Source organism: Lycorma delicatula, chromosome 6, assembly GCF_047948215.1.
Source record: "Lycorma delicatula isolate Av1 chromosome 6, ASM4794821v1, whole genome shotgun sequence".
NCBI lineage: Eukaryota > Metazoa > Arthropoda > Insecta > Hemiptera > Fulgoridae > Lycorma > Lycorma delicatula.
This window is the reverse complement of record NC_134460.1, coordinates 71,534,055-71,822,412: the sequence shown is the minus strand read 5'-3', so window position 1 is coordinate 71,822,412 and position 288,358 is coordinate 71,534,055. Positions and strand designations below refer to the sequence as shown.

The 288,358-nt window shown below is 30.1% G+C and overlaps 2 protein-coding genes and 1 non-coding gene across 3 annotated transcripts; 2 read left to right on the top strand and 1 right to left on the bottom strand.

The window, feature by feature from the left end:
- The first annotated feature begins 105,133 nt into the window (after window positions 1-105,133).
- On the top strand, window positions 105,134-287,108 carry LOC142327133 (serine-enriched protein). The gene is made up of 9 exons (XM_075370031.1): window positions 105,134-105,306; window positions 264,612-264,768; window positions 267,535-267,700; window positions 271,526-271,659; window positions 279,685-279,844; window positions 283,521-283,696; window positions 283,937-284,089; window positions 285,760-285,938; window positions 286,754-287,108. Exons 1-9 carry the CDS (start codon window positions 105,134-105,136, stop codon window positions 286,935-286,937), a joined length of 1,482 nt encoding a protein of 493 aa, XP_075226146.1. The 3' UTR covers window positions 286,938-287,108.
- LOC142327159 (U6atac minor spliceosomal RNA) lies at window positions 115,243-115,350 on the bottom strand. The gene has a single exon (XR_012756944.1). It is a non-coding gene; the product is annotated as a U6atac minor spliceosomal RNA (small nuclear RNA).
- Window positions 268,630-271,659, top strand: SmE (Small ribonucleoprotein particle protein SmE). Its single transcript, XM_075370030.1, has 2 exons — window positions 268,630-269,192; window positions 271,526-271,659. The coding sequence occupies exon 1, from the start codon at window positions 268,734-268,736 to the stop codon at window positions 269,019-269,021; it is 288 nt and encodes a 95-aa protein (XP_075226145.1). The 5' UTR covers window positions 268,630-268,733; the 3' UTR covers window positions 269,022-269,192; window positions 271,526-271,659.
- Window positions 287,109-288,358: the final 1,250 nt, after the last annotated feature.

Sequence of the window (288,358 nt, the reverse complement as noted above, 5' to 3'; positions counted from 1 at the left end):
AGAAGTTTTAGAAATTTATCCAACTTGGACGATTCATAGCAGATTTTTTTACAGATTTTAATATTTTTATTGATGGAAATTGAATCACTCTCAGCTGGTACTTTAGCTTCACATCACTTCTGTACATTTATTGAATTATACACAGTATGTTTATATAATATAGAAAAGCTGAGATGAGTACAACCAATCTCTAACTACTTCCTCATAAGAGGCACTCATGTCATGTCAGTAGTATAGTTTAACCTATCATTTTCAACCTAGTATCTTTGTATTGTTAAAACAGAATATTATGTCAAAACTCATACAAGCTTTGTCGATCATTTATCCTTCATATTTTTATGATTAAAGTTAGTCGTCATAACAAAATTCATTGTAATAAGAAAGTACTAGTTATTCAAAAAAATCCGAAATTTTAAGTCAATTAGATTTAGGGAGATATTCAACATTATTTCTAAATAATTTTTGCCTCATACCTCGAAACCTAGTTGACCATAAAAGTTGAAATCTGGCACTACCTCTTGGCTCTCTTCTCTCTCTCTTTCTATATATATACACATATATCCCAGCTTGCATCGGATTTTCGACCTCATGGAAAAGAGATATCTCGCGGTACCTGTATTCTTTTAATAAATTAATATATGTTTTTTAGCCTTGTTGAATAAAATTCACCAAATAGGGTTAACCTTTTGAAGTAAATAATTATTTCAATAAATAAACTTTTAAGTCCCAAAAAAGAAGGAGGCTGAACGGGATCCGCACTAAATATCACTTTTTTAACTTTAATTTTCAATCTTGAAAATCCAACTGTATCTAATGTAAACAATATACCTTTAAACAAATGCGGACCTTGGGACCTGACAAGAATTTATTTATTCTTTTTATTATTTTTGATACGTTATCTGTTGAATTTCAAATCATAGCTGTTAATAAAAATATTAAATGAGGAAGCTGTCAAACAAGTAGGTCGAACCCAAACGTTTTAGTTTAAAATTTAATTTTTTTTCGCAATTATACTTTAAATATTGCAATTAAATTATTAATATTTAAAAACCTATAGAATATTACAAATAAAACCTGTCATGGGTAGAACCGGAAAAGTTATGAAATCTTTCGCTGACTTTTTTCTTTTCTATTTTTTTTTTTTTTTTAATATTGTTCATTACAATGGTCATAAGCCACTAATAAATAACAATACTTGTATTATGCTGGGAAAATGCAGCCAATGGTTTTTTAACTTTAAATAATCAATGAAAACCGATTTATTAAATTAGTTTTAAAAATTATCAATTGTTTATTTTTCAACTTTACTCTTTATGTTCCGGAATTTTATTCTGAATAAATTGAAAATTAATTAATATAGTAATAACTTTTTATATATTATAATCCTGGCATATATATAAAACATGAAAATTCAAGCATGAAATTGAGATTTTTTTTATATTTAAATAACTTGATTGTAATGTTTCACTGTTTTTTTTTTTTTTAAGTACTCTATTTAAACCAGCGTGATTATATACTTTTTCTTTAATTATAATTATTCTTTTAACATCTAATCACATCGGTTCAATTTAATCAGCAATTGTTAAAGTTACATTTATTTTTGATTCTATTGGCCGTATGTTATAAAAAAAGAAAAGTTGACTAATGAATTTCATTGATTTATACTATTATTATTTTGTTTGCTTTATATTTAGAAAACCGTTTCAACGTACATGGAAATTCACTGTACCAAATACACTTGTAAGTTATCTTTGTAATTAATTATTTGAGCGTATCCTATAAAAGATCTGGATCGATCCGTTAAGTGTAAATTAAAGAACAATTTAACGTCGTCCTGAAGTACTTAAAGATACGAAAGTCTTCCATTGATACGAGCATGAAGAGAATTAGATCTGCAATTCATTGAAATAGATTGTAATCTACATATCAATTGAAAAGTAATTATCACTTTGAAAAGTCATTTGCTTTTGCTTATAATAGGTGCAAACTGTTTGAATGTTTCTCCTAATACATTATACGCTGAAGTTTATAAAGAGATAAGATAATTTTACTTTCATAAATGCTTTACAAAGACGTAATTCCAGTTTTAGATTGTATATGTATCAAAAAAGTCGCATTCTATTACACGGTAAGCATATCTTTTAAATATAAGTTTTAAGGTACCAACTGATTACTTTTTAACTAATCAACTATTAGTTGCATTATCCAATTAATAAACGTAATCAGATTGTTTGCATATCTAGAAGAGAAAAATTTAGTGATAGTGCCTATTTTTATTATCCAAGTATTGCAGCATTTGTACAAAAGTATATTCAGTAATTATTCGTCAAAGTTTCTAATGCACAGTTGGCGCGCAGGCTGGAGAGTTGGTTGTTGGGCTAACGATATGGATTCTTATTGCTTACGACATTTTGTCAAGGTATATATCTCCTTTGAATTATTAGTAGTATTAACACTACTTCACGTGGCTCAGATTGAACTAGTGCGTATCTACGTGTTTGCGCTTTGTTCTTTGACGAGTAATACGTGTAAAATCATTACGAATCTTCAGTTTTAATGCTTTTATCCAGAGTAGGTTGTAGCTGCATTTAACTTATGCTTTCATTCTTCCTTATTACAATCCAATATTTTTAAGTCCCTAATTTCCATCCCAGCTAGTTCCCTTGCAACTAGAAAAATACCACTTTCCATCTATCTTATGGTATATTAAGAGCATTTCAAAAGTCATATGTTTAGTATAAGTCAGTCATTGGGTCCAAATATTCATCCATTTACCTGTTTCTTTTTCCACATCATTTGAGCGGACTGAATATTCTTAATTCCTTTCCTGTCCTGAGCATAATATATTCGTTTCTTTAATTGCCTATTTTTAGGGGTGTAGGCCATCATTCTTTGTCCTAGAATATCTTGGAGGAAATCTTCTATTATATTTTCTGACAAAAGCCAGTTTTAAGGTTCTAAGCCAGGGGTGGCCAACATGAGGCCTGCGGACCGCCGGGTGTCATGTTACGGCTCGCGAAATTGGGTCAAATAAACATAAATGTTATACCACCAAAAAAACATTACATCACGAGTCGTTCGTATCATATATTTTTAAATTATAGCTAAGAAAAATTTTAAATATCTCGCGTTTTTGGAAAAATTCATAGGTTTTAGCTATTTCCAATATCCTGCTATTTAACACGCAAGGTTATTTAGTTTAGTAGTTTCCGACGCTAGGTGTTGATAAAATTTAGTATGAGACTTCAACTTCTGATATATATGGTCTGTGGTCTTCGGCGTGTAATAAAATGTTAGTAAAAAATACAGTCTTTCTTTCATATTATTAATTAGTATTAACCGTGGTGTTTTATTTTTTTAAGTTAAAAACACCGGCCTCCGTGGCGCGAGTGGTAGCGTCTCGGTTTTTCACCCGGAGGTCCCGGGTTCGAATCCCGGTCACGCAAGGCATTTTCACACACGCTACAAAATCATTCATCTCATCCTCTAAAGCAATACTTCACTGTGGACCCGGAGGTTAAAAAAAAATTTAAAAACGAAGACCTACCATGGCGTCAACTAGTAAAGACGTTGGACCAAAGAAGTGAAGAATTAAGAAGTTTTCATGGACTATTAACTATTTTTTCGTGGATATTAAAATAAAGTCCATATGCTTGACATGTAACGAACCTGTTTCTGTTTTGAAAGAGTATAACATAAAACGGCACTACCGGATTAAACATGCAAATAAGTTTGATAAGTACAAAGGGCAATTTCGACAAGACCAAGTAAATGACAAAAAAAATGTTTGCATAGAAAAATATATTTACTAGAGCAGGTTCAGAATCAACATGCTATCTAAACGCTAGTTATGCAGTACTCATGATACTACAATAAAAATCTAAGCCTTATTCAGATGGTGAAATGGTTAAAGAATGTTTGGAGAGCGTCGTTGAAATTCTGTATCCAGAAAAATAGAAGAATTTCTCAAAAATTAGTGTCTTGTCAGACTATTACTATGCACGTGGTCGACATTGGAAAACATATTGAAGATAATTTGAAAAGTCGAGCATCCGAGTTTATATTTTGTGCTCTAGCATTGGATGAAAGCACAGATACGGCAGATACTGTTCAACTGACAATTTTTATCAGAGGTGTTGATGTCTATTTTAAAAAGACAGAAGAATTAGCGGCACTGTATCCACTTAAGGACACTACTAAGTCACGAGATTTGTTAGAGGCAGTTACATCGACATTGAATTGCTTTTCCTTACAACTTATCGGACTTAACAACATTTGGTGGTTAACCATTGCTGGAGCAATGGTTAACCGTACCAAAATGTTAAAAAGACTTTTTGATTTGCAGCAGGAAATGCAATCATTCTTTCCAAGCAAGTCAAAAAGTATCCAGCGTATCCAAGACAAAGATGAGTTTGCGACTTTACATTTCTGATTGATATAACTAGCCACCTAAATGACGTTAATACGCGTCTACAAGGGAAAGATCAATTAATTAATAAGATGTATGATTATATTTCTGCGTTTCAAATGAAACTTGACCTTTGGGAAGAACAGTTGAGAACAAAAACTTTACTCACTTTCCTACATTGTCATTGCAACTTGACGTCACACAGGAGACGGCGGATAAATACGCTACTTTGATATCTGACTTAAACCTCGAATTTGGAAACAGATTTCAGGATTTTAAAAAACATCACGTGCTTTTTTGTACATTTGCAACGCTATTCGCGATAGATGTGAATTTGTTACCAGGAAGATTACAAATTGAACATTGTGATACACAGTTAAAGGAGAAATTCCATCAAGTTGGTTTGGAAGAATTCTATAAAACGTATTTCGACAAGAATAAATATCCTGCGTTTTACAAACATGCTCTGTTGATGGTTTCGCTATTTGGAAACACTTAGGCGTGTGAAAGCTTTTTAGTCGCACGAAGCAAATGAAATCGCAAGTGAGAATACGAATTACTGATGTTCATTTGGAAAACTGTTTGCGTGTAGCGATAACATCAGTCAAGATCAATTTTGATGTACGGCAAAACAAAGTCAGACGTCTCACTTTTTAATATTTTTAAATTATCTAATAAATATGTTTGATTCTCAATTAAGTTTTATTTTTTTCAAAAAAATTGATACCTATTTCTTGTTTTCTTTTACATTAGACAAGGCAAGCGTTTGACCACGATCTCACCTGCTCGGAAGCGACGATGTGGTCGAAGCTGTAGCATGCTTGCTTGTTTGCTTTAATTAACAAAACAAAACAAAATTACGTGCGTGGCCCAGCAGGAAATATTATTTATGAAATTTGGCTCGCCTGCTGAAAACGTTGGTCACCCCTGTTTTAGACATTTACATTTCATCCTACATCCGATACCAGGATAGGACTTGCTGATGTCGGAGAGCATTTATGACTGTTGGTTACAAATAATTTATCAAAGAACTCAATAACTTTCAAAGCTGTAGTGGTTGCAGGTTTTACTCCCTGAATCGTTTCTTATGAAACGATTAAAACGATATATTTCATTGTGATTACCAGGATGGCTCTATACAATATATATGTTAATTAGTTTACGTAATTTTTTTCGTATTATAGATTTTTCTTTATTTTTATATAGATTTGAATGCTAGGCAATGGATACCGGCATACTTTGATGGTTGGGGTTCAGTTGTATGGTTAACTGAACCACACATCACAAAAATAGTCATACTGAGTCTGTACAAGCATATACTTCATTTAGGTTATCATGTCATCCTTATGTCACTTAACTATGAAGTTGTTTATTTTTCACAAGTTGAACAGACTGCAACGTACACATTAGGAATAGATAATAAAAAAATAAAAATATTATAAAGAAAAACAGTATTTTTCTAGAATTTTTCGAGAAAAGAAATAATTATAAAATAATTGAACACAATAATTAACGCCGAATATATTCGTCATTACGTTGTTGTAATTAGAATTTTTTTGATTTTGACATCGTATAAGAAAGTCTAGAAATGACGTCTCTATTTTAATATCAATGACATTCGATTCAGTTATATTTTTAGATAGGATCATTTAAAAGCCCTTTTAGTCGTCAGTATTTTTTCTTTTTACTTTTTATACACAATTCAAAATTTATCTTTTTTGGCTATTATATTTATTATAACTGTTAACTTTTTTTAACAATTTATTATTTTTTGGCTAATTTTATGCATTATTTCGTTCTGTTTATGTATGTGAAATTACTTTAATCTTTAGATCTCAACGTGAGTATCATAACCTACACTTCAGTTATCCGCTTTGACCTCTAATTTATGTTTTTTAGAGTTCTTTATTTATTTCTTCTTTTTATCAGATTTCAAATTAAATTTTCTTTATTTAGAACGTTAATAACAAAAAATGTGTTCACCATTCTCCAATAAAATAATAAATTGCAAAAACCCTGTAGTATCTGTTTTATTTATTTATTTATTTTTGTTTTCCTACTGTTCACACTTTGACGGCATATAAATTTAGTAAGATTTTTTTTTTTAAATTAATTTATAACTGTTCGTTTCATGCAATAAATTTTTTTATATTTGATAGCTCTCCTTAATTTGTCGAAATTCTTATTTTTATTATTTAATAAACAACATTTTAAAACTTTTCATAAAAACACATTTCCCCATCGCAGTAATTACATTCCACTCTATTTATTTCTCATATGTTATTTAATTTCGTATCTAACTGTAAATTTATATAATTCAATATTTTTTTTCATTTTGTATCATTTAAAATAATAAAATGGTTAGCGATTCTTTACAAATTTTTTCTTTCATAGATTTTATTAGCATTGTAAAAATTGGTTTTTATATTCTACTATTACATTCTGTTCTTATAAACTGTTCAGTGTTTTATAATATAAACAAAACGATAAGTAAATATTTTAAAGAGATTTTTAAAAATTACTGATTGTATACATTTAACTAGCTAAAATTGGAATAGATAATAATTTTATTAAAATAGCAAAATGTTTTATTATAATAATTTTATTATCTATATAATAAAACTCCGTTTTAAGTCGGTTAATAAACTCCTATTTAAGTCGGTTTTAATTCTCCTCTATTTCCAATTAAACTTTAAGATCCTGATAGTTCCAATTTCCTTTTATATCATTAATAGTTTTCACTGTTTTTCGTTCTTGTTTTACTCTTTCTATTGATCCTTCAAATGCTTTTTAATCAATCCTTCTGTGTTTAAAATTTTTCCCAGACATTAGTTTCCTGTTCTGATTTGTTCTAATTTAATTTCTGTTCTCGTTAACTTTCCTCGTTAATTCTTTAGTTTTATTTTATTAATTTAGTTTTCTTCAATCTTTTCTGTACCCACACTTCAAATTCTTCCCGGCTTTCTTTATCTTTTTTCTTTAGTATCAGTGTTCCACATCTTACAAAAGTACAGTCCAAACATAACGCTTCACCCCAAGTCCCTTCTTCAACTCCAACTTATTAATAATAATGTTTCTTTCTCTTAAATGCTCCTTTAATCGTTGCTATTCTTGTTTTTATTTCTTTTTCACTTTTACAGTTTTTTTTAACATGGCCCTGAATTACTTTACTCGATCAACCCTTCCTTCCTTTGTGCAGACAACACATCAAGGATTATTGTCTCATTTCCTCATTAATTTTGTCTCCCTAATATTTTTTTGATTCCGTATTCTTAGACACTGTCGGAAATAAAGGTTCAGTTAAACATATTAAACAGGAAAACGTATTTTAGCGCGCAAGCTTAATTTTAATTTTCTAGTTTAATTCAGTAAAAAACTGTTTTTTTCTAAATGGGAATAATAATAACACAGGTCAACATGATTTTTGTCTCGCGAGTACCAATAGATGTATTTAATGCGGTTTTTATCCTATTTTCAAATTCGTATTCGGAATTTCTCTAGTACGCACAGTTTTTTGTTATTTTAATTTTTTTAAATATATTAAAACTTTTTTCTTCCATTTGTTCATTGTCAAGTAAAAGCTCCTAGAGCATTGTAAATATGATGGAACCAAATGAGCTAACTCAAAGGGTAGCATTGCCACTGTTGTGCAGGTTCAGACGTGTTTAGACATGTACAAACGGGATCTAGTGTAGCATACATTCATCAGAACGATGCCAGTTGTGAGATAGTAGTGAACCAGTAAACACGTAATTGTGAGTTCTTTGTGTGCTGAATTGTTGTGTATTACATATTTACAACTTTATTTCTTTAAATTAGTTGTTAGTTACAAAATGCCTAGAGTTTGTATCCTAGCAATTTTTGTTATGTACGTGGTGAAGTGACGCTGAAGTCCCAAAGGCAAAACCTTATTTCATTAATATAAAACCGTTATGAAATTTATTTTGGATGTAAAGTCGAGAACCAAACTGAGCCCCACATATCTGTTCTTTATCGTGTTCTAGGCTTCTCACTGCATGGAAAAATGGCACTCGCCACTTGCCATTTGCTATCCCTATGATTTGGAGGGAACCCAAAGATCACTCCTCTAACTGTTATTTCTGCTTAACAAACATTAAAGAGATTACGTCAAAATCAAAACATACAGTGGTGTACCCTTACTTGCAATCTGCAATGAGACCAGTTCCTCATTGGGAAGAACTGCCCGTACCAAAACATCCAGAACATTTGACATTAGATGAAGAGAGCTCAGAATCTGATGAAGTAAAGAAAAAAAAGAAACAGATTCTGGTGATACCACCTTTGAACAAAGCAGTTAATCTGAGCCTCATTTACTGACTCAAGAAAATCTTAACGATCTCATACGAAATTTAAAGTTATCCAAAAAACAGTCTGAAATGTTTGCTTCCCGGCTAACAGGATGGAATCTTCTTCAAAAGAATACAAAGATACTTATCGTAATCGTCATTCTGAATTTAAAGACTATTTTTCTGAATAAAATGGCTTAGTGTTTTGTAATGACATTTCTTCTCTTATGGAGACACTTTGTAATGAACATAACCCAACAGAATGGCGCTTGTTTATTGATTTCTCTAAAGTTAGTTTAAAAGCTGTGCTTCTGGATAGTGGCAGTAAATTCCCATCAGTACCTGTGGTTTACTCTGCTAGTATGAAAGAAACATATGAAAACTTTAAATTTATATTGGAAAAGCTTCAATATGCATTGTATGAATGGAATATTTATGATGATTTGAAGGTAATCGCACTTATTCTTGGTCTGCAGCTTGGTTACACAAATTACCGTTGATTTTTTAAACTACTAACTACTGCTGTAGGGACAGAAAAAAACATTTCATTAGAAAAGAATGGCCTAGACGCGAAGCGCTTATTTATAAGCAGAAAAATGTGAAACACGACCCATTGTGTAATCGTAAAAATGTATCTACCTCCGTTACATATCAAACTAGGATTAATGAAGAATCTCGTTAAGTCCATGAACAATACTCCTCCTGGTTTCATATACTTAAAACAGAAGTTTCCTAAAATTAGTGATGAAAATATTAAAGAAGGAATATTTGTGGGTTCGCAAACACGATCACTAATGCATGATGAAAAATTTAAGGAACTATTGAATCCACTGGAGAAAGCAGTTTGGCAAGCATTCAAAAATATTACTCAGAGTTTCTTGGGAAATCGAAAGGCGGAAAATTACCTCGATATTGTCAACAATCTTATAACATCTTATAAAAATCTGGGTTGTAATATGTCCTTAAAAATACACTTCCTGCACTTGCACCTAGATTTCTTCCCGGAAAATCTTGGCGCATTGAGCGATGAGCGCGGGGAACACTTTCATCAGGAGATTTCAGTTATGGAAAAGAAGTATCAAGACAAACGGAATCTTAATATGCTGGCCAATTATTGTTGGTCCATCAAGAGGGATGATTCATAGGCGAAATATATCAGAAAATCGCCATTTCTTACTTTCTAAGCGAGTCAAATGTTTGAATATTGTGTAATTAAGAATTTAGAAAGTATTCGAATGTTTGAAATTATAAATGCCTGTCTCTCGGAAACCTTGCGTGAAGGGAAAACCGATATCATATTTTAATTCAGGAGAGAAAAATACTGTCAGAATCCCATATTTTTCTTCACGAGACAAAAAAAAATATTTTTTGTTCCCCAGTGTAATTACTGAAAAAACAATCGGTAAAATATTTGAAACTTATGTCACATAATAGGCTAGAAATGGTATATATATATATATATTCCGTTTTTGAAATATGATTTTCCGAACGTTGTGAATGAACATAGTTATAATATTTAATTTTAAATGCTGTGATGTAATAACATTTTTTTCATTAAATATTGTTTACGTAATCTGTGTTTCATTTATTAGTGCATACCAGTTAGTAATACTGAGGTACATACATAATGAAGTGCAAGGAAGTTTGTAAAGTATACAAGGAAGTACAGTTTACAGTTTGCGTGTTTTTAGTTTTTATAGAGAAGAATTTACAGGACGTATAAGTAAATAATATTTCATCGGCGGGTGATACGTCTGTCTCAAGTCGTGTTGTTTGTTATTCTGTGGTATTATAAATCAGTGTAGCAATAAAGTTAAAGAGACCTGGAAATATCCTGACACGGACTAACGGCAGCCGGTAATAAAGGGAGCATAAAATTATTTTATTACTCGTTAGTATATATTTACAGGGTCGGAGTGCAGGGTTGTGTATCGATCCGACGAACGGAGGAGCGTACGGCACCCTTCATCAGAATTGAGAATTGGGGGAAAAAAAAACTCCATACTCCAGTTTTCAAGCATCTTATGATGGTTTTGGGGATCTCTTTGGAGTGGTGCGGCGTGTGTACAACGTACGCTTCATCCGACCTTATCTAACATCGCACCATAAGTCTCCCTTAAAACCGTTACCAGAATTATTTATATTATCTCCTTGTTCCTGACTGTTATAACAGTGTGATCATTACATTTATTTAATAACAAGATTTTTCAATCAGATGTAAATTTTTATTATCGTAATAAAACATTTCATTTGATGTTTAATCGCAGTTTTAATTGGCGTTATAATTAAATTTTAAAGGAAAAATCTCTTTTACTTTTTTATTTTTCCTAATAGTGTCTTTTTAAAGCCTTTATATAAAATATAATTACTAATCCTTAAACTAATCTCTCTTAAAAAACATTTAACATCTCCATATTATGAGAAAAGCACTTTTGAAATAATTTTATTAAGTTTAAAATTTCCGAAATAAAACTAGCGATCGGTATGGATTATATTAATGATATTTTAACATGAAAAGTATGTTACATTTGTTCTCTAAAAGATCTATCCAAATTAGAAAAGTAACATTTTCTTAAAAATTTTGGAGATTGAAATCGTCTTTATTTCTAGATTTTATATTCCGCTTTTATCTTTTTTATTTTTAACGATTTACAATCGAACTTTTCACCTAATATTCTTTTTCCATTTCCGCATTTTTAAATTCTAGAAAAATTACAAAAACTATCTCTAAATTTGAAATTAATTAAAATTAAACAATTAAAAGAACTTTATTAAACCAGAAGTACGGGATTTAGTATGTCATATTCTTTAAAATATTTTGAGATTAAGCTTGTGAATGACTGTCGAATAATATGCCGCTTTGGTTCAATACCTCGGTTAGCTTAAATTATTCTAAATATTAGTTATTTGCTGGTTCAATCAAATAAATAAAAGTCTTTAATTCATTTATAATATAAATGTTTTTTCTTATACTTTGAACTTGTAACTAATATGTATATCATTATTTTATCAATTAATTACACATTTGCAACAAACACAAGTTGAGTCTTTGGAGGATGGAACTAGACTCACTAAAAATAGGACATTAGATCAATTCAACTAATAAAAGTAAGAGAAAAAGCGAAAATTGTATTAAAGTTTAAAAGTCCTCCATTAATAAAATTTATAGTTCCTCCTTTTAATAAAAAAGGAGCAAATGAAACCTGTTTTAACAATGACTTCTACAGATGTAAAAATGATGATTAGGGGAAGAAAAAACTTCTCGTTAACACTTTCTATTATCAATAAAAAGAATGTTGACTTATTTTTCGAAGTGAATGTCGCAAGTTCTACACGCTAATTTTAGTCTGATTTCTCCTCAGCAGTTGACAATCTTCTTGTCTGTCTTCTTCTTCACCACCTTTTCTCTTTCTTATAAAACACACACACACTCACACACACTCATACACACACACACACACACTCACACACGCATTTATTTTCCTAATGTGTACGTTCCAGTCTATTCTACTAGCTAATAAGCAACTGATTCTGAAAATAATTTATTCTAAACTAATAAGCAAAAGCTGAATAAAGATTAAGAAAAGATATATTACAATCCGTAACCTAGCATTCCCCGCGGCTTCGCCCGCGCTGTATGGTTACTTGCATTTCCTGTCGCGGTCAGTGGATATTTAGCCTGTCATGGCTCGCTTCGCTCGCTCTTCCTGTCTAACCAAAGGGGTTTGCCCCTTGGACCATGCTATGTTCATTAAACCCATGCTTGTGAGAATAATAATGCTAAATAAGAATTACAGCCTGTTCAATTTATAAAAATTATCAGTGTATTGTAATTTTTTCAGAGCAGCAAATACAGGACCAGAAACTGTAAGTGATCTAAGAATGTGGATTCAAAACAGTCGGTCTCCTTCAAAATATTAGTTGTAGCTGGTTACCCGTATCAAGTGCGGGTAAAAATATTTTTTTCCCGACAAACACCACTAGCAGGTAACCGTACTTCTTTTCACATTATCAAATAAATTTTTAATTACTTTTATATATTGGGTTTTAGTCAAGTAACCGGCGGCAGGTGCAGCCAATTGCGTCACACATACAGTAACAGTGGCAATGGCTGTGTTGGTTGAGCCGTCGCGCAGTATACCGTCGCACCCCTTAAATATCGAAATTCAAAAAACCTGAAAATGGTTTTAAAATTTTTATCTGAAGAGTATTAGCAAGCCCCTATCTAGTGCAAGCCCCTATACTAAACTATCTTGTTTAGTATAGTAAAGAATGCAATCTTTATTCAAATTTTTTTTTACCTTTCTTCACCCCTTTCAAGGTCGAATTTCGAAAAGTTTAGAAATTGGTTTTTAGATATTTACATATCTTCCCAGATCAGCTGATTTGGAAATCGATAATGCTAGCGTTCAAGTCCTAGTAAAGTCATTTATTTTTACAGGGATTTGAATACTAGATCGTGGATACCGGTGTTTTTTGGTGCTTGGGTTTCAGTTAACCACACATCTCAGGAATGGTCGAACTGAGACTGTACAAGACTACACTTCATTTACACTCATACATATCATCCTCCTTCATGCTGTGAAGTACTATCTGAGCGGTAATTACCGGAGGCTAAACAGGAAAAAGAAAGAAAGGAAAAAGATATTTACATGAAAATTATAATCAAGTTGATATCGATTTGTTACCGAGAGATTAGAAAAATAGTATATTTCATCTTACTTAATATTAACCCTTTAAATTTAGAATTTCAAAAATCCTTTCTTAGTCCGCACTTACATTCTAAGAACATGTATACAAATTTTTCATCAATTTATCTTCATTAATTTTTGCTAGGTGTTTTAAAATCAGTCAGTCACTATGGAGAACAGTCAGTCCCTCAGGAGGCTTTATGTTACAGATATACGAAATAAAAGAGAAAATCCACTTCCCTTTTTAAAATTACCTTTTGAAATCACTTACCTTTTTGAAATTTTCCCTATTAACTGTTTTATAACAGTTAAAATTATCAACGATATTTGCTAATATCTGTTCAGAAACAATTACTTTGATTAAAATCCCTAATAAGGTTAAAAAAAGGATCCCTAACCTTAAAAACTTTGTATTTTTCTATGAAATGAAAGTTTATTTCTCTTAATATGCATAAGAAACTTGTTGCATTTTTCGTTGATTCATGCGATGTAAAGTTTATTTTAAATATATATATCGGGTCACTACTGTAAATTATGTCTGAACTACTTACTATAGAAAGTGATTGAAGTAGTTTCTTATTGCCCTTTTTCACCGAAAGCACGTTCGAGTTCAGGGGATATTTGACCCTACAAGTGACACCTTAACTCTTGTAACCGAAGAGACTATATTATAGATGTCAATACCTTCAGAGAAACCAACAATATCTAATGCCGCATGCACTTCAAATGCTTTAAGTGTATATCCCAGTGGATGGTAGGTAGTTAAATTCCTTTGTGTAGTTAGGTACTTTCAGTCATACTTAAGACTCGGTGAGATGTGTTTTGTTTTGAGTTCATTAAATAGTAGTACACAGATGGGAATGTCACTCGTGGCATTCGCATCTGTGGCATCCTGGCCGAGGCAGACTGGAATATGTCAAAAGCCAAGGTTTCGAAGATGACCTCTGGTAAAGCCCATAAGGGCTGGAAACGGGCGGGGTGCGGAGGGTGTCTTCCCCTACGAGGTCAGGATGTATAATAGGCTGGAACAGATGATGCAAGCAACAAATTAATTTACCCTTTCTGTCAGAAACAATAAATTATATACACGCATTGTCTCCTTTCAAGAAGGAAATTTTTAATATTAGAAATTAAAATACGTAAGCATTAAATTAAATTATTCATAATCTATTTATCAAATAAAAATTGCGTTTTTTAGTCATACAAAAAACTAATGTTTAAGAATTTATAAAAAAAAATGTTTTTGTAATATGTAAATATTATTAAGATCATCTTATCTAATTAAAGAAAGCTATTTCTATCTCCAGAAAAACTGAAAAGCGATCTTTTTTATTGAATCATTTGTTATATTACGACACATACAAGGTAATACCTGTGCAATTACCTAACCACGGGTAATTTACAGTGGTGACTTACCTGTAGTAAATAAGGGTGTTAATTGTAATATTGAATATTATCTTCATTTTGGCTTGGCTTACGGATGTCCAACAATATATTCAATTCAATGAAGAAAGCAACGGGAAACCACTTATTCCTCACGGCCCATTATAAACCTGGCATGGTGTGATTGTTATTATCAAGAATAGTTATCTCATTTCCTTTTTGTGTCTTGTATCTCGTATCAAACTAGATTTAAGTCTGTATTTAAAAATTATTTAAAATAAAAGGCTGAGAAAAGATATAAATTATTTTTCTTCCGGGTTGATCATTAAAATACATAATTTTGAATCATTAAAAACTTGACTGATAGCTATTATTTTAACTTTGCGCTAGTATATTTTTAACTCGTTTTCATTTTTTTTTGTCTTCAGTCATTTGACTGGTTTGATGCAGCTCTCCAAGATTCCCTATCGTTTTCATTATTAAAAAATAATATAGATTGAAGATTTGATGTACATAATTACAGATAAAAGATTGCAACAGGTCGTGAGACTTAACGCGTGAAGAAAAAAATAACGATTACTTTTTTAAAATTTGCTGATAAAGCTAATTATCAAGACTTAAAAATTTAACTTTTACTTGATGGATATAAATTTAACCACTTCATTCTTTTTATTTATTATTATATAAATTGTCTATGAAATGAACTACTATAATCATTAGTCCCTAATAAATTCTAACAGTATGTATTGTAATTGAACCTAACATTTTTTAACTTCGGTGCTGAAGTACGAGAAATATTTTATTAAACGTAATTTCTTATGTTGGCTTTCATTCACACTTCACTTCTTTTAATTCCAGAATCCTACTTCGTAAGAGTTCCATCTTTTTTCTTAAAAGAAAAAAAATTATTTATTCGTTTATAAAAGTTTTTAATTTTTATTTATTTATTTTTACACTGTACAATAAAAAAGCAGAATAAAAATAAATTTAATCTCTGAAAGTAAATTAAACTTTGAACAATATTAAATTATCTTTGCAACTAGTTCTTGCTAAACAAATATTTATATTTAATAAAGTTAGTCTTATTTTTATTAACTGGTAATAACGCTTGCATTTATGAAAGGATTCATAATAAACTACACTATTTTTTATAAGAAACCTTAGTAGTTTAAATATAAAATTATAATTAAATTAATTTTAATAATATATCAATGCTAGTAGTTTGTAAGTACTTTAAAGTTAACAAACTTCTCTCTCTATTAAGTGAAGAACTTTGATACTTGATATAATTATACATTTAATATATTACATTTATGCAAGTCTCGCTTTAATAATGCTTTACTTTGAATAAATGTTCTAGAACAATCTCTTACATAAGGTTATTTAATGAATTATGTTTTGACTTCTAATTAATGCATAAAATTATAATGGTTAAATGTTATAAAATTATAATTTTTATATTTTAAAAATATGTTACATAACAAAAATACAATGCATATTAAAAGATAAAAACTAGGAATAATTTAGTTAAACCTATGGCAGTCCCTTTTAGGTAGATTTCATGAGAAAGCTTATCTATTGTAATGGTTACTATGATTCGACTTCCGGAAAATTTTGAAATATCTTCGCGTTATACATGCCTCAGACCCCAAAACCACCGTCAGTTCAAAAGTTTATATATATATACATAAGCTTTTTATTAACTATTCACTTTCTTGTGGGCAAGATATCTGCCGTAATTTTGCGCCCATCACTTTCAAATTTATACATAAAATAAACGATCCAATATCTCGGTCGAATTCGTTAATGGGCAAAATCGAATCATGGGAGTGGAAATAGGAGGGCTTTTTCGAAAAAACCAAAATATCGCTATAACTTTCCTATTAAGTAAAATATCGAATTCGTTTAAAGTTCTAACTATTTTCTGGATAAGGGCCTAAAACTTATCTAAGTAAAGATTTTTGATATCATCAACCACTGGCCCACGAGATTGAAAAATGGGGTCCGAAGACAAAAAAAAATCATACCTCCCTTAATAGGCACAATCTAAAGAGGTCCTCTAAACATTACCTAAACCTTTTGTCTGAAACAATTTTTGATATCCCTTACGACAAGGGATGACCAAAATGTGGCTGGAATTGTAAGAAGATGGGGCTTGCCGTATGCTAAATATGTGAAACTTTTTTCACATTCAACCATTGTCGTATTGAGTAAATTTGAAGTTTTTCTTAAGTTTAACGTGGAAATATTTTTTATCGCCTAATTAGCACCGGTGAAATCTACCTCCGCCTTCCGACGTGCTGAAAGAGATTTTTTTTTAACAATACTTTAATTGCACGGATTTTAGTGGCAAACTAAAATTGAAGTTCAAACAAATTTTTTAAAAATGTTTATTTACTAAGAGAAAAAGTCACTCTCTAGTACCACATATTCAAAAAATTAAAAAATGTATATATATATATATTAAATGGCAAAACCTACTTTTTTGTAGTCAACCGGACATGAGACACCAATCAGTTCCGAAAACGACATATCTATTCGCAAGAAAAAAATCAAGTACGTCATAGGATGCTTAAAAAGAAAATTGATGAGTGATGTAATTTCTTGTTGCTATCTTCAATTAAGTGTAAATACTGTACCATACTCACTCTGTATAATAATAATAAATAAACATTTCAGTCTGTTCACCACAGGGACAGCCATGTAATAAGCATCATTACCCACAAAGAAACTAATTCTGATTATTGTAGCTCGTACCTGAAATGCTTTATGTGCATCACAGCTATAAGAAAGACTGGGACAAATAATGTAAAATAAATTAATGTAATCGTTTTTGTGGAGTACAATGCACTGTACAGACTATAGAATCGGTAGAGTTAAGCGAAAACTTAACCGCTATGCCAAATTTCTGTATTTTATTTTGCAATTAATTGTAGGTAATAAATTGGATGTCTGAACTACAGTTAATTTCTAAAGTACTGATTTTCCTCAGTTCCTCAGTGCGAGTAGAAGCACTTTAATTTTCCTTTTTATTATACTGTTTATTTATGTTAGGTATGTACTGTATTTTTTTTTTAATGTATAGTTGTCTCGGTACAATTTTTTTTATTATTGAATTATCTGAAAATTGAATACTATTGATAGTATTTTGGTTTGTTGTTTTTTGGTTGTCTCAAAACTTATTGTTATTTTTCTGCTGGATACTTGCAATTTTGCTAATTTACACTTTTTTTTAAATAATAATTTAAAAAAAAAATAATAAAACCTTTGTATTATTCGTCTACTAAAATAAAAAAAGTCTTTATCAGATAATTGAAAGAAAAGTGTATTAAAAATAAAAAGAGAAAAAAAACAGATAAAATTAATACAGAGGCAATGAAATACATAATATATATGTTAATTTATTTGTTGGGAAAAAGAATAAATACTATCACGGAAAAAAAATTAAAAGTGAGCTTCCATTTCGATTGTTAACTTCATCATCAGTAGACAATCTGGAAATAGTAAAAATGAAAAAATTGTAGCAATTAATAAACCAATAAATCTGCAATATAGTTGTGTAACATATGATATGAAACATATATTTTAGATTTTAATTAAATAATTTTATAAATGATTTTGGAGCATTTATTTCTTCAAATTTAGCTCATTTATTACTTTATGCTTTCTACTGTCTGCTCTTTCATTCTACATAAATTCCCTAATGTATAGGATCCATTAGTAAGATTTGCTTTCTCTGAGAGTAATAATGTTCATTATACAGTTAATCCCTGTGGTGATCAGAGTAAAGGTCTAATTTGTAGGCCTGAATTTACTTGCAAATCGGTGGGTTTAGCGTGATGTCCTATAATATTTTTGGCTTTTTGAAAAAGTTAATGGAAAATAATTATTTCGCTCCTAAATCCTAATAAATCACTCCTTATTTCTTTAGTAAGGTTGGAACTGTGGAGTTATTTATTCTTAAGAATGGCTATGCCGTTTTCGGAATGCCGTCTTCTGGTTTATGTTAGGCTTACAACCATTACAGTTACGGTAATTAAAAAACAAATCATAAAAAAGGCGTTTATTCTAATTTTTATCTAATCATTAACAGTAAATATAAACAAATAAACAGGTGAACAGACTATTACATGGTATATCGATTTTTTTTTGTTGTATTAGTTATAACTTTATCGGCTGGTTATTATTGTTAATTTTTGGTTTTAAAAATATTTATGTTAAGTTCGAATCGATATTCTAAAGAAGACCAGCTTTTAATCTTGGATAAGATTAAAAGTATCCAAGTATTAAAATTAAATGAGTTAACTGTACGTAAATTTTTATGTATTTTATTTAGATATAATTCTACTGCAAGCGAGTGAAAGCGGGGAGAAAGTCTTTGCATAATTGCTTTTTGTCTAGTAGATCAATCTACAACAAATTCGCTTTTATTTTTTATGAATAAAATAAATATATAGTTTCTTTTAAAACTAATTTCTTTTTAATTCGGTGCTAGCAGAATTTTTGTTTGAATGAAACATATTGTTAAAATAAATAATATAAAATTGCTACTATTTCACTCACACTGTTTTTTTTTTAATGAAAAACCACACTGAAATTATTCATCAACTACATTTTTTTTATGTTTGATTTCATTATTTTTATTAATCATTCATCTAGACTAATTTATGTATTTTTTCTATGTTTAGTATTGCTTACCTTTCTTAGCTTCATTCTTTTATCGCTTGTTGTCGCGTTTCGGAACCACTCCATTGGCAAAACTTATTGTGCTGATACTTTAAATTTCTGTTAATCTTTGTATATCGTTTAATCAACGCCCCTTTTAATATTTGACGTCATGTCTTATCTGGCTTTCTGACGTCAAATATAGGGAAGGACGTTGACTAAACGATATATAAAGAAGATTAATAGAAATTTAAAGTATCAGTACAATAATTTTTTATTGTACTGATTATCTTTTCTTAGCAGAAATATTGTTTTAACAACAACAATTATATTTTGTATGTTTTCATAATGCTTGTGAATCTCAAAAAAAGCAACGAATTTTCGAATACAACCGAACAATTTTTGTACAAAAATTAATCCATAAAAAATAAAAAAGTAAGGAACTTTAGATTTATTATAGGAATTATAATTTAGTAAGTGAAAGCAATGCGTCAAATTATACATATATATTAAACTTTTCAGGGAGGAGCCCAAAATAGAAATCCTTTAACGGCATATAATCTTTTCCTTGAGTCTTATTCTCTTATGGAAATATTAATAATTACATTATTATTTTAAAGTTTTTTTCATTTATCCCTTCACGTCTGTGACTTTAAGCTGACAACAATGTTGTTGCTATACTTTCTTAGGATTGGTTATTATTCTTAATATAGTATAAAAATTTCGACACATGAAAAAAATTGAAAAATTCAAAAAATCTATATTTTTTTAATCGGCTCCACCATAACCAATATTGCCCCCAAAGTATATTTTCGGCCGCTTTCACTATTGCTATGCGTAGGAAGACATAAAAAAAATTCGGTTAAAAAATATGCAATAAATAAAAAGATACTTACTTCCTTGTAAGAAGTAAAAGAAGTATTGTGATCGTGAAAAATTTCGGTTTTCAGGTTTCAACAGAAATATACATTTTGACCATCATTGAATTAATTTTGACCAGTTTCGGCGTGACATCTGTACGTACTTATGTATCTCGTATAACTAAAAAACGATTAGTCGTAGAATGTTGAAATTTTGGATTTAGGATTGTAGTAACATCTGTACCTCCCATTTTGATTACAATCGACTGGATCAAAAGTGTACAAAAAAGTCCAAAATCCGAATTTTTAGGGATTTTGGGGTTTTTTTTACACATTTGATTCAATCGATTGCAATTAAGAAGAAAGGTGCACAATTAGATATTACAACAGTCATAAAACCAAAATTTCAACATCCTACGGTTATGTGAGATACATACGTAGTACGTACAGACCTCAGGCCAAAACTAGTCAAGATGGATCCAGGAATGGTCAAAATGGATATTGCCGTTGAAATCTGGAAACCGAAATTTTTCGCGATTACAATACTTCCTTTACTTCGTACAAGGAATTAAAAGTGTATATATGTAATTTAATAGTCGTACAACAAAGTCATGTGAGAGTAGACATCAGATTTTCTCGATTTTTTTTGAAGGGAAGAATAATTTGGGAGAATTTTAAAATATTTTTTAAATGGTTAGATAAGCATGCACGCATGTACTGAGCTTAATTAAAGAGTGGTTTTGTTCACAAAACAAAATTTATTTTTGTGTTAATTAACCCCGAAAGAAACGATCTACCTCACCCCTTGAAAATATTGATCCCAAACGTTTATTAACACATTTTTCTATATACACAAGTTTCTGTGCCAAATTTCATCAAAATCGGTTTATCTAGTTAAAAGTTATTAAGCTTCAAACACGCCAACATATGTGCATATGTCGTACGTAAAAACATTACCCCCTTCACGTTTTTTTTTTGTTTTTTGGGGTTTCGTAGGTCGTGAAACATCGAGAAATGTAAAAAAACTGTACCCCATTTTTTGACTGACTACCATATTTTCCTTCTTGGAGCATAGCTCTACAGCTATGATGCCAAGAAAGTAAAAAAAAAATAATGTGGTCACCACATGACTTCCTTGTACGCCTATTAAATTACATATACACATTTTTAAAAGTTCGTAAAATTTTATTTCGTTAATTTCTGATATTTTTTTTAAAAATTGTTATTGAATTAGTATTTATCGTAATTTTTTTTCAATCATAGGTTAATAAACCTCAATAATACATTAAACAATCACATATATATAAACCAATATATTTAAATTAAGAAAAAAAAGTTAAAAAAAGGAGATGAAGTTGGATTTGAACCGATGTGCCTTCCCCTTGTAAGATCCAAATATTTAATTAATTAAAATTTTATTTGGCTATAACCTTGGAAGCAATGAAAATATGTACCACTTACGATATATTGTTGAAAAGCTTTCAACGAGGGCTTATTATTGCAGTATGAAAAAGTCCAAACTCCAAATATTTTGGATTTTTGGCTTTTTTGAAACCTTTGGTCCAGTCGATTGGAATCAAAAGGGGAGGTGCATAATTAGATGTTACAACAGTCCTAAATCCAAAATTTCAACATCCTATGGCTAACCGTTTCAAAATTACGCAAGATACATACGTACGTATAGACGTCACGCCGAAATTAGTCGAAATGGATTCAGGGTTGGTCAAAATGAATATTTCCGTTGAAATCTGAAAACCGAAATTTACGCAATCACAATACTTCCTTACCAAAAATTCATTACCAATTTTTAGTCTATGACTAAAAATTGGTAATGAATTTTTGTTTTGAAAAGTGTACTTACTTTTATTGTTGAGTAAAATTTATTTCCTACCGATTTACTTTTCATGAGAAATATCTAAAAAATAAACAAAGAAAATCTTTTCTATTCCCATAAGCTTTCTGAAGTTGCTTTCAAAAATTTATTCCGTTATTCATAAACAATTTGCAACGGTGGAAAATATTTTTTTTTAGGAAAAGCGTAAATTTTATTTTTGATTAAATTGCTTAGATATGAATTAAGTTTATTTGTTTTTCAACACTTTCTTAAAAATAAAAATTTTTCGTGTAAATTTCGACAATTCAATTTCCATAAGTAGAATTTATTTTTTATGTCGGTAGGTATGTGTACAATATTAATATACAAACAATCTATAATAACTGACTCGAGTTTGTAAATATTTAATATTTCCCCATTTATAAATATCTTTGTATAATAAAGAAAATTAGACAAGTTATAGACGAGATTAAACATAAGAATTCCATTACATACGGGAAGGATAAATTGTTTATTTTAACAAAATTATCTGTAATTTTCTGGAACTCTACATCACTTTTAATTGTTTATATTAACATTTAATTTGTTCTTTAGTATTTGTATCAATTTCCACCTCTGCATCATTTTTCTCTGACTAATAATCTAAAATCCTTAATGAATACGGATTACAGTCTCCAGTGTAAAGTGTAATTAGCACCAACGAACTGGATAAACTATTACTAGTTGTTACAATCTAATGAGAAAATGAAACTAATCAAAACAATTACTCCACCAACAATTATTTAATGAAATATCCTTTTTTTATTTATTTTATTATTAACTTAGTATTCTAATTTTTTAATTAAAAATAAAACGGATTACAAGAGATTACAAAGAAAATTTAATCATTAAAAAAAATATAAACATATTTTTACTTTCGCGTCTACAACTCTATACCTGGTGCAACAGCATAAAAATAAAGAGAAAGTATAGTGATCACCAAAAATTTTGGCATCGGTTTTCGGAAACGATGCTGTTTCCAGTCCCTTAGCCTAAGAAATAAAATAATAAAATAAAATAGAAATTTCCCAAACACGTTTATATGTACGTGTGTTGGCCTGTATTTTGATTAATAACTCAGGACTGGCTCAACATAAAATTATTTGAAAATGGCCCAAAATATTGTTACACGTGAAACACTGATCATTAAAATTAGAAACTGATTAAAATTTGAAAAAAAAATAAAGTGAGAAGGGTAGTTTTTACTATTTCGATTTTTTTATTTTGTTCAAGGAAGTACTGTAATCGCGAAAAATTTCGGTTATCAGATTTCAACGGAAATATCCATTTTGACCATTTCTAAATCCATTTTGACTAGTTTCGGTGTGACGTCAGTACGTACGTATGTATCTCGCATAACTCAAAAACGATTAGCCGTAGAATGTTGAAATTTTGGGTTTAGGACTGTTGTAACATCTAGTTGTGCACCTCCCCTTTTTATTGCAATCGACTGGACCAAAAGTGTCCAAAAAGCCCAAAATCCAAAAAAACGGATTTTGGACTTTTTCTGCAGTAATAGGCCGTTACTGAGACCTTTTCAATTAATTATACATCATAAGTGGTACTTATTTTCATTGGTTCCAGAGTTATAATCCAATAAAATTTTAATTAATTAAATATTTGGTTCTTATAAGAGGAAGGCAGTTTGGCGAGAATCCGACTTCATTTCCTTTTCTTTTAATTTAAATATATTCATTTATTAATAATTATTAACCTGAGATTGTAAAAAAAATTACAATTAATAATAATTCAATAATAAAAAAATAAAAAATGAAAAAGTAGTAAAAAATATATGTAATTTAATATGCGTATAAGGAAGTCATGTTGTGTCTACATTAGGTTTTTTTTTTGTAATGGTCATAAGAAACTGAATTCTAGTATGATGAAAATATTTATTAACCAAATTTCAATCATTTTCATACGATAGTTCATGAGAAATGAACATTTTCAACTAAATGCATGAATTTAGCGTAGGAGTAGTGCGTGAAGGAGTGGGGGTGGGTAATATCAAATTCCGACACCGTAGTGCTGTATTGTCATCGAAGTTACAAACATGTACCAAATTTCATTGATTTTCATACGATAGACCAAAAGAAATAGCAGTTGCAAGAATTGATTATTCCTAAAGCGAGTTAAATAAAAAGCTTTTAAAAATGAACTGGTTTTACTTATTTGTATCATATTTAAATAGGTAATTGTATCTGTAAACGTATTTTACAGATACGTTTATTATTATTTTATTTATTTGTTATTTTCATACTTCCACAAGAACTACAAACAATTCTCTTTTAATGTTTTTTACATTCTCTTTTACCTGTTTAGCCTACGGGAGTTACCGTTCAGAGGATGAATGAGGATGATATGTATGAGTGTAGTCTTTTACAGTCTCAGTTCAACCATTCCTGAGATGTGTGGTTAATTGAAACCCAACCACCAAAGAATACCAGTATCCACAATCTAGTATTGAAATCCGTAACTGCCTCTACTAGGACTTGAACGCAAGAATTCTCAACTTTCAAATCAGCTGATTTGGGAAGACGCGTTCACCGCTAGACCAACCCGGTGGGTAATGTTTTATATACTGTTATTATTTAAACTCTCGTAATCTTTTTAAATTCTTTGTTCTTTTCTGGGAAATACAAGAGTAATATTTTATTTTATTGTGCATGATTTAATATTTGTATCCAATCCTGACACGACCCGATCAAATTTATTGAACTGAATAAAATATTTGTTTATTTATATTTGCTCAGATAGTATATTATCAAATAATGTTCTTATATATATATATATATATATATATATATATATATATATATATATATAAATCTGTTATTTTTTAAATTTATTTCAATATTATTAATTTATTATTATTATTAGAGGTTTCGAGGCAAATCGAGTGAAAGAGTGTGGGTGAGAGAGAGAGAAAGAGAGAGCGCGAGTGTCAAGCATGGATAAACAAAATGAGTAAAAGAGGAAAATACAATAATTTGATTCTAGTGGTGTGTTCAGTGCTAATATAGCTTCTTTTCTTGTTATAACATTTTCAAAGTACACAAAAAAAACTAATTCATGATTACATACTATAATGGTACATAATTTATTCTAATATGTTATAATCAAGTAACACGTTACAAATAACCGAGCAACTGAAGAAATGAGAAAGTTAATGTATATTTTTTATAATGTATGCCTTGTAATTTTTAGCTTTTTTCTTGTAATTTGAAGGTTTGTCACTTTCCATTTTTACAATTTTTTGATTTTTGAAACTTATTCATTTATATATATACTCATAAAAACATTTCATTTATATGCAGAGTGTATGACGAAGATCTCCCGGGACTTTCATAACCTATTCTATCACTGAAAATAATGGAAAAAAGTTCTGATAAACATATGGTCTAAAATGCTTAGTTTGCGAGTTATGGCTAGTGAAAGATTTCGCTCGGATTTCAGCTACCCCCATGAAATGAAATTGTACTGAAATTTTTAAGACGCTAATTATGGGCCAGAATTAATGATTACTTAAGATAATCTGAGTAGAAAACCATTAAATTTGGGAAAAAACTCTGTTTTTTATGTTTGACATTTGAAAACTTTGTTAAATGAATAATAAATACAAAAAACATGTGAAAAAAACTTTTAGAGAATTTAATTATAAACAAAATGATGTAAGAAAATGATGTAAGAATGATGTAAGTTAAATAAAAAAAAGAAAAGTTAGAAAAAATTTTCTAACTTTTCATTGAGGCTTTAAGGCCTTATTTTTCACCAAGTTGATCCTTGGCCAACTTTGTGAAATTTTTCTTACAATTCATTCTTAATTTCTTTTTTATTTTATTTTTCCTTATTTTGTAAGGAAGATTCCCCGATTGATCTTATTATAATTTTCTCCAAATACCTTTATTGGAAGTTTTTGAAAATGATAAATTACTTTGTCTGAATATTGATGACTTTAAAGTATATTTTTTTCAACCATCATTATTAATTATTATTGAATTGTTATAGCGTAGTGTATAGTTTAATGTCATTCTTATAGTTTTCACGTGTTAATTCAGAAAAAACTTACTCATTCTCGGTAGTAGTAATTACTAAAATATTTCTAATTTTTTCAGAACTCAGGTTTCTCCTCTACTTTTCCTGCGAATGGTTTGTTTTCATGTGGGCAACAGTTTTGTAGACCTACCAAAATTTAAAATGTAAGTAAAAAATAACTTTAAAAAATTTCATTCTTTCTGCATGTTAAGTATTTCTCTCTTCCTACCATTTCACTTTGGTGTGATTATTTTCCTTCCTTTTCGTTTCAAACTTAATTTCGTTTATTTTTTGTTTGAATAACTTTTTATCTTGCATTTCCTGTTCCTGTAACCCTAGGTTATGTAATTCTTTCTTCATTTTTAGTAGGTACCCGTGGTTGATCTTTTGTTCCCAGAGTTTAATGAATATTTGTTTATTTAATCTCCCTCCTATTCACATAGCTCAGAAATCTCAGTCTTCTTCTTATCGCTTTTTCGATATCCTCTATTTCACACAATTCTTGGTTGGATTTTAGTCTCTATTTTTTTATTGGTCTTATTCCTAGGATTTTTTTTTTAGTGTTCTCTCTATTTCCTTAACGGTTCGAAATCGGTAACAACACTTCACTTCCTTACAGTACTACTGTGGCGTATTGTCTGAGTTTGGCCCTTCTCGAAAAGTTTTTTTTATTGTTGATATCTTTGGTCAGGAAACTTAATTTATCAGACATTTTTCTTGTTTTTTTATTGCTGATTTATTCTTTTCTCATTTACTTAGTTATATTTATAATTTTTTTTTACTTTACAATTTTTCCGGGATAGTACTGATGATTGTTTAACAATTGAAAGGATCATCTAGGTTTAGATTCTAAGTAAACAATTTTTATAAACGGTTTTCAAGCGTAGTCTTGTTTTTAAATTGGTTATTTGGTTTGCTTGGCACATCTCACTCCACCACCCCATTCGGTCGCTCTAAAGCATAAGACCGAACGTCTGTGCCACAAGCGGCAACTGAGCCTCGAACAGTTTAGCGACTAGTATCCTAACGTAGGTCCTAGCGCTTATCTAACAGCGTGAGCGGACTAAGCGTGGTGCCATACACCACCGGCTTACGTGTCCCAACCGCTCAATTGTCATATATTTGCTAAAATGGGTAGGCGCACACCGTCAACTACTAAAAATAAGTAAGACATCCATGATAAAATGTATTTCGTCAAGGCAGCAATTCACTATCACCCCTAGGTCGCTGAAAGCCAGCAAGTACCTGTCCACCATTTTATAGCGCTTTATACCGCTTTTAATAATTGGCTGGTGGTCCCACGGTAAGAGTCTTTCCCTTACGCAAACTACGGATGCCGGTTGAACAAAGCAACCGCATCTACGAACTCCCACACGGTCCTACAGTGCGGCTCTCGCCACCCGCTTGTGAGTGACCAACTTTCCCCTTAACCTCTAAGTTCCAGGGTGGCCCGGTCTCTGGTCCCCCCAAGAGCTGGGCAGTCAAACATCAGGTGTTCATTTGACTGGACCTCCCCGCAAACGCACAGCTCATCAGCTGCCAGGCGGAACCGAAACAGATATTGGTTCAAGTTAGCGAGGTTGGTAAGCACCCGGGCATCCGTTGCCCTTAAAAACGAGGCATACCATCCTCCGAAATCCTGTATAAACTTATACAAGGATCTTCCCTTAGTCGTAGTGTCCCATTCCAGCTGACATGCTTCCATCGCGAGGCTCTGCAGCCTCTTCCGCAGGAGGAAGATGGGTAACTGAACGAAATTTAAAGCCGGTGCATTGTGATCACCGTTACGCTCCAGTACTGGCCCGGCTCGAAACCGCATCCAAAATATCTCGGCCTCCCGGCCTCTTCGCAATCTCCACATGGCAGCCCGAACTTTCACCAATTTCAATCGATTGGGAGAGCCTTTCCCAATACGGTGGTAGTCTCGTAGGAGGTTGTTTTAAAAACACCAGTGCATACAATTAAGGCTCTGCGCTGGGCACCCCTTAAATTTTGAAGAAGTGCTCTATTTATTTCCAACCTATGCACCCTAACGGGCGCCGCGTAAGAGGTTATGCTCTCGAAGACACCTCGGTACACCATGTACATTTGACGGCCCTTTAAATTGTTTATATCTATTTTATTTTATTTGTAATTATTATATTATTTTAATTAATATTTCTACCTGTATCTAAAAAAATTGATTTCCCTTTGCTTCACAGAACCTACATTAATTATAAATAAACCAAGTAGATTTATATTACTAATTTAAATTAATTAAAACTGTTTATATACGCATTATATGAAAGTACATTTTATTATTTCGAATAAGGTTGAGTAAACCAAAATTTATTTAATGAACTCTTGAATTAATATAATTTTATATTCATTCTGTTATTTTTAATTGAATGCAGGATGGAAATGAATTTCGTCACTTTAATAATTATTAATTAATTAATTATTTCATTCATCTGTTCATATGATTATACTTTAAAATACATTTTGTAATATATAAATTTTTTTTTTAATCCATATTCTTTTCTTTTGTTGTTATCATATACGTGCGTTATTCAGAAGAATATTTTCAGAAGAATAAAATAGAACTATTTCTTTAATTCGTCCTTTAAATGTGTAGCCTATTAATTTAATGATAATCTTTTTTTTAAAAAAAAGAATAATAACAAAAAAAGATTTCTATTGAAAAAAAATTTTTATCTTACTATGAAATTCAAAGCCGTGTAAATAATTTTTCCGCGTCGTGGGTTGTTAAGTACATAAAAGAAACGATCAATAATAAAAGATTCTCCCCCCCTATAATTTTACTCTGAAAAGGCACAAAAGGTGTTGAAATGAAATTAGAGTATTAGAGAAGAGTTCAATTTAACCGGTTGCAAGGAAAAGAGATGTAATGATAAATGGGTGGAGGGTTGGTTAGAAATTGTTAAGAAGGGTGAAAAGGGAGAATCGATTATTTAATGCACAATATATATATATATATATATATATATATAACACAGGTGGATTTACATTGTAGGTTCACAAATAGTTAACTCCTCTTGTATTTATACACCTGCATTATTATCATAGCATACATACCGACAGTGCAACGCTATTCAAGCTGTACGTTATATAGATACATACATACAAAGTACACCTAATATGTATGTAATATTATATCCTTGACTTAACTGTTTGTATTGAATTGTAGCCCATAATTCAATTACCTGTCTAAATTAATAGAGAATACAAAGGACTAAATGCTCCTGAATAGAAACAGCTCTTTCACAGGCCATTATTGTTATAAATTATAATTATTAAATAAATTTATATGTAAATTTTCAGTTTTCTACTCGTAATGCGTATACTGTCTGATTTATATGAAATGTAAGAATAATTACAGCTTTTTTTATTTAATTATAAAATAAAGAACCGTATTAATTAACTATACTTAATTACACAAGTCATTACTTCTCAAACGTTTTCAAATTAACTCCTTTTAGTAATCATGCTGTTTTCATTCTTTTTCTTTTCTACCGTTGCAAAAATCATGTAAAAGATAACAAACCGTCATATATGCTCAGAAAAGTATTTTAAGTAATGTAAACAGCAACGCAAAATCTACAGTCATATAAAGAAAATAGCAAGATCTACCAAAATTGCTTAAATAAATTTTTTTTAGATTTATAAATTACTACGCAACGGGACCCGGTTTTACTCAGTAATTACCTTAACCCAATTAAGTTTTTTTTTATTTATTGGATACGAAACGGAGTTCCTATACAGGCCTATAGGTAGAGCCTCTTCCCCCTTCTACTACGAAATCATAAATACCAGTCATAAAGTAACAGTTAAGATTCTCATGATCTTTCTACACATATCCGAAACTCAAGTCAAAACTAACATTTAACTACCGCGAATAAAGGGATCCAGAGTTGCTGATAATAATAAAAAAAGAAAACAATAAATTATGAACAAAGGAAACCCGTAACAAGATATACATTAAAATCCATCCAACAATCTGCTTCAAAATCATCCTCTAAACTGTGGATATCCATCCCGTAATTAATTTTTTGGAAGATTAGAGTGTCTTTAGTCAGGATGGATTCAACTTCAGGATTGATCAATGATCTTGAGTAGACTTGTTAAAATATGTAATTTAACAAACTGATTCTTCTTTAATTACTTGACTTGGTTTGCCGTACTCTTTAGAACATGTTCAAACTTCACTAAGGTGGATAGGTTATAATAACATTTATTATCCATCCATTCCCAAAAAGAAGTCGGATGTGGGAAGAATCCAACAGAATTATAAACTTCATAGCGTGCGTTAAGTACGGCGCATATTTAAGTTATAATTTTGTAAAAAAAATTGTTTATCATTAAGTGGGGGTGAATGTCTACTAATTTTTCCATTTATACTATTTATTGCTTACTAAAGAGGACTCTTTCTGCAAAACATTATCAGAAGTTTGTTAAAAGCGTAACAATCATTTACAAATAAAAATAAATTATTTTTTATCCCAAACGCTTTAAACTAGAATCTCTCTAACCACGAGTATATTTCAGAAATAAGAGAGCATTTTTACACATCTACCCGCCATAACATTAGTCATCTTTCTTCCAGGAAACATCCGTTTCCTTTAATTCACGTAGGCTGGTTGTAGATAGAATCCTCGATCTACATCTGAAATTTATTTCCAAAAGACAGGAAGAAACAAGTTGATCCTGCAGTTTTCAACAGGATTTCCAAGTGATACCTACAATTATAAAAATATAAAGCAAAACTATTATTTCCTGAGAATCATATTACGTCCAGCACTCATAATCAACCTAGGTTTAGACCTGAATAGTTCTGAAACAAACTAACAAATATCAATTAAATCACATGCCAACAGATATTCTAGTCTTACACTAACGTCAAGTTGTAAATATTGCTTTTACTATTGTACTATTAACGTGCGTTAACTTTTCCTTTTCCTGTTTAGCCTCCGGGAATTACAGATCAGGTATTACTTTAGAGGATGAATGAGGATGATATGTATGAGTGTAGTCTTGTACAGTCTCAATTCGACCATTCCTGAGATGTGTGGCTAATTGAAACCCAACCATCAAAGAACACCAGTATCCACGATCTGGTATTCAAATCCGTATAAGAGTATAACTGCCTTTACTAGGACTTGACGCTGGAACTCTCGATTTCCGAACGTGGGAAGACGCGTTCACCACTTGACCAACCCGGTGGGTTAGCGTGCGTTAACCTGTGGCCATATTTCGGTATTGTCTTCTCCGAAAATGCTTTACCTATGAACAAGCGAAATTAACATGGCAGGCATCAACCGGCATGAGATTCTCATAAGCTACATGAAGTATCATTAATAATTCTTATCTCTCTTAACCACTTATTGAATTTTTCACAGTCAGTCTACATTTAATACTTAAATTTAAACGTAACTGAGAAGCCGGCCTCCTTGGAGCGAGTGGTAGCGTCTCGGTCTTTCATCGGAAGGTCCCGGGTTCGAATCTCAGTTAGGCATGGCATTTTCACACACTCTACAAATCGTTCATCTCATCCTCTGAAGCAGTACCTAACGGTGGAAGTTAAAAAGACACCTTACTGAAGTGATTCAACGATCATAGCCTCTGGACAGAAAAAATAAACACATTAAAATTTCTTAAAATTCATATTTACTTTTCCGGCTACAGCGATGTGTACTGCTATAGCTATAACGGAAAAGAATTTAGATCGGTAAATTTTTTAAATGGACTTTTTTAAAAAGAATACATACATTTCAAAACGTTTTTAACAAAAAAAAATAATAAAAAAATAGATTTAAATAAATTGTAAATAATCTACAAAAACATTACTCCAATGCTCCCAAGTCTAAATATTTTTTTTTTTGTCAGACGGATGTTTGTGTGTATGTACGGTATGTAGGTACGTATGTATGTTGACCAATATTTAACTGGATGCCCGAAGACCGATTTTCTTCAAACTTGATAGAAAGGTAATCTTCGGGGGAAAGAATGAATAAATATTTGGAAGAATTAGAAAAGGGGTGAGGGTGTTTTGGCCGAAATAAAATTTCAAATTTTTTTCTGGGGCATTTTAGCAACAAAATGTTTCTTACAAAAATTTAATTTTTTTAAATTTAATATTCATCCCTCCACAAAAAATGACTTTATATAGTTTTTTTTTTTAGCTGTATCTTGCTTCTGAAATCAGACTTTTTTCATCCATATTTTCTAAATCAATAGATCTTAAAACTATTATAACAGTTTGTTGTCCAACTCATTCCAATGATCTGGGGTAACAAAAAATATTTTTTTAATTTTTAAAAAATATTTTAAAATTTATTTTAAATTTAAATTAATCTTGCAAGTTGCATATTGCATTTAAAATATAAAGATATTAATTTTTTGATACTTTTTAGTATTCATAATTGTTGAAAAAAAAAAGAATAACCAAAAATTCTCACCCCCATTCCTATTAAATTACGTCTTCGTTTATTTAGAATTATGGTTGTATTTTTTAAACAATTATAAAAATTTATTTACACTACTTAGGGGTTGGGTTATTTTCTTCAAAATTATTTTTACCCTAATACTTGCCCTTGAGTATGGGAGTCAACATAATGAAAAAAAATTTCACAATTTCAAATTGTTAATGCTCAAAACGTATTTTGTTAAACAATGACGTCACTAAAATAACTTAATACCTCTCCCTTGATGAGCGAGCATACAAATTAAAAAAAAAACAAAAAGAAAAATCGAAAACAAAATTTTATATTTCGAATTTCATTTATTTAAAATCAATTTTAGTGAATATTTTAATCATTAAAAAATTTCCCTTGATGCATGATTCCTCAAATTTTCAAAAACGTAACTTTTCGGAATTATGATACTAATATAAAAAATTTTAGTTATTGCTTTATTTTGCAGATAATCTATTTTGCAGAGCATCTTGGCTTAAAAAATTTAAATTAAAAGATTTAAATATAATCAAAATGGTTTTAAATGTATTTCTTTTTTGTGTTAGCAGAAAGGTGTTTTATGCAATGAATTTCAAAACTTAGCCGGGGAACTTTTCATTATCTACAATTAATTTTAATTTTTTAATAATTCCAAATTTTATCAGTATTTTAATTTCAGTTTAAATCAAAGAATTTTGTACTTTATTCTTGCATTTATTTTGATTATTTAACTGATTATTATTCGTGTAACATTTTGACTAATTCATAATTCATGTATTTTTCTTTTTTATCGTTGTTTGTTTTTGTTTATTTCGTTATTTTATTCTTCTGAAAATAAACAAATATAACTGTCTTCTATGACGTATTCGAGATTCAGTCTTTCAGTTAGATCGCAAACCTTTCTCTCTGAAAAGAACATAATTTAAAGATAAAAAAATATGCTTCAGATTTGTTAGATCACACTCATTGTTGATTTTGAATTATCTGTAATACTCTTCAATAGTATTTTTCTTAAGGGGAAACGTTCCTAATCTACAACTCATTGTATAATACAGTGATTCCCCAACTGTGCGCCGCGGCGCCCCGGGGAGCCGCGGCCTCTACACAGGGGCGCCGCGAAATATTGAAAAAAGCTTCATAATTAATTGAACCAAGACATTTATAATTATTAATTTAATGTTAATAAGATAAAAAAATAATGAAGATACACGAGTTTTATTTATTTTTATCTCTTACGAGTAGTAATACTTTTACTCAGGGTAGGGCGCCGTGGAAAAAAATGTTATTTGAAAAAGGGCGCCGCGACTCGGAAACGTTTGGGAACCATAAGCCTAATATTCGTCACCAGCATAATCCAAAATAATTTCTTAATTATGTTATAAATTATTATTTTATCTCTCAACGTATTATATTTTTTACTGCATTTGGTAGATGACATTACGTAATTATATATTTTATCTGTAATAATCTTATTTCTTAAAAGTATATACAGGTAAAATTATTTCACAAACTTATTACACGTTTATATTTATCGATAATATCACTAAGTTTTTATTCAATGAACAAAATAAAGTGTAAATAGATGGTTTTGATATGAAAGGCTGCTAAATTGGAAGAACGTTAAAGGTACTGACAGCTCTAAACACGCTTTTCTATGTATTTGTGGTATGAGGCTGCAAATAATACTTCTCTATATAGAATGAAGCAGGGGAAAGGAAATAGACTTGGTTCTTGTAAGAAAAATCGAGTATCAACATTGTATTGATAGACAAGAAGTAACAGAAAGAAAAGGGGAAAACCGGGGGAAAAAAAGAATACGAGACAATTGTTCTGCTGCAGATGACAACGTCCCTAACCACAAAATGGACTTCCACTTTTGTCAGATAGAAGTATACTTTTAACTTATTCTTCATATTATATTTCCCTTTTTAAGATATTTTCTAATTTCATTTGTAACCGTTTCATGATTTACAATATTTTAGAAAACAATAATAAACACTTTATTTTTGTTTTTATATTCTTTTTCTTTATCTTTTGCTGTGTTATCGTCTATTACGAGAATGTAAGGTGGCGCAACATCTGTTACTTCTCTTGGAATATATACTAAAATAGAGAAAAACTATTTCAATAAATCTTTTGAAACATAATAAAATATTTTTCCACATTTTTCAATTTATTTTATACGTTACTTGACTGATTCTCATATATTTCCCAGTTTTTTTTAATGGACATTAATTTCAACTTACTTGCCAAATTGTATATCATTAATTAACTGTTTATTTTAATTTTCACTGTTTTTTTTTTTTTATTCTGCACTACAGTCTTAGATTAGTTTCAACAATTAAAAAATAGCATTCAATATTTATTTTTAATAACTTAATATTTATTGAATGCAAATATTTTTTTATTTTCTTCGAACTAAACAGAAGTTTTAATCGTTTATAAAATAGTCAACATTTCCTCGGAAGATTGTTAGAAATTTTAAATGGTAACATACATTAATTAAACATGACTACAATGGAAAAAGCGCTATAGTGCACTTCTGATGTTTTATTTTTTGACTTTTCATCGACTGTTGTTATAAATAAACTAAAAATTTGTTTTTCAGAATATTCCGTATTAACGGTTATCGATGTACTTATATTTTTTGAAGTGGCACAAAGGATTAGCGCTTGTTTTCCCATGCAATAGTTTTACGAATCGAGTTGAACGGTTTGTACTAAAAGCTGCTCGATATTGTTTCCCGGGCGACTATTCTATTGTTGGATAAACTGTAATGGGTCAGTCCATTTGAAGGGACCCAAGGTGGTTGCTTGACCTATTCAAAAATAATTGAAACTTACCCACTTGTTTCCTACATGTCCCAGAACCTTAAAACTACGTTTAATTTTTTTTATTTTTTTATTTCAGCAGTTTACCTGTGAAGGCAATTTTTATTACGGTGATTGTGAAGGTTTACGGAAAAAATCATTAATAAAAAACTATCGGTCCTGGAAGGATGAAACAAAAAAACAATTTATTCATATTTTCTCAAAATAAAATATTGATTCAGTGGTTTATTTACCTATATCTTCTTTCTATGAGAAAATTACCAATAATTTGAACATGAAAAACGGTGAAATTTCACTTTTGATAATTTTTTTCAAGAGGCAGGGATGGCATACACAGTTTGAATTATTTTTTTTATATGTTAGTAGTTTTACCATAAATAATATTAATGGTGATATACTTACCACTAAAGTTTTATGAATTTTTGAAAACTATTTTTTTTTTTAAAATTGAAATTTTGACTTCAAATAACTTTGATGAGACTGGTGATAAAAATCTCAAATCTTCACAACTTGCAGTGTTTTTGGAGATGATTATGGAAAATAATAACATTTCTTGCTTATTATACTAATAAAAACATTATCACCTCTCAAAAATCATGAAAAACCTATTAAAAGCGATCCATTTTGACTCACTAAATAAGTGCTCCGAGGGGGGTTTCTTGTCTTCTTGGCACTTTAATATTTTTATACTTATTACTATAGCTGAAATAGACTTGTATAAACCATTCAACTGCACCTGTTATAACAGGTGCTTGAAGTCATTTCCAGTCGTCAGTAAAATTCATGTGGCAACATGCTCATTTATGCTTGTTGCATCATTTAGCTTTCCAGTGACAGACTGGTCAGTTTGACATTAGTCAGTGACCTATTCACATCTTTACCGGGTGTCTCAAATTTCATCCTGTGTTTGGAAGTGTTTATTAAATAAATAAGTTTTACTTAATAATATTATATCTGCAAATGTTAAAATCAGTTAAATGTTTACATTATTTTCAAGTAATTTCACATAAAAAAAAATGGAAGCTCAATGTTCCATAGGAATTTATATGAATGAACAGTTTCATAAAACAGTGCTAAAAGAACTCAATAAAATTTGTGAATTTAGTGATGAAAACCAACACTTATTTTTTACGAGTTAATTCAGTAGTCACTAGTGTTTGTAAATATCATGAGAAAACGTTTTTGTCAAACTTCAGTCACCTAGATGGACAGTTCTGTCGTGACGTTTGAGAACTCGTAAAGGAACAGTTAAGAAAAACTTAAGACAAATAACATAACTTAAGACGAATAACATGTATTCTTAAAGAATACATTTTTCCAAAATTAAATTTTGTCCCTGGAAAGTTTCTTTGTGTTAACTCTTTCAAAAGTATTTTTTCTCAGCAGCATAAAGAACTATATGAATGCGAAGACCAAGAGCAACAATACATTTTGCCACATCACAGTATTGAACAATCGCATGCTGCTTGCAGCATTTTGTGTGTATAACCTTCATCAAAATAAAAAAAAAAATTAATCAGGATCAAAGGCCATCAGCATTAAAATTTAAAATAAATAAGGTATCTGAAAAATTAAACAAGAATCTTGAATTTTTTTGACTCAAAAGTTTCTGAAAATGAAAATCCAGCTCAGTCTTCTTCACATGCATATGTGATCTTATTTTAAAATTAAAGACATTTATGTTCTTGTTTCTAAAGAAGATAAAGTTAAAATTATCAGTTTACTTCCTCAATCTTGGACCAGATCTAAAATAAATAAGGGTCAGTTTTACAAGTATTTTTGAATCAAAATCGTATTAGGTTACTGGTATTGGTTAAGTTATCATTAAATTACGACCTATCATAAATATTTTAAAAAATATTGAAAACGATAACTTCAACAATGTAGGGGCTAAATGTAAAAAAATATATAAAAAATGTAAATTGCGAAGAAGACAAGAAACGCCCTTGGAGCACTTAATTAGTAACTCAAAATGGTATCGCTTTTAACAGATTTTTCATGATTTTTGAGAGGTTATAACGTCTTTATTAGTACAATAACAAGAAATCTTTTTGTTTGCCATAAACACTTACAAAAACACTTCATGTTGTACAAATTTGAGATTTTTATCTTCAGCCCCATCAGAGTTATTTGAAGCAAAATTTGAATTTAAAAAAAAATTAGTTTTCAAAAATTCATAAAAATTTAGGGGGTAAGTATATCACCATTAATATTATTTATTGTAAAACTACTAATATTTACCTATGTATAAAAAAATAATTCAAATTGTATTTGCCATCCCTGCCTATTGAAAAAAATTACCAAAATAAACCACTGTCTTTTACCTTGAGAAAATATGAATAAGTTGTTTTTTCATCCTTCCAGGACCAATAGGTTTTTAGTTATGCTTTTTTCCGCAAACCCTTACAATCATAAAAGTAGGTGTGCGCATCGTAACAAAAATGGCCGCCATAGGTAAACTGCTTAAATAAAAAATTTAAAAATATAGTTCTAAGGTCCTGAAAGAAACATGTAATTGAAATCGGTAGATTTCAACTTTTTTTGAATTTGCCAAGCAACCAGCTTATGCTTTTTTGCGATACTTCTAATGGATTGATCCTAATGTTAAAAAAAAAAATTATTAAAATAGCAATTCACAATAGTTGTTACTGTCATAGCAGGATTGTAACTCTACTTTCGTCTCTGGAGAAATCTTTTTCCAGTCAATTTTTTTCAATACCACTTTGTCTCCTAAATGATGATTAAAACACTAATTTAATCACTATACTTTCTTTTTTTTTTTGCTTATCAAAATGAGTAATAATTGTATTAATATAAAAGAAAATAATAGGTTCTCTATGCAAAAATGGATGATAAATGAAAAAAAAAAACCAGTCGTCCAAAAACGATAATAACTAGATGAGGACAGAGTAAAACATACTTTTTTTTAGGAATAATTCAACCTTAGTTTAAACAATTTTTTTTTGGGGGGTTTGTTTTACCTTCGAGTCCACAGTCAAGCAATTCATTTCGCAGAGGATGAGATGAATGTTTTGTAGCGTATGTAAAAAATGCCGTGCCTGACCGGGATTCGAACCCAGGACTTCCGGGTGACAGGCTGAGACGCTACCACGGAGGACGGCAAACTTTTAAACTATAAGGTTTTTTCAGGTCCTTGAAAATAAATTTCAGTAATGAAATTGATTGGCAAAGGTAAACAAGAAAAAGTGGTTAAGGAGTAAAATAAAACCACCGACCTTTTGATTTTTATTATATTTAAGTTTGACGGAAACTTTAAAACCCGATTAATACAATAAAATTACAACTAATTATTTTATTCTACAAACTGATGGTTTGATATCGGCAAGTTAGTTAGAATATATTTTGTTCAATTCAAAAATTCGGTGGTATCGATAGTTCATTTTTTACAACTTTTATAATTTTTTAACAGCCCTGTATTTAAGAACAGCTAATATATGAAATAAATTCATAACACTTGTAATAAATCTGATATTTGATTATAGTAATTCCATCAATAACTGCATGACCTAGCGTAACGTGTGGAATAATTTAATACTTTTATAATAATTCATTGTCATTAAATTTATTGCGGAAAAAGATAAGTTTAATATACCTCCAAGCATCGATAAGGCGAAAAATATTGTTCTTTCTTTGAATATTGGTTTAATATATTACATGAATGGTAGGGGCTCGTGAAAAATTAAGTTCTCTTATCCGAAGTATTGCTTTTAAAATTTATTTGCATAAAATAAAAGAAAGAAGTAGCAATGTTTCTTTTAGATTGCATTTTAAGGTCGTGACATAAGGGTGACGAATGGGTGGGGGAAGTTCTTAGCAATTTCAAAGTAACCCTTTGGTCGTCCGTATCATATATAACATTGAGTTCATGCTGCTATTGTAGACCTGTTGACTATTTCAGTCAATAGCTCTTCTCTCTTTTAGCACGGCTTCCGATAACTTTTATAGCGCTATAAAAATGTAAATGAGCTTTTTTTTAGTTAAAGCCTGCTATTAATGGTGAACCATTAATGGGGGCCTTTTTTGTGGTCTACATCTAGTACCGTCTTTGCAAATCTAAGAAAGGAATGGACAAGATACTTCTTGTTTTGCAAATTTTAACAGTAGAAGCTACCAATTGTATTTTATTTACGTATAAAAACTACAAAAATATATTTCGTAAGTTAACTGAAATAAATATAAGTTTTATTTGTATTTTCTCTTTATGTTTAAATTTTTACACATTCAACCATATTTCTTTTAGTGAGATAAAAGTATAATTCTAAGATAAAACATAGAGTCATGACGATATATGAAAGTATGCTAAATATAACTAATTTTAACTGTTTATATTTCTAATAATTTTATCAAAATTATTTCGAAATAATTTTATCGATAACGATGGAGACATTCAGAATGACAGGACGTAAAGTCGACATAATTTTAAACATTTAACGACCACTGTTATATTACGTTACATGACGAAGAAGTTTTATTTATATTAAGATTATAAGATACATTTTTTAAGTTCCTGATGATGGAATTTTATTTTGAAAGCGCTTGAATTGTTGGTAAGTGGGTTTTTTAATTATTAATTGTTAATATTTCACCTAAAAATAAACCAAATATTAACTGTTAAAGTACATTATTAATATTTGGCAACATTTCGATGATCTTTATACAGTATTTTTTTTTTGAGGTTTTAGAAAACTACTTTGGTCAAGCCTTTTGGATTGCTTTGGTCATTAGCCCGTTTCCGCTTCAAAAAAAAAGAAGAATAACAATGAGAATATTTTCTATCCCCTGACAAAACACTAGCCACAGAGTCAGTAGACTAATCTTGTCAATAGACATCATCTAATAGATTTTTTATGGGATTAAAATACCAAAAGAAACACAATATGCCAAGAATATAAAGGGTCCTCCTTACTGCTTAAAATCCCTTAAAACTTGCACATTAAAAACACTTAAAACATATAAACCATTTCCAATGAAATTTTGTCGATCTTCATGCTGTAACAATATCACAAGAATATTAAAAAATTATATTTTCGTTATAAAATTTCTTTAATTTTATTATTTAACGCTATCGCCTAGGCTTACCCTTAGGCTATCCTTTTCTGTTTTTCTTTTCCATCTTTCTTAAGGTCTTTATTCCGAATTCCAAGGTATCTGAGGGCTCAGAAATGGAATAATCCGATCCGGTTTTGTAATTCCCTGAATAGGGATTTTTTTCAATCTGGACTTTTATTATAGAAGTAGTTGGCTCAGGCTTTCTCTCAGTTTTGGCTTTATTTGGCTTGACTTGAGTACTGGTCGTTATTTATTGAGTTACTGGTCTTAATTATTATTATTATCGTTTAGAAAAAAAATCATCTTACTAACTAAGCATTTTTGGTTGTGTTGCCAGAACACATTAACTGTAGATTGATTTTTTAGCATTTTAATCACATGATCAATAATGATTTAGTGAACTGATTAATTAATTATCTTTAATTAATTATTATTTACAGGATTTTTATTTTACATACAATTGATTTCCATCTTCAAACCAAAGACCAGTCATAATTCTTTTATATATCTCATTCTTCCAAATGTTTAATAATAATCTTATTGTATCACTTATTTATTCATCAAATCCACATTTCCCTGTTTTGTTTAATAATGAGGATGGATAAATGTCAGACCCAGGCTAATAATTAAACAGAAAACGAGCTGTTATGAAAAGCCAGCATACTAACCACTACACCAATTTATAAGAAAATATCTACAAATAATTATAGTTGAAAACAAAGAAGGTAATTATTTCTAGCGATCAACCAAACTGGTACTTTGTGTAAAGAGAAATTGATTAAATTAATATGTTATTAAAAATTTTAATTCGGTTGAGATATTTTGGGAATTCTAAATTTCGAAAGATACCTAACGAAAATTTGTCTTGCATTTTGAACATTATAAGGATAAAATATTGAAAACGTAAAAAGGAAATAATAAACCGTCAAACAATTCTTGAAATTATCATAAAATCCCTATCCTGTAACTATCACATTTTCATTCATATTCAAATCATTGACTTAAACGTATCGATTTGAAATTTAAAACAAATTAATTTTCTGAAAATGATCTTCTAGTTTTGGTTTTTAATCCTTATAGAATGAAGAATTTTACATGCAATTAACTCCTCATCTCTATAAATAATTGTTTTAGAAATTATTCTAAATATTTACGAATTCAATAAAAAGAAATCCTTAATTCGACTCGTGTATATATATTTTTTTATGTAGATTTAACCTTGCTTGCTCTTCACCAAATGCACTGATTTAGACGATTGTATCGGCCAGAAATTACTATGTTGGTTCCTTTGGAACATTTTTCCATAGATATCTTAGGTGATAGATTTAAAAAAAATTAATTAATTATCTTAAAATCCTTTTCTTCATTATGTTTTAAATTGTCAACATAATATTTTTAAAAAATATGCGTTTATAGACAGACACACACAGACACACACACACACACACACACATATATATATATATATATATACATTCAAGTTGTCATTACTGACAAAAAACATTAGCTCTTAGAAAAGAATTTCCGTTATTATAATCTCTTTTGTTTAATTTCAAAATTCCTGTTCTGCTTAGAACGTGTACCGTGGAAGAATGGCGTTCTGTGATAAGCTATTTACTTTCTTAAGAAATAAAACTGGCCGAAATTCACTTGCAGATGTAAAAAAAGCGTAGAAAAAGGTGTATTAACATACACTTTTTATTATAATTAACATTTTTATGGAATTTAAAGAACTTTCCTTTTTTAACTGTCCTTTTCCTATACAATAATAACTAGAGATGAAACTCGGATTCATAATTTCGAGTCGGAATTCAAATGTCAGCGTATGCAATGGAAAATCCGAATACATCTGCCAGAAAAATGTCAAAACCTTTAAGTCAACCGGTATTGAGAAAGACGGTATTTTAGAACTATAAAGGCGGATGCAAATAGAACCAACAATAGAAGCTATTCAAAAGTAGTTTATCCAAAAGAAATTCAAAATATTGTATACTTGGCTAAAAAACATAAAATAAAAGTAATTAATAATTTTTTTAAGTTTAAAAAAAATTGTTAAAAAATTTGTTTAACAATGAAGTTTTTGCATCACTATTTGATGAAGAAAATTTTCCAGTCTCATTTTTTTTACATGCAATTTTTAAAGTCATAATTTATCATAAACCAATTTTGTGGTGTTTCCAGGTAATGCTGAGCTACAATCGATTTCTCTTGTCTTGTATGATTATAAGTAGCCATTTATTTATTTCATTTAAATTGGAATTAGTACCTATCTATAAATCAGTCAATAATGCACATTCTTTGAAAGGATTTAATTTTATTTTTAGCGTTTCCGAGGAAAACTGCCAATTTAGGAGAGACGTAAAATAAAACTGCATCAGTTTTCCTGAATAATTGTAGATTACCAACCCCTTCACAGTTACCGAAATAATTTCATATATTTAATGAATTTAATTTATATTTAAATAATTTAAAATTTTTATATTTATTAAATAATATTAATTCTTCAAAAATAATTGAAAAGTCAGCTATCAGCGCTAACATTCCTAATGTTTGCAAGAGAATAAAAATTTAACATTTCTTCCAGTCGTAATGTAGGAATTTATTACTTTTATTACGATCTCGGACATTCTTTTACGCATATTTTAACGAGGTATAAGAGATGAATACATAATGCCATATAGTCAGCCAATTGCTGTATTCTAGGATACGTGCTTCAAATCCTAAATCAAAAATTTCAATATCTTATGGCTAATCGTTTTTGAATTATGCGTGATACATACGTACGTACGAACATGCGTACATACATACGTATGTACAGACGTCACGCCGAAATTAGTCAAAATGGATTCAGGTATGATCAAAATGGATATTTCCGTTGAAATCTGAAACCGAAATTTTTCGCGATCACAATATTTCCTTTACTTCGTACAAGGAAGTAAAAAAATTATTTACATTTTTATTTTAAATGGATATTTTAATGATTAAAATGTTTTGGTTTTTTTCAATAAAAACAATTATTTTGTCATAAAGTTACAAATAGAGATTTGTATCATGAAGACTAACTAAAACTGATTAAATTGAAAACTTTCAAAAATGAATTGCATATCCTGACCGGCTTAGCCGAGAGTTATACAATTCATTGCCGACTTTTTTTAACACTTGTTTTTTGACTATATCTAGAAGACAATAAAAAATGGATGACATAAGTTGAATTATTGTAAAAAAATTACCTGTGACGTGTTTTTACTTCCTTGTACGAAGTAAAGGAAGTAAAAACATCTCGCGAAAAATTTCGGTTTTCAGATTTCAACGGAAATATCCATTTTTACCATCCCTAAATCCATTTTAACTAGTTTTGCCGTGACGTCTGTACGTACGTATGTATTATAGCTTGTCCAAGCTGACTTGGCACAAATCTGATGAACAGCTGGCTGTATATCTTGCTGCCTGACGAGCACGGGTTAATAATACTACTTGATTAAAGACATTAAGTATACGGTAGGACTATTGTTTATTCCACGTCTTACATTTATTAGTTAATTATTAAATCCTGAGTTTATATACTTATTAAATTAGCAATTTATTTCTGTATTAGATACTGAAATAGATATGTTAGGAAATATTATGCAGATTAATCGGCTGTTACTGATTAGTGTTTAGACCTAAATGTATTTATTTATAGTTTTATAATTGTATAAAATATCTAAGCCAAATATGCACAAGATTGATGTCAACTGTTTATGCTACGAACTTCGCCCTTTGTTCTGGGAGTGGCTAACAACCGTACGCTAGCCTAGGCTATGAGTCATACGTAAGAATAATTTCTTAATTTGGGCATGGGTTGATAATAACCGAACAATGTGTCATTCTAAACATTCAAATGAAACATTAAATCTCTATTTACACCAACCGTTCCTGATTCATTCAGAGACTAACTTGTTTTTGTGAATGATTCCGTTCTAAGATATACTGTATTTGCAGTTAAAACTTGTCCAGTTAATTGTATGTATTCAAAGAGTATAAGGTTATCGCCCGATTATAGCATTATTTGAGACTCAATTCTTGACAGTAGTTGAAGTCTTAAGTAAAATTTTAAAAGTAATTTGTTCGCGTTAAATTACTAAATTTTTGTCGGTTTTTTTTTTATGATAGTGAATTGATTTTATTATTTTGCATATGTCTAATTTACGTGGAGAAGACATTCACCACCAAGGGAAATAAATTATACACATTTTTAATTATATGGCAGGAGAAGCTGCAGTTTGGATGTTTGTTAGTGACCCCAACAAAGTTGTAGAACGTGTTGCGTGTGCCACAGCAGTCCCAAAAAGAACAACCTCATAAGAAGAAATTTTATTCAAATTTTCATCAATTTATCTTCAATAGTTTTTGTTTTTGCTGGGCCTTATAAATAGTCATAGTATATGGTTTTATAGGTACAAATATATACTTTATTATGTATCCATTTCCGCTTTTTTTATTTTTATGTTTTTATTCATTACTTTCCGAAAAAAAAAATTGTTTGCAGTTGGAATACTCAAGTGTGGAGTAATTTAGATTGACGTTACCTCATTAACACATTGAAACAGCATGTAGAAATTATTGTTATACGTAAATTTTTTTTCTTTAAAAAGATTTTTTTCTTTATAAGTTCTTGGGTTTACGGTCATTTGAAATTTTGTGTAAGTGTAAGATATTTTCGAAACGAAAAAGTATTAAATGTTTTCTGTTTTATGTTCGCCTGTTATACTACTCGTATATGAGACGAATTTAAAAAAATGGAGAAGAATTCTTCTTCCTAAATTCACATTACGGCTACCAGACGCGTCGTATTTGGTCTTAGAAGGCAAGCGATCAGTTTAATAGCGCTCTTGGGGCCAAGCGGGTACACAGACCGCCGGCTTGTCAACAACTAGATTGTGATTATACTTAGAAAATTCAATACCAGACTGTACAAATGTTTATCAAATATAGAATTAAATAACATTTTATTTATTTTAATTTAATTAAAAAATAAATGAAATAAAAATACATTTTAATTTTTTATATCATTTGATTCCTTGTATATCTGGCTAATTAATTTAAATTGCCAAAATAAAATAATTTTAATTGTGTTACTTAAAACAACTGATTTTTGTTGTTAGATTAACATTATTTTCATGAATAAATGTTTATTTTTTATGTGAAATATCTCAGTTTAGTTTCATTCACTGTTCTAAAAGTAAGCTTTTCTACAATGATTACAAACTTTAATAAACATCACTATGTTAACGACAGTGTAATAATATGGCTGCTACTGTTGCCAAGCTTACCTACCGCTTGGTCTAGTGGTTAAACTCGTCATCGCAAATCTGCTGATTTCGAAGTCGAGACTTCTAAGGTTGAAATCTTAATGAAGGAAATTACTTTATACCGATTTGAGTACTAGATCGTGAATACCGGTGTTGTTTAGTGGTTGGGTTTCAATTAACCACACTTCTCAGTAATGGTCGACCTGAGACTATACAAGACTACACTTAATTCACATTCATACGTATCATCCTCAGTCATCCTCTGAAGTAATACCTTAACGGTGGTTCCGGCAGCTAAACAGAAAAAAAGGGACTGTTAACAAGTTTAAATTATTCTCTTTTTCATTTCAATTAGATCGCACTCTATTTAAATCATTTTATTTTTTTTGGTTAAATTCTCCTTAAGGTAAGGAGACTTAAAAAAAAAAAAACAATTTTGTTTAGATTTTTTTTTACAGTTCTATATACTTTCCTGTTATTCCTATAACATATTCGTTCTCGAAGTGGGCGATAACGCCCCCTTGTGGGTACTGGTGACCTTAAGGGGAGGTGGTAGAAGGCCCACAGAAAATTGGGGGCGTTCACGAGGTCTAGAAAGGCGATGGCTGATTAAAAAAAGGCAAAGATTGTTTTCCTGATATTTCAAACTAAAATTAAATACCTACTACAATAGTACAAAAATTAAAGGGATACCTATATTTTACGAAAAAAAATGATTGTATTCCAACTACTTTAACTTTGCAACCAGAGACTTAGAGAGACAAACAATAAAATAAAGCTTGAATACACTACCTTTTTAACAGTATACTTCAGATTTCAGAAATTATGAAATTAAAAAAAATCAGTGAGAAGAAAGGTTTTAAAAATTTGAAAGTTTTTCTCGTGTTTGTTCGAGCGAATGGGGAAAAGGAAATGTTTTCAGTAAACTGCATTAAAATCGTTTAAAATATTAAGACTTTAGCTTTAATTTCTTTTATTTTATGTCTCTCTATGATCTTTCTGAACCGAAATATTCCACTTTAAGTAAAAAAGCCACTTTTTTCTTTAATGTTGAATATCTCCCGATCTAAGCAACGTATTGATACAAATAAATATGGAAATTAAAAAGTAAAGAGTTTTGATCTAGCTGATGTAGCTTTATTGATAAATAGTGAGGTCTTTAATGTAGCGTTGCAGTTTTTACTATTGTTCACTTTGAGCCGAGGTACTGAAATCTTTAAAGATTGAGACTGAAACTTGTATCACCCGCTCTTAGCTTAACCCAATATATGCCACGTTTAAAAACATTAATTGCAATTGCTGTTTTTAATAGCGCATCTTAAAAATAGCAATTGTAATTATTATTTTTAACAAATGGTAGTTTAAAAATTTTGGAAGCGCTAGAAAAGTTTTGATTCTCAATGCGGCCGGTGGGCGAAAACGTTTGAGAATGAGTGCTATATATCGCTATAACCGGGAATGTAAAAATTATTCATCATTAGTATCATCAGAAGGTTATTGAGTATTTTCTAGTAATCGTTAGAATTTATAATATTGTTATATTATAAATGAATAATAATACAATTGAGTTCCTGATTAGCATTTTAGGTAATGTATTATATACCACATCTCATGTTGTTTTCCTCAGAGATCTTGAGGGTAAAAGAAAATTTGCTTGTAAACCTGTTTTATCTGCTTAATTTAATTTTAGAAAAACTTTTTTTATGTTAACAAGAACCCAGAAAAATTTAATATATATTTTAATATTGTTCAAATTTTTTATTTATAAAATTTATTTTATACAATTTATTAAGTTTTCTTGCTTTTTAAATTACTTTCATTTTATTCCTTTCGAATTTTAAACTTCAATTAACTTTTTATTTTCTAATAAAATAAGAATATACAGTAGAAAAAAAATTATTGTAATTATCTTTTCTTACATAATAAGGACTTAAATGTCCATTTAAACGATGGATCTGCTTGTATAGTTTTTTAAATGTTTGCTTAATTCAGGGAATGGAGATGGGTTACCGTTAAGAATGTTCTTATCTCGCCTATGGTATCTTAGTAACTCGGTCAAGTAGTTTGTTGCAAAATATATTTAAGCCGTTCTACACAAAAGCAACGATCAGTAATGTGCTGCTTCCATCCTTAGTAAAAATAATTCGATTTTTTGAGAAATTGTGGGAGGAATAGGCATTCGCTAAATGAAGTCTTAAAGCTCTTCAGTCGGATGCGTTTGTTCGTTTCGTTTCACGATTATTCATCTCCTTTCTTCCCATACAACGTTTTTGTGCGTATTGGATGGACCCTCACCGGATCAGCGCTAAAGCTGTGGGAATCTGCATATGTTACTGCATTCTTGGTATTTGTGTATTGTGGTGTGGTGCTACGCGTACTACTTAATATGGAATTATTCACGTACTCTTTATCCTTACCAACGGCGTTTCAAAAAACCAATGGGAATGGAGCGCTTTCTTGATCGGGTAAAGCTAGAACTGTTAGTTTCTCGCAATATATAAATAAAAATAAATTTTAGCAAAAATATTTATATTACAGTACTTGTTATTGAAATCGCAGAAGTCTTACGTTTTTATTTTAATAGTTTTTTTAACAATAGTAGATCAGCTTCTTTGTAAGCCTATTATAAAAAAATACAGTATTTTTTGTATGAAATTGAGTATACACGACATTATTTATGTTAATAGATGTAAGAAATTTTGCAAAAATTGATATTTGTTTTATAATTAAAGTACGACAGCAAAAAGTAATTAAGTAGTACAGTATTATACCAAATAAATAATAAATAGAAAAATAAAGCTAAAAAAATTCGTCCTACTTCATTCAAGTATTGCCTCATCTTTTTATAGACATATAAATAAATAAAAAATTGTCAGAATATCACTTCTACAAGGCCCGACTGAGAAATTTTGTACACTAGTGTGCTACACGGAGACAAAAGTACTATCGAGTTGGGCGTGGCAGCACATGATAGCTAAAATCCTCCTCTACAAACCTGCGATAATGCGTTGACCAGTTTGTTTTCAGTAACAGTTAAAATGGAGTCGAGTACGGCCAATATGTCAACACCTTAAAACAGTGCGCAGTGATAGAATTTTTAACAGCAGAAAATGTGAATCCTACGAATATTTTTCATCGTTTAAAAGCGGTTTACGGCAGTGAAACTGTTGACAGGAGTACTGTGAATACGTGGGCGTTGAAATTTTGCGATTGTGAACTGCTAAAGCGACAATTGAGGATGCACTTCGCAGCGGACGACCAGTTTGTGTGCCTGATGAGAAACATCGAAAGGAGGTGGACAATTTGCTTCAAAGTGACCGGCGAATCATCCAGCAACGCATCGCTATTCAGTTACGCATATCTAAAGAACGAGTATGCCATATTATCGAGCAATGAGTTTCCGTAAAATCTGTGCACGATGGGTACCGCGCAAACTTTCTAATTGCTCTCCGCAGATTGAAGTTTGAGTCTATTCCGCATCCGCCATACTCGCCGGATTTGGCTCCGTGAGACTTTCCTCATCTCAAGAATGATCTCAAAGGTAATCATTACATCACCGAAGATGAGGTGAAGGATGCTGTGGCCACTTGGATCCGAGAAAGATCGCCAGAATTTTTCAGTGACGGAATTCAAAAACTTGTCACAGTTGAGAAAAGTGTATCATTGTAAACGGGGATTATACTGAAAAATAAATACTGCATTTTGTAGCCAATGTATTGTACTTTTATTCATTTTTTATTTCATTCCAATATCTCTTTTTATTCCTATGCTACGCATATATATGCAAGCTTATCAGCTGAGCCTCGTAAATATACCAGTTATTTTATCCTATTTTCAAACTTATGTATGTTTAACCTTATGTAAGCTATTTGAAATGGCCAATTTTGATTCTATAAATACATTTAACATTTTTATTCTCCATACAAGTTCTTTGTTACGGTATGTATGCACATCAACACATACTGAATGGATGTTTTTTCTATTTATATTTTTACCGCGTGTTTGTATTTTCTTTTTATCCATATTAGTATCATGACTATTAAATTTTATTGCGATCGTAACATTTATTTATTACGATTTCAATTTAAAGATTTGTTTACCCTTAGTTGACTCAACATTATTATTACTATTTTTTTTTTTTTTTAAATGTTTTAGTCATAATAAAAATTTATTATGACCGTTCATGACACAGTAACATATAGCAAGTCACGTTCAGTAGAAGCTGTAGAGAGTGCTCATAGAACATTCATACTTTTTACTACTTCATTTCTATATTCCATTATAAATATATTTTATGCGCGTAATAGAACCGGCTGAATATTGCTTTCCATCAACCTGCACAGCTGCAGACCAAACTGAACTGTACTGCGTGAAATTAGGCGACACTTGAACGCTCAGTCTGTACACTGTTGTGCCAGACTCCATTCCACTCATTAACAATTCCGACACTGTCCCTCCATCCCCCCCTTTCACCCTTCGGTTTATATTCTCTGGCATACCGGTTACCCCACCAGATAATTCCTTGACGAATCCAATTTGCTTTCTGTTTACTTCATCAGGGGAAATACGTTCGCAAATACTATACTATATTCAGAATCCCCTTTCGGCTCAAATGAACCCGTTACAAATGCAGCAACCCGTCACCTCCTATTAATGCAGCAACTGTCACACAGAGTCGCTGGTGACTTGATCTAAAGTATTTTCTTGATAAGAATGGGAGTTTATAATTCAGAAAGAAGGGAGGCAAGGATATATTCCCCGTTGCTTTTTGACTCTTACAAAGACGAAATAATAAAGAGAAATTGAATGAATTATTTGAGAATGGAGTAAAATAAGAAAAAGATGTTTACATTTGTTGATTACATTGTTCTTTTAGCGGCAATAAAAATGTTATAAGAAACGCTAAAGGTTTATTGAAAAGAGAGGAAACTACAATTCTTCTGTTTTTGAAATTGATGAATTATGTATAAAATGATAATTTAATGTCATTCTTGTATCAGTGATGTGAAATGTATCATTTTTAAAAATAACGGGAAGATATGGAGTATTAGAAAATTAGCCTTTTGATCTCGACTGCCGATTGGTTTGAATCTATTTGTTGTTTCACAAATTTTTACATGTCAAAATTTATGTAACTGCAACAATTTTGTAATAAGAATATGCACGGTATGAAATAAAAGAAACAAAAAAAAGTTTGATAAGTCTAAAAGAAGTTGATAAAATCATGGCAACCAGTAAGATTAAAGAAATATTATCGATAGTTATAAAGTTGAATGAGGCAACAGATTGCAACCGATAGACGTTGACAGCAGAAAAGAGATTATTTCGCTGAATCTTCATTTCTCACCGTTATATTTAATATTAGTATAACCGGAATGCGAAATTATTATAGTTCAAAAATCGGATAAAATGAAATAATATTTTTTTTAAAAAGCAGTAAATAATTTTATTTTGAAATTAGTATGAGTCAAACATAACAAAGATGCGATTGACTGACTGCTTGACGGCTAGTATTAAACTAGCCGTTTTTCAGTTATATCCAAACAAGAAAATTATAAAAAGATTTAGTCATCTTGACCCCTTTACGGGAAGAGACACCCGCCTTGTAATGATTCCGGTCGCCACTCCACCCCTCCTAGTCCTGATAGGCTTTACCGGAGGTCGTCTTTTAGACCCTCTAAAGTTGATAACGCAACACAATCATCATTTTGGCCTCTGTCAGGATGTCATCGCAGCGAAATACGGGAAGTCGAAGGCCTGATTGTCCTCCTGTCACTTTTCGTACTTCTTAGCCGCTGCTGGATCGTTTACGCAAGTGCAAGCAATTACGAAAACACTGATTACGACCACTAATCTGAATGACGCAACGACCAGCAGTCGTTGCCACTTCGTTAAACAAAAATTCGATCGCTTTACTATGATGCTTCTCTATGAGGCGGTTGCATGTCTAAATCAAACACCAGATACCATTAAGGATCTGGAAAACAAACAAATGACGAGCGCTCCAAGCTCTTGATTCAGATCAGTACCGGCTCGCGTATAGGCACTGTGGAACTGCAGCACTCCCTATTTCCACTTGATATTATCGATAACATTTAATGTGATGAGTCCTCTTTTCTTTAATTCTTTCTTTATACTTGTACAATATATAATCCTTAAGCTTAATGTCAGTAGCCATCCCCCACTTTATGAAAATATACAAAAATCGTTGTATGGAACTGTGCGCTTCACAGTTCCAGCCGCGTGGTGTTTGGCTGTTGTGCGCATGCGCACATACGAAGCTGCACGCGAGGCTGCAAGGGACAGAGAGCACTGTCGCTTCCGTAGTGCCGACCTTGGCGTGCTGGTGGAACGTTGTTTTTTTTTCTCCACGTGTGTATGGAATGTTCCTTGACTTATAGCTTCAATTAGGTGACTTTATGATCTGGCCGTATGGAGTGCTCTTCTATTCCATTATTAAGTCACAAGTCGCTGGGTCTGTGGTAACTTAATGTTGATTAAAATACATCTTATTTACTTATTGTTCTACTAACAGATTTTAAAGTTGTTGTTTCGTTATAATATAAAATAAAATAAAAAAATAATAAGTTTTTTTTTACTTATTTAATTTTACTTATTTCATTATTATGTTTTAACTAAAATTTAATAATTAAAACATTAATGAAAATATCGTTTTAATATTAATTAAAAGCCGTAGTTTCATTACCTATTCCTTGTTATAGCAGCAGAAGATTTAATTTTACGTTAGTGACTGGATTGGTAAAGATGTACTTGTTTATAAATTTCATATGTTAAATTACACAATATCGTTCCAATAAAGCAGAGATCACTATAAAAGTACTAAAAATGAAAGAAAAACACAAACGAAGGCGAAAAGATTGATTTAATTATATTACTAATATAAATAAGTATTAATTAATATAGAAAACAAAATATAAACATTTATTTCAGTGTTTTATCCTAACAAAATTGTGATAGAAGCAAAGAATAGAGATTTTTGGAATATGATAAAAAATTTTGTGGCTGAAAATCGATATAAAAATTTTCTAAAAATATATGAGTAAAAAGAAACGAGTAGAAAATTCTAACCATAACAACTAGTCGGAAAATGAAATATTAATTGTGATAAATTAGCTCTATTTCATAAGAAAGAAAGTGTAAAAGGTAGCAGTTATAGGAGGAAACAAAATTAGAATACATTAAGTAAATAATTAAAGAAGGAGGTTACAAGATTAGTACAAAGTAAAAAGGAAAGCAGAAATTTATTTAAAAAAATTGGTTCGTATGGCGTAAAATTTTGTTCATTAAACATTTATAAAACTTTAGAAGGTTATTTGATAGTGTTAATTGAAACATAATACATGTAATTATAAGAGTTAAAGTATTGAAATACAGGGAAAAGTAATTATTTATAACCTGTACTAAACAAAGTAGCTGTGATTAGAAGATTAAGAATTATAGTCACGCTTCCATAAAAAAATTAGAAAAGAATTTTATCAACACCAGTTACGTTTTAGTGTATGTATCAGAAACCTAACAATATTATTTGAAAGGGAATAATTCGTATATTTTAGAGCAATTTAATTTTTTTAAAAATGAAAACAAAAAATAAAGGCAATAAAATTTAACGGAAGGAAGAATTTTCCAATTAAAAATGAAGATTTTCTAATATTATATCAAAGAACTTATAAAATTAAAGAAAATTATAAATTTAAAAAAAAACCAAACATAAGAATAGCTGATAAAATAAATATTAAAAATCTAATGCTAGATGGCAATTTTGGTTTCAAAATAAACATTGTTTAACCGATGCTAAGGAATCGATGGTTTTAATTAATTCCAACTTTTTTTTTTTAGAAACACAGGTAAAAATAAAAGTAATTTTTTGAAGTCTATTATAAGTATCGTTTACTTAGTTAGATTTTCAACCCTTCTTTTATCTTTATTCAAAACATGATTTTTAAAAATGTATTTAAATACTTTTTTTTAACTTCCAGCATCATGTGATAATAACTTTAACAATAGAAACGGTCATCTAGATTTATATATTTAATTTTATATCTTTGTCAACGATTTTTCGCGTTTTTACTTTTTTATTTTTATTTTTTTCAATTGAGCATAATCCGTTTATTTTAAATAAACATTAGATCAAAGAATTTTGTTATCTAAGCAATAAAATGATAAAAGATTGGCGATTTAAGAAAGATACTCAAAGTATGTTAACACTCAAAGAATAAATTTTTAACCAGTTTTTTCCTTAAGAAACAAAAATAAAAACCCTTGTTTTTTACTATGTTATATACAGAACGTGAATTACAACGTACCAGGAAGCTGTAGTTTAGCTCATCTGAAAATTTATAAGAATAACATGAATTCTTTCGTTAAATATAATCTTCAAATTTTGCTATCGTAAGCGGATTAATCGTGTCTGATTTTTACAAACGACGGAGTGTTGAATGAAAAGAAAAAACTGATTGCATCTATAGGCGATTTTAAATTTCACAATAAAATGTTGAGAGAATTTTTCGCCCCAAGATTAATAAGATATTTTCTTTCTCAGACCAAATGTTTATGCTGTTATTCCAATATTAAAAGACGTTCAAAAGGACTACCTAATTTAATTAATTATATCTGAGGAAATAAAGAAGACATCAGATGATGATTGTAAGAACTGAGATCAGCAGTTTTCCCAATGTAAATACATACATATTGTATGACGAAGTTCTCCCGGAACTTTTCTAAGCAATTCTACTCGTGAAAATAATGAAAAAATTTCATATAAATGTCCTAATACGCTTCGTTTGCGAGTTACACCTAGTGAAAAATTTTTCTCGGATTTCAGTTACCCCCGGTGAAATGAGATCGTACTGAAATTTTTACAACGTTAATTAAGAAGCAGAATTAGTGATTTTTTATGGTTTTTGATCTAAAAATCCAATAAAATAGGACCCAGAACTGTATCTCTAGTAAGTTTTTAAGACATTTGGGGTAAATATCCTGATTTTTATGTCTGATGTACAATAACTTTGTTAAATGAGTATTAAACAAATAAATATTTTAAAATAAACTAGTAGAGAATTTAATTCCGAACAAAATTGTATAAGTTGAATAAAACAAAGAAAAATTAGAAAAATTCTAATTTTTACCCCAATTTATTGGATTTCACCCCAAATTTCTCAAAAACTTACTGGAGATACGGTTTTGGGACCTATTTTATTCGATTTTTAGGTCAAAAACCATAAGAAATCACTAATTCTGCTTCTTAATTAACGTCCTAAAAATTTCAGTACGACCTCATTTCACCAGGGTAGCTGAAATCCGACCGAAATCTTTCCTGGCCGTAACTTGCAAAAGAAGCATTTTAGTACATATGTTTATATGAACTTTTTTCATTATTTTCACAAGTAGAATTAGTTAGGAAAGTCCCGGGAGAAGTTCGTGATAAGCTGTACATTTTATTATTATTTTTCTAAATTTTATTTGTAAGTGTAATTAGAATATAACGAAGTACTGTTAATTAAAGTTTCTAAACAGTGAAAAAATGATTTATGATGCTTATTAAAGTGAATCATTTTGTTTGTAAATTAATTTTTTTCTTATAAATTAATTATTTTCTAAACTAACACAATTCGACAGAGAAAAATACATTTTTCTTAAAAAATCATTTTGAGTAATATGATTATAAGTATTTTAGTTTTATTTCATTTTGAATATCAATTACTTATCAATTTATTCCTTTCAGTCGCAGTACATACAGAATGCTATATATCTTCAACCTATAGTAATTGTAAACCGAAATTCACTTTAAAATTAGCCCGTTAGCCGACGGTTCATAAAAATCGTAGCAGTTAGTAGAAGAAGAGTTATCGATAGGTTACTCGATTATATTAAACAACCAGTTTTAATTATTTAGTAATGAAATAGAGGATAGAAGGAAAATACTATTCTTTATTAAGAATACATACAATAAATAATTAAAGAAGACGGATGTAATAAACATGTTGAAATTAAGGGACTGGTCAAAAAAGACGGGAGTGAAGGAAGATTTACATGAAGCCAGTTAAGTGACTGATATTTAATGTAATTTAACACAAAATATAAAAAAAATAATAATATTACTATATAATAGAATTTCTTTCGAGTTTCTTCCAGTGCAGAAGGAAATCGTAATCTTTATTAAAAACTAAAATTAAGTTCAAATTTCTTTATCATTTCATTTAATATACTCCTAGTTAGAAAAATGACCACTTAAAAGATTTTCCTCGTATTTTAACTTATTCATTTTCCCTTAAATTCCAAACTGGATAATTAAGAACTATTAAATTTATTAAAAAGAAAGAGAAATACATTTTATATCTTTATTTATTGGTAAGTAATACGTCTCACTAAGAGCAAGATGAAATATCATCGAAATACAAAATCATATACCATTTTTTTGCCGTAAAGAATGTATTTCAGTTTAAAAAGAAATACCAAGGATGAAATCGACACCGTTGAATTCTTTGTAGTCCCACAGGTAATATCATTCCTTTCTTTTTCCTGAATAAAAATATCGAATATACGAAGGGTGAAGTCAATGATAGGAGACTGTTATTTAGAGCCTCAATATTGATATTTCCTTTTCCATAGTTCTCTGTTTTATATAGAAAAGAATTTACGAAATAAGAATAAAATATAAGAGTTCACTTAAAAAAGTCACCTAATAATAAATATCAAGCTTGTAAAGTTTTTTTAATTCTTATATTATTTTTATATTCGGATTAAATTTTAAGAAACGAAAATAAGCAAGTTTTAAATAACGAGTTCGAATTATATTTTTTATTGTTATTTAGAAAAAATCTGAGGTGGAAACCACATGACTTCCTTGTACGCCTATTAAATTACATATACACATTTTTTTAAATGAGAAGTACATAAAATTTTTATTTCATTAATAACTTCCGATATTTATTCATATATATATATATATATATATTGTTATTAATGAATTATTATTTATCGTAAAAATGTTTTTACAATAGAGGTTAATAATTATTAATAAATCAATACATTTAAATTTAAATAGATGAAGTAGATGAAGATGAAGTCATATTCGAACAGTTGTAGTTTCCCGTTGTGAGATTCAAATATTTCATTAATTAAACTTTAATTTGGCTCTAACTCTGGAACTAATGAAAATAAGTACCACTATGATATATCATAGAAAAGCTCTCAATCAGGGCTTATTACCGCAGTTAAAAAAAGTCCAAAATCCAAGTCTTTTGGTTTTTGGGATATTTTTGGCCCAGTCGATTGCAATCAAAAGGAGAGGTGCATAACTAGATATTACAACAGTCCTAATTCCAAAATTTCAATATCCTACGGCTAATCGTTTTTTTTTTTTTTGAGTTAGGCGAGAAACATACGTACGTACAAAAACACCCCGAAATTAGTCAAAATGGATTCAAGGATGGTCTAAATGGATATTTCCGCTGAAATCTGAAAACCGAAAATTTTCGCGATCACAATACTTCCTTTACATCGAACAAGGAAGTAAAGGACTACTAAAATAAAAGACATGTTAAATCGTTATCTAAAAACAACTAATTTCCTTTTGTAAGAACATAGTTAATCTGACCATTTTTTTTTTTACTAGATAAAAATTTATTTATTGTATGAAAAAAAAATATTTCTTATTAATAAACTAATTCTTTTTTATATGATAATTTAATTATTGGTTACGTTGATTTCCAGTGATTTTCTTTACTTGACACTAACATTCGGAAAATGCTTATTATTTAAAAAAAAATACAAAAATTACAGAATCTTAATTTAGATGAGTGGTTGTCTACCAGGGAACAGAGAGTCTTAGCGACTCTTTCCATCTCTCTTTTTTATTTTATTTATTCATTATTTCTCCTCTCCTCTTTTTTACATAATTTCATAGCTGGATTACATTTTCATACAAAAAAAAATTATATCAACTTAATTACTAATTGAACTTAAAAACCAGAAACATTATTAAAGTTTGTTACATATCTACTTCTGACACAATTTGTTGTTAAAGTTTCTTTTAAAGGTGAAGAGAAATTACGTACTACTGAGAAAAATTTTGTATGGGATTTACCATTACATTATTTTAATTGTATTAAATGAATAAAAAAATATATAACATACAGGCACTGTGCTACCTATGACAAAAGTAAATGAAATAATACTCATTACTTACAATACGAATAACATCCAACCTATCCAATAAACCTTGATACCATCAGAATTGCATAAGAATAGAAGTTTCGAGTACCTTAAAAGTCTAAAATACCAAACGAAATATTATTACAATAATCTTTCGAAATTTCTTACAATATTTTGAAAACATCTTAATCAAAAATATTTTGAACATGCACCAAATATTGCTGTGGATTAGGTATGTCGACGACGATATATTGGTCAATCCAACTACAAATGACAAATAATGACTATTTTAAATATACTTAATAACTATAATAATGACTTAAAATTCACGTTTGAAAGGGAAATTAACAGGAAAATAGACTTTTTGTACATTGAAATTGAAATAAACGGAGACAAAATTATAGAAACAACCGTTTATGGGAAATCAGTCATAAATCATACAACTATACACAAAAAATCTCATATCATGTATAGTCATAAAAAATTGACACGTGTAAAAATTTAATTTTTAGAGCTTGCAATACACAAAAAATAACCCAGATAAAAAATAAATATAATAAAACAAATAGCAGTTTCCAACGGTTTTGATAATCGAACTGTTGAAAGAATTTATAAAAAACAAACAACCAAATATGAAAATAGTTTTACAGCTTTACAACAGAATAATAATAAAGAACTTACTAATAAATATTTCATACAATACACATATACGAATAAGATCATAGGAAAAAATTACGATATAGATAAATATAAGAAAACATAAAAACCTAATAACCACGTTTTAAAATATTTAATGGATAATAATAATAATAATAATCGAAAAAATTTAAATGGAATATATACCATTAAATGTAATGATTGTGATGGTATATACATCGGTAAAACCAACAGATCTTTCAAAAATAGGTTAGCAGAGTGTTATAATGCATAGAAGAACAAGAAGAGAGGCTATTTCTAATAAAGCTGATATCATTTGCTACAACATAAACATACTACTACCGATTACGAACGCAACTTATAAATTTTAGAAACATGCAAAAACACCAAAAAAAATTATTATCTTAGAAAAATACTACGTTTATAAATTCAAACAAGCACACAAAAAGGATCAACCAACAAGTAACTTTTGAAAACGATATTTTGATTAAAGACGTAATAAATTATAACTATTCACATAAAAACATAATTCACATCCAGCTGATTTTTGTGCTTATTACTCAAAAAATTATTTATGCTTTCATTTGTTCATTTTTATTGCGGTATGATGACCCCCTCCGCCATCATTTCCTTTCCGCCAATCTATAGTTTGATTTTTTTTCGCTTTCTGAACTAATAGAAAAATAAAAGCATTATTTTTTGTTTGATTCATCATTTTTGTAATATTTAATCGTGAATTATAATTTTTTTTAAAGAAGTAAATTTACAGAATAATAACGGATAGCCAATTAAAAATAAAAAAAAAGGTTTCATTTGATTCGACAAATTTTTAAAAACGTTAAACATCTGCGTCGTACTAACTCCATAATCCGGTAATTATTTTTTCTTCTTTTTGATGGTTTAATTATTGGTTTTTCTGCTTTCCAGTAATTTTCTATACTTCCTGTCGTTACTCTTTGATCAGTAAGTTTCGATACCGAGAATTTGATGCGTGAAGCGTGGGTTTTAATAAATCACTTTTTTTTTGTTCAACCTCCGGGACCACCGTTAGGTATTGCTTCAGAGGATGAGATGAATGATTTGTAGCGTGTGTGAAAATGACATGTCTGACCGGGATTCAAACCCAGGACCTCCGGATGAAAGGCCGAGATGCTACCCTACTTCTCGCGCCACAGAACCCGGTTCATAAATCACATTTGGATAATAAAAACAAATTTACCTTACATGTATAAATACATAAAAATAAATCGAAAAATTGGATATAATAAAATTAAAAACTTTATTATAATAAAATAAGAATATATAAATAGTAGGAATAAAAATATTTTTACGGTAAAATAACATACATAAGTTAATGAAGTAATTCATTTAGTTTTATATTTAATGATAAAAAAAAATTAAAAAATTATATTTCTTTAATAATTAGATCTTTTTGTAACTATCATTCATACATCGAACAATTTTTTATTCAGACAGATGTAACCAATAGTTTGCACTTAATTTTTAAAAATTGATTTTTTTATACTGTATGTTGTACTGATGGTTACTATGCGGCGAAACGCATTTTAAAAATTATTATCAAAATTATAATTAAAAAAATTATTATTATTATTATTACAATTAAAAAACAAAATAAAGAAGATTCTATTACAGTCGTCTCATAAAACGAATAAATAAACTTACATTACTTAGCAGGACTGTTAAATAATAAAAAAGTATAATAATAATAATAATAATAATAATAATAATATCTACGGGACCCGTGCTGCTCCTCAGCATCAATAAATAAATTAAGTTATATTGGATAATTTACTTTATGATTCATAAGGCTTCCTTCCAGATAACATTAACTGTGCGTCGACCCTTAGGATTCATCTGCTGTTTCACATTTTTTAAATTTTGTGGGTAATAGGATAACGTAAAATTGCCTATGAGTAAAAACTGGTTCAGATAGGTTGATTCCTACTGGGTCCCGAGTTTATCTTTGAACCTTCTTGATGGTAAAACAAAATGCTAACGTGTAGGAAATAGTCTTCTTTTAATAGAAAATGGGAAAATAGCGTCAGACGGCGTCAAATCATTTCGAAGCAGAAGTACCTGTTGTCCAACATTCACACCTGTTATAATTTCCACGACCAAACTATGTCATACATTTTTCTGATAAAAATGAAAGTTACTATGTCATTTCTCAATCCGTTAAACCAATCTGAGACCATATATACGTGCTTTCGTATTGATTAATTTAATTTAATTAACGTTCCCTCAAGAACGAATTGAATGATCCCTCAAAAACTCTTTAAGAATTGAATGATCGAAGTCGGTGAGGGCTTACTTAATGGGGCTTGACGTGGTGAGCGTTTTAAGATCCATACAAATTCTGTGTCTTAATTAGTAGCTGAGATATCTCGATTTGATTGCGATTGAAGTTAGGCTTTGAATATGAGAAAAAAATCCTCTCATAATTGAGTGAGCTTAGTCAGTGCATATTAGTTATCTGAAGTTACCTATGTAATGAGTGTTTTAAGACCCCGAATGAAATTGGTTACTTGCAATTGGTTAATTAATAATTTTAATAATTAATTGGTTAATTACAGAAAACTAAATTTTTTTAGTTTGTTACCGAATTTGTTTAATATATAATAATAATAATAATAATATTCTTTACTTCCATAGCAAGCAACACCCCTTCTATCAAGCCATCATATGGAAAAAGTAACTTACCTGATAGACGTAGCCATCCCATCAGGTAACAACATCAACATTAAACACAATGAGAAGTTGTAGAAATATACAGACCTTGCTTTTGAAATTAAAGAAACATGGAATCAAAAAGAAGTTTATATAATCCCAATAATTATACCTGCGGAGGGAATAATACCATCATCTACTTTCCACAACAGTCTTGAAAAACTAAAGATCCAGTGGAAGATCCACGTGCTAATGCAAAGGAGCGTGCGTGATAATTGACACCTGCCATATTGCCCGGAAGGCACTTAGTCAACAACAGCAAGCCTAATATCGTTGGTATAAATTACTCCGAGTTTAGGGAATGTCACCGGCAGAAGGCTGTAAAAGTGTGGAATAATAATGTTAATCTATTCATTAATAATATATAGATAAAAATACAATAGATAATGTATAAAAATTGGTTATTGAGTAATTACAGAAAACTTAATTTTTTTATTTAATTTAACAAATGTTTTTAATATATAGGTGATATTAGATGTATTTAATATATAAATAATAATGATTATCTAAGAAGCTTTTAAATAAAAACAGAAATTATGAATACATAATAATATTGTAATAACAATCGTGCATCTTGTAAATTTATTTCGGATAGTTTGTATTTTCTAGAAATTATAATTTTCTCTTTCTGTTAATTAATGGATAGGATAATGTTTGTTGAAATAATAATTATTTAACTGTAATGACCTTATCCGACGGGAGAGTAATTAGATAAAAAAATAACAATCACTACATATCGCATTAAAAATATAAATTATTTTATGCAAAAGTTAGAATTAATAGTAATCAATATATTTTAATTATAACAACTCTTATCATTCAACTAGAAAATATTCATATTTATAGTCTAATAAATTATAAAATGGATACATAATTTTAATCCTGCGTATTGACTTTTAATTCTGATATTAATTACTCAAATATTGGCAAATGTTGGTGAATGAATTCCACTTTTTTCTGGCTCCAAATATCACACCCACACACGCGCGCGCACACACACACACACACAGACACACACACACACACACAGAGAGAGAGAGAGAGAGAGAGAGAGAGAGAGAGAGAGAGAGAGAGAGAGAGAGAGAGAGAGAGAGAGAGAGAGAGAGAGAGAGAGCGAGAGAGAGAGTGAGAGAGAGAGTGACAGAGAGAGAGAGTGACAGAGAGAGAGAGAGAGAGAGAGAGAGAGAGAGAGAGAGAGAGAGAGAGAGAGGCCCTTTTTTAATATTTAAAAACAGAAACAATTTTTGCGAAGTAAAACCTGAATAATTTTCTGAAAACATGTGATTGTAAAAGACTAACTAATTTATTCATTTAAATAGTACTGGATATGATATACGATATATATCGTACGTACGTATACTGCATGGAAATATAATAGTCCTCGTGCAATTTAAATGACCTTTAAATTCAAAACTGGCATTTGCTGAAAGAAAATCATTGTTAATCGTTAATAAACTGCATTTTTATAACAATAGCATAATTAACTTTTTCTTGTGTATTTAAATTCTAATTGTTTCTTTCTAAAGAATCAAGAGAAGAGAGAAGTAGCGTAAAATACACGTCATTAGCCATGATCCACTTCTCATTCGGTACCGAAAGGATTAAAATGTGCAGTCTTAGTAGGTCGTCAGGCGGCCACTACTCCATATACATAATTAAGATATTGTGAAAAGATAAATTTCAAGATATTATGAAAAACATTTTTCAAAGTATTACACAATTTTTTAAAAATATATTGAAATTTTGTTTCATCTCCAACAAATACTATTTATTTATTTTTTATTATTATAATCAGGTAGGTGACTTTTAAACTGCTACTTTATTTTCGGACGAGTTTGTACATAAGAAAAACTGAGCGAACAAATATCTAAAGTGCGTTCGGAAAGTCGCTGTGCAGTATGCGTTAGAATTGTGTGATCCATTCTGTTCTTTCGGCGTTAGGTTGGTTGCCCTGTGTGTTCGTTGGACTTTGCTAAGTAATAAACTAAGACGTCAGTTGTTGAGTTGTGATTGAATGTCTTTCGTTTCGTTTCGTGTTGTTTCGTTTATCGGAATCAGTAGTTGTGCGAAAGGTAATGGTTCTTTCGGTAGACGAACTCATTTTTCTCGTTGAACACGTCTTTTGTGAACGTGACAAATATACTGATTTAGTGAACCACAAGTTTCTTGGAAAGTTTCAAATACTCTTGTTCCTCACCGCAATGTAGTTCGAAATTTTATCGCAAAATTTCGGGAAACAGGCTCTATTGAAGACACTGATCGAAGTGGAAAATCACCTAAACTAAACGGACAGAAAGTGCTTGATATTTCAGATGCTTCAACCTCAAGTCAATGCCTAAGTTAGCATAGCAGCACGATATCGGACTTTCTACCGTATGTAAAGATGTAAGAAAAGAACTGAAAATTTTTCGCTACAAGTAATATGTGTTAAAAAATTGAAACTTACAGATCATGCCAAAGGACTAAATTATTGTCAATGGTTTAAGTGTTTTAGTGACCAAATTCCGTAGATATCCTCGACATTACGTTTTTTTGTTTACAGATGAAGCACGGTTTCTTCTTGGAGGGTATATTAATTAACAAAATAAATGACTGTTGGTCGACAACTAACCCCCACGAATTACACAAATCGAAAATTGGAGTCTGGATCGTGTGAGTAAAACACGCATTGTGGGTCCAATATTTTTTGGAAATAGTGATCGTTACTGTGCTGTTTTAACAAACTTTATTAATCAGTTAACAGAAGAGGAAATCAATCACGGTTGGTTCCAATAAGATGACGCCACAGCGCACTCAGCTAACAAGTCAATAAAATTTTTACGAAATGACTTTGGTGAACGAATCATTTCGAGGGGTTTGTAGCCTGTACGATCGCCCGATCTGACTTCCCCATATTAATTTTTATGGGAGGCAGCGAAACAAGCAGCATATAGCAACAACCACGCACGAATGAGAAACTAAAAACCGCAATAACGGCATACGTATGAGACATACCAGTATATCAGCTGGTTAAAGTATTTGAAGACAAATTGAAATGTGTGCAGTATTATATTGATGTCGGAGAAAGCTATTTTGAACACCTCTTAAAACTATTTCAGTTACTGGAATATCCATTTAAAAACTAATGAAATAAAAATTCAAAGTAATAATTAACAAAAGTTCTGTTATTACACTTGCATAATTTTAGTGCACAGCAACTTTCCGAACGCTTTATAAATAAACGAAAATTTAAGATACCAACAATCAGTGTTTTCAAATCATATAAAAGTGATAAAAATATATTAAAATTTTATTCCTTCATAACAGAAAATTAATTTTCGTAAACAAAATGAAATATGACCCGACCAATATAAATGAACGAATAAATGATTAGAATCTCCATAAACAGCAACAGATGAACATTAACCGACGAAAATACATATTCTATCTTGGATATCACAGATTTTACTAAATTTTCTCAGCTCACAACAAGGAATAATCCAACACTGATTCGTTCAGTAAAATCATACTACACTGATTTCCAATCAGCCTGAATATTGCATCTTTTTGGCCATCCTGACCCCGAAAGGGAAGATCCTACCATGTGACGATTCCGGTTGCCAAGCCGCCCTCTCCGTACCTAGCCCTGATGGGCTTTACCGGAGGTCATCTTCTGAACCCACAGACTGAATCAGTTAACAACTTGTCCTCCGTCAGAATACCACAGATGTAAATGCCACGAACGATATTGCCATCGGTGATGTAAGAATAAATTATCAATAAACACAAAACAGAACCAAAAACAAACTACTCAAACGAACAGAACTGAGTAGAAATAAATTATTAAAATTTTTGAGCCATAGCCCTACCAACGAAATAAAACGAACATCGCAAAATAATAGAATAAAAGAAAAACAAAACTACAGGCCGCCTATCTTGGTGACAAGAGAACACCCAAGCGGTCCCTAATCACCCAGGAAATGCGAACTCACCGTCTTTTACGCCCTCCGCAACTCACAAGTATGAATACATTTGACCAATAGGAAAATAATATAGTTACAGCAATCAGGACGCGGAAAGGAACTGAACAATTATAATGCAATAAATTCTAACCAATCACAATTTCTCATTTTTAAATGAATGAATAATTCTTACCGACTCATTTTTAAATGAATGAATAATTCTTACCGATCAGAATGCGCCAAATTTTGATTAATCAGAATACATTGCTTTCTACAATCGCGGTGTTGAACGCTGTAAACACTGTATCATATTTATTTATTGTAACACTATATATATATATAATAATATATATAATATATATATTATATTATTTAATATATATGTATGTATGTATATATTATATATTTTTGTATATATATTTATCTCAATCATAAAAACTTATACATTTACGATTCAGAATACGAGACTTAATTGACCACAATATTGAATCTTCTTGATAGTAACATAATACTGATTTTTTCGATAAAAATAAATACTAAAATTTTAGTACGCCCATAATACACAAATTCAAAACCCACTACAATTTTTTTTATTTAAAACGACTTAATTTAACACATAGGTTGTTACTCAGTGGAATTATTTACTTTTGTTATTTACAAGCAGAAATACCAATTTATTTTGATTAGTTAATTAATGTTGTAACTCTTTAACATTTGTTTACGAATGATTAATTGTATAAATAGAAGCGACTTAGTTTTTAATTATGTCGGCGTCTTGTTTTGAATTTCCACTATTTCTCTTTTTCCCTCGGAAGTATTTGTAAATTACTGTTTAGGTAAAAAGGAGCACATTTTACACGTTTATCGCATACAAAATTAATTTTTGCCCTTTTTTCTTTTCATAAGCCTTAAAAATTACTACCGGTCGCTATAGGTTAAGTACAGGAAGTACAGACCGAAAGGACGGTAGATCATACACGAGAACAATTTTCATATTTTATTTTTTTAAATAACATTGTTTTAATGATTTTATATACCTGTAGCTAATGTTTTTTTTTTTTCAAAAACTAGTGAAGCTGCTGTAGAACCAAATTTATTAAAATTCTGTGACCAAATCTATGGTCCTTCTTCTGATATGTCTGATCGAAGATGTTACTGTGACTTGAGTCTGCTTTGGTGTTTATTTAAACTAGTGGTCCATTGTGTATCTTCTGCCGGTGTTGAATTCTTACAGACTACGGCTTTAACAGTATCTGTATCAGTGGCGGTTCTTAGCTAAAATTAGTGGGAGTGCTGCTCTAAAATGGTTTTTTCTGGGCCTTTTCAAGGCCATGGTCAACGTTTACTGTGTAATAAAACAACCGAAAAAAAAATGAATCAAATAGAATAACTGGAAGCAGGATAATAACCTTTCTTTTTTCTTTTTCCTGTGTTTAGTCTCCGGTAACTACCGTTTAGATAATTCTTCAGAGGATGATATGTATGAGTGTAAATGAAGTGTAAGTGAAGTCTTGTACATTCTCAGTTCGACCATTCCTGAGATGTGTGGTTAATTGAAACCCAACCACCAAAGAACATCGGTATCCACGAGCTAGTATTCAAATCCTTGTAAAAATAACTGGCTTTACTAGGACTTGAACGCTGTAACTCTCAACTTCCAAATCAGCTGATTTGGGAAGACGCGTTAACCACTAGACTCATCCGGTTGGTTAGGTTAATAACCTAATTCTACATTTTATCACGTTCAAGAATACGGTACACCGTTTCTAAGCACACTGTGCTTAAAAACCGTATTCGGTTTAACCGAATAAATAATAAAATGTCAATACAGATAATATTTTTTAGTATTATTAGATAATCACTTAATAAAATATCCCCTTAAAAACACTATAGTCCAATGGTGCTTAATTTAAATTTATATGCACACAGAAACAAATACATAATTAGTTTTTATTAATTATCTTCTCTTTCGCCCTTCCAGCGTGTTTTTGGACAGATCTGGCAATCGAGCCCTTATTTTCCGTCATCTTCTGATCATTACTGAAAAAACAACTAAATCGCTTTCATATTCCCTCCACGACTATATAATAAAAGGCAAGAATATTATTCCTCAGCAATCTTAAAAAATCACTCATCGTGTTATCTAATAAATTGATCGCCAAATAATTTGGGTGCCGATCCAAACGATTTTGATACCGTAGGCTGACAAGAGAGATTTCCTGCCGAACGGTTCGCAACTTAAGGTCATTATGTATAAGGCTATTACTTATGTACCAGAGTACTTTGAAAATTTTCCGCAGTGTTTTGTTTGGAAGCGTTCAAGTATGTCAATGCTGGAGTTGCACGCTGTACCCCACAATTCAAGCCCGTAAGTCCAAACAGGCTTCAAAACAAATTTATAAATCAATAATTTACTTTCTGCTGAAAGCCGAGATCTATGTCGTATCAGCCAGTACGTGTGTTTAAACTTTAGCTCCAACTGTTTCCGCTTGAAGTGATATGTTTCGCCCAAGTAATTCATTGATCAAGATGAAAACCCGAATACTACAAATACAGTCTTGAGATCTCGGAATCGGAACATTGAAGATAGAAGCAGAAGAACACTGAAGACATTGAAGAGGAACATTGAAGATAGAAGATAGATGATAGTGTTCTTTACGAAGGGTGAACGTAACGTGCGTTGATTTAGTTTCGTTTATTTTTATTTTCCAATATGTAAGCCACAATTCGAGGGGAGTGATAAAATCTTGAATAAAACGAGACGCAGTAGTTGGATTTTTGTGGACAGCAAGGATTGCAGTATCGTCAGCAAACGTTGCAACTGTGTTATCTGCCATAATTGGCAAGTCAGCCGTAAACAGAACATACAAAATTGGTCCGAGTACGCTTCCTTCAAGTACCCCTGATTGTATGAGAAATAAATCCGTCAAAACCTCTCCATGTTTAACTTCAAAGCACCTGTATTCTAGGTAAGATTTTAGTACCACAGAAAACATGCGGTAAAACCTTTTTCAGTTTATAGAGCAGCCCCACATGCTAAACCTTGTCCAAAGCCTGTCTGACATCGAGGAAAACCGCTGAACAAAACTGTTTCTCGTCTAGAGCAAGATTTATAACGTTTACAATCCTGTTTGCCTGCTCAACAGGAGCATGTTTCTCCCTAACCCCAAATTGGTGAACCGGAATGTGATCGTCTACGAACCGCTTCAGTCTTTTCAACTTTAAAAGAGAAATAATTTTTATATTCCTCTTAATTATACTATATATATATATACTATCAACCAAATTGATACACCTAAGTACAGAAATATACATTAAATAAGACGACACTTACCTTATTTCATATTTTTTTTACAAAAACGTTTTCGTGGAAACCTACATCTTCAGTTGTATTTATTTTATTTTAGATTGTTTGTATCAAATTACATTTTACACTTACGTACTTTCAAATATAAAAAAAATTAATTTTTATTTTTTTTAAATTAAAACTTTTTTAAAAATAAATTTTAAAGTTAAAAATTATAAACTACATATATAAAATATGAGGTCAAATTTATTAATAGTAAAATAAATGAATAACTAGGATTAAAAGTACCTTGTACTTGACCAGCCAATGTTACAGCACTCAACTCAACAGTAGTGAGTACTTGAGTACTGTAACATTCGCTGACCAAGTACAAGGTACTTTTAATCTTAGTTATTCATTTATTTTATTTTTATTTTACTAAATTTGACCTCATATTTTATATATGTAGTTTTTAATTTTTATTATTTAATTTTTAAAGTAAAAAATTTTATATTTGAATGTACGAGTATATAAGTTTAAATTGTAATATGATACAAACAGTTTAAAATAAAATAATTACAACTGAAGATGTGAGTTTCCACGAAAAAGTTTTTGTAAAAAAAAAATATGAAATAAGGTAAGTCATTATTTAATGTATATTTCTGTAGTTCGGTGGATCAACTTGGTTTATAATTTGTATATTAGTACAAATCTTGAAAAGATTGACTTTAGTAAAATTATTATTATATATATATATATTTTTTTTTTTTTTAAAAAGAATATTATAAAATTGTTCAAAAAAAAATAGAAAATGAGTTAAGATAATTAATAATAAATGTAATTATAATAATATAATAGTTCATAAATTAGAATGCAAAGAATAAAAATTGTAAAAATAAAATTACATTTATATGACAAGGAAATTTAAAAAAAAAACCGCTTTCATAAATATTTACAATTATGTAAATAAAATAATAATAGTAAATCTAATTAGCTGGTCATAACAGAGAAAATAAAAACAGGACGTACAAATGTAGAGAAATACAAATATTTGAAATTAGTAGCAACAAATTAAATCCCTTACACTTGAGAAAATACAAATTATAAAAAATACCGATAAAAATTCAATTATTGAACAATTAAAATTTGAACATGATAATTGTATTAGACAAATAATAAATTTCATTTAAATTGTACAATTACTACTTAAATTATATATCCAAAATTATTATTCCATAAACAATTGTTTTTTTATTTGTTCCACATTACAGCTGCAGCTGAGTAGTTTATTTGTCTCATAACCGAGGTAGTAAATATACATTTCGAAATATAGAATTGGTAGTACGTTAATGTCAAATAATGACTAATCAAAACAAAAATGCTAACCAAAAATAATAAATTCATTATTTTTGTAGACTAACACACTATTATTACAGTTACACACGTCTGTACATGCGGAGAAAAAGTTGGTATGTAAATACTATAATTCGATTATACAGACGTTTTTAACATAATGATAATTATAGTGTGGTACCATACTCTAAAATAAATAGAAAATAATGTAAATAGACGTTATTTACATTAATTTTCTTAATTAAATTCTCTACAAAGTTAATTAGAACTTTTAATTTATTTATTAGCAAATTAAGAAAGTTATTTTATTCCAAACCTTAAAAATAGTGTATTTTCAGAAAATACTTTTTCGTGTTTTACCCCGTTTTTCTTAAAACCTGAATGAGATAGAAGTCTGGGACCACTCAATTTCTTAGCTCAAAAGCCATAAGGAAGCACCAAATTTATCCCTTTGATTTGTACCCCAAGAATTTATTACGGTTTTATTTCACAGAGGGAGCAGAAAGTAGGACTAAATGTTTCGCTAACTGAAATTCGCTAATGAACCTTTTTCTGAGCTATGTTTATCATGAACGTTTTTCTCATTTTTGGCTATAGAATCATCTCCCGAGAGACTGCCTTGCAATTTGGAATCACCTGTATTTTTTTTTTTTTTTGCTTGATGATGTCGCTACATAAGCTTGAAACTTGTGCGTGGGATATGGAAATTTAGCATATGAAAAATGCCATGCCTGACCGGGATTCGAACCCAGGACCTCTGGATGAAAGGCCGAGCGCTACCATTAGAATAACTATGAATTACGCGGCTGGAATCTGTATCATAATGAGGGTATGTGAAACATTTTCATTAAGATATAGGTGTTCAACCAATCAAAAGCCTACTCTTTTTAACCACTGACCAATCAGAAGCGAGTATTGTTTAATATATCTGGTGTTTTTATTTTAATTTGATTTTAATTCGATTTAGTAGTTAGCAAGCAGTGTTTAATTTGAAAGTACACCGATAGATAACTAAGTTTCTATATTACACTGATTATCATTTTGTTAGTTATGTCGAAGTCTGTAGAAGAAATGTCTTTATCGTTAATCGATATTAAATAAAAGACAGAACTTATGACTAATAATCCAATGCCACAGAAATTTTTGATTAATGTATTTTTTGAAAAATTAAAAAAGCATTCTGTGACAATGTATTCTATCACTGATTTAAATTAAAAATCCAAGTATTTTTCAGCCGTAGAAAATATACGGTCAACACCAAAGTTTACAATACTTTCTAACGCCTGTGTCGTAACTTCGCAATCTTGCATTAATGGCTTTCATTATAGGCTCGTTGCATTATATACTATTATACTAGATTATAATAAATTTGTTTTAGCTTTTCTTTTGTTCTGCTTGAGATCTCGCCATTAGTTTCAAGCTTGTCCGTGGATATGGAAATGGAATTTTGTAGCTTACGAATAATGTCATGCCTGACTAGGATTCGAACCCGGGACCTCCGGATGAAAGGCCGAGACGCTACCATTCCGCCATGGAGATCGTTTTATCTTAATTAATACATTTCTTTTAAAATTATTCACATAATTAATTTTTTCATACTTTACACCAAATTGTCATGTATGGTATATAAGAATGTAAATAGACAAAGCATTTACAAAAACGTTTTTTCATTTTACGGTACAAAAAAAAACAATATTTACGCAGCCCGTCCTACTGCTCCACATTTAAAGCCGTTATACGACACTGGTTTTGTTTTGTTTATTATTATTGGATAATCGGTAATTCAACAATTCAATAATTAATTATTTTCCCATTTGGTTCAGTTTAGTTTCCAATCGCATAGGCATCGCAATCATTAATTAAATTTTTAAAATACACAAAAGATTGAGTAAGCAATCGATTATTACATCCCAGTTATCTGAATTTCACCGTTTGATAAACACACAGTACGATCTTGATAAAAGTCATTTGTTATTTTAGCTTATCGAGTTCAATATTGGTTGAATTTTATCTTTTATTATTTTTTTTTAAAGTATTTTAATTTTATTTTTAATTTTAAAAAAAATGAAAACAATGTAATGTATTAAATTGTGAAAACAATTACAAAGTCTAATACATAATGAAATAATAAAATTAAATTAAAAAAACAAAACTCTATTCATTATTGTTATAATACCGTAAATTTCAACGCAAATCAATTTATCTTTTTAAAGGCTAAAATCAGATTTTTATGTAAAAGCACGTTTATTTTCAGATTTTTATCGGCCCGATTTTAACTATTTATGTGATGTTCAAAATATTTTCTTGAATGTATTTTTCAGAAGTTTTTTTAATTTCACACATACATTCGCAAATGCACATGCAGGTACACAAAAGAAAAGCATGAAAGCCCCTTAGTTAAGTTTTAAAAACGTTAACAGTTCTTGTGAAATAAAATATATAAAATTTCTGAAATTAAAATTTAAAAAAAAATTAGAAAACTCTTGCGCAGTTCTACGCAAGAAGATCGGACTTTTCGTTTTCTACATCCTAACTATTTCGCAGTCAGATACGCACGGATTTTCAGAGTAAAACGCACTATATACGTACGACCAACGAGTAGACACTATACTCAAGCATCAAGTTTCATTCACTACTGTGACTGGCTGCATAAGCGCGTACGAATAATACACCGATACAAAGTCAACGTAGCCTCAAATTGAGATTATGTTGTCGTGTGGACCTTAAATTGAGCGTAGCTGAAGAACGACTCAACCAATCTTCATCAAATTTCATCACAATTACAGCATATCTAAATCTCATTGAAATTGATTTAGTGGTTTTGGAGATTTTCGAGCCACAAATTTTACACGCACTTATATATATATATAAGTGTGTGTAAAACACACACTTATATTAATTTTTAAGTGAATGATATTTATATATTCTTCATACGTACCGCAAAACGTAAAGAAAATTTATTTTCACCCCCAATCCCATCTACGATCGAAAGTAATATATTATTTTTCTTCAAAAAGTGGGTAAAAAGGACCTTTTACTTTATTAAAGAGAAGCGTTTCTTATGACTTTTGAAAAATAATTATTTCAATTAGTTTGTAATTGAAAACAAACATGTATTAACATTGTAATTAATCATCCAAGTGGAATATTAATACTCGTAAAATTTAATTCAAACTAATTTCAATCGCTCGAAATTCATTACCCATCACGATTGAAAATATGTTTTTAGAATACAATTTTTAATTGTATTATAGTATCAATTGTGATGGATTTAGAACGTGTAAAAATTACACGTAAGATGAATACGTGCAAACACAGCCCGAATAAGTGGTTAAGGAATTCATTTACATCCCCCAATTCCAGCATGCGACCAAAAAAAATATCTCAAATTGAAGTTATGTTATCTGTTGTCGACCTTAAATTTAGCGTAACTTAAGAGCGACTCAACCAATCTTCACCAAATTTTATTTTCACACTCAGAACTTCAGATACTCCATTACAGCATATCTAGATTTCAATGAAATTGATCTAATACACAGAGTTTCGTATCTTCGTTAATAAACTGATTGTTTTTTATCATTCCTGCATAACTATTTGAATATATTTTTGTTTTTTTTCGATTATCCAGTAAGTCAAGAAACAGTTGTAATATATTAATTTGAATACACGATATTTCTATTTGCTCAAACGTTATCAGTATATTACCTTAGATTTTTATCGGTGACACGTAAAATGATAATGTATCGCATTTTTGTCACAGTTTTATCAAATTTCATAATCTTTAATAATTATAGGTAAACAATCTTGTTTTTTTTTTTAATATATATTTGTATAATCATGATGAAAAATCTGCTTATATTAATTTGCATCTTTTTTTCTTCTTACCTGACAGGATATCAGTTTATTACTATTTAAAAAAGAGAAAAAATGGAGGAAACTTTAAAAACTGATTAAAAATTTATGTTAAAATTACTTTTTTTTTAGAGTAAATTGTTTGTGCATTAAAGTTAACTTTATATCGCAAAGCATTTAAAATTTAATTTTTCAGCTAATAGAGTATTTCCAGCCTCTTTGTAAATGTTATTCCTAATATTATTGAAAAAGATCATTTAAAAAAAAATTAATTTTTCTATTAAAATTAAGTAAATAAAAAAAAAAGTTAACACAATACACTTAAAATATCAGCAAATACAAAAAAAAAAAAAACAATTACTCCTCTACCTTCCGCGATTTCTTGTGAAACTGTTCAAAAAATATAACGCCAAAAACTCTTCGTAAAAATAAATAATTTTGTTATTCTACATTTTTAGTATTTTTCAACCTTAAAATATTGTTATGAAATAAAACCCTCTTGAGAAGTACAATTCAGTATCTCTGTTACATACTATAACGACCAAATAAAGCCGGCAGTGAACTGGGTAACTTTCCCGGCTATCCCGGTCAAGTTATGCAATTCATTTTTTAAATTAATCATTTTAAGATCTATTTACATCTTTATGATAAAATAATTCCTTTTTATTAGAAACAATAAGCAAAATTATGAACTCTTTTTTTCAAATTTTTGTGCAAAATATTTATTTATAAGTTTACGATGTATAGTTAAATAAATAAATTCGAAAATACTGATTATCTCTGTACTCGTGGAATACTTAATGAAAGTTAAACGGTGCGTCTGTTGTTTTGTGTTCTTGAAAAACGAAGTTTTTTTTTAATTTTAGGGGCTCCTATTCTCAAGAGGAAGCAATCTGGTAAAATTAATTTTTAAGAAAATAATCCCTAAGTGGTGATAATAAATTGAAAAAATAATTTTTTAAAATTATTTTTAAGTACAAAGATAGAGCCGTAATTCTAAATAAAGTTTATTTTCTAGGAAGGTGGTGAAAATATTTGTCTAATTTTCTTTATCAAGAAATACTAAAGAGTGAGGGCTATCAAAAAATTAAAATTTTAGGTAGAATTGATAAAAAAGGTACCTATTGTAGTGGGTACCATGATTCTTCGACTTCCGGAAAATTTCGACATATCCCCCAGACCCCAAAACCACCGTCAGTTCATAAGTTTATATATATATATATATATATATATATATATATATATATATACACACACACGAGTATATATTTCACTTTCTTGTGACACGATAACTGCCGTAATTTTGCGCTAATCAATTTCAAATTCATACATAAAATATAACGACCCAAAATCTCGGTCGATTTCGAAAATAATGGGCAAAATCGGACCGTGGGGGTGGAAATGGGAGAGGTTTTTTCGAAAAAACAAAATATCGCTATAACTTTCTTATTAAGTAAAATATCGAATTCCTTTAAAGTTCCTACTATTCTTTGGATAAGGGCCTAAAACGTATCTAAGTAAAGTCTCTTGATATTACCAACCACGGCCCAGGGTGTGGAAAAAATGGGATTTCGAAGACAAAAAAAATCATGCCTCTTTTAATAGGCACAGTATCGAATCGGTTTAAAGTGGTCGTTAGTCCTCTAAACATTACCTAAAACTTTTGTTACAATTTTTGATACTACCAACCCTTACGGCAAGGGATGACCAAAATGTTACTGACATTATAAGAAGATGAAGCTTGTCGTATGCTACACATGAGAAAAAGTTTTCACATGCAACCACTGTCGTATTGATTAAATTTGAAGTTTTTCTTAACTTTGAGGTGGAAATAAATCTTTTTTATCCACTACTTAGCACCGGTGAAATCTACTTTCTATTTTTAATTAAATAAACGCGAACTAGTAAGGTAGATTTTAAAATAAATAAAATTTTTATACCTAAAAAAATATATAGTCATTTTTGGGGGAGGAGGTTGAATATTAATTAAAAGTTTGTGGTAATTTGTGATTTTGATAAAAAAAAATCAACTTTGTAAGAAAACGTTTTTGATATAGTGCCCCAAATAAGATCTGAAATTTGATTTCGGCCCAAACACCTCCACGCCTTTTTAAAATTTTATAAAAAATTTAAAAAAATTCTCCCCCCCCCTCGGAAGTTACCTGTTTACAAAGTCTGAAGAAAAATTGTTCTGCGGGTGCAGAGTTATAAGATCAAACACAGGCCAACACATACATACGTTCATATATCCGTCTAATAAAAATAAATTTTTTAAGCTAGAGAGCATTACAATAAAATACTTTTTTTGCAGATTATTTACAATTTATTTAAATATATTTTTTGTTAATTTCTTAAATGTTTGTTTAAGGTAAAAACCTTTGATTTTTACTTCCTTGCACGAAGTAAAGGAAGTATTGTAATCGCGAAAAATCTCGGTTTTCAGAATTCTACAGAAATATCCATTTTGACCATCTCTGAATCCATTTTGATAAGTTTCGGCATGACGTCTGTACGTACGTACGTATGTATCTCGCATAACTCAAAAATGATTAGCCGTAGAATGTTGAAATTTTGTATTTAAGACTGTTGTAACATCTAGTTGAGCACCTCCCCTTTTGATTGCAATCGATTGGGCCAAAAGTAGTCCGTAAAAGCCCAAAATTCCCCAAAATTTGGATTTTTTCTTAACTGCAGTAATAAGCCCTCATTGAGTACTTTTAAATGATATATCGTAAGTGGGGGTTATTTTAATTGGTTCCAAAGTTATAACCAAATAAAATATTAATTAATAAAATATTTTGATCTAACAAGGAGAAGGCACATCGATTCGAATCCGAATTCATCTCCTTTTTTTAACCTTTTTTTTTTTAATTTAAATATATTGATTTATTATAAATATTTATCTGTGATTGTCAAAAAAAATTGCAATAAATAATAATTCCATAATAACAATAAATAAAAAAATATATGAAAAATGAACAGAAGCTATTAATGAAACAAAATTTTATGTACTTTTCATTTAGAAAAAAAAAATGTATATATGTAATTTAATATCCGTAAAGGAAGTCAGTCATATGGTGTCACGTCAGATTTTTTAGATTTTTTATCGGTCTACAAACTTTCCCGTTATTTCTATAGCAGCATATATCGTTATATCCGAGAAAGTAAATATAAATTTTGAGTTAACTCCAAAAAAACAAATGTTGAGGTTAAATATAGATAATTTTAATATTATAAAATGTTTTTACTGCAGTAAAAATTTCATTACAATGGAAATTGTTAATTACGGATAATCGATCTTTGACTGCTAAGAGTCGATTATAAAAACCAAAAAAATTTTTATGACAAATGACACAACCACTTCTTTAACTAGATGTATAGAAAAACTCTATTAGCTGAATGTTTGAATAACATAATAATAGCATAGATATTAAACTTCAATTATAATTGATATTTCGAATAATTTTTACGCGAGTAGAAGAGCCGTTTTCAAATTTTTTAATATTTAAAACACATCATGAATATCGCTAATAAATTAAACATTGTTACGTTCATTGATAAATAAAAAACTAATTACTGAATTAATATAACATATTACATTATTTTTAGGTAAATATTATACTCAATGAATACATTATAAATGATTTATTAGCCTTTTTTGGTTCTCACTGGAACTAAACCAGAAGTTGTTTGTAAGAAGTTTAGGTAGGAGTAATAAAATAAACTAAAGTTGATCTGAACTAAGATTTTATAGCGTATTGATCAGCTCCTTTCTCCTCAAAATGATACTATTCAGAATAATAATGATTAATGATGTGTCGCTTAAATATATATAGATAAATTAATTAGACTTCACCAAGTACTGATTCAATTAATAAAATACCGATTATCAGATATGTTCTTAAGAGGAATGTTTAATGCTTATTTTGTAATTAATTATTTTAATATGTCAAAAAGAAGGTTATGGTAATGTTTACTTCGCTAAAAATTCATTTTTAAAAGTGAGGAAATTTTTTTTTATATTATCCTGTTCTTCCCTATAGTTTTTCAGTTTATAAAATCCTGAAAACTATGTAAATTATGTTCCTTGTTAGTCTTTTTGTCTTTCTAGCTTCAAGATGATTACCCTGTAAGGATTTAATTTTTCTTATTGCTTTCTTAGCAGATGTCTAGGCCACAATTGGAATCCCTCTAAAATATATCATGAGTACAATGATTAGATTATTATTGTGATGATTGTATAATGTGTCTTGTTTATTTGCTAATAGATTTATAACTTTTTAAATAAAATACTGGAAAAAAGAATAATAAATGCTGACGGTACGAAAAATTACAAATTCAAAAAATTATACTAATTGGAATATATGCATTTATAATTTAATATAAAACAATATTACAGTAACTCTGCATCTAGTTATTCTTGTTTGAAGTATATTTTTACAAGAATTATTATTATTACTACTATTATGTTTATATTTCTGTATTTTTTCTCAGTCATTTTTCAGATAATTTGATTTCAGATGATGGAATGTAACGCATTAAAATAAACGAATTGTTTATGTGTACCAGTTTAATATAATAACAGAATATTCAGAATAATATAATATTTTACCTCCTTTATTCGAATCATAATTAACTAATATTTTTCTGTGTGTTAATAAAATATAATAATTGACTATTAATAAAATATTTTAATTGTATATACACATAAAATCTTTTTCAACCTTTTTTTTTCGGAAAAAAGGTAATTATTTTATGTTTTTGTGGAATGAATAAAGTACAGTACTTTAATTAATAGTTACCGTTTGTAATGCGATTTGCCTACATCAGCCATATAAGGCGGTGCTCAAGGTTGTTCTTTCATTAAACCGGTCCTTTAGCAGTGTTGCCACATTACGCTCGTTTTTATTATTATTATTACTCTTACTATTACTATTATTAGTTTTATTATTTCTACCTTACGATATCTGGTTCTTTCTGACTTATTCCTTCAGCTCAAGTCCTTTCTTCCTTCAATCCTGTTATTAGTAAAAATAAATTTGTTATATTTTGCTCTACATTTGAATTATTCAAATTTTATTATTTTATACTATGTTTTTCTTATTTATACATCATATTTTAATTATTACTTTCAAAAAAATTTTTAATACATTTACTTAAATTATGTTTTTTAGTTGTATAAAATATTCCATTAGTCTTCTGACAGGTTTGATCCACTTTTCCATTCCTTTCTACTTTGCACTAATATTTTAACTTAGCGTATTTTTCTACTTTATCTGTTTTGTCTAAATTTCTCAGTTATCTTTTTTATAATTCTATTAAAGAATAAGACAAAGGTAATTATGTTACAAAAAGGAGAGTAAGAATATTTAAATACTAAGGTAGTAGAACACAATATAAGAGAAAGTGTAGAATTTTTTATGTAGTAAAATTACAAAGAAGTATGGCCAACAAGATAATATCAAAATCAATTGACTCACCTCAAGACAGATTTTAAACATAAAATATATCTGTTAATATTATAAAAAGACATTCTTTAAAATAACTCTGTGAGCAAATCTTCATAACAGCGAAAGATGGACCCATACAAATATATAAATATTTCAGAAATTCCAGCGATTCAATTTAAATCTAATATAAAATATCTATTCATATCCATCTTTATATATATATATTTTTTTTCAGTTTTGTTTTATGTTTATTTAAATATATAAATATGATTTTATTTATATATTTGAGAGTTCATAAAGTATAGCAACCCTTAAATTACATTTCAATTGTTAAACGTAGAAAAATGAAATTTAGCAATACTCCACTTCGAAACGACCTAATTTTCAATGAGAAATTAGAACACCCTAAACAAAAGAGGGCCTTCCCATAGCGAGGCAACTCAAAAATGTATGATATAATATAATTTTGTTAATTATGATATAATTAACAATTTATGATATAATTTTGAAGGTCATTGAAAAATCGAAATTTTGAAGTAAAAAGCTTTAGCCTATGACGACCCTAACCACAATAGAAGTCATTTTGTATAACTAGTTTCAAAGTGGTTCACAGTATGTCTTAATTAATTGAAAAACAGTGGAACACTAAAAAAAGATAATAAATAGCAAATAATTCTATTTCAAAATAATTTTTTTTTTATGAGATTGCTGCTTAGGAAATAATGGAACATTTGCTAAATTTCATTTTTGTATGTTCAACAGGGGAAAGGTTATTTAAGAGTTGCGTCTTACTTTATGAACCCCCCATAATGTTGCAACCAATTTTATGATAAAACCTTTGATATTATCAGACACAAATTCATTTAAAGTTTTTGTCCCTGGAGTCTAGCTTTTTTAAAATTTGTTTGATGAATAATTAATTAGTGTTCTTCGGTGGTTTAGTGAGACGCGGGCACGGCGCTTACGTGGACTCGATTAAGTACTTGTAAGGGCTACGAAGTAGGACCAAAGAGTGAAGATGTCCGAAGAAGCCTAAGGTGTTTAGAATTTCCATAACGCGGCACATTGCTTCTTACTTCCCTCCATTGACGTTCGATTGTCTCCAGGGTGTCTCATCCTGACATCACAAAAAAATCGTTGTAAAATCTTTTGAAATGTATTTTATGATGGAAATGAAGTGTCGGAAAAGTAGATATTTGAATATTGATACACTCGATAATGCAGATTCACATGCATATAGTGTGTAAAAACCTTGCTAGTTAAGGTTTGCGAGCGAAGCGAGCGTAGGTTAAGTTTGGTTAAATTTGCCGGAACGTTACCAATATAATTTAGTCAAACTTAACCTACGCTCGCTTCGCACGCTAACCTTGACTAGCAAGGTTTTTACACACTATATGCATGTGAATCTGCATTATCGAGTGTATCAATATTCAAATATCTACTTTTCCGACACTTCATTTCCATCATAAAATAAATTTCAAAAGATTTTACAAAAGTTTTTTTGTGATATCGGGGTGAGGCACCTCGACTAAATAATTACCATTATTATTATTAAACTTTCATTTTATGTAGATATTAAAATAATTATAAATATTCAAAATAAGATAAAGAAAGAAAACAAATTAAATAAATAAAATGAAAACGAATAGTAAATAAAATCAAAGAAAAAAACACCATTACCTGCATTAATGTAAATAAAAAAGAACAAACAAACAAATATTGTTTATTAAAAAATATATTAATTATCGAGTGGGGGGTAGTACAAGTCAAAAGAAAAAGGATTGCTCACACTGCAGTGTTCACCAATTACACTTTCTCCTCAGATTGGCTACCACGCCCTATTCAGATAATCTAATTACGTTATGTAAGGGGATTGGCGAGGCGGGCCGACCACTCCGGTGAGAAAATTAATTGGTTGTAGACAACACTATGGACTAAACCCTTCTTTCAACATGTACTATCCACAGTTCAGATTTGGTTTGTATTTATTTTTAACATAAATCTTTAGTTTTAATTTTTTTTAACACAGGAAGAAAGTGTTTTTAATGATTCAAGGGTATGTTTTTTAAATATGTTTAAATTAACTTCATTTTTTATTTTCTTTTTAAATTTTTATCTCTGTATTTATTTTTATTTAAATGGATGAATATAATAGAAAAATGTGTTGGTTCTTAAGAGTTTTTTTTTTTTTTTTTTTGGTTACACTAAGTAATTAAATACTAGATGATATTATTTATTTACTTTCATTAATCAACAGACGGCTGGAATAAATTTTCATTTAAAGAACCGGATTTAGGACAGTTTATGTGGGTTTGTACTTGAGAACAGCGGTTATTCTGTTTGATAAGAGTTACTTGATTAAATGTCTGTGCAGCTCCTGTTAATGTCTCACCTGGGACAATCTAGATTGAGATACAAGTAACTTTATCTCAATCTAAAATTTCCTAAGAGACAGTCCGCAATAAATCTTGACAACTCTCTCGAGCGTGTTTGAAGTGAATTTTGTTTGGGGTAGAATAATAATCATCTTTAGAGTAGGAAAAATCATTTTTCTTTCTTATTACATAATCATTTAACTGATAATTTCATCACAATCTTCCTTATTATTGGAGGAAGCCTATCGACATATTATGCATATATATGCATGTAGGTGCATATATATGCAGGTGCATATATATGTAGGTGCACAGACATTTTTAGCAAAATATATTTTGTTCATTTCGGGTTCTGTACAACGATTATTAAGAATCTTTTTACCTTTAATCGAGAGGAATTTTTTTGGTCCTATAGATGAAATATATTTCACAACATGAAAATTTACCAAACGAACTACCGCATTTTATTTGGTTAACCAATATATCAAAACTGAGTGTGTATGAAATCTTATCTTATACGTAGTTAAAACCATGCTTGGAGCACGTATATGAACAAAAACGATCAGTCAATTGAATCCTATAAAAAAACCTTGAAATCACTTAATATGTTCAAAACTTTTAACATATTTTTAAAAAAATAGGTTATTTTATGTAAATAAAATAAATGTCCATTTATTACACTTATTATTTATTTGCCTTTCATCTGGAAGATCTGGGTTCGAATCTAGGTCAGGCATAACATTTTTCACAAGCTAAAAGCAGTTAATATTATTATTATTCTCAGGCAGTTGTTACGGGATGCAAGCCAGAATAAAACCGAATATAGAGTTAAATATTTTTGGGTTTTTCTCTTTCAAGTCAATTATAGACATTCAACACGTTTATTGATTGTTGCGAGGGAATAGTTTGCAAATATTTTATTGTAATATATATTAATCTACTGATGATTGCAATTAAAAAATTAATTATATTTTCATATTTATTTTTTGAATCAGAAATAATTATTTGAAAATACTCAGAAAAATGTCTACATTAATTCTCTGTAGGTTTCATGAACAAAAAACTAGTAGCTTTCAAAATTATCCCATTCATAAATAAAGACCTAATTTCCGTTTAAAGTAGTTTTATGATTCGAAGTATTTTAATAACCGAATAAAGAATTAATTGTATGAGTTTGATAATAATTTGTGGTGTTTAAATATGAGCGAGAGCAAATTCATTCAGATTCTGATATTTATAATTAATAATGTAGTAATAAAATTTCTACAGAATAGATATGATGTAGATAGATGCTTTACGTAAGGTTAAACATGAATACAGTAGACACGGACGATTATGTGTACTATACTACTCGTGAAATATGCATAGATACTCGTACAGACTCATATCAAGCCGCGCAAACTGCCGAATTAACAATGTAAATTGAACCGGAGGAGTAAATATCGTGTAAATCGAACTGCAATTGTCGCACTAGTCGTGTGAACTGAATTACTCCAGTTAGACGTGTTATTCCAGCGCTAGTCGAGTAAACCTTTTTTTTCTTTTTTTTTGTCGTAGAAGGAGGAAAACGTTCTACCAGCCACCGTCAGTCCGTGTTAGACGGTAGTGTCGGATTCTCACCGACTAATAAACCTCCCCCATCATCATCATCATGGACCTGGCCGCGAGGCACGAACACTGTTTCTATGTAGTTATTTCGGGCGTCTCTAGTTAACTGGCTTATAAGCAGTAGAATCAGGTGTTCCTCGACGGTCATCTGCGGACAGCGACCCATAGGAGCCCCTGTTTCCCACCCACGAGGACTCATCCGCCAGCTTCTCTTTGATGATCACCGTGATAATACACTCGATCGAGGTCCAACTCCTCCTGGACTCTAACATGCGGTTTATGATGTTATCAGCATGTAATACACCTACATACTGATAACATTCTCTTCTTTCCTGGTCCCATCTTTTGCAATAGAAAACCGTATGCTCGGCATTATCTTTGCAGTATATACGCTGATCTGTCCCTGCTCTTACGCATTTCTTGAGGTACGCTCTGAAACAAACATGACCAGTTAGGAACTGGATCAGTTCATAACTAACCTCCCCAATATTCCCTCCCGACCCATGGCTGCATTTGCGGAAGCAACCCTCTAGTCTAGGCGCCTTTCGGAGACTCCACCCATCTCTTCTGCCATGTGGTCATTCACTTCTTCCTTTTCTAGTCTCTCTCTCATATCCACACGTTGATGAACAAGCAAGTCAATCGGCGGGATGGCCGCAACAACCAGCACTGCGTGGATAGAGTTCTATATCCACAACAGACCCGCAATGCTAGCCTCCTCTGCACGTTTTCCAGCTTGGCCCGCGCACAGTTACCATCAGCCCACGCGACCACACAGAGACCGCGTATAGGAATTTACTACGTGTGCATATAATCTGCGTTTAAAGAATCATGGGCCAAAGGTGTTGAAAATAATGCCAGACAGTGCTTTGACCACCCTCTCCCCCTTACTTACCGTTACCACCACCGTACTGTTTCCTGAATATGGAACTGGGAAGAACTTCTATGGTCTAATCAGACTTCCAAATATTTTACAGCAGGAGAGGGAAAGATTTCCTTTCCATCCAGGACAAAGGGAATCCCCCGAATTTTTATCCTTCCTGCCATAACTATGGCTTTGGTTTTTTCTATCGCCATCCTGAGACACTCCTCGTATGGTCTTAATTAGATGTTCCTCTTTCTTCACATAAGCCGATCACTGCCATATCCGCGAAATAATCTTGCGCTACTCTTCTCAGACAGGGACTAAACTCTCACCTTCTCAGCTCTTCATTCACAACAAGCCATGGCAGAATGATAAAAACATTCTCTACGTTCATCAGTATGATCATAGAAATTAAACGCCTGTGTCTACTTGTACACGCCACCTTATCCACTATGGTCCGTAATCTGTGGACGGCGTCTTCGGATCTAAAACCAAACTACTTAAGGTTAAGTCCCCCCACTCACCCGGAAATCCCTCAGTAAACTGTCACTAATTATGTGAACTGAACTGGTCGATCTAGACGAATTCCCGAGGTAGTGAGTAAACTATCGCTAACCGGGTGACTGAACTAGTCGATCTACATGAGTTATTCCCTTCCCTTTTCCACCTTTTCTTCCCAATTCTCTTAATCTTACTTCATTTTCACCTTTCCTCGTTCCCCCGTCCCCTTTTCCATTTCCTTTTCCCCGTTTTCTCTTTTATCTTTTTTCCATTTTCCCCTTCTTCCCTTTAGCTTCTCCCATTTTACATTTTTGATTTTTCTCTTTCCCGATTTTTCCCTATTTCCCTTTTCTCCTGCGTATAAATCGGTCCAGTAGGTTTTTTGGCGTGTGTTGTTTATACGTCCAACAGATAGCGCTGTTTTCTTCTTTTTTTTTAAAAAGCATGTGTTTACCTGACACAGGTGTGACATCTTAGGTATATAAATAGTAGGTATATAAAAATACGCGCGTATTCGAATGCAACGTTGTGTCAAAATTTCAAAGCAAATGGTGAAGAACTTTCGGAGATTTAGGATTTTGAACAAACGAACATTTTCATTTTTATTTATATAGAGATTTATTGTTTAATTAAAAATAATTTTGTTTATTTCCCGGAATACATAAATCTTTGAGGTAGTAGTGGTAGAAATTAAAAAAAAATATTTCTTGGCAGTTTATTATTTAAAATCACCGCTGCAATTCTTTTTATTTGAATCTAACATTTACTCTATTTTCTCTCTTCTGCTTTGCTTTTTAAAATTTTTAACAGTAAACATCCAAGGAACTTAATATCATCATAAAAACACGCACAAATCATAAATGAAAAATTTAATTGGTATTTGTTAAAAAGAAAAACTACGAAATTTTCGAAAATAAAAAAAAAGAAAACAAATCATCATAATGGATGCGCAAATCGAAGTTTTGAAAAAGTCAAACTACAAAAAAATATGAGTTGTAGAGGCTCTTTACACGAGTGTCATACAACCAAACTAAAATTTGATATTAGTATTCATTATTCATAAAACTAATGCCAGATGATAGAAATACATTAGTAATAATGCGCATAAATAAAATAGTTGAGGTAGGAGTGTGAAGGATCATTACAAAATACAAACAGTATTCTATATCGCGACGTTTACCCAAGAGAATTTACTAAAAGCATCACCTGAAGAAATAAATTTTACATAAGTTAAACTGAATTGAACAGGAATTAATTTTATTTGCCCCAAATGCAAACGATAAAGGTAAACTTCTCCACGGTTATAAGTCTCTCTACTGACAACGTCTACACTATAATTTTTCAACCGCTTATTATCCACTGTCAACCATTCGTTTTGCCAAGCAATCTTCAAGCGATTTTTTTTCGCAATGTGTAATATAATCAAAATAATAACCAAAATGGATAACAATGTTCCGGCTAAGTGGAATTTCTTGTTAAAGATAAGATAAAATTAGCTTGTTGATTGTACACATCACTTGTGTGTAAATTTCTAAGTAATCTGTTAATGTATTTTTCATTATAGAGAAATATACATTTATAAAATGAAATCTGGTTAGACGAAATAGCGTTAAAACCTTCTTTTTATAAATAATATTAAAAGTTATATAAAAATTATATATATTATTTTTGCAGTTGAACGATTTAAATACCTAGGAAAAATTATAATACACAACTTAATGTATATAAATAAAGATGTAAATGTTCGTTGTTCAAAATCTTAAATCTCCGATAGTTCTTGACTGATTGCTTTGAAATTTTGACACACCGTTGCATTCGAATACGCGCGTCTTTTTATATATATTATTTATATCTAAGATGTCACACCTGCGATAAGTAAAAACATGCTTTTTTGGAAAAACAGCCCTATTTGTGGACATGAAAGCAACACACGCTATACTAAATATTTTACGATTCCATTTCAATGTTTCCAATATGTATGACCGCTATAGACTAAAAATCTACTGGACCGATTTACGCGCGGGGAGAAAGGGAAAAATCGGATAAGGAAAAATCGAAAAAGGTAGAAAGGGAAGAAGGAAAAAATAGAAAAAAGAAAAAATGGGAAAACGAGGAAAAGGAAAATGGAAAGGGGAAACAGGAAGAAGGAAAGGAAATATAAATGGAGGAAGGAACGGAAAAGGGGTGATGCGAAAGGGAATGTAGTAAAATTTGAAATGGGAAAATGGAAAATGAAGAAAGGAAATGGGGAATGGGAAAAGGGGGAAGAAGAGCGAAAGGAAAGGGTGAAAAGTGAGAAAGGGTAAAAGGGAAAAACAGAAAGGGTAAAAGGGAAAAACAGAAAGGTTAACTTTTTGAAGTTCCTTATGCTCATTTTGTTAATGTTTTATCAAACTTTCAATTGTGTTCATTTAATCTATATATATATACCCAAATCTAGCAATAGCGAAGAATTGCCGGTCTGCTAGTAATAATAATAAAATTAATTTAAATGAAAAACGCTTCTGGCAAGAAAGGACTAACAAAATGATAAAAGTTCAAATATTAACATGGTTCACACTTAATAAAAAAATGCCTAGCCATCAATATGAAATTAAAACATTACAGAACAGTAGTTTAACCAGAAGTATGTTACTGTAGCGAAGAAGTAAGTTACTGCAGGGCTTACTACACAAATCCTGCAGCAGAAGGCCAGGGAGGACGAAATGGCGAGGGGTGAGGGATAGCCCTATAGACAATAACACACACTGTAGAGAAGGGCGATTCCAAACCCCATGCAGGAAAGAAAAGACCCAGACCCACCACAGCGCTCTCTAGGGAGCGTACGTGGTAGCATGAGGCATAAAAACCGAGACCCGGCGTTTGGGGTGAGGCCCAGGAACGACATAATCGGGCTTGGCCACCTCATTTCAAAGGTTAGAGGCAGGCAAAAATAAAAGATACAAACCGGCGAGCTGACCTGTCTTACCGGACGTACTGCTGGCGGACGGTAAGACCCGTTTGAGTTAGAAGGATAACCTCCTGAGCTGTGGTAAGCTTATCCTGCAGTATCCAGCTCGGAAGGTAGGAGGAAAACAAAAGATTACTGTAGCGAAATCCTCTTCAAGGCTACTCAGAGGAACAGAGTTGACAAGATCCTAAAAGTGGAGAGAAGAATAGCAAGAACGTGTATAAACAAGAAACATCAAAGAGAAGGACAATCGTGGTGGATAGTGCCAAATGAAGTGGTTTACAGAAAGCTAGAACCCTCCACAACTCATCATACGTAAGAAATGGATTTCTTTCTTTAGGCATCTCATGAGGATAACAAAAATCAGATTAAGAAGAAAAATTATAGTGAAGTTTTTGAATCGGAAGCAGAGTAGGATGAATCAAGGAAATAAGAGAGGATATGGAGGAACCGGGAATAACTCTGGAAGATTTACAAAACAAGACAGAAAACATCAAGAAACTACAGAACAAGAAAATAAGGTTTAGGCCAAAAACAGAAAAATGATACACAATGAAAAGAGTATTTACGGATAAGTAAATAAGGAAATGATCAGAACGAATGAAGAAATTCGAACTGAGAAATTCGAAAGAACAATGCGCTAATCGAAGGACACAGATTGACTAAAGTAGTCTAAATGAGATTGTAAAATTAAAATAATTATTATAATATTACTCTTGAATCTGAAACCTATTAATTAAAAAAAAAATTAAACTATTTTTATTTTAATGAATTTAATTCAATATCAATATTATATCATAAAGTATTATAATTGTACAAATTATATTATTTAAGATGATTATATTATTTTACATTCTTTATTCACCAAATTTTTATCTTTAAAGAAATAATGTAAAAATTAATTTTTGTTTAATAAAAATGAAAATAACATCTGCACGGGAGTATGCTTTACAGTTTGCTATTTTATTTAAATTACTTTTTACTGCTTTATTGAAAACAAAAAGAAAAAAATAATGTACATCAGCTAAGTAGAATTGTACTTCTTTGGTCAGTTGTAATTATTTTTTCTTGATTTATTCAATTCAATTATTGGTGTTATTTGTTTTATAATGAGTACAATTTATCTTAATAACATTATTTATCATTAAACTCTACAGAAGATCTGTTTGAGTGGAAAAATATTGGATTAAGTTTTTTCTCTTTTTTATAACTGTGTGTTTTAATTTCCTCTGCTTTTATTTGTATTTACAAAGGAATTATTCAGATCTGAAGAATTTTTACACTGAAATTTATAATTACCACTTAAACTTTTATAACAACTCTTGAAGAATCTTTTATTTCCAATTAATGCGATGTTAAAAGTAATAAAAATTAAATTATTTTTTTGCACGGTAAAAATTAAGTTCATTTTTTGTTCTTTTGTTATTATTGAGGTTGTTGATGAAAAATAAAAACTTATTTAATATATTTATTGAATAAATAATACAAACGGTCATTCATTTACAAATAGAAGAGTTCGATAATATTAAATAGTATCGACTTCCTTTTTTTATTTAGAATCAAATAATTATCTAAAATGTCTCCAGATTTAGAAAAAAAAATTAACTTACTATGAAAACTCAAATCCGTTTGATTTATTCGTTATTTTCAAATTTCCTAGCTCGTAATCTGTACCCCCCACTCAAAATAATCTTCGTTATTTACTCTATATCTGTCTTCACCATTTTCTGACTGACCTCTTCATGCTTTTAAGATCATCCGGTGAGTACAGTTCATTGTAATTTTTAAAGCAGTTAACGTGATTTTTATTTTTAACATCTTTCATCCCTCTTAAATCCATATTAAGATATTTTAAGATAATTTTAGAAGTACTCTTTATGTATAAATATTAAAACTGTAAACTGTGTTATTAATAATCTAACAAAGAAAAAAAAATAAATAAAAGAATTAATCCGTAAGTTACCATTTCTATAGCTATACAAATGCGTATGTTGGCCTTAGAAAACGGTCTTTATTATAGAATATATTTCTTCCAATAATACATCAAATTTCAGCCTCTCTTAAATATTTCTCTTAACTTCTATTTTTTTATTTCCTTTTGTAAATTATAAAATTATTTCTTATTTCATAAGTTGATTAAGCTGTTAATTATAATTATAGCTAATTTTTTTTACGCTTAAAATTATTTAGTTTTTATCTCTTGAAACTTTTGTAAACGTAACGTTCACAGTTTTTTGTCCGAGATCCTTAATTAAATATTATTTATCTAGATGCCAGGTATTCTAGATCATCAAATAAATATTTAAATAAATATATATTTAAATAGAGTATTTATTTACATAAATCTTGATAAATCGATGAAAAATAAAAAATAATCTACTGATGTTTTGATTGCGTCATATTAAAATAAGAAAGGGGGAAAAAATTATGAAATATTATTTCAGGAAGCCCGATATAAGGAGAAAATATATAATCAAAATTAATGGATCTTTCATGTTATCTGTCAAGAGTTTTTATTTTATAATATATACGTTTAACGTCTTATTTAAACATTCAATAATGGTTTTGTATATGATTTAATGTTTATTTATTATTACATTTATTTTAGAGGCCAATTAATACGATATATCTGACAAAAGTGTTATCATTTTGATGTCGTTGGCGCCACATAAATTTTTTTAATAAAAGCTTAAAAAATAAAACGTGAGAAACAAAATTGAGATTATTTGAAAAACGATCAATTACTGGAATACCATTATAAAAAAACGCAAATCCGTCGAGAGCAATGAAAAACGATTGGCCAATATATAGTTTACAGGGCACAGTTTTAGAGATTTTCTCATTCATAAGTTTAAAAGGTTTATTAAAAGGTTTTCGCATGCAATAAACTGGAATCAGTTAAAAATAATAATACTTTTCTTTAATTTTTCTTAATTGTTTTGAAAATAAACTAATTTAACTAACTTAAAATTTGAATTGTATATATTAAGAGAAAAGTGATTACAAAATATTTGACCTGCTGTATTTCTTGGATATTGAGTTATTATAAACTTCAAACTCATCGCAAAGTTAAAGCACGAGTAACAAAGAAGCTTCTTCACAAACTCAAAATCATTTGTGAGTGTACAATTGTAGAAACAGAAAAGATCCTAAGCAGAAAAGATTTGACATAACATACGAGTTTACTAGACCTCGATTTTTACTACATACTACTTACTACCTTATTTGGCTGTTTGGTTAGCTTCAATTTATTATCAGTTGTCAACAAGCTAGCTCCTGTTAGTTGAGATCCACGAAAATTTTGATAGTGATTTACTGTCTAATAAATATAATCTCCTTGTAAATTTTCAATACCTTAAGTCCGCCAGTTGTCGAAAAATATGGTCGATTCAGGTTCAATTATAATTATAATGGGAAGCGAAGTTTCAACGCTTCTATCCGGGACTGTAATTAAGAAACACTTATTTTCTCAAAAATCTATTTTGGTAAATGAATCCAAAAATCCAGCCGTTTTTTGGAGCGCAAATTTTTTTACGCTTCAAACATTTAGACTTCTAAAACATTTAGTCTACCCTATTAAGTATTATCCATCAATTAGATTGAGTTCTCAGTCGGGGTCTATTTAATGGGTTTTAATAAGAAGACACTTGATAGATCCAACAGTCATTCCTGGAACTACAATTAATAGTGGCATTTAACATACCCTGTCCGCCAATTTTTCAGAAGTAATTCGCTCTGTTATGTTTTTGTTTTTTGAGTTCCTTTTCAATGAATTTTACAGAGAACATAAATTTGACCCGATATTAGATTATAAAAACAATTTTTCGCAAACATTTTTTTTTTACACTTTTACTATCAATTCATAAGCAAACACAAGTAATGACACCCGTTCCTCGTCAAGCATAGCTGATCATACCTCATTCTGCTACGGCTACCATCAGGCACAAAGACAAAGTGCCCCCGAACTCATCGCACCCAGGCGACCCCACAAGCGAACTTGTACAAGGGGGCCACTTTCGAGGGGCCCCCTTGTACTCAGGCGTGGGCCTGTCCGTCCACGCGCCCTCCGGCGCTGTGCTCCATTTCCGTTCTCCTCGTATACATGTAGCTTTCTCATTACTGTCTTGACGAAGTCAAGGCAAAACTTTGATGCAAAAGTAATGTACCTTGAAACCACTTGTATTCTCGAGAACAGTGGTGGCTCGCGTATAGGAACTGTGGAACTGCAGCACTCCCTATTTCCACTTGATATTATCGATAACATTTAATATAATGAGTCCTCTTTTCTTTAATTCTTTCTTTATATTAGTACAAATCCTCCTCTATGAATCATGAGACCTTGCCGTTGGTGAGGGGGCTTGAGTGCTCAGGGATACTGAGTAGCTGGACCGAAGGTGCAACCATATCGGAGAGGTATCTGTTGAGAGCCAGACTAAGGAATGATTCCTGAAAGAGGGCAGCAGCTCTTTCAGTAGTTGTTAGGGGCGTGAGTCACAATGACTTAAACGGTCATATCAACATCACTCAGTCCTCTGAGTACTGCGCAGCTGAAAGCAATGGAAAACTACAGCTGCTTTTTTTCCAAGAAAATGTGGCTCTCTGCATTTTCATATAGCAATGATGGAGGCGCCTTCCTTGGTAAAATATTCCGGAGGTAAAGTAGTCCCCGTTTGGATCTCCGGGTGGGGACTGCTAAGGAAGGGGTCACCAGAAAATTAAAAAATAACATTCTACGAGTCGGAGCGTGGAATGTTAGAAGCTTAAAAAAGGTTGGTAGGCTAGAAAATTTAAAAAGGGAAATGGATAGGATAAATGTGGATGTAGAAGGATAAGAGGAAGGCGACTTTTGGTCAGGTGATTTTAGAGTAATTAACTCAGCTTCAAATAATGGGCAGGCAGGAGTAGGTTTCATAATGAACAAGAAGATAGGAAAGAGAGTAGAGTAAGAAAGAAGCATTTGGAAAAATATAGTTAAAAGAAGAGACAGACTTATAGACCACATACTAAGGCATCCTGGAATAGTCGCTTTAATATTGGAAGGACAGATAGAAGGAAAAAATTGTGTAGGCAGGCCACGTTTGGAATATGTAAAACAAATTGTTAGGGATGTAGGATGTAGAGGGTATACTGAAATGAAACGACTAGCACTAGATAGGGAATCTTGGAGAGCTGCATCAAACCAGTCAAATAACTGAAGACAAAAAAAAAATTGTACAATATATAATCCTTAAGGTTAATGTCAGTAGTCATCCCCTAGATTATGAAAAAGATACAAAAGTCTTTGTAAGGAACTGTGCGTTTTACAGTTGCCAGCGGCATGGTGTTTAGTTGTTGTGCACATATAACATAGGAAGCAGCACGCGAGGCTGTGGAGGACAGAGAGCACTGTCGCTCCTGCAGTGCAGACCCTGGCGTGCTGTTGAAAGGTAGTTTTTTTTTACTCCGCGTGTGTATGGAATATTCCTTGTTCGTTCCCTTTTCTAGTTTAGGAATATGAAAGTGGTTTAGTTGTTTTATCAGTAGTGATCAGAAGATGGCGGAAAGCAAAGGTTCTTTGATTGCGAAATCTGTCCAAAAACACGCTTGAAGGGCGAAAGAGAAGGTAATTAGTAAAAACTAATTATGTATTGGTTTCTGTGAAATACAATAGAAATAAATACATAGAAATTTCAATTAAGCACCACTGGACTATAGTGTTTTTCAGCGGACATTTTATTTCATTTATATATTTATTTTATTAAGTTATTATCTAATAATTCTAAAAAATATTATCTGTATTGAGGTTTATTTATTCGGTTTAACCGAAACGGTTTATAAGCACATTGTGCATAAATACCATGTACCATATTCTTGAATGAGATAAAGTGTAGATTATTATCCTGCTTCCAGCTATTCTATTTGATTAATTTTTTTTTCGGTTCTTTTATTTTACAGAAAATTTTAACCATGCCCTTGAAAAGGCCCAGATAAAAAATTTTCTGAGCATCACCCCCCACTAATTTTAGCTACGAGTCGCCCCACTGTTCGAGATCCATCAAAATATATATTCACCGATGTCGTGTATCACTTTTTAAAATCATGGCCTGATTTCAGGCCTATTATCGGGAATTATACAAAATATTGTGTTCACACTAAGAACTTGTGTTGTTTTATCTTCAGCACCTGTTCTATTAACAGAATGAAATTCATAGCCGCGTAAGGCTATGATTTATTTATTTCTTTTGAATATACCGGAAGTCTCCAAATATCCCACGCAGCTTTCTGGATTCGGGACCCGTAAGCAGCCGCGTCTCTTGTTCGTAACGTGTGAATGAGGTGGCCGACCATACATGAAACGTGTGGTTAATTGAAGCCCAACCACGAAAGAAATAACCCACCACCAAAGAACACCGGTATCCATCATCTAGTATTCAAATAGGAATAAAAGCAACTACTTTTATTAGGATTCGAACCTCAGAATCTCGAAATATGCTGATTTACGATAACGAGTTTAACCACTTTACCAAACAGGCGGAAAAAATTTGATGTAGGTTGACGACAAACTTCTATGACTCATTCTTATCTTAAATATTAATACAATCGGTATTAAAAAGCTAAATAAAAATAGATGAAATAAGTAAATAAAACATTAAATTATTGTATGCACTATTATTGAACATAAAGTTAAAGATAGCAATAATTGAAAACATATATTCTTGATACACGAAAGATAAGATTAAATTAACTGTTGTTAATTTAACAGTTTCAAAATAAAAATATAGATTGTTTTATCTTATAAATTTTGCTATATTTATGAAAAATAATTGATGTGAAAATATTAGAAATCGAAGTGGGAAGAAAGTAAACGGAAGTGAGCATTTTAAGATATTATGTAAACGTTTTATAGTAGCTATCAGTGTCAAAAACAGAGTGGAATAATAATATTTCCTTAACTATTTTTTAGAAAAAGTAAAGACACAATAAAGTTTAGGTTTTTACTCTTTAGAACATAAGTGTACTCTCTTATAAAATATGATAATAATATATATGTACTGTTTTTCTTTCTCCTTCATTTTTTTCACACTAATAGAGCTTTAAACAAATCGTGTACGTACGCGAGCAAAGATAAAAAATATGATAAAACTGAATTAATTTTGATTGCTGTCAACGTTAATCGGAAAAATCTATCATTAAATGAAAAATAATTTTTAGATTATCCTTCTTTTTGCTGTTAATACCTTTAACTATCTTTTACCAATAAATAGCTTTCGTTAAAGGGTTACAATTAGCAGTTAATTGCACATCTAGATTATCTATATATAAATAAAAATTAATGTTTGTCTGTCTGTATGTCTCTTATGCCTTCCTACACCATTCATCCGATTGCGATGAAACTTTAGTGAGTTGTGCGCACGCCCGCGAAGGTTTCTGAATTTGTTTCGACCCGCTAAGTGGCGCTGGCGTTGAGATATTTCGAAAAATTGGATTTATGGTCCGATTTGCCTCATATTCAGAATACGTGTTACTTACATGGAAAGAATTATCTCTGCAAAAAATGGACCCGCTATATGGCGCTGGGGTTGAGATATTTATGGACCGATTTGGTTCATATTCAGAATATGAATATTAGTTACGTGAAAAGAAATATTTTTTGCAAAAACTATACGCGCTAGGGCGCTAGGTGGGGCCGGTGTCGAGATATTTACGAAACAAATATACAAACAGACTTTTTTATCCTCTATATATATATATATATAAAAGGCATGTTCGTATTGTGTTCTCTAAAGACCAAAAAACTAATGGACCGATTTATTGGACGCGGGCAAAAGGGAGAGGGGGAAAATGGGAACCGGGGAAAAGGAGAAAATGTGGAAAGAAAAAAGGGGAAAACGGGAAAGGGTAAAAAGGAAACTGGGAGTGTGGTGATGGAGAAGGGTGAAAGGAAGAAGTTGGAAAGGTTGAAGGGGAAGGAGAATAAGTGAAAGGTAAAATTTTTGAAATTCCGTAATGTTCAGTTTTTTATTTTTTATGAAATTTTCAATTGTGTTCATTTAAACTCTATCTCTCTCTTTCTCTCTGAATGAGAATGATATGTATGAGTGTAAATGAAGTGTAGTCTTGTACAGTCTCAGTTCGACCATTCCTGAGATGTATGGTTAATTGAAAACCTAACCACCAAAGAACACCGGTATCCACTAGTATTCAAATCCGTGTAAAAATAACTGACTTTACTAAGACTTGAACGCTGGAACTCTCGACTTCCAAATCAGTTGATTTGGGAAGAAGCGTTCACTACTAGACCAACTCGGTGGGTTGCCCTTCTTGGGGGTCTGGCCCAGGGATTGTAACTCAAATATTTTAAATAGTAACACCCTCTGAATGATACGTCATTTTAAAGGTCTTATTACTTCTACGTATGGGGCATTCATGTCATTAAATTTTCAACTTAGAAGGTCAAGGGGTGAAGCTGTAGAACAAGGTCATCCTCAATATCTTGAGATTTCGCCTAATTAACGTCATATTTTTCTTAAGCACATTTGTTAACAACTAAAAAATAACAATATTTGTAAAAAACGTTTTTGAAAAATCGCACCCCCACCCCCAAAAATGCTCTAAAACTAGTGACTAAGTAGGCATAATAGGTCAATAGTACCCCTTATTACCACAAGGAGCGCTAGTGTAGCACAGTAGCTGTTGTAGTCATCTGCTGCTATATTGTGATGTCACAGATGAGCTGTAGAAATAAATGAATAATTATTAAAGTGTAAAAAAATATTTAAAGTGACTGCTAGTACCGCCATACTTGCGCGAATGAAATATGGTATGCGCGCACGCGCATACCATAGTAGTTAGTTAGAATCATTGAATTGAACAAAAAAATATTATATTTACATAAAATGATAAATATTTTAAACTAAGTTGTGTGTGTAAGCCGTGCATCAGTAAAAAGCTGCGTGACGGGAAAGTACTACAACTGTAGGACTTCCTGTAGGACTTTCCCGTCAGCGTTTTTTTATCTATTATCATTCTGTTTTTTAATTTTTACGTATAGTCAAATCAAGATATCTTGTCAAATCAAGTATGCTATAACATAAAAAAGTTGAAATTTAAAGAAAAATTTAAAAACTATTTATCAATAATTAAATAGTTAACAAATTGTTTAACAAAGTATATTACAGTTTTTTGAAATCGTCTTTTATTATTGTTTTTTTAAATTTGTTTTGTATTGTTATTTTTATTTTCATTTAGATAAAAACATCTGATGTGGACACCACATGATTTCTTTGTATGCCTATTAAATTATATATACATATTTTTCTAAAATGAAAAGTATATAAAATGTTATTTCATTAATAACTTCTGACATATAAAGTTATTGTTATTATTATTATTCATAAATTTTTTTTTCAATGAGAAGTTAATAATTATTAATAAATCAATATATTTAAATTTTAAAAAAACGTTAAATAAATAAAAGGGAGATGAAGTCTGATTCGAACCGATTTGCCTTCCATTAAGATCCAAATTTTCATTAATTAAAATTTTATTTGGCTATAACTCTGGAACCAATGAAAATAAGTACCTCTTATGAAATATCGTTGAAACTCTCTCAACGAGGGCTTATTACTGCAGTTAATAAAAAGTCCAAAATCCAAACCTTTTTAGATTTTTGGACACTTTTGGTGCAGTCGATTGCAATCAAAAAGGGGAGGTGCACAACTAGATGTTACAACAGACCTAAATTCGTAATTTCAACGTCCTACGTTTTTGAGTTATGTGAGATACATACACACATAAGTACAGACGTCACACCGAAACTAGTCAAAATGGATTCAGGGATGGTCAAAATAGATATTTCCGTTGAAATCTTAAGACCAAAATTTTTCGTGATTACAATACTTCCATTACTTCGTATAAAGAAATAAAAACGTGTATAATTACGATAAGTCTAAAAATGAGCTTGGAAAAGACATGAAAAAGATATATCTGTGTCTTAATAAAAATAAGTAAAGGAATATAAAGAAACGATGTAAACAGGTCTATACCGAATGTTAAAACTGTCTCCAATAAGGAATGTACACTATTACTATGGATGTGTACTAATTATTATTTTAAGTTTTCCCTAATTTTATTTAATTTTTTCATCAAAATACTTTCATTATAAGGAAGATATCAAACTATATGTACCACTGTAATATATACGTTCTCAAAGTGGGCGATAACGCCCTCTTGTGTGCGCTGGAGGCCTTCAGGGAGGGCGGTAGAAGGCCCACAGAAAACTGGGGGCGTTCAGGCGGTCTAGGAAGGCAATGGCTCATTAAAAAAAAAAAGGCAGAAATGATATTTTCCCGATATTTCAAACTAAAATTAAGTACCTACTACGCTAGTACAAAAAATTAAAGTGATACCTATATTTTATGATAAAAAATGATTGTATTTAAACTACTTTAACTTTGCAACCAGAGGCTTAGAGAGACGAATAAAAAAAATTGAAGCTTGAATACTCAAGACAGTATACTTCAGATTTCAGAAATCATGAAATTAAAAAAAAAATCAGTGAAAACGAAAGTTTTTAAACATTTGAAAGTTTCTCTTCGTGTTTGATCGAGTGCATGAGGGAAAGGAAATTTTTTCAGTAAACTACATTAAACTTGTTTAAAACTTAAGACTTTAGATTTAATTTCTTCTTTTTTTGTATGTCGCTCTACGATTTTTCTGAACCGAAATATTCTACTTTAAAGAGAACAGGCCACTTTTGTATTTAATGCTGCATATCTACCGATCTAAGCAACATATTGATACAAATAAATATAGAAATTAAACGGTTTTGATCTAGCTTTATTGACAAATTGTGAGGTCTTTAATGTAGCGTTGCAGTTTTTGGCTTTTGTTCATTTTGTGCCGAGTTATTGAAATCATGTTACATAAGTGTAATTTTTCAACTGAAAGCTTTGTTTTAATTATTGTTTTTTATATTGAATATGCTATCACTATTGTTGTTATATGTGTATAGATACAATTGTAATTTTTTTGAAAGCAATTTTAATAAAAAATACTTTCAAATATGCGTTTTTATTGTTCTCTTTTAAAATGTAAGTTTTAGCTCAGAAATAGAATACGCTACGTTTAAAAACAATAATTGCATTTGCTGTTTTTAATAGCGCATCTTAAAAACAGCATTGCAATTATTTTTAACAGATGGTAAGTTAAAAAATGTTTGGGGGCGCTAGAAAATGTTTGATTCTCAATGTGGGTGGTGGACGAAAAGGTTTGAGAATTATTGTTGTGATATGATAATCCGGTGCTAAGAAATGATGACAAAAAAAAAGTTTTTCAAATCGCCTGTGCAGACAGTGTAATTTTTTATTTAAAAAGGCATCTACTTAAGTTATCAGGACTAATTACAACGGATCACTAAAATAAACTCTTTTGCAACATAAAATAATAAAATCGAATTCGGTTTATTTGATTTAAAATAAGGACTTATGCATCATAAATAAAGTATATACGGGTTCAATTGAAAAACTCTTCCTTTTATTAAAGTCAATTAGCTAATAAAATTCGTTAATATATTTAAATTCTGGGGTTCAATTAGACTAGATATTATTTTCCTATAAATATATATTAACAGGTTCAGTTTTTATAGTCGAAATAATAAATAATATTTCACCGCGTGAAATCCCCTTTAATTTTCCAATGAATAAATTTTTTATTAGCATATTGCTTTAATTTTTCACCTGTTTTTTCTTTATTGAAAAATTGAATTAAAACAACCTATAACAGAAATTCATTAAGCGTCTGTTTTATGATTTTATTGATTTTTTATTATAATAAAAAAGGATTTAATGGTAAAATAAACCGGGTTTTTTTTGTAACGTGGATAAGACCTAAGCGTGCACGTGTAATTTGCTCTGTTGTTCACGAATTGTACACCTTTTATACAATTCATCATTCTACTTCCTTAAATTTAATTTTGGTATTGTTTTTAAATGTTTAACTAAACGAGATAATGAATGAATTGTAGGTGTTGATTTTTTTGCTTATTTGATTTTTATTTATCGAAACGTACCGGAAATATGTTTTTATTATTTTTATCTGAATTATATAGGTTACGAGAGGGTTGAGAATTTTGCTTCTGAATATGTATAATATACTACTTCTGTCGCACAGTTTGGCAACGCCGATCGCGCACCAACAAGTGCACTGACCACACCAGGTATCAACCATGAGGTAGAGGAGGTGGTTGCTTACACATGGTCGTCGTTGTAAGACCTCCTATCTTGGAGTCGCTCGTTTCGTTTCATCTACAGGAGCCCGACTGCAGGCAGCGCCAGTACCGTAGCTGTTGTTTCTCTTCAGGACAACATAACCTCAAAAACAAGGCAAGTCTTTCATTAATAAACAAAAAACACCGCTATAAAGACCGATAAGTTTATTCCAGAAAATAAATAAATAAACAATACCGTTTAAATTATGTTTACAGCCTAACGTATTAATTATCGAATAATTTACTATTAATATTGTGTTATGAAGAAAGGTATTTTGTTATTTGTATGAAAACCTTTATTTTGTAACGGTGAACCTTCCTGAAAGATGTGTTATTGCGTACATACGGTACTATTGAACCTATTGACAACTTGTTAGGTAATTCTTCTACTTTCGAATCGTTTTTTTATTGTTACAGTTGCATTTTTTGATATTTAGGATTTATTTCAGATTATTTTGGGTAAATTGTATGAGTTTCTTATGTTTTGTTCTTCACATGTTACTTAATGAATCGTCAAGTCATTCGTATGCATACGTATATATCATTTTTTAATTTATTTCTTCTCTACATAATAATCTTTTTATTTATTTACAAATCAATTAAAATATCTTTATAGTAATCAGTAAAAATTTCAGTTTAATTTCTAGAATAATTTTTTTATGTACTTTTAATCTTACCCATAAATTTTGCCGAATATTCATAATACTGTTTATTCATGTCTTAAAAACAATGGTTTTACTTTTTACATTATTTTACTACAATAAAAACTTCCTTATTTTTAAAGGATATATTAATTTATAAGATATGAAATTAAAAACATAAATCTTCTTCAGTCACTTTATTGTGAAATTTTTACAATTTTTTGTTTTGTTTTGTTTTTATATATCCATTAATTTATGTAATTCAGTTAATACATTTGTATATTAAATAGATTTTATATACCAGTCTTAAAAAGAGAAATAATAAATTAATTCATTGTATGACTTCCTGAAGTAAAGAGACTGCTCATTCATTTTTTTTTTGTGTTTACTTAAAATATTTCTAAGTTGTACAACGTAATTTAAGGAATTTAAAAGTCAATTGATATTTCTCTGTAGCGTTTTACTTTCTTTAAAGTTATCTTTTACAGATTTTTGTTCTCCACCTGTAAATTGACTATTTTTTTCTGTTTAGCCTCTGAAACCACCATAATTCCTTCAGAGGATGAATTGTATGAATATAAATGAAGTGTAGTCTTGTACAGTCTCAGGTCGACCATACGTGAGATGTGTATAACTGTTTATTTCAGTGATTAACATAATTAACATGCCAGCATTATTGTTAATGAATCGATTAGCTGTTATACCTTTCTCAAGATTATATTGGATATAATTCAAATCAATCTATATTTCAAATAGTATAATAATTATTTTTAATTTTCTTTTAATGCTTAGTTGTATCAATCTGTTTTGGTTATTTATTATGTAATTATTATAATCTTTTTTTTGGTTATTGATTATATTAATTTTATCTCACAAACATTTAACTTGAGATTAGAAAACACAATCCCTATCTGTAGTTTGGCTTTGATGTAGTAAAACTAAAAAAAAGTTATTATTTTTTTTCTAATTTTTAGCTGTTTGAGTATAAAAGTATTTCAATAAGTTGAATGTAAAATAACATCTTCGTAGCCATACTTAATGTTTGTGAAATATTCCTTACCAATATCATAACTTTACTTTTTTTAATATTTTGTTACTTTCATTTTTAAATACTTCAATAACCTACAGACTGATTGCCAATTAGAGTATCCTCCTTTTTTTATAATGAGAAATTATTTTTTGTGAGAGATGACTGGGATTAAAATGTTCACCCACCTTGGTGAAAGGCATAGATGTTACCATTTTATTATGAAAGTTATTGTAGGAGTGATAAACATACTCATTAAAATTAATAATTTATTTTAAATTAATAATCTAATGATAAGATGTATACTCACCATTTTATAATTAGTAATTTGTTGTGGGACTTTTTTTTAGAATGTAGATTATGTAATAGTAAAAAAAAAACTAATATCCAGGTACTTGCACCTACCTACCCACCAGGTTGGTTTAGTGGTAAACTTGTCATTGCAAATCAGTTGATTTCAAAGTTGAGAGTTCTAAGGTTAAAATCCTAGTAAAGACAGTTACCGTTGTATGGATTTGAATACGAGATCGTGGATACCAGGGTTTCAATTAATCAGACATCTCAGGAATGGTCGACCTGAGACTGTACAAGAATACAATTCACACATATCTTCATTCATCCTCTGAAGTAATACCTTAAGGTGGTTCCTGAGGCTAAACAGAAAGAGAGGTAATTAATTACACCTGCTAATAAAGAATTAAATGAAAGGAACTTAATTTTTGGAGATATTTTTTTCTGAGTGGATGTGTTTACTTCTAAGTTTAGTCTTTGATTTTTAAAAAAATAAGCTTTACATCTTTTTAAGGTGATAGAATTGACCTTAGAGTTTAACATTTAGAAGAATCAAAGTGTTAAGAATGCACAAAAAGTTTTTTATTGTACTTATAATTCTATCTGTTTATTCTTAAATTTTATCTAGTCATGTTTTTATTATCTAAGGTTGTTCTAGATATTTTCTATTTTATGTGTATGCATACATTAGGTGCTCTAATGCTATGGTATTAGGTGTCATGATATGAGTTACCAATAACTTTTATAAATGGCATTGAATTCTGAAAAAATAATAAGCATCCCATGTCAAACATACTAAAGAAAGTGAGGATTAAAGTTGTTTCTTCCCTGAGCTGATGAATAAAGCTGAAATCTTGCTAAAATATAGTGTAATGGATATTTAAATATATAAGTGATACCGTCATCCTGTTTACCATGGTAACAGATTGTATAATGAACATCATTACTGTCAGAGAAAACAATCATGTTTTGTCGATTTTCTATCTTGGGTACATTACATAAATCACAAACATAAGAACTATTAGTATGAGTAGAATAAAATAATTTACCCCCTTCTGGTGAAAAGTAATGCACAGTACATACTATCTCTGAGTAGGGAAGTATTTTTAACAAAAATTGTTATGGTTTATATAAGAGTCATTTACTTATTAATTATTTTTTTTAGTAACATACCATGGCAAAATTAATTAAATGGTGAATGATTGATATTAATTATCAATCCATTTCATTTTGTTTCTGTTGTCATTTACATTTAACCTCATGTGTATAACAATAACATAGCTTTATGTTTAGCTAATATGAATCAAATAAATAAATAAATACACTTGTGTATTTATAACTAAATTATTATAATAACAGATATTTACCAGTGTGGAATTTCATTTACTTTGTTATGCAAATCTAAAATGTATTAATTATTTAGTTTCTTTGTTTTTGTATAGTTATCGGAATGTATTTAAAAAATTAAATTATGATAATTTTATGCAAATTATCTGTTTACATATAAGTACAATTTTTTTTTGCAAGTCTATTTCTATTACATTATTACAAAGTAAAATAAATATGAGTTACTTGAGCTACATTTTATTAATATATATCTATAAAAATATTTATTATTTAAAATTAATGATCTGTTCTTTTTAAATTAATAATGGGAAGTAGTTATAAAAAAAAAAAATTGTTGTTTATGTAAAGCCTATACTATTAATAGACATTAATGCAGTGGAATAGAAAATTATTAATTGAGATAAATCTTTAATTAGCATTTATTCGCACAGTTTACTGTAAACCTATACCAGTAACTAAAGAACATGTTAGTTATAAAAGAGAAAAAAAATCAGCTCAAAACTTCCTGATAGAATAAAACTAAACAAAAAACATTTTACAAATAAATACTTACTAATAATAATTTCATGATAAATTATAATTTTTAGATTATTATTTCAATTATCATCTTCAATTTTTTTCCTTTGTTGAACTATGATTTTTATGAATTTTTAAAGTGAGGAGAAAAGGAACTAACTTACTTTTATGGTTAAATCTATCTAATAAATAAATATTTTATTTTGATCAGTACATTATTATACATCATATAAGAAATTGACAGTTGTAATTAATCCATGGATAAAAAAAGGAATTTTCCCAAAATTTATTTGGACAGATTAAGCAATATCATGGTAAAATCTTGACTGGAGCAATGTCACAAAATTCATAGTAATTATAGAAAAATGTCAAATTTAATAGTTAGAAATAATATTTTTCTACAAAATAAGTGACAATTTACAAGATGGTAATAAAATCTTTTTTGAATTGATTATATTTGTTTAAACTAAACCAAGATGCAGAAACTTCTTTTTTTAATTATTATCTAAATTAGAATTATTTAAAATTCCTAAAAAGTAGTTTCTGTAAGTTTAGTTTCTTATCAAAATTTATTTTTTTTTAATTTTTTTTTGTTTATGGCAATCTTTTAATGTAATTCTAAATAAATTAGTATAAAGATCTTTTAAATGAATCGATAAATTAAAATAAATAATAATGGAAGCAAAATAACACCTTACTCAAACAATGAAATATTGTGTAAAATTACAAATGTAGTGTAGAAAAACTATAAAGATTAGGATTTATAAAATATATTTATTTTATTTATTTATGTATACTAGGTTACAGAGTAACAACACAGTGACATAATATCGGCAGTATTCTGCAGAGATGCCAAGGTATCTATGTGCAGTCTGGCATGTAATTGTAAATGTATAGTCTTGAACAGACTCAGGTCGACCACTCCTGCGACGTGTGATTAATTGAAACCCAACCACCAAAGAAATTGAGTCTTGATCACTGGCATGATTGTAGGTATTCTGAGAATGAAGGCTTTTAAAGAACTACAATACAGGGAAGATAGTGGATGAAAAGAGCCTGGGGGGGAAGAGGGGTAGTTAGGCAAAACAGGGAATTGCAAAAGACCATAGACCTGGTGTGGATGCTCCTTCGGGGGGCCCCATTAGTGGCGAGGCAAGGAGAAAATCTAGTCCCAGCTGTCCGGGTGGTGCTGCTGGGAATGGCATGGCTGGGTCAAGTGTGCTCACTCACATGGTTAGAGGCAATGGCAACTGAAAAGACTGCAGAATAAAAAAGACTTTTTATTCATGTAAATAGTTCATATAATTAATATCAGTTAAAAAAAATACATGTAGACATTGAGTCATGTCATATTTCTATTGTTCTTAACATAAAAATGTATATTTCTGTAATTTTTTATGTGTTATCTTTGACAATCATTGTAATACAATACTAATTTAGGATGGGAACATGCTTTGCTGCTGCTCATTTTCAAGATAAAGCATTAGCTGGAGTACCACAACTACTGGAAGATCTGCAACGTCTTGCTGAAGATCATGAATCTGCTGATATTGTTTTTCTTGTAGGACGTGAAGATATTCCAGTCTATGCTCATCGTATCATCCTTATGGCAAGGTAAATTCAACAGTTTTTTCTATTCTTTAGATTTATTGAAAAAATTAAAAAAATTATATGCTATTTAAAAATGTTTTTGATAATGGAAATTATATATTCTAAATAATCTTTAGTCCTCTTTTGACAGTCTTATAAAACAGGGATTAACTGATCTGTACTCTTTGGTAGAGGTTACACAATTCTGACTACAGTGCATTCATACTTTAATGTTCAGTAATATCAAGGGATATCCAACAACTTGATCAAGAACAATTGCAGATTTTACCTCAAATAAATCTTTGTGATCATTTCAATCAGAAGATCTTTTTGGTGTTGTAGGCTACCCACTTCTTAGATGGGACTCTATGCATCCCTCACTAAAGTACTTTTTTATCGATGGAAATGAATTTCATCACTCATTTTTATTTATTCATAAATTTTTTGAAGTACTGGATTCTCATTAAACAACTTATTTTGATTTCATATTCTCTTTTCACTCCAATAATCATTTAAAAAATAAAATAGCCTATTTTTCATAGAAAACCTCTAATGAAAACTGGTTTTGGTTTTTTATTTTTTATTTATTTTTTTATGAAAATATTACATTCGTCTTCTAAAAGACTAAAAAACATTAAATATATAATGTTCTGGCAACAATAAATTATGTTAGCTTTGTGGTGTTCTGGCATACAGTGTAACCCACCAGGTTGGTCTAGTGGTGAACGCGTCTTCCCAAATCAGCTGATTTGGAAGTCGAGAGTTCCAGCGTTCAAGTCCTAGTAAAGCCAGCTATTTTTACACGGACTTGAATACTAGATCGTGGATACCGGTGTTCTTTGGTGGTTGGGTTTCAATTAACCACACATCTCAGGTATGGTCGAACTGAGAATGTACAAGACTACACTTCATTCACACTCATACATATCATCCTCATTCATCCTCTGAAGTGTTATCTAAACAGTAGTTACCGGAGTTTAAACAGGAAAAAGAAGGCCTGGCATACAGTGTAAAATTCAAATTATACGTATTGGTAATACAGGTGTAGTGTTATATTTGCTGACCTCCATGTTGGATGGATAGCATCTCTGCCTTTCATCCAAAAGGTTCTGGGTTTGACTCCCAATTGGGCTTGGTACTTTAGCTTATGCTACAACTTCCATATCCTATCATTACAAAAAAAAAAGAAATTAATGTTTAGTAGTAGGGCATAGATCTGTAGTTATTAAAGAAAAGTAAATATTTCTGAGGGTATCTGTATATTTATTCTAAAAATCATGTCAAATCATTATTACGTTTTCTGGAACTTTGATGAGCCATCAGTTATTACAATCTTGTGTGCAATTACAGCTTTTGAATGATTAATTATGTGTTTAATTATTAAAAATGAATAATTGGTTTAAATATTTAATAATGAGTCTAAAACACAGTGACACATCATATTTTTTAATTGAGTAGAAATTGTTTTTCAGTTAACTGTCAGTCTCAGAGTTTAAGGTAGCTGTTTTATTGAAAATTAAAAGCTTTAATAAAAAGGTAACAACTTTTCTATAAATTGAATCAGATTAATTATTATTTGTTATGTTTAAAAATTTTGGATCCACTGGAAGTAATTTTTTTCACACATTCAATTTATAAAGAGTAGCAATACAATTATTTCTAAGTATAATAAATCAGCTTTCAGAACAAAGATGTCAAGCACAAAACAGTAATAAGTTTTTTCTGGCATACTTAGTAGTATACAATATTTGAATATTAAAATTCTTTCCCAAGCTTCCTTAATCCATACGTTATCTATAATAAAGCAGGATTTAAGATGTATGCTATTTTTTTTTTTAAATTCAGTCTCTTTTATGTGATATTATATTTTATGAAAAATAGGAGGCCTAGGTTTTATAGCAGGCACCTTAATTACTATTTTGGTTTTTCACGTGACTCCTGAACTGGATACAGAATCCTTGCTCAGTTCTACAGGCACAGAGGGTCATTACTTCACTGAGGTCGCTACCATGCCAGCTAGAAAGTGCCAGTATGATCCCGCAGATGGAATAGAGAGAATGCTGATTTACTCCCTCAATACTTATCCCAGGAAGAAGGAATAATGGACAAAGAAAGGGAGAAAAGAGGATGAGATAAAATAGAGAAGGAGCAATTCAATGAGAAAGCTATTTCTAGTAGCTTTAAAATTTATATCATGTTTGGATTTTTTAAACATACATAGATTGAGATTGTTAATTATTCATATTTCTTATCAAAATATCCTTTTTCACTTGGATGCATAAACATATATTTGGAAGTTTTTTGTAACTAATTTGTAAAGTAGTTTAAAATTACCTAATTTCTTTTGATCTACTTAAATATCATGAATTTTAAAATAAAAGAATTTTGGATAAAAATTTAGATTTCACTTACTTATGGTGCTGCTTAACAAGGGTATGCTGTGTAGTCTTTCTTATTAAACTATGAATATTCATAACAGGTAATACAAAATAACACAATATATTGATGTACATACAAACCATACACATGGACTCCTCCCATTTCATACCAAGCAATATAAAATACTGGAATGCAGTTATGTTATACTAACTATATATGCAGATTCTTCAAAGTTTTTTCCCCAAAAAAGTGTCTTTGTCAAAGTTTTTGTGATATATTTTTTTATGAAACCTATATTTCATCTAAAAAACTGTTTGATAGTGGAAAACACACATCTGAAAGATCTGTTTGAAACTCAGTCTCGTTATTTGGAGTATGAATAAAAAAGCATGTGAAAAGAAGATTTGAAATATGTGTACACTAGATAATATATATTAAGGGTTCCATAATAATTTCCATATGTTAGAATAATCACAAAATTCATATCTCAGATAACAATATTATAAAATATTTACATACTAACATAATAAATCAAATAAGCTACCTAAAAGACCTATCCCCATGTATCTTTAGTAATATTCAAAAAGAAATAATCATCAAATCTGTCACATATTTCAAAAATTTCTTAATGCAAAAAATAGATCTTTCTCTAAATTGCCTCACCCAATTTCTTAGAGAATAAAACCACTTTTAAAAAACATCTTCAGAATAAATATTAATAATGAGAAAATAAACAATATATTTTTTACCATCTTTTTATCTTACTTCATGGCAGTGGTTAATCTCTCTCATTCATCATGGTCTGGGTTCAAATCCCAGTCAGGGTTGGATTTTTTACACAATATTTAAAAAAAAAATTATAAACTTAACCTATATTGTAAAAATGAGTTCCTTGACTATAGTTAGATGTCAACCTGTAGAGATAAATGATAGCCTGATTATAGTTAAAAATGAAAATGGTTGAGAATCAGTTGGGTGAAAAATCTTCTTCTCTGTTCTAAATAAAAAGAAAATATAATAAAAAATAACGATGTAACGTATATAAATTTTATTTTTGATTATATAATTATTTTTACTGTAAAGAAAAAAGTATTTTACTGCTTCTGAAATTACAGAAACAATATTTTCTTTAAGAAAAAAATTGTTTAAGAAATGAATTCTAACTCTTCCATTTCTCTATTAATATTTCATTGCGACCTGTAAAACTTATATTTTTAATGTTAAATATTTTAAATTCCAAGAATGAAACGATATTAGTTTCTTTAACAACAAAGGTACTTTATGTCAAGTTATATTACTTCTTACCTTATACAAAGAGTTTATTAGTTACTTGTATTCACACTTAGTATGGCTGTGTTCATATACTATGTATATATTTCCATTATTATATAAGCAATAATGTACAACGGATCTTGTTTTGTTATGTATTTTCATAGAAGCTAAAGTCATAACTGTACATACACATTTATATTTACATGTATGGACGACGACGATGTACATGCCTGTACATATATATACAACAAAAAACACACTTACACAGACACACATAAAAAAAGCTGAATGCTGCTTTGTTGAGGGAGGGAGTAGAGGGAGAGGCATAGCACTTAGAGGGCAGATGTAATTTCATTCTCAATTGACAAGGGAAATTGATGGAACAAAATACTAGCTTTTTAGGATATTCAGTATTGAATATTCTCCTTAATTTCTTTTCATCCATTTTATGTTTTGTGTTGTTAGAACAAAAAGTGTTTTTTGTTCTAACATTAATTTATTTATTTTTGAAAAGCAAAGGCAAAATTTACTGAATTTTTAAGACCTTTACATCATTATGAATTTTTTTTCATTACATCATTATTATACAGAGTGTATAATAATTATAAATAATACTAAATAACTTTATAGTTTGTTGTTTTAAACTACTTGTCCCAAATTTTATAGCACATATAAAGTGCTTGTAAATACATGTGAAGCACATGTATAAGTGTAAATTCATATATAGGTGATATATGTAAAACACCTATGATACTAGCTAGATTTTCTTTCTTAGGGATTAAATTCTGTTCAGGAAGATGAAAATATTTTGCTCCTCATTTATTACCGTACACCTGGAATGAGACATTTGTTATTAACTTATAATAGAATTACTTTTGCATAATATTGAACTATCGAAAAATCAATGCAATAGATTAAATTCTATTACTTTATTGTTATCATTACAACACTGTGGTGAGCCTAATTAGATTGGTTTCTATGCTTCATGACATATTGAGGTGTGGTCCAATAAATTTTTTATTAAGCTTTATTTGCCATGAAATAATTGTCTTTATTTTGGTAAAGTACTTAACATTTACTTCTTAAATATTAAAATAAAAATAATGAGGCAACACTCTTCTCTCCAGCCAACAGAGTTTGAAACACACACCTGTGTGCGCATACACACATGTGTGTGTGTGTGTGTGTGTGTGTGTGTGTGTGTACACACACACATATATATATACACACACACACAAACACATATTTATACATAATGACTGAAGGTGTAACATGTATATATATATATATATATATATTTCAGAATTTCTAAACATACATAAATTGCTCAAAATATTTCATTGAGATAATCCCTTTCCCTTTTGAGGAGAATGTAAAAATAAAAGACTTCTGATATGTTTTTAACTTTGGACAGTGGTGAACTTTGACTATTGGAGTTTAAACTATCTCATGATTGGTTGACTTGAGGCTCAACAAGAACTACACATTGCACAGATATCTCACACAACAGATGAAAAATACTAATGTTGATCCCATTTCTCAGGAATTAAAATAAAATAGTTATTTTTGCACAAAATATGCTGACCTAATCCTCCGTGGCTGTGTAATAGTATGCATTTTATCCAGAGATTTTTAGGTTAAAATGCCAGTCAAGTTTTATTTATATGCATTACAAGAACATGTAACAAAATGCTTATGTTTTTAAAATTAGTATTGTTTAAATATTCAGCAACAAAATAATTAATCTGAAAAAATCTTTTAATTTTACTTTAAATAAATTGGTGAGAGATCTTCTTTTTAGTGGGCTGGTAACTAATTTAATATCATTATTGAGACATAAGTAGACTACATTTATCATACTTCACTTCAGCATTTTATGCTGTGTTACATGGAAAGTTTGTTTGGTTTTACAGAGGTGGCAATTGTTATTTTTCTTTAAAAATTAACATATTTCTAAATATATACAAATGGAAAGAAAGTATTTAATGTATTTTTTGTTTTTTCCATTGTTTTACTCTTAACAATGAAAATTACTTTAAAATATAAACTTTTATAACAAATCAAACCAAATTTAATAACAGAATATTTTTAATAACTTACATCAAAATTTTTTTCAGCTGTTTTTGAAACGATCTCTTTTTCTCATTAAAATATTTAATAAATGCAATATTAATATAATGGAATAGAGCAATATTAATATTGAATAAACCATTGAAATATTTATAAATGCAAAAAAAAAAATTGTGATAGAGTAAAATCAGATATTTGTATTCCAAAAAGATATTTTAACGAACAAAAAATTAAGAGACGATGTTTACATGAATGACAAAAGAACTTAGGAATATTCTAAGATGAATGTGCAATGTAGTAAAATATTAACATTTTTTATCTAATGTGTTCTATCTACGTATTTATTATATTAATAATGTAACTATTTTCTTTATTTATTATTGCTTCTCGCACAAAAAAATAGCGGTTGGGTTCATACATTATCATACAGTACATAAATCTTTTAATATTAATTTCCTTAATGTACCTTTTTTAAAAACTGAAAACTTATTTAAACTTTACTTTTCACCTTAAAATGAAGTTGCTGTTGGTGATTTTAAAAATATTTCAATAAAGTAACTAACTAGTTATAGAGATTTTTTCTGAAAACTGTTAATTGAAAAATAATAAAAGAAAATGTGAAATGATTGAACTGAAGCAGTATTAGTGTTTATTTCTACTTTATTCCAAAGCAATGAAATAAATGGATACTATTGAATACTCATCATGAATATCTGTTGAGTGTTTGTTATTTATCACACCTTTGAAAAAGATCAATGCAGATATATTCTTTGCTTTTTTTAATCATGTTAAATTAGTAAAGGTTAAAAAACTTTAAAAACATTTTTTTTTACTACTTTTACTGTTTTAAAGAATATCCTATTTTAAATTTAGTTATTTTCAGTTTAAAACTATTTCCACCATTACTTAAAAGACTTTTGTTTCAGATTTTTCCTTTTGTTTTTTTTTTAACTGGAGTCAGTGAGTGTTCAATTTGAAATGTGTGGTTTTTTTAATATGTTCAAGCCTAATTTATCACCATATTTTGATTTTTTTATTTATTTTGAAGTTCCAGGTACTATCAATGGAAGATAGAATTATAGGACAAATGAGTGGTATTAAGTGCACATTTTATTCTTGCAAAAAAAATCACAAAATTTTATTCTTACTGTTCTTGTTCCTAAATATTAAGAATTTATAAATTATTATCATAAAAAAAGTTGTATTTATTCTTTAACATTTCAAATTTTGAATAATCAACAAAATACACTTCTGTGCTTACCTACAATCTTCTTTTCTCTACACAGAATTACATTTTTTTCCGTTTTTACACTTAAGCTCTCTTTCTTAAGACAGATGAAACCATACTTTAAATTTAAAAAAAACAAAACCAATTTTTAGTCACTCCAAAATACTGTAAGCTTGTTTAAGCCTCGTCAGTGACAACTGCTAATCTGTATTTTTATTTTTTAATTGACACATACTAAGGGTTATTGAAAAGATCAAGAAGTGGCATGTGATTACAATTAAAATGATGTTTGTTAAGTTATGCACGAGTTATATTTTATATTATTCAAATAATTTAATTATGGGCCTTTTTCATACATTTTTTAGAATACTGAGGTTTTTGTTGATGTCTTTATCTTTGGTCATTTATTTTTGTAAGGTCTACATTACTTTGAGGTATTTTAATGTTAATTTCATTATCAATGCTACAATCTGTTTGACCATTATAAAACCTGGATCAGTTACAGAAGATGAGTTGCTCTGCTGGAGTATTATGTCTGCATTGATTTGATTTGTTTTATTTGTATATGGTTTGTTTTCTTCTTTGCTGTGAAAATTATTTTCTTGTATGCTTTTTTTAATTGTTTAAACCTTTTTTGGAAGTTTTTTGAAGTATTTGTTGCTATGTGTTTTTTCTTTTTCTGGGCATGTGCATGGATGTGTATACATGTAAACACTTTTTTATTCCTGAATTAAATCTATATCACCATTGTTAAAACAATTATTTTTGTATCTAGTTAAAATTCATTCACATCACGAAATCAACATTTAAAATATTATTGTTTTATGTACTATAATGATCCTTTTAGTCAATTGCTATTAGTTGTATACTAGATTTGCAAAGTAAGGGAACTGTCCCCTGATGAAGACTGGCTTTTATAGCCTTACTTCTCATTAAGTTATACGAGAAGTTACTTCTTAAAATGCACCAGGTGTTAGCTATTGGATTTGGTTTATTGGTTTCTTAGCTATTGGATGCTTTTTCAGTTTGTTTCAGTAATGAGACATAAAAGAAAATTTTAGGACAAATTTTTTAATTCAACTAAGTACTCCAAATTTTTTAATTTATTATTATAATTGCTTATTTATAGATATCATTATTTTATATGCTTCTGGTATATAATTTTTACACATGATCACTATCAACAGGTACAGGTTTAAGGAATAGTTTATAATTTTGGAATCACTATAAACTGAACTTCCTGTTCATAATCTTTATAAAAAAATTAGGATAATTTTGAAATTAATGGTTACCCTGCAGAAGTTCATATATGTGTTTCATGCGTGTAGATATGATATCTGATTATACAAATCATTTCTAACTGATTAGGATAAATTAATTATATGACAGTCGTCATGTTGATGTTTAATAAGCAATTGTTTCAACCTCTGTTTCTAAAATAGCAACAGATAATGGGAAGTGATCTGTAGTTAATGAAAAGTGAGAATAATAAGCAAATTAATTTTTTTTTTGATGAGATATTTTTGAAAAATCTAATTCTGAAATTAAACATTTTTAAGGTGTCAAGAAAAGATAATTTTTAATAATATTGTCAGAGTTAGTTTCTTGTGATAAACATTTGTTTATGAATATAATATTTAAAATAACAGACCTATTAAAATTATATGACTACTTTTTTAAGTAAGAGATTCAATTTTTCTAGAATGGCAGTTCAACTTTCTGGGGTTTTTGTCATATCTTTCTATAATAACAAATAATGGATAATCATAAAGCGAGCTGTTATATCTATATATATATATTTTTTTTTAATTTAAAAATTTTCAATATTTTTACAACCTTTTGCATTCGTACTAAAATTGAATAAGATATGCATAATAATAATAATAATAATAATAAAAAATAAAAAACTAATCTAAAACCTTCTTTAAATGAAAATGCCATATTTAGGTCATTCAGTCTTAAAACAGCTTAAATATTTTATTAATAAAAATACAAAATGTAAATTTAAATTTAGATATAACCGATTAAAATATGGTAAAAGTAAAATTAAATGTTGAAAATTAAAAAAAATGTAAATGCAAGTATATAAAAAAGAAAAAAGAATGGAACAAACAAAAATTCAGTTTTTAAATTTTACATTCTTTCAGAAATGTAGAAAAATATCATTATTTATCAATTACTTTGCAAAAATTTCAAGCGTTTAAAGCATTCCCAGAAGTATAATAATAAAAAATAAACACATACTAATAAAAATAATTATAATTAATAATAAGTTTGGTTTTAATTAAATTAGTTTACAAAATTTAATCTTTTATTGATTTCTTTTTAAAGTAGGCAGCTGTGGAATTATTAATAGGAGAATGCCTACCTTTGTTCATACATTTATATTGATGGTTGTTGCTTATTTGTTTTCTGAATGTTTACATGCTAGCTGGCTCTGATATAAGTAGTTCTAAGTAGAGATTGTAAACAAAATCATTGAAATGTGCATATCTGGCATTATATAATAAAGATGCTTTATTGATTAAAAAATATATATATATTTATAGCTAGTCAGTTAACACAGAAAGATGAAAGATTTTTTTATATACTTCAAATTTATAGTTTGAGTCATAAAAATCCACCCCCCAAAAAAAAATTATAAGACTTATGGGATGGAATTAAAGAGAGTTTTGTTTCATCAAATAAATGTCATGTAATTTTTTCAATTTATTAGTAAAAATCTAAAAAAGTAACAAAAAAGGTATCATAACTTTTCATCACCTTTAATTAAGATAATTTAATATCACTTAGGTGTAGAGATATTTATTTTTTGTTTTCTTGATTAGAACAGTAGCAGCTGAACTAAAAATATTTCGTAACTTGCAGTATAATAACAACATAGAGAAATTTTTCGTTATTAACGTTTAGAATTACCACCAGACATCAACGATAATTAGTCGAAATTACAAAAAAAACTGGTGGTCATAAAGAATAACCACCAGACAACGATAATTAGTCGAAATTACAAAAAAAATTGGTGGTTAAGAACTGCGTAGCACACAGTTGTGCCTTAACCGGTATATGTGTTTCCATCCTTGTCTAGGGGAGTGCTAACCGTCTCTCCTTTCATACAACACGGAATACCTTACCTTTTAAATGATATATATGGCTATCGGTATTTCAAACAAGTCCATAGTGAGAAGTTTTGAAATACTTTTTAATTTATATTTTGATTATTAAAAAGTTAAAAATGTTATATTTTATGTAATAAAAATAGTATAATTTTACCCTACATGACTGATAAGTAATAATTAGATAATTTTATTGCATTTATTTAAAAAACGATTAAACAACTGTACTTCATTTAGTAATATAACGTTACGAATGCAATGTAAAATATTTCTATACCGGCTAAATACAGTATTTATTTCGATTCTTTTTACATCAACTTATATATTAATAGTATTATATGATATACGTAACAATTATTGTTTTAAATTATATATATATATATATATAAAATTATTATAAAATAATTTTAATTATTCTAAAATTTAATTAGTAGTGTTCTTTAATATTTTATAAAGGATTTTTGTTGATATTTCGTTTTTAATTGAATTTAGTTCGTTTATTGTAATTACTAGCTTGTAGTATTAAGTGAGCGCTTTCTCTTTTATCTTTCTCATTACCTCTCTGTCCCTCTCATAGTCCTCCTCTGTTTCCGCGCGCGCGCAGACACACAGACATCGTCCTTTCACTTTCTATTTCTTTTTACCGCTCCATTCTACAGTTCCTCACCATAACATACCTCTACACTCTTTATATCATCTAAACTTAAACACTCTTTCTCTAGCGTCCTTAAAATACGTAAGTAAATTCTATTATCGTACTATTCTTCTTGGTTATCGTTTTACTCTTTTATTGCCGCCTAGATTAATTGAAGATTAAGGAAATATAATTTTCCTTAAAATCTTAATCAATTACAGAATTAAGATTTCTACTGAAATGTTTTCGATTTAAAAAACCTACAGACCAGTCTGTTTCAACCTTCAACCATTCAACCAGTTTGTATTACCTAGTGGTTGAGGTTTGTAGAAGAGAGACAACGTATGTATATGAAATATTTAAAATAATTCACTTAATATATAAAGTGTATAATTCGTTGATTATAGTAATATTAACAAATACCATTAATAAACATAGGTCAACAATAAAAAAAAAATTTTTTTTAATTGGAACTGAGATAAAAGTAGGTGAGTAGAATGCATTTTTTATTATTAAAATGAAATCAGATTTCTTTATCACCCTCAGTTTTTAGTTATAACCCTGTTTAAAATATTGAGAAACTTCTTAAATAATAGAATACAAAAAAAAAATTCTACGGTTATTTTGTAAACATTTAGCGTTTATCTTAATTCGTTTTTTCTTATTTTCCTTTTGTGTTCAGTGAAGTCTTCTCTTTTTATCATCCAGCAGTAATCACTCATCATAGATTTATCCCATATGCCTTGATAATGTTGTTCCATCTGCAATATATTTTGGTGGACCTTTCTCCTTGTTCGTTGCTTTTTTTTTTGTTTATGGGCGAAAAACGCCTGGGCTTTATCATCGCCCGGTTATTCGTTGCTGATGGCACCCGATTTTAAAGGGGAAAAGTCCAAATGAGAATGAAAAAAATGAATTTTCAACGACATTCAGTAGCCATTCAGTAGTTAATTAATAAGTTGATCATGATTTTCAGCTTTTTTGTTTAAAAAAAAAATCAGTAACGACATCTTTGAATGTCTTCCATACTGCTAGTTCTTCAGGATTCAGTTTGCTATCAAATATATTTTCACGAATTAATTTTCTTATTTGTGACACGATGAATATTTCCTCTTTTAATTTGGCTTCACTTAATTGTGAAAAAACCTCAGTTAATTTTTCTCTACCTTTATCTAACGATTTTACAAGATTTTTCATCAGGCCTAATTTTATGTGTAGAGGTGGTGAAATAATACAGTCTGCTTCGACAAGGGGAATATTGACATCATTTTCCTTTCCTGGAGAAATTGATTTCTAGCTGTGAGTAAAAAGAATTTAGAAGAAACAATGAATAGAATGGATGAAGTCCTACGCAAGAACTGCCGCATGAAAATAAACAAGGACAAAACGAATGAAATGTAGTAGAAATAACTAAGATGGACCACGGAATGTGAAAATAGGAGGAGAAAAGATTATGGAGGTAGAAGAATTTTGTTATTTGGGAAGTAGAATTACTACAGATGGACGAAGCAGGAGCGATATAAAATGCCGAATAGCACAGGCGAAACGAGCCTTTAGTCAGAAATATAATTTGTTTACATCAAAAATTAATTTAAATGTCAGGAAAAACTTTTTGAAAGTATATGTTTGGAGTGTCACTTTATATGGAAGTGAAACTTGGACGATCGGAGTATCTGAGGAAAAAAGATTAGAAGCTTTTGAAATGTGGTGCTATAGGAGAATGTTAAAAATCAGATGGGTGGATAAAGTGACAAATGAAGAGGTGTTGCGGCAAATAGATGAAGAAAGAAGCATTTGGAAAAATATGACTAAAAGAAGAGACAGACTTATAGGCCACATATTAAGGCATCCTGGAATAGTCGCTTTAATATTGGACGGAGAGGTAGAAGGAAAAAACTGTGCAGGCAGGCAACGTTTGGAATATGTAAAACAAATTGTTAGGAATGTAGGATGTAGAGGGTATACCGAAATGAAACTACTAGCTCTAGATAGGAAATCTTAGATAGAGCTGCATCAAACCAGTCAAATGACTGAAGACAAAAAAAAAGAATATTTGTTTGTTGTTTATTTTTCTTTCCAATCAAACAAATCTCCAAAAATTCTATGTAACCTTGTCATCGCCAATTATTTCACCATATGATAGCTAATTATTTATTTTAAATCTCAACGCAAGTTATTCTCGTTTTAAAATTATCAATAAAAATAGTTACATATCAATAAAAAATTATTAGACATAATAAAATAGAACATTCATTACTTGTTTATTTATTAAATCGCAGGTTTATGGTTGCAAAACTGAAATAAACCGAGATAAACTAAAGGTACTCATATTGATAAAATGATTTGTAAATTGAAAAGGAGAATATGAAGTTTTTAGGTGATAAACTACGATTTTATTATTATTAATAAAACTGAGCTAGTTTAAATTTAAATGAATAACTTCTGGCAGTTACTGTGTCCAATTTAACGTACATTTAATCGAATTAAACGTCACAAAATCAAGAAGTATTACGTAGACTTGTTAAACTACGAAAAAATAAAAAACGAACACTTTGCCAGTGGAACATTTTCGTATTTGAATACAGATTGTCAAAAGAGTAAAAACTTGTCCAAAAGAGAAAAAAGTGTATATATTCCTTTAAATCAATCTCTCACTCACTCACTCTCTCTCTCTCTTTCTTTCTTTCCTTTTTCCTCTTGGACATGCTCAAAGTATCAAATTAATTCATTTGAACATAATTTATTGGTTTAAAATTATTTTTTTAATCTCGCTCTTTTGCAGTCTCTGTAATAAAACGTTGGATATCTGCTCAAAGTTATTTTATTTATTTTTACTTCCCTGGCATCATAGTTTTAGAGCTATGCTGCACTGCAAGAAGGAAAATATGGTAATCAATCAAAAAAAGGGGTATAGTTTTTTTTCTTTCATCGAAATTGCATGACCTAGGTACCCCAAAAAACAAAAATATAAGTGAGGGGGAAATGTTGATCGTACGTTTGTACAGTGCGTACGATGAAAGATTTCCTAGCCTATCTATCTAGGCTTCCTAACCCTTTCTTTCTTTTTCCTTTTTAGCCTCCGGTCATTACCTTTCAGGTAATATTTCAGAGGATAAATGAGGATGATATGTATGAGTATAAATGAGGTGTAATCTTGTACAGTCTCAGTTCGACCATTCCTGAGATGTGTGGTTAATTGAAACCCAACCACCAAAGAACACCGGCATCCACGATCTAGTATTCAAATCCGTGTAAAAATAACTGACTTTACTAGGACTCGAACGGTGGAACTCTCGACTTCCAAATTAGCTGATTTGCGAAGACGCGTTCATTACTTGACCAAGCCAAGGGATAGGCTTCCTAAGCTTTGTTTTTCTTTAAATCACGCCCTCATTAGTGTTAACTCTTAAAAAAAATTATTCATGACTTATTTTTTATCTTTGTTTTTTTGTTTAAACTTGTTTAGCATCTGGAATTTTCAACAAAAAAAATTATCCTTCGGATGAGGATATTCTTGGATATATTTTGAGCATGTTTAATGATTGAGTTACGACAGTTGAGAAGTAACAGTAGATTTTTAAAAAAAATATTTTTCCATGAAGCACTTAGAGAAATAGTTGTCATACTTTAATTTATAAGGAATAAAGAAAATTCAATGAAGATTAAACTGAACGTAAATATTTTTTTTTTTACAAAAGTGTACGGAATTTCGAGGAATGTAACACAGATTCTATATTTAGAAGAAGGGGGTTACACTGGCGCTTCCAACATTACAGACAGCAGATAATTAAATTCTTTTAATCTTTCAAATAATACAATAAATTTTTTTATTTATTTTACTTATGTTTATTTGTATGTATTTATTTAAAGCATTTACAGTGTTCTAAATAAATGCTCAAATAGGTTTGAGAATAATTGTCAATAACAATTTGACCGAGTATGAAATTGACTTTAATTGAATTTGTTATTCACAATGGAACAATCAAGTCACAGTTACTTACGTTTTTTATACTTTAACAGTATTTAATTAGCACTTAACACTGTAATAGCTGTGCGTCACATAGCGTTTGAGCAATTTGACTGTACGTAAACTTATTCTTACGTTTCTGTTAGTATTACCCAGTTCAGTAGATCTCAATATATTATTCAATTTTTTTTTATTACCTTATGAATGACTATCTGAAGTATTTTATTAAATGCTCCTGGAATGAAAATAATAATTTTTTTTTAAGCTTTATTAATTCGTAGTTTCTTGTACTAGAATACAAACATTTCTGAATAATAAAACTGCGAATGCTTTCTGAGCAGGAATTTTTTTATAACGAGAATTTTATTTTCTACATCATGTCAAGAATGATTTACTTGAAAACGGAATAAAAGATTGTCTTGTTTTATAAATTAAAATAAAAAATTATGATGCATTTTTTAAAAATAACTATAAACGTGCTTCTAAAATTTTTTTTTTTTTAAACTGTAATCCACTCTTTTTTTAGTTTTTTAAAGAGTTTATAAGACTGTAATCTAGTCTTATAAGACTGTAATCTAGTCTTTTAAAGACTGTAATCCAGTCTTTTTTTTTAGATGGTGATGTTGTCAATGCCATTTGTATTAAAATGATTAGAAAAACTGTTTATTATGCGGTAAACTGTTAATTGTTCTATTAACAGTAAACTCCTTTACCTTGTAATAAATTTTAACAATTGAACCGTATAAAGAAAGTGAAGCAGTAAAATGAAAATTAGATTAAAATAATATATATATATATATATATATATATATATATATATATATAGAGTGAGTAGCATAAAACCGAACCCATAACGTAACCGTTGCAGAATCGGTAGATTATGTCGAAATGAAATTTTATGAATGATACGGATAAGTTAAATAAGAAAAACATAAAATGTAATTTAAATGTTGCATTTATTTACCTTATTGTTAAAAAAATGTTCAAAATGACCACTCTTTTCTTTCCCTCTGCTTCTCTAGGTCGGTCCGGACTGTTGGGTATAACTCCACCCAGAGGAGTGTCTGGTTACTCTAACGAGCCTACCCACCTACCGGCTGTATATCCGGCATAGTAGGTCGGCTCGCCGGTCAGCTCTTTGAGGAGTCTTTATTGTGCCCTTTCTTGACGCCGTGTCCGGACATATCTGCCCAAAACACAGCGCCGAGTCTTTTCTGTTTTACTGTGCCTACCATCCTCTGGAGTTCCCAGAGGATCATAGGCACTGGCAGACCTGGGCATGCCGGTCCTCACGTCTGGGGCTGTCCTCCCGTTCCTATACTTATAGCCCCGGCGCCGCTCCTCTTGATCTTTACTCCTGATTACCACCGTGGCGTATGTGTGGACTGTCCTCCAATTTTCCTCGCTTTGTAACATGTAGTTCACAAGGGTATCTGGTGTGTACTGTGCGATACCCGCCCTATTCCGTTGTATGTCCCACTTTCGGCATTTGAAGACTGTATGTTCAACAGAGTCCTCGTCTTCGCAAAATATACATAACGGTGACGCGCGTCTGCCTATTTTGTGCAGGTAATCTTGAAAATTACCATGTCCCGTTAATATCTGGACTATGTAGAAGTTTACTTAACCAAACTTCCTACTTCAAAATGACCACCCTGTGCTGTGTTCGATACACCTTTGTGCTCGACACGATATTGAGAGTCGTCTGACGCAAAACGTTATTGTCAACTGCGTTGATTTCTCGTCGAATGTTCACCTTCAGTTCATCAATATTTTGAAGATTAGATGCATAAATATGAGAAATTTATTAAACAAAATCATTATATAATCATTTTTGCACTTGATAGGAAAGAATCTTATTGCAAAAGTTAAAAAAAAGCTGACAACACAGTTGTAAGACTTTCCCGTCAAGTGGATTTTTTCACACACACACACACACACACACACACACACACACACACACACACACACACACACACACACACACACACATACAGACAGACAGACAGAGAGAGAGAGAGTGTGGGAGTGTGTGTGAGGGGGGGAGACATACACACACAATTTAATTAAAAATATTTATCACTTTATTAAATATAATATTTTTTATTTAATTCAATGATTCTAACTAAAGCGCGCGCGGATACCGTATTTCATTCACGCGGGTGTGGCAGTACTAGTGGCCACTTTAAATACTTTTTTACATTTTAAATATTATTTATTTGTTTAATTATACCACTCACCTGTGACTATACAACATAGAAGACGACTACAGTAGCTGTACGGCAGTGCTACACTGACGCTCCTTGTGGTGAGAGAAGTACTAATAACATATTACACCCGCTTAGCCAATAGTTTACTTAGATCATTTTTTGTGGTGGGGGTGCGATTTTGCAAAAATTAATTGTTAACAAATGTGCCTAAGAAAAATAAGACATTAATTAGGCGAAATTTCGAGATAGTGAGGGTGACCTTTCGCTACAGGCTCACCCCCTTGATCTATTAAATTAAAAATTTAATGGCATCAATGTTCCATATCTTGCCAAGCTTGATCAAAATCGGTTGAGCAGTTCTGGAGATATAAGGTTTAGGGTGCGACACTTAACTCCGAACACACAGACATGTACATATGAACATACGGAAAATTTCCATCCGGTGTTTTTGGTTTCTTAGGCGTCAAAACGTAAAAATCCTGTAAAAACCACATATGTCCAAATTGGACCGATTAGCTACAGCTCTGCTATACCGTTAGACGGGAAAGTAAACTAAAAAAAAAATGTTTGACCGTAACTATGTCACAAGTACACAAACGGACAAAATGCAAAAAGTTGAATTAAAACAAAATCTCTTGCTTCATTCGTCAGTTATATTTTATTTCTGTCGTATTTGTTCGTTTGGTCTGTCAAAGTATTATTTTAGTTTTATCAAAATTAGTATCTTTGTAAATTTTGATAAAATACGAAATTTATCAAAATACAAAAAAAAAATAAATAAAAATAAAAAAGGAGGATTTTTAATATAAATATAATTTATCAAAATTTATATTTTTTTATATACGAAATTTATTTCCTATAGTTCTAATGAATTTTACTCATTCGCTGTTTTATTCATTACTCATTGTTCTATTTTATTAATTCGCTCAAAAGACTCAAAATTATATGAAATTTATGTACGCTCTAAATATGACAAAAAAAGACATATTAAACAAATAAATGAATAAAAGAGAGTGAACAATTATAGTGGAAAAGTATACCGTTTTATCACATACTAACAGAGTTCCTTAAAATTAAAAACGATTACATTTGTAAGTCCACTCTGAAAGAAATTGGATTTTAATTTTGAAAAATTTTTCTGGAAGCGTATTTTCAAATATTTTAAAAGCCAGTCATGATTTTTATTTTAATTTATATTTTATTATATTGTAAACATCATTTTGGTATGCTAATCTTTTTCCTTTGTTTAACTGTGGAGTTTCAAATATTTAAATATATGTTATAAAGAATTCGTAATATATATGAATAAAACAAAAATCTTTAAAACGAGTAATTTAAAAAAAAAAAGACAAATTAATAAGGACCATATTTTCGTTAATGTGTAATGAAAATAGTTAAAATAACATTTCATAGATCTCTTTGAACATAAAAATTCATTATTGCAAATATTTTTTTTCTAAAATTTGAAAGTTTTCCCTTTTGCAGAAACTTTATTTTCCAATTATAGAATTCTTCATATATGTATATATATATATATATATATATATATATATATAATACTTTATATTTTTTATATATATATAATTATATATATATATAACGGATTACTTAGATTAATATTTTATAGTAAATGTAAAAAAAAAGAAGCTTAATAAAATCTTTGGTTCTAAGATTTCTTGGAAAGAACTTTATTAGAGTCTGTTTTGTACGTTTGATGTTGGTTTTTGTTTAGAATCTGCTCCTTGTAACTTTTTAACGGCTAATCAGAGAAAGAAAATGAGAGTTGAAAGCGATCTCGTTTCAACACTTGAAACTTAGAAGTAGTTAATAGCTGCGAGTTTCTTTCAAATCAATTAGCAATGGCGCCTTTTGCGCTACAATTCGAGAGAGGTGAATAATTATTTATTTGTTCAATATTTATCAACATAATATCAATTTAATCTTGGTAAAGTTACATTCAGCTTGAAACATGATTTATATGTAGTACTTATTGATGAATCTATAAAAAAAAGAATTTGTGACGACTTTACATTAAATTACTATATTATTTTAATTTGTTTATTTTTTTATAAAAAAAAATTCTTCCGCTGATCCCATAAAAGTAATATATGTGTAATTTCCACGCGTGCGCGTGTGTGTCTATAACCCAGTGTTACTCTAATATTCAAAGTATTTTCACGTAAACAAATAAAATAAACTGAGAAACTTGTACTAAAAAATAATGTTTTCTTGAATTTCACAGATCCTTCGCGCATGCGTTTTTCATCGTTTCTCATTGAAAAACAATGACATTTTGCCTCCAGTATATTGTAGGTAGGTTCAATTAATGTTATGTTTCTAACAAATTAACTTATTTGTTTTACTTAAGTAAAACAAATAAATAACAATAGCTTAAATTTTTGTTGTACTTTAATGTCATTCGTTTATATTTGCGTTGATCAGTGTAACAAATATATGATGGAATTTTTAAAAATAAATTATAAAAAAAAAATTATTTAAACAAGTAGAAACGTATTTCCAAAAGATCAGATCTATTACTATAAGTTACTCATAAGACTTTTTCTTACACAATCTTACAATCTTACAAAATCTTAATACTATATCTGACTTAACAACAAACAAATTTCAAAGCAATATATCAAAAACCGTACAACTGACATATTTATTTTATAAGAAATTTAATCATTTTTCACAATACAGAATTACAAGTTTTTTAAAAGTGTTGGATCTCCTAATACTAATGCATTTAACATGCGTTAATAGCTGAAATATTCAAAATTGTTGACAATATGTTACATAAAATTCCAGTAAAAAATAGATTACATTTAAAGATAGAAAATTCATATATGTATGATACGGTTCAAAACTGAAGTGGTTGTAGGCGAACTGAGAAAATCGTAGTTACTCCCTAAAAATTGTACCGCCATTCTTAACAGTATTATGTCGCTTTTGCGACTTTTTACCGACTTTTCGATGAAAAGTACGATATTGTTTTCGGTCGTATAGTGGGAGTTGGGAGGGGCTGAAAATGAATTTTTTACATTGATGTATGTAAGAGTACAAAAATACCATTCTCTTAAATTGTGATCTCCTTATATATTTATAACATTTTAAATTATGTATAAAATTAAACATTTTAAAGCCTAATTTTAGGGCTCGAAAATGTCCAAAACTATTATATCAATTTCTCTGAAATTTAAATATCCTGTAGTAGTGTATTTGAAGTTGTGTATGTGAAAATTTCACGAAGATTGGTTGGATCGTTCTTTAGTTACGCCCAATTTAAGTTCAAAAAAAATTTGAGGTTATGTTAATTGTTTTTTTTCCCCTACATTCCTGGGCCGGACATCCACTTAAGTATACTCGGCCCAGGAACGTGTCCATTAGACTCTAAGGGGGCGTCCCCACCCACCGGTTTTACACCCGGCACTGTAGGTCAATCCCCCCCTCACGGTTCAGGATCTTTTAATGCCTGCCTCTAATCCCCAGCAGAAGAAGATGAGGTCCGGCTATGCCGTCCCCCCCCCCCTAACGGGAACCGGGCTCGGTCTTTATGCCTTGCCTCTAAACGGCAGCGCAGGCCCCGAAAGCGCCGTAACGCCCCAGAAACCAACACTACCAGCCGGGTCTCGGTCTTAACATAGTCCCATACACACATTCCCCAGGAGTCCCCACCCCATCACAGAAACCCGCATACCTAAGCATACGGGCCCTCCGACGCAGGGCTGTCCTCCCTTCCCTACTCTTAAGCACCTACAAACCCTGGCGTCTAGACTCTTTCTCTTTGATTCTTAGTATGGTTCTTGCAAAATTTGCAAACCATTCCCAATTTGTTTCATTCATCAGCAGCCATTCAACCAAATTTTCAACTGTTATATTATTAACAACTATTTCATTCCTATATTGAGCCCATTTTTGTCATACAAACATTGTATGTTCTGCATCATCGACTTCATGATAGTAAATGCGATGTTCTTATACCAAATCTGTGTAAATAGAAGCCGAAAGAGCCGTGCCCGGTCATAAGCTGCGTTGTATAATAGTCCATATTACCATGTTTTCTCTTTAACCAGGCGTCCAATTCCGGAATCAGGCACCTTATCCACGCATCAACCGATGAACCAGACCAATCCACCTTCCAGGTATTCCTCATCACTTCTTCAGCTTCAGTTTTAGTAAGTCCTGCTGCTCTCAATTTTCGACCCTTGATTTGAAGCTCGATTGGCGGTACAGACGTCAGGACACGTAGCGCGTTGTATGATAGAGTACGGTATCCCGCCACCACCTCCAGTAACGCAATACGGTCCACACTTCGTAGTTTTTGTCTGTTTCTCTGGATGTTTATTGCTTCCGACCATACCTGGGCTGTTTACAGCTCCGACGATATCATAACGGACGTAATTAATCTCCTGAAGCTCTTGTGATATTATGATTCGAGAACAGTCCCCTTATCGCTCTGATAATAGGCCCTACACGCTTGCATATCATGTCAATATGTGCGCTAAATTTTAAACTCTTGTCGAGCATCACTCCCAAGTATGTTTATTGTTAGTAGTGTATTTTTCATACGTGCTTATGCAGAGAGTCACAGTGGTGGCGAGTTGAAACTCGATGCTTGGTTTAGTATATACTGGTTAACCGAACTTGTGCAGTGCGTTGTACTCTGAAAATCAGTGCGTTTCTGATTGTGAAATAGTGAGGGCATCGAGAAAGAAAAGTCGGTTATTTTGCGCAGAACTGTGCAAAAGTGTTTTTTTAATTACAGGCACCTCTTTTTTTGTTTGCCCATCCATATTTTAAGTGAAAATATAATTAAAGGAATGTAAGATAAAATTTAAAAATAATCAGGAGTGAGTGAGTGATTCACGATGAATGTAACATGCTTTTTTTTTACTTCGTACATGGAAGTAAAAATTATTCTTTTTCAATTTATGAAAAAAAGAATAAAATTCTTTTTAAAAGAGTCAATTCTTTTTCAATTACTTTTTATTTACTTTCTGAAGTCAACACTAATTAAAAGGTGGTGGATTGTTGGTAATTGTTTTTTTTTTTTTTTTACTATAAGTTAAAAAAAATGTTAAGAATAGAAAAAAAATTGTTTGCTCATTTAAATGTATGTGACCTAAAAAGTTTCACACAAAAATAAAAGTTTTTTGGTTTATCGACACAACCTAAGAATGTTCTTCATATATTTTTTTTTAGAAAATTAAATGTCATAAGCTTTACAGTCATTAATAGATAAAGAATTATTTTCCATTTAATATCCGAAAAATGATGTCGGATGTAAGTTGTAAAATTTTTTAAATACAGAAATATAATTATCAAGTAAATTTACATTAATTATGTAAATAATAATCAAACTTTAATTAAATCAATAGAATGACTATAAATAATACCTCGAATAAATTACCTTTATATTTATAAATTTTTTGTATATCAGTTTTTTTTTTTATGTGACTTATTTATCCTTAATAGCATGAAGGCATATTCTTTTATTGTTTTATATGATATCTTTTGATAACTAATCTTTATTATTTTCAACAATAAACCATATACACACACAAAACTATAATATGCATATTTTTTCAGAGTACAATAGATTCGGATACGTGTTTGTACTTCGTTATGTACTGATTAAAGCTACCTTCCCGGATAGTACTTCGTCTTTATATTAGTATTGTATTCCTCTTTGCCTGTCAACCTTCACAATTCTTTTTTATTCTTTTTGTGGATAAAAAAGAAACTGCAACTAATCATACATCCTTTTTTTATCACGGTTCCATTGACTACTACTGCTACAACTTCAGTTATGTTTTTCTCTTAAAGAATACCTTTGTTTACATGTTTTATTACACCCGTTTTTAATTCCAATGTTCAACTTCGGTTTTAAAACTTACATGATTTACCGAATAGTTTGTCCTTGGTATCTAAGTGATATTTCTCTTTACTATAATAATCAGACTTTTAGAATTACTACAGTAAAAACATATTTTCATTAATGTTAATAAAATTGATTACAAAATTCCCGCATAAGAAAACTGACTGAAAATATTTGTTTCGTATATATAACAAAAATTCTTCTAAGTTTATACTCAGTTTTGACCTTATATTTTAGTGATAAATACTTCACTAACAAAAGTTTAGACGGCTCTTAAATTTTTACTTTAAGTAAAGATTTGGTAAAGTCGAGTTAACTACCGTTCTTGAGTATTACTTGAAAAAATCCTAGAGTTTGATAAATGGTAGTAGCAGGAGTTAAGTGAATTTGTGGAAATACAAAATAGTTGAGCTTATGAATAGCTGAGAATATGGATGGTTTATTCATTGTCTAGAGAAGTAGACAAAAAGATCTGGTAACATTTGTACTGATTCTATCGGGAGAATGCTGAGTATTAAATAAACATGTTTTAGACATAGTTTTTGACAGCACATGATCGGTCATTAAATATTTTGGTTTACGCAAAATAGTGAAGTTAAAATCTAAATTTATTGTACTAAAAACAGTTGTTTTTAATTTTTACAAATTTAATCATTTTTCTGTTAAGATTTTGTTCTCTTTTGTTTGTTTTTAATTGTAAAAGTTTATTTTTTTTGTTTTTCATAGACTTTATTACATAAATTTTCTCAGAATTAAATTCTATAAAAGTTTTGTTTATAAAATTTACTCATTTATTAGTCATTTAATAAAGTTATGTTCTTCAAACCAAAAAAAAAACGTATTTAACGTCACCGAATTTTTCTGTTTTACGTTGGTATCATGAACAATACCGGAGATACAGCTATATAAGATATATTTTTTTTGTTTTTTAGGTCAGAAAGCATTAGAAAATATCAAGTTCATCCCAATATATACGCCTTAAAAATTTCAGTCTGACCTCATTTCACCGGTGGAACTCAAATCCAGGCGAAATTTTTTCGCTAATAAATTCGATAAAAAAGCGTTTTTGAACGAACCTTTCTGCTTATTTCAAGCTATAGAATTATTTATTGTTTTCAGATAATTATATATAAAGAGGGGGTCCAAAAAATTTACTAACTGTTTGTAATTAAATAATATTTATAATATAATTAAATAATATTTTCGGATTTCAACGTAAATATCCGTTTATTTTCAGATTTCAACGTAAATACCGTTTTTGATCTTCTCTGAGTCCATTTTGACTAGTTTCGGCATAACGTCTGAACGTACGTTGTATGTATCTCGCATAACTCAAAAGCTATTAGCCGTATGATGTTAAAATTTTGGATTTAGGACTGTTGTAACATCTAGTTATGCACCTCTCTTTTTGACTGTAATCGACTGAACCAAAAGTTTCCAAAAAAGCCGAAAATCCAAAAAAAAAAAATAGTTTTGGAATTTTTCTTAAATGCAGTAATAAGCCTTTATTGAGATATTTTCAACGATGTATCATAAGTGATACTTATTTTCATTAGTTCCGGAGTTAAAAGTAAAATAAAATGATAATTAATTAAATATTTGGATCTTACAAGGGGGAAGGCACGATGGTTCGAAACAGTCTTCATCTTTTTTTAACTTTTTTTTTAATTTTAATATTATGATTTATTAATAGCTATAACCTGATTGTAAAAAAAATGTACGATAAATTATAATTCAGTAATAACAATAAAAAAAATAAAAAATATCTGAAGTTATTAATGAAATAAAATTTTATGTACTTTTCATTTATAAAAAATGTGTATAAGTAATTTAATTGGCTACAAGGAAGTCATGTGATGTCTACATCAAATTTTTTTAATAAACTAACGAATTTCATATCGGAAATCTGATATTCCAGTAGTGTTGATAAAAACTTTATTTTCTTATTCCTTATTACATTATCAAATATCCAGAATAAACTTTATCATTTCTTTTCATTCACAATAGAGCTGATTGCTCCTATTCGCCAAGTTTATTTTCACTTTACAATCAAACTTCCTGTGTGCAAGCTTACGCGGTACTACCTTTTAAACATATTTATTTGTGCACATGTCAATTTTACATTTAACAATTATTTTAGTTCGTTTGAAAACTAATCGTGCAATTGGATTAATATTCATATTAACCCGAGAACATTCTTGAAACTGTGGTATGTCGTATTACTTATAAATAAGGTTGTTATTAGGGGTTTTTATGTAATTAAAGAAGCACAATATAAATGTTAAAAATTGTTTAGCATTCTTACGTTAAATAATTTTTTCAATTATTTCTATCGTTGTTGTTAAACGTACATTTACATAATGCCGATCTGAACTTCACTTAGTTTTTTATTTTATTCTTTCGAAGTATGATGAAACAAATGTACTACGTGCAAATCGTATTAAAAACGATAAATCAAATATTTTCAAATTAATGTAGCTTGTTCTTCAAAAAGACTTTTCGGGGTAATAATTAGCATCACCTCCTACAATAAAATTACCGGAAGCGCTATAGTTAATGGTACCCGTTGAAAATAACATCAAAAAACCTGTTTATGTAATCGAACAATATTTATACTGTGTTAATTCATTTAATAAAGGTTTCTTTTTTATCAAATTTTGTCATTTATAAATATTATTATATTGGCCAAATATGTGTATAATGAGATCTTAGTATTAGATGTAAAATATATATGTTTTATTCAATTTTTTTATATTGGTTTATTTTCTATGAGATGATACACAAATGCTTATTTTATTGTGCTGTATAGTACGTGTAAGGTTTTGCATTCAGAGGGGAAATTTATGTACAATTCATTTTGGCATCTGTGAGGCAATTATGCGGCGCCTGTTTGGGCGGGTAGGCTAAAGTTTAAAAACTGTTGGGACAATTGTTGAGGCTCAACACCTTATACTTTTACCGGTAGCGAGTGGCTACCGTATGATTTCACGGGGGCTTTCTTGGTGATTGCGGGCGTGAAACCGATAGACTTGATTGCGTCTAAGCGGCAACAGCGTTATGTCACCGAGAAGTTGGGTGAGTTACTTCTGATAAAGTTCGGGAACTGAACAACGTGGTAATGCTTTGTGGCAGGCCAGATGGGATGAGGCAGAGGGTGGACGTTATAAGCATGGTCTGTTTTCTGATGTTATTAGCAGGGCGTCTCTTGGGTGCACCCGAATAAGTACCTGAGCAATATCTCTCTGGGCATGGCGTTTTCCGGGACAGGTTACGGAGGCTCGGCCTGGTGGACTCAGGAATGTGTCCACAATGCGGACAGTTGGACGATGTGCATCATGCTCTGTATGTTTATTCAAAATATGAGTTGATACCCACGGAGACTATCTTTCGGCTCGCTATTATCGGGTCGGCGCTGGATTTCCGTGTCGATTGGCAAAACCAGGCCGAATGTACAATAGTTGAAAATTTCATCCACTATTTGGCAAAAGAATGTTATCGAGGGAATTTAGGGTGTCGCCTGGGCTTTCCCGCGTTGTTCTTTTGTTTGTTTTGTAATTGGTAACTTTTTGTTGTGGGTTTGTTTTATTGTGTGTGCTGAACTTACTTCTTTTACCTTCGAGAAGGTAGTGGATTTCAGTTCCTTTCCGTATTTTGTTTACTCAGTCTTGTTTGAGACTAACGTAGGATGTGTTTTGTTTTTAGTTTTATTGTTTTTTAGGGATAGTAATACACCGATGGGAATCGGGCATTTGCATCGATGGTATCCTGACTGAGGTAAGTACGAGGCTGAGAAATGCCTTTCGCCGAGGTTTTGAAGATGACCTCCGGTAAAGCCCATAGCGGCTAGGTACGGAGGGGGTGGCGTGGCGACCGCAACTGTCACATGGTGGGTGTCTTCCCCTACTGGATCAGTATGTCCAATTCATTTAATGTTACATTTAATGCAATTAGTACATTTTACTTTGTACATTCCATAATCTATGTGTTTATAAGCATGCATATTGATAATGTGATGCATATTTTTTCATATTTGTTGTTTTTTTTTGTGTTTTTAAATATTGTTGGAATCGAAAATTTTAAAATATTTTAATTTTTTTCAAATATATTTCATGTAATTAATCATGAGTTCAAGTGTATTATTTTTTTAAGTATATTTAATATTTTCTTCTTTTATCGTTGTCATATCTGAAAAGTTGTGTGAAAATGTTTGAAATATAAAAAAAGAAATCATAGTTTTATGAATACGCGACGACGACGGCACAGGTACGAATTGGAATTTCTTTTTCGCTCTATTCCAAAACTAAAATCATTTAGTGATCTATTACTATTAATTAATGTATTTACTATTGTAATTATTTTTTTAAAAGTTTTATTAGAATTATTATAATTTTATTATTATTTATTTTAATGGGTGTATCTGTCTGCTTTTAATTCGGTTTCTTGAAATATTTTTATTTTAATATATTAAAATATTCTTAATTTTTTTAAATATTTTAAATTTTTTTTCTGTTAAAGTGTTGGCGTAGTTAATCTATCAGTTTTTTATCGACTTTTCGAAGAAAAGTATGGTATTACTTTGGTCTCACGCTGGGAGTGGGGTGGTGAAATTGAGTTTCTTTTCGATTTGAGATACGAGGATTACGAAGATATCATTTGTGTATAAAATGTAGCTCGAAGATCTCCAAAACTACTGGATCAATTTCATTGAAATTTAAATATGCTGTAGTAGTCTATCTGAAGTTGTGCATGTGAAAATTTGATGAAGATTGGTTGAGTCGTTCTTCAGTTACGTTCAATTTAAGGTCGACAAAGACAACATAACCTCAAATTGAGGTTATATTTACTTTGTATCGGAATATTTTTCATTGCGCTTATGCGGCGAGTCACAATGGTGACTGAATTTAAACTTGATGTTTGTGTGTAGAGTCTACTTGTTATTTTTATCTATTTCCTTTAATTATGATTATAATAATTTAATTTTCTTATAAACAGAAAATATATTTTAATATTAAATAAAAAAAATTAAACCTCTTTTAGTTTACTTTGTACATTTCTTGGGCAAAAAATTACACAAAAAGTATTTTACAATTTAAAATAACGAAAAGTCGGTCTTCTTGCTCAGAACTGCGTAAGAATTTTTTTTATTTCCTTTTAGGTAGATAAAAGTTTATATATATATATTTCACTTTCTTGTGGACACGGTAACTGCCGTAATTTTTACGCCACTCACTTTCTAATTGATACATAAAATATTTAGACAAAATATATCGTTCGAGTTCGTTAATGGGCAAAATCGGACCATGGGGTGGAAATAGGGGGCTTTTTCGAAAAAAAATATTGCTATTACTTTCTTACTAAGTAAAATATCGAATTTGTTTAAAGTTTCTACTATTCTTTGGATAACGGCCTAAAACTTATCTAAGTAAAGTTTTTTAATATCACCAGCCATTAGCCCAGGGGGTGGAAAAAAGGGCTTTGAAGACAAAAAAATCATACCTTCCTTAATAGGCACATAATCGAGTCGGTTTAAAGTGATCCTTAGTCCTCTAGACATTACCTAAACCTTTTGTCTGAAACAATTTTTGATATGACCAACCGTTACGGCAAGGGATGATCAAAAATTTGCTGGTATTGTAAGATGGGGCTTATCGTACGCTAAACATGTGAAATTTTTTTTCACACGCAACAATTGTTATATTGAGTAAATTTTAAGTTTTTCTTAACTTTAAGGTGGAAATCTTTTTTATCCCTTATTTATCACCGGTGAAATCTACATCAGCCTTCCCGCGTGCTGAAAGGGTTTCTTTTATTTAGTTATGTTAATCAATAATTAACTATTATTACTTTTCTTACTGTTATATTTTATTAATCAGAAAGAAATAGTCATTGATTGAGTTTATAGTTATATAAATATTTATTTACTTTAATGATTACTTTCTGATGAAATACACAATTAAAACTGTTCTGTTAATACCATAAGAGTTGTTTTTTTGACTAATATAAACCAGAAATATATATATAAAGTAACAAATATAAAAAAAGAAGCAAAACAAATAGTTCTATATACATACTGTGCGAGTATGTTTATATTCTAAAGAATTAATGGATGATATTTGAAAGCATATCGTTCTGGATAGTTGTCAATCCGAAAGAAGAGGGATTTGATTCGAATTCGTTGATGCGGCAAATACGGCATCAAGGGGCTTTACATTTTGAAAAGTTACAATTCCCATGAGGATAGGAAACCACTCAAAATGTAAACGAAACATGTCACACGTCACAGTTGCAGTTGCTTCTGTTTTCATCAGTTGTAGTTTTTAGTTTCCCTAGAGAATAAATCGATAGAAAAAAATATATATATACATAATAAATACATTTTTATTAAGAAATTACTGGTATGATATTAATTTTAAATGTGCAAAATAAATTATTGACTTGCTTTGAGTATGTTTATTATGATTTTTTTTTTTTAATTACGATGAACTGAATTGAACTGGAAGAATAATTTTTGGATAGGAAAACATATCGAATATATGAGCTGGGAGAAAGATCATGACATATTATTTTATCTTAGTGGTATGAATTTTCTAAATTTATTTTGTTCAGGATATATTTTTTTTTACTCTTTCACCCGAACTGTATTGGTTATTAGTATATTTAAATTGTTGTATCCGCTCATCTGTATTTTCATTTACTGATTTCCTTTTAATTAATTTTTAATGTTTACATTAAAAAAAACACTATACCTTTATTTAAGATGCTAATTTCTATTGTTTTACTGGGAGTATTTGAAAGATTCTTAAAGTAGTAAAAACTGCATACCATATTGTATTATTTTTAAAAGAAAATAATTAAAAGAACAATATTTTTTTACCGTTTAATAATAATGCTTCGTTTAATTTTATATGGTTCGAATTGTTACGGTTGTTTTTAACGAGAAAATTATTTTTTCCTCTTTATTGTAATATGAAGGAAGTAATGCTGCGGATCCATATCTGTCAGCAGATTATCGCGGTGTGATGAAGCGGTGTCATAGAGATCTGCTTTTTTTTGAGAAGAAAAAAATGTTGTTTGTTGTGACGTTAATGGCTTGATGGAGTGCTTGAATTTGAATCATGATCCAACCGATTGGAAGCTATTCACAGACTCTTCCAAGCTTAGTTTGAAATGTGTATTATTTTACAGCGGCAACCATCTTCCTACTATTCCTGTTGGTCTTGCAGTTCACATGAAGGAGACTTATGCAAACATGGCAATCCTAGATTCAATCAAATATGCTGAACACAAGTGGAAAATCTGTGGCAATCTAAGAGTCAGCGCTGTACTCTTAGGAATGCAGCTGGGGTCACTAAATACTGCTGCTTTTTATGTATATGGAACAGTAGGGATAGGAAGTCACATTATATTCAAACAGACTGGCCTGCAAGAGATCTTAACTCTAGCGAGAAAAGTGTTGTTGCCAAACCTCTCGTGGACACAAAAAATTGTTCTTTTTCCACCTCTTCATATAAAGCTGGGTTTGATGAAAAATATTATCAAAAGTATGAACCGAGAAGGACAGGCCTTTAAACACTTAAGAGACAAATTTCCTATATTAAGTGATGCAAATGTTAAGGAAGGTATTTTTGTTGGGCCACAAGTTCGACAACTTGTAAGGTATCCTGCGTTTGACCGAATTTTGGAGCGGGAAAAATGAGCTTGTGAAGCCTTAAAGGGAATCATTCATTTTTAGGCAACAGAAGGGATGGAAACTACAGCCAGTTGGTGACAGTACGTTTGCAAAAATACTGTCAACTCAGATGCAACATGTCCCTTAATATTCATTTTCTCCACTCACACCTGAACTTTTCCCTCCTAGTTGTGAAGTTGTCAGTAATGAACACGGAGAAAGATTCCATCAAAATATTTCTGTAATGGAACAAAGATGTCAGGGCCGTTGGAATGAAGCAATACTTGCGGATTACTGCTGGTTTATGTGTGGGAATGCACTGGAACTCACTTACAAGAGGAAAGCCAAAAAATAATAATCTCATGAAGCCATCATATGATTCTCATCAAACCCAAACAACTGTCAGGTTGATTGAATTTTCCTTCAATTAAGAACTCTTAAAATGCAACAGTCATTAAAAAAAAAATGTCAAATGGACTTTCTATGTTGCTCGTATATGTAATTAAAATGTATCGTTTTCTCCTAATCCGTTAATTTAATAAAATACTTCCACCTACTGTATATCACATAAACTAGAGCTAATAAAAATTTTCCTTGTCATATTCGTTTTTCTCAACCCAAATTAGTAAGATTTGACTCATGAAGTGAAGGAAACATTAAAAAAAAATTTTTTTTTGGACAATGTTTTTTTTAATTTTATTTATGTCGTACTGATATATATTTCAATGTGTCAAAATACTAACTCACCGGGTTGGTCTAGTGGTAAACGCGTCTTCGCAAATCAGCTGATTTATGAAGTCGTGAGTTCCAACGTTCAAATCCTAGTAAAGGCAGTTCCTTTAATATGGATTTGAATACTAGATCGTGGATACCGGTGTTTTTTGGAGGTTGGGTTTAAATTAACCACATATCTCAGAAATAGTCGACCTGAGACTGTGCAAGACTACACTTCACTTACACTCATACATATCATCCTCATTCATCCTCTGAAGTAATATCTGACGGTGATCCCGGAGGCTAAACAGAAAAAATAAAATGTCAAAATAAAATTAATTATGTAGGTGGTTGAAGTAGATCCCTACTGGGAAGTGAATTTGAGACGAGATGTTAATGAACAACTATTTTACTACACACCTAGCCGAATATCTGGAATGCGAGGAATAAATTGTGCTCGCATCTATGGATGATTTTTTTTTGCAGAAAATGTAAGTTAAAAAATATACGTATTCTAAAACATTAAAGAGAAAAATAATTTTCATTTAATTTCCTCTCTTACGTCTCCAGGAACTATATGAAAGTGATTTTTCCGAATAAATAGAATTATTGGTATTATTAATTTAATGGTAAATTATTTTAAAGGTTTCCTTTTAATTTTAAAAATCAAAGTTATTTAAAAATAAAAGATTTTCTTTAGTATTGTTGAATTTGTATTTCATATCTTAAACTTTTGTTTTTTATTTAGTCGAAGGTTTTCAGAGCGTATTTTACTGGTTTTGTATTTTCTTAAATCGCTGTTATTCAACCACATTATTTGATCGCGCAAAATAATGTATTCTGATATTGCTGTAATGTAAGCAACGCTTTAATCCTGCGATATTCTCTTCAGTAGCTAAAGAGTACTGTTACTTGTTACCACATCCTTATTTCGGGAACTCTTAACACACCGACCGGAAGATAAGTTGTCTCTTTTTCACAACTTTTCTTTCCTCAGTTTCTTCTTTTTCTCTTGTTACACTAGGATACTGCGACGCCCAGTCTGAGTTTATTTTCAACAGTTTTCAAACTTTATATTGGTTGTCTTCATGTTCACTTCGCTATACTTTCTTTTCGTTCTTGACTCCATATGAATTTCACTCTATTCATCCACTTAACTTCTTTCAAACTAAAGTTGTCACGTCCTTAATGATTTCAATCTTTTCTACTATATTAAGTTTAGATACTTTCTTTCTTTTGATTTATTACTATACAATTTTTCATTTCTTTATAAAATAAGACTTTTTTTATTATTTATAAACTTATAACTATGAACTACTATGTTTTCTTCATTAAAAAAAGAAAATAACGGTAAAAAAAGTAATAAAATAAAAAACAGCAATAAAAAATTAATTTTCTTTACGTAATTGTTAACTGTAGAGTACTGTATAATCTGAACATACTTAAAGAAATTTACTGATAATGTTAAAAAAGCAATTTGGTTACTAAAATTCACTTCCTTCTTGACAAACTTAAAGGATATTATCATTATTTTAAACTAAAATAAAAAATAAATTGTATAAATGTATATTATAAAAATAAAGGAAAGATCAAGATATTTTTTCTAAATAATTAATAATAACAGAAATTATTATGTATTATTTTTAATTCATTACTGAAAGAAGTGAAAACGAACAAAATTATCAGAATAAATAACTTTTCGATCCGTTCTAATAATTTTACTATATATCAGGTTATCAACTGATATGAACAAATAGAGTAGCATTTTATTCATAATAAAAGGCTTAAAATTTTGCTAATAAATTATAATTGGATAAAACTAATATTTACGGAGCTATTAATGATTAATAAATTTAATGGCCGCCATTTTTTAATATTTAAAAGTAAAAATTTCAAACGTATTTATATTATAGAAAATGTTTTTGTTGGATACATATACAAAAAAACTTCATTAAAATATCTAATCCGTTCTTAAGATGTATATTGTCATTTAAAGAATACAAAATGGTGTAGGGAAAATGAAGCAAGATAGATATTTGTCCATATGAACCTTTTTTGTTTGACATTAAATCAGTCTTTTAAGTTTAGCCAATACCTCCCAGGATACTCTCTCTCTCTCTCGCTCAATCTCTCTCTCTCTCTCTCAATATGTATGTGTGTATATATATACACACATACATATTTACTGGTCGGTGCAACAGTCCATGGAGCTCACTCTACATTCTTCTAAATAACTCGACCCTCAGCAACCCTCCTTCATCTCCTCATACCCGTCCCTCTTAAATCATCCTTCAAACCATTCAACCAACTCTCTTTCTCGGTCTTCCTCTCCTTACTTTTCCATCTGGTTTATATATAAGAAAATACATAAATAAATTTACAAAACATGAAGTAATAACATGTTATTCTACAAAAAGTGATTCAGAAGTTGAAAGAGAAACTTTTTTCGTTTCTTCGAATACTCAGTATTTTAAATAAATAATAAACATCAGAGAGAAAACTTTTTTCCAAATTATGTGACATATAATATATCTGTAAAGAATTTGAGATAATCGAAAAGATGGTTTTGATTCTCAAACTCAACTGGTCGAATTATAAGATCTCATATTTCGCAATGAAATTTATCATTTATTCTCTAATTTTAAATTTCTTTTTTTAACTTAAGTTTGTCAAAATTGCTTTACTTTGAAAGCAACAAAATAGGTATATTTTTAATACGCTTTTTTAGTATTTTTATCTCTTAATCCGATTGATAAATCTAAAACAACTTTGATTTTTTGGATTGAAGAAAATGACGTCTACTTTCCACCATTTTATTTTAATAAATCTTTTATACGACAGTATCATATGTATAATTTAGACGAATCGTTTTATAGCTATTTCATGAAAATCAGTATAGGTTTGATATAGTTAAAAACGTAGCTGTATTGTGCTAAAATACACAAACATATTTCCCTCTTTTATTCTTAAGTGGGAAATAATATGCATGTTTTCTTTGTTTTTCTAGAAATTTATTTCATTTAATCTCTAAAATCATTAAATCGCAATAAGAACAGATATGGATAATTATTTAATTTTAGGTTTTTATAATAATGTCGGCCTCCGTGGCGCGAGTGGTAGCGTCTCGGCCTTTCACCCGGAGGTCCTGGGTTCGAATTCCGGTCAGGCATGGCATTTTTCACACACGCTACAACACATTCATATCTCATCCTCTGCGGAATGAATTGCTTGACTGCGGACCCGAAGGTAAAACAAACAAAAAAGAAAAAAAAAGTTGTTATAATAATGAATAAAAAAGTAGAATTTTGAGTTTTGTGTAGTTATTAGCTCGATTTAAAAATGATAAATTTTGAAAAAATTCTTTTTCAACCACCGTTGAAAAATTTCAATATATATTATTATTTTGCCTATTTTTGGACTAGGGTTTTTAAATTAAATTTTTTTCTGTTTTATAGTTGAATTTTTGGGATTAATTTTTAGCATATCTTCGAATTAATTCAATGAATAAAAATTGACGAAACATTGAATCCATTGCTAAAGAAATTAAAATAGATTCGTCCTTTTTTTCATTCTCATATATTTGGGGAATATAATTCCCCAATATAACCTAGAATATGTTATAAAATTTATTGATATTAAATTAAATTTTAATTATTTTATGACAAGATAATAATATAAAAACTATTAAAATAATTTTTAAAAAAGTTTCGTTGTCTTCGTTTTACATTACACAATGAGAAACAAACTATTTTTGTGTTTATATTTTTACTGAAACAAAATATAAAATAAAAAGGAAAATGTGAGTGTTTGTTTCTGTATTTTGAAATAAATCTTGTTAAAGCTGGTAAAATACAAAACATTATATATATATATATATAAAAACTTTTCAAGACTTATTTATGTTTTCTCCTCTTTTTTTATATACCATTTATTCTAGTAAATAATTTCATCCCTATAGAAATACAATCGACAAAAATGTGACACACTATTTCCGAACTGAAGATACGAAATTTTACGCGTTATCGAGCTGCGAGAAACCATTGGTGTAAAATATACTAGCAGTAAAGGTCGAGACGGGCGCATTCTTCATACAATAGGCTTCTACTTCCTCCCCCTCAACCTCTTAAAATAACTGCTTTTTTACCTCCCTCTCACTTCTTTTTCTAGAGAAAAATTTTAAAGAAAAAACACACTACGGTATGGAAAAAGAGAACATGCTTTTATGAAATAGTTTTCCTTACTGAACGTGTAAAGAATATTTTTGTCTTTATATCAAAGCTAAGAAAGTTTTCTCTTGCTGTTTGCAAAACTTTGATAGTATAAAAAAAAACATAACGGACATTTGTTCTGTTTAAAAGAATATATTTTTGTATGGAACTTTCTTTTTGTCTTTTTTTTAGTTATTTTGTTATTTCATTTTTCCATTGTTATTATTAGTGTTAATTTATGTACAACATTTTTCTTTTATGTTAAATAAATATATTCATAATAATAATAATTTATTTATTCTTTCAAACTACCTATTAAGGAAAGATTTTTACTTTTAATTGTAATAAGAACCGATAAGCCTAATGGAATTAAAAAAATAGACAATGAAAAAATTAAAAAAACTTAAATAGTGCTAAATTGTATAGTTTTTTAATGTACACCAAATTTAGAAGAAACAACTACAATAATTTAACCCATAATTTGCCACCAAGTTCTAGAAGTTGAAATTAAAAACATAAGAACTGGGAAGTCATAATATTTTGTTTCAAGTGCATTTTTAGTCTTCCCTAGAACACCTTGGCTCGCCCGCATGCAAGAGCGGGGAATTCGGGATGCTTCCGATGATGGCACGGAGGACCCTGATGATATGACAGGGCGTGTTGAGAGGACATGCGAAATGCATGCCTGGAACCTAGTAGGTTAGGGCCGGGAAGGGCAGCTCTCCTGGGCAGGGGCATCTCGACTATCCAGAAGCGAAAGTTGGATTATTCGTATGATCCAGCGGAGACCCAGAAAGGGCCTGTGGGGGAGGGGCAAGTAAGAGTGGGGCAATCTGCTGCCACGACACTCCGGAGCGATCGAGGTAGTGCTTTAAGGTTGTACCGGTCACTCCGGAAATGTTAAAAAATAAATAAATAAAAAAGTGTATTTTTTGAAATCGGTTTTATTACTCTTTTACCCAAGACGGAACGAAGACGGTATACGCGTTCGGGGTAAGAGGTTTTGTGTGTGTGTGTGTGTGTGTGTCTGTTACAATTTTCTTCAAAAACTACTGAACCGATTTTGATGTATTTTTTGCTTATACAGTTATCACTTTGCAGCAGATTCTTAGACATATTTTACGATTATAGGCCACCAGTGAGGCTGCAGTAAATGTGTTTCTCTAAAACGGCTGAGTCGATTTTGATGCGGTGTTTTGCACTACATAGGTATCATCTCAAATCAGGTTTTTAGATTAGTTTTACGGTTGTAAGCCGCCAAGGATATACTGCAGTAGATATGTTTCTTTAAAACAGCTTCATGGGTTTTTTAAAAATGTTTAATTTTATCACTTGTTACAAGTTTATCTTATTAAACATTTGGTTTTATTTAATATAGATGTTATTTAATATAGAAGGCCTACTATATAATCACAAATCAGCTGATATCTAAGTCGAGAGTTTAAAGATTCAAATCCTAATAAAGGCAGTTACTTTTACACGGATTCTTTGGTGGTTGGGTTTCAATTAATCACACATCTCAGGAGTGGTTGACCCTGTAACTGTACAAGACTACACTTCATTTACATTCATACATATCATCTTCATTCATCCTCTGAAGTAATGTTTTACGATGATTCCTGAGGCTAAACAGAAACAAAAGACAAAGGTCTACTGTAAAATGATGTGTGTATGGAAAAAAGAATACATACAAAAAAAAAACGCAAAAGACGTTTTGCGAAAAACCTGCTTCTTGAAAAAATGAAGTAAAGTGTTGTAGAAAAACTGTATTGGTAACTGTTACCGCACGTGATTTAATGCTGTCTATAATGGGAGAGATATGTAGCATTTTTTCAATTAATATTTTTACCGCTAACGTAAAATTAATTTCAATAAAAGACTTCTGGATATTATTTTGATTTTCTTCAAAGGCATTTTAGAGAAAAACTTTATTAAAAGCAAATTTTTTGCCTACAATACACGTATAAATAATAAAAACTTTTTTTTTTAAAATCAATCCCCTACATTTAAAATTTAAATATATGTTTATTTATATTTATCTATTTATTTATTTTTTGGCTAACAAATAAAAAATATTTTCAACTTGTCTATATGCCCGTGTATTTTTTCGTTAAAAATTTTTTTAATTGAGTTAAGAATGTATGGAAGAAAGCACGGAACTGTCAGAGGGATTTACAAAGTAAAAAATAAAAATACAATAAATCAACAAAATTGGTATATTTGGTCTTGTGTAAGGCTTAAGTATAGCAAATAAAAAACCGGCCTAATCGAGAACTTTCTCCTAATTGCTGAGGTTTATTAGAACTACAATACGTAAATAAAATATTTATAACAAAGTAATGGCATTATTAATTCAGATAAGTTTACATTTTTAACATCATATCAATTAGATTATTTCAATATAAACTTCAGATTTATTGCATTAAACTATACTATTTTGTTTGAAAAAATCACTTGTAATTTTTTTTGGTTATTTTTAACCGTGCTGAGATTTTAATTCAGTCAAGTTGATTTAAAACTACACTAAAAATCTACGATAAAATAAATTCATTACTGTACCTGTAATAGCTCTTGAGGAAAATCTATTATTGGTAATTTAATATTATTAAAATAGAACATTTACGTTCCATTAAATTTTTAATATATTAATCTAAATTGTATTTTAAATGGCGAATTTAATTTTTAAATACTAAAATCCTTTAGTTTATGATAACTAAAAATTAGTAATGAAATAGTGTAGATTTTAATATATATATATATATTTATAAAAAATATTATTTTTTGGGGACAGCTCATAGATTAGACCAAAATTTTAAAGAGAGTTAAACTTCATTAAAATTAAAAATATAGTAATGAAATGTTGTTCCGATAAATACCATTATAAAATACCATATTTACTCGTGTAAATATGGTATGTACGTTTTTGACCAACATTTTTTTATCTAAAAGTAGGCGCGTGATATATGTGAAAAAACAATTCTATATAGATTTATAATGAAACCAAAAAACATGATAACAGTGAGAAAGTATGATAATCAGTGATATTTGTTTGGCTTTGATAATTAAAAAAAAAAAATATTGTTTAAAAATTGTGCGTGAATTACGTAAGGAAATACGGTATATTTTACGTGGAATTTTGTCTTAATTTTAGACCAAGTAAGTTAATTCTTTCAGGTCGGTAAGTTGAAGGATAAATTCACGCCAACATAACAAGCCATCTGTAGAGAGACACAGTTGGCGCAGCATGTTGCACGACGTAACATATTGCGTTACATATCTTTCAAAATATTAAACTACTTCATTTCATCAAATAAAAATAATTCCTTAAATTTATACAAATTGTTTTATTCGTAGTTTTTTGTTGTTTTTTTTTTTTCATCAGACATTTGACTGATTTTATATTACTCTTTATTTTTTTTTTGTTCGATGTAATTTTTAAGTTTAACATGATTATTACATTCTACGTCCTCAGTAAGATGGTTTTTAAATTCTAATCGTTGTATTTTGCTGTAATATTTGTCCTCTACATATTCCTACATTACGAATTAACCAAACCTGTTTGTTTTAATATGTATAACCTACCAACGTAGTTCACCATTTTAAAAGATTCTGCCAAAATACTTCTTTCCATTTTCATTCCTCTTAAATTTTGTTTATTTCGTATTTTATCAACCCACCTAATTTTTAAACTCTCTGTATAACAGTATGTTTCAAATGTATTTTTTAGTTTTGCTTTTACTTTAGCTTTCTACGTCTTTAGCTAGCACAAACTCTACATTCCAAACAAATAATTTAAAAAAAAAATTGTGTAATGCTTAGATTTAGGTTTAATTAATAAATTATTTTCTGAATAAAAGAAAAATTACAAATTTTTTGTAGCTTTATTTACTAAATAGCAAACTTTTCCCACTTCTGATGTATTCGTTTATCGATCATATTTTTCATTATTAAACTTCTTTCTATGAAACTTTATTTTAAAATTAATTTATCTCCTAGCAATAAATTAATGTCATCCAAAATTTCCTGTAATTGATTTTTTATTTTCGTCAAAAGAACAATGTCACTGAGCAGTCAATCTTAATATAGGGTGTACAAAAACCAATATTGGATTTTTAAAGCTATTTAATATCTTACAACACATGAGGTCTAATCGGGTGACCTTGGAAGTCAGCACAAACAAGCTTTGTCATCGAGTTCATGCCGATCGATCTTTGTTTTTTTTTATCCTTTTTTTAACACCCCCAAAGTGACCGACCGGTCCTCGCCGTTAAGCTTTAATACAATCACTTCAGGGTGTCGTGGCAGTCGTCTGCCCCGCTGTCTTGCCCTCTCCTAGGGCCTCCCATCGGGGTCCCACTAGCTTTATCAAGATGCAGTAGCCCTCCCGTCTGGACATGCCGAACGATCTAGAGTTAGAAAACGTCATTCAACCCAGGATTTGGAGAGTCCCTTTCGCATTTTAAGAATTCATGGAGATTTTGTAACCCCCAGATACGTGTCCTGCCTAATTTTTCTAGTAAGGTAAAATATTGACTGGTTACTAAACACGTTTTCATTGTTGACCAACTGCTAATATTGCCAACCTTTACAATAAAATGTTTTTAAATATTTCTAACGTAACAGACATTTTAATTAATGTTTTACGTAATTATTTCGTTTTACCTGTAAATTATTGAATATACACAGATAAAATTTTGTTTTATAAATTTTGTATTTCTTTTACAAATTTCTTTTTATTTTCAGTAATTAGCGTTTTTTTTTTTTTTTTTTTTAAATAATGTTTATTACTTACAGAAAGAATACGATTTTCTGTCTATTTTTCGTGTTTTACTTTTTTTAAAAACCAATTTTAAACATTTTGATTTATTTTTTATTTGCTGTAATTACATTAAAGTTTTCAGAATTAAATTCTCTACAAGGTTTTTTTATTAAATCTCCCGCATTTATTAGTCATTCAACAAAGCTAAAAAAAACTTGTTTTTCGACACTGAGTTCTGTGTTTTACTTCGGATGTATTAAAAATTACTGAAGTTACAGTTCTGGGACCTATTTTATTCTATTTATCAGATGAAATTACATAAGAAATTACCAATTATACACTTTAATTTGTGTCGGAAAAATTACAGTAAGGCTCCTTTTTATTAGAAGAGCTGAAACCGGGTGAACTTTTTCACTCGCCGTAACTCGAAAACAAGGCGTTTCCACACTTATTTTATGTGAACTTTTTTCATTACTTTCACCAATAGAACATGTCCTGACAGTTTCTTCGTGGGATACTCTGTATAAGCGTTTTTTTTTTTTTTTAAATCGTACCACACTGTTCATCACCGGCGGCTGTCTTCCTAACAAATTCTTGTCAGGGAATGTTTCTCTGATAAGTTCAACATTTTTTTCTGACACTCTTTGTCGTTCTGTACTCTCCCCTTTACATAGACATCTAGTCATTTCAAACTATGTAATCGACGAATGTTATTGTCACTCAGAGGATCACAAACTACGAAACTTGGATGAACTTGGAAACTTGAATACTACTTGGAGGATAAACTATCTACGGAACGCACGGCGAATTGTAACCACAGATTCACATTTAGCAAACTTCAAAATTCGGAAGGCTTTCTGTTCAGGAATTACTGTCTTTACTAGTGGTGCTGTCAAGCGGAAAGGAGGGAATCAATCTAAGCTATGCATGCAGTTACAACTCTCCCTGTTCTTTGTTTCTAGCTTTAAATCAACACTGTACATCACTATTATAACAAATATAGAGATATTATAACAAATTAAAACCGCGATATTTTTTTTATACCCGAGATTTTAATTTTTTTTCCTTGGGATAGTTACAATATTCTCTTGTCTTTCGGTTCCTGAATTACTTCTTCTTCGAGTATACATGCAAGTTGAAAATCAATGGTAATAGGCTACATCCATCTATCCATTAAAAAAAAAAAATTATATTAAAAAAAAGAAAAATTGAACTACCGAAGCCAGTTTGGAGATAGATCTAGATGGTGAAGTAGTTATTTTTGTCTGTACTTCTGCTATGATTTTTTTTTCAGTCATTCATGTTCTTTAAGTATACAGTTCAGTTTCATTTTTATATTGTTTCTTTTGTATTTCCTTCTTTAACTAATAACTATTTTCCTTTTTTTCTATTACTTCCGTTTTTTTATCTTGCTGAGTAACTTCGCAAATTAAAATTATTTAATCTATATTTTGGTGAAAATTATTATACAACGTGAATTTCAAATCTTGAATCATCATGAAAAAAAAATTATGTAACTGGTATAAAGTATGCATAGCCAAAAAAATAAGTCTGTTTTTTAGCTTATATTTATCTGGTTTAACCAATAAAAAGAAGTGAATTATTAGTTATAAATTAACTACTGACTCCTTTACATTATTAGTGTAAATAAATTTAGGTGTACATTTACGCTGTATGTATACGTCCATAAACACATACATCTTAATCTTAAGTATTTTATGTAGTATTATCTACCCAGAAATGTATTTATGTGAGACATACATTCAGTGAATCAAACATATTTTAATAAAATAAAGTTCCTTATCGACGAAAGAACAAAAGCGTTTAAAATCTGTTATTATAATAGACTATTGAAAGTTGGTTAGGTAAGCAAAATAGAAAGGTATTTAAGACGTAATATATAATTTATGGTTAAATCACACTAGCAGGTAAACTCTTTGTTCTTATAATTAATAAGGAAATTATGTATAATACAATTTTTTTGTAGTTTGTAGTATTATAATGATATTTATGTTTTTGATTGTCTTTAATTTTTTTTTACGTACCTATTCGGCTGAAATTTCTTTTGGAGATCAATATAAATAAAAAATTAAGTTTTTGTAAAGTAAAAAAAGTAAAAAATTAAGATAACAATTGTGATACTCTTGGAAAACGGTCGTGGTTACTTTTAATTATGACTCTAACATTACAAAATGACGATCAATTATGTATTTAACTTTATTATGTGAATTTTATATATCTTAATTGTAAATTATAAATTCCTTCTGATGATGGCAGAATAGCCGAAAGCGTTCGAGGAAGTCAAATGGAATTTTGGTAAACTATTCTTAAAATTATGGGTAATAAGTAAAAAATTATAAAATTTCAGTCTTTTGTGGTAGAAATAAACAAATGATGTCATTTTAAAATGAAACTAGTTTTCAAATACTTATTTTATTTTTAGATAATTAATTTACTATAAAAGCATCATGATGCTTTACTATAGTACATCATGATGTGTTCAAATTGTATGACGTATGAAAAATTCATACCTGTCCAGGATTCGAACCCAGGATCTTGAAAGACTGAGACATGACAACCTAGTCACGGTGATTAGCTAAACTACATAAAATCATTTTTTTTATTATTTGTTAGATGTATTTGTATTAGATTATGTGTAGATGCAGACGGATTTTCGATTATCTTGACTTTTAATTTTATAATTAATTCAAAAATAATCCATTTTTAAATAATTTTAGTTAATTAAAAAAAATTTCGTCCACCTCCGTGAGTGAGTAGTCAGCGTTCGGCATTTCGCGTCGAGGTCCCGGGTTCGAATCCCCCGGTCACGCGTGACAGCTTTTCATTCGTAAACAACTTCCACCGGGATAATGATCATAGCTATTGATGCCCGATCTTTTAACTTCAATTTAGTGTGTGAGGGTTGCGTCACCGTAAAATAAACATCTATTAACAATTTGAATTTTATTTTGAACGGTTATTGATTTGTTGATATGCAATGAAAAAATTCCGTTTTTTGCATTTTTTTTTTTAATATTGATTAGAAATTTCAACCAAATCGGTCGGTAAATAGAATAACTACTATCATCAAAAATTTAAACCTCTTCAAAATATACGTCGTATAAGGCTCCTGGAAAAAGTGAAATTAAATAGTAAATAGCAAAGAATACATCAGTTTTATCTGGTGTATCTTATGAAAAACAGTAAAATGTTGAAATTTGATTTTTTAAATATTTTGATAAGTTTAAATAACGTGCAATACATCTTTTGAAGATTTCGAATGATTTTGGGGGTTTAAATTAAAAATATGTTTTAGTCAATATTATGATCTACCCAAAAACTTAAATTACTTGATTACAAAAACTTGAGTTTCAAAAATTTAAATTAAAAAATAAATTTCTTTGCGTTCTTTTTTTATTAATTTTATTTATTTTTTATTGCAGTCGTGACCCAAAACTTTGGTCCTGATCTAAGATTTAGAGAAAGAAACACTTTTTTTTTGAAAATAAATAAATGATATATATTTCTTTTTTCATTTATGTTTAAGCATTACTTCATCAAACGGTCTAAATTTGTTGTTACTTTTATTATCTTGCGGAGAAAGTTTGAAGTTTTAATCCAGTAATAAGAATTTTCTTAAGTAAAATAAATGGAAGATTTTTAAACAAAAAATCCAATGTGGATACCAAATGACCCTTTTACACTATTAAATTACATGTATTTTTTATTACATATTTTTTTATTTCTTTTTCATATATTTTTTTTCTTATTTTTTGTTGTCATTGAAGTATTATTTATTGTAATTTTTTTTACAAACAGAGGTTAATAATTATTAATAATAAATCAATATATTTAAATTAAAAAAAGAGGAGATGAAGTCCGATTCAAAGCGATGTGCCTTCCCTTTAGAAGATCCAAATATTTCATTAATTAAACTTTTATTGGGCTATAACTCTGGAACCAATAAAAATAATTACCACTTACGATATATCGTTGAAAAGCTCTCAATTAAGGCTTATTACTGCAGTTTTGAAAAAATAAAAAATCCAGATTTTTTTAATTTTGGGCTTTTTTGTACACTTTTGGTCTAGTCAATTGCAATCGAAAGGGGAGGTGCATAACTAGATATTACAACAGTCCTAAATCCAAAATTTCAACATCGTATGGCTAATCGTTTTTGAGTTATGCGACATACATACGCGACGTACAGACGTCACGCCGAGACTAGTCACAATGGATTCAGGGTTGGTCAAAATGGATATTTCCGCTGAAATCAGGAAAACGGAAATTTTTCGCGATTGCAATATTTCCTTGCATAAGCAAATAAAAATTATACTTTCGACCTTTATTTTCAAATTTAAATTATTTCCAAACAAAATTTAGTTGAAAAATAACGCTAACTCACATTCCAAAAAGTATTAATTTACACTGTTGGTAGGAGTATCTTTACACTGTCTTTGCCTTCATTTTATTATTTAAATTAAGGTGTAAGTTTCTCATCTTATGTTTCTATCTTATATTTTTTTCAAATATAACCAGCCGTTGTTTGTAGTTACATGAGTTAAAAAAAGAAGTCAAATAAATAACTTAAGAAAAATAATATAATATTAAAAATTATTAAGATTTACTTACGAAGAAGTAATGATACTTTTTTAGTTTTTCTTCTTTAAACCTCAGTATTTTGAAATCATCACTAAATTAACGGTTGGTAAATTTATTTTTATGTCAATTTCAAAAATTTTAAATTTATGGAAGAATCAGAAAAGTGTAAATATTTTTAAAGGTGGTTTTATTTATATTTTCATCATAAACACTTTTAATAAGCCCAATATTTACAGTTTTGTTTTTTTATCATTTATTTACTCTTTTTGGCAACGATTAATATTTTAAATAATTCATGTTTTTTATAAGTTAATATATTATTTTAATTATGTACACTGCTTTTTATATTTTAATTTGCTTGATGCATGTTTCATCGCGTAATATTTTTATTCGCATTTTGTAAAAATTCATTCATCACTTACCTAGCGACAATTGCTTAGGGGAAAAAAGACAAATGCCCAGTTTTCAACGTAAAATAACGTCACTGTATGACAACTGTAGTATTAATGTCCTGACATATGGACAGAAAAAAGTGTACTTGTTTCTGAAGCCGTGGGGAACTCGATCTAAATTTATGGTTTTATGCCATTCGTTTGAGAAAAAAATTATCGAATAAAAAAATTTGTATGTATTTTGACTTAACACCTATAATTTATAATTAAAGTAAATTATATTTATTTCTGTATTTTTCCCGTAATTTATAGTTTTTTTATGGATAGAAGAGATATTTACTTTTTTTATGAATACTGTCGTAATCATCTGTAAATAAATGAGCTAAAAGCTACTATATCTTTAACAATCTTTAAAATAGACAATAATTCAACTCAGATTCGTTTTTTATTCATATATTTTTATTTGGATAAAAAATTTAAAAATCTTAATTGATATATTTTCATTAGTAAAATTAATCCGTTGGTTTTTAAACCTTTTCCAAGATTTTAAATTCGATTAATAGAACAATACTGAAAATAATTCGGGTTATTTTTCCAAAATATTATATTAATTTTTTTGTAATAACTTTTTATAATACCTTAAAGCGTAATATCTTTTCACAAAATTTAATTTACGAGATCTTTATACATTGCTTTTCTTATTTTCCAAATAATTATATATATGTTTGTATGTGTTTTTTCTGTGTCTTTTGTTTGTTAAGAAAGCATTTAAGGTCGTTAAGGATAGTAATGGTTTTCTATTTCAACATGAAGGAGGGTTAAATTTTCAGTTCTATGATACAATTTCCAGAAAATTCATCAACAGTGTTGCCATTTTTTTTCATACAACAGATAAATTTATGATATCAATTCAGAATTGCTTATGCCAATAATCGTAACTTAATTAATGTTATTATATTAAATCAGTAATAACAATAAATTTATTAGTAATTATTCTTAATAAGACAATACGCCAAAAATCAAAAAAATAAAACTACCCTTAATCTTATTCGATTTTACTTGTTCGATTAACAAACCTTAAGTCTAACCAACCAGTTTCATGCTTACTTTATCTTTTTCCTGTTTCTTCGGTAATTACCGTTCAGATAATACTTCAGAGAATGAATGAGGATGATATGTATGAGTAAATGAAGTGTAGTCTTGTACAGTCTCAGTTCGACCATTCCTGAGACGTATTGTAATTTGTAGACGTAATTTATTTGTATTGTAATTTTTAGACGTAGGTTGTATTGTAGACGTAATTGTCCAACCACCAAAGAATACCGGTATCCACCATCTATTATTCAAATCCGTGTAAAAATAACTGACTTTACTAGGACTTGAACGCTGGAACTCTTGACTTCCAAATCATCTAATTTGGGAAGACGCGTTCACCACTAGACCAATCCGGTGGGTTAGTTTCGTGTTTACTAGTTGGAAAATACTTAATTAGAACAGTTTTCGAATCGAACGAATGGTAAATGTATGGGAAGGTCACCGTTCGGTTTCTGAAACAGCAAGGGTTATTTTGCCTCAGTTTACTTTTAGAAGGTAGAGATAAAATATAGCCACTTATATGACTGGTAGAAGTTGGAAAGATTAAAAATTAAGCGAATATCGATAAAATTTGAACTGAAAAGTCTTAAAATATATAGGAAACAGGAAACTTTTGCTCAACAATTTTGCTAAAGATGAACTGTAGATTAGTGCACTGAATAATATTACTAGGCTTAATTAATTTGATAAGTAAATGTGAGGAAAATAAAACGTGTAGTGGTAGACAATGATTGAAATACATGAAATAGATAGTTTAGAATGTAAGATGTAATAAATACATTAAAGTTAGACAAATTATCACAGAAAAAACGGATTATAAAATAGCCAGTCAACTGACTGATAACAAAAAAAATTATTACTGTTCTGCTATACGAGGGAAAAGAAAGAAAATTACATTTCCACATACCTAAATAAAGTAACTGGAGTCAGTTAAAGAGTTTAGAAAAACAGACTAAAAAAAAGAAACAAATTAAGATAGATAGAACTATATATTTTTTTTATAAAATATTTCAAATCTATGAAAAATGGTTTGGTTATTTAATCAGGATGGATGAAGATGGATCCTCATTTCTAACATGGCGTTATAGACAAAATGAAAGGAAGAAGAGATTTAGATAGCTAGAGGTAAAATAAGTCTAGTATGACGCGAAGGAATAGATAAAAAAAAACATAAAATAAAATTTAATACGCCAGGTAATTCAGAAAGGATTTCACTATTTTAAAAGAACGTAAAAATTTATTGAGATAATTACAAATTCGGTTGAGATCTTATTTCATAGAAAAACACATCAAGTTTTTCACCCAATTTTGGTTCGATAAGGCTTTCATTTATAATGTGACATTCGAGTTCATCTCACCTGAAGTCGATTTCATTCCAGATTGTAACCAGTAAGTCTGGCTTTACCTCTGCAACTGCGGCGTTAATTCGAAGTTTTAGTTTAACAAGATCAGCAGACAAAACATAAACCCAATCTTTAATGAAACCTTACAAGAAAAAAATCTAGCGTGGTCAAATCTGGGAGCAAGATGGTCATGCAATTAGACTTTCATGACCAATCCACTGACGTGGGAATCGAACATCAAGAAAATCTCGGACTTCTACGCGTTAGTGAGGTGGTGCTCCATCTTGCTGATAGTAATGGCGTCCATCTTGGACATCACCGTCTAATTGAGAAAGTAGAAAATTTTTAAGCATGTCCACAGATAAACGATACCATTTCCGGTTGCCTCCTGGAAGAAGAACGGGCCGTTCTGTCTGGAAGAACAACCTGTCTCAACAAAGTTTTGGCTAAGAGTAAATTGTTTACTTACTAGGAGGCTCCCTACTGTACTCTACGAGAATTACTTTAAACTACATTTGCTGACTGCAAATCGTGAAACAGAAACACATAACGAGCACGTTCTGCCCCAGTAAATGAATCAATTTTTAACAACACTGGTGATAGCGCTGGTGGCCGAATTCGGTAATGATGCCTGAGTCAAAACTTGATGTGTTTTGCTATGAAATGAGACTTCAACCGAATCTGTAAGTTATCTCTATAAATTTTTATATGATTTAGAGTTGTGAATCACCCGGTAGAATGAATAGATTAAATAGATTAAGTACTCATCTGTACAACGTTGACAACCCGCATGTCGTAAAGTTTTTGTAAATGTTTTTATGATATTACTTTTATGTTTCAGTTACAAAATTAAAGTATTGTGTCTTCGTAAACCTTACATTGTATGCCCCTTTTTCAAAAAGGTTAAGTCAGTGAACCGATCACTTCATCAGAAGTTAAAATAATCGATATTTTAATTATAAGATTATTTAAGTGATAAAAATAGTTGAAATTGATATTAATAATAATTGATCAGTTTTATTAAATAAACCCATAGCTGCATAATAATTTTTGTTTAATATAAAAAACATTACTTCCTTTTGAATTAAAATATATGTATAAATAAGTGATTGGACTTCTCTCCAAGATTTACTTTGGTTTTACGAATTATGACAAAAAATAAAGGAATGGTAAAATTTTTAAGAATCTACCCAGACAAAATCCTTAACATATAATTCTTTGTTCAATTTTTACACATGTCATTTATTAAAGGACATTCCTATTGGGAATACGTTCCCCAATAAATATAAACTGAGACAGAATTCCCCGCCATAAGGAATTGGCAATTCTTTATCAACTCACCTGTTTGTTACCTGTTCGTGTAGCTAAAAAAATGTATATAAATAATTTTAGTGAACTGCAAATATAACTCTTTTACCTGAAATGAAACTGTCATTGTCCTCTCTTTACCGGTATCTTTCTCTTTGAAAACATTTTCCTTCTTTTGAACAATACAGTAGTATCGACAACGAAAAAATCATTGTTGAATGCACATGGTATTGTTGCTTATTTTACTCAAATTTACCGCAAGAATAAAAATGAGCCATAATAACCTAAAATATATTTCAAAGCAACAACAGGCTTATTCCCAATTACAGTCACTTTATGATAGACGAATTTTGTAGCATATGAAAATGCTATACCTGTTCAGGCGATTCGAATCCGGGACCTCCGAATGAAAGGCTGAGACACTACCACTCAGCCATGGAGGTCGGCAAAAGTACTCTAGGTCAGCTACTTAAAAACTTTTTGTTGAATTTTAAGAAATTCTAACATTCTTAAAAATATAATATTAGAAAAACCACTCAACAACACTTCGCAATAACTGTTGATATATAAAATAAATTTTTTAAATAAAAAAAAAGAAATAAAACAGACTTAAAAACGCATTAAGATATAAAAAATAATTCAACTTTCTTAAGATTCCATTTATCAAATTAAAAAAAAAAACAGTCAATAATTTAAATAGACTTCAAAATGTTGAAATTTAAAGAAAAATTAATTAAGAAATATGGTTCTTTTTTTTTGCTTTTCGTGGTAGTTTTTTGACGTCAATTTTACAATTTAATTTAAAAAGTTTAGTTTTATTTTTAACTAAATATGGATATCGATTAAAACAAGCTGCAGTGAAAACAAATATATATTTTTTAATTTCTACTTCTAGAATTCTGCGATTAATTAAAAGAAACGATTAACTGACCCTTGAAGATTCATTTCCTACTTTAAAAAGTTGAAATTTAAAGGAATGAAAAAGTTTTTATTAATGCAGTTAAATGTTTTGAAATGGTTTTTGTTGTTTTTATTTAAAAAAAATTATTTTATTTAACATTCATTATTTTTTTTTAACAATTCTTTCGGTAACTGGGAAAAAATGTTAATAATACGAAAAAGCCGTTTGAAAAAGTAATAAGACGAGAAAACTAGGATATGAAAGGAATAAGAAAACTAATATAGAGAAAAACTTCATATAATTTACAAACTTTAATAACTTTTAATAATATAGAGAAAAGCTTTCGATCTAAGGCTCTCTAGAATGCAAAAATTGATATACAGTAATCCCTTGGTTTAATGCGATTTGATTTACGCAATTTTGAATTTGCACTGATGATTTTACAATACTGTTCCTTGACTTAATGCGGGTCTGGTTTCGAATTAACACTGTCAGAATTACTGTATTTAAGGTATAAAATAATATTCGTGAAAGAATTCTTAAAAGGGTTTTTCGGTAAACGATACACATGGACTTATATAGAGAGTGTTTCTAAAATAATGGGCTGGCTATACTTTTTCGGATTCTATTTGTAAAACTAAACAAAAAAATATCCTTAGGGAAAATCGCGGCAGTTTCTTCTTCGTTCTCTCACTGTCCACCATTTTATTATTTTTTATATAAAAATTTATATCTCAAGTTCGGATAGATGAATCGCATTAATATTTGGTAAGCGTCTTGGTAATAAAGTTTAAAATTAGCAAAAATTCAGGGCTTAAATACCTTTGCAAATTACAAAATGGCGGCCATGTTTATTTTTCAATCCGTTATATCTCCAAAAATATTAGTTTTATCAAAATTTATGCTATTTACTAAAATATTAAGCCTTTTATTTTTAACAAAATAACATTTTATTTTTGAACAAATACAAAAAACAACAAATAGCAGAGTTATTGCAGAAAATTGATGTAATTATGTATCTTTTTCATGTCCTCCACTTTACGATCAATTCGATGAAATATTAATTGTTTTTATTTATTGTTAATTCTAGCATTGTAAATTAATATCAAATTAAATAATAATTTTCTCACAGTAATAAACCTAATAATTATAACACAAAATTACAACACCAATTTTCGCATACCTCGACTATTTGTTAACCGATTAAAAAAAATAAAATGTCATTTGTTCAAAATAAAAGGCCTAATATTTTAGCAAATAATATAAATTTTTATAGGTTAATTTGGATTTCAAAAAAAAGATAACATCCTATATATGTGTATATATATGAGTGATGAATAAATGTCAAATTCAAACCACAAAAACTCCCGTCCCAAGTTTTTGTAATTTTTTTACGTCAAATGGCTATCGGATTTGTCATCTACAGCCCCAAAACCCCCGCATAGCCGTTTTGCAGATTTTTCAATTTTTTTACACTCACACCCTTAGTTTTTATGCTTAATTTACTCACCTACGAGGGGTTGTTTGCAAAAGTAATGGTTGAATATTGTATTGTCACCCGACTTTAGTAACTGTGCAAAATTTCATCAACAGGGAATGACAGAAAGTATATTAAATTAAGGATGCAAGATTTGAGGACAAACATGAAAAAAAATTGAAAAAACATTGCGAGTTAAAATAAAGCAAGTAAAAAATATACGCGATCCAGTTAAGGGTCCGGGTCCCTTTTAAAATTTAAATAACATGCAGTCCTTTTTAAAAATTATTTATGATTATCAAATAATTTTAATTTAATAGAATATTTTCTTTCCCGGTTACAGCAGTTAAAATAGATGGAAAATATTATCAGCCAGAAAATGACTATTCGAATTTTTTCATTCTCCAAGATTTTTAGCCATATTTTCAAAAATTCTGATAATAAATTTTTGTTTGTATGTTTATATATATATATATATATAAATGCGAAAGTTTGTGGTGGTTCCGTCTATTTACAACAGCATCACGCGAGAACCAACGGATTGATCACTTAAAAAACTTTCCGGATACATTTGTATTATCCCAGAAAAAAAGGTTTTTAAGCCATAGATCGAGCTCCTAGTTCCCTTGGGAATGAAGTTGTGAATTTTTCCTTTCGGACGACGACCGAATATGTTTCTGATTTTGTTTTTCGAAGTAAATTAATAGACTGTGCAATGTTTAACATACCCGATTTTCAGCTCTCTATCTTCACCACTTCCCGAAAAATACGTTATTAAAGTAGTAGTGGAAAAAGGAACCAAAAGGGATATGTTCGTCTATAGCAGAAGCGTATCAGAGCTTCTTCTTAGGGGAACGTTGGAGGAACTTTTCATGCTTTAATCTATCACACAACCGTGAGGATAACGAACACATAATGGCGGTCCGACTGGCTAGACAGGAAGAGCGAGCGAAGCGAGCCCTGACCGGCTAGTGTATATATGTCATAGACACTCACTGTCTCCTTGTTACCCGGTCAACGGGTAACAGTCTATATTACCGGGTGTCCGAAAAAGAAATCCGGAGTTTCAAGAACGAATATAATTTTTATTTCGCAGTATTCAATAATGTTTTACGTGTAATCTTGAAGCAACACTTAATTTAGTTTACACATTCTCCATCAGATAGTTGTAGCGTTAGTGTTGCACAAGCTGAGCTGTAATGAACCCGGGCTTCAGTACTATGTCGTCGTCAGAAGAAAGAATGCAGTGCATCTACTGATTCGCAATAACAAAATCTGTGACTGTCATACAAATAAATTATATGCTAGTCTATCGCGAAATTCTCCGAGTTACAGAAGTAAATGATGTGAACAGTTTTTGAAACCTGGAAGCATTTTGAAAGGTCACTTATCAGACTGGATTAAAACAAGTGTTGAAAACGCAGAAAGAATTCGACTTTCTTTTCAACGAAGTCTAAAACGTTCAGTTCATATTGTTAATCAACGAAAATTCCTAAAAACACTGTCAATGATGTTGTTTGCAGGCGATTGAAACTTTGTGTTTATAAACTGCAGCTACGCCTTGAAATTAAACCTAACGATAAGTCGCAAAAAGTCCAATTTGTAACAAACATGTTAGATTCAATTTCTACTGATAAAAACTACCTAGATTGCATGTTATTTCCTGATGAAGCAATATTTTCTGTTCATGAAGTCGTAAATTGTCATAATTGTCGAGTACGCGCTCAAAATATCCACACAAACCTGTGGAATCCAAACAACAGCAACTGTTGAAAGTGAATGTCTGGTATTACGCATAATCGAATTTTTAGGCCATTTTTTTCCCCATAAGCAGACTTTTACGGGATAGTGTAAGCCGACATGTTAAAGAGTTTTGTGTTTCCGCAGATTGTAAACACAAGAGGCCTAATTTTCTAACAGGATGGAATCTTCCTCATCATGCGGAAGTTGTCCAGACTACGCTCAACGACAGGTTCTCAGAAGGCTGGATAGGCAGAAAATCTCCCATCGCTTCGTCACCGCGAAGTCCCAATTTGACGCCAATGAATTTCTTCTTATGGAGCTATATAAAAGACATCATTTACCACGAAAACATCCAGTTACTTGACCACCTGTAACAAATAATAAAACAGCTGTGGAAGCAGTTCCTGCAAATATTTTTGCCAGAATGTAGAATGAGGTGAACTATCGGTTTGACAACTGCAGTGTTTTAAATGGTGCTCGTATTGAGTAATATTAAGAGGTAACAAAAACCTTCAGACTTTTTACTATTATATAATAAACACATACATTTATTATTCTAAAATTATTAATTAAATAGCGGGTTTTTCTTCGGACACCCGTTATATGTATATATATATATATATATATATATATATATATACACACACACAAAGAGAAAAATCTGTCTTGGGATCCTTTTTTTTTTCAGGAGCTGTTCAGTCAAAAATTATTAATTCTATAATTTTATACAGTGTTTGTAGGAGTGTGATTAATTGTTACTATCTATATAAATAAAAATGTAAATGTTCGTTTGTTCAAAATCTTAAATCTCTGAAAGTTCTTCACTGATTGTTTTGAATTTTGACACAACGTTGCATTCGAATACGCGCGTGTTTTTATATACCTACTATTTATATACCTAAGATGTCAAACTTGTGATAGGTATAAAAATGTTTTTTTGAAAAACAGCGCTATCTGTTGGACGTAAAAGCTACACACTCTATACTAAATATTTTACGATTCCAATTCAATGTTTCTGATATGTGTGTTCGCTATAGGCTAAAAAACTACTGGACCGATTTACGCGCGGAGAAAAGGGGAGAAAGGGAAAAATCGAAAAAGGTAAAAGGGAAGAAGGGGAAAATGGAAAAAAGAAAAAAGGGAAAACTGGGAAAAGGAAATAGAAAGGGGAAAGGAGAAAAAAGAATAAAAGGAAACGGGAAAGAGGAAGGTGGAAGTGAAATAAGGGAAAGATAAATTAGGGAAGGAAATGTAAAGGGGTAAGTGGATAAAAGGAAAGGGAAAGGGGGAAAGGGAACACGGTAAAAATGAAAACGGGAAAATAAAAATAAGGAAAAGGGGAAATGAAAGGGAAAAATGGAAATTGGTAAAAGGGAACAGTTAAATTTTGTGAAGTTCCGAATGTTCATTTTGTTACTGTTTTACCAAACTATCAATTGTGTTGATTAAATCTATATTTATACTCAAATCTCGAAATAACGAAGCATTGTCGGGTCTGCTAGTTATTATTATACAAAATAGATTAAATTAATAAAAAAAAAAAATTGGATACAGAGTTTGAGAATTGCAGAAGAAATGCTGTACGTATATAGAAGATCATCTACTCGTATTTTTATATGTTGTATAAAAATTTACGAAACTTTTACTTTTATGTAGTTTGTCGATTATCAAACAAATTATACTACCTTGAAATAAATTAGGCATTTTAACCAAAACCTTCTCGTCAAAAATATTCATAAGATCATGTCACTCTAAAAATTAGAATTTTATAGATGTTTTTATATATAAAAAACAGACTTTTTATATTTATTAACAGGCTATTTACTCTTTATCACTGAAGGAAGGGATTAGATTTTAAACTCTACCCAAATGTCGAGAAAGTTCAGCAATATCATTCCTTATTTATTTGAGTACTTTTTGTTTTTTTCCCGCCAAATATTAATAATATATTTTTCTGCTGTCACTTAAATCTCAAAAGGTTTTTTTTTACTTTGTCAACCAGCTTTCACCACTTTTCTCTATTTTTCTCAATTATTTTGTCTTCTCCAGAATTCTTAAGATCTTTTTGAACTTGATCCATCTATCTTAATTTTTATCTTCCCTCTAACGGTCTGCCTCTGTATTCTCCTGATCAATACTGTTTGCTCATGATCTGTACAATATACGTCCAAGAACGAGTGTGTCTATTTGATTTTACATCCCGATCAGTATTTCTTTATCTTGTCTCTCATTTCGTTTTCTTGACTACCACCGAAAAATGTTCTTGAAACCTCTATTTTTATTTAGAAATCTTTTATTTTTCTATTTTTTCAAATATTCTAAAAAAAGTTTTCTTTTTTTTGTTTATCCTTTTATAAAATAAAATGTATATTTTTTTCCACCGCGGATAGACCTTCAAGGACAATTGTCCATTCTCATTTCATGTAGTTTCATTCTTTTTCTTCCAGAGGTTCTTCATTATTTCTGGCTGTTTAGTTATTCTTTCTTCCGTCCATTCTCCTTTTCTGTTGAGTTTTTGTTTTCACCCACAGGAAGCTTTATTGGGAAAATTTTAATTCTGTATTCGGTTTGATCTAGACAGTCATTTTCTATAATGTTGAACTTTTTGAGCTCTTCTTTCATCTGTTTAACATAGCCATCTTAACCTTTATAATTCCAGAATGTTTGCTTTATTGTAGTACTTTTTAAAAAGATTTCTTAACTGATGAAATTTCTTGAATGAAATTGTTCGATCGAGGTCCCCAAATGGTTTACAATTGGTATTGGTAGACTTCAGCCTAGGAGTGCTATTTATCGAGATTTATTATTATATATAATAATAATAATATAATAATGGATACTAATGGATATTAAACGCCCACGAAAAAGACGAAAGACTCGTTGGATAGGTAATATTATCAAGTATATTGAACCGAATTTGCAGAACCTCGGATAGACCTTATTAATTGGAAACCTGCTGAAGAGGCCTTCATCCTGCAGTGGATCGAAAACGGCTGTAATGACGATTATATATATTGTAACAAGACCGATATAGCCAACCGGAATAACGGAATCCTGCTAATTAAGAAGAAAGTAAAAAATATAAAAATTGAGGAATCCAGAAAGGGGCTAACAGATACTCCTTTAATAAAGGTAACAGATCCGTTTAACAATTGTTTTTTGTAATACTGCCCATTGACACACAATAAAAACATGTCGTTCCGTAAGAAGAGTTACCGGACCAAGATTTGGAATGCATGGGAACGAAAGGGCTCGGTCGATCGTTCTCACGCTTCGAGTTGGGTCAGGTCCGGTAGATAAAGAGGATAGGAGTATAAATACTCCAGGGAAGACCAGTTAAAAACCAGTTCCGCGAGGAGAGTCTGCGAGATGAGAATATGCAGATGTGAGTCTGCGATGTGAGTTCTGCGATCAGTCCGTGAAACGTCAGTCAGCGAGATTATTCTGCGAGGACGTCATTGAAGGAGCGAATTTCAAAGTGAACCACGTTACCTTGGCGCAACCAAGGTAACGTCGCAAGTAATGGTTCGGTGAATTACTGTAAGACATACTGTAAGAGATAATATACTAAATTTCATTCGTAAACTGTTAGGGTAGTTTTAACTTTTAGGGTAACTGCAAATACCTTTGCAGTTAAAGAACTTTATACTTGTCATATCTATTGTACTATTGTTAATACAAGACTAATGGTTAAAAGTGTTAACACTAGTGATCATACTATGCCTTTTGTCAATGGGAATGAATTCTGGCTTTCATTATGTATCTACCTGTAAATAAATCCTGATTACTTTAGATTATATTTTGTATGTAATCTCTGTTTATTGACATTTATGATAATTGTTTTTATTATTGACATTTAATATTATTATTGTTTATTGTTGCTATTATTGGCATTATTCTAATTATTATTGTGTATTATGTTTTTTTATTGTCTGTTTAATTATATTATTATTACTGTTATTCTGATTATTATTGTGGTTGTGATTTCTATACTTTTTTTATTATTTGTTACCATTGTCATTATTATTATTATTAATGATTTGCTTGTTTTCCTTATGTTTTTAAACGAATAAATTGTAATTATTAAACATTTTCATTTGTAAATTTCTCAATATCCTGATCGAGCCAGGAACTCGCGACAATACCTTTATAATTTAATAAGATGAATTATATGTTCTATTATTATATTATGTGTATATATTTAAATATAATGTGTATATGAGATTATATTTATGCATAAAATTATTTGCTATTATTATGTATTCCTTATATTTTATTGCATTAACGCATAAAAAATACTAGGGAACAATTTACAGAGCCTAATAATCGAACCCATGACCTTGTAAACCAAGGTTACTTGTTGACCAGTAAAATATTTTAATATTTCTTCGTTAAGTTCTATAAGTTTTAAATGACAACAACGTTGTTTTTCAAAAAATACATAAATTTCACACATTTAAAAATTATGACCAATATTTTCTGGTTTAATACATAGCATTTTAATAAGATAATTTATTAAAATATCTTCAACGTGTAACTTCTTTAACACGAATAACTTTTTGTTTTACAATACAAAGTTCCTGGAAAAAAATTTAACTTGTCAGACTGGTACGGTCGTCTGTCACATACTTTGGCTCTACGGGATGAAAATCGGGAGTAATACTTTAACTTGGTACAAACTGAGCTCGATGAAATATCGCACCCCACTGGAGTAATCCAGCGTAGCACTCTCACAACTGAATTGGAAACGGTTTTTCATCCCAAAAGGAAGACAAATTTCAGTCATCCTAGAAAATCCTGCTACATTTTTTTTCTAAAGTATTATTTATTTTTGTTTAAGTTGAAGGTAGGTAAAATATAAGAGAATTCTCTACTCTTTTACGACTAATGTGTTTCTAAGATTTTCATAATTTATTGTTTCCTTTTAAAATCCATGTTTCATCTTTTCACATTTTCATCGTATTTTTTAATTATATTCTTTGATTATAGTTTTACGAATTTTAATTAAATCCATTTTTTAAAAAAATAGTAATATTTTTGATTCCTAATAAATCTTTAATTTCTTATTAAGAAATTATGAAATTAACTTGTTCCGACTTGCCGAACCTCTCATAAGTAAAACAACACATTAGTAGAAGGACAACGATTTTTAATTTTATATATCCAATTTTTTACGATCTAAATAGTTCAAGATACAATTTTATTCTTTAAATAATATTTTATAATTATTTGTTTTTTTTTTTATTAAATTTCTTTTCCATTTTTAGTGCATGTTCAATTGATTGCTTAGTAAAGTTATAGTATAGAGATAACTTTTCTAAAAAAATTTATTTCGTACATGATAATAAATGTTTTTTGTAAGTTGTTGCTATAATGATTTTGTAGTTATTGTTATGTAGTTAATCCCAACATACATTTAAATCCGTAAACATAAAGAATGACAAGATATGTTGAAGAGTAATTTCTTAAAATTAATCTATAAATGGCAAGAAAGCCAAAAAGATCAAGGTAAGAACGATTTGAAACATATTAAGCTAGATCAAGAATTAGTAAAACTAACTCTGTAGTATTTTTATGGTGATAGTAAGTTAATACATGATAGTAAGGTAAACATTTTAAGTGAGAAGAAAAATGGAATATATAAAAAACAATTAATTGAAAATGTAAAATTTTTAAATATTAAAAACAAAACATTTAAATAAAGAAAGTACAATACCGATAATATCATTCCTCTACACCGTTTTTTTTTTTTTTTTAATTATCTAATTAAAATTAGATAATTTTTAATACTTCTTCATTCGTTTATATTTTATGAATTCACTATTCACAAATAATTCATTTATTTTCAAAAATAAGAGACGGTATTTATTATTCAAACTAGACAATATAACTACTCGTCTGTAACATGGTAATAATTCGGCCATGAGAAAGGATTTTATTATATTTCTTTTTTTAATTTGTAATAAATTACCTTACGATCTATAAATCTTCTGTATAGAAACAGTATCACACTCTATTGATAAGTTTTTAAAATAATGCTACTTATATAAAACAGAATTTTTTTTAAAGTAAAAATCAATCATTTAAATATAAATAAAGACAATAGATGCTAAAATATTTATCAATTAACGTTTTCTTTTAGTATTTTATACTTCATCGATTTTATTTATTTATTTTTTTCACCTTGTTGCTTTACTACAGTTTATCAATTTTTATTTTTACTTCCTTTTATGAAGTAAAGGAAGTATTGTGACCGCGAAAAATTTCGGTTTTCAAAATTTCAACGGAAGTATCCATTTTGATTAGTTTCGGTGTGATGTCTGTACGTACGTATCTCGCAAAACTCAAAAATGATTAGCAGTAGGATGTTGAAATTTTGGATTTACGACTGTTGTAACATCTAGTTGTGCATCTTCCCTTTTGATTCCAATCGACTGCACCAGAAGTGTTCAATTAAGCCCAAAATACAAAATATTTGGGTTTTGGACTTTTTCTTAACTGCAGTAATAAGCCCTCATTGAAAGCTTTTGAACGATATATCATAAGTGGTACTTATTTTCATTGGTTCCAGAGTTATAGCCAAATTAAATTTAATTAATGAAATATTTGGATCTTACAAGGGGAAGGCATATTGATTCGAACCCGACTTCATCTCCTTTTTTTATTTAAATATATTGATTTATTAATAATTATGAACCTCTGGTTGTAGAAAAGGTATGACAGTAATTAATAATTCAATAATAACAATAAAAAAAAAATCAAAAGGAATCAGAAGTTACTAGTGAAATAAAATGTTATGTCCTTTTCATTTTAATTCAAACATTTTTACAGAGGTTAATAAAATGTATTGATTAATAAATCAATATATTTAAATAAAAAAAAGTTAAAAAAATATATGTATAGATTTAATTTACTAAGCATTTGACACCGTTAGTATTAATACAGTTGTATAAGTTCCACTTACCAACAGTTTTAAAAGTACATATCCGATTACTTTCGGAGCCGCTACTCCATCATCAGGGATTTCCCAAAAGATGTTAATTCAAATTCAAATGTATAACTTTATTTAAATTAAAATTGTTACGTTCATAATAATAAGCCGTCAGAGACCCTTGGCTTTGGGGCAGTTAGGGCGTATCGTAGAGTTTCTACCGAGGCGGCGTTGGTGATAGCTGGGATTCCGCCGTGGGATCTTGTGGCGGAAGAAATGGTGGAAAGAGCAGAAGGGTAATCGAAGAGTCAGACGAAGGTGGAAATGATGGATAAGTGGCAGCAGAGGTGGTCAAGGAGTCAGGTGGGTAACTGTACTCACCCAAATTGCATTCCGAAAATGTATTCACCCAAATCCGAGGTCGGATTTTGGGGTGGCGGAGGGGTAATGGGATGAGCCGGGGGGGGGGTCAGGATTCGTCATGATACTGAAGGATTTGTGTATGGATCAAAGGATTCAGAAGATCAATGATCAAGCACTATGTATACCGATTAAACAAACGGGACAAAAACAACTTTAAACAAACAGTAGAATAAATAAATTAAACCAAATAAATATATAAATGATAGCTTAATAAACTAAGCTACAGTAGTCTATCTTATCAAGAGATAACAACAATTGAAACTAATTAAATTAATTCCAGTATCAAGAGTCTATCAATTTGAGGTATAATAAACAATACTATCTGTTACAATTGCCAATCCACTCTATGCCATCCACTAGAGATAAGCTACACCCGAATTGAAAACAACTCAAGGTACACCACTACTAACTCACACTTACTGCGACCAGCAGTCAACTATAAACCTTATTGCCAATAGCAATAAGGTTACTCAGATAAAAAATTCAATAAAAAAATCAGTCTGTAACAAAAAATTACTAAAGTATATTAAAACTCTTCCGAAAATTTTCCACCGTCGATTCCCAATTCTAAAAATCAGATATCAAATGCCGTTGATCCGAAAAAAACAGTATAAGACAGAGCGCACAACAATACGTTTGACCGCAATAAAAACTTTCACTCGCCTATGTCCTTTGGTGGTTGGGTTTCAATTAACCACACATCTCAGGAGTAGTCGACCTGAGACTGTACAAAATTACTCTTCATTTACACTCATACTTATCGCCCTCATTCATCCTCTAAAGTAATAACTTACAGTGGTTCCGGAGACTAAACAGTAAAAGAGAGAGAGGTGTGATTAATTAAACCTCAATCACCAAAGTACACCGGTATCCACTGCCTAGTATTCTAATCCGTATAAAAGGAATTACCTTTTATTAGGAATTGAACTTCAGAAACTTCGACTTCGCAAATCAGCTGTTAAACGACTTATTTGCGACGACGCGTTAGCCATTACATCAACCCGGTTGGCTAAAAATAAAAATGGTGATAAAAAATAATGGCATATTGGTTAATTATTTACTTTAATGAGATGATGATATTTTTTTTTTTAAGAAAATGCAATTTTTCGTTATAAAAATCCTCGTTAAAATATGCCCACTAAAACATCAACCTTTAAATTATAGTAGAATTCTATCAAAATTTAATGTTTCTTTTAATATTTATTTTAAATACAAATCTAAAATCCTGAGCGAAGCCACATGGATAGTATGTAAATAATTGTATTATGATCTGATGAATACATATGTGTTTTTTTGTATTTAAAGAAATGTGGTTTAGTTAAGTATTAACTTACAAATTATAATTAAAATATTTTTCTGTGATTTCCATCTGACAAATTTTTTAAGCGAAGTTGGTTCCAATTGATAAGGGTTCTATTGTACTTAAGAATTATAACTTAATTATTTATTACTTAAAAAAAAATTAAAACAGAAAAATACGTCATATCAAATGATTATTTGAGATTATTTTATGACTGTTTCTTATTTTTGTAATATATTTTATTGCATAAATGTGATTGGGTTAATTTAATTAATCAATTTATTTTTTTTAAATGTATAATAATTTTAATTATATATTTGTTACATATCAATTACCAAGAGTAAAATAATTATTTTTGATTCAAATAAATATATATTACTGCTTCTAATATTACTATTAAAAATTTATAAAAATATAAGATTTTTTTTTAACAGAAAATAAAAAATGTTGTAATATAAGGTGTAGGAGCTTCATATTATGTAATGAACATGTTATTAGAAAAGCGACCCTTTTCACTATTTTTCTTGTAGTTCCCAAGAGTAAACAATGTTCTCATAGAGTGCTACCTCCCTATCCTTTTTCTCCTTACCTTTCTATTCTACGTGAATGAAAATCTCAATAATTTTTTTTAGAGAAAGACACATCCCACTTTTGGGGTTACCGCGATTTGAATGGGACAAAGTGTTTGATCTTGTACTGTGTTAGCAGTCGGTCTTTCTGATCTTTACGCGGTAGTATTTTTTATACTCTCTTTTTCTTGCAATCTCTTTTCACTGATTTATATCTTTTTCTCTCAATATCTATCTCTCTCTTTCTTTCTTTATATTTCTGTATTATCTCAACTACAATTCCGTTCCCAGTAGATGTCTTGAATATTCTTTTATACATATATAAATATCTATTGTAAAATAAGCAATACTTTGACCGATACAAGTGAATAACACTTTTGTATATCTTTTTTTGATCAAAATACTGCTTCTTTCTTTTTATTGTATTATATTTTTTTAATATATTTTAAGATATATTTATTATTAATAAGAATTGTAATTCTACTTAATGCATAACGCAATAATATAGTTACAGTTTCTGAGCCGAGTATGATCAATTTGTATTTTACTAAAATAAAATGACTAGAAAAGATTTTTGTTAATTTCAAAATAAAATAAATTGTGGAGGAAGTTATTGAAGAAACCAAAAAAATATTTGTGAAGTAATTCTTGTTTTTTTTTACTAATATTCTTCTTCTTCATGTGCTAAAAGTTCTTGTTTAGATTATATTCCACATTATTTTTATTATAATATTCAAACTTATACTTCATAATGCAACATTGTTATAAATTAAGTAATTATACATGACTGTTAAATACATGTTGAGTCTCTGATGGTTGGCACTAGACTGACCAACAAGAGTCTAAGACCATAGTTAAAAATTAAGTTTAAAAAGGAATAACAATAAAAGTGAGATATTTAAAAAGGAGTAAGAAAAAACTGAGAAACCATCGTTTAAAAATTAAATAACTCATTACATAAGCTCATTTAAATAACCCTGAGTCTTAACATGCGCCATTTCTTTACAAAAGTTGGCAATCGTTAAGGTAGTATGAACTTTCTACACTGCTTTGTAAATAATTTGCTTGTGTTATTGAATGTTCTTAGGTTATCATTATCTTAGGTACCGTAAACAAGATGTGAATTAACATCCCACAGATCTCGTTTCTGAGATTTTGCTGTGGGTTATCAGCTAAAGTAACATATTATTTTTGCTTCCTTCCCATTATACAAGATGAATTAAAGTATGGAAACGGCATCATAATTAAAAAAAGACGGTTACTAGGAAGCAGAAACAAGTGCGGATCTACATACTTACAAAATTACTACTTTACTGGTATTTGAAATTTTTATCCGCCATATTGAATCAAATAGGCGGAAGGGTAGACATATCATACATGGCAATGTAAAATGTTAAGAGAAAAATGATAGTGAAAATATATTTTTTTAATAAATTCCTTCGTTTTCCAGTTATGAGCCATAAAATTTGGAAAAACGGAAATTGTAATACAACGAGATAAAACACAGCATAGAAACTTTTTACTTCCTTGTACGAAGTATTGTGATCGCGAAATATTTCGGTTTTCAAATTTCAACGGAAATATCAGTTTTGTCTATCCTTGAATCTATTTTGACTAGTTTCGGCGTGACGTCTGTGCGTATGTATGTACGTATCTCCCATAACTCAAAAACGATTAACCGTAGGATGTTGACATTTTGTATTTAGGACTGTTCTAACATCTAGTTGTGCACCTTCCCTTTTGATTGCAATCGACTAAACCAAAAGTGTCCAAAAAAGCCCAAAATCCAAAAAAAATTGAATTTTGGACTTTTCTTAACTGCAGTAATAAACTCTCATTGAGAGCGTTTCAACGATAAATCATGTGGTATTTTCATTGGTCCCAGAGTTATAACCAAATGAAATTTTAATTAATAATATTTGGATCTTACAATGGGAAGGTATATCGGTTATTTTTTTAAACTTTTTCTTTTAATTTAGATATATTGATTTATTAATAATTATTAACTCTGTAAAAAAAAATTACGATAATAATAATAATGATTCAATAATAACAATAAAAAAAAATGAAAAAATATAGAAGTTATTAATGAAATGAAATTTTATGTACTTTTCATTTTAAAAAATTATGTACATGTAATTTAATAGGCGTTCAAAAAGAAGTCCTGTAAACTCCACATCAGATTTTTTTATTTTGTAATACTTTCAGAATCACATCCATAACAACTATTTATAGTTAAACAATAACATAAACAGTTAATGTTGGAATTAATTGCCCAAACTCTAATAATAACAGCCTTCACAATAATTATAATAATAATACACTAACTAATAATTTGCATCACTACTATAAATTAAATGGCTAGGTCAACTAATATTACTGATTTTGAAGTCGAGAGTTACAACGTTCAAATCCTTGTAAAGACAGTTACTTTTATACGGATTTGAATACTAGATCGTGGATACCGGTGTTCTTTGGTGGTTGGATCTCAATTAACCACACATCTCAGAAATGGTCGACCTGAGGCTGTTCAAGACTGCACTTCACTTGCACTTATACATATCATCCTCATTCATCCTCTGAAGTAATACCTGACGGTGATTCCCGGAGGCTAAACAGGAAAAAAAATTATTTACTTTAATTATCATAATATTTAATTTTTAAATTTAAAGAGTGCATTATAAATTTAGAATAATAAATCAATTGTTATTTTACAGCAGTGCAATTTGTATTATGATGCAACAATCCAAAATTATTTTAATTTCTAATTTTAGCTTTTTCAACATACAGTGCAGTAAATATTTACCTCTACATTGCTTGTGTATTGGATAATTAAGTTAAACGGTTCAAATTTAGTTCTCTAATGCAAATTTTATTATTTTTATCTTCATTTATTCATTTAGTTTTATCGACTTATAATGCATCCTTTAACTGAAACCCAAAGAGTAACTGTTATTGATGTAAGGGTGCGGTCTTTGCAAGAAGTATATGATTTATTTAATAACAAATTCAAAATAGAGAACCAATAAGTAATTTATTTGTATCAAAGATTGTAAAACGATTTAAAGAAATCTATAGTATAAGAAATCGTTATCGTACCGTGAAACTGAAAAACTGTCACAAATGATGCAAAATCATTATGTTTTGCAAACGTTTGTTATGGGCCTCATTAAATGATTCCGAAAACTGTTATCCAACGTGACATTAGTTTTTTTTTCAGTAAACAAAAAGATTCTTAAAAACAATAATTTTCATCCTTATAAGCTACAAGTTGTCCAAGAACTTTCAGAAAAAGAATTGATTGTCTTGTCGAGTTTTGTGATATTAAGATGTAAAAAATTGACTTAGATGCAAACTTTTCTTATTCAGTAATATTTACGGATGAAGTTACGTTCATTTTAAATGGCCATGCGAGTAGGAATAGTTGTCGATACTGGAGCAATGATAATCCCAGATGAATGTTGGAGAGTCATGTGCAGTCCTTGAGAAAATAAACGTTTGGTTAGGAATCGTTGGCATTCGTATGATAGGTATGGAAAGAATTTTACCAAACATTCTGTAAAATTTTGGGAAAGGAGTAGATAACTTATGGTCGCAACAAAATGAGAGCGTCACGTCAGTATTATTTAAGGGAACGGCAAATTTTTAATTAAACATTTCCAGATCACAGGATAAATTTTACTGCTTTTGCAATTTTGATTGCTTATAATCTAAAAAACTAAGGCATTTGTCGAGAGATGCTCATGTTAAATAAATCGCTTTTCTCCTAAGATTTTACATTAAAATCATGTATTACACGACCATATTACTATTTTAAAAAAAAGTCTGATTCGATATGACAGATCTAAAATGCCGGACATAAATTTCAAAAACACCGTGAAGTAGTAATTTTGTACGCTAACTGTGTAGATCCACATTTGTTTCTACCTCCTAGTATTCCTCAATTATGAAATATGAAGCCGTTTCCATACTTTAATATCACTCTGTATGTCCAAAATGTTTTTTTTTGACATTTATATAATAAAAAAATTCTTTCTTTGTATGTATTTTTATTAATTCCGCATTAGTTACTCGCTTTACCCAAGATATTTCTAAAATTATTTTATAAATCCATTTATCAAATGCCTCAAATAACTTTTTTATATGAATTCTATTGAGGTTTTCATGCACTACATATAAAGATATAAATTTCATTACAAGTAAGTTGAAAATTCAGGCTTAAATCTTAACTATAAGATAAGACAGAATACCTACCTTTGTTACCGTACTCCATGCGTTTGACTTGAGCGTTATAATCATTCTTATCATCGGTCAATGTACTATAAGGCACGTTTATTTTCCAACTCTTTCTATCGATTGTCACGAATAAAAATTTGATCTATTCGAATACTTATGTCTTTATAATAGTCATAAATTTTATTTTCTTTGTATTAAGAGTTTATCTAATCGTCTTTAGCTTTTACTATTTTCTTGAGAGTACGTTGCAGATCTTTCATAGTTTGTAGAAGAAAAGTATCATCTGATTCTTTATATTATATAACGGCGTTCCATTCTCTTTTATACCACCAGTTTCATTCCGTAGTGACTTGTTAGGAATCTCCCCAGAGAAACAGTTTAATAACAAAGGGAACAATATGCAGCCCTACTTACTCCTCTCTTTATCTTTACTTCTGTTGTTCTAAACTCTACTCGAATTGAGGCTATTTGATTTACATAAATTGGAAATTATTTTATTGTTATGGGACCCGAATTATTATTTTTCAATAATTTTATTTGTTGACCATGTCTGGTTTTATTATAATGTATAAAAATCGTAGTTAACATCCATATAGTTCTGTAGCAGTATATTATTTATACGAATATTCATTATAAATGTACGTTAAATAAAGATAGTTTTAACATAATTTATTAACGGAATGTGTTGCATATTTTAATGTTTTTTTTAATCAAAATCTGTTAAGAGAAATATTGTTTTAAAAAATATTTCTTCTTGCCTCTTAATCCAGACAACTGGATCTAACAGATTAGCCATTTTTTCAGAGTATTGCCCTAAGCAAAGATTTTAATTCAGTTGAAGGTATTAGCTCCTGAATAAATTACCAGAACCAAGATTCATAATAAAATTATTTCTTATCCTCATTATAAGTCGAAAAGATCCTGAATTGATTATTGTCACGTAAATGATAAAAGAAAGGCGCAAATGATACTGAGAAAATGCATAAATTAAAATTCTTATGTGTCAATATATTTACCAAGTAATTTGTTATTTACAAAATGAGTAAATTTTATGTCGTAAATAATAATATAATGAAAATAAAAACAAAATTAACAGGTGGTTATGCAATGAGAATACAATTAAAAGATTTTTAATAATAAACTTTATACAAAACTTATTTATTTTTATTATTTATTAAAGGAACACAGCTTAACTTTATTAATGAATAATATAATGTCAGTTTGTCTTCTTTTCACAATGAACTCACAATACAGCTTCTCTTTCTTAACCGCAGTAAAAAAACTGTCCGAAAACGGAATATTCTGGTGATGTACTCTTCGTTTGTACGTTCAACTGTTATAGCACATTCTTCTTTCTTTTCTGTTTAGCCTCCGGAACCTCCATAAGACATTATTTCAGAGGATGAATTGATTGTAATGAATGTAAATGACGCGCAGTCTTGTATAGTCTCAGGTCAACTATTCCTATGTGGTTAATTGAAACCCAACCACCAAAGAACAATGGTATCCGCGATTTAGTATTCAAAACCGTCTATAAGTAACTAACTACCTTTACTAGATTTGAACCTTAGAACTCTCGACTTTGAAGTCTGATTTCGAAGTCGAGTGTTCTGATGCAAAAATATGCAGTCCTACTTTTCCTATATCTTTACTTCTGTTGTAAAAATACAACAGTATAATATAATTATTGTCATATTAAAAAAAGGGTCTTGCAGGCTCTTGCATAACACATTCGCTAATGTCTAGCGAAGTCGAAAGTTCGACTTTCAACGTAAGCGTGACTTTCGACTTCAAAATCAGGTGATTTTGAAGTTGAGTGTTCTAAGGGTCAAATGTTATACGGATTTATATATATAAGTATTTATATCCGTATATATATAAGTTATATACGGATTTGAATACTAGATCGTGGATACCGGTGTTCTTTGGTGGTTGTTTCAATTAACCACACATTTCAGGAATGGTCGACCTGATATTGTACAAAACTACACTTCATTTACATTCAAACAAATCATTCTCTGAAGTAATATCTTACGGTGGTTCCGGAGGCAAAACAGAAAAAGAAAAAAACCAAAAAACCAAAGTACCGGTATCCACGATCTAGTATTCAAAACCGTAAAAAAATAATAGCACATTCACTTCAAATGTTATCGCACCTCTGTCCCACCTGCTGGCCCTCGGCAGTACCCTTGGCTCTAGGGCTTGTCCTGACGTAACAACAGTTGATCAACCCACTCATACATCCAAGCGTAATGGTTTCAAAACATCTATTACCAGAATCTTCTATACTATTCTAGAAATTCTTTCCATTATTCCTTTTTGTTTTTTTTTTCTAGATTTTCCTCTTTTTACATTTATTTGTCGGTTTACTTTCTTCTTTTTATTATTCTTATATTTTACATAACTAGAATTTTCTCTAAACGTCGAAATATTAATTTAAAACATAGATTTGGGATAATCCGAGATTCTATGATCATTGATAATCGAAAATAAAAAATCCCTCTAAAGATTTCATTAGCCATATTTGATTATTGAAGTGTTAATGAGGTAGATTCAATAAGAACCAAAGTTATATCACCTTAAATGGCGCCCACATGTTTGATGTTTTAACGGTTTTCTTGGCGTATAACAAACTGTAAGGAATAAAATAAATTTATAGTATTGTCATTGATTAAAACTATTCATATTCCTTTCAAATTATAAATTTAGATTATTTATTATTCGTTTGACATTACAATTGATAACAATAGCTGCTATATCATGCATAGATAAAGTAGATAAACGTTTAAACTGATATGTGTAGGTAGATGACAGTCTTTGTTCTCTTCTGAAGAACTGAGTTTAATAATATAAAACTGTTTTTTTTAATATATATTTAATTCTGAATAAATAAATAAATACCGCTATACAAACTCTTCCGGGTACTGTAAAGAAATAATAAAACAAGTTTAAAGACCAGAGCAGGTTAATACGTAATTTCGTGTTTTGTTTTTAGAGCCATTTCAATAAATAAACCCAATTAAGTACAATAGACATGGTAATGATTATTTTTTACTTATTAAAAATGTTTTACGCTAATAGAAGCCATGGGCTGGCCTCTGTGGAGCGAATGGTAGCGTCTCGGCCTTTCTGGCCGGTTCCGAGTTCGAATCCCGGCCAGGTACGGCATTTTTCAAAAGCTACAAATCATTCATCTCATCCTCTGAAGCAATAACTAACGGTGGTCCCGGAGGTTCAAAAAATATATATATATATAAACTATGGAAATTATAAGTACCTTGCATTACTCAGGAAGATTAAAATTTAACATATTTGTTTGTCGCGATAATTTTTCTATTATTTTTATTTTAATTAATGTGGAATACTACTTTATATATTTCTATTAACTACTACTATTAAAATTTATTAATTATTACTTTAGTGTTAGTTAAAAATTATAAGATAAGGTTTGAGACTTAACTTCAGTTATTATTATTTTTTAATCCCAAATTCTTCAATATAAGTTCGAGTGATAATTTTGTAACTTTTTCTATTCTTAAATATAAAACAAGTGAATTAATAAATAACTGTTGTATCATGTACAATATTATCATATCGTATGAGAATATTTTATTTTGCACGAGGAATCATATTGTGCCAATAAATTGTAAATCAAATCTTGAACTGAAAAAGTAGATAAGAGTATAAACTGAAAAAAAAACAAGAAAGTGTTATTCAGCAGTTAAATAGGAGTAACTTTTTTCATAGTTTAAATAATTTGATCAATCCTAGAAATAATAGAAACATGTTATAAAAAATGGTAAACTTTATACCTCTAGCGTTAATTCAATTTTTAGATTTATTTCGGATTTTTAACATCATATTGAATATTTTGTATTACATATTATTTAGTATAAGAATTGTAATTGTAGTTCGTGGTTTGACCACCAGAACCTCTTATTTTTAGGTTTCCGGCATCATATCTCAAGATGAAAAGTATGTTAATCAGTCAAAAGTTGGGTTATATATTTTTTCATTTCTCGACGTTTCATGACCCACGGACCCCAAAAAACAAAAAAAAAGTGGGGGATAATGTTTTTGCGCACGTATGTACATGTATTTGGCGTGTTTGAAGCTTAATAACTTTTGATTGGATAAAACAATCAACAATATAACGATTTTGATAAAATTTGTGTAGAGTCTCGTACATAAGGGGCAATTTGTTTGGTAAAATTTTGGGGTCAATATCTCCACGGGGTGGTTTAGATTATTTTTTGGGATTAAAATGTTGCATATATAACCCTTACTTTACGCTCAGTACATGTGTGCGTTTTTATCTTTTCATTTTTTAAATAATTTTACCATAATATTCCCCCTTCTCCAAAAATCGAAAAAGTTATCTTTTTATTGATTGAATATTTTTAACCGAATTTTTTTGTCTTCTAAGGCATAGTAATGATCCAAAAAATGATAATAATACTTTGGGGCTACACTGATAGTGAGGGAACCGTTAACATTTTTAAAATATTGATTTTTTTTAATTTTTACTAGTATTTAAAAGTTTTTTTGGTTTATAGGGGGATTTGATAAAAAACAGCTTTTTTGAAACAGAAATTTGCCTCCGAATTTATTTTCAAAATTAGTAATCATTATTTTTTTATATTAAAGTTTAATAATAATAATTATATTATAATAAAATTTCATCAAAATTTACCCCCATCCGCATAAAAGTAATCTTAGATAACTTTTTATTGGTTGTATATTTTTCAGTGAAATTTTATGTTAGTCTCTTCCATTTAACAGTAAACGTAGAAAAATAAAAAAAATTCTTGAAAGATGATTTTGGAGGTGAGGGACCAAAAAAAAAAAATTAAAAATTGCGGGTTTTTTGATTTTTAAAACGTCTTTAGTTTATCTAAACAAACAATATTAATTTTACAAAAAAAAACTTCATCATAAATTACCCCATCCCAAAAAAGAAATCCTAAGTAACTTTTTTCATGTATCATTATTTTTCCACTGTATAAGAATCAATAATAATCTATTGCAGGAAAGTATTACAACTTTGTCAGTTTTTTTTATTAGTAGTATCGTATTGCATGAAACCTTTATATTCGGTTTGATTATTTTTATACAAAAATGAAAATTATGTTTATTAAAAATGTTGTATGTATAATTTTACAGTGTGACTAATGAAACATGATATAAATTATATACAAATAATTCTCAGTCAGTTAAATGACAGTAAAAAAAAATCTTTTACATAACTATAATAACTGTATTATTTTATTTCGTAATGTTTTAAATTAATTTTTAAATAAATAAACCTTTATTTCAAATGAAAAATAGAGTTTTTGAAATAATAAATTGTTTGATTATCATTTAATGAGCGTTTATTGCTAACGAAGCATGAACCTGTTCGTTATATGAGTTTTATCTACGTATAAATGCACAATACCTTTTTATTATCGTAAAGAAATATTTGTTTACTCCCTGAATTTAATCAATTTTCCCTTAATCTGGTATCCTTTATTTATTTTTCTATTTCTGATTCAATATTAGTTAATTATTCTTCTGTTTTAATATTATTGTATTGCCCGATAAAGTAATTAATAATTTTTGTTTTTCTTCTTATTTTCATTAATTTTTTCTTAATCAAAATTTATAGATGTTTAATTTATACATAATCTTATTGATTTACTGATACCATGTTAGTAGCCTGACTATTTAGTTATTAATTACAATTCATTCATACTCTATTATAAAATAAATTATTTATAAATTTGTCATTATATTTATACCATTTTTGTTGAGGAAATTTTTGTTTTAAAATAGTTTTCCCCTCTTTAAACCATTCAAGCGATTTTAAAAAATATTTCTTTACCTCTTGGTTATTTATATTTTAGTTGCTTATGTTAGCTTCCACTTCAATAAATGCCGGATAAATATGGTTACCATAATTGGTGATCAGGTAATGCTTCAGTTGTTTTACGATATTACCAGAATAATTGCAGTTAGAAGTTTATTAATTAATTACATCTGAATGCTCGTGTAACCAATGTACAATAAGTATCATTTATAGTGACATCGGATACATTGACATATCGGATATAATGACCAAATACTTGTCTCTTGGTTGGTTTGATTGGTTTGTTTTACTTCTAATACATAAATACAGTATGTATATTGTTTATAATTACATCGGTTATAGTGACATATCGGTTATTATGACTTGTTTCTACTGCAATGCAACATTTTATCGCTTATAATGACGTACGGAAGTGACTCGTCAAAAACGTAGTATATCTACATTGTAGCTACAGGAATATTTTGACGCTTAAATGAGTCATCTTTTCCTTTTTACCTTCATATGTACTGTAGTTCTTATTATTTTTATCTTCTTTCTGCACCAGATTATTGTAAACTGAAGCAGCCACATTCAGTTGTTATTAATCTTTTGCTGTAAAGGTATCATCACATCGTGCGGGTACAGTATTTTATTTTACGTATATTGTGTAATTCATTTAATAGGAATTTAATTACGACTTCATGAAAAAAATTCATGATGGAGGAAAAGGCGCACATTACCTGGCGGTTAGATAATGGTGAAAGAATTAGGTGTAGGTCAATCGACAATTTCGGTGATATGGAAGAACCGTGAAAAAATTAAGAAAAAGTTTGAAACAAATTCTGTGAAATGAAAAAAATTACGACCTAGTCAACATTATGATGTAGACAAAACGTTGTTAAAATGATTTAAATAGCAGAGGACTACTGATATTCCTATTAGTGATCCTGTATTGCAGGCTAAGGCGAACGATTTTTGTGAAAAAATTTGAAATTAAATTATTTCTGAAATAATTAAATTTTTATTATTATTACTGTATTACAATACCCGTTTAGATATATATTAAAGTAGTACCACTAAGCTACCTAAACATCGGTTATTGTGACTATCGATCATAATGACCTAAAATGGTCGGTCCCTTGGAGGTCACTATAAACGATATTTATTGTACTGGGGATTAAATTAAAAACACTGTCTCAGGGAAGGATAGTTTAATGCGATACCTGTGTAACGTTTCTGTTTTACAAACAATAAACGTGACCCTTTGTATATCTGTAAAAAAAGGTTTTCACCATTAATTCTGTTTATTTTTAATCGCTTTCCTTCCAGTAAATGTATTACTGTGTTTAACAACATTGTACAACGCAACATAATGAAATCATATAGGCTAATATTTTAACTACCCATGATCACGTGGTTTTTTCACAGTGCTACGCTTCCACTGCAATGCCGTTCTGGCTGAGAAAATATGCATATTATATTCTAAACATTTAAAATATTGAATCTAGTATATTAATATTTTTACCCATATTCAAAAATGAAAATATATATATTAAAAGAAAACACAATATTCCTACAAATAATAGGGGTTGAAAAATGAAGGAATTTTAAGAATTCTGAAATATTATACAAAAATATATGAATGCAGCCGAGTTTTTAGCGAATTAAAACATATTTGTTTTATTTCAGTATTCATTTTTATATTTTATACTGAACGCGAACATATTTATTACGTGAAAAATGTTATTTCTTGTTTTAATTAATTTATTTATGTAAAATTATTTTTTCTGCTATACTATACCCTGACTATTGTATTGTTATTTAAAATGTGTAGTATGGCTACAACTTTTCTAGCCGGTATCTGTTTTGGGTTGGACTTTTTTATGTGATAGCTAATATTTGCTTTAACATCTCCGGAATATCATCAGAAATGATAGTTTCGTTATGCGCCAATTAAAAAAGGTATGCTTAAATTTTTATTAAAGAAAATGTAAAAAAAAATGTAGTAACGAAACTTTTTCTCTCTCCATCCTTTCTCTAAAATGAACAGTTTTCGAGTTATCTAGGGAAGTAGGAAAAAAATTGATACTTTAGCGATTTTTTTTACATTTTATTTAATAAATGTTCTAGCATACCTTTTTCAACTGGCGCATAATGAAATAATCATTTCTGATGTTCCTGAATATCATGTTTCTGAATATCATTTCTGATATTCCGGAGGCGTTAAAGCAAAAATTAGCGATCATATAGAAAAAGTCCAAATAGCCCATTTTAAAACAGGTACCGCCTGCCCTATTAAAATTGTCCAAATTTTTTATCACTTATATATATATATATATATATATATTAAAATAAATTAATTAAAAAAATGTCAATTTTTCTGATGTAATTTACTATTTACTTTTTTCAGCCGTTATTGGTTTATTTTTATAAAATAAATTACTTTTATTATATACAATTTATTCAGTTGAATTTCGTGATTAGAATAACAATTTTAATTATTATTTATGTTAACAAGTTGATACATAGAAATAAAAAAAGTTAAAAAATCTGTAATGTTGCCTTGTTTAGAAATTCCCCTGATTGTTATTCAAATCTAAAACGAAGCAGCACGTTACTTTGCCCCTTTGGGGGTAAGGGGCTAGGTTGAGAGAATGTGCAGGGAATTCTGCCCCAACCTAAGCATTAATCTATCGCTCCAACACTCCCCAAAATTCAAACTCTCCCTCAGTGGCAGGGAGCAGTGAAACACCCTGCATTCTGCCTAGCAGAAACCAATCAATAAAGCCATCTACTAGCTGTATGTACTGTGTAAAAGAGAGGAAGTCCAGTTTATATATATATATATATATATATATATATATATATATATATATATATAAACATACTTGTATATAATACGTGTATAGACAGTTATAAGGTGTTGGTCCGATGCCACATTTTGCTTTAAAGAACACCATTTATTATTCTATTGCCATTTATACCTCATGAATAAAGCTGATTATATGTAGCTATAGCAATTTTTATTAAATCATCTTTAAACATTTTATTATTTAATATTTTATTTGTTATGAAACTCTATCATCGGAATCGAACTCAGAAAATCGATGTTGTATCAAATACAATATCGACTTCAGTTCTAGACTTAAAATAAAGTTATTAAAGATAATTGAACACATTTGTATAAAAACTTCAGATAATTGGGAATCTTACTTTAAAAATAGTGATGCAGAACTTTTATTATTGAACGTCGTTACCAATCAATATAAAATAGTCTTTTTAAATTTTAAATTGATTTAAAAATCTATTTTTGGAAGTTATTTATCGTTAAAACTTATTCGTTTCCCTAGATTTTAAATTTTACATACCCTTGAGATTGCCCTAAAACAAGCATCAGTTGTTTTAACTATTAAAAAACCCGTCTAAATTTAGTCGGGTTATAATATTCTGTAATTACTGTTTATTTGTCAATTTATATTTATTATTATTTAATATGTTCTTTGTTTTTATACATACACACGCACAAAGAGAGAGAGAAAGAGAGAGAGAGAGTGTGTGTGTGAGCGAGTGGGAGATACACACACATCTACTGATTATTATAACAGTTGAAATGACCAAATTACAATTAGATTTTAAGTAAAATGTTTGTTAACGGTTTTTGAACGCAACTTTTTTCCAATTTATTAAACGGTACTGTGAACCACAGTACCGTATTATTTTTATTTGTTATTATTCATAAATTCTTTATTTGCGAATTGGTTGAGCATCTATACCCTTGATTAGTGTGGGTTCATGGTATGTTTGTCTGTTCTTCCATTAACGATTAAATAATTATTTAATATTGTTAAAGAATCAGGTTTCATTAGCTCCTTTTTTTATTGAAAGAAGTAGCTTTAATTTTATTATTGGAGGACTTTTAAATTTTAAAATAAAAATGTTCACTTTTTTCTTACTCTTTATAAATTCTCAATTTTTTTGTTACTCTTATTAATTGAATTTGTCTTATGCTCTATTTTTGGTCAGTCTTGTTCCATTCTTCAGAGATTCAACTTGTGTTTTTTGCGATTGTATAATTAATTAATATAATAATGTTATATATATATATATATATATATGATTTGCAAGTTCAAAGATTATAATAAAATTAGTTTATATTATAAACGAAACAAAGATTTTCATTTATTTGAATGAACCAGTGAATAATAAAATATTTAGAATAATTAAACCTAACCGTGGTGTTGAACCAAGGTGGCAGATTATTCAAAAAATAAAATGCCACGAAATCAGTAATTTATTTAATTAAACAACTTAATTTTATATCTTGATTATGTCTAATTGTTAATTAAGCTTAACATCATTATTAAATAATTATTATTCCAACCGAATTATTTTTATTCTAAATTATGCAGCAAGTCACAGCGATGAGCTAGTTGAAATTTAATGCTTGTGTGTAGGGTCTATTGGTTAATAGATAGTGCGTTGTACTCAGTGCATTTTTGACTGTGAAATAGTGAGGGCGTCGGAAACGAAAAGTTTGTCTTCTTACGCAGAAAAACTCAAGGGTTTTTTTAAAGGATTTATTATCTTTGTACGACTGCATCATTATTATTATATTGATTATTACTCAATTTTATCATTGATTATACTTACTGTCAAGAGTTTTCCATTATTTCCTTTGATTTCCCCTGGTAAAGGATTTTTAGGTGGAATAAACATCTACCATTTCTGATTTTATCTGTGTAACATATTATTATTATCTGATCTGAATATTGGATTTTTTTATTTAATTTCTAAATAAATTTTTAATTATTTATATAATAGTTTCCACTTACCATTAATCTTTATTAGCAATGTTCGAACGCTTTCGGATTATTAATCCATCCTCAGGAACAATAATGTGTTATACATTATAATTATTTACTTTACATATCATTAATTATACTAAATTGAATTTTATAAAAATATAAATATAACAATTGATGGTCAAAAGGTAAAATAAAGTTATACGTCATGTCAGTATGAAGGTCTTAATTGTTATCTAGTAATAGATAATCTATAGATAAACTTTATTTTACCTTTTGACGATCAATTGTTATATTTATATTTTTATAAAATTCAATTTAGTATAAGTAATGATATGTGAAGTAAATAATTATAATATATAACAAATCATTGTTCCTGAAGATGGACTAATAATCCGAAAGCGCTCGAACATTACTATTAAAGATTATTGGTAAGTGGAAACTATTATATAAATAATTTATATATTAATACCAATCGGCCATGCTTAATAAAATTAATTTACATTTTCAATTAATTTTAAATTTATTAAAATTTTAAAGAGGAATTGATTAAATTTTTAATTAAAAATACAAAAATAAAGATACAGATATGTTTTTGATGCAGACACCGTATGAAAACAAAGTAATATTTATTTGTAATTTTTTGTTTAATATTACAACTTGTGATTGTCAGTACAGCTTAAATATTATGTAAACAACATTTTTCCGTTTATTAATTTTGAATTTATTTTGTAAATAATATTTATCAATTTATTACGGTTCATATACTGTGTCATTTTGTTACAGTTTATGCTTTGTATTGCTTTATCAGTAGTAGTTAAACAGACCATTGCATCCAATTTTACCATTGCACGCTCTATAGAACCTTATACATACATACATAAGGAAAGAGACCGCAATTGTAGGATACTGTTTGTTCCAGCAGTATCCCTTTCTCCGTTAACCCCTTCAGTTTAACCCTATAATAGACCACTGCCCAGTTCACCACAGAAATAACAACGTCCCTCGTCTTGATTCTCCCTTGAGAATCCCCTTTGCGCGTACTCAAATGCTTTTCTCATGCACAGTTAAACTATCATGCAGTATTCATTGAAACTTATTTAAGTTAGGTTGTGTCATCTTTCAAGTGATTATTAATTTATCGTCTTTGCCATTTATTTTTGTAGTCAGCTTGTTTAACAGAAAAATATTATTAAAAAGCAGATTGTTTTTAATCGCATTAATACTCTCATGTATTTTCAATCTCTGTTGTTTTAAAAATCATACTGCATCAGCTTTGTTGAAAAATTTGTTATAGGCAAAATTCAAAATTAATAAACTTTCCCTTTTGAGTGTGGGTAGGCTGTATAATTTTTGTTTTAAGAAAAAACTGGTATATTAATTCGTTCCTAGAATTTATAAATATTTTTATTTTTGTATTATACTTAAGGTCCAAGAAATACTAATCAAATATTATTTTCTGAGAGTTCTGTATAGAGCTATTTCCTATGCTAGACATACTTTCATAAGTGTACTTTTGACTAAATACTATGACGTGTCAGTTTTAGACTAAATTTTACCATCATTTGAGTGGGTTTATCATGCTAATGTATGCAAGTAAAAAAAACAACTTGGTTTTTTTAATATCATAATACGTAAATCCGTGGAAATTATTTTTTTGCAATTTGTCGAAGGTACAAGGATTGTTTTTACAAAACTTTATTTCCTCAAATATTTTAAAAATTAGATTTTTTTGGCAAATGATTACAACCGTGTCCTTTTTGAGAAAAATTTGCTTACTTTCAAGATTCATGGAAACAGAACATACTACTATTATCTTATTAATAGTAGTTGATGCTGTTTATGATTAGGCGAAAGAATATGTATAGTAAAATATAGGGTTTGTCCTGAAAGTAAACGGATTGGCTCTGGCGCATCGCGCAGGCGCAATGGATGGGAAAACTAGTAGTGAGGGAATATAGTGGATGCCCCAACAACATATCGCAACGTCTAAGTGCAGGCAAGACTTTGAAACGCATCGTTCGTGTCCGTCACAAGATCTCCGACAGCTTCACCGTGACAATATGTCGAACCACACTGCGTTGACAACGAAGTTTCTGATCAACAAGAAAGTGCCAGTGTTGCCACGGCCGTCCTACAGAGCCCCGACGTGTCTCCCTATGACTTCTTTTTGTTCTTCCGGCTGAGAAGAGACGCGAAAGGAAAGGACGCCGATTCACGAACGTGAAGTTGCTCAAGAGGTCGTGACGAGGAACCTCCGCAACAGGAGTTTGTGAAGATGTACCAATAATGGAAACTTCGCTGGGAGTGTTGTGTGGCTGCAAAAGAAACCTATTTCGATATTATTAAATGTATTTGTTCATATTTTCAATTAATTGAGTATCTTCTGGTTACTTCTTTCAGGTCAGGGCTAGAAACGGGGGGGGGGGGGGCTTGGTGTGGCGACCGGAAGCGTCACAAGGCGGGTGTCTTCCCCTACGGGGTTGGGAAAGTCTTTCAGAGCAGACCCTCTATAATCTGTCTCTGTGAAGGCTTACTAAATTTTAACTTTTTTATTATCTAATGGATATTTTTTTATAAACTTGTGTAAATTAGACTATTTATTGAACAAGTTTTTCAGATGTTAAAGTAGCTAAATAAATGACTAGTTAATAAGTTTTGTAAAATATCTGATTCAAAAAACTATCTTCGTGATTAGCAATGGATTCGGTTGTACTAAACGAATTTTAAACATACTATGTCAAAACTGATGAACTTCAGTGACTTTGTATGAGTGTCATCAAAAAAAGTTCTGTAATAAACTGAATGAACTTGTGTCGGGCACAAATGTGTTGTATCGATTTTCTAGCGGACTTGGGATGACTTCGCGTGCTACTTTTACCGCTTGTGGAACACGTACACAAAATAAGTTTTAAAGCTGTGGACTTTGTTTTACGTTATTTTATGACTTCTTCCATTTTGGTGCTTAAGTCCTAGATGGCCTCTTCAACTACGAGACCTTCAATTCGTTCTATTTTTAAGCTTCTCCCAGTTCATCGTTTCTTTTACTCTCAAGTCCGTAAGTATTGCTTGCACATTTCATGCTGTCATAACTTTGTCTTTCCGTTTCTGTTAATTCCGTTTCTCCAAATACCTGAGGCTAATTCCGACTTTATTCGTTTTGTCCGAAGTTTATTATTATTTGGTTGAGCATTGATATTATTCATTCAGATGTAGAGCCGTTAACGCTACGTCCATTCTCCATATTTAGAGGATCTAGGACTCTTCTGTTGTGGTTTATATTCACTAACCGAGAAGACCCCGTTTTAAGATCCCGGCTAGTCGTCTTTCACCCTCCCCCACATATGGATAGAATTTTTTAGTTGTACAGAGCATAGGATTCACCTACTCAGCATTGTTGTTCCCACCATGAATTAATAACCTACGTAACAACCGCAGGTATGCACATAGTTACTCGTGAATGTACTCCCTGATACATTCCAGACATAACAGAACTATCAGGGTGTAGGGGACGCAATTCACAACCGTGCTCAGGACCGTATTTTATGAATTATCGTACAATTTTTAATATTTTGAAAAAGATTCCTGATCCTTAAAATCCTAAATTATTTTTTTTTTTTTGAAATCGCTGTAATGGTTGTTAATAAATTTGTATAATCTTTTTAAGCCTACTTAAGATAAATTCAAATGAAATTCATTATATTCTGAAATTAACACTAAATTAAACCATTTCATAGATTGAAAGACTTTGTTGTATAATTAATGTTTCCCAGAAGCAGCGGCTCATATCAAAGTATGACAAAGATAAATGGGTTTGTCATTATACTTACTTGTAATATACTAAAAGGGCTTCCATTAGAAGTTGTTTGCAATTTGGTAGATACACTCAAAGTTTACGAGAAAAGTAGAATTTTTGCCTTAACTCTGCATTAAATATATGTAAGCACGATTAAATACCTCCGCATACTTACACTTAACTTATAATTGTACCTGTGCGTGTATTTACAAGAATATTTTTAAAAATTACGAAGTACAACCTCTTACGTTTAATTATAAAGAACGAATTAGAGAAGTGGATCAAAGTAGTTGATCGGTATACTTCATAAACTTTATAAATTACGGGTTTTTTAATTCCTGCAAATGAGTTTTTGGTAAAACATTGCGTAAAGGATAAAGCGATTTAAAATATCGTGCAGGAAATCTCACTTATTACTTGTTTCAAGTAAATTAAACTTTAAATTAGGAAGTTGAAAATCTCTTCTGTTTATCCTCTCTGAATCCTTTAGTTCAATATTAATGAACGGTTGAGTGAATACTGAACGGTTGAAGCCGTAAAACAAACGGTTTCCGTGTTCTTACTTACCGGAGTCTCCTTTTTGGCTACGTGCGTTCATACAAATTCACGCTGTTTGTATATTCTGACAGGACTAAGCGTATTAACTTTAGTAACAGAATAATACTTTTTTTTATTAGTTATCAGTGTGATTAGAAATATGTTGTTACTTAACAAGGAGGGCTAATATATTTTATTTTTTATTAAACATATTTAAATTTAATCGTTTACTGTACGGTAAGAAAAACCTCTTTTTTTTAAATAAAAACCAAAAAGGACACAAATTTTTTCGTATATCCGAACTTTCTCTTAGGACTTCTGTTTCCCCTTTACAAGATTTTTCTTAAAACTGGTTTCCGAAAAATATTTTCGTGTTAGTAGGTGATTCATGAATCGGTTAAAAGATTTTACATCAGTATTAATTTATAAATAACAAATAGGTAGGTTTTATTTAATTAGATCCTAGCTATTTGTTTTAATTAATTATTTAATTAGTTTGCTTTTTTATCACGAAAACTGTCAAGCAATTGCCATAAAAATATTTGTCGTCCTACAGTTATAACGTAAACTTATCTATACTATTATATAAAGAGAAGAGGGTTTTTGTTTATTCGGGATAAACAAAAAAACTACTCAATTATTCGCAACCAAATTTTTACTCAAGTTTCTTGGTATAACTGAAAAGGGTTTTAGATATATTTAATCTCAAAAATCTTTAAAAAAATATATATATATATGTAGTAATGGAGATTTACCGGTTGAAGCACACATTTTAATGCATTGAATTAATGAACTGTGGACTGTGAGTCTCTATCTCTGTGTGAGCTGGGTTTCAACTGAATGATTCGAATTAGTCGAATGAATAATATTGCAATAATAATAAAATTAAATTTTTACGTTAATAAAATAACATGACACTATGACCGCCATTATTAAAAATTCTGTTTAATAATAATTGACTTCCCATGGGGACTTCGTGTGAGGTTAAAGTGATGAGGTATGCTTTGTGGGAGGCTAGACCAATCACCATTAAACCCATCGAGTTGGTCTAGTGGTAAACTCGGCATTGCAAATCAGCTGATTTCGAAGTCGAGAGTTCTAAGGTTCAAATCCTAGTAAAGGCAGTTACTTTTATACGGATTTGAATACTAGATCGTGGATACCGGTGTTCTTTGGTGGTTAGATCTCAATTAATCACACATCTCAGTAATGGTCGACCTGAGACTGTACAAGACAACACTTCATTTACATTCATACATATCATCCTTTGAAGTAAAAGAAAAAGAACACATCACAAAAAAAGAAAATACCAATCACCATTGACTGGTAACAAACGGGGTGCCCCTGGGACGCTGTTTTGGGAGGTGCAATGGGAGTGCTCTTATAATATCTACAAATAATCGTCTGATTTTCAAAATTAAAACGGGGTATTTTTTAGTAGGTTTGAGTTGGCTCCGCGACTCGCTTGGGCTGACCCGAGCCCCGAGGTTCCTGTTCTGGCTAGACAGGCCGGCTAGTGCTATATATTAATTCTGTATACAGTTTTAAATTCATATACAATTCTTTTAAAATCAACCGAAAAATAACAGAAAAATTTTAAGAAAAAATATTCTATTTTCCTTATAAAGTAAAATTCATATGTGGTAGTACAGAATAAAAAAACAGAATTGATATACATGACTCAGGAATACCGAAATTAAACTACAACTGATCACATTTAACCATTTCTATTTTTTATTTGAAATAAAAAACCCAATTAGTTTAACATACTTATAAAAATATAAAAAAAAGAAACATATTAAATAAATGGCTAAAGAAAATTTGGACTACAATCCGGAAGGCGACAAAAAAGAGGTCGTCCTTAAAGAAATGGATGTAGGGCGTGATGAAGATAATGCAGGATAGGGAATTAGAGAATGGCGATTGGTAAGATAGGTGATTCAACGTTCGGAATGTGGAGTACGGAGAAGAATGCGCAGTAGTCCCTCTCTAATATTAAGTAATAAAAAACACACGTAACATAAAAGAACGAAGAATATTGTTCCAAATCAACGGAATGAATAATGCAAAGAAACGTTAAGTAAAATGTGCAAAATTTTGTAAATATTAATGCTATTTTTAAAGATCTTTTAGAATTTAAAAAAAATAAGATAATAAAAAAAAATATCTTTTTGGTATCAGATGATGTAATTAAAAAATGATAATTTTTGTACAAGTATTTATTAAATATTTCTGTACGATTTTATTTAGGAAATGTTATTGTATTAATGAAAACAAGGTAAATATGGAAATATATCCTACATATAAAGTCTTTTGCTTTTCAATCGCCAAGAGAGATTTCATTCTAATTTCAACCTTTTGATCATCTTCATCATACTCATCATCGCGTCACATTGCATTCTTACTGTTGTAATTAGTAATGTTCCCTGCTTCTGTTTGTTTCTTCTTCTACAGTTGATAAAGGCTTTTTATTCATGCAGTTTTAAGGTTTATACCTTTTGTCATCAAAGTTAGACTGAAGTCTTTCATGGTTTTCTCTTTGTAAGTATCAGGAACTACATGTAGATACATACATATATATATATAAAAAGAAAGAGAGGACAAAGAGAGAGAGAGAGTGTGAGGGGGAGTGATAATGACAGGAGGAGAAGGAGAAAGAGAAAGAATAAAAGGAATCAGAGGCAGAGGTGCATTGCGTTCAAACGTTTCAACCCCTCTGTTCATTTTTGCCTCATGGGATTCAGCTAATTATCAGGCAAGGATCTAAAGTTAGCGTTTTTCAAGTTACAAAAGTCATTTTAATTGTAAAATTATCATTATTATTTGTAAAGAAATTTTATACTTCATGTTTTAACCCAGTTCTGTTTTATAATTGTCTTATTACATTAATTGATAGCATTTCTAACAAAAATTAAGTTTTATAAAAAAAAAAAAAAAAGTTATAATAAAACTTTGTATAGATTCTATAAAGTTAAATCTTATTATTAATTTTGTTTGAAGAAAACAAAAAAATAAACCGTTTTGTGTTCATTCGTATGTAAATAATCTTTTTAAGATTTCATTCACTTTTTTTAAAGTTCATTTTATTAATCATTTAATTATGTTAAGTTAGTTATTTAATAATATAATTTTATTATTTTACTTTATAAAATAAAAAAGAACGAAAAGAATGGTTTTTGAGGAAAGAGACAATTGTAATTAAAATTGATTCTAGTTTAATGTATGTAAAATGAAAACTTTTGTTTTCTAGTAGGCTTATATATTTTTATATTCTTAAAAAAAGTTTTTTTGTAATATATATACAGCGTGTTTCTAAAATGGTGGGCTGGCTATACTTTTTCGGATTCTACTTGATAAACTAAACAAAAAGTATCCTTAGGAAAATGGCAATTTCTCCTTCGTTCTCCCCCTGTCCGCCATTTTGTTATTTTTATATAAAAATTTATATCTCAAGTTCGGATTGATATGACATTAATATTTTGTAAGCATATTGGTAATAAAGTTTTAAAATTAGCAAAAAATCAGGACTTAATACCTTCGAAAATTGCAAAATGGTGGCCATGTTTCTTTTTCAAGCCGGTATATCTCTATAAATACTAGTTTTATCAAAATTTATGTTATTTACTAAAATATTAAGCCTTTTATTTTGAAAAAAATGACATTTCATTTTTGAAAATCGGTTAACAAAAAGCCGAGTTATTGCAGAAAATTGATTTTGTAATTATGTATCTGTTTTCATTTCCTCCACTTTACGATCAATTCCATGAAATATTAATTGTTTTTATTTATTGTTAATTCTAGTATTGTACATTAGTATCAAATTAAGTAATAATTTTCTCACAGTAATAAACCTAATAATTATGACACAAAATTACAACACCAATTTTCTCCCATACCTCGACTATTTGTTAACCGATTTAAAAAAAATAAAATGTCATTTTGTTCAAACTAAAAGGCTTAATATTTTTTTTTATGAATTATAGTTTTTTTTATGAGTTTAATGAATTAGAGAGTGGTCCAGGGTGGAGAGCCCCTGGTTAGACGGCAAGGTCAAGTGAAGCGAGCCTTGACTGTCTAAACATCCCTGATCAGGACGGGAAACGTAAGTAATCATATACGGCGGGCGAAGCCGCGACGGATCTGCTAGTTTATATATATATATAATTAGTGTAAAATACATAATTTTGGGTTGATTCCATTTTAATTCGATTGGAAATTTAAATCTGGCATTTTTGGTATTTTAATAAATCTATTAAATATTTTAATATATCTTTTTTAAATAAAGAATGTAAAATCATATTTTTTATACCAGGACAAACCCAAGAAAAAACTAAAAATTTGGTTCTGAACTTGGAAAATCGAAATATACGAGATCCCGAATCAAAAGTTATTGAAATTAGCTAAACATTTTTATAAATATTTAAATTTTAAGTAATTTACATATGCATTGTAATTTGACTAAATATTATATCAAATTAAACTAAAAATTTAAGTTAAATAATTAATTTAGTGTAATGGTAGTCTAAATTAAAAATTGAAATGCTTAATATTGCATGGAAAATACGAGTAGTTTAAAATAGATTTACAGTTACGAGAAAGGAGGAGATGCTCAATTCAACCCGATTATTTGTTACTTCCTTGTACGAAGTAAAGAAAGTATTGTGATCGCGAAAAATTTCGGTTTTCGGATTTCAACGGAAATATCCATTTTGACCATCCCTGAACCCATTTTGAAGTTTTGGCCTAACGTCTGTACATACGTACGTACGTATGTATGTATGTACGTACGTATGTGTACAGACGTATTTCGCATAACTCAAAAATGATTAATCATAGGATCTAGAAAGTTTGGTTTTAGGACTGTTGTAACATTTAGTTGTGCACTTTCCCTATTGACTGCAATAGACTTTTTCTTTTTCCTGTTTAGCCTCCGGTAACTACCGTTCAGATAATACTTCAGAGGATGAATGAGGATGATATGTATGAGTGTAAATGAAGTGTAGTCTTGTACATTCTCAGTTCGACCATTCCTTAGATGTTGGTTAATTGAAACCCAACCACCAAAGAACACCGGTATCCACCATCTAGTATTCAAATCCGTATAAAAATAACTGGCTTTACTAGGACTTGAACGCTGTAACTCTCAACTTCCAAATCAGCTGATTTGGGAAGACGCGTTCACCACTAGACCAACCCGGTGAGTATGACTGCAATAGACTAATCCAAAAGTGTCAAAAACCCAAAAAAATTTAAATTTTGAACTTTTTCTTAACTGCAGTAACAAGCCCTCATTGAGATCTTTTTAACGATATAAAGTAGTACTTATTTTCATTGATTCCAGAGTTATAGCCATATAAAACTTTAATTAATGAAATATTTGGATCTTACAAGGGGAAGGTGCATCGGTTCGAACTTAATCCCCCTTTTTTTAAACTTTTTTTCTTTTTAATTTAAATATATTGATTTATTAATAATTATTCACCTCTATAAAAAATATTAAAAAAAAAAGAAAAGAAAATATATCAGAAGTTATTAATGAAATAAAATTTTATGTAATCATTTTTAAAAAAAATGTGTATATGTAATTTAATAGGCGTATAAGGAAGCCATGTGGTGTTCACTTCAGATTTTTTTAAAATTATGTTGAAGACTTACAAATAAATTCATCGATTTTAAATTTTCTTATATTATAAAAAGAAATCCCAACATAAGTTTGAATCATGTGTCTTAAGTGAACGATTTTTTAAAGTTGAAAGAAAGGTCTATTTTAATACAAGTTTTTTATCGTCATTACTTAATATTCGATCGTTAAGTAATTCTAATTCAGATATTCAAAATAAAATTACTTGCCAAAGATTAGAAAACTTAGTTGACGCGTAGATTGGGGATAGCTTGCTGGACCGGCGACACTGGTTTCTTGCTACCTATGACATCCTCTCGCTGTATACTATTCCCCTTCAATTTACGATTAGCAGTACCAAACCTACTTTAGACTTCCCATGTAGAACTATTGCGAATCTATGTTTTTACGTTTTTTAAACTTTGGCGAGTAATAGTTACACGTATAATAATTTCGTGTAAAAAACTTTACGTGAAGTGATATATTTTCATGTTCTCACAAAACTACAAGAACATTGTTTGAGGTGAAAGAATAGTATATTTCAATTTGCTTAGATGTAATTAGTTACCGTCGTTTATCTACTGAATTTCTTTCTTATATTTATCATGAAACAGATTTCTTATTTTTTTTATGTCTAACAAACGATATTTTTTGATACAGTCGTTGATTTTGATTAAGTATATCTATAATTTAAATTAAAATTATAAATAAACATTTTAAAAAATCAATTAACTTAAAGAAAAGCATTTGAAAAATATATTATTCAATTTTGCTTTAAATAAAAATTTGCACACATTGGTTCGAATCCGACTTTTCATATACTCATATTTTTTTAACCTTTTTTTTAAATTTAATTATTTTGATTTATCAATAATTAATAATATCTGTAAAAATTTTTCAATTAAAATGAAATGTACACAAAATTTTATCTAATAACTTGAGATTTTTTTTAATTTTTTTTAATCAGAGGTTAATAATTATTATTAATAGTAAGAAATCAATATATTTAAATAAAAAAAAGGAAATAAAGTCGGATTCGAACCGAGGTGCCTCCCCTTGTAAGATCCAAAAATTTAATAAATTAAAATTTCATTTGGCTATAACTCTGGAACCAGTGAAAATAAGTATTACTTATGATATATCGTTGTAAATCTCTCAATAGTGTCTTATTACTGCAGTTAAAAATAGTCCAAAATACAAATTTGTTTGGATTAGGGCTGTTTTGGACACTTTTGGTTCAGTCGATTGCAATCAAAAGGAGAGGTGCACAACTAGATGTTACAACAGTTTTAAATCCAAGATTTTAACATCCTACGGCTGATCGTTTTTGAGTTATGCGAGACACATACATACGTGCATACAGACATCACGCCGAAACTAGTCAAAATAGATTCAGGGATGGTGAAAATGGCTATTTCCGTTGAAATCTGAAAACCGAAATTGTTCGAGATCACAATATTTCCTTTACTTCTTACAAGGAAGTAAAAATGCGCAGTTGACTCCTCTAAATTGAATTATGTTTTATAAGTAAGTATATATTAGTTTGAAAATAAGTTTAAAATTTTTACCAAACGTGGAATAAATTATGAAGACCTAAATTTTTCTTGTTATTTTTATACGTTTGATTATTGAATGAATGATTCCAAACAGTACGTATTTAGAAAATTTTAGGAAGTTTTTTCAATTGATTTCATTAATTCAAATTATCTTAAATAGGTTTTTTCAGAGTTAATCAGGAATAAATAATAAAATAGGTGAAGTGGACGTAGTCATGCATGGATGGGTTTATAAGACAGCCAGTTTTTTTATTTTTAGCAGTTGCAAAAACAATTTTAACGCTTAACTTAGTATTCTACTATTAAATATAACTTATTTTAGTTGCTTATTTAAATAATTTGATCAAAATTTTTAACTTTTTTTTATGAAAAATTTTAAATTGATAAATCAAGTTATTTAGTAGATCGTAATTTTATTTGCAAATCTATTTGTGTACTGTGTGGGTGTGTGTGTGTGTGTGTGTGTGTTCGCACGCGCGCATATGAAAGTTAAATAAGAAATACCGCATGAAAAGATATCACAGCGATAAGCAATTACAGGAGCATAAAGCTATATCGTATTTCCAATTTTATATGTGATTTCGACTAAAATTCTTTCTTCTATTGATATATATTTTTTTGCAATCTTTTGAGTTCGTATTTCATGACAAAAAAACGAATGTAGAAAAATGATTTGATTTGATTTATATAATAACTGAGTGGAAAGTGATTTCTAAAGATATAGTAACAAGGAAAGAGGTTATATTATATATATATAAGCTTGGAGGTAAAGGCCATTATAAAGTTGATTTGATGTTAGAATTGCTGTCAATTCCTGGAAGGCAAGCTAGTTGTGATTGGGGTTGATTGGCTGTCTAGCGTTATCGGACACGCACCCTGAACAAGATGAACGACCAAAGGGGAAAATGATGGCGTCCCCCATTAGTAACGCTCCCTTCTTAATGAAGACAAATTTTCGTGCGTAATTAAACTGAACCCTACAGCGTTACGTTTAAAACATTTTCAGTCTCTCTAGGTTTACCAAATTTTTATATACTTAAATATAGTTTTTAAAAAAAAATGAAATTTTGTTTTTAAACTATATTCCCATTTTATATTACGTAAATTACGTTTACAGGTTAAATCAAACACATATTGTTTTTAATATTTATTTGTTACTAGAAAATTTATCAAAAGATACGAGTCGAAATATATTGCTAGAAGAAAAGCAGTTGTAAAGTTAGTGAGAGTAAGTTAATTCTACAGTACTAACTTATTAATATTCAATTAGTTAAAGGAATTGACAATTAATTAAAAAACCTAAATCGCACTAAAATTTAGTAATATTTATTAGTTTATTTTACCTACAATTTATTACTTTACATTTATAATTGTTGTATATCCTATGATTTTACAGAGTGTTTGAAGAAAAGTACGGTAATGCTCGGTCGCATGATGGTAATGGAGTTGAAATAAAAATTCATTTTCAGCCAACGAATATTCTTTACGTTTTGACGAGTTAGGTTTATTTTAGATATGTGAAGTACGAAAATACCATTCAATTAAATTTGGTTGCCTTGTATACGTATATAAAACTATATATTATAGATTTATAGGCCCATTTATAAAATTTTGTGGCTCCGAAACTATTACATCAATTTTATTGAAATTTAGATTCGCTATAGTAGTGTATCTGAAGTTTCGCAAGTGAAAATTTTATGAAGATTGGTTGAGTCGTTCTAGCCTTATCAAAGCTAAAACAATTTAAGGTTAAAAAAATTTAAGCTAAGCAATTTAAAGTCGAAAAAATATGAGCAAGGCAAGTTAGAAGCGTGGTTCGTTATGATGCTGCAAGTTGGAACGTTGGCCTTTCTTTAACTTCGGGTCATTGTTAGTACTAGTAATATTGTTCGGCATATTTACGTAGCATTGCTTTGAGGGTCATGATGGCTGGGTATGTGTTTGAGCGGGGTAAAAGGAAACAAAATAAAATAACTTAAAGTCGGTCTTCTTGCGCAGAACTGCGCAAGAATTTTTTAAAATTATTTTCACCAGATATCTTTAATTAATTAATTTAATATGATACAGTATCTATGTAGAATTATGTCTGTGATGTAGTAATGAATATTTGATATATGTAGAAATTTTGATTGGAATTCTGATTGACCATTTTTGTTTTTGATTCTTGAACTCCTCCATATTTCTAATCTGTTTATCCAGGCGGGCTTGAAAACTGAATTGTATGGTAAATACCTAATATTAACCTTAAAGAAGAATTAACTACACTGTAGAATTAGTTTAATTTTAAAGTTGAGTTGTTTACAAGATTTTATGTTTGTGTTTTTCCTACGTGTTATACGAAGCATATTTTTAAAGTATGTACCGTTTTGAAATTAAAAAAAGAAACAAGTACACTATTCTTAACAATTTTATTTTTACCTGAAAGCCTGTACTTTAATCTACTTTTCTACATAATTGCCACCAATATTAAGGCACTTGTCGTATCGTGCAACCAGCTTTTGAATACCGTCGTCATAGAAGTCTGCCGCCTGACTTAATAATCACTGTAACACGGTTGCTTTGACACCATCATCGTCGATAATTTAAGCGTTCGGTCACAATTTCATAACAACACTTCTTGAAACTTGAGTAAACTCTTCAGATAGCGAAGAAATCGTAAAGCGTCTATTCTCTCTCACTTTTTGGTCAACTTTCTGCATCAAATCTTTACTAATGACGATAGGTCGTCCATTCAATTCCTCATCATGAACATTCTGAGGGCCATATTTAAAACCTCTAACCCATTTTCTTACCGTTCCATCACTCATAATGTTTTCTCCATACAGTTCACTGATCTGACGATGAATTTCAGCCTCTTTCACGCCTATAGCACTAAAAAAACGAATCACACCACGTATTTCACAGTCGGCGGGATTCTCTATCAGTGGAGGCATTTTAAATACTCACTAACAAACTTAAACATAGTATAACATTATATGTTATAGTATAGTATAATATTTCCGTAATGGCGTTGTAGCTCTCCAACAGATGCGGGTACACAGTGCTCATGTATGGAATGTCGACCGCAGCGTAGCAGCGGCGGAATTTCAAAACGGTACTTACTTTAAAAGTATGTCTCATGTTTGTTGATTTTTTTCCTGGGCGCTCAACGAAATGTCATCAGCGCCTGAACACTATATTTATATAGTAAACAAATTAATATTAAAAATTAACTTATAATCTAAACATCAGTAATATAAAAACACAGCATAGATGGAAAACGCCTATAATCTATGCGAAAAGCGAAATAAAACCACAATGAAATATAAATTAAAAATTAACTTAAAAGAACAAAATTATCATCTGTCATACGCCAATGGTATAAGTCGACGAAAAAATTAATAGACAAAGAAGTATATGTATGAATAATTAAATTTTTGAATCCAGATGCACGGACTTAAGAAATCATAAGACATTCATCGTTACATTGTTGTCTAAGCTATTTCGGATGAAAATATTTAAAACGCGGTATGGTTTCAATTTTAATTCTTTTAGAATTTTACGACAAGGTTTATGTTATCACTAGATTGTTGGGATAACTTGCGTCGTGATTTTTTTGGACTGTAAGTAATTCTCCTTTCAATATCGACAATGGCCTGCGGAGAACGGAAGGTTGCCTATTTCATTTTGCATTCGAAACCGAACCTGTTATACGCCGTTTTTTAACTAAATCGAGTATGCTACTCTTCGATGGGATACAGTCATTCGAAAAATTTTCTACGAATACTTGCCGTGATTCTTGAAACGATCCTGAACGAATATAGGCCTCAACTATAGCTATCCTCTCCTGGATTGAATAAGGCAGTTTACACATCCACAACTGCATTCACAACACTGCACTGCCACAAACGTATACTGCACTGATACGTAACCACCATCTGACACAAACAGCAGCAAGCATCAGTAGTAACATATACATCCACTAGTCGCGCTAGTTGAGTGAGTCTTTCATAAACAGTGTTGAGTAGCGGTTTCATTATGGGTTCGGTTTTATGTTGCTTACTCTGTGTATAGATATATAAGATTTTTCAAATTGATTTTAGAGTTTTAGAACCTTGTTTATTGATTTCAAAAAAATATTTTTCTCTAATCTGATTATTTCAAATAATTTTCTTTTTTAAAAGTCGACCCGCTGATTTCCGACAACAATCACAAATTCTGTATATGGTTCTTTATTTATTTACAGAAAATAAATGTTTCAACACAGTTATTTTAAAAAGTTTATGATTAATTTAATAATTAAAAAATTTGAATTTCAATCTAAATACTCATCAATAATTTATATCCTGTCTAATTTTTTTTCCACCCAAATAATAATAGAAATTGATTAAACAAGATTTGATTAGACCAACCCATTAGTGGTAAACTCGTCGTCGTAAATCAGCGAATTACGAAGTCAAAGTTCTCAGGTTCAAATCCTAATAAAGATAGTTATTATTATTCGGATTTGAATACTAGATAGTGGGTACCGGGGTTCTTTAGTGGTTGGGTTTCAATTAACCACACGTCTCAGGAGTAGTCGACCTGAGTTTATTCAAGACTACAGATTTACCGGTACAGTTACATTACACTGATAAGTCGCTAATGACTTTAATTTTTGAAGCGATTGTAAATAAAAATATTTAAAAAAAACGTTTGAATTTATTAAAAATTATTTTTTTTAATATAACTTAATGATAAAATTGGCACATATAACAACATTTTCTCATCACGTTCTTTGATTTCTTTGACCTTAATGTAAGCATAACATTAAACTAACTGTCTTAGTTGTGAATTTCTCACGCATAAATTGTATGTCTAATCATTTTAATTAGAATATACGTTCAGATTATAGTTTGAATTTTTAATTTCTACCATTATTGGTTGATATTTAATGTAAATTATGTATTAAACCGTATTTTAATTAAACATGTTTTTTCAAGGAAACGTTTTTACCCTGACGCTAGCAAATGAATATTAATTACATGAGATTTTTTTTTTTTATAAGAATAAATCTCACTAAAAACAATGTTTTTTTTTTTTGTAAAAATAATTATAAATAATGTTTTTCTAAGAGAATTGGTTTGCTTGTTAAGATATCTTAATTTACATTTTATAAATATTTAATTTAAATTTAGATCCGCTCGCTATTTCAATTTTAATGATTATTTTAAAGTGTTATTTAGTGAACTTTTTTAAATGTAAATTGATTCAGATGTCGGCTTTCGTGGCGCGAATGGTAGCGTCTCGGCTTTTCATCCGTTCGTTTCGGGTTCGAGTCCCGCTCAAAATGGCATTTTCACACACGCTACAAATCGGTCATCTCTCATCCTCTGAAGCAATACCTAACGGTTTTCCCGGAGGTTAAACAAAAAAAAAAAATTGAGATAATTTCATTATTGGATGAGTTGACTTTTAATAAATGGTTCTCAATAATGAATTTTATAAAATAGACTGAAATTTGTTTTGATAATCAGGTGAAATATTCTCGAGATATTAGAAATATAATAAAAAATTGTATTATTTCACAATTTTTTTAGTTAGGCGAGGACTAAAGTTTTGATAGAAATACAATATAATATCAAATCAAACAAGAGTAACTTAATTTGTGTGTTATTAAATAAGTTTTTTTTTCTAATTACTTTGAAAAGACGTAACTGGCCGGGTTAAAACTCGTCATAGCAAAATCAGTTGATATTCGAAATCAAGCATTCTAAGATTTGAGTCCTTTTAAAGGCAATTGCTTTTATATGGATTTGAATGCTAGACTGTGAATACAGTCTAGACGGTGTTTTTTGGAGGTTGGGTATCAATTAACTACACGTCTCAGAAGTGGTTTACCCGAGTCTGTTCCAAACTATATGTTTACCGGTAGATTTACACGTACACTGTAGCTACATCAAGCCTGGCAAGCCGGTAGCTATAATTGTACTTGCCAGTACACACACACCCAGACTTGACAGTAGCTGGAAAACTGGTTGGAGAAACGGAAGATTTTTTTTGAAAAAACGTCATAATTGGTGAATACTAAATCAACAACGTCTTATACTTCACAACTTCATTTTTTGTAATTTTTTGAATAGCTAGACATTATTTTGGCTAGTTATATAATTCCACCAATAAAATTTAGAAATAGTGTGAATCTTCTTTTTAGTTTTTCATTTATTATAATCGGACAATCTGTACATAAGTATTAGAAAATTTTATGATTCAGTTGTTATATACGTAGATGAGTGTCATAATACTTCGTAACAATCACAATTTTCCTGTAAGTAGGGTGTCCCATATAAAACGCAGCCCATCTGTGTCAGTAGGTATATTAAATAAAAAAAGGCATTTGTAAGTTATTAAACTAAATATTTTATTTCCAAACTTTCCAATATCTTAAGTACTGGAATAAATGCTGGAAATGGACGTTCAGGAATATACGCTTCCACGCTTTTCACTGTGTTTCTTGCAACTGTTTTCAGAGTTTGATATTTAAAACAGCTTGTTCGTAATTGACTTTCAGTTGATCAAGTGTCTGTGTTTTGTTGGAGTAAGCTTTTTCTTTGAGGTAACTCCAAGAAAGAAATCTGCGCAATCAAATCTGGAGATTTTGATGGCCATAAGCCACGATCAATAACGCGATCATAAAAGAATTCGTAAACGAAATCAGAAGTTGAATTTGCGTGAATGTGATGTTGCACCGTCATGTTGGAATCAGCAGCATCGATCTTTCTCTTCCAAGAGTGCAGTAAATTGTAATAAAATATTCTGATATCGTTCTGCAGTAATGATGTATTCGAAGAAAAGAAGACCAATAACTTTTTCATCGCACATCATACGCCCATCTTCTGCGGATGTAATTGTTTTTTATGATACGCGTGGGGATTTTCATCACTCCAGTTCTACTGTTATGGCTCTTTACGTAGCCTCGTCTGTGAAAAAAAATCGAGTACATAATATTAATATCCTGACGCACGAATCGACGAAAGCAATGATAATATTCTAGCCGTTTTTCTTTGTCTGGACCAAGAAGTTGATGAACTGTTTGAATTCGATATGGTCGTATTTTTAATTTTTTTGTCGCCCGATGATTTTGGTAGATTGATTTCAGCTGACAAACGTCTAATTGATTTTTTTGGCGAGGCAGTTAATCGGTCTTTGATTTCAGCGATCGGCCGAAGGACCAAAAATGTCGAATAATACACAGCTCCTGGAGGTTCACTCGGCTCCATCTACGCTATAAAAGCTGGCTCCGCGCTAGAATAAGACAGTCTCTGCACATCCTTCGAAGACTCATTTGTGTTTGTTACAAATGTATGATTAATTTAATAATGATATATAGATATATATATATATATATATATATATATATATATATATATATATATATGAGTTATATGATCAAGATTATAATAAATATAATTTATATGATAATTGAAGTAAGGCTTTTTATTTATGTGAATGAACTAGCGAACAATAAAATATTTAGAATAATATAAACCCAACTGAGGTAATAAACCAAGGCGGCATATTATTCGACATTAGTGTCTGAATTCTTCACTGTCATCGATCTTTTGTTTTCCTTGTTATTAGCAGGACCTGTCTCTCTAAACTTAGCCACAACCTCAAAACTGATATCTTGTTAGGTGCTGGTTTATCGCGGTACTTACGGCAAAAATATTCTTGTACTGCAATCATTGATCGCATGCTAAAGTACGACTCAAGAATAAAAACCCTTCGCATCGTTTCAGCTTACTCTTCAGTTTCGACTGAGGCAGTGTTAGTCATTGCGGGCATCCCTCCATTTAAAAAACTTGCCGGGATGAGGACTGGGATTATTAGAAGAGCTGACAGGAGTGATATGCACAGGTGGTTGTTCCGAGAATGGCAGGTCCGCTGGGACCTGTCCTCCACGGAGCGACGGACACATCGTCTGATCAGGAAGGTCGAGTCTTGGGTCAACCACAGCTTTGGTGAAGACATCAACTGGTTGACCCAAGTTTTATTTAGCCACGACGTGTTTCGGGTGTACTTACATGCCAGGAGGAGAGCTGACAACCCCTTTTGCCTTTCTTGCGGAGAGCTCGATACACCGAAACACGTCATGTTCTACTGCCGGGCGTGGGATGCTGAAAGTCGCTGCTGTGAGTTGGTGATTGGGCCCCTTATAGTTGATACAATCATAGACTGCATGTTATCAGGGAGAGAAGTTTCGTTCGGGAACTGACTTTGTGACACAGACACTCCAGCACAAAGCCAAGGAGGATTGGGTAGGTGGTGAGGGGTAGAGGGACAGCCCCCTGCGGAGCTGACATTCGTCCGTACTTGCACGGATGGGCGGCAGTGATGAGGTACTGGGACTTTCTCATCCCTTCGTGAAAAATACCGAGACCCGGTGTGAGTGCTCTCACTAGAGGTATTGGCGTCAAGACCGAGTTCCGGCTTCTAGGGTGGGGTCCAGGATCGACATAGTCGGGCTTGGATACCCCCCTCCCGCCAAAGGGGTTTGAGACAGGCAATGAAAAGATCTAACCGACGGCTGACCTGTCGAACTAGACTTATGGCCGGCGGACGGGGAGGCTCATTCGAGTGGACAATCCTCTGGGCTGTGCTTTGTTGTGGATCCGGGCCGGATCCACAACAAAAAAATGAAAAAAAAAATGTAAATCTGATAATTATTACAGCATAAAACATGAGAATAAGTAATACTTCGATTTGATACGCGGAGTTGATATTTTCAGACCGAGTAGTAATACGTAGTCTACTGGTGACGTCAGAAGCTCGTACATTGGCTGGGCCTAGTATAGAATATTGAAATCTTGGATTTAGGACTGCTGAAACATCTAGTTATGCATCTCCCCTTTTGACTGCATTCGACTTGACCAAAAATATCCAAAATCCAAATCTTTTGGATTTTGGACTTTTTCTTAACTGAAGTAATAAGACCTCATTGAGAGCTGTTCAACGATATATCATAAGTGGTACTTATTTTTATTGGTTCCAGAGTTATAGGCAAATAAAATTTTAATTAAGAAATATTTGGATCTTACAAGGGGAAGGCACATCGGTTCGAATCCAACTTCAGTCCTTTTTTTTTAATTTAAATATATTGATTTATTAACCTCTGATAGTAACATTTTTTTATAATAAATAATAATTCAATAAAACAAAACAAAAAAACAAAAAATGAAAAAAATCTGAAGTTATTTATTAGTGAAATAAAATTTAATTAAAAAAAAAAAAAGTTTATATGTAATTTTGTAGGCGTACAATGAAGTCATGTGGTGTCAACATCAGATTTTTTTTTAAAAGAAAGTAAATTTCAAAAGTGAAAGAAAATTACTTATGTGTATTTGTGTACATTATTTTTATAATTGTAAAATAATAATATAACAATAATAACAATTTATAATTGTAAATTTTTAATTTTATATTTAACATTATAATACCTTTCTAAGAAAATTAAAAAATTCGGTTATAATAAAAGTTTTCTAATCGTGTTAGTATATTTTTTTTATCGTTTTATATAAAGATGAAATTATTTTTCATAAAAATAAAAGACAAACCCTTAATATTCGAACTGCAAAAACTTTCCGGCTTCGCCTGAAATATTTTGCAATGAAAAGGCTGTGCACGGAATTATATGATTTGACTGGCAAAAATCCGGGCGTGCAATATTTTCTCAGCTTTTCTCTTATTTTCAAGCTCATGTGCATTTTTAAAATAAAGTAATTGAGAAAAAAAATTTGAAACAATTATTCTTACAAGTTTCTTTTTACATTTCTTGCGAAATTTCTACTCTTTTTGGTACATTTTTTCATAAATCATAATTCTAACGGTGAATTTCTTAAAGTAATAGATAAGTCTGAATCATAGAGGGTAATAAATTCGTTTCTTTATATATAAATTAGTATGCTTTCTTTTTTCGTTCAACCTCCGGGACTACCGTTAGGTATTGTTTCAGAGGATGGGATGAGTGATTTGTAGCGTTCGTGAAAATGCCATGCCTGACCGGGAATCGAATCCGGGACCTCAGGATGAAGGCCGAGACGCTACCACTCACGCCAAGGAGGCCAGTAATTATGCTTTTCTTTAGCTCACTTTCGCTTCACGGTTAACGGATAATATAGTAGGTTTTTTCGATGAACATCGATGTATAGTGGATAACCAACGTAACGGTTCGAATATTCCCGTAGAGTTCGGCTTTTATTATTATATGACAAAGCATGTAAATCGTAAAATTACCCCCTCCAAAACGATGAGTACTCGTGCGTTTTCACCAACAACTAAACTCATTCACATACAGAGACGGTACAGTCAGTCATAGTCACAACTATTGATAAGACCTTCTCCAGTAGCATGATTTCTTTAGGGGACATATTTACAATTTGATATAACTCGAACACATTCATGTTATAAAACACACAATATAAATACTCAATATAAACACAATTTTACAGTAATTCGCGTCTCACTTTTTGTCCTGTTTGTACAAGCACTGACGTTGACAGCACGAACGTGTTGTCAATGTCAGTGCTGAATTACAACGAACGTGCTGAATTAATTGGGTTTCAATTAATCACACATATCAGGAACGGTTGACCTGAGACTTTACAAGACTATACTTCATTTACATTCATACATATCATCCTCATTCATCCTCTGAAGTAATTCTGACGGTGGTTCCGGCGATTAAACAGAAAAAACGAAGGGTGTCAGTCTAAAGTCGAGTTGCCAAAAACAGCTGAACTCTACGAGATATCGAAAAATCCCGTATTACATTTACTCCCGTAAATATTTAAATATCGTACTAATAACAAAAAATGTTAAACATGCTTTTAAATAAATCTAAAAACATGGATTACCCAGTAAACAAAAATAGAAGATAATCTTTTTTTCACAAAATAATATGTATAAAGTTGTCTATTTTCGCAAGACCACGATGAGAAGCATGGGGAGCACTTTCATATTCAATATCTACATAATTTCTTTAAATATGACAAAGGTTTTCATGCAAAATTAAAATAATAACTTCAGTATATTACAATATCTAGTAAATCTCTTTGGATGGACGTAAGTTAATGAGCAAAATATAACTGAGGTCGTGCCCCGTTCTTTTCATTGTGGTTTTGCGAAAACAAAAACCTTTATACATATTATTTTGTTGAAAACAAAATTAACTTCTATTTATGTGTACTGGCTAATCCATTTTTTTTAGATTTGATTAAAAGCATGTTTTTAACATTATTTTTTTATTTATGGATTTTAATCTCATGTGATGTTTGATGTATATTAATATCTTCACTTTTTGATTTATTCCTTTACATATGGAATTATAAACTGAAAAGAGCATTTAATTTTTCATTTAATAGTTTTTTTTATTTTCACTGTATTTGTAATTGAAATAAATAGCATTGTAAATAATGAATAAATTGTGAAGTCGAATCCAAATTCCGCTGAAATCACTTAAACTCCAATCGTTTATTTATTGTTTACCTGCTTCGTATTGTAAATAATCGTGGAGTGGTCACACTCGTTTTATCCCAAAAGTGTGCAAAACCTATTGGCAAATTCATTACATATTTTATCATTACTTGAGGAAAATTAATCCAAGGAAAAAATGATTAATTCATTAATTCTACGAGAGAAAAAATCAATCGGGGTAAATTCTGTATGTGGTTTCATCTTAAAAAAAACACAACAAAACCCAGTAATGATGAAAACGATTTAGATAATGATCGTAGGGATATAATATATTACACTAAAAATGATGAAATGGCGTAGTAAAAATCACGTACGCTCCCCGTATTCTCTCGCGTTATTTCTCAACCCACAAAATGCTGAGATTACTTTTTATTATTAATAATTATACTCGGTTAATTCATTTTATTTATATTTTATGCTTCAAATTCATAGTTATGTGGTTTAATTATATATTTTTAAATAAATTATTTATATTTTTAAATCCAAATGCATCCTTAAATTAAGTTTTATAATGTAAAATTAATTTATTCATCCAAAACGATATATTAACTACATATTGTCTTTCAGCAAAACTTCATTATAGTATTACAAAATCTGATGTGGACACCACATGACTTCCTTGTACGCCTGTTAAATTACGTAAACAGATTTTTTTTTGAAATGAAAAGTACATAAAATGTTATTTCATTTTTAACTTCTGATATTTTTTCATATACATTTTTTTGTTATTGAATTTTATTCATCGTAAATTTTTTTTTACAACCAGAGGTTAATAATTACTAATAAATCAATATATTTAAATAAAAAATAAAGTTAGAAAAAAGGAGATGAAGTCTGATTCGAACCGATGTGCCTTTCCCTTATACGATCCAAATATTTTAATTAAAGTTCTATTTGGTTATAACTTTGGAACCGATGAAAATAAGTATCACTTATGACAAATCGTTGAAAAGGTTTCAGTGAGGGCTTATTACTGAAGTTAAGAAACACTTTTGGTTAAATTATTACAATCAAAAAAGGGAGGTGCCCAACCAGATGTTAAACCACAAGCTGTTGAAGGATGCACAATCTCCAACTTTATTAATATTAATAACATAAAAAAAACGAAAAGGATTAAATAAATAAATTTACAACAATCCTAAATTCCAAATTTCAACATCTCACGGCTGATCGTTTTTTAGTTATGCGGGATACATACGTACGAACGTACAGACGACACGCCAAAACTAGTCAAATTGGATTCAGGGATGGTCAAAATGACAAGAGGAGATTTCATCTCCTTTTTTTACCTTTTTTTTTTTAATTTAAATATATTGATTTATTAATAATTATTAACCTCCGATTGTAAAAAAAATATACAGTAAATAATAATTCAATAATAACAATAAAAAAAAAATATATATATATATATATGAAAAAATATCAGAAGTTATTAATGAAATAAAATTTTATGTACTTTTCATTTAAAAAAAAAAAAAAATATGTATATGTATATAAAATGTGTATAGGCTACAAGGAACACAGGTGGTGACCACATCAGATTTTTTATTATTAATAGGAAAACTGACTTTTAGCCGAGTCAGTAAATATTAAGAGGCTTCAAAAATTTACATGTGTTTATTCTTCAAACATTTTAAATTATTTTAGTTGGTTCATTAAATTTGTTAAAGTAGTTAACAATATGGTAACCTTCCCTGTCGTATTTAAGTCCACCATGAGTTGTTTGAAGAAGAACTATATATCTCACCTCCTACCGGAATTCTTAATTTTTATAAACAAATTTAATAACATCATTGTCCAGTAAATATGAGTTGCTACAAAAGATTTCATGATTATTCGATCACCCGTCCCAGAGATATTAAAAAAAGCTGATGCATCGCGCACATATTTAAACGTGTAATCTACACACAGAAATTGCTCCGTAGCTTGTTTTTACTTTTGCATACAGGGGCCTCAAAACGTAAAGAAATGGTAAAAACCGGTTATCTAAAATGTTTACCTATTACGATATTTTCTTTATTATTATTTTGTAATAAACAAAATAAATAGGTAGAACCCAACTATAAAAGATTAATAAATTATTAATTTATTTCATTTCTTAATCAAAGGAAAACCAAGTTCATTTTCCTAATCTGTTTTTTAATCGCTCATTTACAATCCCTGATAAGAGATGAATTTTTGTGAAAAATTCCAAGCTTGATTGAGATTCGAACCCAGCACCTACCGGATGAATGTTGACTTTTAATCATAGAGGTCGACGAAATAATAATAATTCATATATGTATTAATATTTATTATATTAATAGCCGGTAACAAGTAAATTTAGTTACCTGAATAAGAAAAAGATATTTAAAGATGTTTTATTAGATAGAAAAGATTTAGTTCTACTGATCTACTAATTTTTTTTTTACAGTAAGCTAAATTAAAAAAAAAGTTTTTTTCTTCTTATAGAATTGTTACATTTTAAAATTACTTTTTTATTCATTCTATGTTACTGACAGTCGATATGTTATATGAAATACATATGAGATGTTTATATTAATTGAAGGGGGAGTGGGAAAGATAGACAGAGAGTATTTTGATTGTTATATAAAAGGATATAAAATGAAAAAGAAATGGAAATATTGTCCTATCATTATGGGCCAGTCAATTTTTATACGAAGGTAGATAATAATAATAATAATAATAATAATAATAATAATAAAAAATAATAATAATAAAAGAAAATACAATAGATAGAAAAAAACTCTTTTATTAACAACAGATCGTGTAACCTAAACCTTCCAGTTAAAAAATTCCATTTCAATAACATTGCTGCTTCTATTTCTGTGATGCTGATGATGATGGGTTTTTGGTTTTATATTGGAGTTAGGGAGGTATTTGAATTGTTTTGATTATTGTGCAAGCTCCGTATATAGTATTGATTTTTGTTTCGTTTTTGTTTTTATTCCTAACCAATTCTTGTTTATTAAATATGAAATCGTACTCATGTTACTATATATTCATTAAAAATTTCTTTTTTTTTAGTTTTTTATTCGTTGTAGACTAACGATTTACTACTTTAAGTATTTTTCTATTATATATTTATCTATGGAAGTTCAATTTTTGTTTACGTTTTTATTTTATTATTCTTATTCTTATTATTCAAAGTTATGCACGATTCAGTAGACTCGATAAAACAAACAAAAAAAGAAGGAAAATATGATAGAATTAAAAGATGGCGGAAAATTAGAACAATTTTCGCGTTGAATGGTTTCCCTAACCGTGTTTAAAAGAAAAGAAGGCAGACAAACGAAGCGGTGAAGGGTTCTCATCAGTCCAATGGCAGAAAAAAGGCAAAAGGAAAGTGTTCAAAAGATGTTAATGGGAACAGGACGTGTGAGGAGCCATATATTGAATCATTTTAATTGTATTCACCCCGGTCATCAGTCATTCATGACGAAACCAATTTGACCCTTTCATAATGCATTATCTGTCCTTTTCTTCTTCCTTTCTACTCACTCCCCCTCTTATATTTAAGAGAGAAAATTTACCCTCTCTTTTTTACCGCTCCTCCTGTATTTCCCCTTCTTTATAATGCTACTGCAATTAATGGATCACATACTACGTATTTTGAGTCCACCCTGACAATTAATTCTTGTATGTATTTACGTATAATAGTGCAAGTATGTTATACTCACAATCAAGTCTGTGCGTATACAGACACCGGAACACGCAAACCCGGATATCTATGAGATGTATTAAGAAGAGCTTTTGTTTATCTTATTCTTTACAATTTCTTTTGATACTTAACTAAAAAAAAAAAAATATTTATTTTAAATGAACTTTCGATTCATGCATTTCTTCCTTACTTTATTTATTATTTTTTTAATATGTTTATTACAACTGTTATTTATAATTGTTTAAATATTTATTTGGTTAAAACTATCTTAATTTATTTTTTCCTTATTCCTTTCCTTTTATTTCTTTTCATCTGTTTCAGTTTACTTATAAAATAAAATAAAATTTTATAAGCAAGAAAAATATCACAGTTTATTTTAAATTTGTTTATCCTTTGATACAAAATTAAATAACTAGCATTTACGTATTTTATATATATTTTTTTAAGTGTACACTATAATTATATTTTTAATACCTCTCCGATCCTTTTATAATAATTACTGCTCTTAATTATAACATATTATTTTATCAATTTCATAAACTGATTTTTAAAATTAATAACAAAAAATTCATGATTGATTAAAATAGTCATTACTTAAAAAATTATTAATATTCAAAAAAGGGCCTCCGCATGGCGGACTGGTAGCGTCTTGGTTTTTTTATCTGGAGACCCGGGTTCCAATCCCGATCATGTGTGGCATTTTCACACGCTTCAGATTTTCCTTTTTTCATATATTCACTTACAAGTTTCCTTGTAAACTTCTACGGTGAATTAATTCATCCATTATCATTAATAACAAATTTTTAACACTACATTTAAATAATAAAACAATTATTAAATACTTATATGAAGTATAGTTAGAATATTTTTATTGTCGTTGCTTTTTACTCATGTTATTTAAGTCTAGTAAAATTATTATAAGCAGTTGCACTGACCTACTCTGAAGGGGACAAAATAAATATTGATGAATAAATAAAAATTGTATGCTTAATTTAACAACTCCTAGTACTTTTTTGACAGTGTAGTATTTATATACTACACTTTGTAAGGCTTAATAAAATATAAAAGTATAGTTTTCAGAATTGCATCTTTTTCTATATTTCTACTATCTATTTGAATATGTGTTATTTAATTAAAATATATACTTTGAAAAAATTAGCGTTATTGATGTAGTGTGCGTTTAAAACCTATAAAAATATTATGCAAACACTTTACACTCTGTTTTAGTTTCACCAGAAATTGTATTCTTACAGTTAAGATTAATTTATTGATGTAGCAGTGACAACAAAACAAATCCTCTAAAAATGAAACCTTTCGTTTATTTTATTTTTTAAGTACAGAATCTCTTCAATGCTGTAATCTAATTATTTCCTTTGTTATAGTCGTAGAATTAAATTTTTTTTCTATATTTAAAATTGTGTGTGTAGTTTTTTATATTTCCATGTTTTAAATAATTTTGAGGGAATATTTATGTACTTTTAAACCTGTTTTATAATTTTTACAAAATAATTTATAATTTTTTTTATAAAAAAATGTATTAGCACAAAAACGTTTTTTTTTAATATGCGTAGAAAATAAGAAAGAACAGTGAAAATTGAAATAAATTCTATGAAGAAAAGATTTCATCGGATTGTAATCCTAAAATTCTATAAGAATAGAAATAATATATGAAAAGCAATTAAATTCGGCTATAATGATATAAATAAACCATCCTAAAAAAATGGATGAAATTTAAACAGATGTAGATCCGCGATTATGAAAAATTGAAACAGTTTAAAAAATTAGGAATTTTTTTATAACAAATAAATTTGTTTTGCTTCCATGATTATGAACTACTTTTATTTTAATTTAATAATATTTAAGTTCGGCTAATACCAGGAAATAGGGTTAGGTTTGCGGAATTGTTTACACAATAACTTTTTCATGTTTCATGCAGAATGAAATTACACACAATAATTAACACATTACTCTGGTTACATTAATATAATCTGGCTAAATTCTTATGCTTTTGAAAGGTGACATATAACTAAATATTTTTATAAAGGTTATGATTCTATTAGTTTATTTATTTAAAAGTTATTGGGTCTTAAAAATGAGTGAAAATAAAAAGAATTTGATAAATTTTATTACTAAAATGTAATATTTTCCTAGTTTATTCTTATATGATAAAATAATGGTGTTCTTACATAAGAAAAATAGTGGTACATGAAAATATATCAAAAAGACTTTTTAAAAATTCAAAAAATCGGTATTTTTAAACTTTTATCGGCTCTCCTATTCTCAATATTGCCCCAAAGTATTTATTTTTTGGGGGGTTACTTGCATTACTACTATGCTTAATAAGACACAAAAAGTTGTTTAACAAGATTTGCAATAAATAAAAAATTTTTGGGAAAAGGGGAATTTCGGGGAAATTTTTTTAAAATAGTGAGATAAGGATGCACACATGTGCTGTGCTTAATATAAAGTTTGCAAAATTTTGAGAAAATTGACCCCAAAATACTATCTATCCCATTCCCTACAGATATTGACCCCAAAAATTTACCAATAAATAGCCCCATATACATGAATCTCGGTCCAATTTTATTTCTAAATCGGTTTATCCAATCAAAAGTTATTAAGCTTCAAACACGCCAATCCACGGACAAACGTATCTATGTACGAGTATTACCCCCAAATTTTTTTGGAGTCCCTGGGTCATGAAACATTGAGAAATACAAAAAAACCATACCCCATTTTTTTACCGTTACCATGTTTTCCTTCTTGCAGCATAGCACTAGGGCTATGATTACAGGTAAGTAAAAGAGAAGAATGCAACTCGATCGCTAATAAATTTGTGATGTTTATGGACATAATGAAATATCAGTACATGTGATACCTGGTTCAAGCGTTTTCATTCTGGAAATTTTTATGTTAATGATGCAACTCGTTCTGGTTGGTTAATGAACGAAAAATTCGCTGAAATCATGGAAAAGTTTGAGTAAGATCGGCAAGTAACAATCGTGATCAGTAATGAACTGAGTATCGACCACAAAACAATTTTAAATCGTTTGAAGAATGCTGGATAAAACAACTGGATGTTTGGGTGCCACATTTGATTTAGCAATGAAAAATTTAATGGATCAAATTTCTAGCTGCGAATCGTTCCTAAAACGGATCGAAATCGACAAATATTTGGAAACGGCTTATTTCGGGCGAGGAAAAATGGATTACATGTAACAATAATATACGGTAAAGATCACGCTAGAAGCAAGTTGAAGCTCCTCCGGTAGCAAAAACAGGATTGATGCAAAGACGTGTGGCTGTGTGTGCAGTAAGATCGGTAAGTAATGTTCACTACGAACTGCTGGCGATCGATCATACGATTCTAACCTCTATTATCAACAGTTAGAAAAATTACGCCAAGCGATCGAGATAAAGGACCAGAATTGATTGATAGGAAAATTGGAATCTTCCATCGATCATACATTGTGCTTAAAAACCGTATTCCGTTTAACCGAATAATTAATAAAATGTAAATACAGATAATATTTATTATTATTATTATTAGATAAGAACTTAAAATGTCCGCTTAAAAACACTATAGTCCAGTGGTGCTTAATTTAAATTTCTATGTACACAGGAATAAATACATAATTATTTTTCACTAATTACCTTCTCTTTCGCCCTCTCAGCGTATTTTTGGGCAGATTTGGCAATCAAAGAGCCCTTGCTTTTCGCCATCTTCTGATCACTACTGAAATTACAAGTAAACCACTTTCACATTCCTTTCACCGGCTAAACTAGAAAAGGAAACGAATAAGGAAAGTTCCATACACACGCGGAATAAAAAAAACTACCTTCCAGGGGGGATTTCCTGAGTAAAAAAAAAAACTACGCCAGGATCGGCACTGCGGAAGCGACAATGCTCTCTCTTACTCTCTCTCCTTCACGTTCAGCTTCCTATGTACGCATGCGCACAACAGCCAAACACCGCTAGAACTGTGAAGCGCACAGTTCCATACAAAGATTTTTGTATCTTTTTCATAAACTGGGGGATGGCTACTGTATAAAGAAAGAATTATAGAAAAAAGGACTCATTATATTAAATATTATCGATAATATCAAGTGGAAATAGTTGCAGTTACACATTGACTATACGCGAGCCGCCACTGCAACTGTGTATTGTTATTCCAATATTTTTCTAAAGCAGAATAAAATATTTTAAATCAAATTAAAAAAAAATTATTAGCAAATACTGTATAAACAGAAAATGTCAGTAACTACATCAAAATTAAAACACTAACAAAATAAAATCAAGAATAATCAGAATGTAATTTAAAATAAAAAATATTAATAAATAAATAAGTGTATCTTATAAGCAATTAATTATCTTCATAAAGAGATGTCTCACATTCATATATTTACAAATACCACTGTCATCTTAGCAACAGCGTTCGTTACTGTGGAAATAAATTTAATGGTTGTAAATGGTTCTAAGCAAGGCTCAGTGGTTATTCAACGACCAATTGTTAATAACATATTAATTAATTTTAATATATTATAAGTAAGTGATAGAAAGATAAAATTTTTTTAATGTTTTTATTATATTCTATTGTTATAAAGTGTTGTAGGATACAACTCTAAAAATAATTTATTAATTAATTGTAAAACGAATTTAAATATTAAAATTGAATGAATTCATGAGATTAGAAAAATAAACGAATATTTTTTAAATAAAATAATTCATAATGTAACCGTTGATATTAAACGTTTAAATTGTTAAAAGGAATTGGAAAATAATAATTGTCGAATTTATTATATTTTACGTCATGAAAATAAATGCTTACATTTATTTATAATTTTTTCTTTCCAGTGATCCGATGATCGTTGTTGTAGTTAATTAGTACGAAGATATATATATATATAAAACTCTTAAAGCTCTTAACACAGTTTATTCACTAATTTTTTGCTTTCAAAATAATATGAGTTTTGAAATAAAAGTATCAAAATTAATTCAGAAAAAACAAAACATAATATTAAAATAAAAGATTTATTTACGTAAAACTGTGCCTTGAAAAATATACAGTAACACCTGAAATGCATTTACATCGCGTTATGGATAAAAATAATATAAAAATTAAACGAAACCGGGTAAGTGCGAGCGAGTAAAAGTGCGTGTGCATAGATATATAAAAGTTTTTAAAAAAAAAACAAGAATGAATGTAATTTAAGGCGATTGCAATATAAGTTAAAGTGAAGATTCTGTGTTGAGCGTATATCAGGATATTTTACACAACAGTTAACCCTTTCTTTGTAATCACTGGTGCTATTTTTTAATATCGCTTTCCCGGGAATATTTAACGTAGCGCCCTACATAGCTATCTATTTATCTATCTATCTACATATATATAGTTTGGGGAAAAGAGAAACAGATAGAAAAAAGAAAGAAAAAAGACAGAGATAAAGAGAATATTTCCCTATCTAAATAATTACTCAGTACTCTTTTTAAATATAGAATACCAAAAGTATACTCGCCACCACGAGCAGCTCTATTTTAATATCAATAATGAAACAAAAACCTCGACGCTTGACACCTCTTCCTCTATATATCTATTCATCCATTCTTTTTATTTCTTTCTCAGACAATCTCTCACTCTTTCCATAATTGTCACTCCACATGGAATCCACCGACTATCATATACGTCATCGGCATTATTATTATTATTAAAATTATAATGGACTGTACATTATTTTATTCTTTTTTCCCTCCCCTTCTTCATATATTGTAAACATATGAAAAAACCATTATCATTAATGTCATTTATTTAAAAATGTATCAAGTAAAAAATGTAGAATCCTTCTTAAAAAAAAAATAAATAAATTTTATATATATATATATATATATATATATATATATATTATTTAAAAATAAACTTCTTGGTTGTTTTATGTAGATAATAAATACTCTATTTTAAAAATTATTTAGATTATACAACCATTAAATACCAATAAATAACAAAAATACAAAAAAAAATAATAAAAATAATTCAACAAACTTTCATTTCATATCCAAAGAGGTGACGTAACGAATAGTGATAATAGGGTCGGTCGTATGATTATCGTATTCATAATATTTATTTTATTAATATTTTAAATATTATAATAGTATCAAATTTTGTACGTCGGTGGTTTTTGCAGATCTTGACGTCATCGCTCTGAGTTTTACTTGAAAAAGATTCGGATATGAAGTAAAACGTTATTGAATTATTTTTTGTATTTTTGTTATTTATTAATATTTAATGGTTGTAAAATCTAAAGAATTTTTAAAATAAAACATTTATTATATATATATATATATATATATATATATATATATATAATCATAAATGAAAACGCAGTTGATTATTAAAATAACAGTAACAAAAAATATTTAGGTCTAATAAGTGACTATATAGATAATAGAAATAAATATCTAAAGAAGAGAATATATATAGGTTATATATATATAGAAATATATATTATAAAGTATCTTTTTGGTCAATTTTTCCTTAAATTTTGACTTTTGAAATCAAAGAAAAATTAAAAAAACGAAACATCTTACTACTAACACCTTAAACATTACTTTGGTGCCTATTTCTAAAAGGTGAAATTTAGAGAAAAAATGAAAAAAGTGTGATTGATATATTTTAGTATGTTTTTAAAGCAAGTATTGTAATCGCGAAAAATTTCGGTTTTCATATTTCAACGGTAATATCCATTTTGACCATCCCTGAATCCATTTTGACTAGTTTCGCCGTGATATCTATACGTATGTACGTACATAATGTTGAAATTTTGGATTTAAGACTTTTGTAACATCTAGTTGTGCACCTCCCCTTTTGATTGCAATCGACTGGACCAAAAGTGTCCAAAAAAGCCCAGAATTCTAAAAAAAATTGGATTTTGTGCTTTTTCTTAGCTGCAGTAATAAGCCCTCATTGAGAGCTTTTCAACGATAAGTGGTACTTATTTTCATTGGTTCCAGAGTTAATTAATGAAAATTCGTTCGAATTTGACTTCATTTCCTTTTTTTTTAATTTAAAAATATTGATTTATTAATAATTATTAACCTCTGATTGTAAAAAAAGGTTTACAATAAATAATAATTGAAAAAAAAGTAATAAAAAAATATTTAATTTAATAGGTGTACAAGGAAGTCATATGGTGTCCACATCAGATTTTTTAGAATCTGTTTTATGTTTTTATTTATTAAGCTTATTTTTACTTTTCCTGCTTTTTTACTTTTTAATAAGGAGACTGAAAAAAAATAAAATGAGAAAATCTGTGTTGTGCCACCGTCAAATTATTACAAAAGAGTGCAGACAATAGAAGAGTGCTATATAGGTGAAAAAATTAAACAGTGTAATAGGAATAAAAAATTATTCATGATTAAAAATGAATTAATTATTAATTAATAAAAATAATTTTTACTTTCCCGTCTGTATAGCTGTGTAGTATACTATAAAAGTGAAAATATGATAACAGAGTCATATTTTGTACGTCGAGGGTTTCTGCAGATCTTGGTCACCTCTGTAACGAAACAATGTAACATTGAAAGATTTGAAAAGTACGTGTGTACGTACGTACGTTAATTATTGTACATTTTAAAAAACTAAGTTTTTCTCCTTTTTAAAGTTATTAAAAAAAAAATTCCAAATATATAACGATTATTAAGTGATTAATAAATAATAATAATTTTAATCTTCTGTTTTCCATAAAGGAAAAATCAATGCTCCATTAGTTACAACATGCAATAAAAAAACAGTAACAGGAACTAGATGCTAATATAAACATTCATTTTCATTTTGCATATTTATTTTGTTTTTCCTCGAAAAATAGCATTTTAGTATGAATTCATACAACGTCATTTGATCATTAATGTAACATTCATTTTTTCATTAATGTAACATTCATTTTTTCATTAATGTAACATTCATTTTTTCATTAATGTAACAAAAAAATGTTAATCCTGCTCTTTAAATTTTATTTTCATACTGCTTTTTTTTAAACAGAAAATAGTAATTAAGGACATTTAAATGAATGGTTCCCGTTTTTTTTTTGTTTTTTTTTTAATTGAAACGTCGACACAGTACAACGATTTCCGCCATAACTCTGTTATTAAAAATTATATCATTTTGTTTACATTAAAAGTGTTTCAGATTTTAAATAATAAAATATGTATTACGTCCTAACTAATAATTAATGAGATATACGGTTAATTAAAATTTGATATGTTCATAATTTTTAAAATTTTTAAAACGTAATTATGCTAGACTTATTTATTTACTAGAAATTTTCAGATTAAACAGGTATATAGCATATTTAAGTTCTTACGAAATATACTTCTTAATAAACAAAAAAAAAAAACAATTACACGCATGGGAACAAAACATTTTCGGAAATATGTTTATATGGACATTTTTACTAATTTAGTTCGTCTGAATCTTGACCGCCGGGCTAGTCTAGTGGTGAACTCGTCATTGCAAATCAGCTGATTTCGAAGTCGAGAGTTCTAAGGTTCAAATCCTAGTAAATGTAGTTACGTTTATACGGATTTGTATATTAGAACGTGGATAACGGTGTTCTTTGGTGGCTCCTTTCCTCTTTCCTTTTTAGCCTCCGATAATTACCATTCATATAATACTTCAGAGTATGAATGAGAATGATATGTATAAGTGTAAATGAAGTGTAGTCTTGTACAGTCTCACTTCGAGCATTCCTGAGATGTGTGGTTAATTGAAACCCAACCACCAAAGAACACCGGTATCCACGATCTAGTATTCAAATCCGTGTTCAAATAACTGACTTTACTAGGACTTGAACGCTGGAACTCTCGACTTCTAAATCAGCTGATTTGGGAAGACGCGTTCACCACTAGACCAACCCGGTGTTCGTTGGCGGTTGGATTTAAATTAACTGCACATCTCAGTAATGGTCGACCTGAGACTGTACAGGAGTACACTTCATTTACATTCATATATATCATCATCCTCATTCATCCTCTGAAGTAATACCTTACGGTGGTTCCGGAGGCTAAACAGGAAAAAAAGGTTGGTCTGAATATGCGATTTATTCATGATTCATGATTTATTCATGATATTCTGCACATAGAGTAGAAACAAAAGCAACGAAAAATTTCTCTACAGTTTTCTCTATTACATGTATATATATATATATATATATATATATATATATATATATATATGAAATGAAAGAGTAACTCTTACTAATTTTTTCTACAAGTTTTTCATACAACCGATAAGAATGTTCGTTCCATACTTTATCTAGAATGTCTGGAATAATGAAATCGACAGCTTCTTAAATCCTGTGCCTCAAATCTAGTATATTTATAGATAGCGAAGGCATTTACATAAAATCCCTTATTAAACACCAAAAGAAAAAAATCACATGGGGTCAAATCGGATGATCTTGGAGGCCACTGCAAACAAGCTCTGTCATTCGGTCCATGCCGACCGATTCAGCGGTGAGGAAAAACGACATTCAACCCATCTCGGTACAGAGTTATGCCAGTGAAAAGACGAACCATCTTGTTGCCAAATGGAAAACATTCTAGTACATCTTGCAGTTGAAGAAAGAGATATGTACGCAGCATATTCAAATAAGAAACTTTTTTTACGCTTGCTTCAGCGAAAAAGAAAGGCCCGTAAACTTGTCATCTAGCTCTTGCACAGAAAAATATATTTTTGGGGAGTCCCTTTAGGATTGTACGAGTTCATGGCGGTTTTCTAACTCCCAGTTATGGACATTATGTGATTTAACTTTTTTACCGAGGTGAAATGTTGAATTATGACTAAACTTAATATGATCAAGAAATTCGTCATTTTCGTGCTGCAACATTTCGATCGTGAAGTCCTACAGCATAGTCGGTATGCTTCAAAGCCTGTAAACGGTATGGACACATATGTAAGCATTTCCTTAACATTCCATACTGTCATCACCGTTATTGCCAGTTTGCGGCCAGCCTTCCCAAAAAAATATTTTTTTGAACTGTCTAGGAAGGACTCCTAGACACATGTTTTCAGCCATTATCAGTTATCCTGTACTCTTCTCTTTACACAGACATCCGGTTGTTTCAAACTGATTTTGCTATCGACGAATATTATTGTTACTTGAAGGTTCATAATTTGGATCTAAGCATATCCAAATAAGTCATTCCTTTTACGCACTCATCAACGTAAAAGAACGGCTTGTAAATTTCGGTAAATTTCTGAATAGTCCCTTTCGTGTTATAAGAATTCATGGAGTTTTTTTGATCCACGGATACAGACAATATATTTGTTCCACTAATATGAAATGTTGACTCATCACTAAATACTATCAAGAAAGTCGTCATCTTCAAGTTGCGACATCCCAATCGCGAAGTCGCCACGCATAGCCTTGCCTTATAGGTCTGTAACAACTGCAAACGGTATGGACGCATATGTAAGCAATTCCTTAAAACATTCCTCACTACCGTCAACGAATCGCTAGTTCGCGCCCGGCCTTCCTAACAGATTTATTGGGACTACGATTGGGATGACAGATTTATTAGGAAAAATTCCCTGACACGTTTCGTATTTTCTTCAGACACACTCAGTTGTCCCATACTTTTTCCTTTACACAGATATCCGATGGTTTCAAACCAATTATGCCAATGTCAAACGTTATTGTCACTTACAGGATTATAATTAAATTTTCTGCGGGACGCAAGTCGCACTGTAACTACAGATTCACATTTAGCAAACTGCAAAACTCAGAAGGCTTTCTGTCATGAAACGTCATGTTTGCTAATGGCTTTAAGCGGAATGATAATGAATCAATCTACAGCCATGCGCGAACTAAGACTGTTCTTTTTACTCTTTGATTGATTCTAGCCTTAAATTAACTCTGTACATCTTCTAAGAGATATTATAAGAAATAACCCCGATATTCTTTTTAGTTCACCTGGTATATATATAAAACAGTATACACCGTGTATGTAAAATATTGAAATTAATATAATTACTTTAAAAAATGTCACAATGCGGTATCAAACTTAATAGAAAATCAGGAATGAACTGCTTTCCAAGTCTTCTTTATTAAACCAAATATACCGTTAACATTAAGCATCCCAAACTCTAAAAACATTCGCCGGCCTCCGTGGCGCGAGTGGTAGCGTCTCGGCCTTTCACCCGAAGATCCTGGCTTCGAATCCCGGTCAGGCATGGCATTTTTCACACACGCTACAAAACATTCATTTCATCCTCTGCGAAAAAAACTTAACTGCGGACCCGAAGGTTAAAAAAAAAAGAAAAAAACTCTAAAAAATTCAGGTGAGATTATTTAGACCAGTAGAGGACATCACAATGTTCATCAGAAGTGATTTTAAAGTGAGTAACATTATTCTCGAAAACAATAACTGCTATTAGTGCCTCTTGTATCTCAGGTACTTTTCATATATTATAGGGATAACAGAAACGGTTAGGTATATAACAACTAATTAATATTCTTTGCCTTTGATCATATAAACGTCATATAATTGATCATATAAACGTTGCCTGTATTCGCAAAAGAAGATTAATTAAATATTTAAAATCATGTTTGAAAGGATTAGTAATCAATTTTGATGTGCTAATATATTTATTAAAATTAATGTTTGTTTATTTTGTAATTTAAAAACAATATATAAATTGTAAAAACACAAAAAGTATAAACGTATATAGAAACTAGTAAAAATATAAAAAATGAAAAAAAAATGATTAAATAACCTGGCATACAAAATAATTTAATTAAGTTTACAATTTAAGCAATCCAGAAAAAAATTAACAAGCCAAAATTTTTTTATTTAGACAAGACATTCAAAATATCTATGGAAAGTTTAACAAAAACGATCTGATGTGGGCACTACATGACTTCCTTGTACGCCTATTACATTACATTACAATTTTTTTTTTTAAATGAAAAGTACATAAAATTTTATTTCATTAATAATTTTTTTTTTTATTTTTATTGTTGAATTATTATTTGTCGTAATTTTTTTTACAATCGGAGGTTAATAATTAATTATTAATAAATCAATATATCTAAATTAAAAAAAAAGGAAATGAAGTCTGATTCGAACTTCCCTTGATCCTGCACTCCCCTTGATCTAAATATCTCATTAATTAAAATTTTATTTGATATATTTATCTAATATATCGTTGAAAGGCTCTCAATGAAGGCTTAAGAAACAAAACAAAAATCACTTTTTTTTGGATTTCCTACGGCTAATCGTTTTTAGTTATGCGAGTTACATACGTACGACATACGTACATACGTACCTACAGACATCACGCCGAAACTAGTCAAAATGGATGGTAAAAATTGATATTTCCATTACAATCTAAAAACCGAAATTTGTTGCGATCACAATACTTCCTTTACTTCGTATAAGGAAGTAAAAATATGCATAAAAGATACTAATTTTTAATTCATTTAATTTCCACATAAAGTTTAATTTAACTTGCACAAAGTTTAATTTCTAAGAATTTTTATTCTTAGTTATCTAATATAGAATACTAAAAATTTTAAATCGATAATACTAAGCCCGCGAGCGTGCGCACACATACACTCACACAATAACAATAGTAATACATAAAAAGCAACACAACTATTACAATAATACTTGAAAAAAGGCGGGCGTATGGCCCGTAGTTAAAATATTATATGGTTTATGTTTCATTACAGATGATTTTGTTAAATGTTTTTACCAATTTTAACTAAATAACGTTCATGAATTTAGCGTACTAACAACAACAACAAAACCTTTAAAACGAAAAGCTTCAAAATCCTGAACATTCTTTGCTGTTTCTTGAATTCTGATTTTTTAACACAGCTCTAACCCTAATGTTTTCCTTTTTTATCCCCAAAAAACAATGGGGATCTATAATTTTAGATAAATCGTTCGTTTAAGTTCGTATAACGAAGTATAAAACGTTCGTGTGCTGGGCGAAGCTGCCCGGCGCACCACGTGTTCTGCTCTGATTCAATAGCAGCTAAAATAAAAATGTGAGCACATACATCAAACAAACAAACAAACAAAAAAAAAACCCGCACCATTCCTTTTTATGGGAAAGAAGATAAACTTAACAAAAATTACCGCATAAATTAAACTATAATTTAAACCAGTGGTTCCCAAACTTTCCGGCGCCTTTTCCGAGTCGCCCTACCCTATTTTTCCATGGCCCTAATTTTTCCATGGCGCCCTACCCTAAGGAAAAGAATGAGTACTCGTAAGTAAGAGATAAAAATAAATAAAACTCGTGTATCTTCATCATTTTTTTACTTTATTAACAATAAATTAATAATTATAAATGTCTTGGTTCAATTAGTTATCAAGCTTTTACAATATTTCGCTGCGCCCCTTGAAGAGGCCGTGGCGCACAGTTTGGGACTCACTGATTTAAACCAAAACAGATTATTTTAATCTTTTTTTTTGTGTGTATTATGTTAATATGAATAGATTTCCTAATATTTGATTTAATTTTTTTTTTAACCTCCGGGACCACCATTACAACTTACACCTACAAGTAAGGTATTGGTTCAGAGGATGAGATGAATGTTTTGTAGCGTGTGAAAATGTCATGCCTGACCGGGATTCGAACCCGGGACCTCCGGATGAAAGGCCGAGACGCTACCACTCGCGCCACTGAGGCCGGCAATTTAAGTGTTACTAGAAGCTAGAACCTGCAACATAACAATGTGTCTCTCTATAAGTGATGTTTTAAATTTATGAAATTGTGTATTACAGCTATAAGTAAATTCTTAAAGTAAAATTCTATAAGTAAATTCTTGTATTAAAATAATAAGAGTAATTGTAATGGTGTCTGTAATACGCTGCTAACAGATTACAATTCTGTTAAAATGGTTCGAAAATCTATTAATTATGATTATTGTTTTAAGATATTGAATTACGGTAAAATGATTTACCATTTATGTACCTTGAGTGAATTCGGATCGATTATCGTATTACGGATATAATACTCACTGTTTTGAAAATTAATTCCCCTGTTATATTTAATTACGTTCATGAATGTAATTTTATATCGTTTTAAATTATTTCATTTATATGATAAAAATTTATTATAATCATATACTCTATATTATTTATGGTATTTGAAATTCTTCTAAAGACGGAAATAAATTGAAAGTAAAACATATGTGTGGTAAAGAGTAATTTTCACTAGAGATTTTCAATCTTGTTCGAAAAGCATACAACAAAATCAGACTTTGTTTGGTCGGATGGATATAAGAAATGGAAGGATAGGGTTGTGATGGGGTGCGAATAGAATGGGTTAAGGGGGTTTTTTGATGGGGACGGTAGAATAGTGGATACGAGTAAGAGTCCAAACGATCCATCTTGTAGACCGTCAAAACGGTTCAATGACACGTAGAATTTCATTCTACGCAAGGCAAGGCCATTTATAACAGCGACTCATTAATCACCCGATAACGCGGACATCTTCCCAGAGACAACTACCGCACTACCACACCGTCTCTTGCTCGTATCTTCTTCTAAATAAATTAATTTTATCCCCTCCCTTTAAACGTTTGCTTCACAGTTTGCTTCATCTGATTCATTTTTTTTTTTTTTTTTTTGTAATTTAAAGCTCTTTATTACTCTAAGTGCTTAATGTGCTTTGCCTTTTATCAGTTTTTTCTTTTTTTTAAATTCTATACGGCATTGTCAATTTTGTTTTCAATTAAGTAGTGATTTTATCCTTGCACTGTAGAAATAATTACAGATTTATATATTTTTTCTTATTTTTATGGCAAAATGTGGTTTATTTTAAAATTTTTTATCGGTAATTTTATGATATAAAAACGTCTAATTAAATAAATAATGTTAACTTTGAAAGTCGTAGTTAGTTTAAAACTTTTTTTTTATTTCTTGATAGCGCTACAGCAGACCTATAGCTCTAGAAGGTAAAGTGTTGTAATCGGTCCAATTTGGGCATATGCGGTTTTCACTGGATCTTGACGTTTTGACACCTAAGAAACCCAAAAAACCTGTTTAAAATTTCCCTGATATTAATGTTCGTGTTGTATGTACGTGTGTTCGGTGTTGGCCTCTAAATCTCCTTATACCTTCAGAACTACTGGACCGATTTTGAAAAACTTGGTCAGATTACTTCTATATATAGGGCATTAATGGTATTAAATTTTCTACTTAAAAGCTCAAGGGGGTGATAGACTGTAGAGGAAGGTCACCCTCAGTATCTCGCCTAATTAAGGTCACATTTTTCTTACGTATATTTGTTAAAAATTAAAAAAATAACAATATTTGCAAAAAACTTTTTCAAAATCGCACCCGCACCCCAAAAAATGCTCTAAACAACTGTTATGTTGTGACGTCGAAATTGAGTGATAGAATTAAATAAATGAATAATATTTAAAGTGTAAGAAAGTAACTCGGTCTGGCTGAGTCTCGAACTCGATCCCCCGGTTGATTCAGTACCTGGTGCGTTAAACCTCGCGGCTACACCAGTCTGCCGACCGTACAAGTGAAATTTTTTCTATGTAAGTTGTGAAATTAATTTAGTTAGTACCGACCGTTGCCGCTAGTTTCGCCACACCCGCGCGAATTAAATACGGTATACGCGCGCGCTTTAATTTGAATCATTGAATTATATAAACGAAAAATTATTATATTTAAATAAAATAATAAACATTTAAATTAAGTTGTGAGTATGTGTGTGTAAGTCATGCATCAGAAACAACCCACGGTTGTAGGACTTTCCTGGAACGTGGCTTTAGCTGCGTGATGGGAAAGTCCTATAATTGTTGTCAGCTTTTTAATAATCGGGCAATCTGGAAGTATTTATCAAAATACAAGCCAATACTCGTACGTTCTTACAACATACATCCTTCCGGAATTCTCCATCAGTTTATTTTTCGGTTAGAAGTGTCATGAAATGCCGAAATTTTCAAAAATCTTCACACCCTAAATTTTAACCGATTATCATGATTTCCTTTACAGCAGCTATATAGCTATTACCGAAAAAGTAAATATTATAGCATACATTTTGCTTTATAGTAATGTGATTTTAATTTTTTATTTATTTATGTATATGATTTGTTTAAGCTATTTTTTCTTATTTATGTTAGATATTTTATAATGAAAAGAAAGAAAATAGAATAAAAAAATTTTAATTTGAGATATAAGCCTATTCTATTTTTAAATATAAATCCAATCATATACTTTTTGTGCATGAATTTAAAAAAGTAATTTACGAATAGAAAATATGAATAACATTTTTTTAAATGTTTGAGCTTATTCATCGAGTTGAGTAAAATTAGAAATTTTTGCTATTATTTTTATCATTATTCATTAATGATTGAGTATTTACTTTTATTAACGGATATTCACTGTCTAGAGTATTGTGATTGGTAGATGGTTTCTTCGCGTCGATAAACAATCAGTTTTTGAGTGTTGGGGCACTGACGTCATATGCTGTCAACCATTAAACTGATGAGGTTTACTTTTAATATAGTTCATTAATGTGAGTAATTTTCACCGTTGACAGTTCTATTTAAAAAAAAAGGAAAATAAATCAAACGCAAATAAAATAGAATAAAAAGTTAGACAAGGCAAATACTTTTTATTTAATTGAACTAAATATATTTTCAAACAATTATAATTTAAATTTGATTTAAAATTGCAGTAAAATAATTTACTTACTATTTTTTACTACCAAAACAAATTTAAAAAAATAATAAATCAAGTAATAATTTTTTGGTTTCATTTTTGTCAAACCACTCATAAAATTCATGTAACATAATAAACTCTGTTATAAATTTCTTACTTTAATTTTATCTTTAGCGAAATTTTAGAGAACCTAGTTTCCACTTCCTATCGAAACAGTTTTCTTCTCCAGACCTTTTACCCTTATTGTTTCTGGATTCCACCATTCCAACTACACTAGGATGTCCTTTGTGCCGTTTTCTAGTAATAGTCCAATCAATTATTTAATTAAGTAATCTACCGTTCCTTGTTCCTGCTTACATGGAATCATATCAAGTATTTTTATTCATTTCATCTGTTGACCAGTCCCATTTGCGGTTACATTTTTGAATCCTCATAATTGATCTTTTCTCAAGAAATTTGTCTTTTTCGCTTACAATCTTGATCGGTTTCGTTTGTTTGACATCCATCTTTGCTCTGTACAACACAACACTTTGAAGGATATTTCTATGATCCTTGTAATGGTATCCCGATGGAGTCTTTGTAGCTTCCTTTCAGATCTTTTGTGGTTTTTCTAATTTCATTTATTCTAAAATTTATCGTAACACCTTTTTAAACCAAACATCAAGCAAAATACATAATTTAAGGAACATTTTACACGCCGTCATCCATTTTCAAATTCTCAATTATCAAGTATCATACCCCAAAAGGCGAGCGGGAACTACCCTGAAAATGACATGGTACAGATCACCATCGTTCTAATCGCTAATTTATGTTTTCGAGGGTGTTGAATCTGAATATGAAGTTTGTTGTGATCTGGAATTTTGTTGGATCATTGTCAAAATTGACATTTTTGCATGAAAAAAAATTATTTTTTCATGATTTTTCTGTTTAACTCGCTGTATCTGAGCCGGATATTATTTAAAGAAATTTGAATGGCATGATCTTTAAATGATTCTTCATAAAACAAGATCGGAACAAATTTTTCAAAGCATTTTCCGGCTGAGTTATGATTTTTTAACAATTTTCGGTGCATTTTCACGAGTTAACATATTCAATTGCAAAAGTTGAGTGACAAAGTTTTGAATTTTCACCTTTAACCCAAACAATATTAAAACTTAGGTCATTATGAAGGTTTTCACAAAGTTTCAGCTCTTTCTATGCCAAAGAAAAAAAAGTTATGGAAATTTAAATTACACCGTACGTAGCGTGGGCGGCGGGCGCTCGAGCTGCCTCTCGTGCCAGCTATTTGCGCACGAGTGCCGACTGATTACAAAAATACACAGTCGTAAAAATACACCTAAAATTTAAAAAAAAACCATAACTCAGCAGTAAAATTCTTTGAAAAATTCGATCTGATCTTGTTTTTCGAAGCATCGCTTGAAGATCATACCGTTAAAATTTCGTTAAGCAATATCCGGCTGAGATATAGCAAGTTTACAACACAAAAAAGTCATGAAAAAATATTTTTCTCATTTTTGGCTTAAATGTCAATTTTGATAATGTTCCCCCAATTATAGGTTAAAATAAACTTCATCACCCTTGAAAACATAAAGTAAGTTGGGAATTAGTGATTAAATTGATGCTGATCGGTTTTTCATGATTCTAAGCCACTTTTTTGGGTTGTCCCGCTCGCCTAACTACTCACTCTTCCTCAAATTTATTTTCACCCCAGCCGAAAATGTTCTTTTTTTAGCTTTTTCACCATATAACTCAAGTCATCCGTCTCCTCATCAATATTTCTTCTGCCGTTATAATGATAATTCAGTCATAGATAAAAAATGCCATGTAAAAGCTTGTTAATTCTTCTCTACTTTAACTTAAGTAAATATAATTAAATTGAAATACGGAAAAACACGTTTGACATCTTCAAAATATGTAGGTTATGAAAATCAGGACAGCGAATGTAACAAAAACTCATCGACTATGCTAATTGTCTATTCAGTTTTAAAGTGTGTCTTTTAAGCCCACGAACTCATCAAGTAAATTTGATAATACAGATAATTAATTATTACTTCGCTATCTATAGGAATACAAAAAAATCTGATGTGGACACCACATGGCTTCCTTGTACGCTTATTACCGTATTTATTGGAGTACCCCCCCGCCCACGAATAATCCCCGCACCTGGATTTTCCGGACCGAAGATCTAAAAAAATATCGAATATTTTAAAGTACAACAGATGTGATAAAAAAATACGTAAATACGAAAATATTCAGAAAGTAAAGCATTTAATTCGTTCATTTAAATTACAATATTAATATTACATTAATAATTAATTACCGTAAGTACTAGAATAGTTCAGAATCAGTAGGCAAGTAAAACGAAAAGAAAGTATAATGTTGAAAAGGATCATTTCAATACACTTTTTAATATGAGATTTTATTTTTAATTAATCACTGTCACTGTCAGTGTCTGTAGAAGAGTTACCGGTAGTCTCCACGTCCCTCTGCCAAAGGTGATCGTCTTCACTACCATCAAGTTCATTAGATATTCCGCATTTTTTAAAACTTTTCCTTACCTTCCCAATCATCTTATATCCAAACACAAATCTGGTTAAAATCTGGGCGTTTGATTCTTCCTGCAGGCGTGCGAAAGAAATTTTCATCAGCCATCCATTTACTGTACAGTTGTTTTAATGCAGATTTGAACGGTTTATTAATGCAGACATCTATCTAGTGGTTGCAATAGAGATGTCAATCCGAAGGAATTATTACTTGGTCTGTCATACCCTTTTTTAAAATGTCTTTCACTTTATCAGTCGTATGCCCCCGGTAACTATCCATTACTAGCATACCAGTATTTTTTTTTATTAAGCAAATCTTCTGATTGCTTTTGCCATACACACCTGATCCAATCTAAAATTAAGGTTTCGTCCATCCAACCTGATTCCTGTGCTCTGATAATAACTCCATTTACCTGTACGGGAGGAAGAGTTTTTCTTTTAAAAACAATGTACGGAAGTAATTTTGATCCATCAGAAGTAATCCAAAGCATAACACTACACCTTTGTTTTTCATTACCACCAGTGCGAATCGTAACACTTTTTTCACCTTTTTTGTTTACCGTTTTGTCAAATGGCATTTCAAAATATACGGGATTTGATCAGCGGTACGCTGATCAACTTGAGAAAATCAACTTGATCAATTTGAGAAGGTAAATAGCCTTTATCTTTTCTAAGATTTATTATGTATTTGTGAAAATGTAATATTTTTTGTAATGTAATAAGCGTCTGGAAGTCGTTGAGAAATGGTCGTCTTTCGTCTTATTGACAAATCATTTCGTGCAAAAAATCGTGTTATCCATCCACGGCTTGCTTTAAAATCAACTTTATTCAATGATTTAACGATTTCACGAGCATATATTTGACACATTTTTGTCGTGACAGCATAAGCTCATTTCCTTTTTTCCATAACAAAGTCATACAATTTTTTTTCTATGTCTGTGTATTTTGCTTTTAAGCCTCGAAAAGCCCTTTTATTATCAGTGCCTTTCACCAGAAGTTGTTTCTTTTTACGCCAGTCTCGAATGCAGCTTTCATCTACGTCAAAGTTTCGTCCTGCCACCCGATTTCCAATATTTTCAGCCTCTTCTTTTTTCATTTACTGCAAAAGATCGTAGACGCTGTCCTTTTGTACTCATTTTAATGCCGTAATTAAAATAAATCACCGTATTAAACTTCACAAGATAAACTAAACAGATAAAATGCACATAACCGTCCACATATACAAACATTACAATGACTGTGGCGAATAGACAAGACGACGATGGGTAACAGATACTGTAACTGTAGTGTCATTAGAACCGGATGCAGCCTATACAGAATGAATCAGTTTTATAAAAATACCGTAACTTCGTTCCTATCAATAATATGAACAGGATGTTAATAGTTAAGGATGTATTCTATATAAGCGGCATCCGGTATTGATAAACGAAAGCCTAATGTAACTATATTTATGTGATTGAATTTAGGTACTGCTAAGAAAACGTTTACTTAACATAAATTATTCTGGCTAAAGGCTATGTTTCAAGTAAGCCCCGCACCCTTATTTTTTCTCTCCAATTCCAAGAAAAAAAGTGCAGGGGTTACTCGAATAAATACGGTAAATTACATATACACATTTTTTAAAATGAAAAGTACATAAAATTTTATTTCATTAATATTTTTTCATATATATATTTTTTTTATTGTTATTATTGAATTATGTAAAAATATTTTTACAATCAGAGGTTAATAATTATTAATAAATCAATATATTTAAATTAAAAAAAAAGAAAAAAAAGAGATGAAGTCGGATTGAATCGATGTGCCTTCCCTTGTAAGATCCAAATATTTCATTAAAATTTTATTTGGCTATAACTCTGGAACCAGTGAAAATAAGTACCACTTATGATATACCGCTGAAAAGCTCTCAATAAGGGCTTATTACTGCAGTTAATAAAAAGTCCAAAATTAATTTGTTTTGGATTTTGGGCTTTTTTGGACATTTTTGGTTCAGTCGATTGCAATAAAAATGGGAAGTGTACAATTAGATGTTACAACAGTCCTAAATCCAAAATCATCCTACGACTAATCACTTTTGAATTATACGAGTTACGTACGTACAGACCTCACGCCGAAACTAGTCAAAATGGATTTAGGGATGGTCAAAATGGATGGATATTTCCGTTGAAATCTGAAAACCGAAATTTTTCGCGACCACAATATTTCCTTTACTTCGTGCAAGGAAGTAAAAAGGAAAACAAAATATTATTGCACATAAACGGAAATAGTCGCAGTTTTTCTACACACTAGTTTTATGGTTTTGGATATATTCTGCCGTGTTCTTGCATATATTCCGAGCTTAGATTGAATGATGTTAGGACGGATATGTTCTAATGTTTTGAAGCCTCAAAGTATAATCTGTCTCACTAGATATTTGCCATTGCCATGTCTTTGTAATATCTATAAATCTTGCAATACTTAGAAAAACGTATTGGTGTTACGGTTAAACGACGTTACCATATTTATTGTAGTAATATTTAATTATACATACGCGAACGAAACATATGACATGAAGAAGACAATAATCTGTTAACTGTGTATTTTAGACGGCTAGCTTACATAGGTATTTGCAATGGCAGCAACGGTATTTCATAAGACGCTTCATTACTATTTTACCAGTTGAATCACTGAAGTAATCGGGAGAACAGATATGGGAATATTGTAGAGGTAAAAGAGAGAAAATTAATGTTGGGAACAGTACAAACATATGATAAATGATTGAAGCACTAATATATATGATATATAATATTATACAGACTTACGTATTAACGCCACTGCAGCTACAGCTTTATTTAAAACAAAGTAGTCAATCGGATTTCGGTGGAAAATGAACAGTCTCTTTATTAATTTTAATAAATAGTTATTTGTATTTATTTATTTTATAAATATAATTTAACCAAACTTAACCTACGCTCGCTTCGCTCGCTAACCTTGACTAATTAACACCATCATTTTTTGAGTATTTATTTAATTAATTCAATAATTATTGCAATTATTTATTATTTAAATAATCAAAACACTCCTGTTAATTAGTCAAGGTTAGCGAGCGTAGGTTAAGTTTGGTTAAATTATATTTATAAAATAAATAAATATAAATAACCATTTATTAAAATTAATAAAGAGACTGTTTTGAATCTCTGTTAAACTCTATATCGGCCCATTTTCCACCGAAATCCGATTGACTACTTCGTTTTTAAATAAAGCTGTAGCTGCGGTGGCGTTAATACGTAAGTACCTATTATACATATATGATTATTATATATATATATATATATATATATATATATATTATAGTATATAGTTATATATTATGTTACAGTAATATTAAAATATATAATATGATATATAATGTTGTAGCACTGTTTATTAAGTTTTGCATGCACTTTAATCTATTTTAAGAGTGCTTTCATTAATTAATTTACTTTTGGGACTTATGTGTTCAATATTTACATAATTTTTTAATCATAAGTGTTACGTAACTCATCGATTAATCACCCTTACGTTCTGAAGTATTTTGATGTAGAATGATATGCCTCCTCACAGATGTTTTACGTTTGTTTCTAAATGTTACAAAAAGAATTATAATTTAATGTTGTGATATACTAACTATATTGCGATAGTTGTGTATTATTAATGCGTGTAACATAATACTGTGTAATTTTACCTCGCTTAAGAGTTTTTCTTTTCTTTTGTAAAATTTTCACCGGCAACCGTTCCTTTAAAATTTCAGTTGCATAATTTTGAATCGGTTCGTAAAAAATATGTGAGTTTTTGTTCTTTTCTTTAAGAGTCGGTGTTTCCTTTTAGCTATTATTTTTTCTCTCGTCTATTGTTTATTTGAGAGTACAGTGTTCAAAATTTTGAAGGCAGTAAGAGTTATACAGAGTAGGGTTATAACACACTACAGTAATAACATTCGAGTGTATGATTTTATGGAGTAGGGTTATTATACATGATGTTAGAGACGGGCGGGTTTCTTTGATCAGCATCTGTGTGTTTCTGAAGTGCACGCCAATTAGCATACTATATGACTGGTAGTACAGAAGGTAAGAGTCTACTCGATGAAAGCAGTTCCTATCTCGCCGTTTTTGTTTTTTGAAACTATTCTTTAGCTCTACGACATTGTGTACGATTGTATATGCGTAGTGTAACGGCAATTCTTTTACCAAAGTAGCGTAGCGAAGAGCATCTTTGATATCATACGAAGTAAATACCTTTCGGTGTTGTGAATTTTTCTTTTTCCTTGTTCACTCAAGAGGAGAGGATGTATTCTCGCTCTGAAGTACACATTCATAGTTGCATGAAACGTAGAAAATAATTTACCGTTTATCATGGTTCTCATATTGTCGCGTATTTAACCAGATTATTTTTTATGGTGTGTTTTTAATTTAAACATGAATTTAATTAGGCGAAATCTCGAGATACTGAGGGTGACCTTGCTATACAACCTCGCCCTATTGACCCTTTAAGTGAAAATTTCAACAAAAAAAATTAAATTAAATTAAATTTTGCGACAATTAATGTAATTAAATTAAATTTATTAATTTAATAAAATGACCCGTATATAGAAGTAATCCAAGTTTGGTCAAAATCGGTCCAGTAGTTTTGGATATATAGGAGTGCATGACCGAACACACATACACGTACATACGAACATCCGGAAAATTTCCATCCGGTTTTTTGGGTTCCTTAAGTGTCAAAACGTGAATCCGGTGAAAACCGCATATGCCCAAATTAGACCGATTACAGTACTTTCCGTTCTAAAGCTAGAGCTCTGATATAGCGCTAGACGGGAAAATAATAATAACGAAGATAAGGTAATAAGGTAAGATAAGATATGAGCAATTAAAATTTGAACACGATGAAACAGAAATAATAAATAAGATTTTTCAAAAAAATTTAAATTATATTTACAAATTATATAAAATATGTTACCAAAACGATAATTTCATTATTTTCCAACAGATTGCAGTCACAACAGAATAATTAATTTTATTTTTTTTTTAATGAGGTAGCTAACGCATGTCTCTATAAGTTTTAATTATCCTTTTGATTAATTTTTCATTAAAAACAATCCGGTCAGTGAAATCTCTTCACGAGAGTACAGAACGGAGATTCTGAAAAAGGAAAAAAAAGAGAGAAAAATAACAGAAAAATTTTGAAAATTAATTTTAATACATGTAATATATATTCCTACGGGATAAACGGGTTGAATTTCTAGGGACTCTAATCTTGTACCTTTATTACTCAACCCGTCGGTTGGGATGTGTTTCCTCCCGCTTGGTCATGTGGCTTTACTCCTATGCCAGGTATTAGTTTCTTCTGTTTATTATTTAACACATGGGAAAATAACTCTTACTGGGTATATTTTGTTCTTACTTCATATCGTATATTTTTGTCTGATTTTAAAGTTAATTGTTCTTATGAGACTTGACGTTTGCGTTTTTAATTTTCACAAAAGTACTGTTTCATATAGATTTAACCAAAACAGTTATCTATATATGTACAAATTCGTTATTTAAAGTATTATATATGTTTTTTTTTATTTGTATACGATGCTCTTGTATATGATGATGTTATTTTTGTGTGCCGCATTGTATTATTATTATTTTCATACATACAAGGTCATTATATTTAAGTATTCTTAATGTTGACGACCTTTGTCCTTCCCTCCCGTTATACTATGTGCTCTTATGTTAGCCTTTGATCAATTCAGCTTTGATCTAACCTACTGCCTAGGTTAATATCTCCACTTTTGAGAAACACTCATTTCCTTCCCATTAGATTTGCCGCAACTCTCAAAATCCCTCTCTCATACGCTCTTAACCGTGTGTAATCCATTCCCCTTAGCTACTACTCTCTCTTCTTTCTTTTTTATTTTTTCTTATCAACATATTATACGCATGAAGACAAACCATTTTTCTCCAGAGTATTATGGGTTGCGTGTTTTGTGTCTCTGTTTCATTGAAACTTTATTTGTTTTCTCTATAAATAAAACCCACCGAAGTATCTATGGATTAAAAATTCTGTATTATTAAATAATTAATATAAAAGGTACAAAGTTATAAAAGGGTTTTCTATGTACGTTCTATGTACTTTTAAACTGAACCCTTCTTTTATCACTGACCAGTCAAAGCGAAGTCTTTGTGACGACTTAACCTTATCGGTATTTCGTGTTTGTTTATTTTTTTAACGATAAAATCTTGGAATCGTTTGATTAAAATTTTATTTTCCTAATGTGTACATTTCAATCTGTTCAAGAACTAGTGAAGAATAAGCAACCCCCCCCCCCACCCCACAGCATAATGTAATGAGGATGATATGTATGACATGTAAATGAGATGTAGTTTTGTTCAGACCCAGGCCAACCACTCCTGAGATTTGTGGTTAATTGAATCCCAACTACCAAAGTACACCAGTATCCACTGCCTAGTATTCAAATCCGTATAAAAGTAACTAACGTTTACTAGAATTTGAACCTCACAACCTCTGATTCCGAAAATCAGCTGTTAAGCATCTGATTTGCGACGAGTCAACTACTTGACCTAGGTGGTTGATCAAAATTAAATAAGAGTTTTTAAAACGACCGAATAGAGTTATTTATCAGAATGAATATTAAAGACAGAGTAAAAGTGACAAATGATAATACTTAAAATCAAAATAATTAATCAAGTACTGTTGTGATATAATTTAGATAATAATTAGAATAACTTTTAATTATGATAACCCAGCCAAACTCTTTAATATAATCTATTAGAATAGATGTTACCGTAACCGGTTATATTCTAATTCTCATTAAAAAAGAGATAACCTAAATATCAAACATAATTTATTTTTTAAAAAAGACCAGTTTTATCACTAAATTTTATAAGAGATTTTATCGTTTTAATTTTTTTTCTCTAAAACAGAGAGATTTAATTGCCGTGGTATGTCAGTTCCTATTTATGCTCATAGGAGTAATAAAGTTAAACATCTAATGTGGACACAACATGACTTCCTTTTACGCAAAAAAACGTATCTACTTGCATATGATTCAGATTATTATACAATCTGAATTAAATATTCACTTTAATCGAGGTACTTTTGTGTGATCTTGTCGTGATTGAGCTGCCCCTTTCGCCAAGCTCTGAATTTATTAGAAAACGACTAACAGTGAGATATATGTATTAATGACGCGTGCAACACTGCACATCCAAACCAAATTCGCGCATTATTCGCAATTATATTGACCGTTTGCTTCCCTTCATCTCCCACAGAGTTACGGGAAAGATATCGATCGCATATGGCTGAGGATATTTTGCATAGAGTACGCCTAGAAAATACCAATATATTTACAACGAAGCATTGATAAATATTGAAGACAAGTGCTTAGCTAATGCAAATAAAGTTCTTAATCAATTGGGAATGCCAGCACCCACCCGAGCTGCGATTGCTTCATTTAATGTGGAGTTACAACATTGGTGATCTTCAGTCATATGTCCAATCAAACATTCCCAAATTAACGCGTGAACAGAAAGGCATTTATGATCGCATAATGCAAATTATAAATGACGAAGTTGGGGAGGAACTGGGAAAACATTCCTCATTAGATTGATTCTAGCAACGGTTCGATCAAAAAATGACAATTATCCTGTTGCGGAATATTAACCAGCCAAAACTCTGCAACGGCACGCGACTTGCAGTTAAGAAATTGACGAATAACGTAGTGGAAGCAACGATTTTAACGGGGGCTTTCAAAGGTGAAGATGTCCTCATTCCTCGAATACCCATGATCCCGACCGATACACCATTTTAATTTAAAAGATTGCAATTCCCAATTCGATTGGCATTTGCAATCACAATCAATAAAGCTCAAGGTCAATCTTTAGAATTGTGTGGTTTAGATTTAGATGCGGATTGCTTCTCACATGGGCAACTGTATGTTGCGTGTTCCCGAGTCGGCAAACCAGATAGCCTTTATATCTACACAGACAGTGGAAAAACAAAAAATATTGTATATCCACAAGTATTGCAAAATTAAACTTCTATGAAATGTATGGTTTGTTTTGTTTCTCATTTCTCATCCAATCAACCACAATGTGCCACAGCGAAGCGTGGCGGGTAGAGCTAGTATATATATATATATATATATATATATATATATATATACATACGAGGAACCGTTCAATAAATAACATACATACACACTGGTTTTTATATTGTTTCGTAAGTTTTGTTTATTTTTCATATAATATCCTTAACTTTTTTCGAAGCAGTCTACTAAGGACCACCCCAATCAATATCATTTCTTTTTTTCCATATATACTTCATTTTTCCAAAATTCATCCATTTCATTGTTTTGTCCAATTTGTTCACTGTTTTTTTCTTTCTTCATCCACAAGAACCTTTGCATTACAAATTATTTCTCTAAATTTCATTCTTTCCAAACAAACCTCCTCTTTTATCGTTAAATTTTGAAGTTCTTTCATCTGCTTTATGTATCCTGTTTGGCGTTTTAGTATCTAAACTTTTTTGAAAATTTGTTTAGTTTTTGAATATCCGAGGAATCTTAAATCTTCTATTTTTAATTGCGGTTACTAACTTTTCTTGTTCCTTTTATAAATTTACTTATTTGATTTTAGCTAGTTTTTTACTTTCTGTTTTTCTGGAATTGTAGATTCTCCCTAGGATTTTCCATTCATTTTTGAGAAGATTTTCTAGGCTAGTCAGATTTGCTGTTCTCTGGTCTTATTACAATATTGTAATGCCGCAATTTTGCGTTTATAGATTCTTTTTGTTGTAAGTTTCTTTGGTTAGGAAATTTAATTGTTCTAATTTAGATTTTCAAACCTGCTTTGTCTGTCCCGTTTTTACTGATTATTTCTACTAAATATTCAAATTGGATTGTGATATTTATTTTTCTGTATTTGGCTTCTATTGATTTTTTGGAATAATCTTTACAATAATCTTTTTGAAATTATATCTTCTATAATTTCTTTTTAATTTTTATTTTATTCATTTGTTTTTCTTTTGTGTTCTCCTGCTCCCTTGGGCCGGCTCAATAATCAAGTATTACTCAGCCCAGGGAAGTGTCCTTACGACTTTAATGAGTCTCTCCGTTTACCGGCGGCAGTACGTGCCGCCGGCAGGTCGGCTCACCGTTTGCGGATCTTTTCCCTATTTTTATCTTGCCTCTGCCTCTAACCGCTAAGGCCATGGCCACCGGGCCTGGCTATACGGTTCCAGGTCCCTGCCCCAGCAAACGCGCATTTATTTGTTCACTTTTTTAAAAGTATAATTTATCGGTAGTGTCTAACTGACGATAATTTTCTAACATTTGAATTAGCAGTTTGAAACGTAATTCTTTTTTTATTATTATGGAAGAGCAGACAACAGCTATAGTCATTTAGCTTGGACTTGTCTAGTGGTTAACTCGTCGTCGCAGATCAGTTGTTTAGCAGCTGATTTTCGAAGTCGAAGGTTCTGAGGTTTAAATCCTAGTTAAGATTAGTTGCTTTTGTACGGATTTGAATTCTAGACAGTCGGATACTCGGTGTACGTTGGTGGTTGTAGTTCAATTAACCACACGTCTCAGGAATGGTCGGCCTAAATTTGTACAAGACTACACACCTCAATTACGTGTCATACAAATCATCCTCATCTCACTGGGCCATCGGGAGGTTTACTTATTGTTTACTAGTTGAAGATATTTCAACGTACACGTCTTACGTTCCTTATTTTTCAATTTGGTTTAAGAACCGTTTATTATTATTCTTTATTTGTTTCTAGTATGACTTCGGGTGTATATCATTACTCTAAAATAATCCAGTATTAAGTAAAGCTGAAGACAAATAAATAAAAAATATCTTTAAACCGTCTATGTAGACCATAAAATTTGAAAATCTTCCACTTAAATTACAATACATAGATAAAACTTACTACGGTATCACAAGAAGAAGTTACTGTACAAATTTAAGTAAAAGACTGGTCAAGAGTAGTATATTTGGCAGAATAAGGCTTAGACATGCGTAAATAAAACTACCGCATAAATTTGAATCGTATATGCGACTTTCTATTTTTTTTTAAAAATCATTTCCAAAATTCAAAAAGAGTTCTGTAATTTAAAAATATAATTTAAAACGTATACGTAACTTTTTTTTTATTTACACTCTTAATTAAAATTTCATGGTAATTTGATTTTTTATTACTTAAATGTTGGTATTCTTGAGTTAAAAAAAAAATCGATTGATCTTTAATGTTATAAGAATAGAGAATATAGCAGCATATCGTAAGGGGAACTTAGGTTAGGTGTGATTATGGGGTTGTAGAGGGGTTATGTTATAACATTAAATTGCTATTAACTGGGGATGCACTCAGCAGGAGAGCGCCTCAGGCCCCCTGGTCAGAGCAATTTTATGGATTGGTTCCTACCCCTTAACTGCTGTTCTCCTGCTGGGACCAGCAATACCAGGTATGCTAAATAATGATAGCACCTCAATCAGTAAGTTACGGAAATTATCATAATGTTTATATTTGACTAATATGACTTTAATACTACTTTTCTTCTTCTCTTTCTCTCTAGCCTCCAGTACTGTTTATTTTATTTCTCTTCTTCATTTTTCAATCTATAAGCAACTTAATTAGTTTCATATTATGTATGTAATAAATACGTACTAATATTAAACTATCATTAATTTACTAAGTATGTGAAAGTTAATACATGTTTAAAATTTAATGTAAGTTATATTTTATGTATAATTTCAATAGATATCATTTAGAATTGTACTTCTCCATGACACAATATAATCCGTTCATATAATGTAGTAAAAGAATTTTGTCACTTGCTTTTCATGACGAGTAATATGTGAAATATAAACTATAAAATAATAAAAATGAATTCCTATGATGCAAATAGGTGAAAAACATAATAATATATTCAAATTTTTCAATGAAAACTTTAAAAAAACTCAACAAAAATTTTCAGTATATCCAAATTCCCCAGAATCTAACACATTCCACAGAAAAACATATTTTACTTAAAAATATTTTATTATCTCCTAAACTCTAATGAATAGTCAATTTTTTTTCATAAATTTATGAAAGTTTATGAAATCAGATTGGTGAATAAAGTGACAAATGAAGAGGTGTTGCGGGAAATTGATAAGCATTTGGAAAAATATAGTTAAAAGAAGAGACAGATTTATAGGCCACATATTAAGGCATCCTGGAGAAGTCGTTTTTATATTGGAGGGACAGGTAGATAGGAAAAATTGCAGGCAGGCAAAGTTTGGAATATGTAAAATAAATTGTTAGGGATGTAGGATGTAGGGGTATACCCAAATGGAACGATTGGAATTAGATAGGGAATCTTGGAGAACTGCATCAAGCCAGTCAAATGACAGGACCAAAAAAAATTAAAGTTTGGAAATTGTAGATTTTCAAAATGAAATTTTAATGTAAAAATATGTATATAAAAGCTGGAAAAGTATTGTATAATTTTTCCGGCTATTAATAATAAAAATTAAAAGAGTCAGAGTAAAAAACATACATTTTTTAGAGGTGGGGCATTTTAAGAAAGATTTTTTTTTAAATATTCATGTATAGGTTAAGCTTAATAAATTTTGCTTAAGTAAAGTTTTTTTTTCTAAATCTAACACTCGTTCAGCAAAGGCTAAATTAAGAGAAATAAAACTTTTAAAAAACTTTTCCGCATTTTAGTTCCGGAATCTATAATTATAAAAAGTTTTTAGATATTTCCTGATAGCTCTATATAAAAACTATAAACTTTCAAAATATTTTTGAAAATATTTAAACCGAATAGAGAAGAACAAAGAACAAAAATCATAAATTTCAATTTCAAGAGGTGGGAACTGATATTTTTTTGGATTATTTATGCATTGTAGATAAAAAATTTGCATTAATAAAGTTTTCTCCAAAATACCTTTGAAGAAAATCGAAATTGTTTTTTCGCAATATCCCGCCATCATTTCAACGATCTAAAAAAAAATTAATATGATCAATGTACCATATAAATAAAGAAATATTTAAACCAAATTTTAAGAAAATCGGTTTGATTAATATTGATATATAAGACCAAAAGCAGTGCGACACACACATACGTACGGGCATACATACATATATAATACATACTCTAATGACTAGGTCTAAATGAATTGGATGGACCCTAAAATGTAAAGATTTGCAAAACACCCAATACTCCATTTTTGACATAATCACCATAATTTCTCCTTTAATGTAGCCGGGAAACTAATTGTATAAATGTTAATTTTCTATATAAAAATATATATTATTTTTAAAAAGAACAAAGCCTTCTTTATTGATCTAAAAACTTTCTTTTTTTTCCTGTTTAGCCTCCGGTAATTACCGTTCAGATAATACTTCAGAGGATGATATGTATGAGTGTAAATGAAGTGTAAGTCTTGTACAGTTTCAGTTCGGTCATTCCTGAGATGTGTGATTAATTGAAACCCAACCACCAAAGAACACCGGTATCCACGATCTAATATTCAAATCCGTATAAAAATAACTGACTTTACTAGGACTTGAACGCTGGAACTCTCGACTTCCATATCAGCTGATTTTGGATGACGCGTTCACCACTAGGTCAACCCGGTGGGTTAAATTGATCTAAACACTAAAATTACTTTATTATTCACTAAAGAATAGTAATTTCTCATCCAGAAGTCTCGGGTTCGTATCCTGGCCAGGCGTGTCATTTTCATACGCTACAAAATTTGATTTCCTCATTCCTACGGACAACCCTCAAGCTTATGTGTGGAATTAATTCATCAAGCAAAAAAGAAAAAGAAAATTAAATTACGTCTTATTTAAATTTCGTTTCGATAAGAAGACAGATAGATAGATGACAAATAGAGTTTAAGTTACCGACTAACAAAACCAAATAGTTGTGGGTTTTTTTTTTATTTTGTTTATTAATTAGTCATTAATTTTATATCTTATAAGATGTCGAAATTTGGAGAGTTATCTAATTATTAACTGTCCTTACAGTACGCCAATCAGTTTTATTCCCACTCACCAGCTTCCAAGCATCATCATCTTTTATGGCCTACCCCTTTCTCTCTTTCCTTTAATTTAAATCGATCTTGTCATTGTAGTTAAGAAATTGTTTTAATAATGATTTACAAGTTAATATGTTTGTGTTTCTCTTAGTTTTTCTAATTTCTTCTCAGAAATCTCATTATTTGAGCTTCTAAGTGACTGTTACTTTTTTTGCTCTTTTTTCAGTCTATATTTTACAAGAGTAACTCTTGATTTTTAAAATATTTTAAATTAGAATATAGGTAGATTAAAATAAAGTATTTTGATTAAACTTTCTGAACAGTCTTATATTTAGAAATTTGTTCGATGTGGCTTTTTCTAAGCCCTTATGTTTTACTTTTTCTGACAACTTTCCATTGTATTTGAATTAATCTAATTGTTCCTTTTTTCTCTTTGTCTACTGTCTCATTTACATTGTAATTACAACATTTCCGGTCACTGCACTTCAGGAAATCAATGGAAGACATAATTTTGGTTGAAAAAACTTTTAAAGTGGTAAGGGCATGGTAAGACGGGGCATGTAAGAATCGAAGGCACATTTGATTATAGAATTGATTCCTTATGGACAACGAAGTTGAAGAAGACCACCAAAATCATAGCAAAGTGGAGTTTGCGAAGCAATGAGCAGGCGAAAACCCTACATTATATACAAAGGATTTCTCAATGATTGAGAAAGTTTCAGGTTTTTTTTTTATGGTAAAACAAAGATACATCTTTAATATCCTTAGTACTTTATTAACGATGAAAATTAAGATCTTAAACCGATATTCTACCCGATTCTAAATCCTGTTATATAGAATTCTTGATTCGTCTTGTCCGTTACTCTAAGCAGATACCACTGCGATCTTTACATCTGTTATCCGATTCTAAAAATTGGCACTGACGCTGATATATTCTATTTTCTGGAATATTTTTAAGAAAAAAGAATCTAGGACAGTTTCAGTACAGTTTTAAGAAATAATTTTTCGCCTGACATATTCAGATATTTAATCATTTCTAGAGCAATTTCATCACAATATTTCCTTACAATTTTCTTTAATTTAGCTGTTTAAACGTTTCCTTCAAATCTTACAACTTCCGCTACATTTATCTTTTTGTCTCAGTTTTGTTGTTTTTTTACCCATTAAAACAAATATTCAAATCCTGGTAGAAATCTGAATATTTATAGTCAGGTTAAACCAATTTGACTTGATTTTATAGCTTTAACAATTCATATATTAAATAATTTTGTTTTAACTTAGTCAAATTTAATTTTATTATTTATTCTTTTAAAGTAAATCTGGGTTGTTTGTATAATATCTTCTTCAAATATCACCTCTAACCGGATGCAGGCCATCGTAGTAACAATTCTAACTTTTAAGAGAGTTTAAATAAATCTAATGAACAATATTTTAATTCTTTTGTATGGTTTAATTTTGTTAAATAATTGAATTAACACGTAAAATACAAGGTTAAAATTTCGTAGTTTTAATGAAAACCAAAAGTGTAGTAAAGTTTTTTTTAACACAAGTTAATTTGGTTTCTAAATACTACTTTAAGAAAAGAATGAACTAATAATATGTATTCTATGTACTTTATTTTGTTGTTAAAGAAAAACATTTCGTTTAAAATGTAAACGAAGAACAAAGAGGTGTGGGTTTTAGAAAGGATAGGGGGCGTTAAATAATCTTGTAGAGTGGACTTGCTAAATACAGCTCTTGTTTAATGAAGAAGCAGACTCCGTATCCTGTTACTATGGTTACTGAACTTGATGTTTGTTTACATTCGAAATCTTCTTTGTCCACTAAGTATTTTAAATAAAGGAAATAATATTCACCGATTTTCCCATTTGAACGGATCTTCTTATAAGATTATATCTTCCAAATGTGTTGCCGTTTTACGAGAGTGTAAATACATTAAGCGGTTGAGTAGTTCACTCTTTCTTCCATTTTTGTTCTTTTTTTTCTCTTATAACCGTTCCATCTCAGTTTTTTTAATACTTATAAAATCTTTATTCCCATTTTCCAAATCCTTTTTACATGAATGTAAAAGTATTATTTTCTTAATGTTTTATAATCGGTAAGTTTTTACAATTTCTTTTTTTTTATTGAATTCTGTCTTAGGAAGATATTATTCTTTGCAAGACAATGAAATTTATCATTTAATTGAATACCATGAAAGTAAAAAAATCTTATTTTATCTTTTTTTTTTGGCTATCAAGGTAAATAATTCAGGCTAGATTGTTTGTTTAACCTCCACTCATAGTTTAAAAAACGTAGAGCTAAATGGGTAAAATCTTTTTCAAGTTCTATAGAATTCTTCAATAACAGTTATTATAACACGAATTTTACAACAAAAAAAAACGAACCCATTAAAAGATAAATTAATCATTTTTTATTACCGTTATACAAATAAATTTAGTTTTATTGAAAAAAAAAACATTAATTTTTATCACGTAAGTTTTTAAAATCAGCTTTAAATACTGTCATCACTTACTGGGTTGATCTAGTGGTAAATTGTTCAATGTAAATCAGCTGATTTCGAAGTCGAGAGTTCTAAGGTACATATCCCAGTAAAGGAAGTTACTTTATACGGATTTGAATACTAGATTGTGGATATCGGTGTTGTTTGGAGGTTGGGTTTCAATTAACCACACATGTCAGTAATGGTCGACCTGAGACTGTAGAAGACTACACTTTATTTACACATTCACATTTACATTTATTCACACATTCATCCTCTGAAGTAATACCTTACGGTGGTCCCGGGGGGTAAACAGAAAAAAACAGTTAGAATCATTGGATTAAATAAACAAAAAATATTATATTTAAATAAAATGATAAATATTTTTATCATTAAAATTAAGTTGTGTGTGTGTGTGAGTAAGTCGTGCATCAAAAAAAGCTTATTTGTTACATATAACAATTTTTTTACAATTAAACATCTTAGAAGCTCTGATATACAAACCATAATGTTATGCAATTTATTTTCTACTAAAACATTAACATGTGTGAGAATACTAGGTTTAAAACTAAGCTGAGATAACGTTTTATTACCCCAATCTATAGTTTGTAAACAAAAATGTATTATCCCGATTTGTGTGGTTTAACGTTAAATATATTATATTTCTCAGTTTATTTTCTTCAATTTTTAAATGCAAATAGTATGAATATCAGAATGGTATCATTACGTTATATCATTATAAATCTAAGCATGATGAAAACAGAAAAAGAAATTACTTTCGGCACGCCGCAAGGCGGAGGTAGATTTCACCAGTGCTAAGTAGGGAATATAAAATATTTCCACCTCAAAGTTAATAAAACTACAAGTTTACTCAATACGACAATGTTTGCATGTGAAAAAAAATTTCATATGTTTAGCATATGACAAACCTTTCTTACAATTCCAGCAATATTTTGGTCATCCCTTGCCGTAAGGTTAGTCATATCAAAAATTGTTTCAGACATGTTTTAGGTAATGTTTAGAGGACTAACGACCACTTTAAAAGATTCGATACTGCGCTATAAAGAGAGATATGATTTTTTTTTGTTTTCGAAACCCTATTTTTGCCCATTAACGAACTCAACGAGATCTTGGGTGGTTATATTTTATGTATCAATTTGAAAGTGACTGGCGCAAAATTACGGCAGTTATCATGTTCATAAGAAAGTAAAATATATTCATAAACTTTTAACTGACGGTGTTTTAGGGGTCTGGGAGATGTGAAACGCGAAGATATGATGTCGAAATTTTCTCGAAGTCGAATCATGGTACCCATTACAATAGGTAGCTTTCTTATGAAATCTACCTAAATAAAAACTTGAAATCGTCTATGTGCAGATTATAATTCTATTCAAAAAGTAAAAATTGTTTATTTTTCCTATCGTTATATGGAATAAACTTATAACAGGCCCACTAGAGGAACTTCTCCGAAATTTTGAAATAATAAAAGAATCATGAAAATTGATCCATTTGGAAAAGGTTAGGCTTAAAAAACAACAGTTCGAATTGAGAACCTCCTCCTTTTACCTTTCGTTTAGCGCTACAGCTGTAGAAGAAAAACTATTGTAATCGTCCAAATTTTGGCATATGCGGTTTTCACCGGATCTTGACGTTTTGATAACTAAGGAACCCAAAAACTACATGGAATTTTCCGAATGTTTGTATGTGTGTTCGGTTTTGCCGAACCGATTTTGATCAAACTTGGTCAGATTTCTTCTATACATGTGGTATTGATGCCATTAAATTTTCAACTTAAATTGTCAAGGGGGTGAGGCTGTAGAACAAGGTCACCCTCAGTATCTCGAAATTTCGCCTAATTAAGGTCTTATTTTTCGTAGGCACATTTATTAACAATTAAAAAATAATATTATTTGCAAAAAACAATTTGCAAAATCGCATCCCCACACCATAAAATGCTCTGAAATAATGGGTATAGCTATACTGCGTCACAGTACCTCCTCTCACCACAAGGAGCGCTATTGTAGCACTGACGTGCTAGATTGTGTATTATGCGTGTACAAGCCGCGTGACGGGAAAGTCCTATAACTATATTGTCAGCTTTTTTAAAGTCTATTAAAAAATAAAAAATAAAAATCAATAAATTCAAATTTATTCATTATTTAAGTAGATTATTTTTAAATAAATAAAAATGGATTATTTGTATGAAGTCAATTTTGTAGATTTAAAACAATTTATTTAAATGAATTTGGTAAAATTTGTATTATAAAGTATCAATGATCAGTAATAAAAGGAAAGGATAAAAAATTGTGGTTTTCAGAATGTCTTTAATGTTATTTTAAGAACCTTCTTCTTGGGTCGATATATACTTAAATAGAGCTGGTAACAGTTTATAGATTTACAAAATGTCGCTGTTTTCGATTTCCTTAGTATAATTGAATGATCTTAAATACCGGATTTTCTCAATCACTTTAAAAAATGTGAACTTTGGAATGTAATAAACGTTTTATTCGTCGCAATTCCAGTTTTTTTAAAGGAAAATAATAAATTAAAATGGAACTCGCAATATTTTAACAACTTCCTTTTTATAATAATATTATAAGTAATACACTTTTATTCGTTAACTTAACCCCTCTTTTTCTTTATCTATTTATGATTATTTTTATATATAATTACTGCAAATATAATCACAATGAATATATAACCATTAATTTTTTTACAGCAGACCGAACCAAATTGACTAAAGGAACCTTTATGAGCTTATATCATTGCTTTTGATTGCAAACATCTTCACTGACACTAGTACTGCTGTACTCTGAACATCATAGTTTCAAATGATCTTATCGCCAGCAGTTTTATATTTTTGCCTGACAGACAAGTTCTTCAAAAAGTTTATTAGATTTTAATTTTTACTTCCTTGTACTTACTTTCCTTGTAAAGGAAGTATTGTGATCTCGAAAAATTTCGGTTTTCAGATTTCAAAGGAAATATCCATTTTGATCATCCCTGAATCCATTTTGACTTGTTTCGGCGTGACATCTGTACATACGTATGTGTTTCCCATAACTCAAAAACGATTAGACATAGGATGTTGAAATTTTCGATTTAGGATTGTTGTAACATCTAGTTGTGGACCTCCCCTTTTGATTGCAATAGACTAAACCAAAAATTGTCCAAAAAAGACCAAACAATTTGTATTTTGGACTTTTTCTTAACTGCAGTAATAAGCCCTCATTGAGAGCTTTTCAACGATATATGATAAGTGGTACTTATTTTCATTGGTTCAGAGTTATAGCCAAATAAAATTTTAATTAATGAAATATTTTGATCTTACAAGGGGAAGGCACATCGGTTCGAATTTGACTTCATTTCCTTCTTTATTTTTAATTTTTTTTTTTTTTAATTTAAATATATTGGTTTATTAATAATTATTTACCCGTGACTGGAAAAAACGTTTTACAATAAATAATTATTCAATAACAACAATTAAAAAAAATGGAAAAAAATCAGAAATTATTAGAGAAATAAAATTTTATGTACTGTTAAAAATGTGTATATGTAATTTAATAGGCATCATTACATATGTGTATATGTAATAGATTTGGTGAAACATTAATTTTATTTAATTAACCTGGAATTTCAGTTTAATTTTAACTACATTAACATTAACTGCAGACTGACTGAAAATAGACCCTCACAAGAACAACATATACACTGAGACATACATACCCGATCTTTAATAAATTGCAAAAAAATCTTATCTTTTGGTTCATTATTCCTCTGATATTGTCGGACAATATTCTCCCTAGTCAGAATTGATCATCATTTCGTTTATTTGTTTTTTGTTGCCAATCATTTATTCTCTCTTTGGTTGATATAATTCTTCTGATCCTAATTTGTGTACACGTTTCTAGTTTTCAAATTATCTCTCTCATTATATTCATCATCCCTTCTTAATCTTTTTATTCTTTCCTTGGTCTTAATGTTTTCTTCTTCTTTATATTTATAATATTCTCTTAATCTTCTTATTCTTTCTTTGGTTTTAACTTTTTATTCCTCTTTATATTCATCTTGGGGCTTTTCTGAGCTATGTTTCTTCATGTTATCTTTATTTTTCCTGTATGATTATTCACCAAATAATCCAATAATAAAAACTGAATATTTTACACCTTAAGATCGATATTAACTTTTGTAACCAGTATACAGGAGTTCACTAAATGGAATAGTCTAATTATTATTAACTTTTATTTATATGATACACCAGAAATCTAAAACTTTTGCTAATCAGCAACTCACGAATATATGAATAATACCGATCTAATAATATGAGTAATTTTATTTTGAACTTTTTCTTAACTGCAGTAATAAGCCCTCATTGAGAGTTTTTCAACAATGTATCATAAGTGGTACTTATTTTCATTGATTTGAGAGTTATAGCCAAATAAAATTTTAATTAATGAAATATTTGGTTCTTAGGGGAAGGCTCATCAGTTCAAATTAGACTTCATCTACTTTTTTAACTTTTTTTTTAATTTAAATATATTGATTTATTAATAATTATTAACATCTCATTGTAAAAAAACATTTACAATGAATAATTATTCAATAACAAAAAAAAGCATATGAAAAAATTACAGAAGTTTTTATTGAAATAAAAATTTATGTACTTTTCATTTTAAAAATGTGTAAATGTAATTTAATAGGCGTACAAGGAAGTCATGTGTTGACCACATCAGATTTTTTCAAGTTAATGTTAGATACAGTTGTTAATCAAATGGACAGTATTACTATGATTCATAATTGTAGTTTTTTCTAACCTGTAATCATAGATTAAGATGAAATATGCCACAGTGTAACATTTTTAGGCATCTTAGATGATTAATTTCTATGGGATGATTAAACTGATTTTATTTGTGACTAGAACAGGTCCTTATTGTCTCTTATTTGAAGCGTCTTAATCGATTAACATTATTGTTAAGTGTATATTAAAAATACCTACTATCACTTCTTTTTCTTCTTCATTTATGGATTAGGCACAATGCCTGTTCCAGTTTCTTTCCATCTCTTTTTTGGTTTGCCCAAACTTCTTCTTCCAACAGCTCTACAATTAAGGGTCTGCAGTTATACTATCTTCCGCCATCCTCTCCACATGTTCCTTCCACCTTTCTCTATACCGCAAAACTTTCTCAACTGTCGTTTCCCCTCTAACCAAATCGTCTCTTATCAGGCAACTTCTAAATTTGTCTCTTAGAATCACACCTTCCACTGATCATTAGAACCTCATTTCAGCAGCTTCAGTTCTTAAACTCTCCTTCCTCAGAACCCACATTTCATTACTGTATAAAAGAACCGGCATTACCATCATGTCATACAATTCTTCAGGCTTTCCATGTTCTGTTAATTAAGCCACACACTAATAAAACTTACTTAATCATACTTTGATTCCTCCTTATCTTTTTTGTAACTACCATCTCAGCCCGAGAAGATAAATTAAGTCACAAGTCACCTGTTCCAAAACTCTGTCCTGGAAAACAATTTTGCATCTTATAATCGTATGGAGTTCTTATCACTAAAAGCCATCAATTTAGTTTTGGTAACAGATATTTTATAGTTATACTCCTCACCCAGCTTCAATTTTACTCAATTTATGCACTGTTCTTTGTAATTCATCCTCTATTTCTTGGATAATATAACCTGATCATCTGCATACATCAATATGTTTAGAAAAACTCCATTACTTAAATCTGTGCCAGGAGCTACCTCTTGCTTCCACTGCCTTATGACATCATCCAAATAAATATTAAACAGAGTTGATGAGAGGTTACATTCTTGTATAAATCATTGGTTTACCATTACCTTCTTTCTAATTCCCTCTCCAGATTTTATTGCTAGTGTAGTATCTTTATACATACAGCATGTTACATCAATAAGGTGTTGGGCGAAGCTTCTTCTCCTCATTATCTGCCACAATTTTGATGAGAAATTTTGTCAAAAGCCTTATCTAAATCTATAAAAGCCAGATGAGTTTCTTTGTTAAATTCAACTCTAAACTCTTTTCTCAATAATTTGTTTCAAAGTAAATATATCATTCACCATTGTCTTCCTCCTGAATTCCTGCTGCTCATGACTCAGCAAGCTACCCACGATTGGTGCCAGTCTACCATTTATCATCTTGGCGTAAACTTTGTAGGCTGCATTCAAGAGACTGATACCCCTATAATTTTTGCGTTCACTCCTATCACCCTTCTTATAAACTTCACTAACAATTCTGCCCATTCCTTTGGCATATAAACACCAAGTCAACACTCATTAAGCAGATGTAGGAATCTCAAGTTAAACGTCAAAAAAAGTAAAAAGTCAAACGTTACCTCCACATTTCAATAACTCTACATTTATACCATCAGTGCCATAGCTTTCCTGTTTTTCAGAGATCTTAATGAAATTTCTAGTTCTTCTTAATTTTTAGAGTCTATATTTCACTATGTTCCAGCCTGAGCTATATATTATTTTTCCTTTTCCTTTGCATCAATCCACAAAGATGCAAAATAAGACACCACCTTTCCTCACTAATAACATTCATACTTGCTCTGTCACTCTCTTCTTCATTCATACTTCTCATAATCCTGTGTGCTAGTGACTGTCTTCCATAAACCTCATTTTCTACAGTAGTGACAAATTTATCTCACAATTCTACCCGCACTTACATATCATAGCCTTAGTCATGTTCCGTTTTATTTTATAGAACTCCTGCGCTTGCTGTGTTTTTTGCTGGAGATATTTATGATAAGCAGGTTTCTTCTCAGCAGCAGCCTGCTTTATGTCTTCATTCCAGAATTTTAACTGATTCTTTCTTCAGCTCACTATACGCCAAGTACCCAGAGCTTCTAAGGCAGCTTGCTTCATACATCATTTATACCCTGCCATACCATATCTACTGAATCACTTGTTGGCAGAACTGTGAGATACTCATTGAGTCGGGTCTGGTATAAGGTTGTTATACTTTCCTCTTCCCAATAATTACACTTTAAACACATTAATGTCTTTCATCCTACTAACTTCTTCCATTCAGCAACAATGCTAATCTTTGCTACCAGTAGAAAGTGATCTGACTGAACATCACAACCTCTATAAACTCTTGTATCTTTCACTCATGTCAATCTTTAACTTTTAGAAGTTCATCTGATATTTTGTATGAACACAATAGTGAAATTTTTTGAAAGCTGTTGAGATTATTGCGAGTTTTGATGCTGTAATGCAAGAATATCTTCAGAAAAGTGAAAAATCTAAAAATTCTAATAAACAAATGCCTCACTATTTAGGAAAAATAATTCAAAATGAAATAATTAATATGATCGATACAAAAATTAAAAATACAATTTTTATTGTTAATCCATAAAGCTAATTTCATAATTTTTCGTAATTTTAGATGAAGTCAGTCTTGTCGATCAAATAAATTATTATATGTTTTGTTTATTCATTTGCTTATTATATACTTTGTTTAGAAGATGAGAAAGTGGAAGTCAGAGAACATTTTTTGGGTATCTCTCCAATAAATAAACTACTGGAGAAGGCTTATGTGATCTCATTTTGGAAGAATTATCTAGATTAAAATTAAATATTTTATCAGAGGACAAGGATACGATAATGCTGTTAATATGAAAGGAAAACATGTTCGTTTATAAAGAAAAAATGTTAAACAAATCCTGGAGCATTTTATTCCTTGTTTAGCATGTAGCTTAAATTTAATCATAGAGCCAATATCTCTAATTAAATGGTACAATTTTTTGATTTAGTACAAGAAATATATTTATTATTTTTCACAAGTCCAAAAAAAAGGTGATCAATATTGAAAAAATATGTATAAAATACAAATTAAAAACCTTTAAGTGATACTAAATGGTCCAGCAGAGGTAAAACAATAAACTGTTACAATATAATTTAAACAAAATATGTGAGTCATTAAATGAAATTTCCAATGATATGTCAAAAGAGTTTAATTTATTATTGTAACAAATACTATTGTAATTTGATACAATCTTTTATTCGAAATTAATGTTGTGTGTAAAATTTTACAAAATCCAGATGAAAGTATTAACACGTGATTAAATTATCTAAAAATTTAACACATACTTTAGAAAAGTATCATTCCAATGAAACATTTGAAAGTTTTCTTCTTACTGCAAATAATTTAGCAGAAGAAATAGAAGTAGGAATGAACTTTGAATATGTTAGACTTAGGGGAAAAAAATTATTATGAAACAGATGACAAAATCATTATTAACTAGCAGACCCGGCAGTGCGAGGTTTGAGTACATATATAGATTAAATGACAATTGAAAGTTTTATAAAACAAACAAAATGAACATTGCAGAACTTCACAAAATTTAACCTTTCCCTTTTTCCCTTTACCCTTTCTCCTTTTCCTGTTTTTCCTTTTCCCTGTTTTCCCCTTTTTCCATTTTCCCCTTCTTCACTTTTTACTCTCTCCCCTTTCACCTTTTTCAATTTTCCCCTTTTCTGACTTTTCCCTTTCTCCCTTTTTCTCCGCATGTAAATTGGTCCAGTAGGTTTTTAGTCTATGGCAGACACACATATCAGAAACATTGAAATGGAATCGTAAAATATTTAGTATAGTGTATGTTGCTTTTACATCTTACAGATAGCGCTGTTTTTCAAATAAATAATTTTTTTCAACAATCACATCTTAGGTACGTAAATAGTAGGTATATAAAAACACATACGTATTTGAATGCAACATTGTGTCAAAATTTCAAAGCAATCAGTGAAGAACTTTCGGAGATTTAAGATTTTGAACAAACGAACATTTACATTTATATTTATATAGATTCAAAAATTGCTTTTAAAGTTATTTTTACAACTGCATTCTAGATAAAGTAAATCAACCAGATTTCAGTCATTAAACAAATACCATCAAATATTTGGTTTTGAATTAGATGCCAAAAATGCAAATGAAATGTTATTAAAATCGTACAAAGATCTTTATCTAAAATTAACAGATAAACAAAGAAAAAAATCTGATATTGATAGATGTGATTTATATCATGAAATTTCACCAGTAAGGGCACATATAAAAGAAGAAAACATTAATTTACTAGCATATGACATGCTGCAATATAATTTTAAAAATAATCTTCAGGAAACATTTCCGAATTTATTTTCAGTATTAAGAATTATTTTAACTCTGCCAGTTTCTGTAGCATCAGGTGAATGTTCATTTTCAAAACTAAAAATAATAAGAAACTACTACAATTGACAATGTTACAAGAACATTTAACAAATTTGGCAATTATATCAACTGAGAACAAATTAACAGATGATTTTTGTTATATAACAAAAATTTTATTTTCTTACTACATAAACACATTTATGACTTACTTTTTTATTCTATTAACTGGGTAGAGACAGCCAAATATTTATAACCGGTCCTGTGTCTATCTACCAACATCTTGTGTTCCCTTGAGTTTCTTTTGGTTTCTTTTACCACTACAATGTGTACCTTCCTTTCCTCCAGGATAACCAATAATTCAGGTTCTTTAGAGGCCAAACCTACATGAACATTCCACATGTCAATATTGATTACATCCGTTATACCAAATTTTTTACTCTTTTTTACATTTCCAATTATTTTTGCTTTTATAACCATTCCTATCCAAGGTTTCTTGAAACTTGCCAGTAATATAAATTTGAAACTTCTTGAAGCTCACCAGAAATGGTGGGTACCAGGGAAATAAATACCCTGGGTGGACCAAAACCGGCAAGAGGCCACAGATCTTGAAGACAGATGAAGAGTAATCCCAATGATGGAGAGCTGTACATTAACTCAAGAGGTTATATTTCCATTGATTATGTAAAAAAAAAAAACCCCATGGAATGTTACATAATATATTTTCAAATTAATTTTTCTTTAAATAGTTATTTTTTGAACAAGATATAAATGTCCAAATAAACTTAACTCATTAAGTTCAATTGTGTTTCAAGACTTATGAACCTAAATATGAGTCTAACCATATGTCAAAAAGAAGATTCCCAGTCTGTAGAATGAGCTTGTAGTTACTTCATTGTAACCCAGTACAACCTCAAATAAACAATACCTTTTTCATGCTTCAATGCATTAATAAATAATGAAAAATTTTCCTTTTGTTCCCTTCAGTATGGGAAGGGAGATCAATTTAAATTTCCATTAAAATTCAGTACTTATATAAATATACTTGAAAAAATAATTCCAACTGGTTTTTAGGGAGATGTGTGTTTATATATATATATATATATACAGTATACTGTGTCCCAGTACTGAATCAGTTGAATGTCTCTTGATCTAGATGTTGACCTAAAGGTGGATTTTTGGCATGATTACCACCAAGTACAAACCCTACTTGTATACTGGCAAAACACCGACCTGTGTTATGCCAAGGTTAAAAACAGTAAAATTTTAATGTTCATTTTTTATAAAATAAAAGTGTTAATTGACGTTATTTTCAAAGTAATTTATTCGATGGTTTTAATAAAATTGTACTATAATTATAATATGATAAGTTTCATAATAAAATTCTTGTTGCTGCTTTTGAGTCCCAGTGAGTTTAAAGTTTACAAGAGAAGAGGTGCATTCAATTAGCTTGATGAAGATGGTGGCAGTTTTAGTTTAGCTAAGGAGGGTTCTACACAAATAGGTAGAAAGGAAAGTTTTTGGATTCAATTATTTATAATGTCATGTTACTACTACAAGTGAGCAGTGGAGGGCTTACAGGAAAAGGAAGGGGAGAGTGAGCAAAAGAATGGGACCAGGTTGTAAGATGGGAATGGCCCTGCAGAGGTTTATCCGATTTCAATCTACTCCAGATTAGAAAGGACCTAAAGAAATCCTCTTGCAGTCGAAACTTTACTAAGTGAATGTGATACAATTTTGAGTGTTCTTTGTATTAAGCTAATATCATCTACATTGTTATAATTGTATTCAGAATTGCATGAATTATTTTATACATTTTTTATTTAATATTTAAATTTCTGTTCGTCATAAACATTTTATCATATAATAAGATGCATAAACTAAGATGAAATAAGTGAACTAAAACATAATGTTATATATTTGTTATTAAATATTATTAAAAGTTTAAGATTGGGATAAAATTCTGTATCTAATACATAAACTTTTGATTTCAAATTAATAGCACAGCAGATCTATGTTAAGTAAATAATATTTATTACCGCTTCGAAGAATATATTTTATCTATTTTTGTAAAATAACGTCATACTTTTTTAATTTTAAATATATCATTAGATCAATGTAAAATAGTTTGTAAACTTTAACAGAAATTGAAGTTAAAAATCATAAAACTTGAGTTTGGACTAGCTTTTGCTCTTCATTTAGTTTCTTTAACCCTGGGGGTAATGAATGTTTTGTGCTTTGTTGAATGAGTTACAAGTATTTGGATAAGGTTTAAAATCTTAGTTGTTATTGTGTTCAAAAGATGTATGTGATTAAATTGTTAGTTCATTTAAAATATTATAATATGTTTATACATTTTAAGGTGATCATGTCTAATTTTTGTTTTTGAAAAATGGTAAAGCATTTTTTTAAATTTAGGGCCATTAGGTTTTGTAACCCTGGAAAATCAAAACTGTTTTGTTTACGAGACAAAAAATTATACTTTGCTTAGCTTTCTAAAGGAGACAGATACAAATTAAGGCCTGAATTACTGATCAAACAGATAGTACCATTCTATGATATGACTTGTATTTCATTATTTAGAAACATATTGAACTCAAGGAATTTCTAAAATTCAATAGAAATAACTAAAGAGAGGACTGGCTACCACAATCCTACTTATCTAATTCTGTACTAAAAGACATCAAAAGCTAAATAAAAATAAATTGAATTTATGTTTTTGTAAACCTAATACCAAAATAAATTCATACACTAAAAAAAATGAAAATGTTAATGACTGCTCAAAACACTACACCACTTGGGGAAATTAATTTTGTACATAATATAATTTATTCATATAGCTAAATAAAATATGACTTTCTTTTTTAATTAGGTTATTTGTTCCAGTGATAAATATTTATAAAAGTTTATTATTTTGGTTTAATTAGTAAAATTAAAGTGTAAATTACTTATATTTGATAAACTTCATTTGAAATTCAAAACAGGTTAAAAGCGTTAGAAGTACCTAGCGTCTGCCAAAACTGATTATAATCTCTGAATTGATTTTGTTCCTGCATTATATTTTACATATCCCCCCCCTTTTCTATCACAGCTGCTTTATCTACAACCAATCTTGCATCAATTTATGATCATTTCTGAAATTGAATTATAAATCAAAATTTAAGCTGCTACTTGTATTAGTGTATAATTATCTGTGGGTATTTATTTATTATATTGAACGTGTAGACAAAATTGTTAAATGTTTTGATTTATAGAGATTCCTAATTGAGTATTTACAAATAATTTAAATATTTAGTTTTCAATTTTCAATTCTTCTGACAAAGACAAAATATTCAATTGCAGAAATATTGGATATTAACTTTTTAAGAGATTTTATACATGTTTAAGATCCTTCCAATCCATTTCAGCCAATTCTGAAAAATATGTATTTGCACTCCAATGCACACATAATTTGTTTATAATTTGTGTATGCACACAAAATTAACTAATAACACACATAATTTATTAGTCAAGTATATATAACTTAATATCCAACATATTCATTAAAATGGAACAATTATGATTCTGAAATAATGATTTTAAGTAAGCTTCATTATCAAAGACATAGGAATTATATTTTGATAGCAATTAACCCAATATTATTTTATTGAATTGAAATAAATCAATACAATAACATTTGTTTTACAATTTTTAGAAATTAATTATAAATATTTATTTTCAATAAATTAAAGATGGTCGGTCTATCACCCATGCTTTTCAATTCTACATTAGATAAAATTATGAAAACAGTTTGGGAAAACAACAAACAAATAAGATTGAACACTAAAAAAGGTGGGATGACAGTTAAATGCTTAGCACTTGATGATTTAATTTTATTAGCAGTATCAGAAGAAGTTGTAATTTCCCAAATTGAAGACATTAAAATTATGGCTGAACAGGTTGGTTTAAAAATTCCTTTTATCGAAAATTAAATCATGACAAACATTAAAAACTTTAATAAGAAAATAATCTATACCAAATTTGGGAATGTAAAATCAATTAAAACCTTTAAATATTAGGAAAAATAATCCTCTGTAAAGGAACAGACACAAATTCCTTTTAAAGTAAATTATCAGAATTAGAAAAACTAGCACCTTTTAACTAAAAATATTTATAACAAAACAAAGTGTATCCATCATTGCCAAAATTAAACATTACAAACAGTAATTAAACTTGTCATTCTTTTATGGGAACAATTTAGGAGAAATATAAAAAATAGAATGAGTGTGCACAGAAAAATATACATATAATAAAATCTTATTCGTGGGGGTTAGAGACCGTAAAAATGCCGCGAATATAGAACGGAACTACTACTTATTTAAGGAAGAAAAGGTTCTATATAAAATTAAAAAAGTCATGTGTACTTTACATAGGGCGATGTTGTTAATGAAATACAGAAGGAAACATTAATTATAAGCACTAGTTTAGTACAGTACATAGGTACACTACACAAAAAATATTTAACAAAGTACAGTATATTTCCTAATTTACTCGTAAGGACTTACCGAACTGCTCGATTTAAAAACTCAGTTCAGTATGTACTATTAGAAATGTATTGTTATTAGAAACGGTATTACATGTTCAAATCGTACTCGGTAATCGCCTTAAAAAGTCACGAAAATAGAACTACGTACACTAAAACTTAAATTACTGTAAAGGAAATTGACAGAACTAGCCTACAGTATTTTGGATTGTATTTCTAAAAAAATTGTAATTTTTCCTTGTCTCGCTCTTGTTTTTAAATCTGTGTGAAGTTCTGTGTAATCTTACATGGCATCTTCAATCTTGCGCTTAAAAATTAAGCTTCTATTCAAAGATGAATCAGCATCTATAAAAAAAACTGGGTAAGATCATGGGACCGTTTAATGCCTTCGGTAAGCGTTTTGACATTTAACTGTTTTCCAGGGATCGAATCTATCTTCTACCTCTTCACCTTTAGACTCTACCTGCGCCATTAAATCTTCCAGTCTTGTTCATTAAGTTCTTCTCATGTGTTTACGAGATTTTTCAATATCTGTGTCATCCACATCATCGAACCCATTTTTCCCTATGTGCGAGCTACTGCTTTCACGCTTTCGGCGATTTTTCCTGAGGTCTCGATGTCACCAGTACCTTCCAACGTATTTGTTTGAAGCTGCTTCTTCCAGCAAGACACCAGAGTTAACTGTTTCAGTACATCTAATGAAGACTTGATGCGCATAATGCAGTCAGCAATATTAAATTTCTTCCAACATGTTATAACATTCAGAATCGGAATCCATCGCGTCTAAAACAAATTTAAATGTTCTTCTCATATAATATAATTTAAACGATTTAATAATTCCCTGATACATTAAAGTCCTGATTAATACCCTGTTGCAATAAACCGGTAGTGTTTGGCGGCAGTAAAACTACTTTTATTTTGGGATAAGCTGTCTGGATTTCCTATGAATGACTGGGAGCACTGTCTAAGACTAAAAGAGTCTTAAAATCAAGGTTTTTTGATTTTAGATATTTTTCAACTTTGGGTACAAAACGTTAGTTATTGAACTAGTCCATGAAAAGTGAAACTGTAATCCACACTTTTTTATTGGATCGCTAAAAAAACTGGCAACAGCGTCTTATTTTTATTTTTCAACGCGTACGGGTTTTGGGACCTGTAAATCATTATCGCTTTATTAAATATTTACCGGCTCCATGTGCACAAAGCAAAGTTGTAGCTTTGTCTTTTGCTAGCTTGAAACTCGGTGGTGATCGTTCATTTTTTGAGATGAAGGTCCTACCGGGTGTTCATTTCCAAATCAAGCCTGTTTCATCCGCGTTAAAAAACTGCTCTGTCTTGTATTTATTATCCTCGATTATTTAAAAAAAATTTGCTGGGTAAGTTTGTGAGGTTAATTTATCTGTTGGTGCAGCTTCACCTACAATTTGTATGTTGTGTAAAGATTGGCTGACTTTAAATTCATTAAACCAGCCTTCTAAAGCTTGGAACAGGGTAATAGCATAATTTTGGCTCGGCCCTCGATTAAAATGATCGTACAGTCTCTTTGTTTTTTCACAAATAATACTTAGTGCAGCTTCCATCTTCTCAATAGCAAGATCCCTAACTATTTTAACACTTTGAGATGAAGTGGCCACTGAGATCTTAATTTGTTCAGATTTCTTAATTCACCGAATGACCGATTCATTTACTGCAAACCTTCGAGCAGCAGAAGTTACCGATTCACTTTCTTTAAGCCTAACCAGAATTTCAACTTTTTATATAACGGCATAAAGTTTTTTACCCTTTTTCTTTCACATCTATCCGTTAAAGACATTTTTACAGTAACTCAATCCCCTCACAGTATAAAAAATCATTTTAGTTAAAAAGTAAATTTTATTAAAGTTTAAAAACAAAAACTACGCAAAAATACAAAGTAGGCCTACTATTCTCATCGTACAGTAAAATAGATTAACAATCACACTCAGAAAGATCAATAATAGTGTATTGAATAAAAACACTACTTACTTATTTACAACACGCACAGTAATAACCGTTACACGACCGATGCTTCTGCTCAGCTGAATTACTTTTCAGTACGTACTGAACTGCCGTAATCTGAAACTCGACATGTGTAATGTTGGCAATTTATTTATTTCGGCGACTCATACCCTGACCGTCATTGAAAAGCGAATACGAAGGAAGAAATTTCTCTACTTTATCTTTAATTCTGTACTGCGCAGTACAGAATTAATGATAATAGTACAATGTAATAGAACTTTAATTAATGCGCAGTACAATGTAATTGTATACTATTACATTGTATATTCATTCGTACTGTGTTAAATTATTATTTTTTTAATGTGCGATAACATTTTTATTTTTTAATATCACTACATAATGTAATGTACGTGAATACGGAAAAATTTAGCCGCGAATATAGAAAAGACATCGCAAAATATTGTACCGCGAATAACGAAATACGAATACGAGAAGCGCGAATAAGAATATTTCACCGTACCTAAAAAAATCAAAATTTGTATAAACAATATACTTCCACTTACCAACAATTTTTTTTTTTTTAATGTACTATCCAAGCGCTTTCTGAGTCATTTCTCCATCATCAGGGATTATTTAAAACTATTAATTTGTATTCGTGCATATAGTGTTATGTGTATAATTATAATTAAAATTGTTATTTTTATACAAGTCAGTCATCAATAATTAAAATAAGTTAAATAAAACGTCATGTCAGTAGGATGTTTACGACTCGAACTTTAAGAAAATTAAAGATCAAAATACTTATAAATTAAGATCAAATAAAGAAATTTATCAATTAATCCTGAGATGTGTGGTTAATTGAAACCCAACCCATAATATCAGTACTAGAAACAGATTGTAGGAAAAGAGAATTAAGATTTCTTGAACATAGGATGAGGGTGAAAAAATCTAGATTGAACAAACACCACCAGGTTGGTCTAGTGGTGAACGCGTCTTCCCAAATCAGCTGATTTGGAAGTCGAGAGTTCCAGCGTTCAAGTCCTAGTAAAGCCAGCTATTTTTACACGGACTTGAATACTAGATCGTGGATATCGGTGTTCTTTGGTGGTTGGGTTTCAATTAACCACACATCTCAGGTATGGTTGAACTGAGAATGTACAAGACTACACTTCATTCACACTCATTCATATCCTCATTCATCCTCTGAAGTATTATCTAAACGGTAGTTACCGGAGGCTAAACAGGAAAAAGAAAAAGAAAAAAGATTGAACAAACAAATTCTGATAAAATCTAGAATTATAAAAACCATCAAGGTTATATCAAACAAATGAAAACAGAAATACAAAAATTCAATCTTACTCAGGAGAGTTTCTAAAACAAGATGAATTTAGAAAGTTTTTATATAATTTGAATAAACCTATGGAATAGAAAAAGCCCATTGTAGGAAATGGACTGAAGCGAATTAAAAGATCAAATCAGAACAGACGAAGAAATTCCAGGAAGAAAGAAAAAAAGACTAAAAGTATTTGTGTGATCCTTTGATGATCTATTATCATAAAAAAAATTAAAGTTATTGTTATAAATACTTTCCTTGAACATGTTTTTTTCATTTAAAATAATTATAATTCATCTCTAAAATGCCCAGTATATACTCTGTATCATTTTGTATGCTGTTTTACCTTTCTTTTCGTTGTATGTCTGCAAAAAATGAATTACAGTTTTTTTATTTTTTTGATAACTTGTAAGGAGCATTGACTGACTGCTAGCACCTGATACTGCATTAACAATAAGATAACAATATAAAAGTCTAACAATCATACAACTCAACCTCTGCAAATATTATTTTATTTACTGTTTACAATAGAATTACCCTACACTTTATGAATGAGTAGAACACTGTCACTTTCATGACTCTTTACCAATAACTCATTGAACAGCTTCTTGTATTCAACCACTACCCACATTGAATGCTTGTGATGTACTCGTCATTTGTTGTTACCACATGCTTAATGATATTGATGTCACCAGAACCGCATCAAAATCGGGCTTGCAAAACTACTCTGTTATTGCTTGTTATCATGACTACACTGAACACAGCCTCATCTCTGTTGGTCCTGAGCAATATTTATATCCCCTGACTTGCAGAACCAGTATCCGCCTCATCCCTTTAATTGTTGAAGCGTAATAATTTTCATCATAATAATTTTCACCCTTACACTTTTATATAAATTCTTTTTCCAGTCCAGTAACTCTTCTGGCCAAATAAAGCTTGTAAGGGTGACATTATTTGTATTACAAAGAACAGATTGTTAAACGGACCTGTTAGTCTGAGAAAAGAAACCCTTTTAGTTCCTTCTGGATTTTTCTTTTCATTATTATTTTCTCTTTCTTTCTTCTTAATTGGAAGAAAATCCATTACCCTGATCCGTTATATTGGTCCTGTTACAATATGAATATATACTAGGTTCATGTATCATATGCTTATGGATCTTTTCAGATCTGCAGTACCATTGAAGTTGGAAGATGCAGTCGAATTTTGTGAATATTTAAGACTTATGATTATATGAAGATTAAATATTTCATTTTCATATAATTCTGATAAAAAAACTGTGCAACTTTTATAAAGTTCTTCTGACTATTTTCATACATTCTTTAAAAGGCAACTTTTTTTTATAAATAAAAGTTTAAACCAAATTTCATCATTCTGTCTACAGATTAAATATATTTGAATTTTTTAACCACTAGATTACAATTTACCACATTGTGAATGAAAAAGTTTTCCTTTAGTTGATCTGAAGCTAGTAGAGTGAAAAAGTTTATCAGATGGTACAAGTTTGTTTCTATAAACATTACGCTTTTATGCACACTCAAAGTCTGTAAACATAAAATAACATTTAAATACTAAAAATATTGTTTAATCTTGTTCACTTTTTAAAGTAAATTGGAATGTGGAAGTTTCATAGATTGTAACAGTTTTATTTACTATTTATACCCCATTCCTTTTCACTCTCATCTTGCCCTACATTTCATTCAGTGCAGACACCTCATCAACTTATAATCAGATTTATGGCAAATAAAATCTACTGTTTTACTGAATGAATATATTTTACGTAGAGTAGGTTGTGAAATAAAAAGACAAATATTTTCTCTATTTTAAATCTGTTTTCATCTATAATAGAACTATACATCTCTACAGATTATTTATGAGAAAAACTACAACTAATGGATAATGAGGTTGTAAATTTTTATAATTAATTTGTTAATGAATTTTTACTGCTTCCTGTTAGAAATACGAGTATGTTGTATGTTAGAAATTTTTTAACAATGTTAGAAATACTGATCTTCTGCTTATTGTACTTTTTTAATTAGTAAAATAAAATTCAATTATTCACATTGTTTATAAAAAAAATTAATTAATTAAATTTAAAAAATCCATCATATTACTATAAAATATTTAGTTTTTGAATGGCTGTGAAAACCATTACTCAAACTCATTGCAAAATTTTAAAATAATTGCTTTTGGTTGTGATATATTTTGTTCTGATTTTTCAATTGAAACAGTAATCATTTTACTTCATCAGTATATTGTTAAATTTAATAAATTTGTTGTTATTTGATATTAAAATGACAGCAGGAAATTAAATCCTGTTTGCTAATTTTAAAATCACCAGCTTTTCTGTATGGAAGATTTACAAAGATTTAACATTTTTAATATTTAGCAATCTATTCAGTATGATTATTTCAAGTTACTTCAGATAAATCATAATCTAGTACCTACAAATTAACTTTTGTAGCATACACTAATGTTGAAATTTAATTTTGCTATTATAAATCATATCGTTTATCAATAAAAATCAAAACAATAAATATTTGATTAATTAATGAGAATAAATGGAAATGTTAGTACTTTCATTAAAAAATCAAAATAATCAGATTTAGTTTTCAACTAATTATGTAGAATTTGTCAAGGTAATCATTTATTTGTTTGTGTCCCTATAATTCTCAAATAACTGCACTAATTTTATGAAATAAAAATCAAACAGTTTATTTTAATTGAATAAATTAAGTAGATGACAGTTATACTCAAAAATAAAAAAATAAAAAAAAAAAATATATATATATATATATATATATGTGTGTGTGTATATATTTAAATTTTAGCCATATAAACCACTTAGCCATAATAAGTGAAATAAGACATATCTTACCTTAATTTTTTATGGAATACTTTCATGAGATCCCACATCCTCAGTCATGATTGAAATAATTCTGTTATTGCATAATAAAACATTTTTATTTTTATAATAAAGTTTTACCTCAATATTCTTTACGATGTGGTTTATTTAATAATATAATTTAACAGTACAGAGGAATAATATAAATCTTTAAAAGGTTAATTTCAGTAAAGTAATATACAGAATGTTTCTAAAATTGTGGGCTGGCTATACTTTTTCGAATTCTACTTGTAAAACTAAACAACAAATATTAGGAAAAAGGGCAATATATCCTTCATTCTCCCTCTGTCTGCCATTTTTTTATTTTTATATAAAAATTGACATTTCAAGTTCAGATAGAGGAATCACATTAATATTTGTCTTTATAATAAAGTTTTAAAATTAACTAAAAATCAGGATTTAAATACCTTTGCTAATTAGAAATTGGCGGCCATGTTTATTTTTCAATCCGTTATAGCTACATAAATATAAGTTTTATGAAAATGTATGTTATGTATATATATATATATATATATACATGTTAATTATTTATTTATATAATATTAAATATATATATTTATATTTATGTTAAATATTATATATTTATAACAAAAACAAAACATTCTAAATCAATTATGATCAACTTTTTGCTGCAATGTTTGTACTAAGGAATTTCTAGTCAAATAAATATATGAAAAGTCTTTATTTCAGCTATCGGTGAGTTTCTACATAATATCAACATATAGACATCGTGTTTTCAGTTTCATATTATGAAAAAAAAATTTATTTTCCAAAATGCTATTTAGTTAACTAAAATTATTAATCAGTTTCTATATTTGTTAAACACCATACAAAAATTAGCAAATAACTTCATCATCAGTGCATGAAAACACTGAAAGACGTACATTCTAAAATTATCGTGCTAATTTTAATTTTCAGTTTCATTTTTTTATAGATGCAAGAGCTTTCAAACAGCCAAACGAGGAGAAGTATGCCGTATACCAGGCTGTTCTGTAGCACCTGCAGCACCTGGCACTCCTACACCTGTACGCCTTCCACATTTCCAGGGTGACACTTTTCGTCAATTCATTCTTTATGTCTATACTGGCAAGGTAATTTAATGACTTGTTTTATTGTATTTTATTTATTTATATAGCAGTTACAGTTACCCAACTTTTTTTTTTGATGAAGAAGAATTTTTATAGCATGTAAGGAAAGTTAAACCTAATTAGAATTCTGCCAGAAAAAAGTAGAAAGACTGCCACTACCACATGGGTGGGGCAGAATTGTACTCAGCTAACCTTTAGTTCTCACAGTGGTAGAACAACTATGAAAATCTGATTTAAATTTATTTTTTACTATTAGTCATTTAATTTACCTTTACAATGGAGAATTTTCCCTCTTTACAATTATTATAATAATAGTTAATCAAGAAATGTATTTTTTTCTATAAAATATACCACAAATTAAACTTTATAACTGAATAAAATCTTAATGACCAAATCAACTTCTTTTACCATATCATTATAAAAAGTAATCAACATAACACTGTCTTTAGAATATACAGAAAACAGTAATGACAGACACAACGGCACAAATACTACAACACCTCAAACAACCCAACCTGACATAAAGTACCAGCTTTTAGAAGTATAATCAATTTTATACTCAACATATTCATGCCATCTGATACCAGGATAAGAATAGAAGTATCCATTGAGGATAATCATAAGAGTAAATTAAAGATATTATGAGTGCATTTTGAAAACATTTAAGTTTTTTAAAGATTGGTTCAGTTTGCCATTTAAAGAGTTTATGGATTTAATAAACAAGAAATGTTTTTCATCTGTATTATTCATATATTACTGTGGATTAGAATAACCATAAAAACCATAATTTTAAAAACTTGTGTAACGGCAACCTAATTTTATTTAATTATTTACTTTCATCATTTAAGTAAAATGTGTTATCTTAAATACACTGTTAAAAAGTTATATATATTATATAAAAGTTAAAAAGTTATATTCAATTTTTAGAGAAAAAAATTAACATTTTTTTTACTTAACATTGACTATGGAGAGATAATAAAAGATATAGCTTTTTAAACATAAATTTGAAAATTTTATTGCCCATGATTATTAACAGTATAAAACATACAAATGATTGGAGATCTACTTTTAAGAACTAACCAGTTATATTGTATATGAATTTTCTTTTACACTCACAAAAAGTTTTCAAGTATATGTTTTCATAATCAAAACAAATCAAACACATGAAAAGAAGTCAAACACATGCAACATAGAAGCAGAATTCATTAACCACTTCATACAAACAGATCAAAATACAAAAAAAAAATAACGGTATTCTATAATTCTTTATGAGCTTACGACTACTAACCACTGCCAACTTCCATAATGAAATGGTGGTGGTTCAGGCTTTCACCTGAATGGTCCCAGATGTAAATTCAGATTTTTCAGTTTTTCAAACGCTATAGAATTTATAATCCACAGGTAATGTGGATTATACAGAGTGTATAAAAAAGGCCATTTAATATGTGGTGTAGTTATTCCAGTGTTAGAACAAGAAAAAACATTTATGAAAACATAGGTATAAAAACATCTTTTATCCATCTTTTAATCCAATTCTTCATGTTTTCTTCTTTTTTTAATAGAAATTTATTACTCCAGAATTGATTAAGATATTTTAATGAAATTTGGCATATTTTTTTAAAACTAATATCCTCTATAAAGTAAATAGATATAAATTTAAATATTCATCATATGAAAATGGCAGCTATCTTATTTTTTCTCTGCACAATAGTTGAAGAATTATTACTTTAAAGAAGTAATTTTTATCGTCTAAAGTTTTAAGCATTTTTATTGACACCTTGGTTTTTAATCAGATTCAAACAGCTAAGATATAACTGAATTATTAGTGCGAGATTAGTCAAATTACAAAATGATTTTATCTCAGATTTTATCTCCTTTATTACAAGGAATTATTAATCAGTGTCACTCAAACAGTTAATACTGATCATTAAAAACAATGATGATTAATGAAGTAATGCCTCCAAAAGGTTATAGTCAGGCATTACCTTTGAAATGGTCTAATCCCTTCAAAAAAAAATTACAGATTTCATAAAAATCAATATTTCAAAACTTTGTTTATTTCAGAAGTAATATGTTAGTGTATATTTTACAATAAAATTAAAATTTAATATTTTTCCTTTATGTACGAATACTAATAATAGTTCTACATGAGAGGCAACTTATATATGTCTAAGCTATGAGTTTAACTGTAATTTTTGTTGAACTGTAATTTTTTACTCATTGATGTATTATTTATGTTGAATAAGAATAATAATCACAAACTTCTTAGAAAGAATCAAGTCAAATTAGATTAGTTTGTCTCAGGTTTCAGTAATCAGTATACTAATCACGTATCACTTAGTTGAAGAATTTGTTCTTTTGGCTGAACCAAATTTAATAAATGTAATGTTTTCAGAAAGCCTGCAGCCATTGAAATAACTACGAGAACAACTGAAAGTAGTATGAACTTTTTAGGAAATTGTTACTTCCATTAAATTTGATTTAATTTGTCATTTAAAAAATTAATATTTTTAAACCATCATCCCTACTAATTACAATGAGCCAAAACAAAATGAACTGTTTCAGTTGTTCCTGTAATGATTTGTAACATAATACCAAAAATTCCATTGTTGAGTAGTATTATGAAATATCATGTATTGCTAAAATTATTTTTTAGTAAACTTTTAATAACATTGTATAATCTTTAAATAATATCGTCTTGTTTTTATTCTGTAAATATTTTACAAACCACTATGCACCACTTATGTATATCATAAAATTATATTTCAGATTATTCTACAAGACAATGGTGTTTTTGAAATGTTAAGTCTTGCACAGGAGTTAGGAGTTGAAGAATTGCGTGCTACTTGTGAAGATCATGTCACATCTACATTATCTGTTTTAAATGCTTGTACTTTTCTTGCTGCTGCCTTAGAAATTCAAGATCGTTCAGCAGGTAAAGAACATTTCATTTTTTAGTATGTTAACATAAAGAAGAAATATGATAAACCTAGTTGACAAGAAAGCACTAGTACCAAAAAAAATCTTTCATAAAAACCTTTGTCAGGAAATCTACTTTTGTATCTAGGTATGCAACCCTTGAGTATACCTTTGCCTGAAGCTAACATTGCATATTGTTTAACATTTACATCTAGCGATATTTCTCAGTTTTTCAACAGTCATTTTGTATTCCTGTCAGTTTAGATAATTCATACCTTCCCTAACAATAAAAAAAACAAAATGCAGAACAAATTTATGAAATAAATTTTGATGTACAGAAATATAATTGTAATATACAAATTTAAAATGTAACGTATTTTTTGTATTTATTATGTTTTCTTTAGACTGAATTTCAATTCTATTTTACATCTGGTATTTACAATTTTAAAATACGATTATTTGAATTCTGTGTTTTGTGAAACAGACATAGCAATCGCTTATTTTATTTTGTTTCTATTGGGCTTGTACTTGACCTCAGTATTTCAAAAAATATACCGTTTACCTAATTTAACATAAGTTAAACTGTACCAAACGTCGAAGTCCATGTATAAAACATAATTGAAAAAAATACTGTTTTGTAAACGGAAGCGCAGATGAATTGAATCTTATCACTTACAGAAGTAATATTCGCACATATATACATACACACACACACATATATATATATATATTATTTATTATATATATTTATTTATTTATTATATATATATATATTATTAGAAAACTGCCACTTGTTCTTCAATTCTTGAATTGAATATACTCTCGTTTTATCTTCTTTTTTTTTAACTAAATCACATTAAACTGAAAAGAATGTGTTTTTAATATTGTATTTCGTCGCTTTGTCAAATTTGTAGTTTCAATTTTTAATCTCTTTGTTGTGCCGGTTTAGTTCTACCGTCCTCCATATTGTTTAGCGTAGTAGTGGTTGGTTTTCGTAAAAGCGAGCGATAGTTATTTGGTAGTGTTTTTTTATTGTTTAAATTTTCACGATGGCTTACAAAGTTCAAAAAGTGCAGAAGGTTATGGTACAACCCATTAACCTTATATTTAGATATTTACAAAATCGTTCGAAAGTGCAAGTGTGGTTATATGAAAACGTTAGTCTACGTATAGAGGGCCACATTGTTGGATTCGATGAATATATGAATCTTGTTTTGGATGATGCTGAGGAGTATCATATGAAAACCAAGAATAGACGAGCGTTAGGTCGAATTATGATGAAAGGGGATAATATAACTTTGATACAAAACGTAAATCCGCAATCTATGAACATGTAATGCTGTTCGCGGTTTTTTTTAGTAGGTTAAGATTAGGTTAAGAAATTATTCGTAATATGTACGTTTTACTTGATTTTGTAGTTTTAAGTTTTAGAAGTAAACTATTTTGTGTAGTGTTATTTTTATACACCATGAAATTGTATCTGCAAGCTTGTTACTATAACTGTACAGGTGAGTTTCGGAAATTACATATACTTTACTTAGATATAGTCCTTAAAGAAGTACGAACGAGATTTTGTTTTATGTAATCCCAAGCCGTTATTTATTTACCTGATATTAGAAAGAAGCTTTTTTAAAATTTAATTAAGTTAATCTGCTTATTTAGTTCTACATTTTAAATATATATTTCAGTGCAGCACATTCCATTTTTGAATCGAATGTTTTTTTTTGGAAGAATGTATTTGTATAAATAATTTCATCAGAAACATGTTTAATTCTATTTGAATAATTCATAATTCAGTCTGTATGAAATTATTTGTAAACAAGATTACTTCTTTTGTAAGTCCAAGATTTCCTCCTAAGAAAAGAGGGTGTGGATTTACAAGCCAGAACTTAAATTAACATTTTTGAGTAGTCATATACTTTCTCCAGAAACAATAGGTTGATGCCCTATTTCAGTCCTACAGTAGATGAATCTGATAATGTGTGAAAAATACCAAGCCTTAAGCAGACTTTAACCCACAATTTTCCTGTTACTAGTCTAAGATGCTATCACTCTGCCATGGAATTTGGCCCTGAAAACAAAGATTAAGTATAAAAATTAAATATTAACAAAATAAAAGTGCGCAAATTTTAAAAGAAATTATACAATTTTAAAGAATATATGGCAACATCTGTAATTACTATCATATTGATATAAATTCACAAATAAAGGTCAAATATTTTGGAACTTGGCAATCCAGGTACTCAGATATTTAATAGTAAATGATATGCTATCTTATCAGGCACGTTATCACTATTCCATTCAGTTTCTGTTGGTGCATACTATTATGATCAGGCTTTTACTTGTGCCAGTTGTAAATTAACATGTCTCAATCTATTGTGTTGAGAAACTATTGCTAACATTTTTGTGCAACTACAGTATTCTTTTGAAATCCAAACAGTTCTTTCAAATAATATATATCAATATGAAAATAATCTGAGGTGATGCCATGAATTGTATACAATTACCAAAATTTACTAATAGTAATTAATATCATATTGATATAAAGGTCAAATATATTGGAACTTGGCAATCCAATTGTTATACCCAGATATTTAATAGTAAATGATACGCTGCTACCTTATCAGGCACGTAATTTTTTTTCACCTGAACATAATACCATTATTATAAGTTAATGTGTTGAGGAGTTTTAATATAATTTTTGTGTGTTCAGAAACATGATGTTATATGTAATAATTTCACTCTATCATTGTTATAGAGTTGTGTTACTTAGACTTAGCCTGATTGCACAGTACATTTTGAACAGCTCTTTTTTTTATATTTATTTTTTTATCAATCATGAATTCAGTTTTTTGTCGTCATATTCTTTGATCTAGAGTTTTTGTATTTGTTGCAAAATCAAAAACTTATTAATGAAAAATTCTTTTACTGTTATGTTACACTCATTATTTAAATATTAGATTACAAAAAAATTAGAATTTGATGTTATGAAACAAGATTAAAAATAACTTGATGAGATTACATAGCTGGATGCTAATAATGATAGTCATTCGCACTGAGGAATAAATATGGGTGTTTGTAATAGTTCGGATGAAAGATTATATTTACTTTATGATCATTTTAACCAAATTTTTGTTTTTACAAAATCCTTTACAAATAGCAAGGCACAAATTAGAATAAACATTGCCAATTAAGTAAAAGCACTCTTGCTTTAGTTTCTATATAAAATCCAGAAATAAGAAAGTAAAGCATTAGCAGTTTAACCAAGATATTGCATGTCAAACATAAAGAATGTGTTTGTATTAATTTATTATATTTATTTATACCAATATTTTATTTTATATTAATTTTCTCAAAAAAATTACTATGTAGTTCTGGGGCATGTTTTATTGAGGTTTTCTTTATAAACCCTATAAAATAATTAAATTTACCTCTTAATTTGTGTTAAGAAATTTCATTTGTTGCATTGGTTTCACCATAGTATGCTATGCCGGCACCTATTAGCATGGCATTTGTTTTATCACTGTTATATTATTTGTTATATGTTTGTTATTAATGTGAATTTAGATGCCAATCAGGTAAAACCTGGCTTCTTAATACTGAAATATAATTAATTTATTTTATTGTTATAAGATTTAAGTTTGGTGGTAGTTGATATTTTACTTTGGTTTAACAACAGCTACTTTTGTAAAAGTACTTGCTATTGCAAGTATTTTTAAGTCTGATGTCATACTAATATAAAAAATTAAAAATGCTAATATTGGTGTTTTATATATATATATATATTGGGAAAAAATTTATGAAATTACATATTTTGTGCTTATTTTATTCAATTTTTAAGGTGGAAAAGGTACAAAATCATTTGTTGAACGTTGTGTATCATATATTGGTGAAAATGCTAGTGAATGTGTAAAGACACACTCGTTTCTCAATTTACCTAAGGAAGCTCTTATAAAATTAATCTCATCTGATTGTGTAAGTATATGTAATATTTCAAAAGTTATATACAAGTAAATAGTTATATATTAAGTGACATAGATGCTATTTGTTTATTATAAAGATTTAACTTTTTTTTATAGTTACTAGCGCTAGTTTGTTATAATGGGTGACAATTAGAATGAGAATTTTAAAATTAAATTCCATTAATCATGTGAAGTAAAAACACCAGATTCTTAATTTCATTTTTATCTGTATTTCCTTGTCCAATCCAAGGCTTGATTTCTTCTCTTCTCTTCAAATAGAGAAGCCCTGTAATCAGTAACAGGGCATGATTTGACCAACATTCAGCCATCATTGGCATCTGGGTGCACACTTCAAGAGTGTACATAAATAGGTTATCACTTCTCTGTTTTTAAAAGAGTATGAGATTGATGGAATGGTTTGATGTTGATAAGAATATTTGTAACCCATGTTATGTAAGTTTTTTCACAAATCTTCAGTGCAATTTGAAAATTATAACTAGACATTTTAAGTAAGTTCAGGAATTTGAGTGAATTGAATAACTTTTGCTGATGATGAAGTGCCCTTGGGTGAAAATATATTTTTTTTTTAACTGAATTTTTACGGGCATTGACTGCTAAGGTCATTAGCCCTCGTCACATTCTTTAAAAGAAACTACTATCACCATCAGGATCGTCATATGTAAGGGTGTAAAGGGCCCTTACATTTTATTTAAAAACACAAACTTCACAATAATCATTAAGACATAAAAGACAAGGACAATCACAAACACTTACGGGGTGTAAAGGGCCCCAATATTAAAATTTGAGATAGGTTCTCAAAAGACCATAAAATTAAAATTTCAGCTTATAAATACCATATCTTTCTTTCTTTCTTCTACGAGTCTCGCTTATAGTTTGTTTAAGCACCCTCGGGGCGACCAGAACCGGCGTTGAGCAGTATATCAGTCACGCCAGGGTGCCGTGGCAGTTGAATCCTTCTTATAAACAGGCTATAGGCATGCACGGCGTACACCCACAGCCTCGCGCCCTCAATCCACCCTTGAGGGTCCCCCATGCCATCATGGGACACACCATGACTCACTGCTCTTGAATGCAGATGAGCCAAAAAGGCCTATGCAAGAGGGCTACCTCCCGTCACTATACGTGCCACGCTTCGAGACTCCCTTATATATATAAAACTACCGCTTAGAGATTCTTTTGTCACAGCTTTAAACATTCATTTTATAGACTTTTAAGAAGTCCACTGGCATGTAAAAATGCAACTATATTTTCTTCATTTCCATTATCCAGATCAGCTCTAATATTATTTGTAAGACGGAACCTCTTTCTGAGGTCCTCATATATAGTACACTCTTCTATTAGATGCTTGATTGTCAGTGTTTTATTACAAACACCGCACATTGGTCTCACTTCGCCGGTTAACAAATATAAATTTGTTAATCACATGTGACCGATTCTAAGTCTGGTCACCGCTACTTGTTCACGGCGAGTCAACTTAGTCGCTTTTCCATTTATAAGGAGAAGTTTTTACTGAGTTTAATTTTGTATTTAAACTCCTCCATTCAGCGTTCCACTTGTTTCTTACTATGTTTGTTAGACGGTTTGTAACATCTGCCACTCTTACAGGAAATGCATCCAAATCATCGCAGACTGTTGCCTTTCTGGCAGCTTCGTCTTCGATTTCATTACCTGTAATACCAGCATGCCCCGGAGTCCATACAAATACGCATCGCTGTCCTCGTTGTTTTAGAACGTTTAAAATGGACAGGATGTTTGCAATTAGGACATCCTTAATGTTCTTGTTCCGAATTGCGACAAGTGCACTTAATGAATCGGAACATATTAGCACTCTCTCTTCGCAATAGTGTTCAGTGTAGCGAAGAGCTTGCTGAATTGCAGTGAGTTCTGCCGTGTAGGCACTGGCCACATCTGGCAGTTTCCAAAAGTAGGCTTCTTCATTTACATATATTGAGCATCCAACACCATGTTCGGTTTTAGAACCGTCAGTATAAATTCTAATATGTTCTTCGTAAGTACTGACGGTTGCCAAAAATTCCTGCTGGATGATCACTGCTGGTTTCTTTTTTATTTCTCCTTGAGAGAGATCCAAACTTGTGTTTACCGCTGGCAAGAGCCATGGTGGTATTTCTCTAGTAAAAATTGCCAATGTATCTGGAATGGCAATTTCATATTTACTTCTTAATTCGTGGTACCTAATTCCGGCTGGTCTGGAATAGGTAGCATGACGTTCGTATAATGCAGCCATAGGATGGTTGTTGAAAAGTTTATTATTTATATGGGCAGGATAAGCCCATATATTTGCTGCATATCTTAACAAGAGGATCTCTCTTCTATAATGTAGTGGCATTATTCCGGCTTCAGACATCAGACTAACTGCCGGACTTGTGCGGAAAGTGCCTGTTGCATATCTTATTCCGCTATTATGAACTACGTCTAACTTTTTTAAATGCAACTTTCTAGCGGATGAATATACGATACATCCGTAGTCTAGATTAGATTGAACCAATGCTTTATACAATCTCAATAATGTTTCTTTGTCTGAGCCCCAATTTAAGTTCGATAAACATTTTATAATGTTTAGGGCTCTTTTGCATCTATCACTCAAGTCCTGTATATGTAATCCCCATGTAAGGGATTTATTCAATACTAATCCTAAATATATTACATTGTCTTTATATTGTATTGGATTATCATCAATTGTCAACGCAGGACTTTGATGAGGAATTCTCTTCCTACAAAAGTGTACACAGCACGTTTTTTCTGGTGAGAATTGGAATCCGTTGTTCTTTACAAATTCATTTAGAGCATTGTTCTTTACAAATTCATTTAGAGCATTGATTGCTCGTTGCAATTTGTACCTCACCATAGCAGTCTTGTTGCTGGCATACACAATTGCCAGATCATCAACATAGACGCTTTTGCTAATTTCTGCTGGAATGGCTAATATCAATTTATTAATGGCAATGGTAAACAAGGTACCGCTCAACGGCGAACCTTGTGGTATGCCATTTTCCAAGATTCTTTCACATGAATATTCATTGTTGACGCATACTTGGAAGGTACGGTCATTCATATAGTTGCTGAGCAGTATAGGCAGATTGCCACGAATGCCCCATTCATGTATCTGGAGCATTATACCATGGCCAGGTCATATCCGAAAGCCTTCTGAAGATCAAAGAAGACTCCGACACAATGTTTCCTTGTAATAAAGCTGTTATATATAATGTCCTCTAAGCTGATCATTTGATCAGTGGTAGAATGGTATTGCCAAAAACCTGCTTGATACGGTGATATCAGATTTTCTTTTTCCAAAACCCAGACGAGTCGATTATTAATCATTTTTTCCAGTATTTTTCTCATAGCACACGTCAAAGAAATAGGACGATGGCTATTGGGGTGTTAAATTTTTATTTTTATTTGGTACTGGAACAACATGAGCTTTTTTCCACTGCTGCGGGTACGTTCCATCCCGCCATATTTTATTATAAAGTTCTAATAATCTGCGTTTTACAGTGGTATTCAGCTGCCTGATCATATTATAATGGATTTCATCCGGACCAACAGCTGTGTTACCTGTTTTTTCCAACGCTTTTGCGAATTCTTCCATTTTAAATGGTACATTATGTGAGTAATTATACTCAGTTCTAAAATTTAGTAGACCTTCGAGTTCTTCTTTTTTGGTTCGAAAACCTTCCTCGTAGTTGGCTGTTCTGCTGGCCTTTTCGAAGTGATTGGATAACAGCTCTGCAATTTCATATGGAGTGTCTTTTATTTCATCTTCATCTTGAAGGCTAGTTATGGGAGCAAAATCATTACATCCACTAATCGCCTTCACTTTCCTCCAAACATCTGATGCAGTAGTAGTTTTGTCGATGGATGACACGTATTGCTGCCAGGATCGTTTTTTCGAGTCGTATCATAAGACGTTTTGCATACGCCCTGTATTTCTTAAAGGCTACAAGATTTTCTATACTAGGGCACTTCTTAAAGGGCGTTATACGCCCTTTTCTTTCTTTTTATAGCTTCACTAATCATCGTTCCACCATGGAACAGGTTTCTTGGTAAGTTTCCCAGATGTTTTGGGAATATATCTCGATGCCGACTCAATTATTGCATTTGTTATGGCGTCGACATCGTCTCCGATCACTCCAGTTGTTTCTGGGAGTATCGTTCTAGCTGTGAAGCTCGTCCAATCTGCCTTATCAAATAACCATCTTTTAGAGATGGGATATGTTTTTCTTGTAACATCAGTTACAATTTGCACCGGGAAATGATCGCTTCCATGCAGATCGTCTATGACATGGAAGCTGTACCTCGGTGCTATCGATCCGCTTATAAGTACAAGATCTATACAGGACGTCGATCCGTCTCTGGCTTTGAAAAAGGTTCCTGATCCGTCGTTTAAAATAATAAGTTCTGAATTCATCAGGAACCCTTCCAGTTCTCTTCCACGGGGATCTACTCGATCCGATCCCCAAAGAGAATTATGAGCGTTAAAGTCATCCACCAGTAAAACAGGTGGGGGAAGCTCGGAAATAAGTCTTGCTATGTCATCCTTATTCCAATCAAAATTCGGCAAGTATATGCTGCAGACAGTGACCTGAAGCGGACGCTTCATTCTAACGGCGACCGCTTGTAGGTTAGTGTTTAGAACAACCGCTTCGGTGGTAGCTCTAGTCGATGTTAATATAACTACTCCACCTCTAACTCTTACATTTGGCGGTTGATCTCGCCGAAATATATCGAATCCTTTTAATTTAAAATTTTCATTTCGGCGGAAATGCGTTTCTTGCAGACATACAAATCGGGTCTACATCATGTACTAAGCGTTGGAGCTCATGGATGTTTGAAAAACATCCATTGATGTTCCATTGTACAATCGACTTGCTAATTTTTAATTAAATTATTGTCTGGGTTTGCCTTTCGGCCATCCTTTTTTTCTCTTCTTCTCCATTATGCGAACGGCATCAAGTTCACGGAGAACGTCGTCGCCGGCGTAGCTTCCGGCCTCCGAATCGGAGACCACCGAAGCCGCCGACGACGACGGGCATGGATCGGCGCCGATTGAGAGGCGGCAACCTGGCCGCTTCCCGACTCGGGGGTAGCACCGGTCACCGCCTGTGGAAGGGGGGGACACTCGTCCCCCCTGTGAAATTTTTTGTGGCCTCTGAGGCTTAGAGGCCACTTCAGTTACAGGAGGCTTTGGAGCCTCCATAACAGACTCTGTAGCTGTCACTTTCTTATCTTCAATTAAAATCTCACTAAGACGGACTTGGATTTCAGGTTTAGTGTCCGTTTTCTTCTGTACTGGAGCGAATTTCTGTTTTGGAGATATGTCTTCAGGAGGCTGTACAATTATTCTTGGCTTAACAGGTTCTTTAGTGCTGAGAGGCTTCATTTTGTTTTCATTTATCCTCTCAATTCAGCCAGCCAAGATAGGTGCGAGTTTGTTGATGATTGCACTCTCATCAACAGCAACTGGAGCAGGAACAGCAGCCGCAGCCTGAGCCTAGGTTGTTGTTGCTCTAGGTCTGCGGGCGTTTACGATCTTTTTTGCTTCAAAGTAGCTGACTTTTTGCAGAGTTTTTACTTCCTGCACAGCCACTTCGTCTTTGTAAACAGGACAGTTCCTGGATCTACAGGAATGCTGTCCTCTGCAGTTTATACAGGTAGGAGGCTCCTTACACTCCTTCATGAACTTCATCACCGCACACGGATATTTGCGGCCTCTCACACCTAACATCGGTGTGTCCAAAGCGTTGGCATTTAAAGCATCGCATTGGTTGCGGGACAGATGCCCGCACATCCAACCGATGTATGCCTGCTCCGCTCTTTTCCAGCAAAGTAGGCCGGTTAAATGTAAGAACATGGGATGCTGAAGGTAGGACTTCGCCATTCCTTCTCATGTTCAACCTCCGACATTCTAATACTCCTTGCAGCGCTAATTCTTCTACAATTTCCTGCTCCGTACAGTTAAGAAGATCCCGACAGATCACAACACCCCTTAAGGTGTTGAGCGTGCCGTGGGGATCAACACGTACAGCTAGTTTTCCAATTTTTTTAAGACCTAGGATCTTCTGTGACTATATCATTTACAGTCTCTACATGAAGTCCTGTGAAAGTTTTCCTAATTTCCTTAACAGGGCCTCCAGCACATTTTGTTATTTCTCGAGCGATGAGGAATGGACTCACCTTCGAGAAATTACCGTCTTCTTTTGTAACAACTAAGTATTTTGGCTTTGGAACGTTGCTTTTGAAGAAAGCTTTTTGCAAGCTTTTCCTAGCCTCAACTTCAATTTTATGAGATTTTGCGCTCTTTGTCCGTTTTGCCTCAGGCGAAACGGCTGGTTCTAGATGAGGGTGTTTCCGTGAACCCTCTGCCACGTTTGGTTGTTCAGTTTGCATGAACAGTTGATCCCTGTTGTAGTAAGGCTAGCCGCCGGGGTACACCCCCACTCCAGGGCTACCAACCCTGGAGGCCGTTTGCCTGATGCCGTTCGCAGGGCTACCAACCCTGGAGGTCCGTTCTTGGCATATGTCCTGGCAGAGAGCGGATGCGCAGTCTCTGCACTGACTCCAGGCCCTTACATACTGAAGCTTTCAGGGCTCCCATGCTCCGAACATGGGCACCTTAACTACATGCTTGCCATCGCGGGGGGCATGTGGACGACGAAAGGTCTCCGTTACACCTGCAAATAACTTTGACCGTGGCCGCCACATCGCCAGATCTAAAGGCGGTATTAATCCATTTCCATAATCATTAAGAATTTCGTATCTGCAGGTGGCCGCAAAGTCCAGTCCTGTAATTCGGCCTATAGATGAAAATCGGCCGAAAAAAGCATATCCAAGAAACAACACTCGGAACCCCGTTAGCCAGCTATATGTAATGTACTTGAGTACAGCTGTTGCCGCCCTGGACGTGGAACGTAGATGTTGTGTTCCGAACGTGGGGAATATCTACCTCAGGGCGGTGAAAATATTGAAAGTGGTCAAGTTCAGTTGGATCCATGGATTAAAAAAATAATTTCATATTTATCATTCATAAAAAAATAGTAATGAATACTTTAACATACATCCGAATTTATTTAATAAAAAATGCCAATTTATAAAATCATTTCCTGAACAGGATTAAGTATGATTTTATGTATAAATTATAATGAAGAGATTTTGTTGTATTGCAGAAGTATAAATGACAAACTCAGAAGCAGTCATTAGTGATGATAGCTACAGAACTTTAGTGCATTTACTTAACATAAATTGTCTTTTAGCCCAGAAAGTCTGTTCCAGTGGTTAAGGAGGACACTTTTCCAGCAAGATTGAATGCTGTACTGACAGTGACACTATATAAAGAGTCTTGCAGGAGCTCAAAATCTCCAAAGGCATGTGGTTACTGTTCTAGATTAATTCTCCCAATCTTTTTTTTTGGGGGAATATTCAAACACCATTTATACCAAAATAATCCTCAATATTAATTTAAGGATTATGTTGAGAATAAAGTAAAATGTTTTTACAATATCCAAAAATATGTCACGTGATGATGTGCTGTCTACAAATCACTGTGACTTTTCTCATAATATACTGTAATGTGTTATTCAGTGATTTGTTTTTCCTGTGAATAGTGTTCAGTCTATTACTACGAACACTTGTACTCCTTATAGTCATTTGATGTAACTGATGCAGTGTATTTCCCACCTGGTAGCTCACTAATTGTTTGAAGAGATGTTACATCTATTTTTTAATGTGAAACTTAAGAAAAGATGTTTGCCTCAGCAGGATTTAATTAGTGTATTGAAATATGTGTGATGTAGTATTGGATATGTTGCATTTCAATGTTAAACGTCTGAAAATGTTGATTAATTGACCTGAATATCATAAGTTGTAGTAATTACTTTTCAGCATATGTCTGGTATGTTTTACTAGCTTATTAGATAATTCAAATAAACCAAAGCTATTTTAATTTTGACTGATTTCCATTATAAGTTGGCTAATGGATTTAGTTAATTTTTAATTAATGTAGTTGGCTTTGGAAGAGGAAGATGTTTGGAGAGCTGTTCTCAGTTGGGCTAAATATCAAGCAGGAGTTACACAACCTACTGCTCATTGGACTGAGGAGGAGCGAGCTAGAGTCTGCCAGCATCTGACAGGAGTCATCAACCATGTCCGTCTTTTATTGATAGGTAAAAGTTTTTTTTTACACTAGTTTGAAAGATTGTTGTTTAACTGTATTTTATTGGTTAGTTATATATTACAAATTATTGCACAAAGTAAATTGAACTTAAAGATTTTGGACAGTACTCCTATAAGTCACAAATAGTAATGAAATTTAATATTTTGTCATGAATAGTATTTTATCTAAGTACACTATAAAGAACAATAAACGAACAAAAAAGTAATTTTTCCCACTGCTGTTACTTCCACTTTCTACTCATCTCAGACCCCATGATGTCCAGATTTTGAATGTATTGTAGAGAAACAGCTAGACAGCAATTATTTTTGATGGTCTAGAAATCAATATCTACTACATAGAAAAACAAATTTCACAAATTGATGTTTTTTCTAGAATTTAACAGCGTATAACTTGAAATTTATTTTTTGAGTCTTAAAAATAAATTTCTTTTTTTGACCTAAGATGTAGAATAAAGAATCAATGCCACAGACTTTCTTTCAGCAAATATTTCACTATATTCTCAAAGATAAACCCAGACACAGCAGTTTACACTGATGGATTGAAACAGAATGATACCATTGGTTGCGCATATATTGTCAGTGATAAAACTTATATATTTGGTCTACCTGGTATTGAGTGTTTGCTGCTGAACTATATGCTAGGCTCTGAATATCATTAACCTTTAGTACCAAAATATCCTTATTTGCAGTGACTCATGTAGTACTCACCAAGCTTTAGAAAATGTTTATTCCAGACATCCTGTTATCATTGAAATCTACAAGGCAATTGCTGAGTTGAACCATTGCAACACACAAGTAAGTTTCTGTTGGATTCCTTGCCAGAAATGAACGAACCTTTTCGAAATTCCAGGTAATGAACGTGCAGATTCCGCTGCTAAAGATGCTTGAAACCACTCCTTCACCGCTCATATTACTACTTTTGACTTTATTAACTGTATAAAACAGTCTCTTCAAGCAAAGTGGGAAGCTGACAGGATGGCTACTGTTGATAATAAATCTGACACATTAAAGATTCTGTGTTGCCATGGGACTCTTCAGGCAGAAAAATTCATCATGAGGAAGTGGTCCTCTGTTTATTGCGATTAGGACATGAGAGTCACACACAAGTACCTCATGTCAGCAGGATGCACACCACACACCACTATGTGTATGATGCAACTGCTGCTTGAATGTGTGCCATATACTTGCGGATTTCATATGTTATGTGGCGCTGCATTGTAAATTTAAATTGCCTTGAAATATCTGTCAAATTTTTGTGTTATTTTTTTATTCTGTTAGCCGAAAGGAGCCTTTTCACCCCTCTCAGATTTTGCTAAATTTGATGTTTATGTGTAAATTTTATATTGTTTTTTGTTTGTTTTTAGGATTCTGATTGTGATATTAGTTTTAAGTTTTATTTCATTTTTAATATTTTACTTTTTATGTTAGTTATAGTTTTTATGTTCTTATTCTTTCTGTTATCCAAGAAGGGATCCTTTACACCCCTCTCAAATTTTATATTTATTTTTCATCTAATTTTATGTGTATATATATTTTTTGTATTTACACTTATTTTAATTCTATGTTTATAGCTGTGATATTAATTTTAAATTTATTTAAAGAAAAGTTTTACCTGTGATATTAGTTGTAAGTTTTTTGTTTAATTCTTTTAGACTGTTTCTAGTTTTTTTAAACCTTTTTATTCTGGACGATTATAACGCGAAATCGTTTTTCGCCCTGAAAAAAAAAAATTGGATAAAGAAGGGGTAGCTTTGTGTTCGGGCATGTTTTTTGGTCTGATGGCAATAGCTGTTGTCGTTTTCTCTTCTGAGTGTTGTGAACATCACCTACCAGCTTTGTTGCCGATTGTTTTCTGAATGTCTTGTAACAACATTCAGGTTTTTCAATTTAAAGAGAAGGTAGCATTCACTATGGATGTTTCCAGAAACCAAAGAAAAACATTTTCCTTCACCACTTCAGACTCTTCCTAGTGAATAAATAAGAGATACAGTGATCGGCAACATCTACTTCTCCCATATTCTTGTTATAACGACATATAACTGTAGGCTTTTGGACTATCTTGTGTGTACCCCCTTTCCTTTTTCATGTTATATTTTCAAAAGAGTTGTCATAGTTGGTGGAAAGCATGGCTATGATAAATTTGTCATACCAAGCCAAGCATGAAATATCTTTTTGCCTCATAGAAATAGTGTCACCTAGTTTTAGTGATTTTTTGCCAGCCGGTTTTAATTGAATATACTTTTCTTACTCACCACAACAGTACCAGTCAGGTCAACCAGACTGGTATTTTGTTCAAAATTTTGTTCAATTTTCTTTGTTCAAAAGCCAGTTCATAACTTTTCTTTTATAGAACCTGTCAGTAATATCATAAAGTCTGTTTCATTTATAGACTACAGAACCTTAGTCACAAGCTGAAGGACTGTTCTGGATGTGAACAGAAGATCAGGACTAATCAATATTGACTCCAAAGTATGGCTCAAGAGCACAAATGTACCCATTTATAGCCACAAAGCATATAAACATGAAGACCCCCATTTTGTAGGTTTCTGTTTATTGTAGCTCTTACTTGAAAACAGCATGCCTGCAGTATTTTGAAGCCTTACAATGCTTTCATCTACACTTAAATTTTGACCTGGTGTATAATACTACCTAAATATTCTATCTAAATGTAGTTCTATATTTTTTTATTTTTGAATCCCTAGATTGAAGGCATATTTCCTTTGCAGGGGGTGGAAGTAGGTTCCAAAAAAATTGGATAAACCTGTCCTGTGAAAACACATCTTTGAAAAATGGATGTTTATCTAACCACTCATCACTAAAATACTATGGGATTTAGTTCCATGTTGATAATAACCCTACAAAAACTTTCATTTTACAAACAGTCACATCTGTTCAAGATGACTAAATAGAACTTTGTAAAGGAGTACTACGCTGAATTTTAACTTTCACATAATTGTTAGTTTCATTAACAAACAGTGTAAACAACTGATCCATAAAAAATAGTTTCCAGAAATCTAATAAGATTATTGCCATGCTCTACAAAACTACTGACCATCCTGTAAGGGAATTTTGGTAAATCGGAATAATTTTCTTGCCAATGTCTCCATAGTAGTGTTGGATGTGTTGCCGGTTTGCGACACATCCAACATTTCCTTGTTCGATATCTGTATTATTTTCACTGTTACACTCATCACTAGCACTTTTATTATTAATATCTACTTCAAAATCAAAATCACTTTCTTCAACTTTTTTTCACACCAATAATGCTGAACATAGTTGTCTGTCATGAAACCAATACCATTTTCTTAGACTGGTTTGTTTTGAAGAAGACACTGCCACAAAAATAATATTATCCTTTTCGTTGTACTGCTTGTAGACTATAGAAGTTCATTTTATCCACAATAGATAGCAGCAAACATTTAACATAAGTAATTCGTCAACCAGTTCTCGACATGTGAGTTACCAGTCATTCAAATGAATGTCGCTTCCAGGTCGACAGACAAGTGTTCAGGTAAAGTGGGATTTGCTGGTCTCAGCTCAACAGACAAGCATTTGGTTTTATTTATTTTTTTAAATTATCATTACTTAATGGTGTTACATTATTTATGTAACATCATTGTAATATGAAAGAGGTTATAATAATTTATGTTATTGTTGATTTTTTAGATAGTCAGGTGTTTGCAGAAGAAGTAGAACCTACTGGTGCAGTACCAATGGAATTGTCTTTGGAACGGTATCGTTATGCAGCTTTACCAAACAAATTTAGGGAGAGGTCAGAAGATAAACGCCTACAACCAAGAGTGTCTCTTAAATTATTTCCTGGATCTCAAATACTGGTAGATGTAAGTAATTTGTTACTGAAGTTATGTGGTAGAATTTATATATAATTACAAGAAATATCGAACAACATCCTAAAGCTTAAGAAATTTTGTGCTGTTCACAGTGTTGTAGCTAATATAATGTTACAACTTCAAACCCTGAAAATGTTAAATTATAGGCGTGAAAATCCATTCTCCCTAGGTCATAGAATTTAAAGATTGATGATCACAGAACATTTTTCATTACTTTATTACATTTTACAGGAGAAAACATCTTATCAGAGATTACTGAATAGTTGGTTTGGAAATTCAAAGCAAGTATGGCAGTTAGTTTATAGAGCTTCTAAACATGGATATTCAGCAGAGTCATTTCATAGGCATTGTGATGGAGTAGCTCCAACGTATGTTATTGTAATGGTATGTTAATTTGCTTATTTACTTGTTCAAAAGCTTTTCATGAAATATTAAATTATATTTATGAAATAAATGTGTAATTTTAATGAAAATGTGTTTTTTTATTTTTGTGCTAGAGCAGGTCATGAAATTTTAAAAGCATGCAGGTGTGTGTGTGTGTGTGTCACCATGAGCATTTCCTTTTTGTAGTTATAATTTTTTTCATAATTTAATCAATTTAAAGAAGATATAATTAAATTAAAATTCAAGAAGAAAACCTGTTTTACAGATTATATAAAACATTTTACATTCACATTCTGGTTATGGGTCTGACATTTAGAAATGAAAGACATGAAATTTGACCCTTCACAGGTGGCAATGTTTTATGGCTGTAGATTAAAGACATTTTCAAAAAAAAAATCATGCAAAAACTATTTAAAGTAACTTAAAACTTGCCTTAATGCATAAAAACAGCATATACATTGTGTTTTTGCTTAATTTGCCACCAATCTAGTTAAGGAACAATGTGCAATTATCTTGCGAGAAAAAGCTTATCTGAAAACCGCTCAAGTCTTGCTGAGCGCACTAGAATTTGCAAACTATACGTGATGATTTTGATTATGTTTTACATTGAGTTTTTTTTTTGTAAAAGACATTGAATAATAACAGTAGTAACATTGATGGTAATAAAACCATCAACATTACTACTGATGGTGATGATGATTGCACCTAAACAGAGAATAGTATAATATTGTTTTATTATAATAACATTGGCAGATTGTACTGCTGCCCATGAAGAGAAACGTGTTGTAAGTCTTAAGACCAAAATCTGACTAAAATATTTAATTATATTTGCTTTTGCTTGTTATTGTTTAGAATTATGTAACTAGAATTTAAAAAATTCATGAACCAGTTAATTTATGTTTGCTTTGGTTTTTCTCTTCATTTTCTTATTGTGTGCTGTTCATATTGGTGGCTAAAATTTTAAATGAATTTGACCCCTCTATTTTTTAATGTGTAGAGTAATTTTATTATTTTTTTTATATTAAATGTGGTTGTAGATTATTTTGGTATTTGTAAAACTGATTTTAATCATAATGGCTTTTACTGAGTTTAAAAGCCTAGTGAGTTTAAAAAGGAAGAGCAAACAATTGGATTTGAAGTACATGTTTTACATTTTGAATTATGAAGTGGAACACTGTAACAAAATTAACACCTACTTTCCTTGTTGAATTTGTACAGCCAATACAATTTAGTTCCATGATCTGTATCATGATCATCATTTTCATTATTCATGCGACACCTCCAACATTCTCATCATTCATTATTTGTAAACTTGATGGGTGTTATTCCATTGTTGAAAAGAAATCTTTTCTATTTCATGTCTGTATATCTAATTTCTGTACAGTTTAATATTGTTAATATGATTCTATAAACATATAAATAAACTAGGTAAAATAAGAGTTAAATCATTAATATATAAGCTTGCAAACAAAGGCCTTTTTGTAAAATTACAAATATTGGTATACTGATCAAATAGATAAGGAACGATTTTCTAAAGAAGCATTATATTTTGGCTGTATCATAGAACTGCTTTTGTGTGTTAATATTAATGATATGTCTAGTTGCTACATTTGGATAAAAGTAAGTGTCTCTTTCCTGGATATTTAAATTTTTAATTTTATTTTATTTAGGGAGGACATGGTGAAGTGTGTGGTGGGTTTAGTGATGTTCCTTGGGGAAAGACAAATACAAAAAGCCACTACATTCCATCAGAGAGAGCATTCTTGTTCACTTTAACCAATAACCAAGATGTCGCTCCAACTAAATATGATATAGTTAAGAAACCATATGCTATTTGCTACCATCCTGAGTAAGTTATTTTGTGTACAGTTTTATTTATTTTTACATTAAATGATTCTTTTTAATTATAAATTTCTCAGTTTGGTGACTAAATCAGGAAAAAGTAATAATAGTTTTCTAATTCTTTAAAGTATTTTTATTCATTTATTGTTCATGTTATCACCTCCACAGTGTCATTTTAGTTAGCTAATTTTCAAAATTATGATTTTAAAAAAAAATGGGGATGTTAATTTTCACAATAATATTTTAGAAATAATTTATTTTTTCTGGTAGCAACTGAACCAATTTTACGCAAAACATAATATTAAGAGGCTTCTAAAAAAGTAAGGATATAACTCCAATGTCTAAATTTTATCAGGAAGTATTATCATATGAATCCTCAACCCAAAGCTCTTTAAGGTGAGTATTTCCTTGCCAAAAAAAATATATATATATATATATATATGTTTAGTTCCAAAGTTGAGATTTTGTGTTTTTATAACTTATATTTTCTATTTGTTTTTTGAGCTATTTCCTTCAGTATTCTTGATTTTTACCTTTTTTTTGTACATACCGTTTTTCATAATCAAAGAAAAGTTTATAAATAAAGTTACAACAGAAACTACTTGTATGGGACCTGACTCTAAAGGAAATAAATAATTTATTTTTTGTTAATCTGAGAACTTGATCTCATTTGATTAAAAATTGTTATAATTCGTTTTATGTGCTTTTTTTATTAAATTATGAAATAGTTTGTTTTAGAATTATATATTAAAAAACCATTAATAATTAGAATTCTACAGGGTTGCTTATTTATAAGAAAGATTTTATTTTGTTTTGTTTCAGTTGTGGACCAATATTTGGTGGTGGTGCTGATCTTCTTATAGCAAATGGCTGCAACTCAAATATGGAAAGTTATTCAAATCTTCCTCATTCTTATGACGGTGAAAATGCATCTTGCAGTTTACTTATGGGTGATTATAATTTTTCGGTATTAGACTATGAGGTTTTTACCCCAGTCGGTAAATAGTGTTGCAATGTTCACAATAAACTTTGTTAGTGTTTTATATTTATGGACATGGAGATAAAATATATCATATGAGCTATTAAGTGTTTGTAATTAATGTGCCATTAATTTTATCAAGGGTGTTGGTTTACTTACTCTATATGAATTAAAATCAAATACTTTACTTGTAAAATATTGGAATTGGTTGTAATTAATCATATTAATTCCATTAACTATATTTATAATATATAAATTATCTATTACTGTTTAACTGTAACAATTGAGGGACTGAAAAGCCAAGGGGTTTAAGTGACTAAAACCTTATTTTGAAAAAATAAAATTCAAAGTTAGAAGTTTATGACCAATTACAGCAACAGTGTACCATAGTAATAAGTGCATATTAATATAGATACTGGTTTCAAAATTAAGGCTAGCCTAATCCCAATTGAAAAATACTTTTATCATGGCTGTTGCACTTAAGTATCAAAGAGCAACACTTGCACTCTGGCTTCTGTGTAAAATCAGAGAAATAAGTAAAATAACTATTGATACTTGAACAATAAAAGTGTAATGAGTTTTTTTTTTTACAAAGTTATATTAAATATTGAAAAAAATAAATTGTAGATTGTAGAAAAATGTTAGAAACGTTTAGAAAAGTACAATTTTTAATACTGTTTCCTCAGTGTGAATCAGTTCATACATGTTATCAGTGTCATTATCACTGAGTTCAGGATTGGAAGTTTTGCTGGCAGAACACTGAATACTGATTTTGAGTAATTCTGGCTTTTTACTACTGTCCAGGTCAGACAGTCTTCAGTTTAGTTGCTATGAGAAAGAGAGTTGTAAAATGCATAGTACTTTAGTGGAATAATTGTAGGTGATTGAACTTATATGCTTTTATTTTTGCTTTTGCTGCAGTAAGCAGTGGCAAGACATTGTCTTGTGCAAACTGAGTTGATAGCATGCTGTTTGCTGAAAATCCCACAGTTTCATTAAATGTCTCTGTATGATAATATCCATTGTTTTTCACAATCAAAATGCAACCATTGCATTTTGTGTATTCCATTGACAGATGGAATAAACATTTCTTGCATATTATCAATAGTAATGAAGTCTTCGTTGTTCACTCTTATGACTTCAAATTTTCTCTTTTAGTAATAAATTTAGCCCATGGTTTAGCATAAAGGCATTTGCCGTAACAGTACTTTTTGGCCTTTTCAATAATTCCAAGTCCTGGTTGCAACTGTTAAAAGAACGTCCAGGAGAAAGAAACTTGTGATCCATGGATTTTATTTGCGTTATTTACAATGTATAAGCAGAACTTAACTAATTGACTTATTCTGTCTGTCACAGTTATCATTAAATAATGTTAAATTTGTCTGTGGGTAGCAAAGTTTATATGTACTTAAGTAAGCAAGAAATTATTTCCTGTTAATCATTATGAT

What these genes read in the sequence shown, in the direction of transcription:
- SmE (XM_075370030.1), top strand. Translation starts at nt 268,734, where the DNA reads ATGGCTTACAAAGTTCAAAAAGTGCAGAAGGTTATGGTACAACCCATT.
- LOC142327133 (XM_075370031.1), top strand. Translation starts at nt 105,134, where the DNA reads ATGGGAACATGCTTTGCTGCTGCTCATTTTCAAGATAAAGCATTAGCT. An exon ending in AATTAATCTCATCTGATTGT is followed by an intron (nt 271,660 to 279,684) that starts GTAAGTATATGT and finishes TAATTAATGTAG; the next exon opens with TTGGCTTTGGAAGAGGAAGA. An exon ending in GCTATTTGCTACCATCCTGA is followed by an intron (nt 285,939 to 286,753) that starts GTAAGTTATTTT and finishes GTTTTGTTTCAG; the next exon opens with TTGTGGACCAATATTTGGTG.